Raw genomic sequence first — 267589 nt, 5'->3', positions numbered from 1 at the left:
CGCTCTGTCCGAAGTGTCATCTGTTGAGCTGGGTTTGGAACCCGGAGTTGTCTCAGGTCGTTTGTAAATTGCCAAGTTGCCCTAATTAATGATGCACACGAGGAGACTCTGTAAACGGGGTACATTTAGGAAAACACAGGATGGTGGCAGTTGGGGACTGGGGGGTGTGCTGTGGTCGGAGGTTAGCTAGCGGATGACACAACTGAGCATTTAAGGCAGGGGTTCTGGCCCTATTTCCAGTGGAGCAGAAACCCCCGCGGCGACGCGAAGAGTCGCGCAGTCCATTTCCCGGGATCCGGCGAGCTGCAGCGGATCTAAGCTGCAGCGGAGGCGGGAATGCTGCAGTGCGACTGCGCGCGTTGGCTGCGGGTGCGCGAAGTGCTAGGGGTCTGCAGCCCTGTTCTTTCAGAGGGTGTTTTTACAGTACCGAGACCCCAGGGAATCTAATATATTACAGCTCCTTTTATTGGTGCCTGAGTGGAAGACCTAAGAAGGACGGAAGGTCTGTGTTGGAAAGGAGAGTGAAACCTGAAACGTAACATCTGACACTGTCCATTCACTAATCATTCAATCGATCAGTTAAACTCTCCAGTACGTTTTTTCCTCCTGAAGAAATAACAGGACATTTGTAAAATACAGAAAAGTACTGGGAATTTAAAAAAAATCCAAATTCCCATCACGAGATCATTACTATTAACGTCATAATCCCTCCTCATTACAATCAGCGTCATAATTTTTTCTTATGGACTTCTTTCATACTTTTTAATATAAATAAACCTATACACGTCTTTCCAAATCTTTTTTTAATTGAAGGATAATTGCTTTACAGAATTTTGTTGTTTTCTGTCAAACCTCAAGATTTTTTCCAAATTTGACATTGTTTGGCAAATGTCTTTGTGTTCTCATTTTGTTTCCTTAGCTTTCGTCTGAGATTTATGGTCATTAAATATTCCTTGAAGATAGCCCGTGAAAAAACTATATATTTCAAATATTAACCTCTTTGTTGGGAATTTGAATCGTCAGTTTAATACTTAAAAAAATAATGCTGTTGAATTGTTATGTATTAAAAATTTTTAATGTTGAACGATCTGACAGACATTTTTAAGGTCCATTTCATGGATGTTTTTAATACTTTGGTACATATTTTCACACTGCCTGCCGAAAAACTAGATACACATTTCCATCAATAGCATCAGTTTCCTTGAATGCTAATGAGTATTATAAATTTCATCATTTTTTGCAGTTTTCATAATTGAAAAATGGAACTTCTTTTTGCTTTTATTTATTACTTGATGTATATATTTTATCTTGATATTCTCTGTCCATGGAATATTCCAGGCAAGAATACTGGAATAGGTTGCCATTTCCTCCTCTGGGGGATCCTCCTGACCCAGGGATCGAACCTGCATCTCTGGAGTCTCCTGCAGTGGCAGGACGATTCTTTACCACTGAGCCACCCGGGAAGCCCCTACTTGGACTAATTCAGTCAATTCCACAATAGTCCCATAAGTTAAGTTCGGTTGTTATACCCATTTTTACAGATGAGGGAACAAAATTTGCTTACGTTCATTGAGCAATTAGGTGGTGGAGCCTGACTCAGATCTTGAATCTGGGCTTTTGATCCCAAAGCTGCCCTGCCCAAGGGCTTCCTGTACACCAGAGGGTTGACCACATGAACAGACTCAGGGTCATTCCCTCTCTGGTCATGGATGGCAATCACATGTGCTCCTCACCCCTTCTTCCACGCTAGAGCAACCAGCAGACCTCATCTCCAGTCCTGGGCACACCCCAGCCCAGACGTCTTCCCCAACTACATCTTCATCCCTTGCAGCGTCAGTTGTAGAAAAACAGCAGCCTACATCTGTAAAGTCAGAATAGCCACTCTCGTTGCTTGCCCCTTGCCCTTGCAAGACCTGCCTTCCTGCACACGGCTGCCTTAAATCTAGAGGGTCACTCACCTCTGGGATTCAATATCCTGTGACAAACCATAATGGCAAGGAGGGTGGGGGGGAAGTGCAGAGCTCTAAAAGAGCAAATCCTGTTAGCGAAAAGCAACACCTAGTTATTACTCCACACACAGAAAAGAAGATCCGGGAAACATCATTATGGTGGAGATCACTTTAATAGTCTACAAATTAAGGCAGTTTTATTGTCATGAGATTTTGAATAGTTTTACAGTAACAGTAAAAATTTTGAATAATTTTATCATAATCTTTTGAATAATTTTATAGTAACACTATTCTGAATAATTTTATAGTAACAGTAAAATTATGAATAATTTTACAGTAACAATATTTTGAATCAATCAAAGTAAAAGAAGAGACACAGGGAGGGGACAATGATGTCTCTGCCAAGTGAACTTTCCATCCACTCTATGGAAATTTCCCACATCTGTCCAGTTCTGGCTCAGAACAAATGATAGCTAACACGTCTTCCTCATCTTTTTCCTATAGCTTTTAAAAGTTGTTAATACTTCAGAGAGTAACTGGGGAATCAGAACTCATTCCTGGCACAAAGGAGAAGACAGCATGTGGTTTCCTGGCCAATAGTTTGAATAGGTGTATCAGACAGCAACAGTTTGGGGTCAAGTCTTGCACATGTTCTTTGCAAGAGCACCAGCAGCCATCATAGCCCTCATAAACTTTCACACTTGTAGGAAACGGCACACAAACATGGCCTGCAATGAAGTGTGAATTACAGATCATTCTCTCAAATTCTAATATTATTCTTTTCCATCGTGGGTGACTCGAGCCCAGGGAAACAAGCCAATGGCAGGACCTGAAAGCAATCGGAACTCTTTGATTACATCACTGGCCACCCAGGACTCAGGAGAACAACTTCAGTGGACTCGGCTGAAAGCGGTTTTCACTCAAGCGCTATAACCATGGAGAAACAGAGTCCTGCCGCCTCGTGCAGACAATGACCCAACAGGACTCAATGCCCTTCCTTACAAAAAAATGAACAAATCACTTTCTACTCAGCCACGGATGGGAGGATAACAGCAGAGAGAGTCCTGATACTATAGGCCCACCTGGCTTTGCTCAGGGCTCCCAGGCAGTCTTTGAAGGACCCTAGCTGGGGTGGGGAAAATGACAAGAAAAAAACTAAGGGGCAAAGTGAAGCAAGGGAGAAGGTTGGAGGCTGGCTCTGGGGTCTGGAATCAGCCATAATTCTTGTTTCCTCTAAAGTCAAAGCTCAAAATAGGGCTATTTGCTCTACCTTTTAAAACAAACTTATTCATCCTGGTCCACGAAGTGCTTGTGTGTTCTGTGTGTGCATGCTAAGTTGCCTCAGTTGTGTCCGACTCATTGCAATACTACAGACTGTAGCCCGCCACGCTCTGTGCATGGGATTCTCCAGGTAAGAATACTGGAGCAGGTTGCCATCTCCTCCTCTAAGGGATCTTCCTGACCCACGGATCGAACCCAGGTCTATTATGTCTCCTGCATTTGGCAGGTGGATGGATTCTTACCACTAGCACCACCTGGAAAGCCCATGTTCTTTCTACACACCTACAAATAACTACCCATTACAGCTTGATTTGGTTAATAATTTATAGAAAGTTTAAAATACCTGGTAAGTGTGCATCTATTCATGGCTTTTGTGCAAGGGTCTGAGGAGGAGACAGAACTGGCACAAGGTTCCTACCCAGTACCCTCTCCAGGGGAACCTGATAATAAGAGAAGCTGCTGCTCAGATTTCTAGAATGTCTAGAAATTCTGTTATTGTTCTTCTTAAATGGTATGAAATATTTGCTGAGATACCGAAATTGCCTCAATGAAGGCCACTTTAAAAATTTAATTTAAAAAAATCAATCACCAGTTTTTAAACTACAGTTGATCTTCGAAAAACCCTAGGGTTAATCCTCGTATAACTTACAGTCAGCCGTCTGTAACCATGGTCCCTCTGCATTGTGGATTCAACCAACTACAGATTGTGTAGTACCAACTGCAGTATTTAACTACTGAAAAATAGCCACGTATCAGTGGACACAAGCAATTCAAGCCTGTGTTGTTTAAAGGTCAACTGTTACCCAGTTTGCAAACCAATCCTCTACTTCTGACGTGGCTCCAAGGCAGTTTTCTTTGCTCTGCTTGATTTGAAAGTGGTGCAAAGGCATGTCATAAAGGCCAGAAATCAATCTAGGTTGGCCGAGGCAGGTTAAGACATACTGACTGGCTCCATCTGTCCACCAGCCTCACCAAGGCTGAGCTGGATGATGTACTGGGAAGGGAGGGATGACCCCAGGGTTCACTTCCCCAGCCCCCCTACACTCACGGGTTTTTAAAAGGCTCAGCCTGTGTAAAGGAACCAATGGAAGCAAACATCACAGCCTAGGTTGAAGTGACATCGGGCCAAAGTATTCCAACAGAATGAAATTAACCGAAATGAGAAAGACAAGCCACAGAGCCGGTTCTGTGCTGCTTACAGGCAGCTGCCACCAGATGAGTGAAAACATGGCTCAGGAGTAGAGCAGGGCCAGTGAATGGCCTGTGAGCCCCTTGTGTCTCTGGGGCCCACGGACACCCTCTGAGGTCCCAGCCACCCAGTTCCTGACTCTGGGTGTGAGGTCAGGAGGCAAGAGAGCAGACACCGGCCACTACGTTCCCAGCGGGGCTGGCAGCGGTAAGATGGCCCCTGCCTTCCTGCAGCAAGGTCCAGGGCTCCTCCCCGTGGGCTGAGAGGGTGAGTGCCAGCCAACCTTTTTCTTCCACTTTCTTCTCACTGAAATACCAAAGGGTACTGACCTCTGGCTTTGGGCATGTGACACACAGGGCACACTTTGGCCTTGAGATCCTGCCAGTGTGTGGCCCTTAGCCCCTGCCCCCCTGGGGGAAGCAGGATGATGAAATGAATAAGGCAATAGCACCCAGTATCAATCAGATCTATTCCAGCTAACCTTTGGGTACGATTTCAGTGTACTGACCCACTGGGCTGACCTGGGCAAAGCCAGAGATTCCTAACATATACCGGCTAAGCCAGTGTGATGGCCAAGTCCCTCCTTAACCTGAAGCTCTTTTCTGTGAGGTATTTTTGTGTGTGTGTGGGAGACTGAAAGTAGAGGGAAACAACCTTTTAAAAAAGAAGAAGAAAAAAAAAACAAAAGCAGTGTACCTTATACTGGTTTCTTCAGATGTAATGCCTGGGCCAAGAACCAGGCCAGAGAGCAACCTCTGAAATGAATCTAATAACTCATGCTGATTCTCTCTCCCAGGCTGGCTTTGAGATCTCACACACACAGTCTCCTCGTTTACAAGGGGCTAGGTCTCAGTACATGCGGGCATCCTTTCCCAAAGCCCATGTTAAATAAGCGAAACACAAGAGGATCCCCACAGAAGATCCTGAGACCTGCCTTTGCAGGAGCAACTCTGAAGTTCCAGACTCTCGAGAGCTCCAGAGGGAAAAAGGGCAAACAGGCGGGCAAAAGAGGCCTGGTGCCCGCACCAAGTTCTCATCCCAAAGCCCACTTGGATAGAATAGGATCGACCTCCATCAGGCCCCCCGGCTGCCTTTAAAGGCATGAGGATCTGCAGGGGCACCAGAATGCTATCCGGGTACAAGAAGGAAACTCCATCTCATTTCAAATCTTGGTTCTGCTTTAACCAAGTGAATTCCTCCTAAGATGCAGAGCACATGTTAGAACTTCCCTTTTGCAAGGATGCAATTAAAATTTGCAGCCATTCTACAGAAGTGAAGCTCTGGAATGGAAGGAAGTCTTAAATTATGGTGTGTGTGTGAGGCGGTGTTTGGGCATGTGTGTGTGTGTGTGTGTGGTTGGGAAGGGGTGTTTGCAGGGGGGAAGGGTTGTGTGTTTGAGAGGGTGTGTGTGTTTGGGAGGGTGTGTGTGTGTATGTGTGTGTGTTTGGGAGGGGGTATGTGTTTGGGAGGGGGGTGTGTGTGTTTAGGAGGGTGTGTGTGTGTGTTTGGGAGGGGGCGTGTGTGTGTGTGTGTGTTTGGGAGGGGGTGTGTGTGTGTGTTTAGGAGGGGGTGTGTATATGTGTGTTTGGGAGGGTGTGTGTGTGTGTCTGTGGTGTCTGTGTTGAGGAGGGGGTGTGTGTATGTGTGGGAGGGTGTGTGTGTGTGTCTGTGTGTGTGTGGTTGGGAGGGGGTGTTTGGGTGCAGGTATTTCCCAAAGCGGAGGGAAAGGATTGAACACACTGGCAGCTGAAATCTCTCTTCAGAGCATACGCGGAGTGCAAGTTTTTCCCTCTGAAGCATGAGTTCCTCCCGGAAGGACAGGAAGGTTCATTCAGTCGCATTAATGAGATCCGTCACATGCCACGCGCTTGCTGGGGCATCTTCCTGAGTCTTCTGATGAGGGTGTGGCAGCAGAGAAAGGCACTTGGAAAATACACAGCCCCAGACCGGCAGGGATCCCCTCCCTGGTTAAAGGAGAGGCACCCCCTGCACACACTCAGGAAATCTCCTGCCTCCCCTGACTCCCCCGGCCCCAATCCCACCCCAGGAGTGACTGGAATGAACTGGCAGACTTCTCAGGGTGCAGCCCTGGCTCCTCGTCTGGCTGTGAGGTCTGCAGGAGGCTCTGGCTAGAAGTGGTGCTGGCGAAGGGCTGCGGGCGAGGGGCCCTTCTCCAGCCTCTTGACATGGCAGGAGTGGCAGAACAGGTGGTCCTCCAGCGGGTAGCATCGGTGACCGTCTTCATCATTGAGCTCCAGGCCGCAGTCCTGGAGTGAGGCAAAAACACGCAGTGGTGGCGAAACAAAAACCAGACTGCAAGAGATCCTGCCTGGCTTCTGATTTCAACATCCTCAGACCGTGAAATCTTTGCACCTTGTCTTACGTCCCTGGATGTGTTCCAGTGTCTCCTTGTTTGTAGTCTGTGGGAATTTGAATTTCTATCCTGCTGTTGCATGAAAATTGTATAAATCTTATGTTGAATTGGTTCACAGTGCTTTTCAGGTCTATTCTATTTTTCTACTTTTCTGTCTATTCATTCCGTTAATTTTTGAGAGTTTGATACTGAAATTCCAACTAAAAATTCTTGATTTATCTACTTAAAAGTTGTAATATATAGTGGAACTATATGTAACTTTGATCTATATTTTCCAAGTCTCCTATAAATGTCTTATCATACTTTCATAATTAAAATAAAGAAACAAATTGGAGGAGTGACATGAAGGCAACACACAGACCCAGAAACCAGCAGAGGGTGCTCTCTGACTGGGCAGAAAATGCCAGTGCAGAGAGGCAGCTCCAGCCTGCCCAGGGAGGGTCTGCAATGTGCTGTTGAGCACCTTAACCATTGGCTACAGGAAGCTCTCCAGCACTTGCAATGGTGCTGCTCGGAAATGAGATGTCATGGCAGTGCCAACACACACCAGATTTCTAAAACTTAGGATGGAAAAAGGATATAGAATAGCTCAGGAAGAATCCTTTGTCTAGACTGCGCGCTGAATCAATCACATATTGGATATATCAGTCCAGTCCAGTCGCTCAGTCGTGTCCGACTCTTTGCGACTTGAATGAAAGCACAGTCCAGCAAGTGCCTCAGCACTTTTCTCCAGCACCTGGGGCACCACTGACAGTGACCCCCACCTGTTTCTTCAGTGCTGGCGGTGGGGTCAAGCTGTGTGTCCCCACACTTTCTGTTCTCCCTACCCACAGCATCACAAAATAAACCACTCCTTCTGTGGGTGAGTCCACAAGTCTGGCTGAAACTTCACGGGCACTTTGATCATTTGTGTCCTTCACAACCCCAGCTCTCCTGACAGTGAGGGGGCACCGGTGACTCCTTCAGCCTGGGTGTGACAGCAGAGAAGGGACCGACCGGGTCCACCTGCCCTCACACCAACCAGTGACATGCCTGTTTCCAAGTGTGGCGTGGCAGCGGGGTGGGGAGGGTGTCTTCATGATTTTCAGGGCTCAGTTGAAGAAAGGGGCTCCTGGCAGACAGAACAGCCTACATACTGAAGGGGAGGGAGTCTATTCCCCCAAATGACACACCTGCCTGACAGTCTGGCCCCCTAAAAGGTTCTGAAACCCACACTTCCTGCCACCCCCTCCCTCAACTCTGCAGCTTCAGGGAGAGCAGCCGTGACCAGTTCAGGACTCGGTGGTTACAAAGGTGGAGAAAATAGTAAAGAGACTGTTATACCCGAACACCTGCATCTTTTGCAACCCCCGCCCCCCCACCAAATCAGGCTTCACCCCACTTCGATCAGCTCTGCGGCCCAGCCCCTGGCCCGCACCTTGCCCCCATTTACCCATGATGCTTCCTGCTCGGACTTGTACAACGCGTTCTGAGGGCTTTCCAGGGCAGGGAGGGGCCCACCTACCTCACAGTGGTAACACTCCACGTGATAGTCTCTGTCCATGGACACAACGCGGATGGTCTCATCTGAACCCTAGACCGAAAGACAGCAAGAACCTGAGGCTAGCTGGGGGGCCGTCGGGCTCAGCTGCCAGGGGCTGGGGGAGGGCCCCGGGGCAGCAAGACAGTGGCCTTAGGAGAAGAGCAGGAATCAGCCGTGGATACTAACAGCAGCAGGAAAAAGGACACGATTAGGGGATGAGGGGAAGAGAGAGGGATGCAGGTCTGCCATCTGGAGTGCTGGAGTCAACAGTGAACAGACCACCTATGTGGTCTCGTTCACCTCTCATCGTCTAACCTGGGAGCTAGTATCGAGTCAAAGGATACTTTGCAGGGACTTCCCCACACGTCCACTGCAGGGGGCATGGGTTCGATCCCCAGTTGGGGAACGAAGATCTCGCATGCTGTGTGGTACGGCCAAAAAAAGAATAAAAAAAATTTTTTTAAAGAAATTGACCCAATTACAGGGACAGATAGGGAGCAAGAAGGGCACCAGGCTCGGGAAGGCAGCTAATGAGAAAGAGGCTTCTTGGTGTGGACAGCACTGTCTCAGAGCTGAGATTTTAGAAGAATTTTTAAACAGGTATAAGAACAGGGCTTCCTGGGTGGCTCAGCTGTTAAAGAAACCACCTTCAATGCAGGAGACCCTGGTTCAATTCCTGGGTCAGGAAGCTCCCATGGAGAAGGGATAGGCTACCCACTCGTCTTCTTGGGCTTCCCTGTGGCTCAAACAATAAAGAATCTGCCTGCAATGTAGGAGACCTGGGTTCGATCCCTGGGTTGGAAAGATCCCCTGGGGAAGGGCATGGCAACCCATTCCAGTATTCTGGCCTGGGGAATCCCCATGGGCAGAGGAGCCTGGCAGGCTGCAGCCCACGGGGTTGCAAAGAGTTGGACACGACTGAAGCGACTAAGTATAGCATAGCACAAGAACAGGACACAGATCCTGTAAATGACCCAGGGAGATATGTCTTGGAAAACCCCAGGAGCAGAGCTGAGAAAGCATCTTACCTCAGGAGGAAGGATGGGAAGGCCGCAGGCTGCACACTTGGGGGCCAATACCCTGTGGGGAGAAGCAGAGAGCAGTCGGGCACTCCCCGCCTCCCGCCTGTCACACGTCACATGAACCCCTCTATGAAGACGGGCCTGGCACACTCTTGGGACTATTGCTTTGGGCTTGTTCCCCAGCAGTAACAAGCGCACGTGGTCCCCTCACTCCACTGGGGATGGAGACTGACCTGTCTGTTTAGCCCCCTCACGGTGCCTGGTGAAGCTGCAGACAAACTGGGGGTGTGGAGGCCAGCCCTGAATCGGTACCTGTTGAAGTCTGGTGAGGCTGGACCCACAGAGCTTGGCAGACTACTCTCGCGGCCTAACCAGGAATCCAATTATAGGTTTTTTTGGTCCTGTTTTCCCAGTAAATATAACTCTTTAACCAGTTCCTGTCCTCATGAGCATCCACTGATCCCGAGCCTGGGGCTGCACCCCTCCAAGCCACTGCACATGGCTGCACCGTGGACAGCGGTGCAAACAGCCTGCCGACATGCCTCTTCGGGTTCCCCAGCCTCCACTCTGCAGGGCTGCAGCCAGCGTGGCTGGCGTGAGCGGCTCTTCCCACTCCGTTCCTCCTTACTTGTGGTAATCTCGGACACAGTAGATCTTGTTCTCTGAGTCTACGGTGAAGGGCACCCCGTCCAAACACTCATTACAGATGACGCAGCGGAAGCAGCCAGGGTGGTAGGACTTCCCCAGGGCCTGCAGGATCTGGGGGTGCAAAAAGAAGAGGCCAGGACTCAGCAGGGATTACAGGGAAGGAAGGGAGAGACACATCAGATCAAGGGACCATATGGGAAACTGTCACCCTCAAACCAGTCCCTCCTAAAGGAAATCAACCCTGAATACTCATTAGAAGGACTGATGCTGAAGCTGAAGCTCCAATACTTTGGCCGCCTGATGGAAAGAACTGACTCATTGGAAAAGACCCTGATGCTGGGAAAGATTGAAGGCAAAAGGAGAAGGTGATGGCAAAGGATGAGGTGGTTAGATAGCATCACCGATTCAATGGACATAAATTTAAGCAAACACCGGGAGACAGTGGAGGACAGAGGAAGCTGGTGTGCTGTAGTCCATGGGGTTGAAAAGAGTAGGATATGACTTAGCAACTGAACAACACTCTCATCCCAGTTTCACTTGGACCAAGTCAAAAGATAATGACAGACTTCCCTGGCAGTCCAGTGGTTAAGACTTCACTTTCCAATGCAAGGGGTATGGGTTCAATCCCTGGCTGGGGAGCTAGGATCCCACATGCCTTCAGGCCAGAAAACCAAAACACAAAACATAAAATGGAAGCCATATTGTAACAAACTTCATAAAGACTTAAAAATGGTCCACATCAAAACAATTCTTAAAAAAAAAAAATGACGAGGCAGGAAAGGCTAACCGAGTTACAGGCATAAATAGGAAGAAACCAAACGAGATCCTTCTCCAGCACTTATTAATCTCCAGCAGGGAGGGTTCTCTATCAAAAACCATGATTCTCTGTAAGAAATGATGCAAAGCAAGGCCATGAAAAGACCCACCCCAGATTTGGAAAGCAGCAGATACACAGAAAGACAAAAGTAAACTCCGTAAGGAAACAGCAGAGCTCAGAAAAACCCTCTTAACTTCTCCCTCCTGGTGCCCCTTTTAAGCAGCTTTGTCTCTGCAGCCATTATAATCCAGAAGCCTGTGACTCTTATCTCAAATCCAAGTGTAAGTAAAGCGTCTTTGTTACTGCTGCTTTTAAACACAGCCAGGAGAAAGCCCCAGGCACCTTCCTCCTCTAAGCGTCATTTGATCTGGATGTGGTTGCTACCTGGGACTGTTAGAGGCCATCCTGAAACCAGGACAGAGCCTAGATGCGGAAGGTGGGAGAGACATGAACATCCTCAGTGATGGAGGTGAGTCACCAAATTAACTCTCCACTGAACTGCCTACCCCCACAGCCTCTTAGGAGAGAGAAAACATTTTTCCTGTTAAGTTCAGTGGTTCTCAAAGTTTTGCCTCTGGACCTGCAACATCAGCATCCTTTGGGAACGTAAGTAAAATGCACATTCTTGGGCCCTGCCCCAACAATGGGTGTTTTAATACAGTGATTCTGACACAGGCGAAAGTTTGGGAACCACCAGCTTCTCAAACTTGAGCTGAGTTTCTGTGATTTGCAGCTCAAAGTACCTCCAATAATTCAGCAGCAGATTCGTTTCTGGGATTACCTGCACCATGACGCTCAGCACAAACAACACAACTGTGGAATCAACGCCAGCGAGCCTGCACCAAGATGCCCATTGGCGAGGAGCGTACAAAGTAGTCATGAGCATCCCCAAGTTAGGACCACACAGAAAGCCTCCCAACCAGGCAGAAGAAGGGGACTTGGAACTAAACAGAGCCTCGGCAGAGGGTCGTGAGTTCCGTGGGAAAGCTGTGCTGTGTCCAGGCTCCTTCCAGCGCCCGATGCTGCCTGCAGAAGCCAACGCCACGCCTCACAGCCTGCAGTCCGGGGGGCATTGGGAGGACACAGTGCCAGTCCAGCGCTCCTTGAAAAGCTCAGCTTTCAAGCTTCCTCATTCCCGCTGGGATTTCATTAACCTCCTAGGCTCCTCATGCTGCCAAAGTAGGAAGAACACGCGGCCGGGCTTCAAAGACTCCTTGGCAATCTGGACCTTGGAATGTGTTTTGTCCCAGACTAATGCTGTCGTGGCAGAAACAGACCCTTAATTTAACCCACACTGTGCCAGAAGTACGGTAGGGGAGTGATGCCATTTTGCTGCATTCTGACTAGCTGTGATAATTGTTCTTTTCAGGTGGGAAATGCCCAGTTCCAGCCTCCAAGCCCAGGGTATTTCCCTCAGTGAACAAAGATGGAGCAGAGACAGACAGCTTACACCACCAGCCGGACGATGACCTGTAACCAAGGAATGGGAGCTGAAGGACTCTTCCTCCACACTGTCATGGCTCTTAGTGGCAGTTATGAGCTCTGTCGGTAACACCGTCACTATCAGACAGACATGGGCTGAACGTTTTCAAGTCTCAGAGCAGACCTAAGAATCCAGGGGCGATCTGGCTCTGTCCCACGGGGTGGAGAAGGTCTCCAAACTCGGTTCCTTTCCTTCCTGTGTGCACAGGCTGATCCTTATGCCTTTCAACTGGGAGTGGCTTTGTAACTCTTTGGCCAACAGAATGGGGCAGGGGGAGTCCCTGGCAGTTCAGCGCTTAAGACTCCAAGCTTTCGATTCTGGGGGCACGAGTTTGGCCCCTGGTCAAGGAACTGAGACCCCATGTGTCCCTCGGCATAGCCAAAAACAAGAACGAGAAAGAAATGATGTTCCGAGTCTTTTTAAGTCAATGATGAAAGAAAACTGGTAGCTTCCACCTCCTCTCTCTTGTTGAAAGGAAGTCTAGGCGAGACTACTGAGTGAGATGAGCGCCCACCGGGAGAGAAGCCTGGAGGGTGAGAGGTCGCCTTGGCACCAGCTGAGCACAGCTGAGTAAGTGACCCGGGCCACTGCCACACGCAGCAGAAGACCTGCCCTGTCGAGCCCTGACCTAATTCCTCACCCATGGAACCGTGGTCAAACCTGATCACGGAGCAACAGATAAGGGCTTCCCAGGTGGCTCAGTGGTAAAGAATCCACCTGCCAATGCAGGGGACGAGGGTTCGATCCCCTGGGTGGGAAGATCCCCTGGAGCCGGAAATGACAACACACTCCAGCATTCTAGCCTGGGAAATCCCATGGGCGGAGGAACCTACAGTCCACAGGTTGACAAAGAGTTGGACACAACTGACCGACTGAGCACACACACACAGCGATAGATAAGGGAAACATCCTGAGACCCAGAGAAGGCTCAGTATATTGAGAAATAAGGGTAGTCACATTCATCAATTTGGACACTGTTGGCCTCACATATGGTAGGTTTGTCGGAAGGGCTCTAAAATCAAGGGCAAAATCTGCTAGAGAAAAGGAGCCCGGTGGAGTCAGGCATAGACCTGGGGAAGCTGGGAGTGAGGCAGGCTCCACCTGCCTCCTCCAGGGGGTGGCTGGAGGGCCGTGTTCCGAGGGAGGCCGCAGCCGCTCATGAGAACACAGCTCACGGGGCCACGCTGTGCTGTGCAGCGCAGACTCAGGAGCGCAGCAGGGTCTCCTCTGCTCTGGTTCTGTTTCTACATGTCAGCATAAAACCTGCTTATGTCCATCAAAGACGTGCCTACGAGTGTTCATGGCAGCTCAGTCATAAACGGCCCCAAACTGGAAAACACCCAAATCCCTGCCTGCAGGAGAATGGATAAATAAACGGTGCGATATCCACACACTGAAATTCTACTTAGCGATGAGAAGAAAGGAACTTACAACACACGCAACAACATGGATGAATCTCCAAAACATTTTCTAAGTGAGCAAAGGCAGATCAAAGGAGTCCATACTGTATGATTCTACAGTATGGAGTTCCAGGACCAGTGAGACAAGTCTGGGGCCACAGAGGTCAGAACGGTGGGAGTCATTCTGGACATGGAAAATATCCTAGATCTTGACCTGTGTGGTGCTGACACACAGGTATAGTGGTAAAGAACCCGGCTGACAATGCAAAGATGCAGGAGACGGGGGCTGTGAGACCCCTGGGTGGGGAAGATCCCCTGGAGACGGAAACAGCACCTGATGCCAGTATTCTTGCCTGGGCAAGCCCACGGACAGAGGAGCCTGGTGGGCCACAGTCCATGGGGTCGCAAAGACACAAATGAGCGACTCAGCACACAGACACATAAACATTCACTCAGCTGTGCACTTAAGAGGCGCACCCTCTGGGTTGTTTCTCAATAAAAAAACAGTAAAGAAAAAAAAAATACAACGAGCAATTCCCTTCGCCAGGAGAGAATTAACGGCTTAGCTTAGAGAGGGATTTAACTCATGAATGAAACAAATGGGATATAACGATTCTCTGTGACCAATATATGAAAGAAATCCGACAGAGCCGATGTCCAGTGGTGGACAATTTGATCCCCAGACAGAATAAGAAGCCTGTATTCATAAACTTCACAACCTGAGGGGACCAGGAAGGAAGACCTGTCCCCACTCAGAACAAGCTCGGAGAGCCACGGCTGAGCGAGGAATGGGGTGGACAAAACCCGCTCCCTGTTCTGCTATCTCAGAACTAACGATGGGGCCCCAACCCTCATCTTAGGAAATGATTAAGCTGGGAAGAGCATGGGGGAAAAGCAACTATGTTTATCTGACTTTCTGCAGCCGATTCCAAAGCAGTGAAGATTTCTCCATGAAAACACGATCTGTTTGACATCTTACCTGCGATGCCACAAAGATCAGAGAAAATCAGAGAGAGGCCAGCATGACGTGAACAGCCCAGAGGAAGAGAGCACCCTCAGAAATGACCCTGTATGGACTGCATGGTGAAGGAGGCTAATTCCAGTAAAAGCCAAATGCAGGGCTACTACAGCAAGCAAGCTGCATGGGGTCTTCTTCAAATAAAACCAGCCACAGGGACTTCCCTGGTGGTCCAGGGGACACAGGTTCAATCCCTGGTCTGGTGAAGACTCCACATGTTGTGGGGCAACTAAGCCCAGGAGCCGGAACTACTGAAGCCCATGTACCTAGAACCCCTGCTCCGAAACAAGAGAATCCACTGCAGTGAGAAGCCCACTCACCGCAACTAGACAGAAGCCTGCACAGAGACGAAGGCCCAGCAGAGCCATAAATAAATAAAAATAAAACCAGCCATGATCACAAATCAAGGTAGGAAACATTGTTTTCAATTATTATTTTTTTCTGCCAGTGCCTCCCCCTCCCACCACGTTATCAATATTACCTTGTTCACCTGACCCTACTCACCATGTCCATGATCAGATGTCCACAGAGAAAACACCTGTCAGCGGACTGCTGGAAACCAGAATACTGCGGAGAAAAGAGAAAAGAGAGTTCAGCCCAGGTGGGGCAGAGGAATCTAGCTACTTCCCCGCCAGCCTCGAGGATCACAAAGAATGTCTTAGAGAGACTCGTCATTCTATACAGGAATTTCTCATGTGTCTGCTGACAATAGCGTGGTGAATTACAGAACACCCTCCGCCACAAGAGCCATTACAAATGCTAATACCACTCATCTCTCAACAGCTGCACCCAGGCATCCATGACAGGCCAGGCTCTGCATAAGAGGCTGTGCAGAGAGTCATCAGCCTCTAATCCAGTAGTTCTCAAGACACACTCCCTGGCATCACCTGAGAACCTGTCAGAGTGCAAATTCTCAGGCTCCATCCCTGACCTACTGAATTGGAAAACTGGAAACTAGGGGCAGGGGGTGAGGGGTAGTGGCACTCTGGGTTTTTGCAACCCCTCCAGGGAATTCTGACGCATGCTCAAGTTTGAGACCTTTGCTCTAAATTTTCAAAACAATTATGCAAGGTATATATTACACTGTTTCTCAAATGGAGACAAAGTGAAGCTCAGAGAGGTAAAGTTACTTTCTCACGGTCACACAGCCTTTCAGGGGTAAGGATGGGATTCAAATTCAAGTCTGGGTCTGGTTAAAAAGCCAGTGTCTTGAAGGAAGCATACATACTGCCATAGGTAAAATAGAGAGCCAATGGAAACTTGCTGTATGACTCAGGAAACTCAAACCGGGGTTCTGTAACAACTTAAGAGGGGTGGGAAAGGGTGGGAGGTTGAAGGGAGGTTCAAGAGAGAGGGGACATATGTACACCTATAACTAATTCACGTCGACGTATGGAGGAAATCAAACCAATACTGTAAGGCAATTATCCATCAATTAAAAATAAATAAATTTTTAAAAAGCCAATGCTTTTTACAATCAGCTTCAAAGAAACTGGATAAATATGATTTACCTTATCTTACCAAAACACACATACACACACACAGAGCTGGGATCTGGAAAGAAATGAGGAACTCACCTCAGAAAACAGACTAAATAGTACACACTGGAAGATACTAGAAGCTTAGATATTGCAAATACAACTTAAATGTAATAGAAACAAAGGTGGTTATTTGCCCCGTGGTATGTGGGATCCTCCCGGATCAGAGTTCTTTATTTTCGCTTGAGATACAGCCTTGCTCTGCTGTGGGGCTGGCCCCCCATGCTAGGTTCAGAGGCAAGGACCTGGTCAATCAGAGCTTTGCATGCCTCCAGCGCCCATCACTTTGCCCAGGCATGGGCAGATGACCCACCCAGAGCCCATGAGACTCTAGGAGCAGGACAGGCACTCAGCCCATCAGATTTGAAGCTGGGAGACAGTCAGCTCTGGTATGGCACCACCATTTGACTATTACAAACACAGCACCAGTGAATAAAGTGAACACGTGGGAGGAAATGACCCCCTGGGGGCATGCAGGAATGGGTTTCCTTGGGTTTGCCTGCCTGTTACTGGCAAACATGAATCATCATGAGTCAACCCACACATCCACGAAGAAGCTAGTCCGAGCCACCTCTGGGTCTCACATTGGTCATCCTACTGACTGGGCATGGCTCCTTGCCTGGCGCTGTGTTAGGTGAACCAGCGTGTTCTTGCCTCCCTAGGAACTTTCGGTCAAGTCAGGGGAAGACTTGTAAATGGACAGGCAGTGCGCTAAGCGCTGGTCAGAAAAGGCCAAGGGCGGCAGCACAGAGTAGGGGTGACCCACTTTGAGGCCCCCGGGAACATGCAGGCTGCCGGGGGATCTGGGCAAACAGGGGGAAGGCATTCCAGGCAGCGGACACAGCGCAGGCTCCCGCACACGGGGTGGGGCGGGGGCGTGCAGAGACCCGCAAGCCGCAGAGTGCGTGAGAAGCACGGCTGCGAGCCAGGCTGCCCGGACCGCAGGGAGCTTCGGCGCATGCGCTGAACCCTGGCGCCCGGCCTGGGCGACTAGGCCGTGCAGCAGGGTGCGGGCAGCGGAGCCGCAGGGGCCCCGGGGCGACGCAGTGGCACCTGTGCCTGGCTGCGCTCTAGGAGGGAGAGGACGGAGGCGGGGTGCAGGAGGAACCTAGGCCCCTGTTCTCAGAGACGAGGTTCCAGGCAAGGCGGTTTTTTGGCTTCAGGTGACTCTCAAGGGAGTGGGAGGGCTGCGGGGCCAACCCTGGGCCTGCCCGGTGGGCAAGGAGACCGCGAGCAGCTGGCCTCAGAGGTGCCCACAGGGCTGGAGTTCAGCTCTGGGACTCTCTGGCACATGGATGGACTTTTCAGCGAGTGGGAGAGGCAGAATGAGATATAAGGGGCGCCCGGATCCCAGAGAGAGAGTTAGGAGCTGAGTGGAGGGGCTTCCCTGGTGGCTTGGTGGTGAGGAGCCTCCTTGTCCATGTAGGAGGTGCGGATTCCATCCCTGATCCAGGAAGACACCACATGCTGCGGGACAGCAAAGCCTGGGAGCCACAACTTCTGAAGCCCGCATTCCTAGAGCCTGCGCTCCTCAACAAGAGAGGCCAGCGCAATGAGAAGCCTGCACGCTGAAACCAGAGAGGAACCCCCACTTGCCACAACTAGAGGAAAACCCGAGCAGCAGGGAAGACCCAGTGCAGCCATAAATAAATAAAATTTAAAAAAAAAAAAAGCTGGGTGAGAAGGAAAAAAAGCTGGGTGAGATGGGCAAGGCACAAAAGTCAGGCTGAGTGACCGTAAAGTCCCTGAAAAGCACAGAGCTCTGCGGCTTGTCATTTGCCTGGGAATGTGGGCCACTCCCCTGCTGCTGCAAAAGAAAAGACTGGACCCCTTTCTCCAGCGGTGCGGCCTCCAGGGGGTGCCGGGGGGCGCCACGGAGTTAAACCACCTTCTTCTGCCAGGCCTGCTTGGGTGACAAACTCACCAGGAAGTCTTCCTCGCAGAACACTTTGCCGTTGACGAAATAAAAGGCTTTTCCTCTCAGCTTCCGGCCTAAGGAAAAACCACAAAGGCAGGGTAAGAAGAAAATGTTCATATGCGCTGGAAAAGGAGACAAGAAGGGCAAAATCTTGTAAAGCAGAAATGATCATGCAAAAAACCACAGCAACTATTAGTAGCAGTTTCTGGTTTCTGGAAGGTGACATGACCCTTGGCAACAGGCACTCAGGCCAGAACACAGGGTCTCTGATGTGGGCGCCACCTGGCAGGCTGACTTGGGAATCACCCTGTACCTACTTCTCACACCTCCTCTCTGCTGAGAAAGGAGCCACTGGGTTACAAGATGGCAGCGGCACCCACCTGTGGAGGGACCAGGCAACAGTCTCCTGTGAGGCTGCCGTTCCCCACAGGATCAGGGACCCTCACCTCTGACGCGTGCTCCAGGGAATGCTGGAGACAACCTGGCAGGAAAATCCTATAAACTGGTCAGCTCTTATTTTCCTTACTTTCATGTCTTTTCTCATCTGAACGACAGAAAACACACGCTGTTGAAAAGAAGACTAATTTTCCTATTTTCTCTTGATCTCAATGGGGTGGGCGGGAGTGAGAAAAATTCCAAACACCCTGACTGCTTAGATGTAACTTTAGTTTCCAGAGAGCTAGGATGCTGACAAGAACTGTACTGTTTATCAATTCCTTAGATCCCTTTTGAAAAAAGAAAAAAAACACCTGTTCAAGGTAAGTGGGAACATCTTGGTGGGGGACCCTGAAGCAGCAACACGAGATCTAAGAATATTTCCAGGGCCACGCACAAAACACACCTGACAGACTCCATGGAAGCTTCAGAAACTGAATAATTTCTAAACACTAGTGGAATCAAGACCCTTAGGCCCAGTCCACCTGAAACCAAAATCACCAATGTCAAAAACACTAACAGTGCTCGCGACACACAGAAATCCCCCCATACATGATGGGTGTCCTCGCCTGTGACGCCCCAGAGCAGGCAAACAGTACAAGGTAACTGGGAAGATGGTGCTAAGGAGGACTCATCAAAGCTCAGAGAGGACTCTGAAAGCATCAACACAGGGGAAACACAAAAGGGGAAATAAATCCAACTACAAAAGCAAACCTCCAGACAGACTACAGACCTCAGACTTTCTGTGAAACACAAAAGCTACTGTGTCAGAAAATGCAGGCGACTGCCTTTGACTTTGGCGAGGCAAGGATTTCCATCCAGTGACCTTCCACTAGAAATGGGCTTCCCTAGTAGCTCAGTTGGTAAAGAATCTGCCTGCAATGCAGGAGACCTCGGTTCGATTCCTGGTTTGGGAAGATCCCCTGAAGAAGGGAGAGGCTAACCACTCCAGTATTCTTGGGCTTCTCTGGTGGCTCAGCTGGTAAAGAATCCACCTGCGATGTGGGAGACCTGGGTTTGATCCCTGGGTTGGGAAGATCCCCTGGAGAAGGGAATGGCTACTCTACTCCAGTATTCTGGCCTGGAGAATCCCATGGACTGTATAGTCCATGGCGGGGGGCGGGGCGGGGCGGGGGGCGGCGGTCACAGAGAGTCAGACACGACTGAGCAACTTTCATAGTAAGCATCTCAGGAAGGCCCTGACCCTCCTGGCCTCATCAGACCCTTTGTGTGGTGTTAGCTGCTGCCAGATTCACTGTTATCTCACTGTCGCCCCAATCCTCTGATTGGCTCCTCTAGAACAGTTCAATGCTCTGAGCATGTGCTATGTTCCCTGAGGATGTAACTGTATGCTATGTTCCCTGAGGATGTAACTGTATTTTAACTCAGCCTTGGGCTAAGAGGGCTTGGCAATCATCTCAGTTCAGTTCAGTCGCTCAGTCATGTCCAACTCCTTGCAACCCCATGAACCGCAGCACGCCAGGCCTCCCTGTCCATCACCAACTCCCAGAGTTCACCCAAACCCATGTCCATTGAGTCAGTGATGCCATCCAACCATCTCATCCTCTGCCGTCTCCTTCTCCTCTGGCCCTCAATCTTTCCCAGCATCAGAGTCTTTTCAAATGAGTCAGCTCTCTGCATCAGGTGGCCAAAGTATTGGAGTTTCAGCTTCAACATCAGTCCTTCCAATGAACACCCAGGACTGATCTCCTTTAGAATGGACTGGTTGGATCTCCTTGCAGTCCAAGGGACTCTCAAGAGGCTTCTCCAACACCAGAGTTCAAAAGCATCAATTTTTCGGCACTCAGCTTTCTTTATAGTCCAACTCTCACATCCATACATCACTACTGGAAAAACCATAGCCTTGACTAGATGGACCTTTGTTGGCAAAGTAATGTCTCTGCTTTTTAATATGCTGTCTAGGTTGGTCATAACTTTCCTTCCAAGGACCAAGCATCTTTTAATTTCATGGCTGCAATCACCATCTGCAGTGATTTTGGAGCCCAGAAAAATAAAGTCTGTCACTGTTTCCACTGTTTCCCCATCTATTTCCCATGAAGTGATGGGACCAGATGCCATCATCTTTGTTTTCTGAATGTTGAGCTTCAAGCCAACCTTTTCACTCTCCTCTTTCACTTTCATCAAGAGGCTTTTGAGTTCCTCTTCACTTTCTGCCATAAGGGTGGTGTCATCTGCATATCTGAGGTTATTGGTATTTCTCCCGGCAATCTTGATTCCAGCTTGTGCTTCTTCTAGCCCAGCGTTCCTCATGATGTACTTCTGCATATAAGTTAAACAAGCAGGGTGACAATATACAGCCTTGCCATACTCCTTTTCCTATTTGGAACCAGTCTGTTGTTCCATGTCCGGTTCTAACTGTTGCTTCCTGACCTGTATACAGGTTTCTCAAGAGGCAGGTCAGGTGGTCTGGCATTCCCATCTCTTTCAGAATTTTCCACAGTTTATTGTGATCCACACAGTCAAAGGCTTTGGTGTAGTCAATAAAGCAGAAATAGATGTTTTTCTGAACTCTCTTGCTTTTTCGATGACCCAGCGGATGTTGGCAATTTGATCTCTGGTTCCTCTGCCTTTCCTAAAACGAGCTTGAACATCTGGAAGTTTACGGTTCACGTATTGCTGAAGCCTGGCTTGGAGAATTTTGAGCACGACTTTACTAGCATGTGAGATGAGTGCAATTGTGCGGTAGTTTGAGCATTCTTTGGCATTGCCTTTCTTTGGGATTGGAATGAAAACTGACCTTCCAGTTCTGTGGTAATCATCTAACTGACGGCAATAAATTGAACAGAAGGAAAGCAAGTCAGGGATGAGAAGATGGCTGCCACATAGCATTAGTATCTAAAACGCACAAAGAACATCAATAATCCTGAGAAACAGACAACTGTGTGTGTGTCAGTATACCTAGATAGGGATAAACATGCACACTTAAATGACTGCGAAAATAAGTGTGTGCTCATACATACATGTAAAACGAATGTCAGTAGTCACCTCTGAGTAAGGGAAATGGTGATTTTTATTAGTTTTCCCCCCTGCAGTCACTACGTATATTACTTTTATTGCCTGAACGACAAACTTTACTGGAGTGAGAGAGTGTGCAGGGCAATGGAGCGTATGTTAGAAGTCTTTAGCTCTCCAAACTTTCCCTCTGTCCTCCCCTCAGAGTTGTTCTCGGAGGTTCTCATTATAGAACCTTCACAAGCATTCCCCAACTAAACTAGACTAGAAAGAATGCGTACCCACAGCTCAATGATTTCAGGGTCCCTATAACAGAATCCCTCTGACATCCACAGAAGTTGAATTTAATAATGCTGCTGACTTACAATTCTCCCCCTCCATAAAGAGATTCCAGAGGGCTCAGAGTTGCAGAAAGGAAAGTGAGACTCACAAGAGTATTGTTTCCACCTTGTGCCCCGACCAGGCTCAGGGGGAGAACCAATGTGCTGCTTCCCTACAGCCAAGGCGACAAGCACACAAAGCGCCCGCCGTTAAGAGGAGCTGCCCAGACATGCAGGAAAGCAGTCTCCCCGCCACACACACCGTCTGGCCGCAAGTCTGTGGCGCGCCTTGCTCTGCTCCGGGGTGTCCCAACCAGGATGAACCAGTGCGGATGAGAGCCGAGGAAGCGAGGCTGCAGCTGCTAAGGAGGTCATTAGAGGGAGCTAGGAGGTTGCCTGGAAACGCACAGGACTTCCCAGAGACAGAGAAAGCTTCTGGGCCAAAGTGTGGAGGACACCCAGCTCTTCTCTTGGACCTGGGTCTGGGACGTTCTAAGGAATCTCGGCAGGAATTAGCTTTTTTATTTAATAGAGGGTAGATCACTTCTCTTCCAAAAATCACAGAGAAAAGGATCACACACACCAAACTCAAACCCTGTAGCATTCTAAGAAAAATAAACGAGAGCTTTTTCACATATGATAACAAAGATTTTTTTAAACAATCATATTGTTTGTGATGGCCGTCAGTGCAAATTTCTGTAAGCTACAGAGAAGAGTGTAAAATGGTAAGCTCACCCTGGAGAGGAAACTCTTACATTACTTATCTCTGACTCAGTGGGGCTGTCTGGGACTTAGCTTAGGGAATGAATCAGAAATATGAATAAATGTTTACTTGGATCCAAACTGGCAGCCTTAGAGGAAACGATCACACAAAGCAGAGTACATTTAAATGTAACATGTAGCCATTTAAAACACCCTTCAAATAAGTGTTTCAGTGGTATGAGAAAATGCTTTACTCTCGCCGAAGAACTGATGCTTTTGAACTGTGGTGCTGGAGAAGACTCTTGAGAGTCCCTTGTACCGCAAGGAGATCCAACCAGTCCATTCTAAAGGAGATCAGTCCTGGGTGTTCATTGGAAGGACTGATGCTAAAGCTGAAACTCCAATACTTTGGCCACCTCATGCGACGAGTTGACTCGCTGGAAAAGACTCTGATGCTGGGAAGGATTGGGGGCGGGAGGAGAAAGGGACGACAGAGAATGAGATGGCTGGATGGCATCCCCAACTCGATGGACATGAGTTTGAGTGAACTCCAGGAGTTGGTGATGGACAGGGAGGCCTGGCGTGCTGTGATTCATGGGGTCGTGAAGAGTAGAACATGACTGAGCGACTGAACTGAACTGAACTGAAACTTCCCCAAACTTAATAATGAGCAGGTGTCAGTTTGATGATCATTCTAAAAAGTGCCCAACTGGCTAGACAAATCCTCTCCATGCCAGGTCTTAGAGCTGAGGAGTCCTATGTCCAGACCCCAGAGGCGGGAGTGGAGGGGCGGGGGCAGCAGACAAAGGTTGCATCTGTATTTCCTTCATTACCAAAAAAATATAAAGAAACAAGGACTTCCCCCACAGACCCAAGAAGGTGGGGCCTTCCTCTGCTCTGAAGGACTCAAACTCTAGTTTCCACGCAAGTTTTAAAAGATCCACTCCCCCCCGACCGCGAGTTTACAAACTGACTTCCACACCCATAGTTGGTTTCCAGTCTGTCAAAGTGAGAGAAAGAAACTAACATCTGTTGATGGCCTCCTGTTGTTTCAAGTGCCATATTTAGAAGTTTCATGCACTGAAAAACAGCTTTTAAAGTGTCTGAGCACACTGCCACACATGTTACTACATCATCAGTCCCCTTTCTGTTCCCACCTTCCACGTTCCTTTCACAGAGACGTTTCACGAACCACTCCCTGTCTCCTACTGTAGGACGCATTCAGCGGGGAAAGAATGCACCAAAGAGTTAGGCAGAAATAGGACCCATCACCGGACAAGGCAATGGCAACCCACTCCAGTACTCTTGCCTGGAAAATCCCATGGACGGAGGAGCCTGGCAGGCTGCAGTCCGTGGGGTCGCTAAGAGTCGGACATGACTGAGCAACTTCACTTTCACTTTTCACTTTCATGCACTGGAGAAGGAAATGGCAACCACTCCAGTGTTCTTGCCTGGAGAATCCCAGGGACAGAGGGGCCTGGTGGGCTGCTGTCTATGGGGTCGCTTAGGGTCGGAGACGACGGAAGCGACTTAGCAGCAGCAGCAGCAGGACCCATCACGTGTCAACATCACGGAGCAGTGTGGGGATGCAGGAACTGGGGATCACGGGACATGACAGCCAGTGATCTGTGGTCAGCAGTCTGGGTTTCCTCTTCTCTTTCATAAAGATCCCATGTGGTGTTGTTTACTGGCTAAGTCACGTCTGACTCTTTGAGACCCCATGGACTGTAGCGCACCAGGCTCCTCTGTCCATGGGATTTCCCAGGAAAGAATACTGGAGAGGGTTGCCACTTCCTTCTCCAGGGGATCTTCCCAAGCCAGGGATCAAACCCACATCTCCTGCATTGGCAGGCGGATTCTTTACCACTGAGCCACCAGGGAAGCCCTTTAAGACACCATGGAAAGTGCGTGTTAGTTGCTCAATTATGTCCAACTCTTTGTGACCCATGGACTCTAGTCTCCCAGGTTCCTCTGTCTATGGAATTCTCCAGGCAAGAATACTGGAGTGCGTAGCCATTTCCTTCTCCAAGGGATTGTCCCGACCCAGGGACTGAACCCAGGTCTCTTGCATTGCAGGTGGATTCTTTACCATCTCAGCCACCAGGGTACTTACAGGTCAAACAATATCATCTCCACTTCATACATTAGGAAGGCTCAGCGAGGCTCGCCCAGGTAATAAATGGGCAGGTTGCGAGCCAGGCTGTCTGACGCTGACGTGCGTGCTTGTTCCATTGTACCATGAGCCCACCTGCATGGTTTAACATTTGCTGAGTGCACACAGCCATGTGGAATCCGGTCTCTCTCTCCCTACTAGGGAACGGAGAAGGGCGTTTTCATTTTTTAAAGTGCTTCCTATGCACTGGGCTCTTTACCTACCCTGTACCCCTTTAACTGTCTTGGCAATTCTGTAGAAACCCCTTGTGATGGCATCCATGTGGGATATCACTTGACCAGTGACGAGCCCCGTCTCCTACCCTAGGCACACTGAAGGAAGGTAAGACCATGCAGAAAACAGCAAGCAAACTCATCTTGAAAAGCAGGGAGGCAGAAAGACGCTTTTCTCCAGGCTGAATCACTCTAGATCTAGCCAATGAAACAGACACCGATGAACTGGGAAATTCCTGGAATCACAGCCGCTGTCCCGAAAGTTCCAGGCAAGGGCAGGACCCCTAACCATCCTCACTGACAAATAAGCTGGAGCAGCCAAGCACCACCAGGTGGCGCCAGACCACAGCCAAGACGGAACAGGCAGGAACCACACAACAGGGCTGAGAACTCCAGACGGGTGTTGAGGTTGGCTGGGGTCATCTCATTAAACCTGGCAATAATGTGACCCCAGACTTTAAGCAGTTTAACTCCACTTATTGCACTATATGCAGTTTCACTGAGTCTTCATGTTGCAGATGAGGAAACAAAAGCTAAAGGGGTCAAGCAAATTTGGCTGTCTGGCCAAGGCCAAGTACAAGAGCTGGGGTTTCAACCCAGGCCTCACAAGAAACCCACTCCGGTATTCTTGCCTGGGAAATTCTATGGATAGAGGAGCCTGGTGGGCTACAGTCCATGGGGTCGCAAAGAGTCAGACACAACTGAGCAACTAAACAACGATTCACTGGTGCCAAGTCAACACTCTTTCCATCTCACAGTACTATCCCTTTGCCCCGGAACAGACTCTCGGAGGGGGAGAAGGTGGATTTCTTGACCTTCCCAATGATCCTTCTTCCCCATGTGACTCCTCTGAGTGGTGGTGACAAGTCACACCTCATACTTCCTATGGTGGCACGTATTTGGAGCCAGCGGAGCCGTTCCAGAGCTCACAGAGGCCAGAAAATAAGGCAGAGTGGCCAAGGCGTGAATACGAGAAAACAGGCCTGCAGTTCTCAGACTTTACCATGCTTCAGAACCACCGGGTAGGTTTGCTAACACACAAGGTTTCTACGGCCCCTCCTCAGAGATTCTGACTTAGCAGGTCCGGGAAGGGCCTGAGGATCTGCCTGTCGGATGACTTCTCAGGTGCTGCCAACCATGTTGGTCCAGGGACCACACTTGGAGAACCACTGAGTTGGGCTGTGCCTCAGGCCTGTCTCTGAACCAGCATCTCCACCAGAAGAGATTCATCTTGGTCCAACAAAAGTGCGAAGCCCTGGACCGGGACGTCCCTGGTGGTCCAGGGGTTAAGAATCCAACTGCCAATGTGGGGCATGTGAGTTCTATCTCTGGTCGGGGAACTAAGATCTCACACGTCACGGGGCAACTAAACCCATGTGCCCCAACTACTGAGCCCGCCTGCCCTAGAGCCTGTGCTCCGTAACAAGAGAAGCCTCCAGAACAAGAAGCCCACACACTGCAACTAGAGAATAGCCACCGAGTATCGAGTATCGCAACAAGGGGAGGTCCAAGGAGCAACGAAGAACCTGTGAACCACAGGTAAGACCCAGTGCAGCAAAAAGTAAAGACCATTCCTTTAACAATCAGCATCGAGTGTAAAGCTGTGGAGAAGGAAGAAGCTGTGTCGGGTTACATCTTTGCAACTCTCAGTTCAGTTCAGTCGCTCAGTCGTGTCCGACTCTCCGCGACCCCATGAATCACAGCACGCCAGGCCTCCCTGTCCATCACCAACTCCCGGAGTACACCCAAACTCATGTCCACAGAGTTGGTGATGCCATCCAGCCATCTCATTCTCCGTCGTCCCCTTCTCCTCCCGCCCCCAACCTTTCCCAGCATCAGAGTCTTTTCCAGTGAGTCAACTCGTCTCATGAGGTGGCCAAAGTATTGGAGTTTCAGCTTCAGCATCAGTCCCTCCAATGAACATCCAGGATTGATCTCCTTTAGAATGGACTGGTTGGATCTCCTTGCAGTATAAGGGACTCTCAAGAGTCTTCTCCAACACCACAGTTCAAAAGCATCGATTCTTCGGCGATCAGCTTTCTTCACAGTCCAACTCTCACATCCATACATGACCACGGGAAAAACCATTGCCTTGACTAGACGGACCTTGGTCGGCAAAGTAATGTCTCTGCTTTTCAATATACTATCAAGGTTGGTCATAACTTTCCTTCCAAGGAGTAAGCGTCTTTTAATTTCATGGCTGCAATCAGCATCCGCAGTGATTTTGGAGCCCAAAAAAACAAAGTCTGACACTGTTTCCACTGTTTTTCCATCTATTTCCCATGAAGTGATGGGACCAGATGCCATGATCTTTGTTTTCTGAATGTTGAGTTTCAAGCCAACCTTTTCACTCTCCTCTTTCACTTTCATCAAGAGGCTTTTGAGTTCCTCTTCACTTTCTGCCATAAGGGTAGTGTCATCTGCATATCTGAGGTTATTGATATTTCTCCCAGCAATCTTGATTCCAGCTTGTGCTTCTTCCAGCCCAGCGTTCCTCATGATGTACTCTGCATATAAGTTAAATAAGCAAGGTGACAATATACAACCTTGACGTACACCTTTTCCTATTTGGAACCAGTCTGTTGTTCCATGTCCAGTTCTAACTGTTGCTTCCTGACCTGCATACAGGTTTCTCAAGAGGCAGGTCAGGTGGTCTGGGATTCCCATCTCTTTCAGAATGTTCCACAGTTTATTGTGATCCACACAGTCAAAGGCTTTGGCATAGTCAATGAAGCATCCGCTGGATCATGGAGAAAGCAAGAGAGTTTCAGAAAAACATCTATTTGCAACTCTAGTTTCAGAATTATCCTGCTTCAAGCAGAGGAAGTCCCTCAAACGGGAAACAGCTGGTGATATGCACACGAAAAATATTCCAAATGAAGAGTTTTTCCAGAGCTATGGAATATAGTAGTCAAAGTCGCTCTTTATTTTCCAATTACAACAATAGTTCATAAAATATTGACTAATAAATGTACAGACTCATCAAGAATCCACTCCAAAAAGCCACTTCCCATAGATGCTGTGAACGAATATTTTATATACGTCTACAAGGGCACCTTCAGATAAAAAATGTGGATAAAGTCAGTGTAGTTTAGTGAAAGAAAGAGCAGCTGAGGATGACAAAAGAGAGGTTGGCCACTTAGTGTGACAAATAAAACTAAATTTGCAATACTCACCATTCTTCTGGATTTCTAGAAATAGAAACAGCTCATCTATTCTGGAAAAGTAATTGGCCCTTAGCGGTAAGACCCTACCGCAAATTTGTTTCCAAAATATCTCCCTGAAAAGTAACAATGCAAAGTTCTCCCGACAATGAAGATACTTGCTGAGAGAAGTAAAACCCAGCAATCCTTCTGATGTGTTTTTATTGTATTGTTCCAACTGGTAACTCATGCGACGAGTTGACTCACTGGAAAAGAGTCTGATGCTAGGAGGGATTGGGGGTAGGAGGAGACGGGGACGACAGAGAATGAGACGGCTGGATGGTGTCACCGACTCGATGGACATGAGTTTGAGTGAACTCCGGGAGTTGGAGATGGACAGGGAGGCCTGGCGTGCTGTGGTTCATGGGGTCGGCTAAGCAACTGAACTGAACTGGTAACTTCTACCTGTGCCATCCACAGTGGTTACCAGCCCGTGTGTGGCCACTGACGTGTAATTCTGTATTATTCAAAATAACAATAAAAATTCAGTTCAAGGGCTTCCCTGGTGACTCAACAGCAAAGAATCCTCCTGCCAATGCTGGGGACGTGGGTTCGATCCCTGATGCGGGAAGATCCCATGTGCCGCAGAGCAACTAAGCCCGTGTGCCACCACTACTGAAGCCTGCACACCCAGGAGCCCATGCTCCACAAGAGAAGACACCACAATGAAAATCCCACGCACCACAAGTGAGCAGCCCCCGCTGACACAACCAGAGAAAAGCCCGTGCAACAGTGAAGACCCAGCACAGTGAAATAAATTCTTTTTTTTTTTTTTAATTCAGTTCAGGAGGAGGAAACGGCAACCCACTCCAGTATTCTTGCCTGGGAAATCCCATGTACAGGGGAGCTTGGCAGGCTACAGTCCATGGGGTCGCGAAAGAGTCAGACATGACTTGGTGACCAAACAAGAACAATGTTTCAATGTATAATAAAATAAAAATGTCTGCTCAAAAAAGAAAAAAGAATATTGAGTTCAAACTTCCTCAAGCAGGGTCTGGGGAAGGAGCGGCAGGTGTCAGGTCAGGCTTTGAGGGTGGACGAAGAAGATAAGGTATTCAAGCACAAACAGGAGGAGGAGCAGAAGAAACTCAAGGAGCTAAGAGCAAAGGGCAAAGGCCTTGGGGAAAGGCCCTCCGGCCACCTCTGGAATTAAGAAATCTGGGGAAAAGGAAGCTATTCCTTGTGTCGAGGCAATGATGAGCCTTAGTTCCTTTCCTGTGTAAACATCTGGATTCGCTGCCATAACAGCTGTGGCCACCAATAGCTAGAATTAAATGTTGTCTTGGAACCTACTGTACATTTAAGAATAAACTTTTGTAAAAAACAAAAACAAATCAGTTCAAGTATTTGAACAAGTACATTTTAAATCCCCGGAGGCCACTTGTGACCAGGGCAGCTATAGAACACCTGCGTCATTCACAGAAGTCTACCTGAGCTACTTCTTCAAACAGCTTTTCCAGAACAGGTTAACTGTTAGAAGGCATTGCGAGTAAGAAAGCAACAGAAAGAAACCAAGCAAATTGATCGGGTCCCAATGAACAGTCCACCTGGATTCCACAGGCTCATGCCGGTCCAGTGGGACGAGGAACAAAGCAGAAAGAGGAAAGTGGAAAAGCACTCAGGCTGGGGCCCTTGGCTCCTACTTCCCAGCAATGAGAGGCTGGCTGGTCACCTACAGCCCTGGGTTCCTTCACAGAAGGTATTGTGGAGAGGACAAGATTAGGGATGATAGTGGGCCCAGCACAGCACCAGCTCATACTAAGTGCCATAAGTCACTGTTGCCAGGATCCTATCGAAAACCTTCAGTTTCTGAAGCAAAAAAATCACCTTCACCTCCATCTCCCTCTTTGTCCAAAACCTCCATATCACTGCTGCTTTCTCAGTTTTTCTGTGGTCAAGGGCCAAGTCTTAGGGGTTTTGTTTTTAATTTCCATCGGCCAGACTTATTTTCTCATAAAATACAATAACGTGGGGAAATGAAAATATATGAAATCCAAGCCCCAATATGCTTTGTCAAGTTGTTATGAAAGTGTTCAGTGTCTGTTGAAAGTGTTAGGAAAAGCCTCCACATCTGTGCTTCTGTCCTCACTGGCCAGCACTGGTCGAGGACCACACTCTTGAGCGGCCCACTCCACACTCCAATCCTCTTCTAAATCGCCACTCCGGAGTCCTTTTTTTTCTTACAGTTTTACAAATCCATTCTCTTCTTGTTTTCCACATCCATTTGTCCAGACCATCTCCATCTGGGTCAGGGAAGAGAACGCTGCACAGAAAAAAAAAAATCCCGGAGCTTCGCAGAGGGTCTCCTTGGAGGATTTAGCAGAGCACAGATCAGCACAGCCATGTGAAGAAAATACCCACAGCTGGGGCCGAAAGACATCCAGAAGGATGAGAGAGAACAGTGCCTGATGTTCACAAGGGCCGGAAACGGTCTATTCCCAGCAGACACACTGGGAGGACGCGTAATAATCCAGGCGACGCTGAGTAAGGTTGTGCCCTGTGCTGGAGGGAACAGTTAACCCTAGACTGAGGTCTGCTGTATAAAGAGAGCTGAGCGCCGAAGAATTGATGCTTTTGAACTGAGGTGTTGGAGAAGACTCTTGAGAGTCCCTTGGACTGCAAGAAGATCCAACCAGCCCATCCTAAAGGAAATCAGTCCTGAATATTCATTGGAAGGACTGATGCTGAAGCTCCAATACTTTGGCCACCTGATGTGAAGAACTGACTCATTTGAAAAGACCCTGATGCTGGGAAAGACTGAGGGCGGGAGGAGAAGGGGACAACAGAGGATGAAATGGTTGGATGGCATCACCGACTCAATGGACACGAGTTTGAGTAAACTCTGGGAGTTGGTGATGGACAGGGAGGCCTGGAGTGCTGCAGTCCGTGGGGTCACAAAGAGTCAGACATGACTGAGTGACTGAACTGAACTGAGGTCTGCTATAAACTCACTTAGCAATCATAACGGAGAAGGCGACGGCAAGCCACTCCAGTACTCTTGCCTAGAAAAATTCCATGGATGGAGGAGCCTGGTAGGCTGCAGTGCATGGGGTCGCTAAGGGTCGGACACGACTGAGCGACTTCACTTTCACTTTTCACTTTCACACATTGGAGAAGGAAATGGCAACCCACTACAGTGTTCTTGCCTGGAGAATCCCAGGGACAGGGGAGCCTGGTGGGCTTCCGTCTATGGGGTCATACAGAGTCGGACACGACTGAAGTGACTTAGCAGCAGCAGCAGCAATCATAAAAACCACCCTGGAAAGGATCACTGTTTCCAAGTAACTTATCTGCACCCCAGAAGATTTAACTGCTCAAGAAGATTTAATAGAATGTAAAAATACCCAGGACTCAATAAGGTACGGTTCACAATGTGTGGCTTCCAGTCAAAGATGATCTGGTAGGCAAAGAAGCAAGAAAACACATCCCATAATGAAGAAAATAATCCATCTGTGGAAATCAACCCAGGTCTGACACAGACATTAGAATTAGTAAAGAAGGACAAGTTACTGTTGTTCTATTCCATGTAACAGTACATAACTTTGCCCCCAAAGTTAAACAGCAACCCAGATGATATTAAGAGGCCCAGACTGAAGTGCTAGAGGTGAACAGTATGTCAGAGATGAGAGAGGCACCGAATGGGATTAAACGCAGATTACACATTGCAAGAGATAAAATCTATGACGTTAAAGGCACAGCAATCGTCCGAAATGCAACAGAGGAAAAGAATTTGAGAAATGAAAAGGCAGTGAAGTGAGCTGTGGGACAGCTTCAAGGTGCCAAAATGGGAATTCCTTGGCAGTCTAGCAGTTAGGACACAGCACTTTCACTGCCAAGGGTGTTGATTCAACCCCTGGTGTGGAATTAATACCCTGCAAGCTAGAGTGTGTTGGGGGGGGCATATATATATATATGCCAAACCAAGGGACCACTGAGTCCCTGAAGTGGAGGCTCGAGGGGAGAATGGCAGAAAATTTGAAGAAACGATGGCCAAAAATACTCCACATTTGATGAAGACTATAAAGTCACAGATCCAGAAAGTTCAGCAAATCTCAAGCATAGGAAGCATGAAAAGTACACCAGGGACATCATGATCAAATGTCTCAAAATCAATGACAAAGAGAAAACCTTAATCAAAGAAAAAAGACGTTACATACAAAAAGACAAAGATAAAGATCGCATTGGATTTCTCATTGAAAACAAGACAAGCAAGAAGACAGTGAAACAACATCTTTAAAGATGAAATAAAAGCTATCGACCTAGAATTATACACCCAGCAAATATATATATATATATATTTTTAGGACAATTTATATCTTTTATAACCATTATAAAGGGCATTATATCTTTTATAATATTATATCTTTTAAAACCAAAGTGAAGTAATAATGAATTCAGACATTCAAAAGCTGAAAGAATTCTTACGGCAGATCTGCACTACCAAAAAAAAAAGTTAAGTCTTTCAAGGAGAAAGAAAACAGAACCAGATGAAAACCTGGATCTAAACAGAGGAATGAAGAGGACCAGAAGCAGTAACTGATTTTTTTTTTATTAGTTAAATTTCTTTAAAAGATAATTTATTAGCGCAATGGAATAAAATTGAAAGACCATAAGTAAACCCTAACATTTCAGTTCAGTTCAGTCGCTCAGTCGTGTCAGATTCTTTGCGACCCCATGAATCACAGCACGCCAGGCCTCCCTGTCCATCACCAACTCTCAGAGTTCACTCAAACTCGTGTCCATCGAGTCGGTGATGCCATCCAGCCATCTCATTCTCGGTCGTCCCCTTCTCTTCCTGCCCCCAATCCCTCCCAGCATCAGAGTCTTTTCCAGTGAGTCAACTCTTTGCATGAGGTGGCCCAAGTATTGGAGTTTCAGCTTTAGCATCAGTCCTTCCAATGAACACCCGGGATTAATCTCCTTTAGAATGGACTGGTTGGATCTCCTTGCAGTCCAAGGGACTCTCAAGAGTCTTCTCCAGCACCACAGTTCAAAAGCATCAATTCTTCAGCGATTAGCTTTCTTCACAGTCCAACTCTCACATCCATACATTTAGCATCAATTAATTTTTGATGAATATCCCAAGACAATCCAATTGATAAAGGCTGGTCTTTTCAACAGATGGTGCTGGGAAAACTGGCTGTCCACATGCAAAAGAATGGGTTTGAACTTCTGCCTCACACCACACACAAAAATGAACTCAAAATGGATCAAAGAGTTCAACCTAACAACTAAAACTATAAAACTCTTAAGAAAATCTGGGCATGGATCTTCGTGACCTTTGATAGGGCTATGTTTACTCAGAAAAAGCACCAAAACCACAAGAAACAAAAGAAAAAATAGATAAATTAGACTACATCAAAGTTAAAAACTTCTGTGCTGCAAATAATAATATCAAGAAAGAGAAACGACGGTACACATAACAAGAGAAAACACTGGCAAATTATATATCTGATAGATTTATATGAAGAACAGATAAAGAACTATTAAAGTGTAACAATAAAAGACAAATAACCCGACTAAAAATGAGTAAAGGGAATAGATTTTTTCCAAATAAGACATACAAACAAGCCCATGAAAAAAATGCTCCACAGTACTGGTCATCAGGGAAATGCAAATCAAAACCACACTGAGATTCAACTTCACACTCACTAGCATGGTCAGAATCATTCAGATAATCACAGGTGCTGGCAGGAAATGTGCAGACATTGGAACATTCATACACTGCTGGTGGGAATGTGAAACGGCGTCGCCACTTTGCAAAATGGTTCCTCAAAAAGCTAGACATGGAGTTACCACATGACCCACCAATTCCACTTCTAGGTATCTATCCTAGAGAACTGAAAGAAAATTTGTCCACACAAAAACATGCACAGGAATCCTCACAGCAGCAAACAGCCAAAAAGTGAAAGGAGCATCCACTGGCTGATGAATGAATAAAATGCAGTCTATCCGTACAATGGATTATTATTCAGGCACAGAGTGATGAGGTTCTGATACACACTGCAGCGTAGTTGACTCTGGCTAATATGATGCTAAGTATTAATAAAAGGAGCTAGTTACAAAAGACCACATACCTATGGATCTATTGATATGGAACATCCAGAACAGGCAAGCCTATAGAGGCGAGCTTGCTTAGGGCTAGAGGGATGGAGATGGGGAGCGGGGTAATAGTTAAGTGCCGCCTATACGCCCCCTGTATTTCCTCAGTGCTAACTGTGTGCTCTGCCTTATAGTAAAGGTGGCAGATCAAGGGAAAAATCAAGACCAGTTAAACACTGTCCCCATTCTCCCAAAACCAATCTCAGAGCGGGAGGCACAGACCCTGCAAACAGCCTCAATCTGATCATATTTCCCCACACCCCAACACAGGCATGGTGCTCCTGAGATGGATGTGAGACCTGTGCCCGAGGGGCCACAACAGAGACTGCGGTGGGGGACGCCGCTCAGAGAGCTATGAGCACCGGTTGGGATGAAGCAGGAGGCACAGGGGTAGGAAAGGGGTGGGTGACGTTCGGTGTGGCTGGAGGTTTCCAGGGACATGGGGTGGAGGAGACAGTGGCAAGAGAGCGGACGAGAAAGGGGCTGGAACCACGTGGAGGAATGTGCTCAGCGTCAAGGAAAGGAATCAGACGATGACGTTATAAGAAGTGGCTGAGGCCTCGGAGCTGGGGAATGGTCCCCTCGCAGCTGTGCTCAGAGGCCAGTTGTGTGGATGGGGCTGGGCAGGGCAGTCGACAGGACCTGAGGCGGTTAGGAGGCACAGAGAGGGTCTTCCCCTCGTGGGGGACCAGACAACCAAACCCCCAGTGGTGGCCACTGCTGCCCGAACTCTCTGCCCAGGCATTGGATCTGCCAGACTCCCAGGCTGACTGGTGCCCCAGCAGTGCCTTGAAAACCCAACCACAGGATCCACGCCTGGCCCCTGTGATGAGGGTTCTCTTCCCCTTTAAACCTTAACTGGCAGGAAGGTCACACTGGCTTTGAAACATCAAGTCAACAGAATCGTATGTGGCGGATGCTTCAGAAGACCACAGGGCGACGAGGAAGGAGCATGAGACATATTTCTGAATGGGAAAAACAGAACATAAAAGCAAGCACCGTGATGACTTCTGAGCATTTAAAATGTGGCCAGCGCGACTGAGGAATTAAAACTTCTATATTTCATTTTAATTAACGCAGTTTCAATTTAAAATAGCCACACGCAGCTACTGACTATCATATTGGACACTGCAAGTCTCTGCTTCCTAAACCACAGTTCACTTAGCAGGGAGAAACAATCAGTAAGTTTATTGTTTTTAGCACTTCCTACATCACAAAGGCAATACAGTCACACTGTAAAAAAAAAAAAAAATACATGTGGGAGAAGAAAATCACCCATAACCCCCAAAACAAAACAAATAATGTGAGTTCTGGAGAATCCTACAGACAGAACAGCCTGGCAGACTATGGTCCATAGGGTCGCAAAGAGTCGGACACGACTGAAGCGACTTAGCATACTCAGCACGCATACTCACACGGGCATCATTTTTGCCAGGCTTGTCATCCCGGTACTATCGTTAGGCCAAAATCTGGGCACCCAGTGGCCCAGTCAAGTTGAACCATAAAATTAACCATCACAGGGCCAGAGTTGGGGACAGACGTATAAAAGAACATTAGAGAGATGGAATATTTGAGAGAGAAGAGATGCTCTTAGCAGGACGAGATGACCAAGGAGATCCAAGCAGTGACTGAGATGCAAGCATAAAGCTCGGTTTTCTGTAAAAGCTCTCAATCCAGGATCCTGGCACTCACTGCAACATCATGTGTTAATTAGGGTGCAGTGAACCCCTTGCATGTCAGAGTACCCTCCACTCTGCTTTTAGAGTTGAGGAGACCCTGGGTACCAGGGCTCGCCTTTGGGCTGGTTTTACTGAGGGAACGGGTGCAGATTTCCACCCTGACCATGCGTGTGCAAGTATCAGGTGCTTGGAATGCGGATGTGGCAATTAATGACACAGGTCGCACTGGAGTTACCCTCACAACATGGCTTAAAAGTCCCAGACTCCTTTCGTGTCCCAGGCACAAAGAAGCTGACGCTTTCCCGCCGTCGGGGATGTCATGGCCACGGATGGCAGCAACAGAGTCTGCTCTGGAAAACCAAGTCTGCTCCCAACTCTGCTGCGTGCAGCAGACGGGGATTTGCTGGAGAGGGACACGTGACCCTGTGACGACACGCCAAGTAAAAGCCTCTCCTCTGACCCGCACAGCCCTTTGCTCAGCTCCGTCTATTTTGGTGGTTTCCTGATTCTGCCCTCGCCCACTGGTTCCCTTTGTTGTCTGCCCACTCTCCCTTTCTCACATTCTTGAGCATCAGCTTTTCCCCGAGATCCAGCTGACTCATTCAGCTCGCACGCCAATGCTGAATGTGATGAGAAATATGGGGAATGACTCAGCAGCTCAGAAAACTCAGGGATCGAAGGGCTTAAGGAGGAACAGACCTCTAATGAAGCCCTTAATCCATTTCTCTCCTATGGGTGCATCACACCCGCTACCGAATTCTGACTCCCCTATTCCAAGTACCAGGCCACTCTTCTGCATTCACACATGGAAAATATCCCAGAACCCAACCTTGGCTGTCACACAGCACCCAGGCAGAACTGAACCTGAGATGTCACGGCAAGATCCCGTGTCTCTCTAAGCAAAGCTCATTAGATACAGCGGCTGCGAGCAAGGGCTGTGGGTCCACACGGTCCTGGCTTCCAGTGTCAACCAGGCTACTTAACATCGATATAACCAACCAGAAGGAAACTCAACTTTCCAAGCCTCTGCTTGGAAATGAGAGTAATAACAATGCTGAACTCACTCGGGTTGATACACCGATTCAGTGAGCAGGTGGAGGGCTCGGGGCACAGTCAGGCCGACAGTAAGCTAGAAAGCTCACCTGTGAATTACTTATAAATACTGAGATGACTCTTAAGAAAGCAGGCCTGCCATGAATTAAAGGGAAAGTGAAAGTGAAGTCGCTCAGTTGTGTCCGACTCTTAGTGACCCCATGGACTGCAGCCTACCAGGCTCCTCCACCCATGGGATTTTCCAGGCAAGAGTAGTGGAGTGGGTTGCCATTGCCTTACCTCCCTAATTCAGGCTCGACTATTTCAGAGTCCGGACATCTCCGAAAGCTGGGTTGGTGAGGCGGCATATACAAAGTCAACGAAACATCACTTTACCAACAAAGGTCCATATAGTCTAAGCTATGGTTTTTCCAAGAGTCATGAACAGAGTTGAGAGTTGGACCGTAAAGAAGGCTGAGCGCTGAAGAACTGATACTTTTGAACTGTGGTGCTAGAGAAAACTCTTGAGAGTCCCTTGGACAGCAAGGAGATCAAACCAGTCAATCCCAAAGGAAATCAACCCTGAATATTCATTGGAAGGACTGATGCTGAAGCTGAAACTCCAATACTTTGGCCATCTGATTCAAAGAGCTGACTCATTAGAAAAGACCCTGATGCTGGGAAACATTAAGGGCAGGAGGAGAAGGGGTCTACAGAGGCTGAGATGGTTAGATAGCATCACTGACTCAACGGACATGAGTTTGAGCAAACTCCGGGAGATGGTGAAGGACAGGGAAGCTTGGCGTGCTGCAGTCCATGGGGTTGCAAAGAGTCGGATATGACTGAGTGACAGAAAGCAAACACCCTCCAAGGACCCTCTGGTACTTTAGCTGTGACCTTCCTGGTGGATAAATCATCAGTCACTGATTTATTCACTAAGAACCTCTGTCCCACAAATCTGGGCTTATTTCTAGTTGTTTTATTTACTCAAAGGTATGGATTGGCACTTTCCAGTGTTCTCAGTGCAGACTCTAACTATAAATAGAGTTCCCCAGATGTTTAGTCGACAAATCACGTCTGAATCTTTACGACCTTATGGACTGTAGCCCGCCAGGCTCCTCTGTCCATGGGGATTCTCCAGGCAAGCATACTGGAGTGGGTTGCCATTCCCTTCTCCAGTGGATCTACCCAACCCAGGGTCGAACCCTAGTCTCCTGCATTGGCAGGCAGATTCTTTACCACTGAGCCACCTGGGAAGCCCCTTTCCCAGGTGGGGTCTAAATAAAGGTGTGAGATCTCACCAAACAACCCCTTCACTACCTTTAACAAGCACGGATGTTTGGGTTTGGGAACGTGGGACAGGCAGTGGCGTATATTCTTAGTTTTGCTGTGTATCTTCCCTAAGGTATGGGTGGCAGATCACAATGCACGCCTACCTCTAGGAACACAAGCACTAGGTCGCAACACTCAGAGTCACCTGCTCTGGCCGTGACCTGCACACCTCAGCCCTGTCCCTGGAGGGGACCCATCCGCCCTCCTCTGAGCTCAGGCCCACGCTGGGCATATTCCTCACTGGCCTTGGCACTGCCTTCCCCCAAGACCAGGGCACCCTCATGATCCACGGGCTTCTAGACAGGAGCATCTCTTATCCAGCCCATTATTTTCTAATCCACGCAGCTGAAAAACAGTGGGGGCTGTGAACCAGGAAATTGGTTTCACCCATGATTCCAGGGTGGAATTTATTTAGTCTTTACAAGATGAACAACAGCTTACTTTCTGGACCTAAAATGGCCTGGGGTGAGGACACAGAGCCCGGCCTTCTCTCTGCCTCATAGTTTCTTCTGGAAGGTGCCAAGGAGACTTCACTTGACTCCGCAAGCCCAGCAAACTTTTTCTTCCTCCTTGTTCAGCCTCTCTCAAGCCCCAGACAGGCGCCAGCTTCTCCTCGGACCGGCCACTTGACACAAGGTGTCCAGACACGCGGCCTGTGGCTGCCGGCCAAGGCCGTGCCATCCCCCACCCGACTGTGCCCACAGCGCCTGAGAGCATCCAGGTGGGGGCATGGCAGCCGTGGGTGGGCAGAGCCCGGTGCGGGAGAGGGAGACCCACTGCACACATCTCCATGGCAACCAAACATACCCACGGCTAGAGGAGTCCTTAAGAAAGGACTTTAACAAACCACATAAACGCCCACGCATCGTGCCCTGAATGCTTGCTTCTGGGAACCAACTCCAAGGAAACAACTCAGCAGAGGGAGAAAAACACACAAGCACAAAGACATTTGCTGGAGCCATATGTAATGTGTGTGTGTGTGTGTGTGTGTGTGTGTGTGTGTGTGTGGCTGACTCACATTGCTGTACAGCAGAAACTAACACAATACCATAAAACAACAACACTCCAATGAAAATTAAGATAGCAAGAAACCCCAGACGCGCCCTGTGCCATCAAACGGTCAAACGGCTCAGTGGACAACCATGTAACTATTAAAATTACTAAAAATAAAACTATTTATTTTAAAACTATTAAAATGACCACTAATGTAACGAATGTAACCGTGGAACTAACAAAATTATCACTGTTATTACAAAGATGAGAGAGACAGGGGTGAATGTTTGCCACAACATTAAATCAGGAAGGATACAATATCGGTGTACAAGACGACGACTCTAAGAAATGCGTATAAATGTGGACAAAATCGAGAAGGGAGAATATGAGTGAAAATACCTGTTCTAGAATGACAATGAGACGGGTTTCTGCCTTTAAAACTTTTTGTGGCTGTCATGTTGTTCCCACAACTAAAAATGAACTAGACATTGTTGCCTATTGGCAGATGGGGAACTCCCACCATCCAGAGGCAGAGGTTTGTCTGGGCGTGTAGACACCTTGGGATAGGAAGGGGCCACGGACCACAGGACCACTCAGCTTGTCCAGGACTGGCTGCTGAGCACCCCGTAACTGACACGGCAGCCATCGGCCCTTTGGTTTCATTGTCGTTCTTTCTGGGGTGTGCGAGAGGGATAGAGGCACCTCTGACAGGCCCTGTCTGTTGCTCACGAAGGGAACAAATTGTCTGAACCTAGAAGTGGCTCGCTTTATCTCTAATGGTCAAATCCATCAGGCCTTGGCCTTGCCTTGTAAGGGTGTGAGAGCTCAACAAGATGCCAGCGTTACGTTTCGATAAAGTATCAACAAGGTCCAAGAAGCGAGCATGTGAGAGTGCAGGTGTGCGCGCATGTGTGTACCTACAGACACACACGGCGAGGTGTTTCAAGCCAGGTTATTTTCATAAACAAAATGAGGAAACAGAAAAACACACATACAAATACGGAAAAAAACACACTCATCACAGACACTTTAACCAACCAGACAGACGTTCAAGGCTAACCTGATCTAGATTTAGAAGCCATGGATTCAGCTCAAACGCTCAGTTTTCAGCCTTGAGAGGGACCCTTCCTCTCTCTGACCCCATTTTCTCTTCCACCAACAAAGTCGGGGACGGAGCGATGAGCCTGGGCCCTGCTGTGCCGTGCCCACACACCAAGGCTCACGGAAACACACTCGAAGACCCGCAGAGCCAGGATATGGGGCACCCTGGCACCGCCTTCTGCTGAGAGCATTCACCGGCAGCGGCAAGTTAACTGAACAAAGGTGGATCACTGCTGGCGTCCATGAGAAGCTGCTCAGGCACATGCCTGGGTCTCCAACCGCCCCCTGCAAGTGGGGAGGAAGCCACGTGTTTACCCACAACAGGAGTGCCACCACACTCTGTCCTGAGGCCTGGTTTGCTGGCACTGGAACTGCAGAGAGAGTGGTTCATGGTTTATGTAAGAAGGCAGGGTGTGGGTGTGCCTAGTTCAGGGAAAAAGGTTCCTTCCTGCTCAGGGAACAAGGAAGGCTTCCTGGGGGAGGAGGCACTGGAGCGGGTGCTAAAGGCGGGACTGAATTTAAATGCATGTAGTGAGTGGGGAAGAGAAGGCAATGGCACCCCACTCCAGTGTTGTTGCCTGGAGAATCCCAGGGACGGGGGAGCCTGGTGGGCTGCCGTCTATGGGGTCACACAGAGTCGGACACGACTGAAGCGACTTAGCAGCAGCAGCAGTGAGTGGGGAGAGGGGTTTCCAGGGAGCGAATGTGGAAGAGAGAAATTCAGTCAGACTGTAATAAGAAATAGGAAGCAATAAAACAGACCAGACAGACCACAAGGGCCTTAAGTGCTCGAGCAAGCACAATCCCAAAGCAGCTGTCGTCTGAAGTGTGTATCTGCCGTAATTTCAAAATAAACTGATTAAGGAACTGCCAGCTAGTCAAGCGGCCACTGGTGGAACCAAAGGACTCAACAATAGCCTTTTGCCCCCGAGGACTTTCTAGTTCAAATGGTAATTGCTTGAGGTATAAAAACAGCCTCTGCTCAATATTTATTTTCTCTTTTCCAGGAAGCTAGAGGAAATATCAAGAAACAGTTGCAGGAGGCAAGAGTCTGAGATAATTTTTAAAAGAAGGCATGATCACAACTCTTTACTGATAAGACAACACCACAGGTCAAATATTTTATTTAAGTCATCAGTTAATGAGAGACCAATAAGATATGACTGGCTTCCCAGGTGGCTCAGTGGTAAAGAATTTGCCTGCCAATGCAGGAGATGTGGGTTCAATCCCTGCGTTGGGAAGATCCCCTGGAGAAGGAAATGGCAACCCACTCTAGCATTCTTGCCTGGAAAATTCCATGGACAGAGGAGCCTGGTGAGCCACAGTCCATGGGGTTGCAAAGAGTCAGACATGACTCAGTGAGCACATGCACACACAATAAGGTGTTAAACCTGGGAGAAAGCAAAGAACCATCTAGATGCAGGCCATCAGAAATGCTGAAGTAAATTGCTTAACAGATGCCAAAACCAGTCAGTGTCCACCAGACACAGTTTGCAGTGCTGTGGACAAGAACCTCAGGCTTTGCCATCAAGATTCTATAACTTATGGCTCAAAGGCAAGGAAAGGCCCAGAGACCCAGGGAATCTGATAACCAGGAAAGTCCTACATTCCCACTGCGGATGCTAGGAGACTGTGTAATCCATCTCAAGTGAAGTGAAGTGAAAGTCGCTCAGTCGTGTCCGACTCTTTGCAACCCCACGGACTATACAGTCCATGGGATTCTCCAGGCCAGAATACTGGAGAGGATAACCTTTCTCTTTTCCAGGGGATCTTCCCGACCCAGGGATCACACCCAGGTCTCCTGCATTGCAGCCAGATTCTTTACCAGCTGAGCTGCTAAGGAAGCCCAATCCATCTCAAAGTCTTTCACAATTTTCCCTACAAAGGTGAATACTGATCAAGGTGGAAACTCTTAGGCATGTGTTTTATGGAAAACCTAAGTGAGGATGAAGCCTGAGGTTGGGAACCAGGCATATGCCTGTGTCATCAAGACATGGCAGGCCCATGCCAACCCAGGGAACGTCAGACTGGGAGCCCCGAGGCTCTCAAGGGCTGTGCCACAAATCAGGTGACAAAGACCCTCCCATTTCTGGAGGCTTCTAAAATGAGGAGCCTGGCACTAATCCCAGGCACTCAGTATGGCCATGCCTGGGAGTCACCTGAGGAGCTTATAAAAAGTCTCTCATGCCCCACTCTAGAAACCCCAGACCTAGAGCTTCCGATTGTGCTGGTCAGGGTGAGGCCACAGCATCACTGGCTTTTAAAGTCTCTCCACCTCCCCAACACCACCCTGGTGATTCTAATGAAAAGTCAGGACTAAGGACCACCAGGCCAGACGATAAGACCCCTTTGTCCTAGACACTCTCTGGGCTTTGTTGTAATGTTTTCTTGTAACTGACGGCTGTCAGCCTCGGTGAAAAACTGGAGAATGTCAGTGGGACATTTTTCAAAAACGCTCCTCAAAATTAATCTTTGGTAGATACCATGAGACAAGCATAAGTCACGACTTGGTCAGACTTGACAAACAGCCTGCAATGTGTTAAAATCTTCCACTATGTTTGCCATTCACTCAACGAGCAGTCTGCTGAGTTGAGCACAGGCCTGGTCTCCTGATTTGATGTTTTAGGCATAACATCCACAAAGCAGTTCAAAGATGCCCACAGGTGTTGCTAGGAGGCACCCACACGTGTGTGGCGTGCATTCACACACACACTCACGTTGTTCACTCAAACAGCAGCCTCCAGAGGAAAGACTGGGGCCAGAGCTAGGAAGGGACCCCGCTTCACCCTGGGGTAACTGATGAATCACCTTTCGGTTGGCTGGTCCCCACAGTGGGGGAGATAAATGGCAAGAGGGCAGACAACGGTGAATCCCAGCGCTATCCTCCCAATTATTCCGAGACCTCTGATGTTATTAGGGATCGCTCAACTACACCAGAGTGGGCACCAGGCAGTGCTGGTACTCTGATGGGCCTTGAGCTAACAGTACAAACCCCTCTTCTAGAGGACACTGTCCTGCGTTCCCGTAGGACCACGCAGGGACGTGGGCCCAGTGTCTCCCGGAAGGATGCTCTTCCGTCTCCTCCCCGCCTCAGTCCTCCCATTCCTCACCCTGGGCCCCCCACCCCTCCACACACACACTTACTGCAGGCCGCACAGGTGAAGCACGCGTCGTGGTAGAGGTTGCCCATGGCCTGGCAGGCCTGGCCGGCCCCAAACACCCCCTTGCTGCATTTCACACAGGCTCCTGCGAGGGAAAGAAGACAGCAGTGAGTGGGGAGAGAAACACTGTAATGTGGGTCAGGAAACATCAGTGGACAAAAGCAAGACACCCAGCCCTCCCCACAACCAGCCCGTGCCCGAATCCCGAGGGTCACGCCTCTAGAATGTCTCTCACGGGCTCGCCCTCCATCGGCCTCTCAACTGTCAGCCCTTTCCACTGCAGGAAACAGCCTCGGGCTCATGTTCGGGCTCCCTCCACACCAGCGTGTTAATGCTCAGAAAACCTCCACTTCTTGCGTCTTCTTCTTTGCCCAAAGCTTTCAAAGGCTCTCACCGTGGACTTCCCTGGTGGCCCAGTGGCTAAAAGTCCTCACTCCCAATGCAGGGGAACCCAGGTTCAGTCCCTGGTCAGGAAACTAGATCCCACATGCAGCAGCTAAGACCTGGTGCGGTCAAACAAATGAGCATTAAATTTGAAAAGGCTCCAGCCATTATAAGACAACGTCCAACGCTGCACCACGATTAAAACAGGCCAAACATGTAGGCTAAGTGAAAGTCGCTCAGTCGTGTCCGACTCTTTGCGACCCCATGGCTCCTCTGTCCGTGAAAATTCTCCAGGCCAGAAAACTGGAGTGGGTAGCCTTTCTCTTCTCCAGGGGATCTTCCCAAACCAGGATCGAACCCAGGTCTCCCGCATTGCAGGTGGATTCTTTACCAGCTAAGCCACAAGGGAAGCCCAAGAATACTGGAGTGGGTAGCCTATCCCTTTCTCCAGGGGATCTTCCCAACCCAGTAATCGAACTGGGGTCTCCTGCATTGCAGGTGGATTCTTTACCAACTGAGCTATGAGGGAAGCCCAATATGCAGGCTGGCCAACTTCAAATTATTTCCTTTAAGTCTCAATGGGAACCACCAACAGGGACTTGCTAACCTCACTTTTTACAAAGAGCGATCAGGCCCCCAAGCCTCAGGTCCGTCAGACTGCACAGCCAGTGCCCCTTCCTGCCCCCACCCTGGCCACTGGGTCTCAGCTCCTGGCCTGCGCCCCCGCCTGCGCCCCACGCCCACCCTCTGCTCCCTTTATGCAGTCCCTTACGCGGGCCAATCCACATAAAGGCGGGTGTTGGGATCTCCCTCCCAAAGAACTCCCTCACTACAGCCAAATGAAAAAAATTACAATTATGTATGGACGTGAGAGTTGGACTGTGAAGAAAGCTGATCGCCGAAGAATTGATGCTTTTGAACTGTGGTGCTGGAGAAGACTCTTGAGAGTCCCTTGGGCTGCAAGGAGATCCAACCAGTCCATTCTAAAGGAGATCAATCCTGGGTGTTCATTGGAAGGACTGATGCTAAAACTGAAACTCCCAATACTTTGGCCACCTCATGCGACGAGCTGACTCACTGGAAAAGACTCTGATGCTAGGAGGGATTGGGGGCGGGAGGAGATGGGGATGACAGAGAATGAGATGGCTGGATGGCATCATCGACTCGAGAGACATGAGTTTGAGTGAACTCCGGGAGTTGGTGTTGGACAGGGAGGCCTGGCGTGCTGTGATTCATGGGGTTGCAAAGAGCCAGACACGACTGAGCGACTGGACTGAACTGAACTGAACTGAACTGAAACAATGTATGAATTTTTTAAAAAAGATCAGGAAAGAAATACACCAAAACTATAAAATTATGACTGATTTCACAGCATTGCGTCTTCTGTACTAGAAAAAAAAAATCTTACATTGCTTTACAGCCGAAAAAAGTCTAGTCTCAAAAAGTATTTTCTATCTGGCTTTTGTTTTTGGCCACGCTAAGAGGCTTGTGGGATCTTCGTTCTTGACCAGGGATTGAACCCAGGCCACTGCACTAAAAGTACCAAGTCCTAACCACTGGACTGCCAGGGAATTCCCCTGGATCTGTTTCAACGTACTGCATAGTGTTACAATTTTTGAGAAACTGATTATATACTTATATACAATTTATATATAAAATACAATAAACATATGTCATTTTTCCAAAATTTCAATCTATACAGAGAGGTCCTCTAGGCTTCCCTCGTGGCTCAATGGTAAAGTCGGCCTGCCAATACAGGTGACATGAGTTCGATCTGTCGTCCAAGGAGATCCCACATGCTGGGGGGGGCACCCAAGCCAGTGAGTGACAACTACAGAGCCTGCGCGGCAGAGCCCGAGAGCCACAACTCACGACGCCTGTGTGCCCTGGAGCCTGCGCTCCTCAACGAGAGACGCTACCGCAACAGAAGCCCACAGACCGCGCCGAGAGAAAGCCTGCTCAGTGACGAAGACCTACCGGAGCCAAAAGTCAAAAAAGCCTCCCTCAGCATTCAGCAGGGCCACCAGGGGCTCACCCAGTCTTTTCTGGCTCTGTCCCATCTGTCAGGCTGTTCTCAGGCTGCAAATTCACAGCGACATTCTGCCTACAGGGCCAAAAGTCCTGTGTTTCAAAGTTCTTATCATTCCACGCTGCTAACTACATCACCTTCAAAGGAAGTCCAAGCTGACACAGCCTTCATAAAATGAAAGGCAGCTGCTCCAACCCCACCAGGCCCACAGAGAACACATAAGCCCAGGTCCCGCACGCCGCTTCCCCAACACTCCCTTAGGAAGCAGGTGCGGCCGTCCATAAGAGTCCTGTGTCAGCCGAGAAAACCGGCTCCTGAGAGAATTCGCTGTGCATAGCTCTAGGGATCACAAGTGGTGGCTATTTGTCGTTCTTCTGTTTCAACGTTTTATTATGAAAACTTTCAAGAATGAAAACAAAAATGAAAAAGAGTCCCATGTGCCCACGACCCCAGTTCTACAATTGTTAGTACTTTGCTGCCCGCCCCTCAGTCAACCCAGCCATACAATTTGTAATGGATTTCTCAGTAAGATGCAGAGAGCAGTCGGCTTCATCCCAAACACTTCAGTCTGAATATCATTACTAAGAGTTCATTATTTGCTTACAGTTATCTTTTTCAAGATAAAATTCAAACAGTGTCTCTTTTGCAGTCTCTTATACAGGGTTCAGGTTACCATTTTTCTAAATTCCATATATATGCGTTAATATACAGTATTGATGTTCTTTCTGGCTTAGAACAGTCTTTGGGACTCTGTGGGAGAGGGTGAAGGTGGAATGATTGGGGAGAATGGAATTGTAGCATGTATATTATCATAAGTGACCAGTCCAGGTTCGACGCATAAATTTTCCTCTGTTCATTTCTTTGCATTTGTGCTTTTTTAATAAAAATACTTTTAACTGTAAAGAAAAAAAAATTATAAAATAAATAAATAAATAAATAAATAAATTTTGAGAAAGTCACAAAAAAAAATAAAATAAAATAAAATTACGTGAAAAAAAAAAAAAAATTCAAACAGTGAAATGCACAAACTGTAAGTCTATCACCCGATGCGTTTTGACAAGTAACCTATGTAATGTAAACCCAAATAAGATACAGAACATTTCCAACACCCCAGCAAGTTCCCCAAGGTGCTTCCCTTCCATCTTCTCTTACTGGCTATGAAACTGCCTGTGTATGTGTGTGTGTGTGACTGTGCATGCAAACACACATGCTGGATGAAACTATTGGACAGCTGGTATTTCTTTACCTCGCCAACAGCATGATAAAACTGAAAACTCCAAGGAACTCAGAGGGATCAGCACGTATTTTTGTCTGATTATTTCATATACAATGTAGGCTGCTCAAGTAATTCAAGAAGTACATCTATTCTGGAACTTCCTTGGTGGCCCAAGGGCTGAGACTCCACATTCCCAATGCAAGGGGCCCGGGTTCAATCCTTGGTCAGGGAACTAGATCCCACGTGCTGCGACTAAAGAGCCCACATGTGCAGTCAAGACCCAATACAGCCAAGTAAATAAAAGAAGGACATCCGTCCTGGGCAAACTGCGTTCCTTTGCTGGCACATTCAGAGCTGCCTCCAAAGAGCAAGAAGAGTGACGAGGGCAGGGTTCTGCCAGCACCACTCCTCTCTGGGGCTGTTAGAGCAGGCTCATCCCTCTAGAAACCAGCAGTGCTGGCGGCTGCTGCTGGGAACCAGAGGACCGGCCACTGAAGCAGGTGGGCCAGGAGTGTGTGCGGACATGGATGCAATCGGGTGGCTGTGCCTGGCACTGGACACACCTACTGTGCTATGGCAGGTTACTGGTTACCTGCGCACTGGCCTGTCTATCCTAGTGAACTGGGAGCGCCTTCAAGATGGGGTCCACTTCGACTGTGAGCTGGTGCAGCCACTATGGAAAACAGTCTGGTGGTTCTTTACAAAAACTAAAAATAGAATTACATATGATGAAACAATCCCACTCCTGGGCATGTATCTGAAAAAGACAAAAACTCTAATTTGAAAAGATACATACACTCCAATGTTCAATTTACAATAGCCAAAACATGGAAGCAATCCAAGTGCCCATCAACAGATGAACGGATAAAGAAGTTCTGTGTGTGTGTACGTATACATATACATAAAGGAATATTACTCAGCCATAAAAAAGGATGAAATAATGCCACTGGCAGCGACATGGATGGACCTAGAGATTACCAAATTAAGTGAAGTAACTCAAAGACAAGTTTTAAACAGTATCACTTATACGTCGAATCTAAAAAGTAAATACAAATGAACGTGTTTACAAAAAATAAATAGATTCACAGAGACAGAAAACAAACTTATGATTACCAAAGGGGAAAGAGGGCAGAGGATAAATTCTGAGTAGATTGACAGGTACACACTACTGTATATAAAATAGGTAACAAGGATTTACTGCACAGCACAGGGAACTACGTTCACTATCTTATAACAACCTATAATGGAAAATAATCTGAAAAAGAATATATACAGTGGCTCAGCTGGTAAAGAATCTGCCTGCAATGCAGGAGACCTGGGTTCAATCCCTGGGTTGGGAAGATCCCCTGGAGAAGAGAAAGGTTACCCACTCCAGTACTCTGGCCTGGAGAATTCCATGGACTCTATATAGTCTCCGGCATCACAAAGAGTCGGACATGACTGAGTGGCTTTCACTATATTATACATACAGATAAAATCCAAATTGCTTTGCTGCACATCTGAAACTAACACAATGTTATAAACGAATGAAACTTCAGTAAAGAATAAATAAAAATGTTTTAAAAGTAAAATAAAACAAAACCTCCAACAAAAAAAGATGGGGCCATGTCTCAGCGATGACCCTGGAAGTGTTCAATGAAGAACCGCTGAGTTGCCTCAATTTCTGTGCAGTGCCACGCACAGCCGTGTCGCCTCCCCTCTGCCCTGGCCCTCACCCGTTGTACCTGGGGTACCCACGTCCCCTTGAGCACCTTTTACAGAGATTCAGAGTCTTACCATCTCTGCACACCTGCAGCCCCTCACAAGGTGCACTCATGTGCCCTCAACAAACGTACATAAAAATAGAAATGGATGGCATGGACCTCTGCTGACCACTTCCAGAGCCACGGTATAAACACAGTGATGGGGGGAGAACTTTCTCTTGAATGGCAATTATTGGACTACGGTGAGGTATCAATAATACTATTTGGTGATTCTGGGGTAGATTTTCAGATCATCCATCCCAAGTGCCCTGGAAGCAGACTCTAAATCTTTACAAAGAGCAACAAAGGCTGGTTTGTCTGGCGGGAACCAAAGCTGGCTCAAAGCAGCCCGGAAGAAACGTCAAAGCAACGTGAGTATAGTTCTGCTCACGGACACAGAACCTCCCCACGCTCCACATCCCTTCTTCCCTCTTCATCACCATGGTCTCTGCGCTTAAGCCCCAAGTGATGCCGGCTGCAAAGCGGAGAGGAGCACTGAAACTCAACAGCATGGTCAGACTTCCACCTGGCGTGGTGAGCGCGGGGCCCTTGAAGACAGCTCACCCATGAGGAGAGGCGGGATACACCTCCTGAGTCAGAGGGATGGAGCTGACTCAGGATGCTGTGAACTCAGCTGGTCCCGGCTTGGGGGATAAAATCAGACCACCTCACGCTCCTGCTCATAAAGTGAGTGGCCGGACTGCAGCGTCTTCCAGTGGACACTGACAACTGCCCAGGCCCCCCTGGGCTTCCTGCTCTGTTATCTCTCCACATCAGGCCTTCCTCTGCTCCTGCAGCCAGTGGGGAGACACTCTCTCTGGCTTCCTCTTGGTCCGCGGGCTGGGACCTACTGACTTCAGCCTCCCCCTCACTCTCTCTCGCTCCTTGGGGCTGCCGACATCCTTTCTCACCACTTGGAGCAGCGCAAACAGATACAAAGCAAGGAAGGAAGCCACTTGTGTTCTAAACACTCAGTCACAGACAGAGGAGGTCCCCCGAGAAGCCAAGGAGGTAGGAAAACATTTCATCCCTGTGGCTTGCGGTGAATGGATAGCAAAGCACTTCGGGGGCAGGAAATAGACTCAGTTTTCCTTTGGCAGGGAAAAAAAAATACTGAAGTAAATTTCATATTCTAGGAAATAATGTTCCTACCAGACCCCAGGCTGGGCTTGTTTGTTCAAATGTAGGGTGTGCACCTCTTTCTCAAACCCAAGTTCCATAAAGGTGCTGTGATGAAGGTCACGCTGCTGGCAGGTTTGAAAGATGGAATCTGAGCCCAAGTTCTAACTCAAAGGTCCCGTTATCCCCATCTGGTTGGCAGTCACGCAGCTATTTCTGCCACACACGAGGAGTCCCCCTCCCCAAAGGGGGCTCCTTCATCACCAACCCCCCACCCCCACTGCCCACCACACAACCTGTTCAGGGATTCAGAGTCAAGGGAAGCTCCACCCTAGATCTCCTCCTGGCCATCCGGGCCACCTCCCATTCTGGCCCATCCTATACACCCAAGGCCATCTTTCTGCCCAGAACCTCCATCCCAAGGCCCCCCAACCCCGCCCCAGTGCAGAGCCCCTCTGTTCCTCCTGCCCTTCTGCTGGGGACACTGCAGCTAAAGGATTTACCCACCAGTGCTTCTCCACCATTCATTCGGAGCCAGGCTCTCCGCAGACTCTGGCAGCAGGATGGTGAGCAAGCTGACTGCACTCTGGCCCTGCCCTTGGGGGATGGTCATCCAGGGAGCCAGGAAACCAGAATCTGCCCATGCTGATGGGTGAGCTGACCAACATCACCCCAAGTCTTCTGCTGTGAGCTCACTAAGGGGCCAGCGCTGAGCAAAGGCTCACGTTTGTGAAATAACAATACATACAGTGTGGTTTCTGCCCCCAGCTCCCCAGTTGGATCCCAGTTCCAGACATGGAGCCCCTAAATCTCCCGGAACGTCCTGGGCAAGATGAGCATCCTTGGTTCTACCGAGGAGTTTCTCGGTGGGCTCCTGGTTGGGTGCTGGTCACCAGAAAAACCAAGCCAGGCTTCCAAGTTTGGAGTTTTCAACTCTACCCCTCCATCTCCAGGGAGGCGAGAGGGGCTGGAAAATGAGCTAATCAATCACGGCTATGTAACGAAGCCTCCTCAATGGGCAGGGTTCGGAGCGCTTTGAGGTTGGGGAATGCATATACATGCCAGGAGACTGACATGCCCTGACTCCCTGGGGCAGAAGCTCCTCTACTCAGGGCCTTTCCCTATGTATCTCTTCATCCAACTGTTCGACTAGATTTCTTACCATACCCCTTATAATAAACTGGCAAATGTGTTTCCCTGAGTTCTGTGAGCCATTAAAGCAGATTAGCAAACCCAAGCAGGGGGGTGGTGGGAACTCTGCTTTGGGACAAAGTGGGAGGGGACCGTCTTGTCAGGGCTGAGTCCTAACCCAGTGAGGGCTGTGCTAATCCCGACTAGCATCAGATTGAACTGAACTGTAGGACACCTGACCGGTGCTGGAGAATTGGTTGATGTGGGAAAAACCATACATCTGGTGTCAGAAGCATAAGCACTAGTAGTATAGAGGCAAAACAAAAGTGAGGTGTTTTGTTTTTTTTTTCCAAAACAAGACTCAGTGAGGGGTTTGAGTCACTGAGCCGCTGTTGGCGCAGTGGTCAAGAATCCTCCCGGCAACACAGGAGACATGGGTTCAATCCCTGATCCAGGAAGGTCCCATAGGCTATGGAGCACCTAAGCCCATGCCCAACAACTATGGAGCCTGTGTCCTAGAGAGAGCCCGTGCTCCTCAACAAGGGAAGCCACCGCAGTGAGAAGCCCCAGCGCCACAACGGGAGAGTAGTCCCCGCTCACCAGAACTGGAGAAAAGCCCACCCAGCGATGAAGACTTCTCTTTGCGGTGGCTCCTCCTGTTGCAGAGCCCAGGCTCCAGGCACACAGGTTTCCGGAGTTGCAGGAAGCGGGCTCAGTTTTGGCAGTGTGCAGGCTCTAGGGCTCCTGGGCTCCACTAGTTGCACCAGGCAGGCTCAGTAGGTATGGCGCACAGGCTTAGTTGCCCTGTGGCATATGGGATCTTCCCAGACCAGGCATCGAACCCTGTGTCCCCTGCATCGCCAGGTGGACTCTCATCTGCTCACCCCCAGGGAAGTCCTCGCAGCTTTATTTTAACTCAAGGAGTCTCCCAGGCTTGCCCCATTTGCTTCCCGTCCCTCAGGGATTGTTGTCCATCCTTACCTGATATCCGGTATCTTGAAAATCTTTGGTTTATAGACTAATTCAAGCTAGTCTGACTCTCGTGGTATACAATAGCAGCTTTCAAATGGCTTAGAGGGGGAGAATCTTTTCTCAAAAAAAGTATCAGTGGAGCCGCAAGTATATATAACAGACAAAAGGGAAACCATGATGGTTGAAGTGGGACAGAACCTCCTGGAACATCTTGGGCCCCTGAGACAGTTCCAGGAAGACTATTTGAGAAGCGGTCACATAGTATAACTGATCTAATGCAGACACCACCCGGCCTAGCCTGGGCAGTGTTCCACGTGAAGTAAGTGATCTTGAATTGACGTTAAATGATCTCCTGCACACCCAAAGCCAAAAAGCAAATTGGGTTTAGGGCCATGGCATGTTCCCCCCTGGCTTGCAAAGGCAGGATTTACAAACCAGGAGGCCAGCAAAGCAGCCTGAGTGTGAGGTTTTGGCTCCAGCAGAATTCCCGCTTCCTTCCTGCAGACAGCTGGCCAGCTGGGCTGAGGACCCTGCAGCCATCCTTCAACAACTGACACACAGCCAACCTGGATGACGACCGAGTCGGCACCTTTTGTTGTTAGCACGAGGTCTGAAATAAAAAGATGCCGTCAGGCCAGCTGATGGGACTGGCCTGGCCACCATTCCCTCCAGCTCACACCTGGCCTTGTCCAGGTGACCGCTCCTCTCCCGGTGATGAGAGGAGGCCTCTGGTAGGCGGGGGCGTCCTTTTTAGCGCCACCCATATGCTGTGCATCACACAACAATACACAGCCACGGACCACATATTGCGCTGGGGTTGAGGCCAGGTGCAGGGCACGCAGTCTGGTTAGGGGTGGTTGGGGGAGCAGATTTGAATGAGTTAGTCTACACGCAAGTTGAGCAAGGCTTTTTCTCAGCAGAAGGTTGCAGCCTATGGACCTGGAGGTCAATAGGTTCTGGAAGAGGTGCCAAGCATTTGGGGCAGAACCAGACCAATGGCCCCAGCAACAGACTTCTACCAGTCACCATATAAGCTCTCGGAAAAATGCCCCAAGGCAGTGGGAGCCGGGCTCCTGCCTCCAGGCAGACGGCCGCTTCTCAAGTCTGGCTGCAGGTATCAGAGTGGACGCCCACCCCTCCACCTCCAGAGACTCAGGTTCCAGTCTGGGGACGGGACCACAGGGCCTCAGCTGACTCTAAGGTGCGGCCAAGGCGGAGAAGCCCGGATGCGGAGGACATGACCAACCGCACCCCCCGCCCCCGGCCCCTGGGCCTCCCCTGCCTGTTCTCTCTCCCACATACACCGTAGTGCCCAGGTCAGGGGTGAAATTCTCACCAGGCCACAAAGGAAGTATTTAAGGCCACTCGGGGTTACAGGGTCATTGCGCCAGGCTACTTTCTTCACTCTTGAAGCTACTCAGAAGCAACAATGGCTTCACCTCACTGCAGTGGGAAAGGGAGTGTCTCGCAGTTTCCCAACCACTACCCTAAGCTCGAGCTCTCGTGGCCAGAGCACCAGCAGGCACGCTGCTGCCCCGCAGCACGCCCATCCCCCGGCCCGAATCGTTCCCTGCCCTCCACTCTCTGGAGGGAAAAAAGTTCAGGATGTTCCCGAGCAAACCCTGCACCCGACTCCCCCAGAGCCCCCAGGGCACCCTGAGCCGTGGCTTCTGGGCTTGCCCACCGACAACCTCCCCGTTCCAGAGCCTGGGTGTCTTTCTCAACTCTAACCTGAAACAGAAACAGCCCGTCAGCATAGGAAAAGGTGTTCCACCTTATTGTTGTCGCTGTTCAGCCACTAAGTCGTGTCCGACTCTTTGTGACCCCATGGCCTGCAGTAAACCAAGCCTCCCTGTCCCTCAGTATCTCCCGGAGTTTGCCAAGTTCATGTTCATCGAGTCAGTGATGCCATCCACCTTGTCAGGAGCCAAATGCAAAGGTGGATGCCACTCCTCACTGTCTCGGGGGCAGAGATGAAACACAACGGTATAAACAGTAATAAGAGTGTCACGGAGGGTGCAGAGGAAAGGGCATCCTCACACACCATAGTGGAGGCATAAACGTGGGTGGCCTTTCTGGAGGGCCGTGGGGCCCCATGTATGAAATAAAAGCCTGAATAACCTCACGCCACCGGACCCAGAATTTAACAAGGATAAAAAAATAAAAAAGAGATGCTGCCCAAAATGGATATGTAGAGACAGAAAGTGGATGACTTGGGCACAGGGGGTCGGGGAATATCTGCGAAGGAGCGGGCTTTCTTTTGGGGAGGGATGAAGGTGTTCTAATTTAGATATGGTGATGGTTGTACAACTCAGTGAATACACTAAAGGCTGCTGAATTGTACACAACCAAAGGATCGCATTTATGGCATGTGAATTATATCTCAGTAAATCTGTCATAAAAAAACAAAAGTGGTCATTAAACTATTATTGAAACACTTCGGTATGGGTAACTGAAAACAATTCAACCCAAATGAAGAGGGAAAGTTAAATAAATACTACGCAACTTTAAAAAATCATATTCTACAGCACTGCCGCCCAATAGAGCTTTTTCTGTGATAAGAAAATGTTCTGTTCTACATTGTCCATGACGACAGCACACATGAGTGTTGAGCTCTTGAAATGCAGCCGGTTCACCTGAGTATGGGATTCCCAGGTAGCCCTAGTAGGTAAAGAACCCGCCTGTCACTGCAGGAGGCACAAGAGATGGGGGCTCAGTCCCCGGCTCGGGAAGAGCCCCTTGAGTAGGAAATTGCCCCCTATTCCAGGATCCTTGCCTGGGAAATCCCATGGACAGAGGAGCCTGGTGGGCTACTGCCCGTGGGGTCGCAAGAGTCGGATACCACTTAGCGACGAAACAACAGCAACAGCTTGGAGACGATCCATTTCTATTGTTTGTTTTGAAGACAGATTCTCAAGGTAGCTCACTTTTAACATCATTCTTCCTTGTGAGAAGGCTCAAAATTGTGCCTGTTCCCCAGGATCTTTGCACAAACATAAACTACTAGAAGAAACGTCAACCTCCAGCAGGGCCCATTTCGAAGGCCGAATGGCACAGCATTTACATCACTGCCCCTTCCCCGTCAGATGACTCCACACAACCCTCTCCTGACGTGGTTCAACCTCCCGCCAGCATCTCAGAATCCCCAACCGGCCCCCATCTGCTCTTCTCCTGGACTACTTTCTTGCCTTTGGCCTCAGAATCCTTTGATTTCTCACATGAGGCTCAGCTGTGCTTTCCCCTCCTTCCCGTCTCAGCTCAAACGAGGCTTATCAGATAAATTACTGGTTGGCCAGTTAACTGTGAACTTTAAATAAACAGTGAGTAATTTTTTAGTGGAAGCGTATCACGTGCAAATTGGATTTTTAGGTAAGTGAATAACTGTGTAGTATAAGTAGGTCGGGCTCCTCAAGTGGCGCTAGTGGTAAAGAACCTGCCTGCCAATGAAGAGATGGGGGTTTGATCCCTGGGTCAGGAAGATCCCTGCAAGAGGACATGGTAACCCACTTCAGGATTCTTGCCTGGAGAATCCCATGGAGAGAGGAGCCTGGTGGGCTACAGTCCATGGGGTTGCAGAGTCGGACACGACTGATGTGACTTAGCACCCATGCACTTAACTATAACATGCATGAAGAAAACCCCACAGAGAGTTAAGTTTACAGCTTGATTTTTCACAAAATAAGCACTCCTGTGTAAACACCATTCAGATCAGGAAGTGGAGAGCTCCAGAATCAGGGTCTATGCTGCTGAGCCTGAGGCTGGCCCGGCACCCGTCCCCACCCCCCGCCCCATGGTGGGTCTGGAAAGTGTGAGTTTGGGCATAAACCCCGGGTTCAAATCTCACCGTGGGCACAGGTGTGATTTCCTCACGTACCAAATGAATTTTAATAGCATACACATTTCATGGGGAAACTCTGAGGATCACCTGAGATCATGTAAGTGCCTGAAACTGCTCCCAGCACATGAGAGGTGCCCAGGAAAAGTTCATTTCCTTCCCTCCCTTTCCAGGGAAGGTGTTTTTCCTTCCTAGTTTCCTACCAGGCCTGAGACTGAGAATGAAAACATATCAGCCAGTCTCCTGGCAGTCACCCACACTCCAAACACCTCACAAAACTCCTGAGTCCTTCTCGGGAGGCGGTGAGGTTCTGAGCTCCCTCCACTCCCCCGCTGAATTCTAACTGCACCGGGGGGGGGCAACAGCTTCTGCCCAGGACACGCGGGGGCTCAGTGGACATTTGCTGGTTGCATGACTAAGTGAACGAATGAGCGGGCAAGGCCACACTCCCGCCCCGGCTCCTCTCCTGCCCACAGGGCTCCTGCACTGGAGGGGACCACCGTGACACAGAGAGGCTCTGAGACGAGTGAGCCCAGCTAGGCTCAGACAGGAAAGAATCTGCCAGCAATGAGGGAGACCTGGGTTCGATCCCTGGGTTGGGAAGATCCCCTGGGGAAAGGAATGGCTACCCACTCCAGTATTCTGGCCTGGAGAATTCCATGGACAGAGGAGCCTGGCGGGCTACAGTCCATGGGGTCGCAGAGTCAGACACGACTGAGCAACTAACACACACACACACAGCCATGAGAAGTCTCATACAAAGGTCTGACGCCAGAGGCACGGCTTAACCATGTGCAACCAGAAAGGAACGGGAATAAAAATCCTTTTTTCCAAGGAAGAAATCAAGTCTTGAACTTTGCTTAGAAATAACGAAACTGATTTTAGAGATGGTGAAGATCCACATTCACCCAAGATGAGAAAAGAGTGAGATGGAGAAGAACAAGACAAAGCGAAAGATGCACGTGGAGCTGTGAAGCTGAGGGGACACGTCTGTGTCTGCAATTCCCAGAGTCCTCCCCACCCCATCCTCCCTCTCCCTCCCGTGGGGAGTCAGGAGCAGAGAGCTGGGCTGGACTGAGTCCCCAGTTTCAGGACTGGTGGGAGAGAAACACCAGCAAAAGATTTCCCCACAGAACAAAGAGGAAGTCTGGAAGCAGGCTTTGATGGGTTCTGCGGCTGAGCCAGTGAGCCATCTTGGACCAGTGACTTCGTTGCTCAGTTTTCCCATCTTCAAAACGGGGAAGTAGTCCTGGGCGTCCTGCAGGCTGCAGGGAGCCTGAGAGGCGGCAGGGGTGAAACCCCTGGACGTCACTCCTTCCTAAACAGTCCTGAGCCGTGCATGGGAACGGTGGTTTCAAAACGGAGGTTTTATCATCACTTTTGGGCTCGACTGAGAGTGTAACACATTCCCCTTTTTGAGAAAAGACAACATAACTGCTTTTAAAGACTGTCCCATTTAGAATCTGCAGAATGGATGAACTACCTGTGAGGCATGCAACAGACATGAGTTTCCCGGGCAACCAAGAACCAAGACATCTTTCAGGGAGGGGCCTGAACAACCAAGCCAGCCAGAGAGAGGAGCCTGGAATGGTGATGTCCATCATGCATGGACCGGGAGAGGGGAGGAAGTGGAGGAGAGAAGGTTGATTGGACGACGGCTCCAATTCTGAGAGTGAGGAATGGGGAAGAGGGGAAGCCGGGGGTGGGGGGGGTCTTTTCCCAGCAGTGACAGGACCTGGTGGTTTGAACAGGCCAGCTGGGTCAGATCTAGGAAGACGGGAGCCCAAACAGAAGACTTCCTAGCGATCAGAACTGGCCGACTTGAGACTGAGCTCCCTGGACTGCTGGGGACACTCAGGAGAGAAGAGGGGTTTACTGCTGCATGGAGCTGGTAGGGGGTGGCAGGGGGAGAGGCTCCAGGCTCTCAATTCCTGATTCTTTAATAACTTGCATGAAGTTAGACTGGATGCTGGCCCTGCAGAACAATCAAGCCAGCAGCTGGAGTGACACAGAGTCCCCCAGAAGTTCCAGAAACCAAACAGAAGTACCGCTTCCAACGAGCAACAGAAATGGAAAGTGCCTCTGCACTCTGGCTTCTGAACTCTGGCTTTGTGACATCCCGGGAGACCCCCTCAACCACTATGATTCTAGCCAAAATCTAAATATCTATGCATTTAAAACAGTCTGTCTTGGAAAAAGAAAAAAGCTGTCTGTCTTGGGACCTCCCTGGGTGATCCAGTGGTTACGACTCTGTGCTCCAAATACAGGGGGCCCAGGTTCAATCCCTGGTCAGGAAACTGGATCCCACATGCCGCAACTAAAGATCCTACATGTGGTAAGATCCCGGTGCAGTTAAATGAATAAATAAATACTTAAAAAATAATAATAACAATAAAATAGTCTGTTTTAAGCATGATTATCCCTATGTAAAATGATGGACGCCTTTAATTGGCTTGGCCAAAAAGTTCGTTCAGGTTTTTCCATAAGATGTTACAGAAAAACCTGAATAAACTTTTTGGTCAACTCCAATATTATTATTTTTGTCTATTATGTTCTGACTTTTCTCCAGTTAGTTGTGTTTGTTTAAACGGTTTTAAAATGACAAAAACCACAGAGGAAAGCTGCTGGAAAAAAAAAAATCAAACCCTTAAGACAGCATGCTGCTGCTGCTGCTGCTAAGTCACTTCAGTCGTGTCCGACTCTGTGTGACCCCATAGACGGAAGCCCACCAGGCTCCCCCGTCCCTGGGACTCTCCAGGCAAGAACACTGGAGTGGGTTGCCATTTCCTTCTCCAATGTATGAAAGTGAAAAGTGAAAGTGAAGTCACTCAGTCGTGTCCGACCCATAGCGACCCCACAGTAACTACCAAAAAAGGGATGGAAATCTCTTGCAAAGATATTGCAACAGAAGAAATTGGAAGGGTATCAGCCAAGTGACACCAGCTTGCAGAGTAGGTGGTTTAGGAAGCGACAAGCAGGACAGAGCCCAGAGAAACTCCGGAGACAGGTCAAGTCAACCACCACAGAACTTGTTCAGCCACTATGGAAAACAGCACAGAGGTTCCACCCAAAACGAAAAACAGAACTCCCACACCATCCAACAACAATTCCAGCTCTGGGTATATATATGAAGAAAATGAAAACACTAATTCAAGAAGACTCTTGAGAGTCCCTTGGATTGAAAGGAGATCAAACCAGTCAATCCTAAAAGAAATCGGCCCTGATTATTGCTCCAGTACTTTGGCCACCCGATGTGAAGAACTGACTCACTGGAAAAGACCTTGATGCTGGGAAAGACAGAGGGCAGGAGGAGAAGGGGGCGACAGAGGATGAGATGGTTGGATGGTGTCATGGACTCAATGGACATTGAGTCTGAGCAAAGTCTGGGAGATAGTGAAGGACAGGGAAGCCTGGCGTGCTGCAGTCCATGGGGTCACAAAGAGTCGGACACGACTGAGCAACTGAACAACACTTTAATAAAATACACACATCTCAATGCTCATAGCAGCACTATTTACAACAGCCAAGATATGGAAGCAAATTAAGCATCCATCAACAGATGAATGGATTTTAAGAAGATGTACCCCCCCAACACACACACAATGGAACACTACTCTGCCATTAAAAAGAACAAAATTCTGCCATTTACAGCAACACGGATGGACCTAGAGAATATGCTACTTAGTGAAATAAATCCAACAGAGAAAGACAAATATTGTATGATATCATTTATACAATAATACAATACAAGTGAATGCATATGCAAAACAGAAAGTCTCACAGATACAGAAAACAAACCTGTGGTTACCGAAGAGAAGAGGGGAAGGAAGAGGGACAAACACGGGATATGGGATTAACAAATATCAAGTGCAAGTGAAGTCGCTCAGTCGTGTCCAACTCTTTGCTACCCCATGGGCTGTAGCCTACCAGGCTCCTCCGTCCATGGAATTTTCCGGGCCAGAATACTGGAGTGGGTTGCCATTTCCTTCTCCAGGGAACAGATATCAACTACTACGCAAAAAAAAAAACACACAGATAAGCCACAAGGGTATATTGCAGAGAACAGGGAATTATAGCCATCACCTGGTAATAATTTATAACAGAGTATAATCTGCAAAAATTGAATCATTATGTTGTATTACTAAAACCAATGCTGCTGCTACTGCTAAGTCGCTTCAGTTGTGTCCGATTCTGTGCGACCCCATAGAGGGCAGCCCACCAGGCTCCCCCATCCCTGGGATTCTCCAGGCAAGAACACTGGAGTGGGCTGCCATTTCCTTCTCCAATGCATGAAAGTGAAAAGTGAAAGTGAAGTCTAAAACCAATAGAATCCTGTAAATCAACTATACTTCAATTAAAGATATTTGCACACATATACACACACCCCGCAGGAGGGCTCTCACAGTGCTGGCAGAAATGTCACAGTGCACAGCCACGTTGGGAAGCTTGCTGGCAGCTGCTGGAAAAGTTAAACGCACTCCTACCATACGATCCGGCATTTCCACTCCTAGATATGTGCCTCAGAGGAATGAGTGCATATGTCCACACAACTGATCACAGCAGACTCATTCATCACAGCCCGACACTGAGAGAACCCACAGTTCCTTCAAAAGGAAATACAAAAACGGGTATTCCTACCACGGGGTATTATTACTAGGCAGTCTACGAGGACCAACCATCGACACCAGCAACCACAAATTAATTTCAGACACTGTCTAGGTGAAGCAAGGCAGACAAAAGATTACGACAGGAGATCCTCAGTATTTGAGGCACTTATGCTCCATAAAGTCACCAAAAACACCAAACTGTTCTGTTGTACAGTCGCTAAGTTGTGTCTGACTCTTTGTGACCCCATGGACTGTAGGCTGCCAGGCCCCTCTGTCCATGGGATTTCCCAGGCAAGAATACTTAGCTATTCTTTTTTGCGGGGTTGCCATGTCCTTCTCCAGGGGCTCTTCCCGACCCAGGGACTGAACTCACGTCACCTGCATTGGCAGGTAGATTCTTTGAGCCACTGAGCCACCAGGGAAGCTGAAATTGTGAATAGCAAACCACTGCTCTCAGAGGAAACACAAGGTTAGGTTCCTGTGAGCCTCTGAGCACAGGAAAATCAGTGTTCTATTTGGGGTTCATACCCACTACTCTGCTTCAGGATTCCAGAGCTCTACCCGGCCAAGCAAGACAGGAAACCATCCAGAGACGCATGCAAGTTCCATGTCGTCCCACTGAAATCCCCTTCTCAGCAAAATGTGGTCGTGTCTCAGGTTTGCCCTGGAGAACGGGACCTCTCCAGGCTTACAGACGAGCCCACCTGCCACCAGCCACGTCACCCAAGTCCTTGCTCCATAAGCTCACCCTTCTGCTCAGATGGGTGGTCAGGGTCTGACAGACATCAGCACGGGGCGTCACAGCTACCACCGTGCACAAGTGACAGAGAAAAACTGTGTCTGCAGCATGCGCTGCTATCAACCTGCTGGCATCGTAACCAAAACACTTCCATTTTTTACTCTGACTGCACAGCATGATAAATACACTCCATGATTCATTCATCCAACAAATACTTTATGAGCAACTTCACAGACCAGGCCCGGGATTTTTGTATTTTGAATCTTGTCACTAAATCGATGTTTGGTTTGATTTCCTCACTGTCCTTATTTCTTTTTTTAAATTATACATTTATTTATTTGGCTGCCTTGAGTCTTAGTTGCAGCACTTGGGATCTTTCCTTATGGAATGAGGGCTCTGATGCCCCGAGGCAATGTAGGATCTCAGCTTCCAGACCAGGGGAGATGGGCTCTTAACCACTGGACCACCTGGGAAGTTCTTTCCTTATTTCTTAAGAGCTGGTTTATCATAGAGCTCTGATTTTGTTTCCCAAAAGAAAGCAGTTCTGACTTCATGAGTGCAGCTGATGATGACCAAGCACTTTTAGGGGGACAAGGGCATTTCGCTGTCACCTCTGCTGGGACGTGATCTCATGGAGGGACGTGGCGGGTCAACCAAGAGAAGTGCCTGTCATCACCACCCACTGGCCTGCTGCCCGGGGCGCGTCTGTTGTTTATCACGCTCTCCCCACTCCGGCTTCTGTGCTCTGTGGCTGGGCTCTCTGCAGGTCAGCAAGGGACCCGCTTCTATCCAACTGATGCCCATACGCCCCCCATCCAGTGTCTGGGTCCCACCTCCAAAACACCATCACCCCTGGAGCCAGGCGTTTCCTCCCAGCCAACAGCCCTGAACCCAAAACCAGCTCTGGAGGCTGGGAGCACAGGGAAGGAATCAGGATTATAAGCAGCCCAGGCCCTCCAGTCCCCATCAGGTGAGGACCCCAGGGCAGCGAAGTGGAGCAGGGTGTCCGAGTCAGCACAGCCCTCCAGCACCGCTGGAAGGCCCGCATCTTGCTGCCAGCATGTTCCACGTGACCGGAGCTGTCAGCAAACACACTGGGGCCCAGCCCTGAAACCCGCCTCTCTCTAAATTCGCTACCTGACTGCACCAGCAGGAAGCAACGCGAACTAAAGATGGGGAGAGGGAAGCAGAACAGGAGATGCTCCAGCAGATGGAAAACCTGACCTCCTCCCCGGGGCCAGCCCTGCCTGTCCTGTGAGCAAACACGACTTGGCTCCACTCTGCTGAAAGGAAACCATAAACTCGGCTCACGGGGAGGTTCGGCCGAACAGGGAAGCCGCTGTCCAGCTCCCAGGCAGCAAACGGCCAATCTGCTCCTGTCTTCTGAAGCTGAGGTGATTGTCACATGCAATCAGGCCCAGGGCTACCATGATGGGTGCCTTCTGACTCAGGGCTGCATTATAAGATGGGAACCCTGTTTACAAGGCCCTGAAAGACCTGAGTTACTAGACCTCCCAGGACCAACTATAGAATTCAAGTCCTCCTCTTGAATGACAGCATCGCGGAAGGCTTCCAGAACCTTCTATATGTTACAAATACATGTGCGGGGGGAAGGACTCCTGACTAACTTCCAGTGACCGGGAGTAACCAGACCACGCTCCCCCGGGACACGCAGAGACGAATCACAGAGCAAAACAGATTAGGGGAGAGTTTGGCCAAGTCTAAACTCGTGGCTCTCGAAATGTAAAAATAACCTGGCTCTAAAGTATTCCCTCAGAAACACTCAGGCAGAGAGTCTCCGGCCTTCCAACATGACCCTGAGGTTCTGCGTCCAGCTGGTTTCCCTGGGAGGGGACAGATGAAAAACAAAACCTGACACAGATATAAATATTTGCTGGCAAGTACAACCCTGCGGTTGACACGCCTTGGAAATTTTGGAGGCCTGTTTTGATTTAGGGTAAGGTTTCTGTTCGGTTTGCCAGATGGACTCTGAGCGTAGCTTCGTCCGACGTTTAGGTTTAAACATCTAGACACACGGCCTCGGGTTGATACTGACCCTGAGACCAAGACACTCTGGCTGCCCCCAAGTAAACTGTGGGCTGGCACACCCCTGTCCTTGCGCACAACACCTGGGGGCATCACAGGGCACTACCGATGGCATGGCCCGCTCGCCCTAACCCACACCCTTCAGGGGAACAGGAGAAGTCCAGGGCCTGACGGGTTGTGGGCAGTCCAGACTCCTAAGCAGCCCACTTATGTATTAACACCCCTGAGCCTCCATGGTTCCGTCACCACCCGGCAGGGAGGGGCTGGTATGAGCCCCTGGCCCCTGGCCTGAAGACGAACCAGAGGGCATACCTGGCTGCAAGAGGGAGATACACCCCTCGAGCCACCTCTGGCATCCCCCCGCCATGGCCTGCCTGCCTCATCACTCCACCTGAAAAGGGGGAGACCTCAGGCCTGACCTCCTCGTGGTCATGATGCCCCTGAGGTCCCTTTGTCAGAAAGCCACTGTGCTCCCAGAAGCCGAGGGCCAGCGCAGCATGCAGGTCAGGATCCCGGGCTTAGCAAAGCTCCTCAATAAATATCTTAGGCAGGTTAACTCACTTCTGTGTACCTCAGCTTCCCTGTCCATAAAACAGGGATCATAAGATAGGCTTGTTGGAAGGATTAAACACATTAATGCGTGTGAGATGATCAGCAAAGTGCCTGACACAGAGCAACTTGCTCAATACATTTTAGCAAAACTACCTCAGAGCCATAACCCAGGTAAACATCCTTTTCTCTTTCCCCTCCACACCCTAAGTGAAACCCCTCCGTTCCTGCAACAGACACCACCCAGCCCCCACGAGGGGTCTGAAGGGCCAGGCCCCGAGGCCACTATCCCCTGTCCTGTCCTAAGCCTGAGACCTAGAAACACTGAGGGCACCACAAAAGCCCTTGGAGGTGTCCTGGGATATGCCAGCAAAAGCAAGTTCACTGAGTCCCATGGCTAGTCACCCTGCTGTCACCCACACTAGGGACCCCAAGTTTAATTAGAATGAGAGGGCTTCCCTGGTGGCTCAGTGGTAAAGAATCTGCCTGCCAATGCAGGAGACATGGGTTCAATCCCTGATCCAGGAAGATCCCACGTGCTGCGGAGCAACCAAGCCCGTGCACCCCAACTTCTGAGCCTCTGCTCTAGAGCCCGGGAGCCTCAACTACTGAGCCCACTCGCTGCAACAACTGAAGTCCGTGCGCCCTATAGCCCCTGCTCCAGGACAGGAGAAGCCAGAGCAATGAGGAGCCCATGCCCTGAAACTGGAGAGTGGCCCCTGCTGGCTGCAGCTAAAGAAAAGCCCACGCAGCAATGAAGACCCAGCAGGGCCCCAAATAAATAAAACCAGAATTAGATTGGGAGCCTCAAAAGGCTTCCGGGGTGGGTGACCCCTGTAACACCACTCTCTCCCCATGTGTGGCTGTTTCCTAAAGGACGTCTTCAAGTCCTTCCTAAACTCCCTTTCATCCGACACACCCTGCAGAGCAAACTGGCTTCCAGCTCAGTAAACGCTTCTACATCTGGTCAAAGGGCCAAGAACCACGGTCCATCCTGCATCACATTGAGCTCTGGCCACTACTGAGGATGAGAAACTTTCTACAGAAAATCTGAACACTGATTATTCTAAGGACAGGAGGCAAGTCAGTGATCTGTGGTTCTTGTTCTAGTTGAATGTATTTTCTGGCATGCCTGAAGTAAAAAATGATTATTACTTACAACTGAAAACGCCAACTGTAACTAAACAAAACAAGTTGCTTTTTAATTCTGTAGAGGCCTGGAAAGGGGATGAGAGGCTTGGCAGGTCAGCCCTCTGCCTTTCCAGGCTCTTGCCACTGTGGATAACGCTGAGGCCGGGGCCCTTGTTACTTGACCAGCTAAGATCCAGGCATCTAACTGGACCCACGGCTACAGGACTTTGGGTCACGAAGGGCCCTCAGAGGTGGCCCCGGGGCTCAGTACAGGAAGAGCAGGTGGCCCCACGTCACACCTGGGGCTGCTGGTAGCTAGGACCCAGAACAGCTGGTTGCCTCACTCCCAGATGCATGCCTTTCTTCCACAGTTCCTCCTCCCGAGTGGGAGCCATAAATCAAGAGATGTAAAGGAAGATTAAAAAACCTCTGGCAGGAATAGCCACATCGGGTCAATTCAATGTTCTGGGTTATGAATCAAAAGAGCAGAATAAGATGGAAAAAACAAGACATGCTTTCCTGTTCACAAAGGAACAGAGCAGAAACATTTCACGGGGGGAGGACCTCAGAAAGACAGCCTGATGGGATGAGGCAGCCTCTGTGGGAAACCGCTGTCAGGACAGACCAGGGCTGCAGCTGCAGACCTGCTCCTCCCCACTTCCCCAAGGGGGATCACTGGGGGCAGCGCCACGCTGGACGCAGGACATGGGCTGGGGAACAGCAAGAGCAGAAGTCCTGGGGTGAGAAGGAACTCTCTGAGTTCAGGACCAGCCATGAAGTCGGTGTGACAGAAGCTGGTCATCGTGGTGGGGCTGCGGGGAACACCCCGAGTTTGGACCTGAGTCTGGGGTGACAGAACAGTGGCTGTCACTCCAAGTGCGAGGACTCGAGTCTGACCCTCCAGCGTCCTTCCAAGCCCAGTGCTATGAGCACGGCAGGGACCGGACATGTGTACCTTACTGACGAGTGAGCCCAGTGAACAGATGACTCACTCTGAATGAACTCCTAGGGTTGTTCAGAATCCCTCCACCCCAAAGTCTCAGAAGAGAGATCCCACAGAGAGAGGCAGGAGTAGGAACAGGGCTAAAGCATATCACGAACTGTCCCTCTGTCTGGACCGCAACACAGAGGACCCAAACAGTATCGGAACCCTGACCGCCGACCACAAGGCAGCATACAGAGCGAGCTGAACAGTCTCACCAACGGCACTCACTCCTTGCTCTCTGAGCCCTGGCTGCACCCTGATCAGCCCTGTGCTCTCCTTCCATCCCAAACCTGCCATGATAGGTTTTGTAAATCATCTCAAGGTTGTAGGGAGCTTCCTAGGTGGCACTAGTGGTAAAGAACCCACCTGCCAATGCAGGAGATGTAAGAGACTCGAGTTCGATCCCTGGGTTTGGAAGATCCCCTGGAGGAGGACACAGAGACCCACTCCAGTACTTTTGGAGAATCTCATGGACAGAGGAGCCTGGTGGGCTACAGTCCAGAGGGCTGCAAAGAGCAGGACACGAGTGAAGCGACTTAGCACACACATGCAAGTTTTAGAAGTTACTTTAAATCACACGATTGCTCAGAACCTCATATCTGCAGTCAGAAGCCACAATTATGCTTGGAGAGTGGTGATCACTGTGGGGGGCACATGGCAGGGGGCTTCTTGGGTGCTGGTCCTGTTCTGTGCTTTGGTCTGAGTTCTAGGCGTGTTCACCTTGTGAGCATCTATAGTACGTGTGCTTTGTTCTTGTTGCTGTTGTTTAGTTGCTGAGTCTGAGTCTTTGTGACCCCATGGATTGTAGCCCACCAGGCTCCTCTCTGTCCATGGCATTATTCAGGTAAGAACACTGGAGTGGGTTGCCATGCCCTCCTCCAGGGGATCTTTCTGACCCAGGGACTGAACCTACATCTCCTGCATTGGCACCTGGGAATGCCAATATGTGTATGCTATACATCAATTTTTTTAAAAAAAAGTGTAAAATACATACATTCCTGGTTTTGATGGGAAGATTACCTGGCCTACAAAAAAAAAAAAAAATCCACGTAAGCTATGCCATTTTTAAATGGCTAGGAGTCCCCACGCCTTAGGGTATGCACCCGCTGACTAGACAGGCAAAATTAGACTCTTGAGTGTCATTCACAAAAGCTACCAAAGGATTAGAAATTTACTTCTATGGCTACAGAAGCCTGGATCCAGCAGGTCCAAATTACCATACCGTATTTCCTAAAGGAATGTGGGCAGAAGTTCCCACACTTGGTCATGCCAGCTACTTAGACAAGTCCAGTGGTTAATGATCTTCTGTCCCCTTCCACTACTTCAGCGTTTGGTTTGGGTTTACTGCGATGCCTGCTGTCTGGGGGGTGAGTGGGGCCTCTGGGTGCACTCAGGCCACTGTCCTGAAACCTGGAGGGCCCCCCTTCCACAGGATCAGCCCATGTTGCTTCCTTTTATATGACAAATGCTCTGAAAAATCACTCTCAATTTTTCATTCTAGGCTGGACTTAAACCCCATATTTCAAGCATCTGTTGCTAATAACGTCAGATAAATAAGCTCAAGTCATGTCCGACTCTTTGTGACCCCATGGACTGTAGCCCGCTAGGCTCCTCTGTCTATGGAATTCTCCAGTCAAGAATACTAAAGTGGGTTGCCATTTCCTTCTCCAGCGGATCTTCCCAAGCCAAAGATAGAACCCACGTCTCCTGCATTGGCAGGCAGGTTCTTTACCAACTGAGCCACCAGGGAAGCCTGGAAGTCAGATGAGACTTAAACGTTCATTAAGACAGCTTGCAGCTCAATGTTGAAGAGACAGTCAGATGGGCGGGAGCAGAGAGGACATGCATGGGTTCCCTGTCTGGACTGCTTATTTCACCTCCTGCACTTATTTCACCTCCAGGTGTGACAGGCTCCCTGGCCCCTGGCAGGGCTGGGCCAACCCCGGGAGGAGTCACACCTCTCCTCAAGCTCCCAGGCTAAGGTGGGTCTGCTGTTAATAGTTTTCCGAGCTCGCATATTGCTGCAGGAATGTCCACCCAAGACAGGAAAACTGAAGACGCAGCCAGGCGTGCAGGTGGGCAAGTGTCCATTCGTCCACTTGGTGGGTGACAGAGACCCTGGAACCAGCTTCCTCTTGCCCCTCCACCCCGCTCGCTGGCACCTAACAGAGTGTGGCTCTCGTGGCGGGCACCAGCAGTGCCCGGTCCCCCACAGCAAGGCAGGAGGGGAGACCCCGGGGTGGGGGCTGCAGGTCCAGAGTCCTGACCCTGGAAAGGGCGGGGAGCCCACTGATGCCTCCGCAGCAGCTGAGCGGAGACTGAACCTGGAGGGGCTCACAGAGAACATCCACCTCAGCCCGGAAACGCCGCCCAGTTCCCCACGCGGGGAGTTGGAGCCCCAGCTGGTGTGGCAGCACCACCACAGGCCACGGTGCAGCCCTGAACCCTTCACAGCCTTGGTTCCTCAACTGCAAACGGAGGAGAACGGGGTCCGGCTGTGAAGGTTAAATAGAGGCGCTCAACAGACATCACAATGATTAAAATCACAGCCAAGGTCACCCAGAGCGGGGTCTTATCTGCCCTGGACAGGAGATGCGGTGGGGCGCCCAGATCACCCTTCACTGAAGGAGCCTGGCGCGGTGGCTGGGGGTGCAGCGGGCGGCCCTCAGCTGTCAGCCCCTGTGGGCACGGCCCCAGCTACACGGAGGCGCCTTGCCGGTCATGCCCACCAGGAGAGGACCATGGGTGGGGCTTGTGAAGGCCAGGCCGCCTCACCCCAATTCGGGGCAGCTGTGAAGGGCTTTTCCAGCCCCGGAGCCCCCTGGGGTCGGGCCAGGCTGGTCAGGCCCGCGGTGCAGCCGGGGCGCCTCCCTTGCCCGCTCCTGCATCCCCCCGCCCTCCACACACACGGTCCCAGCAGCGTCCCCCAGGCCACCCCCTGCACACTAGACTCTGCCTTGGAGTCAGCTTCCCCGGCCACCCCGCCGGTGACGGGTGGTTTCTCTGTGTCCTTTTTCCTTAGAGGGGGAGGAGAGGCCCGGTGAGCAGGGGACAGATGGCCACTGCGGAGGGAAAGGTGAGAGTAAACGAAAGGCACAAGGGCCTCGCCACGTGCTCTGCAGTGAACCCACCGGCGTGAGAACAAGCGCACAGCGGCGGCATCCAAGCGCGAGGCCCGGGAGAGCAACCCGACAGCGTCCTCTCAGCGGCGTCAGCTCTTTCCTCCAGGAAGAAACACACAAAGCGGCCGCAGAGGAACAGGGCAGAAGGACCGGGGGAAGCAACGCCTTCCTGGGACCAAAGTGTCCCAGACCCACAGGACCGGGCCATGGAAAGTGCCAGAAGGGTCCTCAGTGATGAGCTGATCAGTAACCAGGCACTGAGGTGTCTTCAGACCCAATCCCCAAAGGTGGTCTTGGGGATTCACAAAGTCTTTCCACAAGGTCATGTCCAGGAAGGGGTCCAGGTAACCAACCCAAACATCAACTCCGCTTTGCTTCTGGCTAGAATTACATTGACTCTAACGGGGACCATTGCATTTCCCTGATTCTCTCTGGCAAGAGCCCTGTATCAATAGATAATCTTTCCGTTGTTCAGTCACTAAGTCGTGTCTGACTCCTTGCGACCCCACGGACTGCAGCACACCAGGCGCCCTGTCCTTCACTCTCCCCCAGAGTTTGCTCTAACTCACGTTATCTAGAAGTAAAATCTCATCTTTATTTAGCATGTTGGACAGACAGAAATCTTTCAGATGACACCAGATCTAGAGAAGGGAAAGGCATCTGCTGACGTGAGCCCCTCAACAGGCCAAGCTCCTCGTGCTGTGGAGAAGGGGAGAGGCCTGGAAGGGACTAGGCTGTGTTAAAGGTCCCACAGCAGGGCTGGGCCACACCCCGACAGCCAGGTGCTGGCAGGAGACGTGTCCTCCTCGGCCACGTGGCCGCTTCCATTAGAGCAGCTGGAAGCTCAGCTACCAGAGCTCTCCTATATGATGGGCAGTGGGGTCCCCCCATGAGTTCAGCGGAGGGCAACTAGACAACACTTAAAGGGCACAAATGTAGTCCACTCTCCCCTCCAGGAGTTTGTCCCAGGCTAGGCTTGCAACTTGCAGCTGGCCTGAAGTCCACATGAGGCTGCTTACGTGACCAGAGCACACGCACAGAGGCTGACACTGAGTCAGCTCAACACGCGCTGACGTGGAGCAGCTGCCAAGACGCACTGTTCGGAGGGAAAGGCTGAGAGCAGGTGGACAGCAGGCCTGCCTGCAACCCACAGAGAGACACATGCACGTGCTCACACACCAGGATGCTCGGCTACACACAGGGGTGGGAAGGAGACTGACGTTTCACTCCATCTGTTTTCCCGCCTTTGGAGTTTTCTACACGTGACTATAATGCTTAGTGAAAATATAAATTATATACGATTCCCTCTATATTTCATACAGCGGTAGAACAGGTAAAGTCAGGGGGATAGAACACAGCTTGGTCACTGCCAGGAGCTGGGAGAGATGAGGGATTGATAAGCAACTGAGTTATGGGTGTGGGTTTCCTCTGGGGGTGATGAATAAATGCTTTGGAACTAGACAGGGGTGGTGTTTGCACAACATGACAAAAGCGCTAAATGCCACTGCCTGCTTTTTAAATTAATTAAAGAGATCGATTTTATATTATAGGAAGTTCTTCTTGATTAAAGAAAAAAACAACCATAAAAGTAAATAAATAAAGCAGGCTTTCACGTCTGTGCTTGGGAGGCAGCTGGGCAATGCTGGTTAGAAGAGTGGGAAGCGGGCCTTCTCTGGTGGTCCAGTGGTTAAGAATTCGGCTTGCAATGCAGGGCATGCAGGTTTGATTCCTGGTGGGGGAACTAAGATCCCACATGCCACAGAACAACTAAGCCCTTGTGCTGCAACTACTAAAGCCTGTGAGTTCTGTGGCCCACAGGCCACAACTAGAGTCCATGCGTGGCAACGGAAGACCCCGCAAGACGCAACAAAGATTCCTCGTGCTGTAACTGAGTCCTGATGCAGCCAAATAAATAAATAAAATATATTTAAAAGAGGAAAGAAAATAAATTTCTTTTTTAAAAAGTATGTGAGACTAGCACATTAAAAAATAATAATAATAATAATAAAGAGGACTGGGCAGGGAGGCCCAACTGTGGGGCTCAGACTTCACCTGTACCCAGTAGGCCCTGTGAGACGTGGGATCAGTCATCTAACCTCTCTGAGCCTCAGTTTCCAGGCTGGTGAAGTGAGCTTCCTTCCTAAGGTCACGTGAATAAAGTAAATAGGCCCTGAAGGCCTCTGCTCCTGCTGTCTGCCCTGCTGAGCATGCCCCTTCTCAGAGCAGACTCGAGGGTCACCTCCTTACCTCCTTCAAGCCTAGCTCCAAAGCCACCTTCTCGATGGGATTTCCCCCGATCACTGGCTTGAAAACCAGAAACCTCCCTGGTTCGACTCCCTGCCCTGAGGCTCCATCCTCTCCACTTCCTGTTCCTCTCCCTCAAACCTGCTTATTTATTTTGTTCATCTCCTGCCTCCCTCTCCTGCACCACCTGCTCTGGAGAAGCAGGGGTTTCTGTCTGTCCCGTTCATTACGTACCTCAAGGCAAGTGCTCAATAAATACGGGATGGATGAATGGACAGCGTTAGCTAAGAGTTCTGCTATGACCTGGTGTGTAAACTTGCCTCCCTCCAAAAATAAAACTGTTGTTTGTTGTTTAATGATCTTGAAATTAAAAATTCAAGACAAATACTATATTTCACATATATGTGTAACCTAAAAAAAAACCAACACACACAAACAGACACAAAAAACATAAACAGATGTATAGATACAGAAAACAAACAGGTGGTTGCCTGAGGGGAGGGGCGGTAAGGAAGGAAAGAAATAGCTGAAGGAGGCTAACAGGTACCAAGTTTCAGTTACAAAACAAACCAGTCATGGATATGAAATGTACAGTGTGGGGAATACAGTCAATAACAATGTAATACCTTCGTATAGTGACATATTGTAACTAGACTGACTTGTGGTGGTCAGAAATGTGCAGAAATACTCAATCATTCAGTTCAGTTCAGTTCAGTTCAGTCGCTCAGTCGTGTCCAACTCTCCGCGACCCCATGAATCACAGCACGCCAGGCCTCCCTGTCCATCACCAACTCCCGGAGTTCACTCAAACTCATGTCCATCGAGTCGGTGATGCCATCCAGCCATCTCATTCTCCGTCGTCCCCTTCTCCTCCCGCCCCCAACCTTTCCCAGCATCAGAGTCTTTTCCAGTGAGTCAACTCGTCACATGAGGTGGCCAAAGTATTGCAGTTTCAGCTTTAGCATCAGTCCCTCCAATGAACATCCAGGATTGATCTCCTCTAGAATGGACTGGTTGGATCTCCTTGCAGTATAAGGGACTCTCAAGAGTCTTCTCCAACACCACAGTTCAAAAGCATCGATTCTTCGGCGATCAGCCTTCTTCACAGTCCAACTCTCACATCCATACATGACCACGGGAAAAACCATTGCCTTGACTAGACGGACCTTGGTTGGCAAAGTAATGTCTCTGCTTTTTAATATACTATCAAGGTTGGTCATAACTTTCCTTCCAAGGAGCAAGCGTCTTTTAATTTCATGGCTGCAATCAGCATCTGCAGTGATTTTGGAGCCCAAAAAAACGAAGTCTGACACTGTTTCCACTGTTTTTCCATCTATTTCCCATGAAGTGACGGGACCAGATGCCATGATCTTTGTTTTCTGAATGTTGAGCTTCAAGCCAACCTTTTCACTCTCCTCTTTCACTTTCATCAAGAGGCTTTTGAGTTCCTCTTCACTTTCTGCCATAAGGGTAGTGTCATCTGCATATCTGAGGTTATTGATATTTCTCCCGGCAATCTTGATTCCAGCTTGTGCTTCTTCCAGCCCAGCGTTCCTCATGATGTACTCTGCATATAAGTTAAATAAGCAAGGTGACAATATACAACCTTGACGTACACCTTTTCCTATTTGGAACCAGTCTGTTGTTCCATGTCCAGTTCTAACAGTTGCTTCCTGACCTGCATACAGGTTTCTCAAGAGGCAGGTCAGGTGGTCTGGGATTCCCATCTCTTTCAGAATGTTCCACAGTTACACTGCACAATAGGAACTAACAGTGTTGTAGGTCAATTATACTTCAAAAACAAACTCCTAGAAAAAGAGATCGGATTTGTGGCTATCATCAGGGAAGGTGTGTGCTTCTTTGGGCTTCCCTGATGGTTTAGACGGTCAGTGAGTGAATGGATGCATGAATCCACCTGCAACACGGAAGACCTGGGTTCGATCCCTGGGTTGGGAAGATCCCCTGGATGAGGGAACACCTACCCACTCCAGTATTCTGGCCTGGAGGATTCCATGGACAGAGAAGCCTGACAGGCTACAGTCCATCGGATCGCAGAGTCGGACACGACTGAGCGACTTTCACTTCACTTCAGTGGTAGGTGGAGTGGGAGAGGGGGACTGGGACACGAAAGCAGTCAAAGGCATACACTTCCTAAGGATATAACGTACAACACGATAAATATAACATTGCTGTATGTTGCACATGAGAGTTAACAGAGGAAATCCACAGTTCTCATCACAACGAAAAAGTAATTTTTTGAGATGAGATGATGGATGTTCACTAACCTTATTGTCATCACCACTTTATGATGCATGTAAATCAAATCAGTACATAAATCAAATCATTATGCTGAGGCTCTCCTGGTGGCTAAGTGGTAAAGAATCCTCCTTCTAACGCAGGGAACAAGGGTTCGATCCCTGGTCGGGAAAGACCCCACATGCCACGGGGGGGCGGACAACTGAGCCCCTGTGACACAACTGCTGAGCCCACGCTCCAGAGCCTGTGCTCCTCGGCAAGAGTTGTCCCAGCTCACTGCAACTAGACAGAAAACCCAAAAGCAGCAACGAAGACCCAGCACTGCTAAAAATAAATAAATAAATAAATTGGCTTTAAAATTAAAAACCTTTTAAAAAAGAAAAAAACTTAGAAATCTTTTATAAAAACTATTACGCTGTGCATATTAAACTTACACAATATTGTGTGTCAATTACATCTCAATAAAACTGGGGGAAAAAAACGGTTTAAACTAAAAAAAACAAACAAAAAAAAACAGCCCACAGTATTTCCAGAGAAAAGAACTATTCCCAAGGAGGGGAATTTGCAAAGAAGAGATGGTTCACAGTGAGAGGGTGCTACACGCTCTAAAACATAAACGGTGAGTAACAGCCACCCTGACCTCTGACGGCCCAGGGTGGTGTGAGCGCGGTTCCTGCGAGGTTCTCATGAGAAGCGAGAACACAGTGCCCGTGCTTCAGACCCGTCCCTCCAAGCACCTCAGGACAGAATCATTCATTCATGCAGGATGGGGTAGGCGGACAGCGGGAAGCCGGTCACCCTCCCTGTGCAGGGCCTTCCCTGCCCCCCGCCAACAGCCTTCATATGGGGAAATGGTGACCTCAATTACGCACAGTTCAAAAATGAGAAACTAAAATACTGATACCATGCATAAAATAAAACGAGAAGCTACCGTACAGCTCGGAGAACTCTGCTCCACACTGTGTGGCGATCTAAATGGGAAAGCAATCCAAGCAAGACGTATACATGTAGCTGATTCTCTTTGCTGAACAGCAGAAACTACTGCAACACTGTAAAGCAACTATACTCCAATCCAAAGTCATGTAAAAAATAAATAAAACTCAGGCTCTTCTAACAACAGGCTGTCTTTCTAGTCAGCGCTTCTGTGAGATGGCTACATTGTTACTCAACAGGATGGTATCTCTGCTTTTCTGCTGCCTCCAAACTCTGCGCGGAGGAAAAAAATAAAAGCTGAAGCCAGCAGTCTCCAAGAGTTTGTGGCTTTAAAAAAGAGAATAAAACTGGCAAGAGGGAGTAAAACCAACAAGGAGCATCTTCCATTCTCTTAAAAGCCACGACTGGGGGTGTAACCTGGCTGCCAGCTAGGAGTCAGGGTGGGAGTGCTGATTTGGAAGGTACCTAATGCACGGGTTTCTAATTTCCCAGAACGTCCGGGGCTGGCTTGTGAAAAATGCCAATTGCTGGGTCCCACGCCAGAGTATCTGATGCAGTAGGTCTGGGGTGGGGCCTAAGAATTTGCATTTTTAACTAGTTCCCAGGCAAAAGGACACTGCAGGTTCAGACTACACTTTGAGAACCACTGCTCTAGAACAAAGCCTTCCAGGTCCGAGTTTCACCTCCCTCCGCTGAACACAGAACGTGCAGGCAGACACACGTGCACACAGGCAGCCGCAGAGAGCCCGCACCCAGCCACTGGTCCTCTAATAGCCAGCTTGCCTGGCACAGCCAACAACTGATGGAACGAACCCTCAGGGGTGCATGGACCTTCTAAAAAGCCCATTCAGGTCAGTGAGCCAGTCACTGCAACCGGTTCTAAGTCACTCCCGAAACCCTTGAAATCCAAAGTCACAGATTTCCCTTTTTGCAGGGAGCAGTCACGAGCAATCCCGCCCTTTGCACATGGGTAACCACCAGCAGCAAGATCCGCTTTCTGACTAGTGATGATCTCAAGTCTCTTTTCAAGTTTCAGAAGGAGCAGCTGAAAGAGGAAATTAAAAAAAAAGAAAAAGACAGGCCCACTCAAGGAGAGTGACAGCATCCCTGGTGGGGGACGGGGGACGCTTCTCCCTACTGCCCAAATGCAGGGACCCCGTCCCCCGCTGTGGGCAACCACGCCAGCCTCTCACTACTCACCAAAGTAATCAGCCTTTGGGTGAGCATCCATCTCCCGCTCCAGACGCTGGGTGAGTGCTTCTAATTTCAATTCGGCGGCCGTGGGTCCAAGTTCAGGGCCCGGGATGAGCGTCTGGCAAGGTAGTCTCACTCTGGGGGAACTTGGCGTCTCTGGGAGCACAGGCCCCAGGCTGCCATCAGAGGTCCAGCTGGAGGCACCTTCTTTACAAGATAACTCAGGCAGGGTGGACATCACTGGATGGACAAGGCTGTTGGGGCTGAGCTTGGGACCAACGCCAGGATCTGTACAGCCAGGCTTGGGACCCAGCCCAGGGACGGCACTCGCCTGCATATGGTCCATGCTGACTGGTGAGGATGAAGGGGCAGAGCTAGAAAGGTAAGATTTGGGCCCATCTTGGAACCAGGGTTGAGGGTCCACAGTGGGTTTGGGCATCATGCCTGAAACCTCACTCCCTACCCCCAAGTTTGTTCTGGGAAGAGACCCTTGACTGGGCCGGTTCAGGGCCAGAGGCACTGAGAAAGAAGGGGTCCTGGGCTGAGCAGACCTCGGGAGGGCCCCATTCTCTGGGCCGGGGGAAGGGAGGCCAGGGCTCACTCGCTGCGAGGAGGCGGTGGTCCAGACCCCCGCTGGCTTCTCGCTGTTGCCTCCTCCAAGCCCGCCATCCTGGCCACTCTGCAAAGACCTGCCGGAGCCCGGGGAAAACTGCTGGTGGTACAGGTGAGGATCCCTGGAGGGCTTAGACAGCAGTGGGTCGCTCCCTGGGGTCCCAGACCACCCACTTCCTACACCCAGCCTGATGCCAGGGGACACTCCCGGGTCGTCAGCCCATTTGGGGCCTGCCAAGGACAGGTTGTCGTAATAGTCTCCGTGGGTGAGGCAGGAGGGATCCTCACAGGGGCCCGGTCGATGGAAAGCAGACATCTCAGAATTCGCCATGCTCTCCTTGGACCCACAGTCTTGGCTGCCTTGCCTAGAACCCCGGACGTACGGCTTGGCCCTCTGCTCCTGGGGTGGGTACGAGGGCTGCCCAGGGGCCGTGGTGGTGGTTGTCCCAGGGGCCACAGTTGAGGCAGCAAGAGGGGGCTTGGCAGCACCGTCCGCGGCCAGCTTGCTGCCCCCACCAGCTTCCCGGTGGGCCGGTGGGCCCAGGCGTCCCCCGCCGTTAACAGGACCCCGGCTCCCCCTGGGCAGGGTCTCCTCCTGTAGGAGCTGCTGCTGCTGCTGCTGGAGGTGGATTTTGGCCATCTTGGTAGCAAACACCCTGCGTGTTTCCTCAAACTCCGGGTTGTTGCCCGCACCCTTGTCCACTCGGAAGAGTCCATCTTTGGAGGCCTCGTACATGTTCAGGTCCTCAATAAACTTACTGGCCTCCAGGCCCAGGTCGTCGTACTTATCCATGTTGCTGACCCGGCCTAGCCTAGTTGAGTGCGTGGAGATGGGGTGAGGGGGTCCTGGCAGAGACCGGACACTCAAGTCCAGCCCAGGACAGGTACAGCCTTCCACCTGCCCACCATGAGAGTCATGACCCAGGGCCTTAGCGTCCAGCGGATGCTGAGGCCTCAAAGTCACTTGAGCCAAATTTGCTTCCAATTCTCCTTCCCCTCGGAGGTGTCCGCGTGGGGGCGGCTGGCGGCGCTTGGCTGTCCGAGCTGGCTGTGAGTTCTTTTCTCCGTTTCAAATCATAAAACGGAAAAGAAATACGGAAGAAAAAAAACCAAAAATCACATCCTCGTTAAGCAACCAAACTCAAGACACTCACAAGAAGGCAGCAGCCGCTGGACAGGAGGGAAAGGTGCTCCGAGAGCAGAGCTCAGAGGGCCCAGGACCGGCCGGGCCGGAGCGGAGGCGCGAGCACGTACCGGGCGCTCGGTCCTCCGCGGCTTCCCCGGGTGGCGCGGAGCTGCGATCGCGGCCGGCGCGGGGACGGATCGGGGATGGCGATCCGGGGCACACGGGCCGGCCGGGCCCCGGCGGGAAGTTCACGGCAGCCGGGCGGTTGGTCTATTGTCCGATGGCGGCGGTGGCTGGGCGCGCGCGAGCCGGAGGACGGCGGGACGCGGAAGTGAGTGCGCCGGACGCCGTCCCCGCCGCTCGGTCGCCGGCCGGGCACGTCGCGGGCCTGCGAGGAGGCGGAGGCGGAGGCGGCGGCCGAGGGGCGGGCGCGGGAGAGGGGCGGGGCCGGCGCGCGCGGCGGCGGGCGCCCGGGGGCAGGCCCGAGCCCGGCGGGCTGGGGAACCTGGAGGTGTGGCCCGCGCGCCTCTTCCAGCTCTCGAGCGCCCGGCCGCCCCCGGAGAAGTCCGGCCCGGCTCCGGCCCTTGGGCAGAGCGGAGCGGAGGCCCCTCCGCGGGGATCGCTGGCCGGCGTGGACCCGAGACGTGCCGCTTGAAGTTGGCGGAGTCTCGGGGTCGCGCGCTCCTCGCCCCCGCCGTGTCTCAGTTTCCCGAGTGGAAAGCCAACCCCTTGTGCCGGCTTGGCCCCGGCCGTGCCCTCGCCCCTACACAAGGTGCAGGATTGGCGACCCACGGAGCCACCTGTGGCCTGGCCCAGGTCCTCTTGGACAGGTAGGGAGACAGGCAGCGAGGGAGAAGTGTCCAAGATGCCCTCGTGACTTGCAAAGAGTGGATGGGTGCCCAGGTCCTCTGAAAGGGGGTTAAAAGGCACGTTGTTGCCTGGACTGAGGTCCTAAGTCCCTCTGTTCGGCCATAAAATCACGTGCCCTGCTGGCTCATTATTCATGGGAGGATTTCTGACCCCCCAAGTAGATCCACAGCACTCTGGGGGCGCCAGGCCTGACTCCTGGGCGCCCTAGCAAGGCCCAGCACTCCCTGCACCACTTCTGAGGTGACCCTGGAGAGGTTTCATTTCCCAGAGAGCAGACATCGTGATCCTAAAGCCGATACCAGACCAGTCAGTTCCCTGGTTAAACCCTCAGTGCTTACCAGGGACTTGGACTGAAACCGACCCCACAACTTTCCTCCTGCCCTAGCAGGGTCTGCCTCCCTGGGGCAGGTCTGACTGGGGAGTCTTCCCTGCCACTAGTTGCAGGAGCTTCCTGGTGTCTGCCCAGAGCTGGCCCTTGAACTTCTCCCTGACTCATCCTTACCATCTCTCCCAAAATAACCGTCTCTAGAAGCCTTCTTTTTGGGCACCCTCTTGATTTCCTCATCAGTTCTGATCACTATTTATATTTATCTGTTTACATGCGGTTTTTTGGTGGTTGGTTGGTTTTCCACCCCATTAGACCACATCTGTATGCCCAGTATCTATATGTCACAGTACCTAATGGTTGAATAAGTGAATTAGTGAATCTATTTGCCAGCGTTGTGACAAGAAACAAATAATGCAATACACATGACAGTGCTTTGTACTCTGTAAATCCAAAATGTGGTTCATGGACACCTAGACAACCTCAGACATGCGGATGACACCATGCTAAGGGCAGAAAGCAAAGAGGAACTAAAGAGCCTCTTGATCAAGGTGAAAGAGGAGAGTGAAAAAGCTAGCTTAAAACTCAACATTCAAAAAACGAAGATGATGGCATCTGGTCCCATCACTTCATGGCAAATAGATGGCAAAACAATGGAAACAGTGGGAGATTTTATTTTCTTGGGCTCCAAAATCACTGCAGATGGTGACTGCAGCCATGAAATTAAAAGACGCTTGCTCCTTGGAAGAAAAGCTATGACAAACCTAGACAGTGTATTACAAAGCACAGACATCACTTTGCTGACAAAGGTTCATATAGTCAAAGGTATGATTTTTCCAGTAGTCATGGATGAATGTGAGAGTTGGACCATAAAGAAGGCTGAGTGCCAAAGATTGAAGCCTTCAAATTGTGATGCTGGAGAAGACTCTTGAGAGTCCCTTGGAAAGCAAGGAGATCCAACTAGTCAATCCTAAAGGAAATCAGTCCTGAATATTCACTGGAAGGACTGATGCTAAAGTTGAAGCTCCAATACTTTGGCCACCTGATGCAAAGAATCAGCTCATTGGAAAAGACACTGGGAGAGATTTTGGACAGGAGGAGAAGGGGGCGACAGAGGATGAGATGGTTGGATGGCATCACTGACTCAACGGACACGAGTTTGAGCAGACTCCGGGAGACGGTGGGTGACAGGGAAGCCTGGCGTGCTGCAGTCCATGGGGCCGCAATGAGTCGGCCACAACTGAGCGACTGAACTGAACTGACAGGAGGTACAGAGAGCTGAGAGTGACCCAGGGACGCGGCAGGGCCCTGGCTGTTTAGGGCAGTGAAACCGTGAATGGGCTGAGGAAGAATTCATGATGGAAGCATGAAGCCTCCCCCTATGCTCCCCACCCCCACCTCCACTCCCAGCCAAGATCCTGGCCCGGAACTGCAAGAAGGCTGGCCAGCACAGGGCACGTGTCTCTCCAGCCGAGGTTCCGTTGCACAGATGTGGGTGTGGAGTTGGGTCTAACCAGGGCTGCCTTTTGCCAAGTGAGTGCAGTGTGACTAGAGGGACAAGGGAGTCACTGTCTCTTCTGCCCAGAGCTGCTCCGCAGATATGCCTCTGACCTCCTCCTTTAGAGCCCTCAGGCCTCCACTCAACGGGCACTTCCCTGGGACGTCTGCCTGCCCGCTCTCCATCCCCAACCCCACCTGGCCCAAGTGACCAGCTGTCTCCTCACCAGAATGCAAACATCACGAGGCCCCAGATCTCTGCCCATTTTGCTCATCACAGTAGCCCAGGAAACCAAAACAGTGCCTGGTGTGGGGCAGGGCCCCCAAATGCTTGATAAACGAATGCGTGAGTCACGTCAGAAGAGGAAGCTCAGGTGTCACCATCCACAGAGAGAAAGAACAAATTGGACTTCGGAACTCCCTGGTGGTCCAGTGGTTAAGAACCCACCTGCCAATGCAGGGGACGCGGGTTTGACCCCTGGTCCAGGAAGACCCCACATGCCATGGGGCAGCTAAGCCTGTGCTCCACAACAAGGGAGGCCAGTGAGAAGCTCATGCCCCACAACTAGAGAGTAGCACCCGCTCGCCGCAACTAGAGAAAAGCCCGCATGCAGCAACGGAGGTCCAGCACAGCGAAAAATAAATCAGTAAAACCATTAAAATAAATGAATAAATAAGCTATAAAGACATGTCCATAGTAATTAAATCAACAACAACAACAAAAGAATTCACTGGACTTAATAATGACCCAGATTCAGAGAAGCAGTTCAGAGAAGAATACAGAGGAGACCATATTCTTCCTCTTGTAACTCTGTGTGTCACTACAAACCTTCTGCAGATCTTGTTTGATCACCTTGTACCAGATATTTGATCTCCCTAAGAGACCGTACATCTTGCCAGGCAAGAGTATGACTACACAGAATTGCACATGTGTGTGTCTGAACGTATACGGGAACGTATTGGACTGAAGACTATCTGATTGCATGCCTACATGTATGTCTTTATATAAGCGTGTATAAAGAATCATTGACCAAACGGCATTTGAAAAACCCTCGTCCAACAGACCGGAGGCAGTAAACGGTGCTCAGCCAGCCAATTAATTACCAGGGAGCCCAGGCGGCAAAAGGCCCCCATCCTTGGACGAAGCCCTGCTTATTTTGCAGTTAACTGAAAGGGCCTTTCTGTCCTTTTGCTGGGCTACAGGGAATGTCCCAGCACACAATGCGGTGAGTGTCCTAAAGCTGGAGGGCTACTTCAGGGAGAGCTCTGAAAAGAATCTTTGTATTTCAGCCAGGCAGATGGATGAAGAACTAAGAACCCAGGTTCCTCTGGGCTCTTACCATCCCACGGATGTCTCAAGCAAGCCAGGAAACCCTGGCCCTTCCAAAGCTGTTTCCTGAACCTTAGGCTTTCTCTCTGGTCCCAAGTTTCACTGTGGAACTGTCCCATGAATGGAGAGAAGCAGCTTCGATGAAGGCCCTTTCCTGGCACTACTAATAACCTGTGTCTCACGACTGTCTGCCCTGGAAAGCTGCCCAGGCCAGACCCAGATACGAGGACCATGGCCTTGCCCTGCGTGTGCTACCGGCACCTGCTCTTGACCAGTCTCAGCCCCGCACCCCGGGCCTCCCGCTGCACAGGAAGACCCAGCTGCAGGCATGTGCCTGGCCACAGGGCCCCACGTGGCTCCCCACAAGGCTCCCCACACACCCATGGGGGAGGGAGGCTGCCCGCTGGCCCTGGCCCAACCTCTCCCGGGCCATCTGCTCAGAGTGCAGTGAAATATGTTTAGCAGAACACAGTGAACTGGAGTGCTGATTTTTGAATCAGCACCAATTTTCTGCTTACTGCTTTCTTGTGTGTGTTGTTAAATAAGTGATACAAGTATACAGCTTCAAGTTCAAAAGGTGCAGATGAGCACACTTGGTGAAAGGGGTCTCTGGTGCCCCTCCAGACACAGCCTGTGACCAAAGTACACAGGCATGTACGTTTCTTTTTTTTTTAACACAGAAAGTAAAAGTGCACTGCCCTTGCTTTTTGCATTTAACAGTACTCTTGGAAACCTTTTCACATCATTTCACATGCAGCTGGCTCGTTCTCTTAGAGGGCTAACATTTCTCTCTTTGGGTGAGTCATGGGTTTCTTAACCAGTCTCCTGCTCACAGACATTTAGGCTGCTTCCAGGTTTTAGCTATTACATATTCTGTGGCTGCGGCTGACTTATAAACATATCACACCTGTGCAAGCGGGGCCCTGGGATAAACACCCACGAGGGAGGCACACTCTTGAGAGCTCCACCATACTGCCTGGATTTCTTCATCGTCACCAAGGAGCCCCGCCTTGCTCTCTGCTGGTCACCGTCTCAATGGAGTCAGAACCATTGATGAGTCATAACAGGAGCAACGATCATGAAAAGCTTCGTAGCACCTCCGCTTTGCCCAGCACCATTCTCTGCACTCAGCACATGTCACAGCGTTGAGTCCTCGTAACAGCTCATGAGATAGTTCTATTCATGCCCTCCTTTTAAGAAAAAAAACTATTTTATATTGGAGTATCACTGATTAAAGATAGAAGGCAAAAAGAAAAGAGGGCAGCAGAGGATAAGATGGTTGGATGGCATTGACAACTCAATGGACATGAGTTTGAGCAAACTCCAAGAGACAGTGAAGGACAGGGAAGGCTGGCGTGCTGCAGTCCGTGGGATCACAAAGAGCTGGACACACAACTGAGCAACTGAACAGCCACAGGGCCTGATTAACAATGTTGTGATACTTTCAGGTGGGCAGCAAAGCAACTCAGCCATACAAGTATGTGTATCCATTCTCCCCCAAACCCCCCTCCTGTCCAGGCTGCCACAGAACACTGATACTATGCCCTCCTTTATAAAAGCAAGGAAACTGAAGCCCAGAGGAAGGAAGGAACTTGCTTGAAATCCCACAGCCAGGAGGCATCTGGGATTGGCACACAGGCAGCCCAGCTCTGTGACATCGCCTCTCATGACAGAATCTTCTAAGCAATCACCTGGCTACTAAAGCTGCTTCCAGGGTGTATGCATCAGTGGGCACTTGCCTGCAAAGCCCAACTGAGAACTGCATCTTCCATTTTCAACATCCCTATGTACCCAGAAGGAGGCTAGACCAGCTTGTGCACTGTGAGGGCAGGGACCAGCTCTGCCTTGTTCACCCTGGTATCTTACATGCTGCTCAACTGGTTACTGTTGAATGACTGAATGAATATTATCCTGGATAATAATACTGCTAGGGGATTTCCCCAGGCTCCCCAGGTGGCCCAATGGTAAGGAATTCTCCTGCCAACGCAGAAGACTCAGGAGACGCAGATTCGATCCCTGGGTGGGGGAGATGCACTGGAGGAGGGCACAGCAACCCACTCCAGTATTCTTGCCTGGAAAACCCCATGGACAGAGGAGCCTGGTGGGCTACAGTCCATAAGGTCGCAGAGAGTGAGGTGGTTGTTGTTGTTGAGTCGTGTCTCTTTGTGACCCCGTGGACCGGCAGCATGCCAGGCTTCCTGTTCCTCACCATCTCCCAGAATTTGCCCAAGTTCATGTTCATGCCATCCAGCCATCGCATCCTCTGACGCCCTCTTCTCCTTCTCCCCTCAATCTTTCCCAGCATCAGGGACTTTTCCAGTGAGTTGTCTGTTTGCATCAGATGACCAAAACACTGGAGCTTCAGCCTCAGCATTAGCAAGAGTCAGATACAAGTGAGCAATTGAGCACACACACACACAAAGGGGACCTCCCTGGTTGGGAAACTAAGATCCCGCATGCTGCATGGTGTGGCCCCCCAATAAATTTTTTTGAATACTAGTAACAGCTGATATTTATGGAGCACCAGCTAAGAGGTTGCCATAAATTATCTCATTTAATCCTCACAATGGCTCTCTGAGATAAAGTCCATCGTTACTTCCATTTTACAGATGGAAAAACAGAAGCTCACAGAGTTTGAGTAAGTTGCCCAAGGACACACAGCTGGTATTAACAGATGAGTTAGGATTTGATCCCTGGATGTCTGCTCCCTACCTCAAGTGATTTCTGAGTGACATCTGAGGTCCTGTCTGTAGCTATATTTGTGAATCGATGCATTTCCCACTTAGGAATTGACCTCCACTGGATGCAGCCTGAAGATAAGAGCCACATGTTCTTTAGAAAAAAAAATTTAATAAACTTAATTTTTAGAGCAGTTTTAAGAGTAGAAAGAACACTTTTGTGTACACCAAGTACAATTTTCAGTTTCTCAGAGATACTGAGTGGAAAATACGGAGATTTCCATATGCTTCCTGACCCTACACACATAGCCTCCTCCTCCATCAACATCCTGACCAGAGTGCTGTAACTATTACAGTCAACGGATTTATGGCGACAGTTCACCCGAGGGTTCATTCTTGGTGTCATACTGTCTATGGATTTGGACAAACGTGAAATGATGTGTATCCACCATTATAGTATTATATGGAGCAGTCACTGCTCTAAAAGTCCTCTGCCAGCCCATCTCTCTCCTCTAAGCCCTGAAAACCACTGATCTTTTTCTGTCTCCGTAGTCTTGCCTTTTCTAGAATGTCATACAGTTTCAATCATTTCAGACTGGCTCTTTCACTGAGTAAGTCTCATTGAAGTTCCCCCCATGTCTTTTCATGCTTTAGAGTAAACAGGTTACAGTTTGTATCCAGGGGGAGGAAAAACTAATAAAGTTTAAAGACAGAAAAAAGAAAGACAGCTAAAAATGAAGCAACTGAGTCTGTGGTCTACCTGAAAAAATCCAGGGGCGAACAGAAGCAGAAAGAGGTCTGTCTATGCCAGGGCCTCCCGAGGAGCTGCCAGCCCTTTACACAGGGCCGCAGGCTCACACTTTAATCACGGTCTTCAAGTGAAGGCAATCAGAGAAGCACCAACAAGAATGAAACTGGAAGACGTGTATCACGCAGCCACATGCCTCTGTCCCTTTACCAGCCATGTTGCCCATGCCGGGTACAAGGAACTCATTTAAAAAATAAACAAATCCTGGGACTTCTCTGGCAGTCCAGTGGCAAAGGCTCGGCACCTCCAATGCTGGGGGCACAGGTTCGATCCCTGGTCAGAGAACTAGATTCCACATGCCATGTGGCATGGCCAAAAAATGAAAAAAAAAAAAAAAAATCCTGGGGGGAGGGATAAATTAGGAGGTTGGGATTAAGATGTATGCTTAGTCGTTCAGTCATGTCCGACTCTTTGTGACTCCATGGACTGTAACCTACCAGGCTCCTCTGTCCATGGGATTCTTCAGGCAAGAATACTGGAGTGAGTTGCCATTTCCTCTTCTGGGAGATCTGCCTGACCCAGGGATCAAACCCTCGCCTCCTGTGTCTCCTGTGTTGGCAGGTGGATTCTTTACTTGTAGAGCCATCAGGGATTAACATATACGCTCTACTATATATAAAACAGATAATCAATCCAACCTGCTGTACAGCACAGGGAACTCTCAACACTCTGTAATAACCTATATGGGAAAAGAATCCAAAAAAGAATACATCTATGACTATATCTAACTGAGTCAGCCTGCTGTACACCTAAAACATGACATTGTAAATCGATTACATTCCAACATGAAATAAAATTTTAAAAATTAGTCCTGTGGCCATGTCATGAGTGTGGAGTTTTGTGTGAGTTTAAGCATGCTAAACATACTAACATGCTATTTCCTTACATGTAAATATTTAAAATATGTCACAAACTTTGAACTCTATTCTGATGCTATTTGTTTTCAAATATACTGGGAGCCTCAACAAATCAAAGCAGCCAGGACCTCTCTTGACCTTACGAGGCGCCATCCGCTGGGGATCTGGGAAAAAAGTTAAAAAAGAGCGTGTGTCTCTGTTGTTCAGCCCCATCCCTGAAGAGAGGATGGGAATCTGGAACAGGCTGATGAAGGATTTAGGCACGGGGTTCCAGTGGGAACAGAGGGAGAGGGTGCATCCAGCCCATCCAGGGCTGGCCCTCTGTTCTGTGGGCTCCAGAAATTTCCGTTGCTGCTGCTAAGTATCCTGTCTTCTTTGTGAGACTGGAGATCCACAGTTGTAGGTTTTGTCAAGCAAATGACTTTCGTGATCAAGGGCTTTCCATTTGCAGAGCTTATTTGAATATAAGGATAAGATATGTATTTGTCTCTCATGTAAAAGATGCCTGGGGTGTGAAGGACGGTGCTCAGTCCGGGGGCCGCCTCAACCCTCTCCTCTCTGCTCATCATAGATGTTCCGTTGACTCCTCGGGCCATGTGGTGATCACCATCGACCCCAGGTCCCACCTGCTGGAGTCCAGGCCACCATAGGAAGACTGACACCACTGTCTCCGTCTCAAACTCTAACTCTCGGGAAGAAACTCTGATTGGCCCGAGGTTAGGTCCGGTGATTCCCCAGCTCACTCACTGTTGTCGAGGGGTGGCCGTTGCCCTGTATGAACAAGGGCTCTGTGAACTAAGCAGACGCCACAAACAGGAAGCGGAAATGTCATGACCCTTCCAGTCTGCTCTAGAAGGGAGGGAATAGGATTTTCCATGGCCCCTCGTCAGCTTGTGGAAGACTCTGGGGAGAGAAGCACATGTCCTTCACTCAAAGCTGCGAGCAAACAGGCGTCATTTACTTCTCAGCCAATTCTTCGTGGAGCTAACAGTGAGGCCCTGGAACCGCTGAAAACAATCCATTAGCCTTCTGGTTATTAGCCTACCCGCCACACCCCACTGCTAACACACACATGTGGCTCACAGTCAGGTCAAGGGGGACATGACAGTCCTCTGCAACAGAGGCGCAGGCATTTTCAGGCAGTGTGTTAGGGAGGTAAGGTAATATTTAAGGGGAGATCTGCAGGCTGAGGAAAAGCTAAGCCCTCAGACATCAGGTGAACATTCCTACAGAGGGAAGGTGGCGCCCAGCCCAGGGGCAGCAAGGCCAGTCAGTGTGGCTGGAACCCAGGGAGGACTGGGAGAGGGGTGCTGAGCCTGGCAGGGCTGCGGCAGAGGAGAGCTTTCCTAGCTGAATTTGGCCTTGAGTGTTGTTAAAGCGGGGCTTCCCGGGTGGCAGAAGTGGTAAAGAAGCCACCTGCCAATGCAGGAGACATAAGAGGTTGCGGGTTCGCTCCTTGGGTTGGGAAGGTCCCCCTGGCGAATCCCACGGACAGAGGAGCCTGGAGGGCTACCGTCCATAGGGTCGCGAAGAGTTGGACATGACTGAAATGACTTAGCACGCTTGCGCGTTGTTAAAGCAAGTAGTGATCTGAACTAAATACAGTGGATGGGCTCAAGTAACTCGGGGGATTGTGTATGGAGATGTGGGAGGCAAGGAAAAGGAGAGAACCAAGGAGAATTCCTAAGTTTCCCATTTGAACAACTGGAGGGTTGGGTGATGGGTGATGCTCATTTACTGGAGGGTAAACTGTGGTGTTGGAGAAGACTCTTGAGAGTCCCTTATACTGCAAGGAGATCCAACCAGTACATTCTAAAGGAGATCAATCCTGGGTGTTCATTGGAGGGACTGATGCTAAAGCTGAAACTGCAATACTTTGGCCACCTCATGCGACGAGTTGACTCACTGGAAAAGACTCTGATGCTGGGAAAGGTTGGGGCCGGGAGGAGAAGGAGACGACAGAGAATGAGATGGCTGGATGGCATCACCGACTCTGTGGACATGAGTTTGAGTGAACTCCGGGAGTTGGTGATGGACAGGGAGGCCTGGCGTGCTGTGATTCATGGGGTCGCGAAGAGTCGGACACGACTGAGCGACTGAACTGAACTGAACTGAACTGAACAGGGTTGGAGGGAGAAATCAAGAGAAGAGGGGAAGAAGCCAGCTGAGCGGCCAGAAGGGAGGTCTGGCTGGACGTTAGGTCTGGAGTCACTGGCGTTGGAAGTCGTGGGCCTGAGGGAGCTCACCTGGACGGAGGGTGGAGGGTGGCGTGCAGCTAGAGGACACATGGCCCAGGACCAGGTCTTGAAGTGCTCAGAGCGAGGCAAGGGCCAGAGGAGGAGACGGAGGCAGAGTGGCCAGGGAGCTCCCAGGAGAAGAGGGGAAAGAGTATGTGACATTAACAGGCGGGTCTATCCCTGTCGTGGGTCTGCACCATGGAGGCCACTGGCGCGGCAGTTTCTGAGAAGGCCCATGGCTTCCCCTGGTGTCATCGGGACATGGGCTGACTCTGTTTCATTTGGGTAATAAGGAAGTGGGTGACACCTGGGCAGAGGGTTTGAGGACCTTTGTGCTATGTTTGCAGAGCAGCGTGAGAAAGCAAAACAGTGCCTGTGACATTTACATCAGCCAGCATGGTTGGGCTGTGAGCTGGGAGGGCAGCCTGAGAAGCTGTGAACTGGGGACCCGAGTGTGAAGCTGCTCCCCGTCGCCACCCCCACCCCACCCCCACCCCGCCAGGAGGAGAAGGGCCGGCCACGTGGAGAACCTGAGCCCTACAGACAGGAAGGAGGAGCGCCCTGTTTATTTCTGTCTGCCTGAGTTCACATCTGCTGACGTCTTCACACACACACCACTCCCCCGCCCTTCTTGAAGCCTCAATGGTTTAGGAGCTAAAAATGTAGCCCTGAGGCCAAAGCTATGTGTCATGCTTGGTCAGTTTGGCACAAGCAGCCTACCAGGGAACTCAAGATGTGAAATACTGAGAAGTAAAATGGTTCACGATCCTCTAAACCTATAAAAACACAAACCCCCAAAGATAGAAAAGATGCACCCCACGCCCTCTGAGCGCGGCGACTGCAAGATGGAGCAGGCGTCCACCGGGCACCCAGCACATCTGAGGGCTGGCTGGAGCCACCGTTTCTTTTTCCTGTCAAAACAGCTGGGCCTTTGGGGTTGAAAATGATTTCACGGTTTCATTTCCTTCGAGGACATCCAGCTCTCATTGACATGAACATGCTTCATGGAAATGCCTACTGCAGCAGGCTGGCTCTCCTGGGTGACCATCATCCTAGGCAAGCAGGGAGGCCTGGGCCCCCGTCCTGCAGCCCCCACCCACTGGAGGGCTGACCCTAGACCCCAGGCTTCTTCCCCTGATAGGGCCCAAGCTTACTGTTGGGCTGGGAGAGAACGGCTGGGCCTGGTGGCCACGGGCAGGCCCTCCAGTCTCCTACTGTGGGACAGCAGGACTGCCTGATGCCCCAGTGCCAGGCTCTGAGCCCAGGGGCATGGGCGTGAGGCCACACGTCCCACAGGCTGCTCCCAGCCCCTGGCTGAGCTTGGCAGGGACAGATGCTAAGACAGGCCTGTTCTTGGGAGATGCGGGGCTCCTCTGCAGGCAACTGTAGCCTGAGAAAGACCTTCCTCTGTCCTTCCTTCTCTCCTTCCCTGGGGTTAACCAGCATCTCCGTCGGCGGGTTCTCCCAGCCTCCTGCATCTCCCTCTCCCTCCTCCCATGCAGGCGTTTTCTCCAAGACTCTCTCACACTTGGAATCTCATCTTGGTATTTGTGTCTCAGAGGACCCAAGCTGGGCTTCCCAGGTGGCTCAGTGGTAGAGAATTTGCCTGCCAATGCAGGAGACACAGGTTCGATCCCTGGGTTGGGAAGATGCCCTGGAGAAGGAAATGGCACCCCACTCCAGTGTTCTTGCCTGGAGAATCTCATGGACAGAAGAGCCCGGTGGGCCATAGTCCAGGGACTCTCAAAGAGTCAGACACGACAGAGTATGCGCACACATGTGGACCCAAGTTAACACACCCAGAGCTTCCAGAAATCGACAGGAATGCTGCACACAGCCCCAGTGTTCTATGCCTAGAGGGCAGGGTCAGTCATTTTTTTCAGTTGGAGGATAATTGCTTTACAATACTGGGTTGGTCTCTGCCATACATCAACATGGATCAGCCATGGGTGTATCTATGCGCCTCTCCGTCCTGAACCTCCCTCCCCAGTTCAGTTCAGTTCAGTTCAGTCGCTCAGTCATGTCCGACTCTCCGCGACCCCATGAATCACAGCACGCCAGGCCTCCCTGTCCACCACCAACTCCCGGAGTTCACTCAAACTCATGTCCATCGAGTCGGTGATGCCATCCAGCCATCTCATTCTCTGTCGTCCCCTTCTCCTCCTGCCCTCAATCCTTCCCAGCATCAGACTCTTTTCCAGTGAGTCAGCTCATCGCATGAGGTGGCCAAAGTATTGCAGTTTCAGCTTTAGCATCAGTCCTTTCAATGAACACCCAGGATTGATCTCCTTTAGAATGGACTGGTTGGATCTCCTTGCAGTATAAGGGACTCTCAAGAGTCTTCTCCAGCACCACAGTTTAAAAGCATCAATTCTTCAGCGATCAGCTTTCTTCACAGTCCAACTCTCACATCCATACATGACCACGGGAAAAACCATAGCCTTGACTAGACGGACCTTTGTTGGCAAAGTAATGTCTCTGCTTTTTAATATACTATCAAGGTTGGTCATAACTTTCCTTCTAAGGAGTAAGCGTCTTTTAATTTCATGGCTGCAGTCAGCATCCTCAGTGATTTTGGAGCCCAGAAATATAAAGTCTGTCACTGTTTCCACTGTTACCCCATCTATTTCCCATGAAGTGATGGGACCAGATGCCATGATCTTTGTTTTCTGAACGTTGAGCTTCAAGCCAACTTTTTCACTCTCCTCTTTCACTTTCATCAAGAGGCCTTTGAGTTCCTCTTCACTTTCTGCCATAAGGGTGGTGTCATCTGCATATCTGAGGTTATTGATATTTCTCCCAGCAATCTTGATTCCAGCTTGTGCTTCTTCCAGCCCAGCGTTCCTCATGATGTACTCTGCATATAAGTTAAATAAGCAGGGTGACAATATACAACCTTGACGTACTCCTTTTCCTATTTGGAACCAGTCTGTTGTTCCATGTCCAGTTCTGACTGTTGCTTCCTGACCTGCATACAGATTTCTCAAGAGGCAGGTCAGGTGGTCTGGTATTCCCATCTTAGAATATTCCACAGTTTATTGTAATCCACACAGTCAAAGGCTTTGGCATAGTCAATGAAGCAGAAATAGATGGTTTTCTGGAACTCTCTTGCTTTCTCCATGATCCAGCGGATGTTGGCAATTTGATCTCTGGTGCCTCTGCCTTTTCTAAAACCTGCTTGAACATCTGGGAGTTCACGGTTCACGTATTGCTGAATATATGTCCCTCCCCAAGGTCAGTCTTATGTACAGTCTTATGTCAAAGCTCGTCTCTTACTGGGGTCATCCCTCTGTCCCCTTCTGAAGAGACACAGATTCCCTCGCGAGGGCTGCACATGGCATCCCCATGCCCCATGGTGCCGGCTGTAGCATGCTGACGCTGAGCCCAGCCTGTCTTAAGCCATCCACCCCAGTCGCCGTGCAGCCCCGTGACAGCGCCTGGGTGAGCTGGTGATTCCCAGGCTCCAGTGTGAGGGGACAAGTGACCTCACACTGAGGAACACAAAGGGCGTTGGCACATAGTCGGCAGTCCCTCCTCCTGTTTGTCAGGGAGTGTGACTTTAACCAGGGATTCTGGGTGCCGGGAGATTAGAGAGGAGGGATGGGAGAGGAGGAGGGGGGGGTAACCCGGTTATTTTACCACTAAGGGGAGGTGTGGGAGCGGCGGCGTGTGGAGCGTGGGCAGGAGGTTAGAGAAACCAGAAGCCCTGCACTGGGCTGATCAACCCCACCCCCCTGAATTCACGTCCTTCCTGGAACGTCAGAATGCGACAGTATTTAGAAATAGAAGAGTTGCAGATGTCTTCAGTCAAAAGGATGTCAAACTGGGGACTTCCCTGGTGGTCCAGTGGCTAAGACTCTGCACTCCTAATGCAGGGGGGGCCAGGGTTTGATCCCTGGTCAGGGAACAAGATCCCACATGCCACATCTAAGAGTTCAAGTGACACAACTAAAGATCTCGCATGCCACAACAAAGATCAAAGATCCTTCGAGCCGCAACTGAGACCCAGCACAGCGAAAAAAATAAATATTTTTATTTTTTTATTTTTTATTTTTTTTTGATGTTATGACGCTTTGGGTCAAGACTGTTTTTCAGTAATGATATGATAGGATTTCAAAGGCAAACGGATGGTGTGATTTTTGTGATTTTCTACCCTGAGGTTTTTTGTTTACAGCTTATCACCAGGAGGATGATGCCCAGGACTAATTGGCTAATTTGTGGTTTGATTGCAGAGAGCCAGCCTGACCCATGTGGTGGAATGGATTGATTTCGAGACTCTGGCCCTACTGTTTGGCATGGTAATAACAGTCCTCCCAGTGGGACTGGGCCCCAAGTTTGCTGTAACCTGGGACTTTCTCTTTTGCAGCTGTCACTGCTAATTCTTTTTTTTTTTTAGGTAATTAATTTATTTTTTATTGGAGGCAAATTATTTTACAATATTATATTGGTTGGTTTTGCCATAAACCGCAGTAGGGTGGGCTCTAAATCCAACATGACCAGTGTCCCTACAAGAAGAGGAGAGACAGAGAAGCCGGGAGGAGAGGCCGTGTGGAGTCAGAGGCAGAGGCTGGAGCAATCCGAGGGCGAGGGAGGAATGAGAAGATCGCGGGCAACCACTGGAAACTAGGGAGAGGCAAAGATTCTTCTGTAGCGCCTTCGGAAGGGGCATGGCCCAGCTGCCAACCCTGACTTTGGGCTTCAGGTCTCCAGAGCCATGAGAGAAAAGATGTTTGTAGCTTAAAGCATGGAGTTTGTGGTCCGTTGGAAAATGATACTGCAGAGTGCCACGGTGAGGCACATTGGTGAAAGCGTTGTGATAACAGCTCATTCATTCATTCAACAATTATTTACTTGCACCTAGTCAGTGCCTGGCCCTGTGCTCAGCCCTGGAAGCCTCAGGAATGAAGTAGATGTGCCCCTGGCCCGGTGGAGCCCCAGCTTAGAGGAGACAGATGCACCCGGGACAGTCGCACAATAGATGGAGGATCACGAGTTGTAAAAAGTGCTGGGGAAGGCAAAGAACATGTTCCTATGAATGCAATCAGGCATGAGGGACAGGTGAGAAGTGGAGCAGTCAGGGAGGACTCTGCCAGGAGGTGACGCTTCAACCAGGACTGTGTTGGAAGCCAAGGGGAAGAACCAGAGGAAGGGTGGCTGGGTGGCTGGGCATCTGGACCGAGCGGGTGGCAGGGCAACGCTCACCCTTCAGAACTGAAAGAGGGCGTGGCTGAGCTCATGAGCTGGGTGGGGTGCGGCTGGGAGAGGGGGGCAGCCTCCTAGGGCTTCCTGGGCTTCTGGATTCAAAATCAGTGAGAACACGGACTTCCCTGGTGGTACAGTGGATAGGAACCTGCTTACCAATGCTGGGGACATGGGTTCAATCCCTGCTCTGGGAAGATTCCACATGCCACGGAGCAATGAAACCCGTGCACCACAACTACTGAAGCCCACGTGCCTAGTGTCCCGGCTTCCCAACAAGAGAAGCCATCAGAACGGCTCCACATCAAAGAGTAGCCCCTGCTCACTGCAACTAGAGAAATCCCGCCCTTGGAAACAAAGACCCAGCACAACCAAAATTAATCAATTAATTAAAAAAAAAAGATCAGTGAGAACACGCCCAGTTAAACCCTCACCCCAGGTGGTGATGCTCATGAATGAATTTCAAAACGGGGAGAAGAGGGTGGATGAAAAGCCATGATGAACTGTTGGCATCTCCTGGGCAGCAGTGGGCCACCTTGCGGAAAATGTACCCTACACTCCTTCTTCAAGTGTGTGCGGACCTCAGACCGAGTCTATAGGAGAAACAGGCCTACCTCTGGCCTCCAAATTGAGAGGAAAAGGCAAGAAAGCGGAGCGGGGAGGGACCGCCCTTCTGCCCTTTACAGTAAAGCACCCTGACTGTCCTCTGAGGCTGGGTGGTGCCTCTGCAAGTGTAGGTGCCTTATTCAGGGGCAGTGTTTAAAGAAGAAACTTCTCTGGGTCTCAGCTCTCTCAGCGCTGCCCTGGATCTCAGAGGCCCTGCTGCTCCGGCCCGTGGGTGTCTCTTCCCTACACAGAAAGGAGGAACCTGGGAGGAAAAGCTGGGCAGGTGGAAAAGTGGGCCTCCCGTGGAGGGTCACAGACGGTGGCCCTCAGCAGGGCTTCCCTCCCCGCTCCTGTGACTCGGCAGGAGAGAAACTCTCAGCACCTCTGGCTTCAGCGGAAGCCTCGCTGCCCCGCGCGGGTCTCCGCGTTCATGTCTGCGTGCCTCTCGCCTCTTTATCTGGTAGTCTGTGTTCATTCACCCGCTCGCTCATGTTTTCAACCGATATCCACTGTAGGCAATATTCTCGAAATGCAAGCAGCACCACCCTCAAACAAAACCAGGGTCTTTAACGCGGCTAAACGGGCTCCCTCCCAGCTCGTCACGGGCCCTGCCCTCACTCACTCGTGCCTTTCAGTCCCTCAGCGACGCTGAGTACTTTCCTTGCACAGGCCCTCCCCACCCTACCGTCCAGTGCTTACCAACCCCCGCTCGCTCTCAGGAGCTGGCCCTCTCCCATTGGTCCTCATCGTCTCCCCCACAGTACACTGCCGTCCCACTGGGGCGTCATCCAGCTGCTACTGCTTCTGTCTTGAGTGTCAGGGGACCCATCACCACTCTTTGGAACCCACGACTCGGACTTGGGGACCACCGTTTTCTCCCAGAGTGGGTGGCCCGTCCAGCCTCATTTTCATCATGTGACTCTGGCACGTATACTGATGGAAATGTTCTTGGAAACACGCTTACAAAGTGAAACTGGGCAGGCGCCAATGCGCCATCGGTCAGTGAGGGCGTCAGGAAGGCCGTCTCTGGGCCGCCTGCTGCTCACCCCCACTCTCATCCAGTCCCCCTCCAGAGGAAGTCAATGCCTACATCTTTCCTTCCTCCAGGGAATTCCCTAGTCCCATCTAGATAGGCACAGAATGCTCCAATATGCTTCTCTTCCCAGAACAACCATCCACAAAACCTGCTCAGCAAGGTCTGTGCTGACGTCCCTGCCTTTGGTCACTCTGTTGTCTCCTCTTCCTAACCACCCGACAGAGCTGCGTCTTTCAGAAGGGCTGGGTGTACAGATCAAGGACCTCTTTGCTCTGGGCCTGACTGCAGACCCAGTGCAAAACCCTGCTCTAAATGCCATGTCGACCCTACACCCCTCTGGTAACACACTCGTCCAGACATCTGTTTGTTCATTCAAAAATAATTTAGTAAGTGTTCGTTTTTTCACAACCACTATCTATTGAGGGGAAATAGTGAAGGATGAGACCCAATCCTTGTTCTTAAGGAGCCTATGTGTTGAGGGAATGGAGTGGGGGCAGGAGAGAGTAGAAATCCAGGTCATTCCAAAGCAATGGGGCAAAGGCATGGAGGAAGGCGTGTGTGGCGGTGGTGGGGGAAGAACTCTAACGTAGCTAAGAGGCTCCAGGAAGGTTTCCTGGAGGGAAGCCTGGGAGGTGAAGCGTGGTTGGCCTGGTAAAGAAGAATGTCATTTATAAATCTGGCAGAGTACCTGGGGATGATGTTCAGAGCTGCCAGATCTCCTTAGCTACCTGTTCAGAGGCCATCTCTGCTGGAGGGAGGGGCCTGAGGCCCACTCAAGACTTGAAACGAAGTGAAATGAAAGTACCAGATCTACGACTGAGTCCCTGAAGAGTTTAGCAAGTCCTTTCTGGGGAGACTACTACCCACCTCATCCTCCAGTGTGCTTTTATAACTATACCTGGCATACGGTAAAAAAAAAAGTTATGACACCTGAAGAAGCAGGAAAACGTGATCCATCAAGAGAAAAGAAACAGATAACAGAAACACACACAGACACTCAGGTGTCAGAACATTTTAAAGATGAGGCATTTAAAATAACTTTAAATATGTTTAAGAAGTTATGTAAAAAGATAGGCAAATGATAGGGGAAAATGATTAATGCAATAGAAAAATGAAAACCTATTTTAAAAAAGCAAATGGAAAAATTTGAATTAAAGTATATGGTATCAGAAATGAAGAATTCCTTATATAAGTTTAACAGCAGACTAGACACAGGGTAAGAAAGAATTGGTGGACTCAAAGATATGCGAGTAAATATATAATTCATATGACCTAGGAATTGGTCTTGGGCATTTACCCCAGAGAAATAAATGCTTATGTTCACACAAAAGCCTATACATACATAGTTTTATTGGAAATAGCTAAAAACTGGAAACAACTCAGATGTCCTAAAGATAGTATGTACATACCATGGAATGCATCTCAGTAATAAAAAGGAACAGACTACTGATAAATGCAAAAACTTGGATGAACTTCAAGGGAATTGTGATGAGCAAAAAGAAAAAAAGAAAAGCCAGTCCTAGAGGTTACATACCATATGATTCTATTTATATAACATTCTTGAAATGACAAAATTATAGCGATGGAGAACAGATTAGTTATTGTCAGGGGCTAGGGACAGAGTGATGTGGTAGGGGGTAGGGTGGTTATAAAAAGGCAACTGAGGATCCTTATGCTCACTGTTCTGTATCTTGACCACGGTGGGGGACACGTGAACCTACCATTGTGATCAAATTGCACTTGACTAAACACGTGCACACACATACACCAGATCAACAAGTAAAACTGAGGAAATCTGAATAAGATCAGTGGATTCTATTAATATCACTATCCCGGTTGTGATACTGTACTGAAGTTCTACAAGATGTTATCACTGGGGGAATGGTACAAGATCTGCTTGTATTACTTCTTACAAATGTATGCAATTTGATTTTTTTAAAAGAAGAAAGAAAAGAAAAAAGAACAGAACAGAGTACCAGAGAAGACTGTGAGATAACATCAGTGATGTAAGTGACATATCAGAAAGGGCGGGGAGTAAAAAGTGGGCCAGCAGAACTGGAGCTTAAACAGTAGACAGTCTTCTGAAATTGCTGAGTGCTGTCTCACAGATGCATAAACCTCATGAACCCAAGCAGGGTAAAAACAGAAAACCATACCCAGGGAGTGGGTGTCCTCAGGGGAAGTACCCTAGTCAGACCACTGAAATACAGAGTAAAAGAAAACCTTAAAAGTAGCCAAAGGAAATAACATATCTTCAATGGAATAAGTAAAAGAATGATGGTTAATGCTCATCAGAAACAAGGAAAGCCAGAAATCAACAGAATGGCATCTGAAATGCTGAAAGAAATTTGTCACCAAGATATCTATATCCAGTGAAAGTAGAGGAAGAACATTATTTTTTTCCACACAAACAAAGGCTGACAAAACTTGACAGAATTTACTGCCAGCAGAAGCACTATAAGAAACACCAAAGAAAATTCTTCAGGCCAATGAAAAGTCAGATCTGTGGGAAGAATCAAGAACACACAAAATGGTAGGTATTTGGGTAAATTTAAAAAGATGATTTTTTTTCTTTTTAAAGCAAAGATAGTAAGCAATTTGTGTGGGATTTATACAAAATAATTTGACAGGACAGGAGAGGATAGTTCTGTAAGAGTTCAGTCTGTCCACCGTCAAGTGATATAACATTAATTCAAGGAAGATGATTATCGGTTAAACTTACACATTGCAATCGAAGATACCCACGAAAAATAACAGAAGGAGATGTAATAAATACATCATCTATTAAATACTCATGACAACTAGGCAGAATGGGCATTATCACACAATTTCGCAGGTAAAGAAACTGAGGTTTGGAGAGGCTAAGGCTTCGCCTGCAGGCGCCAGATTGAAAACAGATGCACCAGAACTCAACCCAAGTTTTCAAACCCCTCAAACCCAATGTCCCCCCTCATCATTCTGAGGTTCAACAAGCTTTCTGAGTGCAGGACCAGACAATACATATTTTAGGCTTTGTGGGCCATAGAGTCTCTGTCACAGCTACTGAACTCTGCAAAAACAACCGCAGAAAATTCATAAGTGGCAGTGTTGTGATAAAATTTTATTTATAAAAACAAGTGGAGGGCCAGATTTGGCCCACGGGTCACTGTTTCTCAGTCTTGCCTTATTCTACTGTCCAGTGGCTTTTTGTTTTCTTTTTTTGGCTCTGGCCCAGAGAGGATCATTGTGACCCACAGTCAGAGCCAGGGCCACCAGCATAGCAACAGGCTCTTTTGGATCTATGGCTGTCCACCTGGCTCCCCTGCCTGGCTCCCAAGGGCCCCACCCCGCCTCATGATAAATAGAAACCTTAGTTCCTTCTCATTCCTGCCTCAGGGGAAATACCCAGTGAAAGACTTGCTGCATCACATTTTGCTCCCTCACTCTTGTCAACCTTAAAATAAAGCCACAGTGCTCCCTCCAGCAGCAGCTCACTGCCTTCTCACTGTCTCCACGTGGCCTTTGCTTGAAGCTCCCTCTCCTGAGGGCCTCCAGTCCTTGGGGGTCAGCCCAGCTCTTGACAATCAAGACTTTCAAACACACACACACACACACACACTATATGTGCAAGAAGCTCAGGTGCTCCAATAAAATTGTGTGACTTACCTTTATTGATTCTGTGGCAGCCCAGGCAACAAGTCTTAACTGAAAGGCAGAGCAGGAAACCATCCAGCTGCTGTCATTTTGTTCCCCTGGCAGAGAAATCCCAGGACTGTCATTTAGGGCTGCTCAGCAGTTTCCAGTTTACACAATATCCACAGACTATTTTCAGATTTCCCTTCCAGGACACCCACCCCACCCACTAGCTGGCATCACTGTGTCAATTTTGTAATTAAGGAAATTAAAACCTCTGCTGGGTTAACAAGGTCACTGAGCCCACTTAGGACCAGAATCATTCATGCAAATATTTACTGAGCACCTACTGTGTGCCTGATGGTGTTCTGGGCCTGAGATTCAACAGAAAGGAAAACAATTGTAAGGAAATAAAACAAGGCTGCAGGAGTGCCTGCCCTCACAAAGCTGACTTGCTGGAGGGAGAGACGCGTGATGAGACAGACATGCAAACTGTGCGGTTATTAGCTAGGGAGCAGGGGATGCTGGGGGTGGAGTCGTGTTTTGTATAGAACGATCTGGGACGACCTCACAGACTGGGGACCAAAGTGGGTGAGAGAACCAGCGATCCGGGGAGGAGCCTTCTTGGCAGAGGGACGCCAAGTCTCAGCTGGTGAGGCAGGCATGTGCCCGGGTGTGGCTGGGGAACAGCAAAGGAGCCAGGACTTCTGGAGCTGAGTGTGCTGGGGGCAGCGTGGAGAGGTGAGCGGTGGGAGTGTGTGGACCCAGCCTGCGGAGAGTGTGTCCTGTTCACTCCAGGTTCGCTTCGCTGAGCACAGCGTGGGGCACGGCTCGGCTCATCAGAGGCTGACGGCAGCCACTGGGGCTGCGGTAGTGGATGTGGGGGAGCTGGACGCTGCGGGGGACCCGGTGCTCCATCCTCTCCTGGAATCTGTCCTTGAGCTCCTCCCCGAGGGGAGCAGCCTCCGACTCACATTCCTGGCTCTTGCGCTGAAAGATCGGCATGCAGATAAAACAAGATGGATCTGGAAGTGAAGATCCCCCCCAACCCCCATCCCTTGCCTCTGCTTCTCCCTGACCCCCAAGGTCATCCTCTGGGAGGCTCGCGTTGGTCATCACCCCAGACAGACTCCAGCCCAGGCCTCTGACCCCTGCCCCGGTCCAGGGCTGTGCCTCAGTTTGCCTGCCCCACCTGTGACCACAGAGTTCTCAGGGCCAGGACCTGAGAGAGCAGGGACTCCAGCCATGCTGAGTTACAGGGTCCTCCATCTCGCCCGCCGCTTGCCAAGTTCAGTCTCTGCACAAAGTCAGTGCTCAGTGCACAGGCGAGCCCCGACCTCTGACTGTGCTTCCGCCAACAACACAGACGACTCCCGCCACAGGCGGGTGCTGCCAGAGGAGGCGCCCCTGCAGTTGGGCAGCTCTGGTGATGGGCTCACCTGAGCACAGGTGAGGATGGGGGCCTCCCTGTGTAACTGTCCACCCTGGCCAGCCTCCGGCCCTTCCCTGCCTGGCAGCAATGACTTGGATTCATCAAGACAAAATTGCCCTCCCCACAATGTCCCCAGATACCTGTGAGGCTCGTCCTCTGTTTGGCAAAAATAAATTACCAGTTGCTGCTGCTGCTAAGTCACTTCAGTCGTGTCCGACTACTCCCCAATACAGGCTTTTAGCTTGGATATGTGTGTGTGTTGCATGCTGGTGTGTATGGTGTGTGTGGGGGTGTAGTATGCAGTATAATGTGTGTGTGATATATATGCGGGATATTTGCAATGTGTGTGTGTGTGTGTGTGTGTGTGTGTTGAGGTGTGTGTGTATGTGGTGTGTGTGAAGACTATGTGTGTGTGTGTGTGTGTGAGGTGGTGTGTGTGTGAGGTGGTGTGTATGTGTTGTGGTGGTGTGTGAGGATTATTGTGTGGGGTGTGTGTATGTTGTGGTGTGTGTGAGGAGAATTGTGTGGGGGGGTGGGTGAGGTGGGGTGTGTGTGTTTATGTTGAGGTGGTGTGTGTGAAGAGTATGTATGGGAGGGTATGTGTGTGAGGTGGTGTGTGTGTTGCGGTGGTGTGTGTTGCGGTGGGGTGTGTGTGTATATGTGGGGTGTGTGTGTACGTGGGGTGTGTGTGAGCTGGGGTGGGGGTACAAGTGTCCAGGACCAAAGCACAAGGTGAAGCGTTTAGGGCTGTGTCACATTTCCACCCTGAAGAAACAGCCCTGAGCCTTCAGAAACAGGAATCTGAAGAATTCCCCAGGTTTCCGGCAGGGCAAGGGGAAACCTGCTTTCTTCTACCTTTTAATTAAAATGCCCCACCTCCCCCGAAACATCAAAATGCTCCAAACTGTCTCCATTAATCAACATGTGATCGTCACAGAGGAAGGAGACTGGGGAGAACTGGAGACCAATGAGCAGAACTCTCGAGTGAAACTCGACCGTTCACAAAGCGGCACAAAGCAGATCTGTGATTTCATACATTTCTGGAGCAAAGCCTGGAGTCCAGGACAGAGGGCAGGGTGGCACCGTCAGGCTGGGAGGTGATGAGTGAGTTATTTCAGAGCCACAGCCTGCAGCTTTCACAGATTCGGAAGGTACACAGTCCTTGCTCCGGGCAGGGTGGGGGGTTGCCTATAAATCCCTGTGTCAGCAGACAACTGGGAGATTCAGAAGATAAGACAGACGCTGACAACCCAGAGTCTGAAAACAGAAAAGACAGTTCAGGTGGTGCAGGCAGGTGGCTACCCACCGAAGATCTGGGTTCCCTTCCCTCACGCAGACTTGTTGCTGGGGGGTGGCTGCCTGCATTTCCCAGTGGGCAGAAGAGACGCATGCCTCTTTAGATTCTACCCCTAGAAACCTCCTTATGAAACTCCAGCTCTCTCTGCCCATATCTGAGGGTTGGGTATCAATGTTCAGCCCTGAGAGCCAAGAGAAGACAGAGGAGTCTCCTTCAGCCTGCCCCCCGCCACCCCCCCATCAAGCTGGAAAGGAACAGAGTCCCTCCCCTGCTGCCTTCTCCAGAGGGCTAGACTTACAGGGATGAGAAATCAAGTCTGCCGGGTGAGTCCACCATGGTTTAGGGGTTCATCTGCTATAGTTTCCCTGGTGGCTTAGACAGTAAAGAATCTGTCTGCAGTGCAGGAGACGTGGGTTTGATCCCTGGGTTGGAGAGAACCCCTGGAGAAGGGAATGGCAACCCACTCCAGTATTCTTGCCTGGAGAAGCCCATCCAGAGGAGCCTGGCGGGCTACAGTCCACGGGATCGCAAGAGTCAGACACAACTGAGCGACTAATGCTGCTGTTATAGTTACATCAACAATTAACTGATAATTTAAAAAAAATTATTGCTAAAGATGGCTGGTAGACAAGAAACTAGCAGATTGGGACTCCACCAGTGGTCCAGTGGCTGGGGCTCTGAGTTCCCGATGCAAGGGGCTTGGGTTCCATCCCTGGTCCGGGAACTAGTTCATGAATGCTGCAGCTGAGACCTGACTCAGCCAAAAAAATAAAATATTTTTTTAAAAGATACTAGCAGACCACCAAGGTGTTAGTGCATAATTCAGGGGTTGCAGTGCAGGTAAGAACAATGTAACTGGTAACTGAGCTCTGCTGCACTCACTAAAAGGGGAACTGACTCCTAAGATATTAGTTTTCGAAAGAATTGAATACTGGCCAAAGCTTGGTATGCTCTTTCCAATACACCGTATTGCTCTCCTGGTCTATATGGTTTCTAAGGGCAGGATCCGTGTTTTATCATGGCAGTCTCAAGTGCTAATCGGTGAAATCACAGTACTATACTTCAAAAGTCTCTCAGACCTAGTTAAAAACTAGATAAGGTGTTCTGAAAATAACATGACATGTATGCTTTAGGAAAAATTTAAAGCAATAGGTGGCTCAGTGGTAAAGAATCTGCCTGCCAATGCAGGAGGCTGGGTTTTGACCCCCCGGGTTGGGAAGAGTCCCTGGAGGAGGAAATGGCAACATGGTCTAGGATTCTTGCCTGGGAAATCCCAGGGACAGAGAAGCCTGGTGGACTACAGCCCATGGGGCTGCAATGAGTTGGATGCAACTGAGAACATATGAAAACAATGAAAAGATGTTTAGTAATTGTTTCAGTTCTTGCTGCTATAACAAAGTACCATAGACTGCAGGGCTGATAAATGGCAGAAACATATTCCTCACAGTTCTGGAGGCCGAAGTCTGAGAGCAGGGTGCCAGCTTGCTGGAGTTTTGTCGAGAACCTTCTTTGGGTTGAAGACTGCTGACTTATGTCTTCACGTGGCAAGATCCAGGGAGGAAGCAAGCTCTTCTGTGACTCTCATGAGGACACTAATCCCACCCACAAGGGCCGCATCCTCATGACCTCACCCAGGCACCTCCAAAGCCCCACCTACTAGGTACCGTTACCTTTGGAAGTACGGTCTCAACATATGCATTTCAGGGGGACACAAACATCCAGACCATAATACAAACCCATTAAAGTTAATTATTAATCAAAACTAAATTTCTATCACTAGCAAGCTAACGTGTTATCTGACAACTAACAGGTGAAGTGTTAACTAAGAATGGAGACCCTCGATGACGTCTGGCTTTTCAGCTTACTTCCACGCGGTGGCTACTCTGTGTCCTGGGGCACCCTGGGGCACCCACCTCGTAAAGCCCCACCGGCCCGGCCTGGCCCTGTTTCTTGAGAAGGGAATGACATGCCTTTTCCCTGATGAATGAGATTCCAGGCTCAGGGAATGGTGTCACCTTTGGGGTGGCCCTGCCTCCCCGGTTGAGCCCAGAGCATCCACTCTGCCCACTCAACACTGACCTCTCCCCTCACAGGGTCTCAGGAAGAGGACTGCTGCCCAGGCCCGGTTCCCCTCCCGGCCCTGAGGGGAGCCCGTGAATGTGCAGGTCCAGTGGGTGTGGCAGGCAAGTCCACCTCTGGGTGGGGCCGGGGCCAACCAGCCCGGAGTGATCCCAGAGGAGGCCTTCTGTGGTGGGAGGAAAGGATGGTCTGGGGAAGGATGTTCTGGGATGCTGTGAGGCCAGGCAGCTCTCACCATGCCCTCGGGCCCAGGCCAGGTCTCCCCTGCTCCTGTCCATGGGATTTTCCTCCTGGTACTTGGAATGGAGCCAAGTTGACCCCCTGACTTCTAGGTTCCACTGATGGGGCTCAAAGGTGATGGCTCAGGACTTCCCTGGTGGTTCAGTGGTTAAGATCTGCCTTTCAATGCAAGGGATGCGGGTTTGATCCCTGGTCGGGAAACTAAGACTCCACATGCTGCAGGGCAACTGAGCCCGAGCAGCACAATGAAGATCCTGTGTATCACAGCTAAGACCTGACACGGCCAAATAATTCCATAACTATTAAAGGTGATGGGTCCCTGGGAGAGCTCAGGCCCGGGCTCAGAGAGAAAGCCCAGATCTGTCCCTGGACACCAGGGAGGTGCTCACCCAGCTGCCCTTGGATCAGTGAGTGTGGGCTTGGCACGTTCCTGACAACTGGAGAGAGTCAGAAATCAAGGCTGCGTTGGCAAACCCAGGAGGTTCGGAGCTGGTCTGCATCAAGGCCTGTGGGAAGCGGTGCGGCGGAGCGGGGCTGGACTCGCAGCTCGCCAGTCTCTCACATGGTCCTGGGCTCAGCCCCTTCTGCGGTAAGCCTCCCAGAACAGGGCCGAGCACACAGCTAGCCCTCAGAAAGGGCTAATGTTCTTACTGCTGTTGATAGGAGGGCATCTCAGGCACACCCAGTGGGGCGTTCCACAAAGGCTGGCTCTTTCAGAGGCCAGACAAGACCTGGAATTCAAGTGCAGAGCTGGAGGCGCATGGAGGTGAATCATGAGTGTTGGATTCCAGGCGCCTGACTCGGGCAGGCCTGGCCGCCATCTCCCCCCAGGGCCTTGTCAGCCCCGCCTCCCCTCCGTCAAGTGGGCAGGCCTGATGGAGACGGGGAGTGAGGTCACCCATTCTGGATGATCGCTGGCCCCACCCTTGGATCCAAGGCCTCTGCCCACAGAACGGGTCTTTCCCCAGCTGTTCCCGACCGCCCCCTCCCTGCCGGCACCGCCTGCCCACCCACTCTGGGGATTCCCTCTTGCTCATGGTTGGCCACCCCGGATTCCGATCTCCAGACTCATCAGCTTGGAGGAGAGTCTTTGGCCACCCACCCTCTGAAAAATCAGACAGGGATCAGCCCACGAAACAGATGTTTTCTGCTTGCTCGTCTCAGAGGAAGAAATGGTCGGGGGGCGGTAGTGGGAGGTGCAGACTCTTCTCATTTGCGTCTACCCTGATGTCATCCACAGTTATAAGCATTTACTTCCAGAGCTAAATTCTGTCTGGTGGTAGCACCGGGCTTTTCCAGGGGTACCCCTGAGTGGAGTGAGCACAGAATGGGGTTGGAAATACTCCCATCACTCACTGTAGGGCCTCAAGCAAGGCTCGGCCTGGATGAGTCATAGTCCTGTCATCTGCAGAAGGGGGACGACGGCTTCCAGTTTGGCCTCATCATTGTCTCTAACGCAGTGGCGCTGCCTGGAGACCCCCAGCCCAGGGTACCAGGGCAGCCCAGAGGTGGCTCGGCTTGTCCTCACCCCATCCTGTGTTCATCCGCGTCTCTTGTGACTCGGCGTCTGCCTGGAGCCTTTCCTTGCCCCCAGGCTGGCTGCTTCTCAAGCTTGGATTCATACCCTCTCTGCTAGAGGTGGTCACCTTGGGTGCACCCCCCCCCCCCGGTCCTCCTCACAGGCAGGGGCGCCTGGCCCCAGCTCCCACACATGTTGGTTGCTGATGGCTCGGCTGTGCTCCTCTCTGGAAACCTACCATGAGCCAGTGGGAGTCCCTCCATCCCAAGATGCCCAGAAAATTATTAACTACCTCCCTCCACCCTGGGCTGGCCCACGGCCCAGTGATGGATGGATTTGGGGTACAAAAGCCCAGCCTGCTTCCTCAGGGAGTGTCTGCGGTGAGGTGAGTCAGGAGTGTTGGGCTGCATTCTGAGGGGCCACATACACACGCCAGAGCTCCAGTTTAAAGTTCCTGGGACAGAAAGAAGCAGCTGTATTTCCTCCCAAGACACCCCACTTCTTCACCCCTGGAAGGCAGGTTGGAGAAAGCATGAGCTGTGAACAGGAAGGCAGAATTGGGGCTGAATCCTGGCTCGAGCGGTTATCAGCGGCAGGACGTAGGTAACTCGCTATGCTTTGCTAGGCTTCGGCTTCCTTCCTTAAAGACTGTGGGTTGTAATTCTCACTTTGCAGCATTGCTGTCCGGGTTGAAGAGCAGCAGCAAGACCCCCTGCTGTGCCTGGGACACACAATGACCCTGGAGGCTTTGTCTGCCTCCTTCCCTCCCCGCCACCCCACCCCCTGCCGGAAGAGAAAGACCAAGAGGGCGGCGGGTGGTGGAGGCGGGGCAGCCGGTGCAAGAAGCAAGCCCTCTGGCCTGAGTAGCGGCCTGGCAGGAATGCCAGCAGTCCAGGTGCATGGCTCTGCGCACCAGCAGCCTCCTGATTCCGATTTGGGCTCAGATCAGGAATCAAACCACCTCGCGATGAAAACCAAAGGCAACTTCGGATGCTCAGCTTTAGGTTTGCAGTCTGTCCTGTCTGAGCACGGGCCTGCCAAGGGCCATGAGTGGCCTGCAAGGATCTCTGGTAGACTTCTTCATGCGGCCTCAAACCTCCAGCTCACATCACCGGCCATCTGCCCCCAGAAGCCTCAGGCCATCAATCAGGGAACCCTAAGCCAAGGCAGCACAGAGGCAACAAGAATACTGGCCACTCCGCGCAGTCACGAGGCCTCCCTAGAGAGCCACAAGCTTCCAGCCAACATCTGAGTTTTCCTCAGTCTAGTACTTCCAGCAAGATGGGCAATGAGGTGAGGGGACTGGTAGACACAGTGGGTGGCACAAGGGGACTGGAGGCTAGAGGACTGGGGTTTGGATCTGGTTCTTCTACTTAGTGTGGGGCCGTGGTAAAGAATCCACACGCTGATGCAGGAGATGCAAGAGACTCGGGTTCAATCCCAAGGTTGGAAAGATGCCCTGGAGAAGGAAATGGCAACCCACTCCAGTATTCTTGCCTGGAAAATCCCATGGACAGAGGAGCCTGGCAGGTTACACTCCACTGGGTTGCAAAAGAGTTGGACATGACTTAGTGACTTAACAACAGCAACAACAAAAAGCTTCTACTTATTAGCTGTGCAAACTGAGTAATTACTGAACCTCAGAACCTGGGTTTCTTCATATTTATGACAGACTCATTCTTTCCCTCTAGGGTTTTAGTGGAAATTAAATGACATAATGACAAAGGGAACTTGTTCAGTCCAGGTTTTGACCTAATCAAGGCAGTTAATAAAGGACTGAGCTCATTCCCCACCCCAGGGATCAGGTTCTTCTGTTCAATTGTTCCATTACACCAGCTAGCTCAGTGATACCGACCAGCTCCTCTGTCTTTAAAACTTTTTCTCCTCTTGGACAAGAAGTTCTTCGAAGCCATGCCGTTTAGTCCGGTGGTGTTGAAGTTATACTCACTCACTGTTCTGGCCAGATTATGTGCTAATAAAGGGATCCCTGCCCTCATCTTACTGACAGACTCAGGCTCACTTAGCTTACTTTAGGAATAAACAAGATGGGGAGGCAAATGCACTCGCTCCCCTCCTTGAACCAAAGATCCTCATCTGGTTGCTTATAGTGAATCTGCACTTGTTGGTACACGCCATAGGATTCTGTCCACTCAGGTCAGCTCTGGGAATATCTTAAATACCTGCTCCAGAGTTCTGGCCCCTGCCTTCCCTTCCAGTCCAAGTCTTTCCTGACTCTGCTTCGCTGTGTTCTGGTCCTGGACCAAATTCATCCCAGTTAAGCTGAAGGTTAGGGAGAGAAAGGACTAGTTAGACATTATGGTTCAAATGAATCAATTAATCCAGTGGTTCTCAAACTTAGCTGGCCATTAGAATCCCCTCTGAAGCACCTATGTCAGCTTCCCTTGTAGCTCAGACCGTAAAGAATCTGCCTGCAATTCAGGAGGCCAAAGTTCGATTCCTGGGTTAGGAAGATCCCCTGGAGAAAGGAATGGCTACCCACTCCAGTATTCTTGCCTGGAGAATTCCACGGGTAGAGGAGCCTGGTGGGCTACAGTCCATGGGGTCGAGAAGAGTCGGACACGACTGAACGACTAACAATCAACAATCAATCAAGTGTGGAGATTCTATTAATAAGATCCCTGATGCCCAAGTGCACTTGAGATCAGTTATACCAGGATTTCCGGGCATGGGGACCAGGCCGAGTATTAAGCTTGAGCCAAGTGACTTAGCTGCTGTTTCTTCATCAGTACCGTCTACCATGGTTGGTAAGTTCCCCAGGCATCCCACTTTATAACAGTCCACATGGAGTCAGGCACACAGCCAGCACTTCAGAAAAAAAACAGAACAACTCAGTGTGCTCAGTGTGTTCCTGATTAACTCCTAGAATTGGAATATGGTGACTATTCCAGGATCACACATTTGTCCCGAAGTCATACATGACAAACACTTTATTCCATTAAAAAAAAAGTCATCTGTTAACTGCTGAACTGCAGGGGACCACATTTGAGCCTACTTCAGAAAAAGGGTTCGGGGAGCAAATACAGATTCTCAGCGTCACAACATGTCTGGATTCTCCTCCCCTCCCCATATTAAACAGTACTCAGTGGAGTGAGGCCAGTTCTGTTAAGAGCACCTAATCTCTGACTTCACCAAAACCCAGGATCACCCTAACATACATCACACGGGGGTCTTCCTGGCAGCCAGCTGCAGTGGCTGGCTCACAGGAGGCGACATCCGGGTGGCACCAGCCCCTCACCCCCACCCCCGCCGGCGGTGGACTCGTTCTCCCTGACGACAGGCTCTGGGGGCCACACCCAGGGCAGCACTGCCATCTGGGGCGCACATGAGCAGACGCCCTGTTGAGCTGTGGCGGGCTCTGAGATGGGTTCCAGGCAGGCTGGAAGCAGCTTGGTTCCGCTTCACTTCATAGCAAACGTGACACCCTGAGGGGGCAGTCGGGAGTGGCTGCTCCCCATTCACAGTGTGAAGCGGTACTTCGCCTGAAGGCCTGAGGATCAGCATCAGAGCAGGCCCAGCAGGCGAGTCCAGCTGAGTCAGGGTGGAAACAGCCAGCCAGGCAGGGTTGAGGAGCCAGGGTGCAGGCAGTCAGACTAGCCCTGTTTGTCTCTTGATTCCAAGCTATTTCTTCTTCTTCTTTTTGGCTGTGCCAGCCATGCAGGATCTTAGTTTCCCAACAAGGGATCGAACCGGGGTCCAGAGCAGTGAAAGCACTGAGTCCAAACCACTGACGGCCAGGGACTTCCTCCGAGTGACTTCTGAAGACGCCAGTGTCCATGCCGCACGTGGGTATCTGGATCCAGCCTGCAGACAGGAGACCATCTGCCGTGAGGCTGCGGCTCCGTCACCAATCAACAGTGACTGCTCGAGCTGCTCCTGAGCCCCCTGGCATCCTTGGTGTAGCCTCACGCTCCTCAGACCTGCCGAAGGCAGTGCAGTTTCCGGATCCAGAGGTGCCCAGGCTGCTCAAGAAGCTTCGTGTTCAGGCTCATTTGCTTCTCTTTTCACCTTGCTGCTCCCACCAGGCCGAATCTCTGGGGGCTTCACGTGGGGCTAGATGCTCCCCCCACCTGCAATGGCGGAGGTATGAGCTCCCCACCCCGCTTCACCCATATTTCTCCTCTGCCCCTACCCACCCTCACCCCGGCACCAGATCAGACTGCAGAGGCGCCCTGCGGATGCCAGCCCATCAGAAAGCAAAGGCAGACATTCAGGACACTGGGCTGTTCCCTGAGCCGGGGCCCCAGACTCCTTCCTTCGCCCCAGACCTGGAGGAGGGGCCACAGCGAGCCTGCAGTCACTCCTGCACCAGGAAGTTGATGAGGGCGGTGCGTGGCGAGAGGAAGGCCTTCTTGATGCTTCGCCCCTGTAAGAGCCTGACACCCAGCTCACTCTGGAGAACCAGTTCGTGGACTTTGTCCTGGTCCTGGGCGACACGCTGGGGCACGGGGACTTTGCCGCAGGCTTTGTTGTTGATCTGAGAGGCGGAAAGAGAGACAAGCGATGAGGAAAGCCTGAGAATGGCAGGCAGCCTGACACCCGCTGCCCCTAAAAGGTGCTGCTGTCTCTGTGTGGGGAGAGGGTGTGCGAACAGAGAAAGAAACGGTGGCACCCAGCTTCCCAGAAGAGTGAAGCGCAGTGAGATGGGTGGGATTAATGCCTGAATACCACAGAGAGGGCGGGGGTGCCACCCTGTTTCCTGAACGCTGCCCCCATCACACCTTGGTGGGAATTATGTCAAAAACTCTCAGCATGAGATGGTTTAGGCTGTATTCAGGAGGAGAGGGACAACTGTGTTACTGAAGATCACGTCGAGTTCAGATCCGGCCACAGGGCATTTCACATGGACTAATTTCTGGGGAAGGTGGGCAACCTCCCTTCCTGATGACTGGCTCCAGAAGGGGGTGCTCATGTGTGACGACCTGGAAACGGGACCCACACCACTCACAGTTCTTACCTAAAATGGGCCAGTACTGTTCCAGATGTTCAAGCTGGATTTAGAAAAGGCAGAGGAACCAGTGATCAAATTGCCAACATCTGCTGGATCATCAAAAAAGCAAGAGAGTTCCAGAAAAACATCTACTTTTTCTTTATTGTCTACACCAAAGCCTTTGACTGTGTGGATCACAATGAACTGTGGAAAATTCTCAAAGAATTTGCCTCCTGATAAATCTGTATGCAAGTCAAGAAAGCAACAGTTAGAACTGGACGTGGACAACAGACTGGCTCCAAATCGGGAAAGGCGTACATCAAGGCTGTCTATTGTCACCCTGCTTATTTAACTTGTATGCAGAGTACATCATGCGAAATGCTGGGCTGGATGAAGCACAAGCTGGAATCAAGATTGCCGGGAGAACTATCAATAACCTCAGATATGTAGATGACTCTACCCTATGGCAGAAAGTGAAGAAGAACTAAAGAGTCTCTTGATGAAAGTGAAAGAGGAGAGTGAAAAAGTTGGCTTAAAACTCAACATTCAGAAAAATAAGATCATGGCATCCAGTCCCATCACTTCATGGCAAATAGATGGGGAAACAATGGAAACAGTGACAGACTTTATTTTTGGGGGCTCCAAAATCACTGCAGATGGTGACTGCAGCCATGAAATTAAAAGACACTTGCTCCTTGGAAGAAAAGCTATGACCAACCTAGACAGCATATTAAAAAGCAGAGTCATTACTTTACCAACAAAGGTCCGTCTAGTCAAAGCTATAGTTTTTCCAGTAGTCATGTATGGAAGTGAGAGCTGGACTATAAAGAAAGCTGACCGCTGAAGAATTGATGCTTTTGAACTGTGTTGTTGGAGAAGGCTCTTGAGAGTCCCTTGGACTGCAAGGAGATCCAACCAGTCCATTCTAAAGGAAATCAGTCCTGAATATTCATTGGAAGAACTGATGTTGAAGATGAAACTCCAATACTTTGGCCACCTGATGCGAAGAACTGACTCATTGGAAAAGACCCTGACGCTGGGAAAGATTGAAGGCAGGAGGAGAAGGGGACGACAGAGGATGAGATGGTTGGATGGCATCACTGGCACGATCAATATGAGTTTTGAGTAGGCTCCAGGAGTTGGTGATGGACAGGGAAGCCTGGCATGCTGCAGTCCATGGGGTCACAAAGAGTCAGACATGACTGAGTGATTGAATAGAACTGAATGGTTCCAGACACCAGTGGTATTATTCACTGAATGTTGGTTCAATTATTTGATGTGAAGGTTAAATTTCACATCAAATATGAACTGATACTGTTGCTAAGGAAAGTGACATGTGATCCAAATAGCTTCTGAACAGCTTGTTTCAAATCCTCCGTCCCAGTGGCTCCTATCAGAACGCTTACGTTTCTTTCGTGAATGCTCCAGTTTTTAACTTGGAAAATAAAGTCCCTGTATTATGAAAAATTACCGGGAAGAACTTCTGAAGTTTCAACCAAAGCATATTATCCAGGATCCCACAGTCACCCATTTATCTTTTCAGATTTCTGTAGAACTTAGTGGCAATTTTAGAGGCTTCATTGGCCTAGATCGCTGTGCTGTACTGTGTGCGCTAAGACACTTCAGTTGTGTCCGACTCTGCGACCCCATGGACTATAGCCTGCCAGGCCCCTCTGTCCATGGCATTCTCCAGGCAACAATACTGGAGTGGGTTGCTATGTCCTCCTCCAGAGGATCTTCCTGACTTGGATGGAACCCACGTCTCTTACATCTCCTGCATTGGCAGGCGGGTTCTTTACCACTAGCGCCACCTAGAGGACGGAATGGGAGGCAGGCTCTTTACCACTAGCGCCACCTAGAGGACGGGATGGGAGACAAACAAGTCATCACCTCAAACAGCGGCTGCTTGCCTTTAGGAAGGTCTCCAGGCCTGGTAGCCGTGCCAGCTTCAGCCGTTTGGTCTTGTTACCTCCACTTCACCACTCAGCCTGGGTCCAGGCCTCTGTGTTGTTATCTAGGACTTTTCCAACAGCTGCCTGGTGGGCCCCTGGCCGTGAGTGCTGCCCCCAACCCCCCTAACCGCCCCATCCACTGCTCACTGACAGGAGCCCCCAGTGGCTCATGACAATAAAGGCACTCTTGTGAGGTCTCTCTCTCTCTGTGCCAGGCACCGTGATCCAGAAGTCACCTAAGAGACCCTGTTTATCCCCATCACAAGCCTGTGAGGTAGGTCACCGCCATTCCATTCCCGATTCTCAGAGGGCCAAGCTGAGGGACAGGAATGTGAAGCCACAGACCCAGGTCCCCACTCCAGCCCACACTGGAGATGGGATGACCCCGTAGACCCCCTCTCTTCCCTGCCAGCCCCCAGCTGCTCCAAATGCAGTCCGGCCCTCTCTCGAGAGTGGCCCTGCCTCTGCTCCAGCCCCTCCTCGGCTCACGGTCCAGGGAGGGCTTCCCCCACCGTGGCTCCTTCCCTCCACTAGGGAAAGAGTGCTCCTCTTTCAAAGCCAAGGTCACATCCTCTTCTTCAGGACACGTTCCCCAATGCCCCAGCTGCCAGAGGCAGCAATGCCTATGCTAGCAGCAGTTACCATCGACCAAGTGAGCTACTAAGCTTCTATTTCTGGCCTTGGCACTGAGTGAGATCACGCAGACAGGACAGCAGGCCTCGACACGCCGGCCCGGAGGTTGTTGAGCTGGGTGTGCTTGCAGGGAGCCCTACACATTTTAAATCTTCACTTTTTATTTCAATGAAAATCTAAGATTATTTTACCAATTATCAAAACTCAATTTCTTTTCCGCGGTGGTTAATTTAAAATGGAAAGACATTTTCAGACTAGAACTTCAGCGTCTCAAGTTGGCATTTCTGGGACTTCCCTGGTGGTCCAGTGGTTCAGACTCTGCAGGGGGAGCTGGTTTGATCCCTGGTCAAGGGAACTAAGATCCCAGAGGCTTCAGGGTGTGGCAAAACAAAAAAAAAAAGTTGGCCTTTCTCAACCGAACTTAGGACGAGTCCTTAGAAGTATGCAAGAGGATTATTTCTTAGAAACGTTAATCAAATGAAAGAAATCGTCTCTCTGTGGCACAGGCTAGTTTTGAGGGCTCTGGGAAGAGGCCTAGCCAGGAAGCCCCACCTCCTCGCCCTCTGTGGGCAGGAAACAGGAGGCATTGAGGGAGTAAGGGCCAGGGGAGAGGGCGAGGAGAAAGGGTCGCTGACAAGGAGCCAGCCTCCTGGGGGCTACTGTCTTTCCCAACGTGGACCTGCCCGCAGGGCCCAGGGTGGGCAGACGCAGCAGGCGGGGACTGGCAGGCCCCGCTACCCCTCAGCCTCTGGGTGACTTGATTGAAGCATGTTCCACAGCTTGCAATCATTTTGTTTCTATTTATTTTTCTTTCCTTCTTATTTCCCCCTATCTTTCCCACCGGGCTTTAAGCTCCACGAGGCAGGGACCCGGTTTGTCGTATTTGGGTTTGGGTCCCAAGAGCCTGTGTTACGGTAGGGGAGGGAACTGGATTATGACTGAGGAATAAACAGATGTGGGCAGAGTGATGAGCTCTCTGAGCCTGTGTCCTCAGCTGAAAAAAAAAAAATGAGGACAGTGATGCCTACCTTTCAGGGTGATGAGAGTTGGGGTGTAAATCAGCTGGCCCACGTGTGGTTCAGACTAAAAGGTCTGCCCCTCGTTTTCTTTCCCTCTTGAGCCACATCAGCATATTGAAGAGAGATTCATCACAATGGGTCTCAGATTAAGCAAACTAAATGCATAAGGGTAAACTAGAGCAGAATTACTTGCTCTATACTATAATCGACTACTTCCATGTATTTAAAATGATCCACTTTACCAAAAAAGAGATCCATGTAGCCTTCCTGAAATATATTTTGCAGAATGAGGGATTCCATGCCCACCACCTCACTATCACCCTACCCTTTCCAAAAGCCAAGAGCAGCTGAACGAAACCCAGAGAGCCTGAAACACAGTTGGAATGAAGACAGTTAGAACACGGAAGGCAGGACAGGTTGATTCTTTCTGTGCTCTCAAAAGCTCGAGGGCCACACGTTTTCTGTTCACAAGATTTTGGTATGTGGTGACCTCAAAAGTGAAGGTGCTGGCAAAGCGAGACACACTGGAAGGTCAGGCAGAGAGTCGGTGAGACATCCCTGGGCTAGCAAGGCCTGGTGAGAAACCTCCAGACCGGGCCGTGTGTGTGTGCGTGTGTGTGTTTGTGGCAGATTCCCCTGGGTGCAGGGGGCCTCAGGAGGCACTCACCAGAACTGCCATCTGCACGACCTCAGGCTGCTGGAGGAACTGCGGGTCCACGGTGGGCCAGGCCTGAAGCAGCACGCTGGCATCCCAGGCGTAGTGGGCACACAGCTTCTGTGGCACCAGTGCCAGGCCTGCAACATGGAGACACAGAGGGTCACTGAGCACACACGGGCTCACGGGAGCAGGTTGTACAGCGTCTGCCCGACACGGCCTGCCTGCCCTGGAGCCGGCCGAGGCCCCGGGGGCCCCACCATGGCTTCCACAGCCCACCAGGGGCCCCCACTTCCTTCGGCCTTGCTCATCATCCCAGCTTATTTATTAAGTATGTTTTGACCATAGGAGGCTAGTTTGGGGGAGAAGGGATACCGTGTATATGTACGATTGAGTCCCATCGCTGTTCAACCGAAACTACCACAATATTGTTAATCTGTCAGACCCCAAAACAAGAGTTTAAAGTCTGGAAAAAGAAAATTGTTTTATGACTGCACCCAGCGGCATGTGGGATCCCAGTTCCCTGACCAGGGATCGAAGCTGTATCTCCTGCACTGGAAGCGCAGAGTCTTCACCACTGGACTGCAGAGAACTACCAACCCAGTGTACAGGTAGCTTCCTTTTCCTTTTTTTTTCAATGATACCCAGAGCCATAAAGATGGTGAACACACTGTTCTTAAGCGTGCATTTGGAGAAGCCAGCCTGCTCGGTCTCTGCAGTCCTGCTGGTGAAGGGATCCTTTGTGCGGATCCCACAGTAACAAGCTGTGTTCGCTTCCTCTCTGGCCCAATACCTGTGGTCTGAGAGGGCCTCCCACCCAGTCCTTGACTCCTAATGGACGGAGCCAACATGCTGAGAACAGCAGGGTGCTCCTTCTGGACCTACTCAGAGGGAGCTCAACCTCTCAGCTAAAACTTCCTCTCGTGAGAGGCTCCCGCCACTTCCAAATTGGAAAGAGCTGTCCTTGGCTCAGGGTGGGTCCAAGCCGAGGAAGCTGGGAGGGATGAAAGCCTCTCCAGTCTCGAGTTCCCCAGTGCTTCGTGCTGCAGTCCCCAAGGCCGAGGAGGCTCAGTACCCCAGAGATGCTCACTGCCATTGGTCTGCGCTTTAGGGCTTCAACCAGGGCTTCTCTAGCAGGAAGGGTTCAACCTCTGAGCCTCTGTTGATATCGGGAGTACAGAAGATGCCCCCAAATGTGCAGGAAGTACACGGGGCAGAGAAACCGATGCCTGGGCAATTGTGGCCTGGCACCTCACCGCTGCCTCCTGGTCCTCCCAGAGGCAGGCCTTGAGCGAGTAGGCACATAAATGTGGCCAGTGTGCCCATGTGGGGGCGCTGCCATGGCAATGGCACAGCCCTCACACTATGAGTGGTTTCTCCAGGGCTGGTAGAGGTGGCGTGGCCCTTGCATTCCACGCCCTCCACTCCCACCTCTTATTATCAGCCTTGACACCAGCAGATACATTTGAAGTTTGAGTCTGGGACAGAGGAAACGAATCCCACCAATACCGATCCCGAACACTGGGCTGTGAGTTGATAATGTTTTATTTTCTTTGATGACAAAAGTGATGCACACTCCTTGTTGAAAATTTATAAAAAGTAAAAACAACAACAACAACAAAAAATCATGTTCACATGGATAGCATCTATAAAACTTTTTATTTTGAAAGATAGTAATGTAATGTACTGAATGAATATTTGTATGATATTGTATCCACAGAATCAAGCCAAACCACCGCCTGAATCACGCTATAGACACAGTTTTGGATTCTCTTTTCTCCTACATTTTAAACTAGTAATCAGCTTCATGGAAAATGATGACACACAATAGTATATACACTATGGTCAAAGTTTTAGCAAATGTTTATATAAACAGACAAGTTGAGGAAGAAAAACAGCAGAATACGGGGGGTGTTCTGAACCGGGGCTTTTCTCTCTTCAGATGGCACCTCGACCCCATTCTCGGTTCCTGCTCCTTCTAAAACCCCAGAAACACGCGTCAGACACCCTCACTCTGCCTTCTAACAGCCCTTCCCTGTTTCCTGTCCCTTATCTGTCTGTGCTGCATTCTGGGTAATTGCTCAAGATCCATATTTCAGTTCACTAATTTTCTTATCAGCTGTCTCAGATGTGCTGTTGAACTCATTCACAGTGTTTAATTTCCAAAGTTATGATTTTCAGTTCCTTTAAGTGCTATGTTGTTTTTCTAATCTGCTGGACTTTTATAGCTTCTGTTAATCTTATCTTCAACTCACTCTTTTGTTAACGTATTACACTTGCTGCACGTTCTCTGACTGATGACACCAGTATCTGAAGTCTCTGTGGGTCTCGTCCCTCTATCCTTCTTTCTGTTGCCTCACTCACGCTGCCATGTTTCCTGGTGAATTTCATGATTTCTGGCTGTGAGTTTGTATTTCTTGGAGTCTACCACTGGAGCTTCTCTGACATGTCTAGGTTCTGGCTGAAAAAATGAATATTTGTTTCTGCCATATGACTGCAGATCTATGATCTAGGACACTTTAAAATAAATTATTAGAAAAAAAAAAAAGAAAAACAGCAGAATAGCAGCAAGGATTATCCGTGGGAGATATAAGTATAGGCAATCTTTCTGTTAAAAAAAATTATAGATTTTTCGACCTGGAATACTCATGACTTCTGTAATTTGAAAAGATATCTATAAACAGTGTTCCCATACTGTGACATCAGTTCAAGAATTTTCTTCTGGTTTCTTTTTAAGGTTTCATTTTGTTTTCCATTTATTCATAATTTATCTATCTGTAATTTGTGTATAATGTGAAAAAAAAAAACACATTCTTAAAAAAATACACAGCAGTTTTCCAAACTGACTCCATTGAATAAAGTTTCTCTTCCCTACTGGTTTGTGATTTTTGTTTTACAATATAATATACTAGAGATGGGCTTCCCTGCTGGCTCAGACGATAAAGAACCAGCCTGCAATGCAGGAGACCTGAGTTCGATCCCAGGGTTGGGAAGATCCCCTGGAGAAGGGCAGGGAAACCCACTCCAGTATTCTTGCCAAAAGAATCCTCATGGACAGAGGAGCCTGGAGGGCTACAGTCCATGGGGTCAACACAGAGTTGGACACAACTGAGTGACTAAGCACAGCACACACTAGGGATAGTTGCAGAACTATTTACTATGAAGATACTTAAAACGCCTGCGTGTGATGAGGTGAAGAACGGGTCAGAATATGAATCAGCACACTGCTTCCTTCACTGAGAAAGTCTTGCTACCAAAAATATGGTCGGTTTTACTGGATTGTGTGCTTAGTGACACAGGAGATGGACCTGCTAAGCTCCTTATCTTGTCCTAAGCTCTGAGAGACAGTTCCCGACCAGCCTCAGGTCTGTGGAACACTATGAACAGCACTGGCGTCTTACTCTGTTGACTTGCATGTCTCAGTCCCCGTGTGGGCATCGTGGATTTGCCGGAGCATCCTGTGTTCTACTATCTGGCACTCTTATTGTAACCCTGTTCTGCCAGACAGCCTGGGGGAAGGGAAGGCCCTTTGGGGCCTGAGAACCAAGTGGCATCGGAGATGTACTCCGTCTGGCTCCCGTGCCCTGGGCTTCCCCTGCTTCTAACGAACCTGCTCTGTTTCCAACAGATGTGCCTCTTGGCAGAAGCAGAAAGGAGCTTCCTGCTGTTTCCTCAGAAGGGTTCCTATTGAGACTCATATCTAAATACAGGACAGAGGTCACAGAAGGGAGATAATCAGGTCTTTATTTTAGCTGGCTGGGCCAGCATGGCTTGTCCTGTGACCCAGCTGCCGTGGGCAGCATTCCAGAGCCTCTGCATGGCAGTTGCACAGGATGCCTGGGAGATGAAAGGACCCTGGACACAAATGTTCTGCGCAGAAGCTGTTACAAATTCCACTTTAAAAAAAAAATGAGGAAGCGCAGCCTTCCTGGAGCAATCAGGATGCTTATTTATAGTGGTTGGCGGCCCCCGCCAGGGATTCCATATAGATAGGAGAGGGCCCCCTCCCACCCCCACCCCGTCCTGCTCAGCAGGGAGGAACAGAAACTCACGACCCCATGTTTTTGCCTTCCTGCTCTTTTTAGGGAACTAAAAATATCTACCATTTGCATGGCAAATACAATGCTTTCTTTACGTGACACAGGTCAGGCCGGGAGCTGGTATTTGGGAAGCACACGGAGAAAGTCTGAACACGGGCTGGGAAGCAGCAAGGCTCTGATACACAGGCCACTGTTCGAGGCCAGCTGTGGCTCTCAGCCCACCCCCTTCCTGCCCCTCCCTGGACAGCTGCTGTCATTGACCTTCCTGTGCAAGAACCAAAACAACCCTCTTCTCCCGCTCCGAGAGCTGGTGAGGTCGCCATGCCACCATGGCACCTGGAGTGAGAGCAGGCGGTCACGGTGTCTGGATGGCAGGCCTCGCCTGATGACCAGTTTCACGCTGATCTCCACTCCACCCCAATCCTCATCACACACAGGGGAGGCCCGGAGATGGTCCCCACCATGCCCCATCCAGCCCTGGCACTGCCAAGAAAATGGACAGGCAGAGACCCTGCTTCACGTTAGCCTTTACCCACAGAAAGGGTTCTGGTGACATTGGCTCAGTGGTATAGAATCCACCTGCCAGTGCAGGAGCCGCAGGTTCGATTCCTGGGTTGGGAAGAGCCCCAGGAGAAGGAGGAAATGACAACCAATTTCAATTTTCTTGCCTGGGAAATCCCATGGCCCAAGGAGCCTGGTGGGTTATAGTCCATGGATTCAGAAAAGAGTCGGATATGACTCAGTGACTAAACAACAACAAAATAATGTGGAAACAGCACACATATTCACGTATAAAACCATCGGAACATCAGCAAATATCTTATTGCCCCTTACAAGTATCACACACACACTTCCAGATGATGTGTGGATTTGCAGGTGTTTTTTTGGCCTTTCTGAGAGGCTTGCAGAATCTTAATTCCTCAGCCAGGGACTGAACCTGTGCCCTTTGCAGTGAAAGCTTGGAGTCCTAACCACTGAACCACCAGGGAAGTCCCAAGATTTGCAGTTTTTGTTGAAATTAATGAATACAGCCTACATGCACAGCAAAAGAATATAGCTACAATATTTTACCACCATTTTTACGAAGAAAAAATTCGTGGTGGTAGACTACACTTCAGGATCATGAGTTACTTGAGACATTTAAGGGAGGCAAAGGGTCACCGTGCTGTGACCCTCATAATCAACATGTTGATGGAAGACTCTAAGACGGCAAGAGGTAGAAGCAAGATGCAAAAACCAAGGTAGAAAAATCAATATTGAACTGTAAAAATGGCCAGAGAAACAGAAACGGGAGGTCTTATCACCACATTTTAAATAACTTACATTTGGCTAATTTCAAAGCAGCGCACGCGCGCACACACACACACACAAAAGACAGAGGAGAAATCACCCAAATGCCCATCAACAGACGACTGTTTAAAACTGACTGAATACTCACCGGGTAAGACACCATGAAGCTGTTAAAAAGGAGCAGGGTCAGCCTGGAAGTATTGATACAGAACCACTCTGTACAACACTCAGTATGGTAAGAGAGAAAAATTTCACATACACGCATGGAGTTCTGACAATTCGACTGTCAAACACCCTCATGAATAGGACAATGTTCTATGATGGTAAACAAAAGATAACTCTGTAAATTCAGATGCGGTGTCCTGAGACCCAGAGCTTCAGGAAGGAAAAAAAGATTTCCTCATCCTGTTAACGAGCGCACACTGCCAAGACACTGGTTCTATTTCCCACTGAAGGTCTCCACCAACTCTTTACATGATTGGTAGAGGACATTATTAGGCTATCAAGTACTTTGGGTTTCTCTAAAGGTTTTCTTTTATCTAGAGCCACAATGGCCATTTTGCCCATGGACCCCGAATGGCCCTCAAAAGACAGATCTCAAGTCTGCTGTCCTTTGGGGAGGATCTCTTCCACGAAAACCTGCTTTTCTGGGGAACCCTGGGAAATGGTAATTTCTGAACAACCCACCCTCGCTGACTGTATTCCCATTGTAGTCACTGTGTGGTTATCTAAGATGCAGCAGGGAAGTCAGAAGCTGTGTGAAAGCTATGTTTTTTATTTATTTGCCTGCGCTGGGTCTCAGTTGCAGCACGCGGAATGTTTTGTTGTTGTTGTTGCAGCACGTGGGTTCTTTGGTTGAGGCATGGGAACTTTTAGCTGCATCATGTGGGATCTAGTTCCCCGAACAGGGATTGAACCCGGACTCCCTGCATTGGGAGTGTGGAGTCTTACCCTCTAGACCACCAGGGAAGTCCTGAAAGCTATGTTTATTTAGAATAAACTAAATGTGTGCAAAAACTGTCCCAGAGCCTCGAGAGAAGAGTGACTGACAGTGTGGGACAACAGTAATGGCGTCCCCTCACGACACAGTGCTTCTGCTTGCAGAGGTCTTTCACTCCTCTGACACTGGCCCTTGCTGGATGCTGGGAGAGGCCGGAAGGGGTCAGGTCCCCACTGTCTGCAGAAGGCACCTGACAAAGACCTGCGAGCTAACGACCAGGGTGCTGTGCCTGGGGTGTGGGACTCCTCACCTGACTGTGTCACGGCCCTGCTTCCCATCCGGAGGAGCCACACACACACACTCATGTGCAGAGCCAGGAGACAAAGGTTTCCCACTGCTTCTTTAAACGCTTGAGGGATGACCTTTCAAGGGAATGAACACAGACTGCAATGCCCGCTGCCTGGAATGCCCTCCCCAGCTTTCCCACCAGTGCCCAGACCAGAGTCCGGCACAAAATACATGCTCAGTGAGTGTTCACAGAATGACTGAATGAGGCCGGTTAGGAAAACTCAGATTCAATCCAGACCCACTCCTCATTATAATACAGCTCACAAAACCCACTGGTGTCGTATGTGGGGAAAACATGGAGCCAAATTTGAAACGGGCTAGTTTCTATCACACTGCTTTAGTGTATGTCCTTCAGGAAAGCCTGCCACACAACCACAAAACAGACTAGCAGGGTATCACCACAGTGGACACCTCTGGTAAGACCTGCCGGGTGGGGACAGGGCCCTGGAGACAGCAGGCCCTCTCTGCCACCCTCCCAATCCTGGCCGTGAAACACAGAGCCTGGAGGGGCGTGCAAGGAGGGGATTTCTGAAAACCCCATTTACATCAGTCCCTCCTGGGAGAAATGAAATGAAGGACGCAGGCATAATGCGGGACTGAAAATGATGATAAGAGGGAGAGATGTGTATATTCCAGGATGAGAGTGAATACGTTTATACAAATTAGATAAGCTTTGTTTTATAAGAAGGGAAGAGTAGGAAAGAATTAACAGTGTGCCACTTAAAAGACTTCATGTGATCACCAATGCTAAATGAAAGAGGCGTATTTCCTGCCTAAGGAGATAATGAAAGGGTACATAAACTAATGTAACATGGCAGCAGCCTGGCAGGGCCTAACACCGCCCTCCCTTTGGGGCATTCTGTCTATTCAGCAAAGAACGGTGGACGTTCTTGTCCTGTGTGGTGTGTTCCAAAGCACAGAGGCAACTCAATTCACTTGGTGAAGGCAGTGAAACCCTTATTTCCGAACCTGACAAGGCACACTGAGGAAAAGCTGGCTTCTCCTAGGAGAGTAATTGCAAAATTCTAAATAAAATAGTAGCAAATAGAATTTACAGTGTGTTAAAGGTTTACTACTCTATGGTCAAGGTAAATTTATCCCTCAATAGCCTATTCAGTTCAGTTCAGTTCAGTTCAGTCACTCAGTTGTGTCCGACTCTTCGCGACCCCATGAATCACAGCACGCCAGGCCTCCCTGTCCATCACCAACTCCTGGAGTTCACTCAAACTCATGTCCACAGAGTCGGTGATGCCATCCAGCCACCTCATTCTCTGTCGTCCCCTTCTCCTCCCGCCCCCAACCTTTCCCAGCATCAGAGTCTTTTCCAGTGAATCAACTCGTCGCATGAGGTGGCCAAAGTACTGCAGTTTCAGCTTTAGCATCAGTCCCTCCAATGAACACCCAGGATTGACCTCCTCTAGAATGGACTGGTTGGATCTCCTTGCAATAGCCTATTAGGCAGTCAATTAATTGGACATAACTCATATAATCACAGCAAAGGGGAAAATTAAAAGCAAAGGCTAAAACACCTCAACAACTGAAGAATGGACGTTAAGTAAAATCTATCTCCATTTCCTAAGGTGAGTTCTGGTAAACAAGCCTAGAGGGCCGCTTCCTTAACAGGAAGTATCTAGACAGGGAATATCTACCCTAAACCAACAGCCAACAGCAAACCTCACAAGGAAACATATTCCATTTAAACCTGGCAATGAGAGAAGACTTGCTGTCACCAGTATTCTTTAACATCACATGCGGTTTTCTAAGCAGTATATTAAAGAAAGTAAACAGACACAAGAGCATAACTGTTAAAAAGGAGAAAACTTAGGCTTATTTGTTGGTCACAGACCCCTAGAAAATCCAAGAGGATTCTACCCCTAAATGAAGGAAGAGTGATTGATAGGGAATCTGGTTATAAGTAAGTAAATAATTACTAAAAATCATACGCCAGATATTACCAGTCAAAAATTATAAGAGAAAAAAAGGATTCCAGTTAGAGTTAAAAAAAATAAAATGAACTATGGCAAGATGTTGGGAAAGACTGAAGTCAGGAAGAGAAGGGGATGACAGAGGATGAGATGGTTGGATGGCATCACTGACTCAGTGGACGAGTTTTGAGCAAGCTCTGGGAGTTGGTGATGGACAGGGAGGCCTGGCGTGCTGCAGTTCATGGGGTTGCAAAGAGTCGGACATGACTGAGTGACTGAACTGAACTGAACTGATGGCAAGATGAAATATTTTAAAATAATCTTAAGAAATGTGTGGGATCCATACGAAGAACTTGACTGGGTGTGGGGGAGATCTCGAATAAATAGAGAGACAGACCGCGTTCTGGGATGGAAGCCTAGATGTGGTAAAGATGTGAAGCTTTCCCAGGTTACTTCCAGGTTTAAGAAAATCTCAGTCAAATATATCAAGGAGATTTTCAGAGAACTTAACAAAATTATACCCGAGTTCTACTGAGAAGAATAAACAGGTGAGAAGAGCTAAAATAACTACGAAAAAGAAATGAATGCTACTTCTCCAAGACTCCCAGATAAAAGCATAATGTAATAAACACAGCATCCCTAGGCCGCCTGCCTCCTGCAAGCTCCTTTAAAACATCCTCAGAAGTCACAGGGGACCTCTGAACACAGGGTTGAGAGAACCGGGCCCAGCACGGCCATCAAGTCCTCCTGCATGGCCCCATCTCACTCCACTCGCATTTCCACAGACAGGTCCCCACGGCCGAGGCCACACACTGGGCCCCATGGCTGAGGACATGAGTCCCGAGTAAGGCTCAACACGTGGCTGAAGCACACGCTGGTCAGTAGCAACAGGTCAAGTGAGGCCTCCGCCACCTACCTGCCCAGAGCTCTGAGGCTATGTGAGGGGCCATGGGGGCGGCCATCACCATCAGGGCACACAGAGCATCCTCGAACTCGGGGCTGTGGAGAACAACTCTCTGCGAGGCTTGCTGGGGGAGAGAAGAGAAGAGCAGTGTAAGCACACCGAGGCACGCAAGACGAGCCTGGGTAAGAGCGGCCGTGAAGGAACCTGAAGTCCAGAGACAAGCAGGCGGGAAGAGCACCTCTTCACACCACTTTTGTTCTAGGCAAAGAACTTTTCCCTGTTTAATGACAGTATTAAAAATAGCTGGAGCAGCAACAGCAGTTGTATTATTGTTCTATTTTATTTTTTTGGCTGTGCCGCACAACTTGCAGGATCTTCATTTCCTTATGAGGGACTGAACCTCATATGAGGCCCTCTGCGGTGGAAGCATGGGGGCCTAACCACTGGACTGCCAGGAAAGCCTCGGGCAGATATATCACTGTTGACTGAGCATTTAACCATGTCCTTGAGCTGATGTTAACTGGTTTGGGTCTTCCCACCCTTTGAGGGAAGCAGTGTTAGCCCGTGTGACAGATGAAGCAGCTAAGGGCTATGACAGAGGGAGAGTCACCTGAGCCTGGACACACGGTTAAGCAAGAGATGGAGACCAGATTAGAATACAGGTCAGTCCTAATTCTCAACCACTGTGCTAGGTTTCCTGCATGTGCAGGACCAGTGGGAAATGCAGAGACTCGCTCAAAGGTTCTGCACGGTGAAACTCCCAGGACTGGGGTCCTCTTGCCCTTCTCGAGGATCTCAGGGGTCCTCCTATTCTTTGCCAGTTCTGGGCAACACTCAGCGTCTTCCTGAGGTGAGGCTTATCAGTTAACCTAGTCACACCCGTTCACCCGCTGCACACCAAACTCTGGAAATAAAACGTCCAGAAAGGCATGGTCTCTGCCCTCTGGGAGCGGCAGGCCACCTCACCACGTGACTGGAAGCCACACCCCACACTCCTTGGCCAGGAGCAAATGGGCACAGACTGGCCACTTACCGAGAGGGCACTGCTGAGTCCCATCAGCTGAGAAATCGCAGAGTTCAGTGAGAAGTCCTCTGTGAAATGGGCAGTCACCTATTGGTGAAAGCAGAATCATTCACTTTGTTCAAAGTTCTGTTAAGCTTACACACACACACACACACTGAATTATCCAAAAAGTGTGGAACTAAAGGCATGCCATAAAAGATACTTATAACTGTTTTCGCTATCTCAAGTAGTCACTATAATGTTTTATCAGCACAAGGATTTTTAAAGTCAAAGTCAGTGTTGCTTCTGCCACTCAAGACGGCTCCTCTTCTTCGATAGCGGCGACAGTGCGGGTTCCTACAGCAGGTGCCTAAAACACTGATCGTTACCTGAAGCGGAGGCTGGCCCCACCTGATGACCAAGCGGCAAACAGGAGATGGGACAAAGGATGTCCCTTCCCCATGGTCGCGTGACCTTAATTTACAGTGAAGATTACTGGTACATGGGGATAAGGTGAGTTTCACATTTTCAAATACAGAGTCAACACAAGAACACAAACACTACTTGTCGGCTTTTTCCTACTGGCACGCTTTTCAGTTTTGACCATGGGTAAGGACATAAGGGGCTTCCTTTGTAGCTCAGTAGGTAAAGAATCTGCCTGCAGTGCAGAAGACCCGGGTTCGATCCCTGAGTTGGGAAGATCCCCTGGAGAAGGAAATGGCAACCCACTCCAGTGTCTTCGCCTAGAAAGTCTCATGGACAGAGGAGCCTGGTGGGCTGCAGTCCATGGGATCGCAAAGAGTCGGGCACGACTGAGCGACTAACACTTACTTACTTACTTACTTACTGACTAAGGACACAGAAAACTAACACATCCTTAAGATGTCAAGAGTTTCCAGCTTGTGGGAATAACCCAATTCTATTATCTGACAGAAGAGAAGAATTTGCCAAATTCAAAGAGAAAATATGCGATACGCAGACAGTCATTCAAGCGGCACTCAGATGACTGAAGCCGATTTCATGAGCTCTGTCTCTCGACAGCACGGTAGAGAGGATGGCAATAAAGCTGAAGAGGTGTCACTAAATGAGGCCATGCTGGGCCCGGGGCCACTGCAGTCTCCACAAAGCAGAGGAGCAGCGCAGCTCCTTCAGCGTCCTCAGTGACTGGAGGCCAGAGAAGTGACCTCGGCTGTCTTCCTAAGCCGGAATCAGCACATCTTAAAAAAAAAGGAAACATTCAGCCTAAGGAGAATTCGGGGCATCCGGTACCCATTCAAATGTGGCTTCAGACTTATCCTAAGTGCTTTCTTTCAAAGACGTATGACATTTTTTTCACAAAGCTCTTAAAAAGGTGAATGTCATGGCATTACAGCAGACTTCCAGATGAAAAATTTACAGGGATGTTATCAATGCAGAATCTTTAAAAGTGATTTAGACAATAATATGCTATTCTCTAAGAAGATAAGCCATTAATTTATTTGTAAAATTCATTCCACAATACCTTAGACAAATACTGTGTAACAAAGTTTCTGAGTGGAAATGTCTCTGCTGTGCTGAGTATCAGGGAACTCTCTGTTCAGTTCCTCATGGGCTGTGTGACTTTCTCAGGGCATTTAACCATTTTGCGCCTCAGTTCTGCCCACAGAAGGGATGAAGAGGAGGCTAAAGATGAGGAGAGTAAAGAACAGAGTCTTTTCAACTCTAAAATTCTATTTCTGTTTTTATAATATATACAGTGTGTCATCGGAATGACATTAAATTTGATTCTCTATCTGAAAGTGAAAGTGTTAATTGCTTGGTCTTGTCCAGCTCTTTGCAATTCCATGGACTGTAGCTGCCAGGCTTCTCTGTTCATGGGATTCTCCACGCAAGAATACTGGAGTGGGTAACCATTCCCTTCTCCAGGGGATATTCCTGACCCAGGGATCGAACCTGGGTCTCCTGCATTGCAGGCAGATTCTTTACTGTCTGAGCCACCAGGAAAGTCCTGCTGCTGCTGCTAAGTCACTTCAGTTGTGTCTGACTCTGTGTGACCCCATAGACGGCAGCCCATCAGGCTCCCCCGTCCCTGGGATTCTCCAGGCAAGAACACTGGAGTGGGTTGCCATTTCCTTCTCCAATGTGTGAAAGTGAAAAGTGAAAGTGAAGTCGCTCAGTCATGACTGACTCACAGCAACCCCATAGACTGCAGCCCACCAGGATCCTCCATCCATGGGATTTTCTAGGCAAGAGTACTGGAGTGGCTTGCCATTGCCTTCTCCGAGGAAAGCCCTAGGATGTGTTAAATATGGAAACATGGAAAGCAGGCAGCTTCCTCAGATCTGGGATGGACAAATGGGAGGCATCACTAGAGGGAGCCATTTCCCAAGAGCATCTCTCCCTTAGAACGTGTGCGCTGTTGCTCCACCTTGGGAAAACACCCAAAGCAGTAGGATCAAGTAATCAAGGGAAGTGGGGCCACCATAATAAGACAGGAGGAGGACCCAGTGTACCCACCCCAGGGCAGGCAGGCCACACAGGCCACGAGGGCTCAGTCACAGAATCAACCAGTGTCCCGGGAAGGGTTCTGACCTGAGAGATGACCGAGTTCTTGTACTCCCACAGCCTCCTGGCCTCGGCTTTCTCCTTGTCGCTCAACAGCTGAGGCCTGGGCGTCTTCCTAGACGTCCTGGCCTCGATAAATCGAGTCACCAAGGACCACAGACGCTGCTGCCATCTCAGCACCCCGGGGAGCGCATCGGCTGCGTGTGACGTTAGTGAACGAGAGAGAGAGAGAGAAACGTGAGGATGTCTGGTCTGGTCACACCTAAGCGACAAAGCGCCTGTGGAAGAGATGCTTCATGGGATCTCCCCGAGGGCACGCAGAAGGGTCCTCCCCGGCTGCCAGTGCCTGGGAACCCAGACCAGGACTGACTCAGTCATTTCTTCTTAGGGCTCCAGATATTCTGAGCACAGGACGCCGGGGCTTACTCAAAGGGTTCCCAGCAACTGTCACCGGCCCAAAAGGAGCTTAGAAGTTTGGGCCAGGATGGGCAGGAGGGCATCGCCTCCTTGGTTAAGAAAGCCTGCTGTGACGAAAACGTCCTGGGAACCAGCAGTGTGCGTGGAGACAGGGCTGAGTTACGCGGTGCAGGCTGTCCTCTCACGTGGACAGGCAGTACACGGAGGCAGCGCTGGTCCCCAGGCTGCGTTCAGAGCCACACTGCTAGCGGCCTGAGGTGTCCTAACACAAGCCTGGTCCTCGCCAGTTTCGTGTGGTTCACGTAGTTCCGCGTGCGTGCATGCTCAGTCGCTCAGTCGTGTCCGACTTTGCGACCCCGTGGACGGTAGCCCGCCAGGCTCCTCTCTCCGTGGGATTCGCCAGGCAAGAATACTGGCGTAGGTTGCCATTTCCTCCTCCAAAGGATCTTACCAACCCAGTTTTAGATCTAAACAACTCTGGAGGGAGGAATCCCCACGCCCCCCACTCGCACCCGCCAACGCCCTGACCGCGGAGCTCTGGAGGCTGCCGTGGGTGACTGCAGAGGTCACAGGTAACGTCTGGGCCAGGCCCCATGTGGGGTTCTCTGGCCTGGTAAAGGGCAATGCACCGTTCCGGGAAAAAACTTTCACGTTACGCCAAGAGGGGTCTGGCCTCGGTGGACTTCAGTGGGCCCAGGTGTACCACAAAAACCAGCCTGGCTCAAGGAAATGTTCTCAAAGTGGGATCCTTGTGGAACCTGCCGGAGAACACCCAGTCTGTGCTGAAGGCAGGCTCCCAGCCCCACCCTGGGGGCTGGATCAGCAGGGCTGCGGTGAGGACCGGGGCCTGCTGCCGCAGCGCGCTCTCTCGGGGGTCTGGGGCTCATCAGGTCTAACCACGCGGGCCGAGGAATGGCACAGGATGTCGGGCAAACTGCTACCTGCCCCACAGGTAGGACCCCGGGGCCCTCCCCTACTGTCTCAGCAAAGACACGCCCTTCCCTGGACTCCCTGGGCGCGGAGGCGGATCTCGCCGGCGGCGGGCTGGGAGGAGAGGCTGCCTTACTCTTCACATCCCACAAGATATCCTTCTCCGGAGGGGCGGCGAAGAGGATGTAGAGCCGGACGGTGTCGATGCCGTACTGCTCCACCACGTCCTCGGGCTCCACGCCGTTGTGCTTAGATTTGCTCATCTTCTCCCAGCTCACCTCGAGCTTCTCCCCCGTGGTTGCATGAACTGGGTCGGAACCTGCACACCAGAAGGACGCGTGGGTAGGAGGGGACGCCGAGCCGGTTCTATCACAGCGTATCCAATCCGGAAACGCTGCGGGAGCCGTTCAACGTGTCCGCCTGAAGAACCCCACTAATTCACTCAGCGTGACATGTTCTCTCCCTTTAGACATTGTAACCCTGTTTGGGTTTTCAAGTAAATGAGGCCTACCTCCCGCCACAAATCTGCCTTTCATGAACAGATAGTACACTTGCCAGCTTTTGCTCAGTCACAAAACAAGACAAAGCAATGGCCCTCTTTTTAAAAAGTAAATCACTTATATACAAAAAGGACAGGGAAAAAAGGATAAGGAGGACTTGCATGCTGCTGTTTTCTTTTTGGATTCGGAGCCGCAGCTGGCAGCTGACCTGCCAGGGTCTTGGGGCAGCAGAGCACGTCTGAGGTCACTTCACCCAGAGGGAGGTCCCCGTCCGTGTGAAGTCACCAGAAGTTGAGCTCACCCCATGAGCGGGGTCCACACGTGGGGTTAGCTCGCTGGGCTCACGTTACACGTGGGTCCTGCTGTGGAGCCCTGTTCCTTCTCTCCTCCCGCCTTCACACTATGCGTCCGGATGGTGCTGACGGAGGAGGCCTTCCCTGGCGTGTGTGTGGATGAGGTGGCCTTGCAGCCAAGCTCCGACGGGACCAGGAAGGACACCTGACAAGGTTAAGTCTCCTTCTCTGCAATTGGAACTAAGAGAGGGCCAGTCTGTCTCGACGCTGTTGGGCACTGGAGCCAGGGGTCCTACGGAGGTGAGGCAGGAGGTGGCCCTGCATCTGCCCAAGGTCACTCTGCATGCTGAGATGAGGGAGAGCAGGATCCAAGCCCGGCAAGGGAAGGAGAACAGGGCAGGAGGGCGGAGCGGAGCAGGAAGTAGAACTTGAGGCTGGAGGGCGACAGAGGAGGCAACAGAGGCTGCGGCTTCCTACACACCACCCTTCCCTGCAGCTGGGTTGGGGCAATGTCCCTATGTGCCTGGGTGAAAGCCGCCTTTGCGTGGATTTCTGTTCCTCCTAGCTAAATATTCCCTGGCTCCAAGAGCAACCAGATGGGCCATTCTTACCTGTGAGATCTACTTCCTCTCGCCGTAGATACTGTCCAGATGGTAGGCGGAATGTCTGTCCCTTGATCAGGCCTTGGGCCAGCAGTTTATGAAAAGGCTCTCTGAGGAAAGAAGACAGGAGAAGAAAACCGGTGCGGCGGGGACTGGAAGCATCCGGAGAGAGCAGAACAACCTTACCAGCTGATGAGTACAGATAATTGCTCTTTGTGAAAACAGGCTGACCGCTTGTCGACTCAACTTGCACAAATGGCTCCTTACACATAAACGCTAAGAAAACTAGGTGAAATCAGTGGAGATTAACTACTTTCCAATGTGGTGAAGTGCCATGAACACCAGGCCTCACATCTGGAAGCCCTGGATTGGAATCTCTGTGCTGCTTCTCAACGAGTCAAGGCAAGTCACTTCTTCACTCTGAGCATCAGTCTGCTCATCTGTAAAATGGGGATTATAAAAACCTGCCTTAAAGCGTTGGTGGGAGGATTAAATGAAACGACTGCATGAAAATACTTGTAAATTTTAAAGGTATGTACAAAGGTCAGTTGGGCTTCCCTGGTGCCTCAGTGGTAAAGAATCCTCCTGAAATGCAGGAGATCCATATTTGATCCCTGGATTGGGGAGATCCCCATGAAGAGGGCCTGGCAACCCACTCCAGTATTCTTGCCTGGAGAATCCAATGGACAGAGGAGCCTGGCAGGCTAGAGCCCATAGGGTTGCAAAGAGTCAGACATGACTGAAGCGACTGAGCACACATGCACGCAAAAGGTCAGTTATGCTGAGCTCGGAGTAATGAAAAGTTCAGGACGATACAAAGAGGTCTACGCTGGGGTTTTATTCAAGAAGATAATTCATTCCTTAACTTTTATACAGTGCTTGGTAAAATTCCTTTTAATATGTTTAAATCATGCAAGTTATACATGATTATACCCTTTTTGTTCAAATTCAGACATGCCTCCCCCTGTCTTCCCAGGCCTACTGCCCTCTGGTGAGGCAGTTACTGTTAGTCCACACGGATTTACTTCCATTTTTCTTTTGGTTGCACAGCATGGCATGCGGGATCTTAGTTCTTCAACCAGGAATTGAACCCAGGCACTGGCAGTGAAAACTCTGAGTCCAACCACTGGACCACCAGGGAATTCCCCAGATCTATTTCATTTTCAACATCTACTGAGTACTTTACATATGGGTGGATTATAATTTATTTATAGTGCCTTAAAAAAAAAAAAGGCAGTGTTAGTCACGCCCTTACTGGCTGACTAGTGAACTGAAGACATTCTCTCTTAAGAGGACAGCAGGGGTTTGACCCTCGGACTGAAGTTATCTCAGATTTGAAACTGCTGTGCAGTTTTGAAGCACGTAAGAGAGCTACTCCACGCTCAATTTGTGGAGACCTCTGCTGAGAGCACGCGTCCATATCTCACTCTTATAAAGCGCAGGGAGGGACATCTGAGCGAGGAGACAGACTGACATTCTCTGCCGACATCACCCCCAGCACAAAACATCTCTCAGCGTAAGAACCCTCGGGGACTTCAAGCGCACTTACTCAGAGTGGCTTTTTAGAGGCTCAAAGACCCAAGAGATAGCATCACCAACTGAACGGACGTGGATTTGAGCAAACTCCAGGAGACAGTGAAGGACAAGGAAGCCTGGCGTGCTGCAGTCCACGGGGTCGCAAGGAGGTGGACACGACTTTAGGGATCAAAGAACAAACAACTCAAAGACCCAATAACCTCAAAGAGGCCAAGCAGAGCACAAACCCAGCTCTAGTGATGGAGGCACACGGTGCTGGCTTTGTTAATGAACAGAATCTCATTTCACATGCAAGGCTAATACAGACAAACGCTGGTACAGAGGAAGAAGGCCTCTGGATAGGGCCCTGATTTGTACACTGTGCAGCCCGTCACAGCGGCTGGGACAGACGTAGTTTAAAGGGAATTCTCCAGTGAACTCAGAGGATGGAGTGGAACAGTGAGGATGACTGAAAATGAGATGAAGGTCAGCCAGAAAAAAAGGACCCCTGGTCTCTGTGTTTTACAATCCTGTTATGAGCATGTGTATGTATGTGTGTGCGCACACGTGAGTCTGGTGGGATGTGTGTGTATGTGTGTGTGTGGGTATCTGCCAAGGTATAAAACACCCAATATAATTAAATGGAAATGAGTCAAGTTACTCAGTGTCACAGGGCCTGTCCACCATGGGACCGTGTTAATTTGGAAGATGCACAAGCAGAAAAATAGTCACCCTATTGTTCTGACTCCAAAAGCTATCTTAATAATAAGCTCTTTGAGTCACAAAACTGCCTTCCTTCCACCTCCCAGACATTCCATCAGCAATGTCACCACTGGCAGAATGACATCCTTCTGTACCACGTCCCAGGAAGATTCCCAGACAATGTGACTGATATGAAAACTGATCTGAAAATACAGTGCACTTGGATCTCAGGCTGCATTTTAACCCAGAAGCACCTTTAAGGGGGAGCAATGGTGTCTCTGGTCCCCATTTCTCAGGAACACAGAACACAGAACCATGAGGAACCTGGGGTCCTTGGGCCACACGAGCTGTATCCAGGGCAGGTTGGGGTTTGGATGCCCAAGACCCCAGATCTGCATTTCCCTCAGGGAGCTCAAGGACCTCTACCCACAGACCGAGTCTGCAGCTCTCTCTGCCACCAGCCCCGTCTGCCCCCTGGGCCTCTCCCGCCACACCTAAATGCCCCTGGTCCTCATAGAGGTCCCAGGGACACCTGGCTGTCCCCAGCACCAGCCATGCTCCCCATGACTCGGCAGGAATGTCCATCTCAGCCTGAGTTCCTGGGGTGACCCGAACCTGCCCTTCACCACTGAGCGCAGGCACCCCTTCTCTGGTGGGTGTCCCTGTCCCCTGCACGCAGCTCTGGACTCTCTTTCAGGTCCTGCCATGTCCAGCACGCTCGGCCATGAAGCGCATGCCCGGGCTGTGTACTGATCGCAGCATAAATGCCTGTGCACCGCCGCCCCGCCCCCGGCGTGACGAGGACTACTGTCTGGTCCTTTCATCTGCCTCAGTGCTTAGCGCTGTTTCAACGGACGACAGGCTCTTTAAACATGTTCAGAGCACGGATGATGGATGAATACGAATGAACAGACAGACGGACGGCGGGACGCAGGGAGGAAGACACGGATGTTTGGGGCTGCCAGCTCTTGAAGCCATCTGTGCCTTCCATCCAATCTGGGGTGGCACCTGGATTTTAACCTCATTACACAAAAGATACAACACAGTTTTAAAACAGAAGGAGAAAATCATATGGTTACTTTTTACTGGGCAGAGGAAGACAGTGGCTACACAGCAAACGGAATGAGTGTCCTATGTGCAAGGGTGGCCTCCCGCACACCCGGTGGGGCCTTCACTGGGCATCGGTTGGCTTGACGGGGCCGATTTTTGCACACACCCAGGGTGCACATTTTTGAGCACTAGCTCATCTTTTAGGAATCTTCCTCAAATAATTTTACATGCCGCAGCCTCACACAGAGACACACTGCAGCTTTCTTCCTGCTGGGCTCAGCGGCAGGAGGATGAATTTGCTGTTACTGTCTTAGGCTCTAGTGTCCCTACGCGGTAGTTTTTGAGGTTTTTCCTTTCCTTTTCACTGTTAGTACATGGCTTTGGTCACTCTTAATAGAAATAAAAAATATGTCCTTGGGATGGGAGAAGGGAGGGAATAATTTGGATCCCAAAGGTAAAGATTATCAGTAGGATGATCAAAAAAGCAGCAACAAGCTTCCAGAAGGGGCAGGAGCAGAAATAAGGTCTTCATTCTCGCAGGTTATTAAGTGGCGAAATGCTGCCCTCTTCTGGGGAAGGGCAGAATTGCAACCTGCTGGAATTGTTTATTTTTTCCAACCTGCCACTCCAGTACTCTTGCCTAGAAAATCCCATGGATGGAGGAGCCTAGTAGGCTGCAGTCCGTGTGGTCGCTATGGGTCGGACATGACTGAGCGACTTCACTTTCACTTTCACACATTGGAGAAGGAAATGGCAACCCACTCCAGTGTTCTTGCCTGGAGAATCCCAGGGGCGGGGGAGCCTGATGGGCTTCCGTTTAAGGGGTCACACAGAGTCGGACACGACTGAAGTGACTTAGCAGCAGCAGCAGGGGCCATACTAAAGAAGGTTCAAACACCATACAATCGTGTTCAAAATCCTTCAAGCTAGGCCTCAGCAGTTCGTGAACAGATAACTTCCAGATGCACAAGCTGGGTTTAGAAAAGGCAGAGGAACCAGAGATCAAGTTGCCAACATTCGCTGGATCAAAGGGAAAGCAAGGGAATTCCAGAAAAACATCTACTTCTGTCTCATTGATTATGCTAAAGCCTTTGACTGTGTGAACTGTAACAAACTGTGCGAAACTCTTAAAGGCGGTAATATCAAGAGCATCTTTCCTGCCTCCTGAGAAACCTGTATGCTGGTCAAGAAGCAAGTTAGAACCCTGTATGGAACAACGGACTGGTCCCAGATTGAGAAAGGAGTCCAGCAAGGCTGTTTATTGTCACCCTGTTTATTTAACTTATATGCAGAGCACATCATGCGAAATGCTGAGCTGGGTGGGTTACAAGCTGGAATCAAGATTGCCGGGAGAAACAGAAACCACCTCATATATGCAGACGATACCACTCTAATGGCAGAAAGCAGAGAGGAACTAAAGAGCCTCTTGATAAGGGTGAAAGAGGAGAATGAAAAAGCCAGCTTAAAACTCAATATTAAAAAAGCTAAGATCATGGCATCCAGTTCCATCACTTCACAGCAAATAGAAGGGGAAAAGGTGGAAGCAGTGACAGATTTCCTCTTCTTGGGCTCTCAAGTCACTGGGGATGGTGACTGCAGCCATGAAATTAGAAGATGACTGCTCCCTGGAAGGAAAGCTATGACAAACATAGACAGTGTATTAAAAAGCAAAGACATAATTTTGCTGACAAAGGTCCATATAGTTAAAGCTGTCTTTCCAATAGTCGTGTATGGATGTGAGAGTTGGACCATAAAGAAGGCTGAGCACCAAAGAATTGATGCTTTCGAACTGCGGTGCTACAGAAGACTCTTGAGAGTCCCTTGGAGAGCAAGGAGATCAGACCAGTCAATCCTAAAGGAAATAAACCCTGAATACTCATCGGAAGGACTGATGCTGAAGCAGAAACTCCAATCATTTGGCAACTTGATCACTATGAAGAGCTGACTCACTGGAAGAGACCCTGATGCTGGGAAAGACTAAGGGCAGAAGGAGAAGAGGGCGTCAGAGGATGAGATGGCTGGATGGTATCACTGATTCAACAGACATGAACTTGGGCAAACTCCGGAAGCTGGTGAGGGACGGGAGGACTGGCATGCTGCAATCCGTGGGGTCGCAAAGAGTTGGACAGGACTTGGCGACTGAGAAACAACAACTCTAGCTGCACTGCTCGGGCTTCTCTTGTTGCTGAGCACAGGCTCTCGGGTGTGCGGGCTTCAGCAGTTGAAGCACGTGGGTTCAGTAACTGTGCCGCAAGGGCTTAGTTGCTCCGCAGCATGTGGGATCTTCTCAGATCAGAGATCAAACCCGTGTCTCTTGCACTGGCAGGTGGGTTCTTTACCACTGAGCCACCAGGGAAGCCAGCCCCTTTATTTTTAATTGGAGGATAATGATTTCACAATACTGTGCTGGTTTCTGCCGTACAACGTGAATCAGCCGTAAGTTTACATATATCCCTTCCCTCTTGAGTCTCCCTCCCACCCCCCACCCCCATCTCACCCCTCAGCCTGCAGGACTCTGACCCTAACTCCAGCCTTTCTGCCTGAGGCTACACACTTCTCCGGCCTCATCTTCTATAACTCTTTTTTAAAAGTGAACTTCTAAATGAAGTAAAGCGCACATATTGAAAAGCTTGTAATTCCTACTGGTAAAACTTGAGGAATTTCACAACATAAACACACCGGTGTAACCAGTACCCAGGTCAACGATCAGAAAGTGACCCACCTCCTGGAGGCCCCCTCCTCCCCCTCCCAGGTGCCGTCTCCGCACCACAGGCACCAGCCGCCTGGCTGCTAACGCCATGGATCAATTTTGCCTGTTTGGAAACCATGTCTACCCCTTTCAGAATGAGGGAATCTCACGGGAGCACCCACACTGGAGGCCTTTCCCAGAAAGGCAGGCATTCCCTCTCACACAGCAGAACACCCAAAACAAGGTCTGCCAGCTAAATAAGTCTTGATTTCTGAAAGTCTGCAACAACGCAACTTGATGGCTGAGGTTCACCCGGGCTGCCTTCCCCCAGGGTTGAAGCACTGCAGTGGTGGCCGGAAGGGCCATCTAGGGCAGAGATGGCAAGACCTCCCCAGTGCCCCTGCCCCCATCATGGACTCACGGCTGCACGTCCTGGTGGACTCGGGCTGAGCCTCAGGATTCTTGGGACCACGTGCTCAGAAAGCAGAGTTGCCCCGTGACACCTATCATTCGTTTATCCCGCAGCTATTTACTGAGTGCTGACAACATGTCCGGCGCCGAGCCAGGCGTTTAGGGATGTCATGGTGGGCAAGGCCAGCCCTGCCCTCACGGAGCCGGCCTGCCTGCTGCCAGTGAGCCAGACGGATGCCTGTCCACCCTCAGGGCTGGGAGCGGGGAACAGAGAGCCCAGTCAGATCTGAAAACCGACTCCCGCCACACCAAGTCCAAATTGCTCGGCTCGGCCATCGAGGACTTCCGTCCCTCCCTTTCCGCGTCCTTGACCCTTTCTTACACACCCATTGCCCACAGGCACTTCAGTGTCCTTACTCACTGTTCCCTGAAGTGCTATCAAAACTGCCCATTTGTCAGAACTCTACCCCTCCTTCCAGACTCCACTCAAACGCCAAATCCACTAGGAAGGCATCTCAGGCCCTCCCGGGCAAAATTAGTTGCTCTTTCTTCGGTGTGTCCAGTGTGGTTCCTGTAACTGCATCGGGCAGGTATTAAATGTTACTGTGCATTCATGTGAGTTGCTTTGCTGCCTGCCTTCCCCGAGAGTGGGGAGTAGGAGGATCCTTGAAGACCTCTCCCGCACCCCGCTCATCACAGATGCTCAGTTAAGGCAACTGGTTTGAGCTATGTCGAGTTTGTTTCCATGAATGAATAAACAAATCTGCCAGCAGCAGAGAAGGGGACGGTGTGGAGGGGACAAGAGATGAGGGAAGAAAGAGGATGAAGGGCAGGCACGGGACACTACTGCTTCCAAGTAGGGCCAGGCCCTTTTTGCGGAGAGAGGCGTGCTCAAAGATTTCAGACTGTGTCCACTTGAAGCCCTGGGAAGATCAGCAGGGAACGAGAGTGGAAGAGGGACAACTTGCACAGTGGGGAGGGGGCCCCCCAGTTCCTGGAATCCTGCTCAGTCCCCAGTGATTCTCCCTCCACTCTTCCAGGGCCTCAGGGCTCTGGGAAGAGGGTTCTCATTCCATCCACCCTTAGGTGTAGTTTAGCTCTGAATGAGGAGTCGCGTTTGTATTTGAGCAACAACTCGGTACAGACCCCTCTTGCACTTCATCAGAGAGCTTACAGGAAAATGGGTGGCCCAAGACAGGCTCATAACTCACCAGCACAAGAAGGAGGCATGAAGTATGATACAGAGAGGTATGTGGGTGGGCGTGGGGGACAAGGGGACGTCGAGGGTCCTGCTGGAGTAGACGCCACGCCACACTGCCAAGTTCATGGTTCAGATCCACAACAGTGTAATTTGTGTATTTCCCATCTGTATATTCACTCACCAGAAGGTACCTGGGAACAAAACTGTATACGCAACTGAGATATTCACGTGTATAGCAGGGAGCTTTATGATAAGAAAGTGAAAAGTCTGCCACTCCAAACCACCAACAAACCCCTTCGGATTCCGAAGTCATCAAAGATGGAGGCGTTATGCAGGGCCTCGGCCTTAGGGAAGGCCTAGATGGGTTTCACTTTCATGAATACAAACTAGTGCTCTTTTCCTTGAGTCAGATTTCCTCTTACTCCATCAATACCACCCTGAGGGTTGGATTACTTCCATATGCACCGAAGCACGGCTCTATGCAAGCAGAATGATGAAAAGTGACAGAATTGTCAACCGTTTCCTTGACAGTCTGGACTGCACTCACTCAGAAATTACAACTAATGCCTGCTGGTCATGGAAAAGCACCTTTGTCCAAAGAAGGAGAGAAGGAAGTAAGGAGGGTGGGTGTGAGGAACGGAGGGAGGGAGAAAGGTTACTAATCATTAGGATTAACAAGGAATTTCAGAACACAGGCAGGCTACTTTAAGCATCCTTACAAAAATCACTGCATACAGGAATGTAACAATCAAGACACGGCTAAAAGAATCTCAGGATTCATCAGAGCCCTAACCAGTCACTGCAGGTGACATTTCCTTCCTTATGAAACCCTGGATAACCTGCTCCCCTCTCGCCTGCCTGGTCACTCGGCTACTATGTAGATCTGGAAAGAAGAAAACAGAAAGCTGCAGATCTCTGAAAGCAGTCTCTAATTGGGACTTCTCAGACTAACTTCACCTTGTTCTTCGTCCCTGCCCTGAATCCAGGGCCATCGTATGCACATAATTGGCCTGTTTCTAAGCATCGAGACGTGGCTTGTCTGAAAATATCACTGTTTCCATTTCCTAGCAGGGGCCTGGAAGGAAGTCTTATTAATACCATGAGACTCAAGCAAAGTCTTTTTTTTTTTCCTTACCTTTTCCCAATAAGTCCATTTCTGGTGTGATTAGAAAAAGCTCCCTGGACCACAGACAGAGGCCTGCTGAGCTCACAATAGTTAGCAGCTGGCTGTCAGCACGGGGAGCAGCAGCTTCTGACACCACACCACCCTTTGATGACTGCAAAGCGCAGACAGAACGTCAGTTCCGAGAATTTAGTGTCTCTCTGGGTTGTATGAGCAGCTGAGGCTGATGCTGACTCTCCTCCACCCTCCTACTCCCCCATGCTCACAAATCACATTTCACACCCAGCACACTTCCCTGCTTTAGAATATAAACTTTATTTTCTGTTATAAAATCACATAGTCATTGGGGAAAAAACCATTAAGAAATAATAAAATCATCAATAAGCTCATCATCCAGAGAGAACTAGTGTTAACATGCTGACATAATACTTTTTCTAGTCTTTTCTCAGAGCTTTGTGTGTGTATTGGTGTGTGTACATGTAAAGACAGAGAATCAGACTGTATCTACAAATTTCTGCCTTGCTTTCTTCACTTCTCATTACTTCAGATGTATTTCTCCTTGGTGTTCAACATCCTTTGTAATATATAAAGAGTTGGATGGAGTCCTCCAAAGAGATGAGTATACTTTGCCCTTTCTCAGCATGTTGGGGCATTTAGGTTTGGGGTAATAGTTGAAGTAATACTTATATGAACATTCTCGTGTATAAGTTTGTGTTTCTAATTATTTCCTTAGGACAGATTTCTAGAAGTGCAATTAGTGTGCCCCAAACTATTATTTTAAGGCACTATTTTATGACTATTTTTAAAGTACTCCCTCTACACTGCTAAAACGCTTTTCACGAAGACTGTTCCCAACTGCCCTGGAGTGCATGAGAGACCCACTCTCACAGGGATGCTGTATAGAAAACGCTTACCTTGTGTTCCTTTTGCTGTCAATGAGATAAACATTTTAGAGTATGTTTACTGATCACTTGCATTTCTTCTTTTGCAAATTTCCTGTTGACATAACTTCCAGCTTAATCATCAACCTGATGTTTCAGACACACAATAAAGGCACCAGCTGTCCCATGGGATGGCACTTCTAATCCAGAGGCCAGTTTCTTTTTATAAATGGTAAAGAGCCCTTCTGGAAATTCAAACTGCAGACCTAAATGTGCAAGTGATGAAAGAAAGGCCCTGGGCTCTTTTAGGAAATAGGAAGATTATTAGATCCACACAAACCTTTGCTTTTATATTTGAAGACATTTAACCAGAATCAGAGAGTGAAAAGGGTGCTCAGAGGTGACTGAATCCCTAATCTATGAGGCCAGGGAGAACCACGGGGGTTAGAACTCTCATCTGCACCACTAATCACAGGACCAAGTGAGCATGAAACAGAGGTTTCTGGACTCCCAGTCCAGACCTACTACCTGAGACAGCGGCCAAGCGACTTACTGAGAAATGAAAAGAGGGACAACTGAAGTCCCAAGTCCCTCCTGATATGACAATGCTAACCAAAAGGCATACAGAAATAGACAAGAAATTCCAATTTATACACATTTCAGGAAAAGGAGCTAATAAAGAGAAACACACACGTGATTGACAGGTCTCAAAATCTTGCCCTAGACCAGCTTGATAAAGTTGTTTGGAGGCTTTAAAATAAATGCTAATTGGAGAGTTCTGAATTACTCATCACAGAAAGTGGATGATTTTCATTTCATTTAAAGCCAACTGGTTTACCAAACACCGCCACTAAAGAGGTAATGCTCAGAAATAAATAGTTTTCAGACGCTACTGTTGCCTTGATGTGCTTGAACAGGAGCAGTGCTGAAAGTGTGCTGAGAAGCAGAGATAAGATGACTTTCTCCATCTTCTTCAGAAAGGTCAGCCTTCTGAGGACTTAAAATAGCTCTCCCTCTTTTGGGGGGAGTATGAAGGCATGGAATAGAATTGAACCATCTTGGGAAGAATTAAAAAATATGTATTGCATAGGTATATTTCTATTTATACCATATAGTTGTCCCTTAAAGTTGATGGTAAGGCAAATTCCAGGTGGACCTCAGGCTTTGCAAATTTTAGAAATGTAATAATAGAAACAAGTCACATCCAAAACAGTGTTTTAAAATTATGTCAGAATGCTAAAATCTTTTTCTGCTTGATTATAGTTTTAAAACAACGCAAACAAGTCGGAAAAGTAGCCAGGTCCTGTCCTACATCTTAAATTAGTTAGCCATTGGGTAATTTGCTGACTCATTCATTCCTTCTACAAATAATGGTTCCAAGGCTGAGAAGTGTGCCCTACTGTCAAGAAGCCAGAAATCATGTGTGGTCTTTGTTTCTAGACCTACACGCATGCATGAATGCTCAGTCGTGTCTGACTCTTTGCAACCCCATGGACTGTAGCCCACCAGGCTCCTATGTCTATGGGATTTCCCAGGCAGGAATACTGGAGGGGGTTGCCATTTCCTACTCCAGGGGATCTTCCCAAACCAGGGATCAAACACACATCTCTTGAATCTCCTGCACTGCCAGGCAGATTTGTTTTTTTGTTTTGATTTTTTTTTACCACCACTGAGCCACCCGGGAAGCCCTAAACCTACATGAGAAGGAATTATTTCTCAGGTTGTACCTGATGTTTGAACTTAGCCTTTCTCTATCCAACTTTCCCTATCTCAAGGAGAACATTTCCTTTGAAGAACATATATTTCACTCTGTTTATATCAATAGGGTTAAACTCAACTGATTGAAACAAATATTCACTGAGAATGTATGTCCATGAGACTGCGATGGTTAACAGGACACAGGTTCCATCCTCCAGGGTAGTCTATATCGAGGGAGGTAAAGAAGTTTCCACAGAGAAGAAATGCAAGGCAGAATGGCAAATGGTATAATCTAAGTTACAAACTTTGTAACTACAGTCAGCTCTCTTTATCTGTGGATTCCACACTTGTGGATTCAACAAACCATCAATCAAAAAAAAAAAAAAATTCCAGAAACTTCCAAAAAGCAAAACTTGAATTTGGTGTACCCAGGCAATTTACATAGCATTTACACTGTATTAGGCATTATAAATGGAGAAGGAAATGGCAACCCACTCCAGTGTTCTTGCCTGGAGAATCCCAGGGATAGTGGAGCCTGGTGGGCTTCTGTCTATGGGGTCACACAGAGTCGGACACGACTGAAGTGACTTAGCAGTAGCAGTAGCAGGCATTATAAAATTATCTAGGGATGACTTAAGGCATTCAGGAGAGTGTAAGTTACATACAAATACTACATCATTTTGTGTGAGGGATTTTAGCATCCAGATTTTGGTATCAGTGGGGGTCCTGGAACTAATCCCTAATGGACACCAAGGGATGACTGTAATTTATCGATACTTCCCTGAGGATTAATGCTGTTAATGTGTTTAGTGGCCTACTGATGTAGATGGGTTAATTTTTACACATGAAGGTCTCTGGGACTAACGAGAATCATTTTAAGCATTTAATTTCTATTCTAAATCAGCTTTCTGTAGACTTAATCCATGTGTGCATGAACAGAATGTGGGAACAGATCTGAGGATGGGGTAAAAAGGGAGGGAGCTTTCAAGGCACTTCTTTTTAATGAAACTGGATTTTAGAGGTTCTGAAAGTGACTTAAGGTGACTGCTAAAATAAATTACAATATATCCATATGACAGGATACTATGCGTAAATTGTAAATGCTGATGCAGAGAGACCACCAAGATATAAAATAAAAAAGCAAAAGACATATATATATATATAAAATATATGAAACACTTAAAAATGAGTATATCAATAGATACAACGTATTTTTCTGGAAGAAATCAAGAGAAACTGTTAACAGTTGAGAAGGGTAGAAGGTAGGCTGCAGGGAGGAAGACTTCAATGTTTACTTTCTATGCAGTTAAATTTAAAATTTTTAATTTTAGATGTATTACTTTTTCATTATTTAATATTTTAATTGTTAACATCAATTAACTGGACAGAGAGATAACCAGATATATTTTCCCCTTTTCTTCTCTTCAATTAAAAAACATTCTAAAAGGTTGTTGCATGAAAAAAACAAAGCACAGCAACAACTGAAAAAAAAAAACCTCAGGAATGGTGCTCCTGGCACAGCGGCAGACAGAAGAGCCTGAATTATTGTCCTGATGGAAAACAAGTGAAAAAGCCAGGTCAGACATAGAAAACACATTGTTTTAAGTGCGCCTTTGAGTTGGCAAACTAAGAAACGAGGTTTCTTATCTAAAAATAAATCTATTTTTAGGTAAATAAGAACTAACAGTTGCAAGAAGGAAGTCAGAAAAGATTAATAAGCATGTAGATCCAATGCAATTTCAGTTGAACACCCAACAGATAACCTCTGTGGCATCTGACAAGCGGAATCTGAAATTTATATGGAAGAACAAAAGCCCAAATATATTAATAGTCAAGATACTCCTATAGAAAAAGAACAAAGTAGGAGGACTGCCCTTACTAGATATTGAGACTTCTAGAATTAAAATAAACAATGCCAGTAAATAACTATTAATGGCACAGAAAAAAGCAAATAGACCAATGGGCAAAAGAAAAAAAAAAAGACCCTATAAATAGGCCCTTGCATATTCACAAAAACTTGATTTATGATGGAGACGGCACTGTAGATCAGTGGGGGAAATGATGGACTATTCCATTAAAGGTATTGAGACACTAAAAGCAGTCACCATAAAGGAAAAGATTATTAAAATTTACTACATTAAATTAAGAGCTTCTGTTCATCAAAAGACACCATAAAAATAAGACAAGCCAAGAACCGGGGAGAAATATTGCAATACACATAGCATCCAGAATATTTATAGAATTCCTACAATCGGTAAAAGACAGCCCAGAAGAAATAAGGACAAACCACACAAACAGGGATTTAACGGAAGCAGAAACATAGAGGCTCATAAAGAGAATGAAAACATGCTAAACTTCATTAAGTCTTTAAATTCAAATTTAACTCACAAAGTCATCCATTATATAACCACAAGTTTGACAAAAGTCTTACAGTTGGATAATACAGTCAGCCCTTTGTGTTTTATGATCCTTGGCGGGTTGAATCCAAGCATGTGGAACCCATGGATATCAAGGGCTGACCATGGCAACTAAGCATCTGCAGATTTGGTACCCTCAGCAGGTCCCAGAACCCATTCTCCACGGAGATGCAGGGATGGCAGCACTGTATGCTGTAATGGTGAAGGTGTCAAGTAATAAACAGGATGCTCACCTCTGGAAGTGCCAGTGTAGGTTTATATCATCAATTTGAAACAGCCTGGCTTTCTTACTGAAGTTGATCATGTGAGTAATCCTACAATTCGGCAATCCCACTCAAGGCACATATCTTAGAGAATTGCTCATGTGTGTACGGAAACATACATGGATGCTCCTAGCAGTTTTGTTCATAACTGCACAAAACAGCCCAAGGACATTAATGGTATGGACGTGAACTGAACTCTGTATTAGAAAGTCTATTCCATGTAATGGAATACCAGATGGCAGTAAAACAGAAATGCAACTACTCAATGCAGCGAGATGGATGAAATTCCAAAAATGCTGAGCAAGGGAAGCAAGAGAGAATATGTGAAATATGATTCTATTTATACAAAGTTCAAAGACAGAAACAACACATATATCTTAAAATACTCATCACTGCCAATTATTAAAGAATGCAAATCAAACTAAACTGAGGTAGCACCTCACACCAGCCAGAATGACTCTCATCAAAAGTCTACAAACAGGACTTCCCTGATGGTCCTGTGGTAAAGAGCCCGCCTGCCAACGCAGGAGACATGGGTTTGATCCCTGGCCTGGGAAGATTCCACATGCCTTGGGGCAACTAAGCCCTTGCTCTGGAGCCCTCAAGCTATGACCACTGAATCCTGTGCACTCAAGAGTCCACTTTCCAAAATAAGAGAAGCCACCTCAATGAGGAGCCCATGCACTGCAACTAGAGAGTAGCCCCCGCTTGTCACAGTGTGAGAAAGCTCACACACAGCAGGGAAGACCCAGCCCTGCCATAAATAAATAAATAAAATTTTAAAGGTCTACAAATAACAAATGTTGGGTGTGGAGAAAAGGTAACCCTCCTACACTGTTGGTAGGAATGTAAATCGGTACAACCACTATGGAGACTGTAATTTGAAAAGATACATGCACATCCATGTTCACTGCAGACTATTTACATCAGCCAAGACACAGAAGGAACCCAAATGTCCGTCAGCAGAGGCATGGGTAAAGGAGATGTCATACAAACATACAATGGAATATTACTCGCTCACAAAAAAGAATGCAATAACGCCACTTTCAGCAACATGGCTGGACCTAGAGATTATCATACTAAGCGTAGTAAATCGGACAGAGAAAGACAAATATATATCACTTATAGGTGATGTCTAAAAAGATGATACAAATGAACTTATTTACAAACAGAAATAGAGTCACAAAGGTAGAAAACAAGCTTATAGTTATCAGAGTGGAAAGGTTGAAGGGAGTGATAAATTAGGAGTTTGGGATTAACATATACACAATAATATATATAAAATAAATAATCAACAAGGACCTACTGTATAGCACAGGGATCTCTGCTTGATACTCTGCAATAACCTATATGGGAAAAGAATCTGCAAAAGATGGTTTGACATAAATATATATATATATGCATATATGAAACTGAACCACTTTGCTGTGCACCAGACACTAACACAAGACTGTAAATCAACTGCACCTCAATGTAAAACGTAAATTAAGTCAAAATACATCAAGAAGTCATAAATTTAAGAAAAGCAAGAAAATGCATAATTCAAGATTCAGAAATGGCATTGTGTGAGGGGAGAGGCAGAGGTGTAGGAATGGGGATGATCTGATTGCAGAGGGCACCCTGGGTATTCGAAGGGGCCTGTAAGACTCCCGAATGTGGTAAGGGGGTGCATGGATGGTCATTTTATTTTTGAAATTGTATAATTTTGTAATTGTATAATACATTAAATATACATATTATACACATCATATATATGTACACACATACACACATACATATACATATATATATGAGGTATTTCATGGGATAGAAGCCCACGCACACATCTTTCTGAACACCATGGGAACAGATTACAGACCAACAGGGAACAAATTTCTCAATGGATTTTTTCCCTAGCTTTTAATCCATTATACACTTTTATCAGAGTGATATATTGAGACAGGATTCAGTCAAGCTTGGAAACAGAGTAGACATCGAAGGACCTGATGATAAACATGATCTCACACGAGAAGCTATAAAAAGCCATGTAACATAATGAAAGCTCTTCGCTGCCTCCCAGGTGAAAAATCTTCATTAACTGAGATTTAACTCCATCTAAGAGAGAAGAGCTGAAGGGAAGATCCTATGTGAGCAGGCAAACAGCACAGGCTAGGACTGACTCGACAACACAAGTGGACTTCCAATGGTCAAGGCTGACAGTGACCTCTAAGGCATACTTGAAAAATAAGAGTTCTTCTGCTACATATATATTCACCTTGCTCTAGAAGAACTGACACCTGCTTTCAGCTGCTATTCAAGAAACTGAATTCTTTTGCAAAGCAGTGTAAATGCTCACCTGTGTTTGACCATTTTTTGATCGTGGCAAAAATGACTGAAGAATCTTGCATAGAACAAGTGCATGACAGCGTGCTCTTTCCCTCCAATGTACAAATCCACAGGCATCCAGTAATCTGCCAATGCTGCGCTGAAAGGGCTGGGAGGAAGAGAAATGGTCATTTATTAAAAAAAAAAAACCTACTTTGTTACAACTGCATAAATTAGACAGACATTATAATTTGCATATTCCCTGAAATAAATGATGTGAAAGAAAAAGTGATTTTCATTTTAAAATATAACGAGAAGCTTACATAAGAGAGAAGAAAAATGTCAGAGCAATATTAATTTATGAAATTTACAAGAACTGTTTCAGAAGCCAGTGCTAACATATTTTAACAAATGTGATTTTCACATAGAATGAGGAAAAAGTAATATATACCAGCAATAAAGATATTTCTGTACAAGGCATATATTTGACTGTCTGGTTTTATTTTAATTTTTGTTACCATAGACAATAGAGATTTTTGAGTTCTTACCAATAGAGGGCAATATGGCACTTAAAATGGAGACTCACGCAGCTATTAAACATTTGTTTTAAAACAGAAATTCTGTCTTAAAAGTAGCCTCAAAATGCACATAGTCAGCAAGAGCCTGTATATGCCTCATAAAATGCCCTGAGCATACGCAGAGTAATTAAAATAGCCCAACTCTCTCCCACCCAACAGGTATTTTTTGGTCAATGGAGGTCCTAAAAGAAGTTTCCTCACTGGAAGCATCCTTCTCAATCCTAAAGGATGCCAGGGAGGAAAAGGCCACTCTGTTTCCTGGCTGGGGTTCTTGTCGGGTGTGGGGTTGGTGGGTGGTGGGAGGGAGAAACAGTGCTGGCTGGGGACAGATCTCTTCATTCCCAAGGTTAAGGCCCTCTCTTGAGGTCATCCAGTGAGGCAAACCTTGGCCTGTGGAGGATCTGCGTCCCATGGTTTCCCGTGTTTGTGAATTCTCCTCCCCATACCTCAAGCACATTTTCCCCCGAGCAGGAACCTTCGCTCCAGCTCGGGCTGGAAGCAGGAGCTCAGGGTTCGGCAGGTGGGCCCGGCCAGACACCATGTGTTTGCATCCTAACACAGTTTGGCTTTCTCTCCTCCAGTTACGATGCCAGAATTCTAGGAAGACTTTACATAATGTTTCTATGTGAAAAATGGCTCCCTGGAGAAATGTGACTGCTCACACAGGGGACAGAAAAGCAAGGGAAGTCAAGGGTGGTGCCTGAAAGTAAGCTTGAAATAAACCGAGGACTGACACAATGAAAGTAGCTGCAGCTGGGATCTACGACCCATCCTGGAAACCACCCAGTGAGAGCACACAGCAGCCTTTCATGAGGGAAATGATGTGGTAGGCGGGGTTCCAAACTGGGGGCTGTGAAGGTCTCAGGGCCACTCAGGGGCCCCTCATTAAGCCGGAGTCTCTATCATCTATAGGAAGGTTTTCCCTTGAAGCTCTCTGAGAGGTGGAGAGTCTGATTTCCCCTGCACTCTAAGGCTGCTCTTCCTAAACGATCGTGGCTGAGTCGCTAAGTCTTTCTGACTGCAATCCCATGGATTGCAGCAGGCCAAGCTTCCCTGTTTTTCACTGTCTCTCAGAGTTTATCCAAGTTCATGTCCATTGAGTCGGTGATGCCATCCAACCATCTCATCCTCCGCTGCCCTCTTCTCTTCCTGCCCTCAATCTTTCCCAGCATCAGGGTCTTTTCCAATGAGCTGGCTCTTCGCATTAGGTGGCCAAAGTATCGGAGCTTCAGTTTCAGCACCAGTCCTTCCAATGAATATTCAGGGTTGATTTCCTTTAGGATTGACTGGTCTGATCTCCTTGCAGTCCAAGGGACTCTCAAGAGTCTTCTCCAACACCACAGTTCAAAAGCATCAACTCTTCAGCGCTCAGCCTTCTTTCCGGTCCAACTCTCACAACCATACGTGAAAGGGAAGGCAATAAAAGCTCCTTCGAGAAGGAAGACCCGGAAGAGAGGCCTCTCTGCGGGTTGGCCGGGGTTGCCTGCTTGGTCCCAGCCGCAGCAATCCCTCTGTGTCCTTTCTGCCTCTGCCAGCTGCTGTTCACTCTGGCTCCTGCTCATTTCTGCACAGCCTCCACGCGAATCACAGCAGGGCTGGGGCAGGCAGGAGTGCCCGTCTCCCTGGAAATACATTATCTCCCAACCAGCGAAGAAAACGGGGCATTTTTATGCCTGGCCTACAGGGTTTCAGTATAAAAGTTCCCCCGTGGACAAGCACGAGTCGGCAAGGCCTTTGAGGCTCGGTGTCTGTGGCTTCCTGTGCTCTGCGCCAGTTTTCTTCTGCTCTCATTTCCTTCTCTACCCATCTGCCTATTGCTCTCCTTCCCTTATTTATTTTTGTCAAAGAAGAACATGCACATAGCTGAAAAACACCAAACAGTCCGGAAAGGTTCAGAATGTAGAACTGTGGTCTCCAGCCCCATTCCTTCACTACCCCTGCCCCCCGCCACCTCCTACCTGTCGCTTAGCCACTTTTAAACCTTTCAGATTTTTCTTTTTTTGGCAATTACTTAAAAATATGTTCATATGCTTTGCTCATTTATCAGTTTTGGAAATTATCTAGTGGCCGTCTGTGCTAAGAGGTCAGGCTCTCAGCTCGCTGACTCTCTATCTTCCCTCCTCCCTGTACACTCACATCATTATTTTCATTTAAGTTAATAACTTTACATATTTACAACTGCAAAAGTGCAGTTCACTGCAGGGCCAACGAGGGTATTACCGAAGCTCCTCCTTTTACTCTTTCTCATTTTTCCTGTACCTGGGATTTACTTGGCTCTGAAGAATCTAATTTAATAATTGAACACGCTCACTACAAGAGCCTGTTTCAAAGAACACAGTTGACCCATGGCTTCCAGCTCTTTCATCTCTGGACCCACCGGGTGTTGATGGCAGCCTGTGCCCTCCTGGGAGGAGTGGGCCAGAGCAGGCACTGCCTCCTGACCTGGGACTTGCAGCGTTTCCCATCCGGCCTGCTCAAGAATGTTCAAGCTGTGCTGGGGTCTGAGGCTCTTCGACCCCATCCTTCTGCCTTCGTCCTTTTCTTTCACAGGAGCCAGACCTATATCCCAGTCTAGAGCTTGCCTGCCGACTCCTGCTCCCTCACCTCTGTATTCCCCAGAGGCACCTGCCCCCATAAATCTCATGCCCATTGAATTCTATCTTGATGTTTGCTTCATGGAAGACCCAGACCAACACATGCTCATGAATTCAGCAGGCCTTTCTGTACCTCTGAGTATTCTGAGGGTCAGTATATCTGAAGTAGTACCAAGCAGAATCCACAAAGGTATCCATCGTATCTGTCTCTCTTATGGCTGCTCCTTTGCACCTAAGAAGGTAAGAAAGTTCATCGATTGGTTTCTTTTTAAGCATTAATGCATTTTCCACCAGCTTTTCAGAAAGCTATAACAATTAGTATGAATTCAAAATGTCACAAGAACAATGCCACATCATGAAAAGAACAATTCACGGTATGGGCTCTCTTTGTACTGCAGAGTACACGATGCTTTAAAGAAATTTAAAAATGTAAATCTTTGACAATTAAAAGCCCTATTCTCTACTTCTCTGAATTTAACATGGTAGAATATCTAACAGGAATCTTATCTCTTTATGCACTCACTTCTCTCTTAGGCATGTCACGACTCTCTTCAGCCAATGCCTACTACTCTCTGATGCTCAAGGGGCACATCGGTTTACGAAGAGAAGTTGAAAACCAAATGTGGTGAGATACTGCGCTGAAAAATGAACTCGGTTCTTTTTAAAAAAATCTTTCCTATCTCTATCTCTTGGGTGAGAGGAGCAGATATCCACAGCGGGTGACCTCAGGAAGATAAGTCACCATGGAGACCCAAAGGCAGAAGTGTGCTGGAGCAACTCATAGCAGCTTGTGAGGATTGACTCTTGAGATCTGTTCCCAACCGTGGGATGAGTGATGTCAAGGGGTCGTCTGAAGTTAGCCCTTGGAGGAAGTACCTTTGCCATAGAAAGGGGCCAACACTACAAATCAGAAGCCACTCTTCAGGGATCTATTCAGTACACACCACTGTCTAAAGCAAGGCTCCTTACAGAAGGTGAAGATAGCCCTGCAGCTCAAGACAGTGAATGGAGGGAGATGCGTGGCATGCGAAGGGTTGAAAAGGAAAAGCAGTGCTCATTCAAGGGATGTGATGCGTGGAGAGGACTGAGGCTCCATAAGGGCCCAACTACCAGACAAGTTTTGGAACGTGTCAGTAGGATGACGGCCCAGCGGACTGGAGCCATAAGCCACCACTTCTGGGAAGGCAAGAGACAGTACCCTGAGCCAAGCCTGGCCAAGGAAGGTGCCTGGCTCCCTTGAAGACCCCTCAAAGGCATGGACCAGTAGTGGATGGGGGTCAGCAGCTATTAACAGGGGCCCTTTGTGGCTGTGAGAAGCCACAGCAGGAGAACACAGCTCGGACTCCAGGCTCTCCCTGCTGAAGCATAGAAGTGGGACCAACCACGCCTCCCAGTGCTGCCTTCTTGGCGGGATGAGTCCTTGGGTGGGGGTGGGGTTGTTCTTGGAAAATTTGAGAAGGGGGATAATGCGCCCCAAAGAGGAAGTGATGAATCCTTTGCTAATTTAGCAGGTAAGGAATTCAGTCTGTTTTTAATTTTAAAAATAAAAGAAGGCATTAAAAAAAATAAAAGAAGAGTTGCCTTTATATGCTGCATATATGAAGCAGTTCGTACTGGCTTTCTGAAGAAACGGTCACTCCCCACCTCCTGCTTATTAAATGGAAGTGGCTGAGCAGAGAACACAGGAGCCCACACCTGGCAGGGCTCTGGGCTCCCAGGGGCCTCATGCCTCTCAGTCAGGGGGCCTCCCACTGGGAACAGTGGTGGTTCCAGGGGTAGGGGCTTATTGGAGAGAGCCCCAAGGGACCCCTAATCCTGTTTCCTACCACCCAGGGGTGCTCTAAGAATCTGATCTCAACAGTGCATCTCTAAATGAAAGCCAGGTCTCTTTATCTGGAGAGCAAGCAACCAGAACACATACTATTTTGGGGGAAATAATTGGAAGATAAATGTCTCTTCTTCTTCCTCACTGTTAGGGCATGCACACAATGTAGGAAGAAAACGCAGGACTCAACTAATAAAAGGGGCTGATATCTGACCAAAACTTGCCACGCTGATTTTTCAAATGGTCATGGTGGATCTGAAGATGACCAACAGCTTTTATGGCTGACACTAAAAGCTGGATTACACAGAAGAGACTACTTGGTAAGGGGGAGGTACAGACAATGGTGATGGTGACAGTGTCACTGCCATTAGACAATGGTGATGGTGACAGCGTCACTGCCATTAGACAATGGTGATGGTGACAGTGTCACTGCCATTATTAGCTCCAACATCAATAACACTGAACCTGAGTGGTGGGAACCGAGTCAAGTGCTTCCCGGGCCTTGTCTCGTTTAATCCCCAGCAACTCTGGCGATGAGGAGGCAGGCACGACCGACGCTCCCACTTTGCAGAGGGGTAACTAGGGCTCAGAGAGGTTGAGAAATCTGCTCAAGGTCTTGGAACTCAAGGGTAACGAATCTACCTCTGCTGAGCTCTGGTGCCCATGGTCCTTACCACTGGGCTGTCCCGCTCGGCCACACAGGCTCAGCAGCTCTCAGCCCTGCAAGCTCATCAGATCCAACAGGGAGCCTTGACCAAGCCTACGCCTGGGGTCTGCTCTCCAGGAATCTGTAGACAAGGTAGATCTTATCCCCACCACCAAGGCCCTGGGCTGCCACAACGGGTGGGCTGAAGGCTGCCCATGTCTCCAACAGAGAAGTACTTTGTTACTGCTTATCAACAAAAAGGGTGTGCTCTCTCTCCCCTACCTGGCCCAGAGCTTCCTGCATTCCTGCAAGCCCCATCGCAAAGCTCAAAACTGCCCAGTGCGCACGTGGGTGAACTGCTGGCAGGCCGGGGCGGCACATCCCTAACACTTCCAGTTACAGGGTGTCTGCTAGGAGCCACTGCGCTGGGCTCCATGTGTTAATTCTCATCTTCTGAGACCCTTCATGGGGTTATTTTCGCTCCTGATAAGAGAATCAATGCTCAGCAATCTTCCATGACTTTCCCAAGACCACATAGCTAGAGAAGAGGCCAGGCCAGGACTTGAGGCCATGAGTGTTGTCTCCCTAACCTGAGTCATGCGCTTACACTGTTGTTCAGTCGCTCCGTCGCGTCTGACTCTTTGTGACCCCATGGACTGCAGCACACCAGGCTTCCTCGTCCTTCACTGTCTCCCAGAGTTTGCTCAAACCCATGGTCTTTGAGTCGGTGACGCCGTCCAACCGGGCGGTTACCTAATTCCTGACCCAGAGGTGGCAGTAGGAGGATTAAGTTGCTTTAAAACTTTAAAACAACCCCGCCATGACCTACAAGGCAGAGAGACATGGCTTTTCCATAGAAGGACGGAGGGAAATACTACACTCTGGTACCTCTTATTTACTTTTCAGTCAGTTGGAATGGCATCCTAAAATATCACATGGGCGGGACTTCCCTAGAGGTCCAGTGGTTAAGACTTCGCCTTCCAACGCAGGGGGTGAGGGTTTGACCCCTAATCGGGAGCTAAGACCCCACATGTCTTGAGGCCAAAAAATCAAAGCAGAAGCTATACTGTAAAAAATTTAATACAGATTTTAAAAATGGTCCACATCAAAAGATCTTTAAAAAAAACAACAACAACATGGGAGACATGCCAGTGAATTAACAGAAAACATAATCCTACTTCCAAAATGAGAATTAAGGAGAGATGACATATTTCAGGATGTTAAAGAATGAGACCCCTGAGTACACTTGTCCTCGGAGATACTATTCTGCTGCTTGTGATAAAATCTCCACCGTTATCATAAGCACTCTGTGGGAAAACTGCAAGGCATTTCCTCTTTTCTCTGAGAAGCTCTTTGGAATATAAAATGAAGGAAAGTGGTCTTTTCCAAAGCTATGATGAAAATGTGTAGCTTTTCCATCAGTTGGATCAGCTGTTTCTGGGAAAGATGTGAATTGATATTGCTGCCTTCACCAGCCCCGAGGAGAGGAGAGGGCACCCATCACAGGGCTGGGCTCCAGATTCCAACCTCCTCTTTCTAAGATTGCAAAAGACCCATGTTATTCTTTCCAACCAAGTGGAAGTCCAAGAGGAGAGTTAGCAGAAGGAGGGATGGGGGTGTCTGGCACTCCAGCAGGGGCTGGGCCAGGCAGGGTCACGGCCGAGGGGTGTGGCTCCTTACCTGGGGCAGGAACAGTTTACCCACTCGGAAGCCGAGGCCAGTGGGGAGCCTCCCTTGCCGGTGAAAGAGGTGATGCTGGGCAAGGTCACGGGCAAGTCCTCCAAAGGCACAGGCACAGGCCCACAGGCCGGACAGTGGACCATGGGGATGGGTGTGCCCCAGTACCGCTGCCTTGAGATCAGCCAGTCCTTCAGTTTAGCACTTGTCACGTCACCGCCCACTCTCTCCCTCCGGGCTTTCTGAGTCAGGGCTAGAAACGCATCCTGCCGCTTCATACCTGTGAACTGAGAGGGGAAGGAGAGCGGTAAGAATGAGCTGCTACCCTGAGGCCACCACCCTGGACTGGACTTATTTCCAGGCCACTGTCTGGAAATAAGTATCTGGGGAGAAGAGAGAGCTCTAAAAGGAAAGCCAATTTTGGTAAACTGCCTCAAGGAACCAGTTTCCCTGGAGGAGGTCATTTTTCTCAAGCAGAAGATTCCCAAAATAAGGTATTAGCTATTCCGACAACTATACTATTCTGGGATCAGGTTCAGCTTGGAGTTGAGAAGCTTTTAGATCTTGAAAAAGAACATTATTTGGGGCTTCCCTGGTGGTCCAGTGGCTAAGGTTCCATGCTCCCAATACAGGGGACCTGGGTTCAACCTCTGGTCAGGGAATTAGATCCCACATGTCTCAACTAAGAGTTCACATGCTACAACTAAGATCCTGTGCGGACAAAATAAATAAATAAAATAAAAGTAAATAATAATAGTAATAAAAGAACATTATTTTGGTTTCACAGATTTAGAAACGAGGCTGCAAGACTGTTAGGTGTGGGGATGAATGCAACGGTAAATGGTAGGTTGGAACTTGCATCGAAAGGAAAATGCATCATCAAGCTCATGTCAAGACCATGAGTTTAGAAGTAAATTATTAGGCCCCACCAACCTCCGCAGAGTCACTCAGTCTCTCTGTGCCATCTGCTGTCGTTTCAATGACTTCAGAGTAGGACAGGCCCAGGGTTTGGGCTAAGGCAGAGTCCTCTAAGCTGGTGCTGGGAATTCCTGTTCAAGGCGAAGAAATACAAAATGTCTTCTTTGCAAATGCCCAAATCACAAAAGGACTGCCAGCACGGACACTCAGCATTAGCTTCCGAAGGGAGACTCGACCTTTTTTAGTCAGAGAAATTAACAAACCACATCGCATTCACTGAGAAAAGGGAGAACAGTCTTGGGAAACTCACCACCCTCCCACAATGGTATTCAATATTGACACTACTTTCTGTTAAGTCTTATGCCTTTGTTTATTTTCTTTAAAAACAATTACTTGTAATTCTAAAATATACAATTTTGGGTGCTTTTGTCATTTAAACAGTGAATCACAAGCACCTGGGGAAGCCTGGTCTTTGAATTCCTTCAGTGACATAGGAAAGTGGGGTGCTCGTGATCAGCAGGGCTGACTCTGCTAGCGTCTCCCAGCACCCCAGAAACATCCACTCGGGCAGGAAGTGGAAAGCTGGCAACTGTGTTTCTCCATACTGTGTTTTGTTCCCAGAGGCAACAGTACATTCTGAATAGACATTTATTCTTCAACCCACATACCCCCTTGAGGAGATGGAGCTGAGTGCAAGGAAATCACTCATTCAGAGGATCAGGGCCTGCTGTTTCAGCTTCAGCTCTTCAGAGAAACAGGCTCTCAGCTGTCAGTTCTGTAGGCCAGGGTTTCTCCGCCTGGGCCCTATCTGACATTCTGAAGTTGGCTGTGGGGGCTGTTCTGTGCAGCGTAGGAACTGAAGAGCTTCCCTGCTCTCTACCAGCAGAAATGTTTCTACAGCAGCCAAACGTCAGCTGATGCCCAAATCACCCCTGGTTGAGAACTCGTGTTACAGGGTCAGCTGTCACAACTGCTGCCATCCTTGTGGACACAGCATGCCACACAGCAGCCGAGAGAGAGAAAACTAAGGGTCATGCACAAGACGCTCACCTCAGATCGCCACGAACAGCCTCTCTGGAACGCTGCCCTACAAGGGTGGTTTAGTGTTTGGGGTGTGGGCTCTAAACCTCCTTGGTAAGACAAAAAACGCCGCAGTATGGCGGAAAGCTCTGCGGTGTTCCAGCTGAGATTACTGACAAAAAGCATCTAATGAAGCAAATAAGCTGTCGGAGTGGACCTGAAAGACCCTGAAAGGTGAGGACAAATACCAAGCAATGAGGACTCGGAGAAGGGGTCGTGGACGAGGAGGGGAGAAAGTCATTTACTCCATCCCTGCGGGGTCTGGGGTAACTCAGAGCAGTCTTCAAATGGAGACGTGACCACAGGTTTCCCTGACCGCATAAAGCTTGCGCTGGGCCACCGTGCTGGTCATGGGGGGCTCAGCAGAATGTAAACTATCTGGAACTTGCCGTAAGATGGTGAAAACCCTACTTCATCTCGTTTACTTTCGTTTCTGTTATTCTTGGAGGGCAACAGACAATAACTTAGAAAATGTTAATTATGGAAGTATGTGAAATGAAGACAATAGGAAACATTATTTTCCACGCATACCCAAGCAAATCAGATTTCTCTTTTTCTTTCTCCCTTTTCCTTCAGAACGCTCAATATTGTGCCAGTACTTTGACTCAAAATACCAAATGAGAGGAAAAAAAAAAGCCACATCAGCAAGATGATGCTGATCTTGGCTGGCTATATCAATGAATTTTACTAATTATAAGATGCATTAAAGTACTAGAAAGAATTATGTCCCTTAAGCAACATATTTTCTAGGTTAAACTGTCAGATAAGAATGACTTGAATGGCTAAATATCTGTTTTCTGGGTTGGTGTTTCTTCAAATCACTTTGTCAAAAAAGGGTCTGAGGACTGTGAGGAAAAACATGGTTTCAACAAGCAACGCTATTTCTTCCGTGTGCCTAGAGTTAGAGAGTGTGGCAGAAACTTTCTCCGCAGGTGCCAGCACACTGGCTGGAATCTATAGTAGGGAAGCTGTAAAAGAGAGATGCTCGGGGCCCCCTCAGGGCAGGTCTTGGACAGGATATGATTAGGTTCCATCCCTGGGTTCAATCCCAGACTTCCTGTTAGGTGAGGATAGTTTAGAACACTCAGCAATGAGTAAGGCCACCAACCACGGACAATTTACAGCTCTACAAATGCATTCAGTTCTACTGCTGTTTCACAATCCCTTTCTTGCACAGCTCAAGTTCACCTCCTCCATGAAGTCTTCCCCCAAAAGTTAGCCCACATCAATCATGTGTGCTTTGAATCCCCATCTCAGCAGCTGCTGCTGCTTCTTTGAGTTCTGAAATGGGATTCTCATCTGAGTAGTACTGTTCCCCACACTGTGTAGGCAAGTCTCACCAACTAGCTCCACTGGCAAAATCTGTGGGCCAGACATTTTTGATTATTCTCAGTAGCAAGTAGCAAGATGCGATACACTCAATGTGTTTTCAAAATGCAATGCTTTAAATAAGAGACAATGAAATGAAGGGACACTCCTCTTTACAAAGAGGCAAAACAGATATATACAGCCAGCTCTTCCAGGCTAGTATTCTGATCTTAAGCCTGCTAAAGACATTCTCCTGATAACATTTTACTAGTTACTTACCTACTTTTGCATCTAGGGAGCCCTCCAAGTCAGCTTCGGCCAAGATGACGACCGGGACTTCCTGCTGGGTGAGCATGTTCACAGCCGTGACGGGCGTCAGGCAATCTGAAAATGAGGGCAAACAACGGAGGAGGCCCATCAGCTGGGGCTCTAACACCCCCTGCGTCTCAGAGGAGACAAGTGAGAAAAAGAAGCTTTAGAACCTCTGTGTTTTGTGCTAATTATTATAGAATTTGTTCTTTGAAGGTATTAACAGATAATTCACACTAGTGGAGAATCAAAAGATTAAACAAATACATGAAAATATTCATTCGTGCTCCTCACCAAAGAAGTGAAAATGGCACTTTTGCTTTCCAGAAGGTGGAGGAAAGATGTTCCTACCACCTCCCTTACCCTTTTGAAAAGTACCTTGAGGATACAGAAAAGTGCTCGCTTCTTCAGCACATATACTAAAAAAGAGGATACAGAAGAAAGAGAAAACCAACAACCAACCTGCGGTGAAACTAAAAGATATCTGGAATTTGAAACCATAACACTTAAAGATGGAAGTGGACAGGAAAGGAGAAAATGACTGAGCAGAGATCTGATTTTCACACATACAAGGACAAAACCGTTCCTTCCCATGATCCATTTCCAAGAAGATACCAGAGGCTGTGGTCCAGCAAAAAGTGAAAGTGAAGTCGATTAGTCGTGTCCAACTCTTTGCGACCCCACGGACTGTAACCTATCAGGCTCCTCCAACCATGGGATCTTCCAAGCAACAACGCTGGAGTGGGTTGCTATTTCCTTCTCCAGGGGATCTTCCCAACCCAGGGACTGAACCTGGGTCTCCAGCATTGCAGGCAGACACTTTACCACCTGAGCCACCAGGGCAGCCCCGCAAAAGGAAGGGGTAAATCAAGAAAGAGGAAGACATGGAATCCAGGGCACAAACAGGGAATCCAACAAAGAGAAGAACACAGGGACATCTGCAGAGCAGAGACAGACAGAACTCCCAGGATGGCAGATGTGTAGCAGGAGCCGGGAGAAGGACCAGGTGACATGTGAGCAGGACAGAGAGGCCTAGGAAGCATCGTCAGGGATAAAAGGGGACAGGCAGATTATCTGACAGACTGGAATATGTAGAAAACTTGAAAGGAGTTTTAAAGAGCTTCTGGGAGGGCTCTTAAACTCTTAAAGAGACAATCAGAAATTCAAAGAACACAAAACAAATGAAAAAAAAAAAAGAGAACATCATGAACTTCAGGAAAAATAGAAAGTTATATAAAAAGGAAAATGTAATCAGAGTCTATTTGGCTCAGATGACCAATATTTATGTGGTCATAACAAGACACTTAATTTGGAATTATCCAAACAGAAGATAATTATCCAAACAGACCACAAATCTCTGATCTATAGCAGAGAAACGGCTCGGGCACAGGCTGCCAGCTGACCCCGTGTCTGTCTTGCCCTCTGATTCAGCAACAGAGTGTCTGGCTGGACACATGGCTGCATAGCTAAAGGCAGCGCTGCTCAGCCCCCCTCTACCAGGTACAGCCAGGCAGTGCGTGCAGAAGAACATGAGGGCTTGCTCGCAATGGGAAGGAGCTGTCCTTCTTCCCCCACCCCTTCTTACCACAGTGCAGATGACATGCAGAACAATCTAGAACACACAGATAAGGGCGACATCCTAGAGGGGCCAAGCAGGACAAAAGAAAGAGCCTTGGACGACCACCTCACAAAGCAGACCTGTCATACCCACGCTGTGTTTCATGTGCGCAAGAAATAAACTTCTTTTTACTCACTAGTTTTCTGGGACTCTGTCAAGCCAGCACACTTAACAGGTAACATGTCCCCCAGATTATTAAAAGAGCTTGGGTGAGGAGGCTACAGTCGTTGTTGTTGATAGTATCCTCTGAAATTTCATGTAATATACACACGTTACTTAGATTTTTAAAAACACAAATTAATTTTTATAGAGAGAGATGGAAAGTGATCTTGAAGTATTACTTTTTACTTGCTACGTTGGGAAAACTTTTAGAAGGGTACCATCAAGGCTTCCCTGGTGGCTCAGTGGTGAAGAATTTGCCTGACAATATAGGAGGCGCAGGTTCGATCCCTGGTCTGAGAAGATCCCACATACTGCGGAGCCACTAAGCCCGTGTGCCACAACTACTTAGCCTGAGCTCTAGGGCCCAGGAGCTGTAAGTACTGAGCCCTCGCACCACAACTACTGAAGTGTGCCCTGGAGTCCGTGCTCAGCAGCAGGAGAAGCCACCACAACCAGAAAAAAGCCCACGTAAAGACTCTACCAGAAAACTACTAGAACTAATCGATGAATACAGTAAAGTTGCAGGATATAAAATCAACACACAGAAATCCCTTGCATTCCTATACACTAATAATGAGAAAATAAAAAGAGAAATTAAGGAAACTATTCCATTCACTGTTGCAACAAAAATAATTAAATACTTAGGAATATATCTACCTAAGGAAACAAAAGACCTGTACATAGAAAACTATAAAACACTGGTGAAAGCAATCAAAGAGGACATTGATAGATGGAGAAATATACCGTGTTCGTGGATTAGAAGAATAAATATTGTGAAAATGAGTATACTACCCAAAGTAATTTATACATTCAATGCAATCCCTATCAAGCTACCAACAATATTTTTCACAGAGCTAGAACAAATAATCTCACAATTTGTATGGAAATACAAAAAACCTCGAATAGCCAAAGCAATCTTGAGGAAGAAGAATGGAACTGGGGGAATCAACCTGCCGGACTTCAGGCTCTACTACAAAGCCACAGTCATCAAGACAGTACGGTACTAGCATAAAGACAGAAATATAGATCAATGGAACAAAATAGAAAGCCCAGAGATAAATCCACACACCTATGGACACCTTATCTTTGACAAAGGAGGCAAGAATATAAAATGGAGAAAAGACAGCCTCTTTAACAAGTGGTGCTGGGAAAACTGGTCAGCCACTTGTAAAAAGAATGAAACTAGAACACCTCCTAACACCATACACAAAAATAAACTCAAAATGGATTAAAGATCTAAATGTAAGACCAGAAACTATAAAACTCCTAGAGGAGAACATAGGCAAAACACTCCCCGACATAAATCACAGCAGGATCCTCCATGACCCAGCTCCCAGAATATTGGAAATTAAAGTAAAAATAAATAAATGGGACCTAATTAAAATTAAAAGCTTCTGCACAGCAAAGGAAACTATAAGAAAGGTGAAAAGACAGCTTTCAGAATGGGAGAAAATAATAGCAAATGAAACAACTGACAAAGAATTAATCTCCAAAATATACAAGCAGCTCCTGCAGCTCAATTCCAGAAAAATAAACGACCCAATCAAAAAATGGGCCAAAGAACTAAGCAGACATTTCTCCAAAGAAGACATAAAGATGGCTAACAGACACATGAAAAGATGCTCAACATCCCTCATAATCAGAGAAATGCAAATCAAAACCACAATGAGATATCATTTCACACCAGTCAGAATGGCTGCTATCCAAAAGTCTACATGCAATAAATGCTAGAGAGGGTGTGGAGAAAAGGGAACCCTCTTACACTGTTGGTAGGAATGCAAACTAGTACAGCCACTATGGAGAACAGTGTGGAGGTTCCTCAAAAAACTGGAAATAGAACTGCCATACGACCCAGCAATCACACTCCTAGGCATACACACCGAGGAAACCAGAATTGAAAGAAACACATGTACTCCAATGTTCATTGCAGCACTGTTTATAATAGCAAGGACATCGAAGCAACCTAGATGTCCATCTGCAGACGAATGGATAAGAAAGCTTTGGTACATATACACAATGGAGTATTATTCAGCCATTAAAAAGAATACATTTGAATCAGTTCTAATGAGGTGGATGAAATTGGAGCCTATTATACAGAGTGAAGTAAGCCAGAAAGAAAAACACCAATACAGTATACTAACACATATATATGGAATTTAGAAAGATGGTAACCTTAACCCTATATAAGAGACAGCAAAAGAGACACAGGTGTATAGAACAGTCTTTGGGACTCTGTGGGAGAGGGTGAGGGTGGGATGATTTGGGAGAATGGCATTGAAACGTGTATATTATCATATGTGAAACGAATCACCAGTCCAGGCTCGACGCATGATACAGGATGCTCGGGACTGGTGCATGGGGATGACCCAGAGGGAGGATATGGGGAGGAGGGAGGTGGGAGGGGGGTTCAAGAAGGGGAACACATGTACACCCGGGGCAGATTCACGTCAATGTATGGCAAAACCAACCAATATTATATTGTAAAGTAATTAGCCTCTAATTAAAAAAAAAAGAAAAAAGCCCATGTAGCAATGAGGACCCAGCACAGCCAAAAGATAAATAAATAAAATAAAACTAGAAGGGTGCCGTCACTGTGAAGTTGTGCTGAAATTCGTATGTCATTTGGATAAGACACTCTAAACTGATTTAGCCCTTTCAGAAACCAATAAAAGCAACGTGTAAAAAGAACCAAAATAGGGTTCATAAACTTTGACCAAAAAAATCACACTATTGGGGATGTTCTTTCTGTTTCTTTGGGGGGGTGGGGGTGAGCTGTTTTCTAAGGAATTAATTCTACAGAGGCAAAGAACTGTCTCCCTAATAGCCCAAACACGAAAAAGGCCAAATATTCAACATGATAGGGAAGATTTAGAATATTATGGTACATTGAGTTGATAGAATATTATGCATGGATTAAAGACAAGCCTGCCTAAAAACTAAGAAATATTTTCTGATATCATATTAAGTAAAAAACAAAAAGACAAAAGACAGGAGCAGTCTGATTTTTAGGATGAGTGTGTGGGAACACGAATTTAAAAGATGTATGACCACACGCAAAAGAATAAATTAAACTTAATTTAAAAATGGATTAAAGACCTAAACATAAGATCTAAAAGTATAAAAGTCTTAGAAGAAAACACAGGTGTAAATCTTCGTGATCTCTGACTAGGCAATGGGGTCTGAGATATGACACCAAAAGCAAAAACGACAGAAGAAAAAAGTGTTAACAGATAAACTGGACTGCACCAAAATTTAAAACTTCCAAGCTTCAAAGGACACCATCAAGAAAGTGAAAAGAGTACTCACAGAACTGGAGAACATTTATGCAAATCTGATAAGAAACTTGTATCTAGTATAAAGAACTATCAAAATTAAAGAATAAAAAGACAACTCAGTTAAAAATTGAGCAGATGCTCTGAATAGATACTCCTCTACAGAAGATATGTAAATGGCCAATAAGTACATGAAAAGATGATCAACACCATTAGTCATCGGATAAACGCAAATCGAAGTCACAGTGAGATAATGCTTCACACCCATTAGCATGACCATAACAAAAGAGTGACAAGTGCTGGCAAACATGTGGAGAAACTGGATCCCTCTGCACCGCCTCTGGGGACGTAAAATAGAGCACCTGCCTTGAAGTGTCTGACAGCTCCTCCCCCAGTTAAACACAGAGCTAGTACTAAAATAAGACCCAACAACTCAACTCTTAGATACACACATGAAGAAATAAAAGCATATATCCGCACAAGAATCTGTACCAAAGGTGGAAACCAAAATGTCTATCAACCGGTGAATGGATAAATAAAACATGGTATATAAAATGAAGTCTTATTCTGAAATAAAAAGGAATGAAGTACTAACGCATGCTCCAACACTGGATGACCTTGAAAACATTACACCAAGTGAAAGAAGCCAGTCACAAAAGAACAAATGTCATGTGAGTCCATTTATATGAAATGTCCAGAACAGGCAAATCTATGGAGAAAGAAAGTAGATTAGTGGTTTCCTGGGGCTGGGGAAATAGGAGGTATTGAGCATGATTGCTAGAGAGTATGGGATTTCTTTGGTGGGGAGGTGGTGGTGAAAATGTCCTAAAATTGACAGTGGTGATGGCTGTACAACTCTGTGGATATACAAAAAAACCACTGAATTGTACACTTTAAATAGATGAATTTTATGGCATGTGAAATATATATCAATAAAGTCATTATCAGGAAAATACGAAAAAAAGTAGAGTATGGATTAAAGGGTTGGATTTTTTTTTCACTTTCCCACATGAAAGTCTATTGTGACTGTTTTTCAATTAGAAAAAAAGTTAATATTTGAATTTACATATGAGCAGATTTGCAATGAATGCCCTATAGCAATGTGCCTGCTATACCCAGTCACAACCTATTTCGCAGAAAGAACGAAAGTTAAGATCTGAAGTTCTTGGTCAGGATTGGCATTCTCCACATTTCTTATGAGCCCTGTGCTGGCAATGTGAAGCAGGAAGCCAGGGAGAAATCCCAAGTAACTGAAGCAGTTCATACAGGGGTTAGATCACAGCTAAAAGCCTTAGAACACACAAAGGATTACTAACTTAACCGTCAGTAATTACAAAGGAAACATTCTAGGCAAGAAGCTGCCCTTTCTCAGGGCCCCCACCGCAAACAAGGCAGGTCTTTCATGCCCCTTGGAAAAACAGACCGGAGACTTCTGTGCAGTGCTTAGCAGAGCAGTGCTGCCTGCAACTTGGTCCCCGGATCTCTGTGGAAACAGGGCCCCCTGGTCAAGTAAGTGTGAGGAAAGCAGCCTGATGTTCCCCTGTAGACAGTCACAATGCACATCAGCGCAGAGAAGACACTGACAAGTCTGGAAGCAAAGAAACCTCTTTATTTCTGCTTTATGCCAGGTTACCCGAGCACAGAAGCTTTCCTCCGCACAGTATCTATTCACACCTGCTGAACTGAAAGGATGCCAGCAGGGACAGTTAGGGTGAAGAACAAACTACTACCCACAGGATTCTGTTCCTTGCCCTTTGTTCCACCCTCAAACTGATTCTATGGAGACAGGGCAAGGCAATAGGGAGCCATAAACTACTCGATGTTTCGGGGCCTCACTCTCATGTGTCAACAACAACAGGATTCCTAAGCCACTTATTACAGAGACCTCATTTACCCTGTTGGCAAAAAAGGCATTGTGCAGATCATCGGTGACTCAGAGCTGAAATGCATGGTTCCAAAGCCCCAGGGTTTGCACATTTTAATATCAAGAGTGTAAGAAAAAGACTCTAGGAAAAAACAGAACAGCGTCTAGAACTCCAACATTTCCCCCATTGATGCTTTTTATGGTTTCTAGTTCCTATCAAGTCCCAGCTTACGTAACATGGCTTAAGTCAGAGGTCATCAACTAAAGAGAGGAGACAATGTCAATCATTATGGAAATACACTCGATTTTAAGATCTGTACAGAGAGGGACGTCACTTTTTGCTCTCTAAAGGAATCTGTACCAATTACAGGATGTTGAGCAAAACAGTACATTTAGTCAAAAACATAAGCAACATAGTCGGCCAGGCAAAAAAATCAGGGAGATGTCCGAGGAGTCTTCTCAGTAAATAATTCTGAGAGCTGTCCTCGCCCCTCCATCTTGAGGGCCACTGTTTTGGGGTATTCACCACCTCTCACCTCACTACTGGGGAAGCCAGCTCTCCTGCCTCCACTCTAACACTCAAGCATCACCCTGTCCATACTCTTCCTCCTCAGAGCCCCTCAGGGCTCCTTCTGAACCCACCAGGCCCCCACACCACCTTGCCTGATAGCCCCATCACCTGCGCTGCTGAGAAAACTCAACTTTCTTCGGTCATAGGATGGATCTGGGATCAGAACCTTAGTCATCTTGTGCCAACTCAGGAGCCCATACGCAGACACCGACTCAGCAACTGTAGGAACTTGAGTGTGATAATTTAAGCTCATGCAAGTGATAAATTCTGTCACAACTGTGTGCTACCATGACTTGAAGTAGTAACTGTTTTAATATTTATTTATCCTGAAAACTAGATATTTGAGGGAAAGCCAAGGTGCCTGTCTGAACAGAGCCAGTTGGCAATGGTAAATGACAATAGTGATAAGATGCTCAGGTTTAAAATGTGACCTTAGAGGCCAAAGGAGGCATAAATCCATACCCATGCAGTAGTTTTAATTCACCTTCGGGAAAACCGCCTTACACTCGAGCACTGTACTGAACATAAATGACTGAGGCCACAGGTCAGTATCCAGAGACCTGACATGCAAATTAATCTAGAGACCCTGAATAAACTGGCATCTGCAAAATGAATATTTCCACTATGAAAATTAGAATTGGAAAATTTAGAGCCAAGTGGAGCATTCCATTTGGATTTGTTTCAGAAATTACTAAAAAGGGGAGAACCAAGCAAATAAGCCATTCAGCGCCAAAAGGAAACCAACCAGGCCAAGTCAGATGTGCCGATACCAACATGACCGTGAAAACTGGCACATGCTAAAACAGCCTCTTAATTTCTTACATGTGAAAATGTTTTGGGTTCATATAGTATCTTTGATGGCAGGGACTCTATCTTTTATAACTTATTAGCTCATTAATCCCCTACTGCTATTACTTCACTTTAATTTATGTCCCCAACTTAAGCATGGAGGGGGAATCTAAGGTCAAATTCATATTTTTTAGTTTTTCAATTTTAGATATTATTCTACTGCCATAGCTCTCAAGAAATCTCAAAATGTTCATGAAAGTAAAAACGATGAGTTTTACCTTTAAACCACTGAAAAGAATCCAATTTTTCTTTGGAATAAATGGAAAATAAAACTGAGAGAGAGCTATACTGAACTTCAGAAGCACACACTGAAATTTTAAAAGAGTCTGTTCTTTATTTCAATATACAACAAAAGAGATGAAACCAAGTGATATGTGTCCTGGGCCAGTGAATTATGTATGCATCTGGGTCTCCTCTAATGCAACTTCCCAGAAGACAAGACTGAGCGGCCACCTACCCATCCCTGAGCGCTCAGCACACAGCCGGCTCTCAGTAAGTATTAACTGATCTGAGTATTACTGTTGTTAACAATTATAAGTCTTAAGCAGAGAGAAGCTGGGGCAACACTGTTTATCCTTCCAATCTGATCAGGGAGTCTTTCCTTCTGGCTATTTTATGCATTCCAATTATTAAAAAAAAACCCACAAAACTATACTACCATTCAAAAATTTTTATTAATCTAGTAACTTAAACAGACCTGCAATAATTCAGATTGTGTGCCTTGGGTTGAAGTTTATAGTCTATGAAAAGTGAAGTGGGCTGAGATTTTTACAGAAATATTTACATTTCTCCTGAGACCTACTTCTAATTTACAGGGGAGTTCTTTTCGCCTGCCCAGGATCCATACCCCTTCCTCTGGTAAGAGCCTGAGTTTTACGGAGCTATCCCTTCCAAAAGGATGACAGTCCTGGGGGGCTATCAAGGAATAAGGTACCTGGCTTTCCTTTGGCCAACACAGAGGACAGGGGTCCCCAGTTGTACCAATTGGACGTGTTTCTCTGCAGGACCAATCTCAAACCAAGTGCCCCAAGAGTTGATGGCAAGGTGAGAGCAGATTCCCTCAGTCAGTGGTACTAAGACATTATTCATTCTTCCTGCCCCAACTCCTGTGGCTGCCTAGTTCAAGTCCTCTTCCAGACTGGTTCTTCCCCACAGTTTTCCAGTATGTTCCCCCTTTCCTCTGGGTGAGCCAGAGATGAACTCTGTGGCTTGCAGCCCTGGACTTCAGACTAATGCACAGTCACTTCTCATCCTCACTGACCAACACCTGCTATGCCAATTTGAGGTCAGCTTGATTCACTCATTAAAAACCAGGACCCTGATGGTCTGCTCAGATCACTGTGAATTCTTAAGAGACACTAAAATTAAGTTATTGAAAATGTTTCCTCTGTTTCTCACCGGCTTCCTTCCTGTCCTTGTCAGTATAGTTTTATTTGATGATGAGACTATAAATTAAGCACAAGATTCTATTCTTATCAGAAAAGAGCTTTGAATCTAGATTATATTTAAAGGGAAAGAGTTGAACTTTCAAACAAAAACTTAAGAAGAGGAGAAGCTACTGACTCAAAGTAACTTATTTTCAAGTCTCTTTCTGATCCTCACATTTTAAAATCGACACATAAAGTCAGGCCAAGGAGAGGAACAGATCACACGGGATGATATATGTGAAAGGAGTGTGAACTCTGTGAAATGTAAGGCATAACGCCCCTGTCTTAACCTTAACTTGCCGACTCACCTTGGCCAGGGACGAGGGCCTTCCGAAAGGTTTCTTTCAGAGGGCTGTGCCCGTGCAAGAGCCTGTGGCTAGGAGAGATGGCCACGTGGGAGGCGCCATAAATGGCCTCGGGGGTGGCTGTGTAGGCGCTCAGCTTTTCTCCTGTGACTTGTCCATCAACCTGACAAGAGGCAGAGTCATTTCATTTCTCAGTCCCCACTCTGGGCTGCCGTGCTCCCCAGCCCACTTCCCCTGTCCCCACTCCTCCTCAATCCCAGGCAGCGGGGACAGCAGCAGCAGGCACGTGGGGGCCTGAGATGGTCCCAGGCAGGGGCAGACAGGGGTAGAGAGTAGAGGACCGCAGTTCCTCTTTCAGGAGGCCTCCCCAGGGCCTACCCCCCGGCCTACTTGGGGGTCCCCATCGAAGGACGTCAGAGCATGCCCAGAAAGAGGCTTTCCCCAGTTTCTGGCTCTTCTGTCCACGAATCAATAATAACTGTCAATGTTATTTGTCCTGGGAAAGGTGTTATACTTTCCTCCAGGATTTATGTGATGAGCACAGGCACCTACTTTTCTAAAAAGAGGTCTAAAGAGGCAGAAGGGGGTTTGTGAGCATTAACTGCTGCAGATGCTCCTGCTCAATCACCTTTAATGAGAAGTCCAGATGGCAGCCCACACAGTCCCCAATCCAGTGGGCCTGCATGCCTTTTATCCCGTACCATTCCGGAAGGTCTGCCAGCGCGTCCTGCATGGCCTGTAGGAATGAAAGGAGAATGGAGAAGTAGAAACTACAGATTGCTTAAGACAAAGCAAGTGACTGGGACTCACTAAGGTGGGAGAACTGGGGACACTGAGGCTCAGCAATTCACCCTTTTCTCCTTCACTGGCTGACATAAGTGGGAACATGAATTTGCAGAGCTACATATGACTGTAACAGTTTAAGAATGCTACAAAACAAATATTAGAAACACACATTTTCTGTTACTGACACCACAGACTTGAAAAAATGAACAACTAATGTTTGCATAACCTAGAGGTTAATGGGATTTCTGGGATTTGATCTTTGATATATCATTCTAAAGAAGTATGAGGGATAAAAATGAGTCAGTTGGTAAGAACTGCAATGTAAACTTCATCCAAAATAAAGCTTTCCTAGAAATTATTTCAAAAGAAATCAGCTGCTATGGAAATTAGAAGATGGTATGCGGTATCTCAACTATGAGTGAATCATTTACCAAAGATTCCATGTTCCCATCCACTTCAATTACAATATGGCCACTGAGCTCCTTTATAGAAGACGTTGTGTTTGGCGGAATAAGAAGTGCCAAGTGGGACTTTCCTGGTGGTCCAGTGGTTAAGATTCATGCTCCCAACACAGGCAGCCCTGGTTCGATCCCTAGATGGGGAACTGCTAAGATCCAGCATCCTGCATCCTGCACGGTGCAGCCAAAAAACAAAAATAAAAAAGGTGCCAGGAAATCCAGAGGGCACAGGGGCGTGTGGAAATGCGCCAGGATCAGTATTCAATCAGCAAAACCCAGGAAACTATGGGCCAAACAGCCCAGTCCTTCAACCGATAAACTGTAAGAAAGGGAAAGGGATAAAGAGGGAAACCTACAGATTAAAACACAGCACACATCATCAAACTGAAAAGACGAGGGTAGGAACAAACTGTATTATCCAGGGAGGCACATTTAGGTGATAAACTAGAGAGAAAGGTAAGGATGTGACTGTTCTTAAAGTCAGGATAGTGGTGACTGTGGGGGCCTTGGGGGGCAGCTTCATTGAGATGAGGCATGTAGAGGGCTTGCAGAGTGCTGGCGAGATCCATTATCTTGACCTACGAGGGCAGCTGCTTTAAAATAATTCAATAAACTGCATATTTGTTTTATATGGTTATCTGTGTTTCATTTTATAATAAATTTGTAAAACAAAGACTTTCTTCTAATTTTGGTATTACACAGGTCACAACTCTTCTCTCATACTGCTCCCAGGTATGGCACAGGGAGACATTGGCCTGCGAGCTCAGTGATACAAAGTACAAACTCTGGTTTTTCTTTAAACCCCACAAGAGGCCTGCCTAGAGCCTGGGACTGTGAGCTTGAACTGGGCAAATGCTCATTAAATTCCCATTTAACTCCCTCCACTCCAGAGGGAGACTCGGAGAGCAAGACTGTGTTCTAGAACCAGATCCCCAGGCCTCTAGGGAGGGAAGTAATAACCTTAGTAGATCGCTTCCTATGCAGCAGGCACTTTGACCTATGGGACCTCATTTAAATCTTCACCACAGTCAAGGAGTGCTTTCAAGGAGTATTATCTCCACCTCACAGAGGAGAAAACAAGCCTGAGGAGTTCCCTCTAAATCGGTCCACAAGTACAGGGCGGAACTGTGAAAGAGTGCTGGCAGCAAGGTGCAGCCGGCTCCTAAGTCCACGCACATCCCTCCACCTCACTCTCCTCTCTAGCAGAGGTGCTCAAATCCAGCTTTCCCGCATCTATATTTCAGATAGTTTTGACTTATCATTCTCTAAGTTAAAAGAGGCACTTCTTAGAGATCTTCCTGCTTCTCTTATCCTATTTATATTTGTATCTTTTTCCTGGAAAGAAGGCTCTGGTTGCAGAGTCATAGCGCTGGGGTTGTGATCAAAACTCCGTCTCTTCAGATGAGGACCCAGAGGCTCCCAGAGGTCTAACAGTCTGTACATCAATGAGCTCCCTTGAGTGAGGCCAAAAACTCATTCCTTAAGCCTCATTTAACTATGACTCACCTTCCTCAGAAACGTGCTCCCCAGCTGCACGATGAACTTGTATTGTTTGAGCTGTCCAGCATTTGAAGTCTCTCCTTTCTGGGGAGAGTAGGGAGGGGAATCACAAGATGGGTGAGTGGCAGGGCCCCACCACCAACTACGGAGGCTAGAAAGGGGGTGTTCTTCCCACCCTACGCTTCTCCCCTGTTGATTAAACAAACAGTGTAACCCATCAAGGGCTCAACGCAGCCAGAACACTAAGGGGGACCCAGAGGCACAGGGTCAACTGGTTTAAATGCCACACGAGAACCGAGAGGCAGCACAGACTTAGACAGACCATTCCTGGGACAAGATCTCAGCTGTGCTCTTGTTCTCCCTGGCTCCTGCCCAGGCCTGTGTCTCCAGCTTCCCATCCAGCTATGAGGAACCTGATCCTCTTCTGATCAATTCTCTTTTGGCTTAAGTTAACCAGAGTAACTTCAGGTTGCTTCAACCAAGTTTCCTTACTGATAATGGACTTTAAAAGTTTCAACCTCTTTTTTAAAAGGAATATTTATTTATTTGGCTGTGCTGGGTCTCAGTTGTGGCACATGGCATCTTCAAGTCTTTCTTGCAGTATGCGGGATTTTAATAGTGGCAAGTGGGATCTAGTTCTCTGACCAGGGATCGAACCTGGGACCCCTGCACTGGAAGCTCAGAGCCTTAGCCACCGGACCACTAGAGAAGTCCCTCAACACCTTGATGTATGCTAGCTAAAACGGTACTGCCTTGATATCATTGTAGCAAAAGTGTTAAAATCTTGAATATATTAATTATATATAATATTAGAATAATAAGACATAATGTTTATAAACTATTAAAAAGCCTTCTGATACAATTGTATATTTTAGAAAACTTTCCAATTTATGCAGCATTTAAGGGATCTTAAATGTCAGCAAGCACATAACTAGAACTTTATGAACTCTGAATGACCCGTGGCTTTTCCTTTCCAAGGATCATTGAGATTCCATTTAACTTCCAAGCAAACCTACATGTGGTCTCATGGGATCTGATGTCCTTCCATCAGATAAAACCCATGTGACATGATCTGACAGTTGGCTCCATCTCCCACCCCATCCTTCCTGCCACAGACAATTTGGAGCTCACAGGGTCCATTTCTGACACACTTCCTGCCCCCTCCCTTCCCCTGCAGTACTGAGCCGCAGTTTATAAACTTTCTCATGGTGTTTTTCTTCCAGATTGAACTGTCAAGGCTAGAATACATCCTATGGAAGTGCTTTTGCTTAAAATATTCACAGCTCGATGAGGACAAAAGATTCAAATAGAATGAAATGTGAATTTTTTGATATGCTAATTGTGGCAGGGGAAAATGTACGCCTGCTTAAATCCTTACCAAATCTATGAATATCTTTAAAAATCAAAAGAAATGAAGAAAAGAAACCACCCTCTGGAGAACAACTGAGCAAGCCCTTTTTAGTCCCCGCTGTAAAATAAACTCATTATTCAAGACTGATTTTCTGAGGAACAGGCCTCCAGAAAGCACCTGCCCAATGGCCTTCAACAAGCCCCCCTCAGCTCAGGCCAGGGCCCCATCAAATCTCCACCACAACAGGAACAGCCTGCTGAGCATTTGCGGTCATTCAACGCAAAGAACTGGTTTTATCTGTTTGTTTGGGGTGTTTGTTGAGAGTATATCCTTTCTGTGGTGTTTTGCAATTATAGTGACAGGGGATAGCATTCACCTCAAGTCTTTACATTTGTCAATGTGCAGTGCCTCCCCTCCCCACCCTGCTGCTGCTAAGTCACTTCAGTCGTGTCCGACTCTGTGTGACCCCATAGACGGCAGCCCACCAGGCTCCCCCGTCCCTGGGATTCTCCAGGCAAGAACACTGGAGTGGGTTGCCATTTCCTTCTCCAATGTGTGAAAGTGAAAAGTGAAAGTGAAGTCGCTCAGTCATGTCTGACTCGTAGCGACCCCATGGACTGCAGCCTACCAGGATCCTCCGTCCATGGGATTTTCTAGGCAAGAGTACTGGAGTGGCTTGCCATTGCCTTCTCCGCTCCCCACCCTGGCCAACCTAAATTTCCCTGGTGGCTCAGATGGTAAACAATCTGCCTGCAATGCAGGGGACCTGGGTTTGATCCCTGGGTTGGGAAAATCCCCTGGAGAAGGAAATGGCAACCCACTCCAATATTCTTGCCTGGAGAATTGGACATGACTGAGAGACTAACACATTTTTTTTTTTAACTGGTTCATAGAATCCAAAAACTTGGGAAAATAATGGGCTTTGAGACTCTTTACTAAAGTGCTATGAAATCCTTTTCCATATAAAATCTGAGGGACCCCAATATCTAAGAGTTGAACCATTAGAAGGTTCTCTGCTATCTCCTCTAACCCCTTTCCATCCACTTGCCAGGCTTGGGCACGACTTGGAAACCATTTATTCATCTCCCTTCATTTAATTAATGAAAAAGTGGCTCACTTGACCAAGTCAACAGCAGATCCCCAAATAATGAATTATCCAAATCTGACTGTTCTGGAACCATCACACTCAAGTTTTCAGGCAACTGCCTGTAAATTAAAAAAAAACAAACAAAAACCAGACAGCTTCTTTATGCAAAGCCTACAAATGAACAATGTGAATGGCCTCCTCACTTAATTTTTGCAAATAATTACTGTATTTACTACTCAGTTGAAAAGTTTCTCTGTGGTTATTATTTAGCATATATATAGAAGTACTTCTATGTATGCTATATGTAGAAGTAATATGGTTTACAAGGGGCTTTATAATCATTTAACGAGGAGAAGTCTGAAAAGATAGCCACTACTGCTTCGCAACACATGAATGAAGACGCTTTCAGAAGCTGAAAAAGCACTGTACAGTATGAGCCCATGTTTAAGAGCATGGGCCACCAGGAGATGTACTGAAGTACACACCCAACTGAAAAGGCTTTAGTCACAGGAAAACAGAATCAGGAATAAGAAAGAGGGAGATCAAAACTACAATGCTGGGGATAAGAAGAGGATTAGATATAGCATGACTAATCTGATTTTTCCTTCAAAGAAGCAGAAATAATGCCAGGAGGAAATCCATACTTCCCAAGAGAAGACATGATGTGAGCTAAAGCATGAAGAACAAAGCACATCAAAACCATAAACAAGAATTCTAGAAGACATGGTTTAAACACATGACACATTTTAAAGACCTTGTTTAAAAAAAAAAAAAAAGGGTGGGCTTCCCTTGTGGCTCAGCTGTAAAGATCTGCCTGCCAATGCAGCAGAAGCAAGTTCGATCCCTGGGTTGGGAAGATCCCCTGGAGGAGCAAATGGCAACCCACTCCAGTATTCTTGCTTGGAAAAGACCAAGGACAGAGAAGCATGGAGAGCTATAGTGCATGGGATTACAAAGAATTGGACAGGATTTAGTGACTACACAACAACAAAAAGTTTAGGAAAACTGAGAAATGCAGACCTTTTAAAACAAGTGGGTTTATTAGCCGGTAAGGGGAAAGTTAAGGAACCAGAACCATGGGAGCTAGATACAGATTTGAAATGGGATTTAATGATATTTAATTAAAATGGACATTTTAAAAAAGCTTAACACTCAGCCTTCTTCTGAATCAGTATGATCTGATTAGCAATTATTTTTGAATTATAATTTGTCTATTTTTTTCCAAAACTTATTATTGTTAAGATTTCTTTATTCTTTTTGTCTTTGGAATCATTTCAGTGCAGTTACTTGAAATATACAGTATATATTTGAGTTGTAATAAAGAAAAGTCAATTCTGAAGGCAGTAAGATGTTTAAAAAATCTAGACGTTCCCTTTGGAACATTCTAGAGGAGTAAACTCTTTCACTTTCAAGTCTCACGCTTCTGCTTTGGCTCTGGAATGAAGTTATGCAGGAAGATGTTACATTAAAAAGCTCTGGCGTGACATTTATCTTGTTTATCTCCCTCTGATGGTCCTCCTTCAACCTTTCTTCTGAAATGCAATATGCATTTCTAGCAAAATCCATTTGCTACAGCATCTCAGTGAAAAACATTCACTTACAAATACAGTTGTGCTATCCAAGGGTCTCAATTCCAGTGAAGGTACTGTTAACCCAGAAAGGAAACCATCAGGTCTAAGCAAAGTATGTGAAAGTGAACGTGTTTGTTGCTCAGTCGTGTCCAACCTGGACTGTAGCCCCTATAGGCTCCTCTGTCTATGGGATTCTCCAGGAAAGAATACTGGAGTGGGTTGCCATTCCCTTCTCCAGGGGATCTTGCCAACCCAGGGATCGAATAAAGGTCTCCTGCACTTATGGCAACCCACTCCTGTGTTCTTGCCTGGAGAATCCCAGGGATGGGGGAGCCTGGTGGGCTTCTGTCTGTGGGGTCGCGCAGAGTCGGACACGACTGAAGTGACGCAGCAGCACTTGTAGGCAGATTCATTACCACTGACCTACCAGAGAAGGTACCCTGAAAATGATGTATGACTTGCCGACAAGATGTGGGTCACGGGACTGCAGGGCCAAGAGGAAGAGGCATCAAGCAGCCCATGCTTATGTCCAGTGTGTATCTCAGCCATGCGAAAAGGAGGAATAGACCAAGTGCTATCACACAGTCTCTGAAAAGCTAGAAAGAAAGAAGTGCTCCCTGGGTATCATCGCCAGGGGGGTGTCCTGTGTGACCGCTCAGTGGGAGAGGTGTGATGAAGGAAACTAGGAAGCTGTGGTGCAGCCAGACTGACCAATCTCCTCTTATTCATGTATCAGATCAGGCCACCCATCAGCCTTGGTTTATGTTTCTGTTCTCCTCTGACTCAAGTAACCCACCTTTTTGATATTTGCTGCTGCTGCTGCTGCTAAGTCACTTCAGTCGTGTCCTACTCTGTGTGACCCCACAGACGGCAGTCCACCAGGCTCCCCGTCCCTGGGATTCTCCAGGCAAGAACACTGGAGTGGGTTGCCATTTCCTTCTCGAATGTGTGAAAGTGAAAGTGAAGTCGCTCAGTCTAACCAATAGCAAAACAATTTAAACTCTACTGATTTCTAAGAGATGGTGACTACAGGTTCTGAAATGTCACCACTACGCTCCTCACAGTGCAGATGATGGACGACAAACTCTCTCAAGGACAAAGCCACCTGTCTCATGACACAGCTTCTGATTCCCAGAGGCCGCTCACGTCACTTCACTACCTCCGGCTCCACAGGACAAAAGAGAGGCTGGGCTTCCCAGGTTGGCTCAGTGGTAAAGAATCCTCCTGCTAATGCAGGAGACTCAAGAAACAGAAGTTTGATCTCTGGGTTGGGAAGATCCTCTGGAAGAGGAAATGGTAACCCACTCCAGTAGTCTTGCCTAGAAAATTCCATAGACAGAGGAGCCTGGTGGGCTGCAGTCTGGGGGGTGGTCAGAAAGTCAGACACCACTGAGTGACTAAGTACACACACAACTGTACCCCTCAGGAGGAGGAAGAAATTAAATCACTATCCTGCAAACAGAACATGGGACTCAGCCCAACCTGTGGCATGAGGCTACCTTTGCCTGAAAAGGTGGTTTTGTTCTCGGAAAGGGGAATCTTGGGAACAAGGCTAAAAGCTTTTATTGGTCTGATCAAGACAAACAAAATGGAGACAGATGTCTCAGGGGACATCCTGCAAGTCTGCCTGTTAGCTTAAAACTTGCAGGAACATAAGACACTCAGGTCTAGAGATGTGGTGTAGATCAATGCTGACCTAACCCTGCTCTCAGGCTGCTTTGCATTTTTACAATTTTCAAAATAACAATAAGCATTAGGGGAAGTTTAGAAAAGACAGAAAAGGGTGGAGAGAAGATAACCGTTACCCCAAATCAACTTCAGCATCCAGGGAGATCACTCTTAATCTTTGCTCTACATCCTTCCATCCTAACTAATCCCGTCTTCTACTGATTCTGAGATGCGTGTTTCCCCCACAAATCCTGAAATCTGGACAGGCCTCACAATCAGTGGCGTCATTGGTTGACAGCATTTTTTATTCTAGGTGGAGCATAAACTTTAAAACCAATCGTGTGTTAGAACTGATAAAATGCAGTATGAGTGTGTGTGGTTGTGCATATGTTTGTACATAATTAAAATTATGCTGCTTATATACTGTTTTTAAACAACGGGAGCTTTTGCATTTTACCAGTGTTTACAACTTATTATAGCTCAGCTGTTGCTGCTGCTAAGTCGCTTCAGTCGTGTCTGACTCTGTGCGACCCCATAGGCGGCAGCCCACCAGGCTCCTGTCCCTGGGATTCTCCAAGCAAGAATACTGGAGTGGGTTGCCATTTCCTCCTCCAATGCATGCACACAAGCTAAGTCACTTCAGTTGTGTCCTACTCTGTGCGACCCTATGGACAGCAGCCCAGTAGGCTCCTCTGTCCCTGGGATTCTCTAGGCAAGAATACTGGAGTGGATTGCTATTTCCTTCTCCCTATTATAGCTCTAGAAAGGATTAAATCTATTTTGAATAAATCTGACACTCAGAGTCAGTTACCTTGGAATAGTAAGCAAAACATAGAAACAGAAAGATACTGTGGAAGATGGCCCCTTTCTATAAGAAAATGCTTACTTTGAAAAACAGAATAGAACAACGTAAAATGGATATGCAGGTATTTCATAATGACTGTCACTTCCTTCATAGCAGTGGCAGCCACTGGTTCGGTCTCACTGTTCTCCAGGCAGCTGGGTTCAGAAAGCCCTGGGGTAAGGAAAGGGTGCTGGAGTAGAGAATGACATAAAACATGACACTGCTCAGTTCTGAGGCCAACAAACCAATTCCATCAGGAACAAACCAGCAAACCTCAACCCACCGCACTTTCTGTTACCTGGCCATCTGTGCCCTCTCTTGGACCTCCTGCAACATTCCTTAACTCACATTCCTTCCCACAACACCCGCCCTCTGCCTGTGGTTGTTGGAGATGGTTGCTCTGGGATTAGTGCTCAAGAGCAGGCAGACCAAGCACACGCCCAGGGCCAGGGACACTCGAGCTGGGTCCGGGCTTTCCTAGGCTTGGGGGCCCCAGGTATCAAATGAGAAGTGGGCTCAGGGGGTAATTTTCCGGGACTCCTCAGTCTGGCCAGCAGCACCCCTGCGGAGCAGGAGGAGGGCAGGATGTGAGCTGCTTAAAATGAAGCAACACCGTATCCCTTTGTGTTTAGACATCATATTGATTTTGTAATTTCCAGCAGCAGTAAGGGCAGGCATGAGGGGGTTTTTGCCGGCTTTTATGTTTTTCAGGTCAGGGCCGGGATTAGAAAGCCTGAGAGACTAGACCTAACGTAGAGAAGCCTGTATAATGTTCTCTTGGCTTTCTGCCAGTGTTAAAATTCCAAGACTCTCTAAGCTAAAAGGGTTCACTGGTGACACCCACTAGCCCTCCAGGGACGGCTCCCAACGAGGTGCTACTCGATCCCTTTCCTCTTCTGATGGAGTCCAGGCTAGCACCTCGAGAATGAAGGACACCTTTATGTTCCAAAAGGACCTGGCCAGGGTGTTCAGAAAGTCTACCAGGGAAGTTTAAGAGCAAGATGTAATGTTTACTTTGTCTTCTTTTTTTTCTAATCAAATTTATAATTTATTTCATTGTCAGTATACAGTAAGAAATACACTATTAAGGTATCTGTCCCATTTTCCCCTAGTAATCATTCCTAGACAAACCTAGACAGCATATTAAAAAGCAGACATTACTTTGCCAACAAAGGTCTGTCTAGTCAAAGCTATGGTTTTTCTAGTACTCATGTATGGATGTGAGAGTTGGACCATGAAGAAGACTGAGCACTGAAGAATTGATGCTTTTGAATTGTGGTGTTGGAGAAGACTCTTGAGAGTCCCTTGGACTTCATGGAAATCAAACCAATCAATCCTAAAGGAAATCAACCCCGAATATTCACTGGAAGGACTGATGCTGAAGCTGAAGCTCCAATACTTTAACCACCTGATATGAAGAGCTGACTCACTGGAAAAGACCTTGATGCTGGGAAAGACTGACAGCAGGAGGAGAAGAGGGTGACAGAGGAGGAGATGGTTGCATGGCATCACCAACTCAATGGACATGAGTTTGAGCAAGCCCCGGGAGATGGTGAAGGACTGGGAAGCCTGGCATGCTGCAGTCTGCGGGGTTGCAAAGAGTTGGACATGACTGAGCTACTGTACAACAACAACAACAAATCATTTCTCCTATCTCCGAAACAAAAGTAATAAAGGAAACCTTCCTGCTTGCAGAGCATATGTGCCAAGCTGGAGACTGTACGTTTCCTTCCTTCAGAAGTTCTTGTTCATTCTCGCACAGGAGTGGGTGTGCAGGCAGGGCTGTCATCAGTAGACGGGAGGGACACAGCGCAGGCAAGAACTCAGGGGTAGGAAATGAGGTGGCCCTGGACCTGATCTCATGGCACTCCCGAGGCAGCAGGTAGGCACTACATCTAGGGGAGAGGAAATCTGCCTATTCTGTCATGAAATACAGTAATTTCTGAATCCGGAGCTGGAACCCAGCCCTGCACCAACTCTGATGAGCTCTTCCAGGCAGAAGTGATCCCTAAGGCCTGCTAAGAGTCGACCAGAGGCCTCCCAGCAGGTCTGCTGTCACCCCCAGCTGGTACTGAGGAGCCTGGTCCCTTGGCTGGGGCTGTGGGTGGGTAGTGACAAGTCTCCTGACTCACTCCAGGCAGCCTCCTGCTCACCAGCAAAGTGCTGGGGCACGGTCAGCCTCAAATCACTCTCTTTCCTTTTGCCTGTGTCCTCCCCTCCCACCCGTCTGCTCCCATCCCCACCCCAGAAGGACTTCCCTGCACCTCTTGGCACCAGCAAATGATCACCCTGAGGAGGGCTGAGAGGCTAGGATGGAAGGTGAAGAAGAACAGAGTTCGGCTCATGGTGTAGGAGAGAAAAGATCCCGGAGAGGAGGTGAAACGGAGAACAGAAGGAAGTATGAGATATTATGTAAGAAGGAGCAGAATTTAACAATTAATTAGCTTTGTGAGACAGGGAGTCAAAACCAGATCCTGGGATGGGAGCAGAGTCTGCTGTTTCCAAAACAAGTGACAGCCAGGGCCTGGCGGGGCACTCCAGCAGGAAGCCAGCTCGAGGCTGCTCTGAGCGCCCGCACAGGGAGGGTCCGAGCTCGGCGGCCGCTACTGCGCAGGCGCTGATCAACTGTTTCTTACAAGCAGGGAGGAAAGAGGCCACTCTCAGCCCTGACTGGCCACAGGGGAGCATAACGGGGGTGATCGCGGTAACAGCTTTCAAGCCACTGGGCTTAACCCTGCCCCTCACAGTACATAAACCTCAGCATTAGAATCGTTAACTCTGGCCCTGGCCTGTGTCCTCACGGCTTTTTATCACAACAGCCCTGCAGAGAGGCCGACAGCTTGTGAAATGGTCCTCAATTGCTCCTCTGGCTGCTCAGAAACTTTCCCTCCTCAGCCAACATCTCCTCGGTGCACGGGCCCACCACGTGAAGGCCCAGGTTGCACACACAGGGGGAGACATCAGGGCCAAGGATCTTTCTGGGTGGCAGGGTGGGGCGGAGGGGCCAAACCCCACTGCCCAACCCTCTGCAAAGTCTGGTGACAGCGCCTGAGGACTTACGCGCTCTTCCGAGGAGGCATTTCCGGGCACCGCCTGTGACCAGAGTCTCTGTTCTTGGGCTGGGAGAGGACCTGAGGGCAGGAGCAGAGAGCCAGGCAACAGCCCCCTTTCCAGGAGACGGCCAAATGCTTTCACGGGGAACTCCAGGCCTCGGGATCAGAGCAAGGGTACCAGAGGGTCCCTAATCCAGAGCAGGGTCCCTAATCTTAAGGAGCCAGAGACACCAGGGGCCCAGACCCGTGTACCACTGCTCCTGGGGGCAGCCTTTCTGCTCCAGCCTCCTCCTCCACACCCCCACAGAGAGCTGCTGTCATAGCCTTGCTCCCCTCCCTCCCCTCCACACCACTCCAACCCCTGAATTTCCCTCTTTGCAGGGGCCGACAAGACCAGGGAGTTCTGGGAAAGGTGTCTCTGCTTTACCCCAAGTGCAGTGTGAAGCCAAGATGAGAGGCGCAAAGACGGCAGGGAAAGGGCGGGCTTATTACTGCCCACCCTCCCTGATCTCCTAAGGGCTCGGTGTTGCCCGTCTCCTTCTTGCCAGCAGGAGCTCTATTTGGAAAGACCTGCGAAGTGTGAAGTTTCCTGCACGTCTGGAAGGCAACAAAACACTCCCTTACAGACATCCTGCACGTCCCTGCTTTCATCACCATCTGGCGGTACCCACTCCAACCACTGGGCAGAGGGGGGTCCTCAGCTCCCCTGAGCTCTCCTGCAGTGTGACGGTGATCCCAAGGGCTGTGACCTCTCTTGTCTGCGAAGGTCTATGCTAGTCCCTGAGCTCCCAAAGAGCAGTGCATGCGAAGTCGCTCAGTCGTCCCCGATGCTTTGTGACCCCATGGACTGCAGCCCGCCAGGCTCCTCTGACAATGGGATTTTTCAGGCAAGAATACTGGAGTGGGTTGTCTTGCCTTCTCCAGGGGATCTTCCCAAACATGAGATTGAACCCGCATCTCCTGCACTGGCAGGCAGATTCTTTACCACAGAGCCACCTGGGAAGCCCAAGGAGCAGGGACCTCAGTGTTCTTAGCACCTAGGCAAGGCACTCAATAACCTCTGGGAGAGAAAGAATGAATTCAGATTACCTGAGAAGTGGTACAGACTGCTGGTGAAGAAGGAAAGCACCTGGACTGGGATCCCAGTGCTGTTACTTTACAACCAGTGTGAGCCTCAGTTTCTCCATCAGTAAAATGGGGTAACAGGTGGTACCCACCCTCCAAAGAATGATGTGAACGTTCAATAAGATGAATGTGCAAGGAAAAGCCTGGGAACTGATCAAATCGGGGGCAAGCAGGCAGGAAGTGGGAGGTGATCACAGACTTGGTTCGTATTTAAGTAGTTGCCAGGTAACTCCTGGAAACTTAGGAGAACAGCAGCACCAGTTAGGTGTGGGCGTTGACTGAGCACCATCAGGGTGTGATCATGTCCACTTTAATGCCAAAGCGGAGCCATGTACGGTGTCCCAGCGTCTTGTCTGAGGACCTGTGGGGAGGCAGCCTCTGGGAGATACAGGAGGCAGCGCAGAAGTCAAAACCACAAATCCATCAGAAAAGCTCAGATGGGAAGCCGTCTCTCCATTTGTCTCGCCTTCCAACTGTCACCCTGTGGTCAGGAACCGAAGCGCTCGCTCCACAAGGCTCTGAACCCCCTTGGCTTCCTGTATGGACGTCTCCAATCTGCCCTCCTCCCCTTGCTCCCACCCCGCGGTGCTGCCCACGGCAATCTTCCCACACATTTCTGCCAGAACTAATTCATGCTCTTCAGATACTCCTACAGCCAGTTTTCTTTTTTCACAGAACAAGTGGCTGAAATCACTTTCAATGTTTCATAAAGCAAACAATCCTGGGGAGGACTGGATGGGGGATACAGGGAGAAACATCAAATACATCACGGAACAGCCTCGATAAAAGATTTTTGTATTTCAGATTTTTTATATTTTAATTTTCACATCAGGCATCACCCTTTCTAATTTGGAAGTTACGAGAATGAAAAGAGGGCTCCTCCAGCCATGCTCCCAAGCAGACCACCAGCTGTACACCATCGAGGCAGCCCTCAGGGCTGCACAATCAGATGTTCACATGGAGCTCTAAAGGTAACTGCCGGGCACAGCTTGGCCATCCCAGCACCCATTCCCCGTTCCCTTCCCCCAACCATCTTGACTACAGAAGCTAAAAAGCTCAAGTCTGCTTTCCTAGCCTTTCTTGCCTGGGTATAGCCACAAGACACAACAAGGGGTAACAGAATGCCAGTGGAATCTGGCTGTGCATTTGTGGGAAAGTTCTTGCTTTCTGGTTACTAACATTGCCTCTGTCTTGAATGGAAACATGATGTGTGATCTGCAGCAGCTATCTTGCAACCATGAGGTGACTGGCAGGAAGGAATGGCTGATGAGAACCATGGAAATGCCAACTCAGAGCCCTATCTCAGTTTGGTCCCAGCAACTGGAACTTCTTCTCTGAGAAGGAATCTCCCATTTATTAAGTCGCCATAACTTGGGTTTTCAGTTACTTGCAGCTAAAAGCATTACTGACTCAATATCTCATCCTTGTCTATATAGCAAGACCTCATCACTAATTCAACACTATTGCTGTCATATGAGGTTTTAAAGTAGATGTCCTGTCTCATTTGATCTTCTTTGAAGTTTTAGACACATTTATCCAAGAATCACTTATTTCTACATCTCTACTCAAATGATTCATTGTCACTGCAAACTCAAAAGGGTCAGGACTGTGTCTCTTCCAGGACTCCTGATCCCAGTGAGTAGCTGTATCATTCACTTCGTGTCCAGGTCAGGGGCTTTCTTCATGACATCATCTCCTACACACTTCCATTCAATGTCACCAAGTCCTTAGGCTTTGCCATATGACTGCTTTTCTAACCTACCCATTTATTCCCACTACCGTCTAAGTTATGCGTGCCTGGAGCACTGCAATAACCTCCTAACTGGTCTCTCTGCATCCTCACTTGCCCTTTCCATGGTGAGCTTGTAAAAACACCAATCTGACCATGTTACTCCTTTCCTTAGAATCCTTTAATGGCTTCTCGGGACCCCCATGATAAAGTACGGGTTTCTTAAGGCACTGCCTGATCTGGCTCCTAACCATTTCTTCAGGTTTTCCAGCCCCACCTTGAGTTCCTCCTCGTGGCTCTCTTAGTTTCGGCTATACTGTCATTATTTCAGTTTCTGAAACATGTCATACACTTGCTGTTTTAGAACGACCACTTGTTTTGTTCCCTATATGGACTGACAGGGGTTCCCTTACAGCTTTACGGCCTAATCAACCCTTACGCATCCCTCTGTGGCTCAAACAATAAATTTCCATTTCAGATGTTATACTTTTCTGTTCTAGATTTCCATTTTTTTTAATGTTTCCACTTCTCTCCAGAGATCCCCCTGTCCACTCATCTGTTCGCTCCTTACGGCCACCTTTCCCTTTATCTCAGGATCTCTTTCTTTTGTGCTGACCCCCCCTTTTGCCCCCTTTATTATAGATTTCTTTGCAAATCTAGTAATTTTTTACTACATGCTGGACATTGCAGATACAACCAACCTTGTAGCGAGTCTGAACTACGCTGTTTCCCTTTTAAGGTGTTGAGTTTTGTTCTGAAAGTTACTTTTGAAACCGTCAGGCTTATTTTTAATTAAGGTGAGTCTATTTTTATGTTGTCCTTGGTCCTAAAGAGTCATGCACATTTGTAATATATAGCCTTTCTGGGGTCTCAGCTGTATACTTTCGGCGGAACCATGACCCCAGGCCTCAGAGCACTGTGTAGCCCCCTGATAGCTCTGCTCTCCTCTTAATCCCATAGTAATAATTTTCTCTTAGGCCTTATGAAGTCTTGCTTTGTGCATGTGTAGCCCTCAGTCAAGGATGTGCAGTGAACGCAGATGTCTGCTCACCCCTAACCACTCCCACGCCACCTCCTCTTCTGATCTCCAGGGCAAACCAAGTATCGACTTCTAATGTCAGCTTCTGCAGTTAATTCTTCACTGGAGTTCATCAGGAAGCAGGCAAGTCACCATGGTAACTAACCACTTCTGCTGAACAGCTGAAAATTCACAGCTGACAATCTAAAGAATAATGCCACTCAGGTTATTACATTTCCAATTAGAGGCAGAGGTCAAACAAAAGAGCTAATTAGGTGGCCTTTCCACCAATGCCTATTAGAGTCATCTGACAGGTCCCTGAGGTGGCCTGGCTTGCCTCCTGGTGATGCAGTCCCCAACTGTCAGCAGGTGGGGGCTCCCACTGCCTGGGCTGTGACAGAAAGCTACGTCCTCAGCTTTCTTCCGTTCATCCTCTCAGTACTAACAGTGTGCTTAAAAGGAGCAAGGCATTATGTTAGCAAGTTCTAATGAACAGTTTTCCAAAACCATATGCTACATTCTGGATAAATTAAAATGGGGAACATTTTCATTTAAGACATGTCTTTTGAGTGAGAGAACGAGAGGTCATATAACCATATGGCACTGGTATGGTGAACTGGAGTACTATAGTTCTAATTCAGCAAAGTTCTGTAGTGATCCGAGGTTATTTATAACTTGTGCCTATTTTGCAATATAAAAAGTACAGAACTGGATCTGACCCAAAGTCCACTCCAGTCCAGTACCCTATCTGTGATGAGCAACCCATGGGCTACAATGGGAAGGTACAACCATCCTACGTATGGTGGCTACCACAGAGCAAGAACTACCGTGACATACCATCAGTAACTCTGCCTGATGCCTTTACCTTTTCAGATCCTGCTGACTTCCAGTCTTATGCTAAAATAGAGATTATCAAATTGCCTTGTTTTGTTCTAAACACTTTCCTCTGGAATTTCAGGAAGAGATCGCTCAATTCCATATCCTGAAACATGGTAGGCTCAAAGAACATCTTGCACAGAGCGGTTCTGGCATACCCAGAATAATCTATTTCACCCAGGGTATCGGTGATTTAGTAAGCAAGTCCCACCTTTCAATGGTTGGTTTTGCCTTGAATTTCTGAAAACGTAAAGAGCCAAAGGCAACTTAAAGTTCACTCGGTCACATCCTCTCATTCTATTGATGAGGAAACTGAACTTCAGGGACTCACATTGGTTTACACTATTAATCGGAGACACGACAAGAGTTAAGAGTCCAAAGCTTTGCTTCCTGCCTTGGTTCACTTTCACCCTGGCCTTCCCGCATGAAGACCTCCATCTCCTCACTCCTTTAGATGGTCTCCCCTGGACCCTCAGAAATGTCATTCTATCTTTCTGGAGGTCTTCCTAGAACTACACAGATGAAAATGCTTTTCTCCTTTCTAGTTTTATTGCTGATATAGCTGCAGATAAAGATGAATGTTTTTTGGCCTTTAGAGCAGTACAGTGATTTGTTGAAAGGTCAGCAAACAATGGCCTATGGTGACCTCCAGGTGCTATTCTTGATTTCCAACTGAAGGACCCAAATCCATCATGCTCTATGTGAGTGACCCTGAGGTCCATGTGCTTCCTGTCTGCACACTCATGGCTCTAACAGCTCTAACTAGAGTTCACCTCCAACAGTGAGGCTAATATTCAGAAGACCTGCTCAAACATAAGCCTTATTGGGGCGCCTCCAGGCTGACACTCACCTTTGCATAAGCAGTTGTCTTAATAAACCATTGTCTGAGGTACTTCTGCTCCACCTTTGCTCCAGAACGCCATGAACAGCCATGTTCATCCACCTGCTCATTGGCAAGCACTGTTTGGTCCACCGGGTCCCAGTTAACCAAGGCCTGTTACAATTCATGAAATAAAATGATGCAATCTGGTGAGTATACTGAATAGGATCATATGGAGGTCCCTCACAAATGACAGGGTCTACAAAGGCAGTGTCTCTGCTCTGAGACTTAAGGGCATCTCCTTGGAGCATCATTTGGCAAGGAAGCCACTAGCAAGCTGAACAGAAAGACTGTGAGCTGCCTCAGTGCTTTCCCCTTATCAGGACGGGCCTGGGAAGCGAGGCTGTATGCGTGTGATTAGCTCAAGTTCAGAATCTGCTTGTATAAAAGGATGGACTCGCAGACTGGAAATTTTAGTAAATAGAAGAAAAGAAGAAAAAAATGATACCCAGAACTTAGCAGAATTGGGTTATTTTAGGGAAAAAAAATGTTTATCTCAATAGAAATATCCAATACTTCCCGCGTGATTACCATGTCCCAGATGCTGTACCAGATGCTTCCCTAAGGTTGGCTACTGTAATCCTTGCGATAACCTTTTGAGGTAAGAATATTACTATCTTCATGTTGCATAGGAGGAAGTTAAGGAACAGAGAGATTAAATAACTTGCCTGAGGTCACACAGTCAGTAAGTAACAGAGACAGCAGGGTAGGAACTCAGGTCTCTAGGAATTGTAAACATTTTTGTGAATTAAAAAAAAAAACAACTTCTGTTTAAATTAAGGTACAACATACAGAGTAATGTGAATAAATCTTAAGTGTACAGCTCGATCTATTTTCACCATCACTCAAGACACAGAGCATTCCCAGCACCCCAGAAAATTCTGTTCTGCCTTCTCCTGAACAACATCGGCCCCCCCAAAAGGTAACAATATTCTGAGATCTTTCTCCATAGATTTCTTTGGCTGATAGAACCTAGAGTCTTAACCAGGATGAAGCTTCTCTCCATAGAGTTCTAATTTGTTTTTAGTTTCGTTTAAAATACTCCTGCCATTTACATTCACTCCTTTTAAAAAAGCATTTGTTTTTATTTATTTCTTTATTTGGCTGTGCCAGCTCTTAGTTGCCACACGTGGGACCGTTGTGGCATGCAGGATCTTTAGTTGGGGCATGTGGGATCTAGGTCCCTGACCAGGGACACAACCCAGGCCCCCAGCATCGGGAGACCAGGGAAGTCCCCTGCATTCACTCCTTTGTGACATTTACGTACTACTCAGTACAAAGAGGGCAATGAGCACAGAGACGTGTCTGGGCAGCAGAACACATATATTGTGTTTTAAAATATTAATAAATGGTTCTAACAAGGCGTTGTGCTGAATATTGTCCATTTGCCCCTCCAATCCTCTCTCCACCATGTTCTGTGCTGGAAGCTGTCCCCTGTGTCCACATTAACGTGGACCCTTGCCCTCTGACTGGGTCCAACCAGTGAGAGGCCCCTGGCTCCTTCCCACGTGGCTCACGGACTGGCCTCGCCTACTGCTCCAGCTATCGCTCTCCCAGTTCCAGGAATGGCTCCCCTATGTCACCCCTGCCACCCGAGGTGGGCAAAGGCTTCCTCCTGTTCCTAGTGCCAGGTGCGGGACCACCCCGTGTGGGCTTCCCCGAACTCTGCACAGAATCCGTCTTTTCATTCCATTTTCTTCAGTGACTGCTGTCAGGTGGGCCCTCTTTTCTTCTGCTGGGACCCTGACTGATCCAAAGACATATCTAAAAATTACATAAAAAGGAGGAGTGGAGGAGAGGCTAACTTCTATGGGTTGTGATTTTACAACTAAAAAGTAATATATCCACTGAAAAGTTTAAACCTGTAAAGCATAGAGTAGGAATGGAAAAGACATGCAAAGAGTGACTTTTCTCCCCTCTTTCTACAGTCCCCCAAATTCGTGAATCCATGACAGAGAGAGACAAAATATAGGACAAATGATTGCAGACCTAAAAACTTGAGGTGAATAAGCCAAGGGTGGCTTGCTGCTACTGCTGCTGCTAAGTCACTTCAGTAGTGTCCGACTCTGTGCGACCCCATAGACGGCAGCCCCCCAGGCTCCCCCATCCCTGGGATTCTCCAGGCAAGAACACTGGAGTGGGTTGCCATTTCCTTCTCCAATGCATGAAAGTGAAAAGTGAAAGTGAAGTCACTCAGTCGCGTCCGACTCCTAGCGACCCCATGGACTACAGCCTACCAGGCTCCTCCGTCCATAGCATTTTCCAGGCAAGAATACTGGAGTGGGTTGCCATTTCCTTCTCCAAGGGTGGCTTACTTATCTATTATCATTGCCCATATTAGGGGTGAGGGGAAGGATACCACTTAAAAGACATAAAGAGAGGGCCAAGTACTGTTCAGTAACAAGGACAGCTTCTTCAAGAGCCCCCTGCCCCCACAAACCCAAAACTAGTGCACAAGTAAAACAGTACAAAATATGAAAGGGAGAACAAAAGCCCTGTACGCCTTCACCTCTGCCTCCTGTCCCCACTGCAAACCTCCGGTGACATGAAGCAGCAAACACTCAACCCTGCAGATTGCAAGAACAGGACAGGACTTGATTTTCTCATTGACATTTCCCACGCAGCCTGGCAGCTCTCAGACTCCAAGTTACAAAATGCAATGAGGGAGGTGTGCTCCTAAGAGGTTTACACGTTATAATAAAACCCTGCTATCAAATGAAAGACAAATAGAAGCAAAACACAAAAGCAATTTTCCCCCAGTGGAAGTCTTGATGGGGAGAGGAAAAATACAAAAGGAAATAAAGTTTCCAATCAAAGATGCACTCAAACCAAAGGGACATCCCTGGTGGTCCAGTGGCTAAGAGTCTGTGCTCCCAATGCAGTGGGGGCCTGGGTTCAGTCTCTGGTCAGGAAACTAGATCCTACATACCTCAACTGAGATCTGCTGCAGCCAAATAATAATAATATAAAAAAAGATGCATTATTTTAAGTACTCAGTCTCGTTTCTTTTCAGGACGATGATCCATCTCAAGCACAGAGCTACAGAGTTCAGAGTTGGCCTTTCTGCAGGTGGTAAACCCATAGGTGGTCAAAATTCAGGGCCCACAGTGTCCAGGGTGCACAGCGTCCGTGGCCTCTTGAAGGCCTGGGGTTGACTTCCAAATCTCTTTCTCTGGGTCTCCTCTCTTCGGTAACGGTCCCTAACCTGCAGCGTCCCTTCAAGCCGTGGTCTGTCTTCTTTCATCTGGCATTCCTGGGTTTTCACATTCTGAACACTTACTTTGATGGAGGCCCTGATTTTTAAGCAAGCACAGTCATGCTCCACAGAATACAGTTTATGGACAACTTCACTGACTGTGGTCACTTCTCTGGTTAATTATGGTCTCTATCACCTCCAAGGCCAACTCCATGCTCCTTACAGTCAACTAGTCTTATTAGCAAAATACAGCCTATCTCTATATTTTCCAATCAACGTTAAATCAATACTGAAATCAGTAAAACACCTGCAAAACCACTGAACTCAGGCTGATCTTGCCCACTGCTTCCCTAACACAAGTTGGCCGGCAACATCACGGAATGAGCTGTCATCCTGAAGAAGAGACCCTCCCCAAGTTGATCAAGGCTTAAATGCCAAGGTTAACATTTTTTCGGTCTGAGGGATTTGTGGGAAGCTTTCAGAAAGGATGTTAGAAATGCACGTCACAACACGATTCTACACAAGAAGCGACCGTGTTCACAGATTCCAGTTTGTACCGACTGTGGTTTGTACGGATTCCAGACTGTGGGTGCTGCATCATTTTCACCCCCTTCCCCTCCCCTTCCTGGCTGTTGAGCTCTTGGAGTCGTGGCAGACCATAGGGTCCACTGGGGAGTCTCAAGGCAATTTCATTCTGATGTTTTTAAAACTTAGTTTTAATTGGAGGATAACTGCTTTTCAATGTTGTGCTGGTTTTTGCCGTACAACAATGTGAATTGGCCACTAGTGTACATATATCCCCTCTCTCTTGAAACTCCTTCCCACCCCACTCCTGGCCTACCCCTCTAGGTTGTCACAGAGCACTGGGCTGAGCTCCCTGTGTCATACAGCAACTTCCCACTAGCTGTCTGTTTTAAATATGCTGATGTATAGCATTGAATCAGCCTCATTTTGAGTTTATTGGCCCTCTCTCCTGCGACACAGATACCCTGGTGCCTACCACCCCAGCAGGCCTCCTGTGTCAAAGCTCGTCCCTTCTCAGCTCGGCCTCTCCTTCCTCTGGATCCTCTCTCCGCCTGCCTCCCTGCCCCTCACCCGCTTCACCGGCCAGTCCTAACAGTAGTACATCCTCCATTAGCATGCTTTTGGCTCCTGCCTGGCCACGGCACCACTAGTCAGGCTCGGGCTGCTCCCCATCATCTATCTCCCTGGCTTCTTTCTCCTCGAGCTCTCCTTCCGTATGACTGGAGACCTTTTCTGAGTATCCTGCCATGCAGCTTCAGGTTCGAAAGGCTGGCGAGATATGCTTTAGGGTATTGATTTTCTCAAGGACTATTAGCTTTTTTCTTGACAAAAGCTCACTTAATTAAGGAAGACCGCACAGATCTCATTAAAGGATCTAATTCTCAAAATCGATTTTGCTCTGTTCCATCCAGAATGGGCCTAAATCTGGACTCGGTCCAGAATGGGATGGGGGGGTGGAAAGTTCCCAAGGCTGCCGCTTGTTGCTTGCACTACCTTCCAAAGCCACCAGGGGGCAGACTGGGAGAGGCTGCCTGTTTGTGCCCTGCGTTTCTTTAAGTAGCTTAGGCTGGTGAATTAGCACTAGCAGCAGCAGCAGCAGCTGCCGCTGAAATCAAGAGTCAAAGACAAATTCACAGATTAAGTGGTGCTCCACAGTTTCCCTAGAACGTCCAAGTAGAACATGGCATTATTCTATCTACTAGCTACATCCACAGAATTTTTTGTTAAACCAAAGAGGTGATATTTAATGTTCTCCCAAGAAGAAGTCTCTATATTCATATTTTTGGCTGAAAATATTTTTGGTCCATGAGAGCAAGAACAGATTCGCTTCTGCAATGGAAATAAACATTCTGATGGACAGTGCTTGTTAAGAACAAGAGTTAGACTCCAGCTCTGTTTTGTAATGTTCTGCTAAAATACTCTCCCCTACATGTCCATTTATACTTTTAGCAGAACCAAATTTAAGGATTAAGGCTATCTTTATTTTTTTTAAAAAAAAAGGCTATGACAATGCCATTAGAGGAAAAGTATTAATATGTGAATTTTTTTTTTTTTTTGCTAAAATGCTTTACAAAGTATGCTATATGCAGTTTTTTAAAAATCAAATTAGCTTTCTTATGCTAACTTCAAAGGCTTATATTTTGAAATAAACCCCAGAAATAGAAAGCTAAGTATATCAGTATGTTTTATGTTTTAAAGCCAATTTGAAAATGGCTATCCACTAAAAGGAAATCTACCTGGAAAAAAATACTTTGGATTAGAGATAACTCTGGTCTTCGAATAAAGTAACAAGTGTGCATATTTACAGTCCATTTATGACTTTTTTTAAGATCATGTCATTCAAGTGACTTAAAAGAACGCACTAAAAATTTTTAAATCAATAACCAGCAATAAATGAATACCCATGAAATAATCTACACTGTTTTTCTGTAATACCTTTCCATGTGCAGGTTGCCTCAGAATTAGCCAGGAAGCTTCAGGATTTTTTAACTTTTTGTTTTTCCAATTTAAATATCATAATGACCCTAGGTAACTAGAGGCATACACAGATGGGCACTTACTAAGGATGTACTCTGTGCCAGGCACCATTCCAGCCTCTCCACAAGCATTCACCAGTTTAATCCTCATAACACCCTCTGAAGCGGGGAGAAGAGGCTTGTGGTAGGCAGAACAATCGCACCCCAAAGATGTCCATGTCCTACGTCACTTGCAACCGGTGAGTATGTTACCTACATGGCAAAAGGATCTTTGAAGATATATGATCAATGAAGAATTTGGAGATGGGAAGATTAACCTAGATTAAGCAGATGGGCCCAAAGTAATGAAAAGAAAACTCTTATAGGAGAAAGAGGAAGGCAGAAGAGTCAGAGTCTGAGAAGATATGACGATGGAAGCATAGTCAGAGATTTTCAAGATGCTCTGGTTTTGAGGATGGAGAGGGGTCCAAAGTCAAGGATGGGAGCAGCCTCCAGAAGCTGGACAAGGCAAGGGAAGAGATTTTCCTCTAGTGCCTTCAGAAAGAAGGCAGCTCTGCCAACATATTGATTTGTATCCCAGTGAGACCTATTTCATGGACTTCTGACCTCAGGAACTGTAAAACAATGACTCTGTGTTGTTCTAAGCGACCCAGTTTGTGGTAATTTGTTACAGCAGCAGCAGGAAAGGAATATAGGCTGTTTCCGTGAGAGAAGGAGTCAGAGAAGACTGGACCGAATTCCCAGGGGTGTGGATATTAGAGGGGTGTGTGTGTGTGTGTGTGTGTGTGTGTGACACACTGATTTGGAAATCACTGGGGAGAAGAGAGATATCTGGACCCAGGACTACAGTTGTGCTCACGCAGTGGGGGACCCCCTGAACTCCTTCCATGTTTAGAAAAGGTACTCAGCTCCTAAGATGGTGCTTATGACTGGCTCTGGCTCCAACCCAATATTGAAGAGGTGAAGCTTCCTACTTGGGTTTGATGTACTTAGAAATGAAGCAGCACTAACAAACAGCGAAGCAAGTGTCCTCTGAAGGAATATTACAGTAAATATTCAATCTATTCAGAGTCTGCTTAGCTATACCACACACAGATACAAGAAGTCAAGTGTCTCATAAAGGGCTGTCACACAGCCAAGGCTCCGTGCAAGAACTGTCTACACTGCTATGTTAACGTGTTGCCTCTTTCATATCGCATCCATATAGACTAACAAAGCAACCAAGGGTAGTTAACACTGGCTAATCTAACTGATGCCGTGTACCACTGCTTACACTCTAAAGAGCAGTTTTACCTGTGTTTTACCTGCAGGATGTCCTCTGCCTTGCTGTGGCTTTTTCATGTGCTAGTAACTTTGATTTTTGTCTGTCCTTCCTGCTATCACTTGGGATACACAATGTGGCTTGTGATCTCTTAATCCCTCTGCTCAGACCCGTGGGTGATTCCCATGTGGAAACCTGACTGGCGTACGATTCTGATCCACCTGAGCAGGGAAGCTCTTCTGGGAAGGAGTCTGCCAGGCTGCTCGGTTAGCACCGAACCTGCTGATGAGGGTAGGAAGCTGACGATTTTCCCACTGATTCCCTTCCGACCCTTTTGCTTCTGAATATTGAATAATGCTGTTAAGAAAAATGATTCCAAACTTAGAAAAAGGCAAAAGCGGTTGCTTCTTCAAGGCAAGCTGGAATTGGCTAGCAGACCCTCATCCCCCAGGGATTATCTGATTTTCTAGGGATGTTTACCTTTGTTTGACTCCCTCTTCATTATTAAGTTATTTTATTGGGTTAGCCAAAAAATTCATTTGGGTTTTTCCATAAGATGGTATGGAAAAACATGAATGAATGCTTTGGCCAATCCAATACAACTCTGCTAGGGTGCCAAAGAAGAGGTTAACTTACAGAAAACACAGCAACACAAAACTTTTTGTCTGAGAGTGACACAAATGGCTCTCAGGCAAGGACAATGCAAATGATTTCTGATTCACGGAAAAGACTGTCCCCAAAACTAGGCTTATGCCTTGTAGGACACTAAGCAGTTTTGATTCTATCGGTAAATACATTTCACATGCCTTTGACTCTATAAATCGTCCTTCCATGAAATCTCATTTGAACCAGTCTTAACATACAGCTGGTTCTCTTGCTAATGAATGAGCTGAATAAAACCTTTGACACATGTTCATTTTATATTGGTATGGGAGTCACGTTTTTAACTTTTGAAAATTATTCTTTAACAACACAACGGTATGTGTAACACAACAACAAGGTCTGTTGCAGTCAGCACCTTGGACAGGTACTTTTGTCTCTCACCACTCCTCACCTAACCAGCTTCTGGGCATGGGAACAGCTATGGTGTGTTAATAAATTACACTGACTCAAGAGGGTTTACAATGGTTAAAGATTAGTATGACTTGACTCCACAAAGTTCTCACTTTCGATGTATCCCAAATGTTAATGGGGACTGAATACTTAAAAAAAAAATTAACAACGTTGCATTTTAAACAACCAATATTTTAAAAATATCCTCAGTTTAAAGATGAGAGTGGGTTAGGGATTGTATACTTTGTACGGAGGTCCTCAGTGTGGTTCATAAACCTCTGGAGTCCCGGAGACCACTACAAGGGGTTGGCAGGTCAAAACTATATTCGTAATAATAATAACACAAGGGTAAAACATTCATTCGAAGGGTAAAATAGACCAAAACATTTTAATATAACAAGGGTGCAAAAAGTTCACTGATATTTAGATTCAACATTGCAACTGACCTTTAAGAACCCACCAGTTGTTGAGTTTTGGTATAGTATTAAAGGAGGACATTCATAATTATCTGAAGTGATTATAAAAATACTCCTCTTTTAGCAGGCTTTGTTTATTAGTTCTTCTGGTATTTACCATTATAACTTTATGTAATAAAACTGTACTACTTTAAGTTTGATTACTATCTTTAGACAATTCTGCTGACCCTCTGCCATGTAATATGAGATACTGAGCACGGTCATACAGCCTTCCTCGCACAAGACTCCTCTTCTAGATTCTGCTACCTTTATCTTTAGCTTTAATAGCTACATTTCAACTTAAAAAAAGATAGACATAAATGTCTACTTCTCCTTCTATGGCTCCTTGTTATGAAATATGTAGGGATCATCTCTCACTTGCTTCTACTTCTCTTCCCCAATTCCACCTCCTGATTTTTGTTAGCTAGATTACTTTTTATGCTGTCAAGGTTTAAGAAAATTCATGTTATCCTGATATTCTAAACTGAGCCTTCTACATGAGTTGCTATGCTGATTCTGAAATTTTTTAAATCGAAAACATAATGAAATTGATACAGCCACTGTGGAGAACAGTATGGAGATTCCTTAAAAAACTAGGAATAAAACCACCATATGACCCAGCAATCCCACTACTAGGCATATACCCTGAGGAAACCAAAACTGAAAAAGGCACATGTACCTCAGTGTTCATTGCAGCACTATTTACAATAGCTAGGGACATGGAAGCAACTTAGATGTCCATTGACAGATGAATGGATAAAGAAGCTGTGGGACACGTATACAATGAAATATTTTCAGCCATAAAAAGGAACACATCTGAGTCAGTCCTAATGAGGTGGATGAACCTAGAATCTGTCATACAGAGTAAAGTATGTCAGAAAGAGAGAAACAAATATTGTATACCAAGGCATTACATATGGAATCTAGAAAGATGGTACTGTTGGACCTCTTTGCAGAGCAGCAATGGAGACACAGACGCAGAGAACCCTTACGAACAAGGTTGGTGGGGGAGGAAGGAGAGGGTAGGATGTATGGAGAGAGGAACACGGAAACATACATTCCCATATGTAAAACAGACAGCCAACGGGAATTTGCTGTGTGACTCAGGGAACTCAAACCGGGGCTCCATAACAACCTAGAGGGGTGGGATGGCGAGGGAGGTGGGAGGGAGGCTCAAGTGGGAGGGGTGAGCCTATGGCTGATTCATGTTGATGTTCGATAGAAATCAACATAATACTGTAAAGCAATTACCCATCAACCGAAAATAAAATACTTTTTAAAAAAAGAAAGAAAAGGAGAGAAAACTGAACAAAAAACCCCATAAAAACCATAATGATTAAAAGCATACTCTGTTATGATGGGAATGTTTTCTATCTAGACTGTCCAGCACTAGCTACCAGCATCTGAATGTGACTCGTATGACTGAGGACCTGAATTTTTAATACTGTTTTAATCTTAATTACTTTAAATTTCAACAACCACATGCAGCTAATAGCCATCATCATATTGGACACTGCAGTTCTAGGCCACAGGAGGATACTATTTCTCTCATTTCCTACCATCTAAGGCTTATCTTATCATGGGGTTTCCAGGTGACTTGTGGTAAAGAATCCACCTGCCAATGCAGGAGATGGAGGAGACGTGGGTTCAATCCCTTGGTGGGGAAGATCCCCTGGAGGAGGAAATGGCAACTCACTCCACTACTCTTGCCTGGGAAATCCCATGGACAGAGGAGCCTGGTGGGCTATAGTCCATGGGTTCACAAATGGATTGGACACAACTTAGTAACTAAACAATAACAATAAAAAACTTTAACTTACCTCCTTTTGATAGGCCAGTCCAGCTTCATAGAGTTTAATAAAGAGATACTGAGTCCATTTGTAGTAATCTGGTAAACATGTCGTTATTTCCTGCCAAACAGGGGTAAAATTATGTATGGGCCACTCTAAACATTCCCTCTCCCAATATATGGATCAGCTTTGCAATTCAATTTTGAAAAGCAATCACTCTGCAAAAATAGTTATCAATCTATAATATTTTTATCAATTTGTGAAGTATGGGAAGAAGCAATTTATTCTGGAAAGAGAGATGTTATTGAAATGCCAACCTCCTGGGCAACCTTTCCCAGGGCCTGTTTAATGATGAGGAACTCGATTGAAGTCTTCTGCATGGTCCCATGCATGCAAGTAACAGTTGAATTACACTGTACAGACTTGAGTACTCTCCTTTCTGTCAGCATAAACATATTTGGGGGCCATGGGGCTAATTCATAAATGTAGTTCATTTTGGAAGCAATCACAAAATTCAAGAGGAATATTTGCTAGCTTCGGTACAATCCTCACTGGAAAACAAACCTGTGTTTCTAGATACAACTGGAGCTTGATAGCTCTTTTAGACTCATTAAATTCCATTTATCCCATTATGTGAATCACGCTGGAGTCTACTTAGGAAGGCCCATTAGAAACGTTATCAAATACTGTTAATAAACTTAGTGAAAAACCACCTGGCTTGTATTTCCAAGCTTAAGTCAAACGTTCCCAAAATGTATTTTCTGTCCGGAGAACACATGTGCTATAGAATCTGTAAAATCAGGTTGTTAATTAACCAGCTGATAAGGTTTAATTAATTAATTAACCAATAAGGGTTGCAGTTGAATAAGTCAACGAAGCATAAAAACCACTACATCGTCACACTGTTTCCCTTCTAGGACTCTTCCTTCACTGCCAAGGAGAGCTAACAGAGAAACGGATGTAGGGCAGGGGACATTCCCGACGGTTCGTTTGTCATGGACGACAGACAGAAGGCATACTTCTATCAAAAGAGCAATCGATCCAGTCTTTCTCCAGATGAGTGAATAAGGAGAGTTTTTAGAGCCCAGGAAAGGAGGGTAAGGGTGGCAGGAACTGAGCAAGGTGGCAGGTAAACTCCTACTGTCCCCTATGGGTGATGCTTCTCATGGAAGATTCCTGGGTCCTTTTTTATGTTGTTTTGCAACAATAGCAGAGGAATAACTATCAGAAAACAAATAACTCTGATCACAGGTTCCACTCACGCCGGCAAGGCAGGGAGTGAATAACCAGCCAGTCTAACAACTCTGCCCACACTGTAGCTGGCCCCTGCCAACGCCGGAGCCACAGGCACACACAGGCTACACCGGCTCCCGAGGCTCCATGGACATTGAGTCTGAAGAGCGTGGGACACAAAGCACTTCACTGACACAAGAATCAGGCCACCACACTGTGGGTGGGTTCGCTCCCCCAAACCTCCAGATTCATCCTCATCCCAGCATAGTTTCCTCACCAGCCAGCACCCCCCGCACAGCCCTCCGCCCCCGCAAGCTTAGGGCAGAACTCAATTTCCTGAGAAGCAACTTAAGAACTTCCATTTCTAACAAAACCCAGGGCAGGGGCTATGTTTGGTCTGTTTCATTTTGCTCATCATGTATGCTCAAGTCTTGAAACATCAAGGCACCCCCAAATTGATGTTGAACAAAACTAAATGGATACAAGGAATGTCAAATTAAATTTGTATCCCTCACGGAAGTTTCATAAACTGAACTCAAATTACACAGGTTCACAAGATGAACTGGAATAGGAAACAGGGTGGGGGGAAGGGGAAGGCGGTGGAAATATTCCCAGACCTTGTTAGGGTAGATATGCTTTTTAAAACTGCTGTCCATTAGAGGTCTAAAGAAACAGGTGAAGCAAATATGACAAAATAATGACAACCGTTAAATCTGGTGACTGAGCTCTTTTCTCTGTTTTTCTGTATATTTAAATTTTTCAAAACAAAATATCAAAATACTCCTAATGAATATGTATGTAGGCATGTATATACGTATATATTTCCTCAGCCCTGGGTCTCCTTTCATAGATAGAGAGTAAAAATTATATAGCCATGGAACGGCATGATAATCTTCCCGTAGGTTTGTGGTTTGGAAAACTGCTTTTATCTAAAATAGAAAAAAAAGATGATAGATCCAGTCAGGGAGTGGAAAACAAAGATCATTATCCAACCAAATATTAGGCTACTTTCAGGTAGATGGGTGACACAGACTGTGTGGTCTTGGGAAGTGTCAGCTCCAAGGTGAGACGGGGGCAGGACGCACGGACCCCTCCTTCCGCTCTGCCTTCAGCCTGTTTCACATATGTTGCATTTCTACACATGTCATTTGAAGAAAAAACATCACATCTGCTGCTAATAGTACAGCCTGAAAACCACGGCTCCAGGACGGCCATTCTATTCCCACCAGAACTGCTTCAACACACGGCTGCCTCACTGGCACCATCTCCCCTCCTGAGATGTTGGCGTCTCTTGCCTAGAGGAGACTGGGGACATCCTGGGGACAGGAACGTCGCCCCTGCCCATTTGCTCCCACCTGCTGCACACAGGGCCTAGCACAACCCTCAGTACTGCCAATCTACGAAGAAATGCCCGGGCGGATGTCCAGTCTTACAGGAACCATACTAAGTGTGCTGGCCTGGGGACACCCTGCTTGGAAATGCATTTCCTGAAACACGCACAGAACCTTTCTGGAACCTCCCTCCCTCTGATTTGTTGACTTGAAGGGAACAAAAAACCAAGAAAATCCAAACAGCTACTTCTAGTCTTCTAATGCTTCATCTCCGGAGAAGGCAATGGCACCCCACTCCAGTACTCTTGTCTGGAAAATCCCATGGACGGAGAGGCCTGGTAGGCCGCAGTCCATGGGGCCGTGAAGAGTCGGGCACGACTGAAGCGACTTAGCAGCAGCAGCAGCAGTAGAAGCCATAGCAATGCCTCATCTCAGTAAAAATCATCAAAGATATCTTTCTGAAATTAAACTGCTTAAAAGCTTTACTTGTAGTCAACTTGCTAGAAAATGAAACTCCTTTCCCATGTTTTGGGAACTACTTATTTAAAACCCAGCCCTGCAGACAAAGGTCTTCTGGGGGCTCTGCATCCACAGAGATGTGAAAAGGCTCCCTGCCTCTTCCTGGAGCAGCGAGTCTCAATGGGGACACTTCTGCTCCCCAGGTAGCGACTGGAGACAGGCAGCATGTGACAACTGTGACACGGCTGCAGCTGGGGGATGTGTTAACGGCATCTACTGGGTGGAGGCCAAGGATGCTGCTGAAACCCTACAAAGCACAAGACAGCCCCTTGGATAGAAAACTATCCAGCCCCAAACGTCAATAACGCCAAGGTGAGAAACCCCACTCAAGGATTTCGATCTTCTTAGCTCGAGTCTGTAACCACAGATGGATTAAGAGGAATGAGCAAGCAGTTCTCTGGAAGGTGGTCCATGAAACCGATCAGATGTCCCTGGCAAAAGTAGAAACGGGACTAAGCTAGCTTAGGTTTCCCTCTCCCGCTGGGGTGACCCCCATCTCGGTTGAGCACACAGCACAGTGCAGGTGGGGATGCTGCTCCCTGTGGCCACCGGCCCGTCTGCCAATGCTGAGACCGGGCAGAGGGGAGGCCTGGCAAGCGTGGGGAGCCGGCACACACGAGTCTGAAATGGTTAGGTATGCTTGACGCTACTCGCGGGGCAGGAGTGACTGACTTTACAATCTAAAATTGAAATCATTCAATATGTCTCTGAGTAGCTGTCTGACTTGGGAAAATCGGTAAAAAATTCATGTAATAAATTTCCTGTTTTGAAGTTAGAGAGGCACACGGTTGTTCTTGATGCAACATCAGTTTATCCCCACCTGTGAAAGAGATATTGAACGGACAGGTGTTTAAAGGTCACCTGCTGGACTCCAGCCGACAGCACCCAAATGCCCAGGCCCAGCCCTGCCTGTCCACCAAAGGGGAGCCTCTGTCTGGGGGCGGGGGTTCTTGCCCCAAGCTGTGGATAGCGCCAGCTCAGAAATAAGACTTCTCCGCGAGACCACCAGGGGCCTCACACGAGGGCTGCTCTCTGTGTGCCAAGACCCTTTTCTCTCTGTGCCTTTCTTGCTCTGCTTTCCCAATAAGCCCACCCCCATGCAAAAGCATCCTTGTTTTTAAAACAAAAAGTCAGGCAATTCAAAGTTATAGCTCCAAAAGCAACTGCAATTCAGCCATGCTCCACATATATCTATATAAAGATGTCAACTTTTATAACCCCCTGGGCTCTGCAAAGTGCAATCCAGCTGCCAAGAGACCAAATTTATGCATCTAGAATCTCAACAAGTCTCATTCCGCCACACTGCAGTTTTTACATTCAGCGATACCTAGCTTTTAGCATTAGAAATATTTTGCACATTCACAGCCAAACCTGAGGCCCAGCGGAGAAGGTGACACTCCCTCAACAAGAGCGAGGATCAAAACGTCCTCCCTTGAGGCCACCCCCCACCCCACCTCAGTGACTGCACAGATCAATAACCCAGCCGGTGTTGCCGGGACCACCCTGCACACAGTGACTCGACAACGGCTGGAGAAGCCTGAGTCCCAGAGGACCCCCTGACTGTTTCAGAGGGGAAAACTGCTTGGTCCGTGAGGGCGACCGGCTCCTGTGGACCTCAGGCTCCAGGAAAGGAGGGAGAGAGAGAGAGAGTCAGGAGAAAGTCCGCTCAGCAGCCATGTGATTGGGCTCCAGTCCTTGCACCACCATTAGCACGTGGCCACAGTCGAGTGTCCGTGTCCAGGGAGCGGGGTGACGAGGCCCATTGGAGGGGCCTCGGGACAAATGTGATGATGCGTGTGAAGTACACGCCGGGCACAACTGAGGGATCCATGGTGCTGCTCCCTTGCTTGACCCACAGTGTGTCGTGAAGGAGGAAGGCCAGCTCGGTCACGGGACCCCTCTCAGAGGCGGCTGATGCCCTCGTGGGGCTGCTGGACAGGGCAGGAGGGCGAGGAGTGGGCTTGGGTCAGAAGAATCTGCGCTCACCATCCCTTACCAAACACTGGCTTTTGGACTGAAAAGAGATTGTGTTCGTGAGGGAGAGACCGAACCACGGGACCCAGACAGGGAAATCCACACAAGATTGCTCCCAGCCACCTCCGGTGGCAACGCCCACCTCAGGGAGAGGCAGAGAGGTCGCCTCCGACCCCCGCTTCAGCTCGGGCAGGACTCAGTTGGGTCTGTGTCTCTTGATCCCACTGCACTTTTGACAGTGATGGGTCCCAGATCACAGAACTACTAATGTCACTCGAGGCCACCGTGCATGTAATTTCCGTAGGAAAACCTCACAGTGTTTAGGTCAGCTCTCAGGATTTAAGAAAATGAAACAGACCAAACCAGAGGCAATGTGTTCATCAAGTCAGTCACTGGACGGCCCTGTACACGGGAAAATGAACACAGTAAGAAGGGTGAGCAACAGCCAGGTGCCAGAGTTTCTGGCGACAAGGCAGCATCTCCTGCTCCTCACTCTCGCCAGCGCCTTCTGCCTCCCAACCAGCCTCGTAAACAGAGCAGAGGTGGGCACTCACCTCCCTCGTCTGTGTGTTTGTGTCACTTGCTCTTCACTGCAATGGATCAAAGGGAAATGGGTGGTAACAGCCTTGCCTTTTATTCCTTCCCACCTGTTTGAGTTCTGAAGCAGAGGAGTTGTGAAAGCCCCGCACAGCGTAAAGGCTAGAGAAACCAGTCTCAGGATTCACACTGTGCCACTTAGGAGTAAATACATATCCTGCAGCAGATGCTCCTCGCTGGTGGTGGTTCAAGGTTCCCGTCCACAGCTCAGTGCACCCGCTGAGCTGGAAGGAGGGGTGGCGGGTGCTCACGAGAAAAATCTGCCGGAAGAGGACGTGTACGACCACCCCCACGCGGAGTCCTCTAAACTCAGTGCTGGCTCTCAAACTTGGCTGCACCGTGTAAAGGACCTTTAGAGGTCACTGGTGCCCGGGTCTCACCGTACCCCCAGAAACTTCATGTGCTGCCAGGGCTGAGAACTGTCGCAAAGAGGTTCTTCCCAAATACATCCCCCTCCCAAATGCTGCCTAAAGAACCGGGCCCTGACCTGCCCTTGTGTCTTCATGAACTGAATTTAATGAACTGGTCTTGGACAGAAGCTAAGGGCACAGTTTAGTCCATACGAGATTTCTAACAAGCCCCCCCCCGCAGCCGCAAACAGTGTCCTGTGTTAAGAAGGGTCTCCCCAGGATCCTGCCCGGATTCAAATCCTCCCTGTGTTCTGCAGCCCCGCCCCAACACAGATTCTCCTCATGCCTGCGGTCAATCTCCACTCTGCCTTCACAAAACAAAGAAAACACCAAGAAATTATCACTGGATGCCCACCTCCATCCAACAGGCACAGAAACCTGGCTAGGAAACCACTTGAGCTCTGTGATCAGCTGTTTAAGAATACCTGAGTGTCTGACGGCTCAGCCGTCTTCCCGGAGGAGACATGGCTCTGGAAGGGAAGTTGCAGAAAACCCACAAGAGTGGGCTGGCCCTCCCCTGCAGCTTCACGGGAAAAGGAGGGAGGAGGATGGCTAACTTCTCACTTAGAGGCTCCAGAAGGGGCTTCAGGCTGGACAGGGGCAGAGAGCGCGGAGGCGGAGGTCTCACTCAGCCCTGCCCTGGAGTCTTAATTAGCAAGTAACAGGACACATTAGTACACGACTCTGCTCCCAAACTGCTCCTCCTGCTCTCCGCTCCCCTCCGTCCCATGTCTCTTGGTGGCTGGAGCTGCGAAGCAGGGGCCGTGAGAGCTGCTTCACAGGAGGAAACCCCACCTTTGGGACAGAGAGTGGCCCGCCCAAAGCAGCCCAGCCCTGGGTGGTGGAAACGACTGGAACCCAGGACTATGGGTTCAGAGGGGCACCAGGCAGCAAGACAGCACCTTGGTAAGTACAGCCGGGCTGTGCCCAGACTGACTCAAATGCGTGCTCCAAGGAGGTCTGGGTAAACCAGGCAGAAGCAACAGGCCAGAACACTCCTAGATAAAGGAATACCGTGGTGAATATTCTTTCAGGAATAACAACGCTCAGTTCCCAGGAGGCCCAGTGGGAAAGAATCTGCCTGCAGTGCAGGAGATGCAGGTTCAATCCTGGGTCAGGAAGACCCCCCTGGAGAAGGAAATGGCAACCCGCTCCAGTACCCTTGCCTGGAAAATCCCACAGACACAGGAGCCTGGTGGGCCACAGTCCACGAGGTCACAAAGAGTCAGACACAACTGAGCATGCATGCACAAATATCCTGCGGTCACAACGGGGCATCCACACGGCCACCTGCAAAGCCCCCAGACAACCTAGTCTGTATCCGTATGACCAATTCTGACAACCCAGGCTCCAAAGGGAAGGATGTGGCCTAAACGCAGAACCACCGGGGAATATAACAGGGGAGGCTGGCTCACTGTCCACACATCCTGGGGAAGAGGCCTAAGCAGGCCTACTCACTTTTCGAGTTGCTGTTACAAGACTGTAAAGGGCCAGGTAGACACCTCTGCCTGTGAGTAATGAGCAAGAGTGGTACTGTACTTGGCAAACGCTTAGCACACAGATGAGAGGACAGTGGTGATGCCAGGGGCCCCACAGGCGTGTAAGAATCACCCGGCTCCCTTCCCCACAGGGTGGGGGCGGATCCGTCTGCTGCCCAGGCCACAAGGGCATGAGACAGAGGCCTAGGGCTCCACGCCAAGCATATCCCCATCTTTTAGGACCCAGCAGACTTCTTGGCTCTATCATTTAAGTCCCTAAGTTCTGTCCGCCTTCCTAGACAGGCTGTTGGCAGGGGAAGGAGTGGAGGACAGGCAGGCGGAAAACTGGGCTCGGAGCCCTGGGTTCAGTCCGCGGGCCTGCTGCGGGTTCGCCGGTGACCCTGGACAACGACTCATCTCTCTGGGCCTCACGTTTCTCATCTGGAAAACGGGACACGTAACTGCTATGAGGATCAAGGAATCTGGAGAGGGTCAGCCTGCCTTTCCAACACTGGCCCAGCAGGTATACATGGCAGATGCTCAATAAGCCTTCATTAAAGCAACAAATACATCAAAATTCAGGACATCAAGTGTCACCAGAGTAAAAAAAAAAAAAGAAAAAATTAAAGCTTAGAGACAGAGCCCGTGCAAGTTTTCTTAAATGTAACAGGTTTTTAAAAGAGTAGAATGTCTTTTTCTCTTGGAACCAGTCTGGCTTATTCATATTAAATGTTGTCAAGTATGGGTTCACACGAGAAATGTCACTCCAATTCATACTGAACAGAGTGTTCCAAGAAACCTGTGTGCAGAAACTTCAAACCTCTAAAGGCAAATGAAGAGCCACATATATCTCCATTAGTGACTTCTACAAAATCAAAAACAAATGATGGCTTTTCAAAAGGAGACACGCTTGAGATTAGTTTCTCAGCTCCGTGGTATAACACTGGCTCAGGATTCTGTGTTTCTCCCCATGTAATCCATCAAGGAGAAACATTCATGAAAGGTCTACAATTACCCTGTCCTTATCCTGAGAGACTTAACAACAGCAACCGGCTATAGAGGTTTAGAGAACAAAAAGAAGGGAGTTTCCATCCAACTCAGGGCTCTGCCTGCTCACTCGCTCACTGAATTATGCCACAGACAATTATTGAGTCCTGACTGCATATGGGCCCTGGGTCAGAGAACACGAAGATTCAAGCCACCTACATTAAACCTTTTCACAGTCTCTCTTTCCTTCAGCAGTTTCTCTGAACTGTCGTTCCCATTCCTATCTCATTCATCCCCATTTGTCTCTGAGAGCAAAGAGGCAATCCATCACGCCCTCACCTCCCACAGGCATTCCAGGGCAGAGACCTCTCCCCCACCTCTCCTGGTTCTGCTTTATTCCATTCCATTTGCATCTCTCCCAACAACTCTTTGCCACCCACAGACCCAGCCAGAGGTCCCTGTCCTAGACCACATGGCCACTGCTTCCTCCCTCCTAAACTATTTGCTACTACCTATCCACTGGAAAAGACCCTGATGCCGGGAAAGAGAAGGTAAAAGGAGAAGCGGGTGGCAGAGGACGAGATGGCTGGATGGCATCCCCGACTCAATGGACGTGAATTTGAGCAAACTCTGGGAGGTGGTGAAGGATGGGGAAGCCTGGTGCGCTGCGGTCCATGGGGTTGCAAAGAGTCGGACACGACTGAGCGGCTGAACAACGATGACTGCCACTGCCCAGGCTTCCTCGGCCTCCCTGTCCCCCTCCTCCCGGCCCTCTCCCTTCAGCCACCTGTTAAATCCCGTCCGCACTGCGATTCTGCCTGTGGCCTCCTTACCTTCTCGCTTCTCCTCCTCTCGTGCAGAGCTGAGGGAACAGGTGTTAGTATTAGGGTAATTAATTAATCATGAACCTAACATTTGTCTAAGAACTCATTTGTATGTAATTATGTTTCTTCATCTCACGGCTAACTTTAGCCTGAAAATGAGCATTTAATGAAAACTGAAAATGACAAATGCTAGACACTCTGCTTTTACAGAGCATGCATTTTATTCTTAAAGGTCTTGTTTTTCAAATCTAGGGCTACAGCTGAATTTTCGTCATTTGAAAGGTTCATGTTCTACGTGCTCTCGAAGCCAATTTAGAGAAGGAGCATTAAGGAAAAGGAAACCATGGTCTTTGCGGTTTTGAAGACAGCTCACACTGTCTTTCTGAACTGGAATCAGGCTGACCAGTAGGCTCCTCTTTTGCTATTTTCCTGGCCATTATTTTTTGAGCATTGTCATTTTTATGGTAACTGAAAGCTGTCTCCTGCTACAAACGGCACAAGTTTCTGTAAACTATCCATAATCGGACAAGAAGCAACAATTTGCCTAATTGCTTGGTAACTGTTCTTTGCCAGCTGACAAGAATTTCATCAAGGCGGTCAGACAATAGGGACAGCTTTTCTATCTAGACAGCTGGGAATGAAAAACCCTCCATTCAACTCCAGATGAGATGAAGGGGTGTGAGCTGTGACTTGCTGTCAGTCTACTTGGGCAGAAGCCAGTATTTCAGCTGCTCATGCCAGACCAGCTCTCTACCATGGCTTCATCTCTCCTGGGGGGAGAAGAAAATTAATTTTATCTGCAACACACTTGAAAATTTCAGGATCAACAGGGCAGTGTCCTCTCAAAGATATTTTTGAGAAGTGAGTTCTCCAGGTTTCCTGAATAATGAGAAGGCTATTTGTTAGAGATGGGCATAGGTCCAGATGAAGAGGAAATATCAATTCATCAATTCCTTGGATGCAAAACAGTGACAGCGGTGCCCAAGATGGGCCGTTCTGCTGCCTGTGAGCTCTATAAGCAATGAGCAGTGGAAAAGATGCTCATCACCCATCACAGCCTAAAAGATGTCATATGTGACACAATGTAGCCCAGTGATGTTTAAGGGAAGGACTAAGGGCAGGGATTGATTATATTCTTTGCAGCCAAAGATGGAGAAGCTCTATACAGTTAGCAAAAACAAGACCAGGAGCTGACTGTGGCTCAGATCATGAACTCCTTATTGCCAAATTCAGACTTAAATTGAAGAAAGTAGGGAAAACCACTAGACCATTCAGATATGACCTAAATCAAATCCCTTATGATTACACAGTGGAAGTAAGAAATAGATTTAAGGGTCTAGATATGATAGATAGAGTGCCTGATGAACTCTGGACGAAGGTTCGTGACATTGTACAGGAGACAGGGACCAAGACCATCCCCAGAGAAAAGAAATGCAAAAAAGCAAAATGGCTGTCTGAGGAGGCCTTACAAATAGCTATGAAAAGAAGTGAAGCGAAAAGTAAAGGAGGAAAGGAAAGATATAAGCATCTGAATGCAGAGTTCCAAAGAATAGCAAGGAGAGATAAGAAAGCCTTCCTCAGCAATCAATGCAAAGAAATAGAGGAAAACAACAGAATAGGAAAAACAAGAGATCTTTCAAGAAAATTAGAGATATGAAGGGAACATTTCATGCAAAGATGGGCTCGATAAAGGACAGAAATGGGATGGACCTAACAGAAGCAGAAGATATTAAGAAGAGGTGGCAAGAATACACAGAAGAACTGTACAAAAAAGATCTTCACGACCAAGATAATCACAATGGCGTGATCACTCACCTGGAACCAGACATCTTGGAATGTGAAGTCAAGTGGGCCTTAGAGAGCATCACTACGAACAAAGCTAGTGGAGGTGATGGAATTCCAATTGAGCTATTTCAAATCTTGAAAGATGATGCTGTGAAAGTGCTATGCTCAATATGCCAGCAAATTTGGAAAACTCAGCAGTGGCTACAGGACTGGAAAAGGTCAGTCTTCATTCCAATCCCAAAGAAAGGGAATGCCAAAGAATGCTCAAACTACCGCACAATTGCACTCATCTCACATGCTAGTAAAGTCATGCTCAAAATTCTCCAAGCTAGGCTTCAGCAATATGTGAATTGTGAACTTCCAGATGTTCAAGCAGGTTTTAGAAAAGGCAGAGGAACCAGAGATCAAATAGCCAACATCTGCTGGATTATGGAGAAAGCAAGAGAGTTCCAGAAAAACATCTATTTCTGCTTCATTGACTATGCCAAGGCCTTTGACTGTGTGGATCACAATAAACTGTGGAAAATTCTGAAAGAGATGGGAATACCAGACCACCTGACCTGCCTCTTGAGAAACCTGTATGCAGGTCAGGAAGCAACAGTCAGAACTGGACATGGAACAACAGACTGGTTCCAAATAGGAAAAGGAGTAAGTCAAGGTTGTATATTGTCACCCTGCTTATTTAACTTATATGCAGAGTACATCATGAGGAACGCTGGGCTGGAAGAAGCACAAGCTGGAATCAAGATTGCCGGGAGAAATATCAATAACCTCAGATATGCAGATGACACCACCCTTATGGCAGAAAGTGAAGAGGAACTCAAAGGCCTCTTGATGAAAGTGAAAGAGGAGAGTGAAAAGGTTGGCTTGAAGCTCAACATTCAGAAAACAAAGATCATGGCATCTGGTCCCATCACTTCTTGGGAAATAGATGGGGAAACAGTGGAAACCGTGTCAGACTTTATTTTTTTGGGCTCCAAAATCACTGCGGATGCTGATTGCAGCCATGAAATTAAAAGACGCTTGCTCCTTGGAAGGAAAGTTATGACCAGCCTAGATAGCATATTAAAGAGCAGAGACATTACTTTGCCAACCAAGGTCCGTCTAGTCAAGGCTATGGTTTTTCCCGTGGTCATGTATGGATGTGAGAGTTGGACTGTGAAGAAAGCTGATCGCCGAAGAATTGATGCTTTTGAACTGTGGTGCTGGAGAAGACTCTTGAGAGTCCCTTGGACTGCACGGAGATCCAACCAGTCCATTCTAGAGGAGATCAGTCCTGGGTGTTCATTGGAAGGACTTATGCTAAAGCTGAAGCTCCAATACTTTGGCCACCTCATGCGACGAGTTGACTCACTGGAAAAGACTCTGATGCTGGGAGTGATTGAGGGTAGGAGGAGACGGGGATGACAGAGAATGAGGTGGCTGGATGGCATCACCGACTCGATGGACATGAGTTTGAGTGAACTCCGGGAGTTGGTGATGGACAGGGAGGCCTGGCGTGCTGTGGTTCATGGGGTCGCGGAGAGTCGGACACACTGAGCAACTGAACTGAACTGAACTGAAGGGCAGGGAAGTGCAGATCAGACTCTCACAGGAAGAAGGGGGGATTTGAAACTAAACATCTTCTGGAAGATGGAACAGATGCACTTTTCCCTGTTCTTTCCACTAAGTACAGCTAAAAACCTTGAACGTTATATATATGTGTGTGTATGTATGTATAAAGCAAACACAGACTTGGATAAATTGAGAAGAGAAGGCAGGCTAATTAGAGACCTCAGCACCTGAGGAATGACACAGTGGTGAGTTTCACAGATTTTCTTTATGCCTCATAAGTCCCAGAACTGGAGCTAATGAAGCCAGTAATCCAGAAATGCCAAGGAGTACAGACAAAAAAAATAAAAAAAGAAAGAAAAGCCCGTTTACTTTAGCCAAAGTACCATGAAAGGGACAGCCTAACAAGAGAGAAAATTTAGACAATTACTGCTCCATCCTACTCAACACCACAGGAAAAAATGACAGCCCTATCCCCACCAGGAAGTGGTTAGTAGAGGGTCTAGACTTACAAGCCTGGGGGGCCAAGAACAAGGGAGCCCAGTCTCTCTGTATCAGGGCGGGGACTGAGGAGGTGGAGTGGAAAACTGGACTCTCCTACTCCTGCTGGACACCAAGCTTTTATAAACAGGACAGATAAATAACAAGGTCCTACTGCATAGCACAAAGAAACTACATTCAATATCCTATGATAAACCATAATGGAAAAGAATATATATAAAAAGACAAGCATATATATATATAATTGAATCACTTCTCTGTCAACAGAAACTAACACAATATTGTTCAGTTCAGGTCAGTTCAGTCGCTCAGTCGTGTCCGACTCTCCGCGACCCCATGAATCACAGCACACCAGGCCTCCCTGTCCATCACCAACTCCCGGAGTTCACTCAAACTCATGTCCACAGAGTCGGTGATGCCATCCAGCCATCTCATTCTCGGTCGTCCCCTTCTCCTCCCGCCCCCAACCTTTCCCAGCATCAGAGTCTTTTCCAGTGAGTCAACTCGTCGCATGAGATGGCCAAAACATTGTAAATCAACTTAAATAAAAATAAAATCCAAGTTAATATAGGGGGAAAAAAAAAAACCTTGGCAGTGTCAGTGGAGACCACAGGGGTGGGGGAAGGGGGTCTGGACTTCGACCCCAATCAGCAGTAATGAGGTGCCCCTCCATCTCTCTGATGGGCCAGTGTCAGAGGAGTTCAAAGAGAGAGTCAGGGAGTTCATTCCTGCTCCATAAGAACTCGTGAACAGGAAGATCTGATGAGCCTCTGGGATGGTGACATGCAGGAAGGTGGCCCATCCCAGTTCACTGGGACAGAAGATTCCGTTTTTGAGACCCTCCTAGGCCCCATCCTATGTACTTCTTCATCTGGCTGTTCATCTCGATGTCTTTGGTAATAAATTGGTACTCTAATAAGTAGCAGACTGCTTTCCTGAATTCTGTGAAATTCATGGACTCTTGCTAGCAAATTAATCAAGGAGGGGCTGTGGAAACCTCTGACTTAGAGTCAGCTGGTCAGAAGCCGAGGTAACAACCTGGACTTGTGAGTGGAGTTAAGAAGTGGGGCAGGGGGACTGTCTCGCAGGGCTAAGCGTGTAACCTGTGGGGTCTGACACCATCTTCATGCAGACGGTATCAGAACTGCGTTAGAGGACACACGTCTGGCGTCAGATGTGAGGCTGGCGTTGCAGAGTACTGAGAGTGTGGGGGACACACGGGAGCGTGGTTTTCCTCTAGAAAAATCATACGGAGAACATTCTCTGATCATAACGCTGAGTTTTAAAATGTCGAGTTTAAGAAGCTAGACACAAAAGAACACACATCGGTGAGTCCGTTATGTAACTATGAAAAACACTGGTAGGTGGTGAAACTGAAAACAAGGCAGGGGTGACCATAAATGTCAGAACAGTAGTTCCATATGACGCTGGTAGTGGGGAGAGATGAAGCTGCAATTGGAAAAGGGCCCCCAAAGAGCTTCTGGGTGCAGTGAAGTTTTATTTCTTAACCTAGGTGGCGTTTGGTTGCACTTTCAATAAAGTGTTCAGTTTTATGTACATACTTTATGCTCTAGTCTATCCATGTCTAACATTCCACAAAGAAAGAAGTTATAAAACTAATCTTGTATTTGCAAAAACACTGCCTATTTTTTTTTAAATCGCATTTTTATTATTCATTTATGCTCTACCACATGTCAGAAAAAACTAATGGTAGGTCTTATTGTGATTCCTACCTAATAAGGTTTGGGAGTACGATCATTCCTAAGGTCCTTTTTTTCTGAACAGAAAAACAAAACCACAGACATACTGCATCAGGGTGGGACCCAGAAATCTGTGCTTTAACAAGCCCTCTTGGTGATTCTGAAGCTTGCCAATGTTAGAGAACCACTGGTCAAAGCACACACATAAATTAACCTTGTTATTTTCATGGAGTAATAACATTCTCTGCAAGGCCTTGTGGATATTGCCTCCCAATGTGTGTAGAGCATCTCGTGGTGTACACCTACAGGCACCTGTCCGGTCAAAAGTTGTACTGGCTATCATGCAAAACTGACTTGAATATCTGATTCAGACATGGGGATGAGGCTTTGCACTCTTGTTTTCTAAAGTATTTGAGGAGTGAGCTAATCTCTTTAATAACCGTAAGAACCTGAAGTTCAGAGGGATAACAGATCATGCCCACCCTGTGTGAACAGCAAGGCCCATCACCAAAGACCAGGCCTCTGGGATGAGCGTCCAAGATCCGATCTCCAAGAAGCATTTAACAAGCATTAAATTGGGAAATTCTATTCCATGAGCCAAAGCATGCATCCTTCATAGGGCTCATGACCACAAATGGGCATGAGGATAAAACAAACTATTCCCTGTTTCCCCAGGATATCTCCTTCTTCAGTTAGGGTTGAGGAGTCCAAGAATGCTATCCTGGCTGAAGCAACTAGAAGCTTCCCCCCATGTTTTAGGCTGGCAAGTACTGAGCTGGCACAGCAGTGCACAGGGTCGGCTGCATGCGTGCTAGGCATCCGATGAGACACGGTGACAATTCTGAACACTAACCCTTACTCACCAGCACGGAGCTTCCCTGAAATGAAAGCACTCGAGACAAGCTGCCAGTTCATCTCAGGTAAAACAAAGGTATTGCCTCTTCCCTCCCAGTCAACAGAAGAACATTTGGAAGAAGGTTATTTTTTTGATTTTGAGGGACAGCAAGTAATCCAGAGCCAGAGATCTTCCAGACAAATGGCTTCACTTCTGGCACGACCTGAAGGAGGACTCAGAGAGTCAAACACTTCGAGGCCCGGTTGCATGTTGTCAAGGCAACCAGAGCTCTGAGCTTTCACAACTGGCATCTTCCCAACCAGGTTTTCAGGCGATCACTTGCCCTAAGTTCTTTTTGTTTTAAAGTATTCTTTAAACTCTTTTAAAATAAAAACTGTTAAAAATGTATCTTTCTATTATCCTAGAAGCCTCATTCTTTCCTGGGGTTTAATCCCTCCTGTCAAATGTCTAGTCCTCTCTGTAAATAAAATTCCACGGTAGTCAGGGCCTTGAGGCAATAATAGTTTTCACTTTGTAATCATACAAAGCATGCCGTCTTTGAAAATAAACTCATGCAGCTATGGTCCAAAGAACTTGTGTGTTTTGGATGAAAAGACAGTACTGGTTCCAAACCATGATAATGACAGGACGGTGGCGGGGAAGAAAAGGCTAAACAAAGGCCAGCAGAAGTGCAGGCAAAGAAACCCCGGTAGAAAAAAACACTTATATGACAAGCAGGGAAACCTGCACAATGTCTGGTATTCCCTGATTTTATGGTATTATTGTTCATTGTTGTAGGTGTGATTGTGGAACTGTGAAGAAGGAAGGAAGGGAAGGTGAAGGAAAGACTGAGCCTTCACCTGAGCCTTCATCTTCCAGTGATACATAGTGACTCTTTTCAGATGAGGTTATGCGATGTCTGGGGCTTGTCGCAGAATAATTCAGAGCAGAGAGGTACAGGTGAAATAAGACTGGTCACGAAGCAGCAGCTGTTGACGATGGGTGGTGAGTCTTTGGGGGTTGTCTGTGCTATTCTCACTTTTAGGGTAGGTGACAAATTTTTCATAATAATAATATTATTTATAAAAAAGAGGCAAGAGAGAGAAGACAAGAGGAAAAGGAAAGCAAGTAAGTCAAGGAAAATGGCTGAGGCCGAGGAACAGAAAGAGGACAAGGAAGGGGAGAAGGGAGAGAAAGAGAAGCACAGGCTGCGTGCGCACGGTGGAGACGCCGTGAACGCCTCCGCAGCCCCAGAATGCATGGAGGCCGGGCTGCACGGTGGAGACGCCGTGAACGCCTCCGCAGCCCCAGAATGCATGGAGGCCGGGCTGCACGGTGGAGACGCCGTGAACGCCTCCGCAGCCCCAGAATGCATGGAGGCCGGGCTGCACGGTGGGGACGCCGTGAACGCCTCCGCAGCCCCAGAATGCATGGAGGCCGGGCTGCACGGTGGAGACGCCGTGAACGCCTCCGCAGCCCCAGAATGCATGGAGGCCGGGCTGCACGGATGGGTCAAGCTTGGAAAATGTCAACGTCAGAAAAGTCAGTCCCAATAAAAATTCTGATAGAGCCAGTTCTGACGTGTCTCTTCCACCACTCTGGGATAACCACACTCCGTCTCAGCCAACACTGCCTTCAGGGAACCTGGCGGGGGGTGGGGGGGGGCGCCCACTTTGAATTTGTTTCAATGGCTGATTGTCTTGGGGGCAGTAATCCCAGATTATGATGGGAATTGGGAATGCTGGGCAAATCCACCAGTCTTATTACCAGGCACCAATGTGTATGGAAGACAGAACGTAGAAACATGGGAAGAAATCAAACCCAGGAACTTAAAATTCAGTGACAGATGGGGCTTCCCTGGTGGCTTAGTGGTGAGGAGTCTGCCTGTCAACACAGGAGCCACGGCTTCGATCCCTAATCCAGGAAGATCCCACATGCTGCAGAGCAACTAAACCTGTGCGCCACGACTACTGAGCCTGAGCTCTACAGCCCGGGAGCTGCAACTACTGAAGACCGCACACCCTAGAGCCCGTGCCCTGAAACAGAAGTTACTGCAGAGAAGCTTGCTCACCACAACTAGATTAGCCCCCACTCGCCACAACTAGAGAAAAGTCAGCGAATCAATGAAGACCCAGCACAGCCAAAAATAAATAAATAAAATTAAAATCCAATGAAAATGATTGCTAGTAAAATAAAAGCTCGTTAAGATCTCCATAGTAAAGAAACTCAGCAAAGAGTCAATTCTTGATTACTCCAGTACAGGAGGCAAGTTAATCCAAGCACCATTGATGCCCAGTCCTTTGTATCCATTTTGTTTTGTTACATTGAAGGATGAGTGTTTAGGGATTGCTCAGCAAACACCATAAACAATGAGTTAATAAAGTTCTGCTCTCACAGGTTCCACAGGCATTACTTTGAGTCCCATCTGGTTGGAACTGTCATTTTTTTTTTCCTCTTCATATGCTTGCTGGTTTTGAAGGGAACTCCTAGGAATTGCTCCCCAAACAATTATCCAGATGATTCCTGATAAAAATCAGGCCCCAGAGCCTACTCCAATCAAAACACACAGTTAAGGACTGGTCCAGAACCAGCTTCAGGCACCAGAGCATTGGTGGGAGGGCACAGGGTCAAAGTCAGAGACAGACGTGCCTCAGTGAGCCATACCACAAAGCGCAGAAGTTAACAGTGTCACTGTCCCAAGGAACTCACGGGGCCATCCTGAGCACCAGTGCACGATCACCAAGTCCACAACCTGAAGCCATGAAAACAGAACGCAGGTCACACCTCCAGAAAGGCTGCTGCTGATTCCACAAAGAAAGTGCTCCACACACACACAAACGTGTCTGATCGCTCTCACTGCACGGTTTGGAATTTTATCTCCTCTTTCCTCTTCCTGTAGGAGATGTTCAGCTATTCAAATTCAGCTTTCAGTTTCTTCCTTTCCGAATCAAGATGATACAAGCTGTTTGGGGAATAACATCGGATAAGTGAAACACAGTGCTGAGCTAAAAAGCACCGTGTGATTATTGTTCTGGCTCACCAGAAAAGTATTAATCCCAGAAATGCGTACTTTTTTTTCTTTTAATTCAGAGAATCAAGCATCTAGAGGGAGGAAGGATGAGACCATGACAGGTTTTCTCCATCTGGGGGAGGAAGAGAAGGTTTATGATTTTTTAAATATTCTGTTGACTGTCAACTAGCCGTCTCCTTAGTTCAGTTCAGTTCAGTTGCTCAGTCGTGTCGGACTCTTTGCAACCCCATGAACCGCAGCACGCCAGGCCTCCCTGTCCATCACCAACTCCCGGAGTTCACTGAAACCCATGTCCATTGAGTCAGTGACGCCATCCAACCATCTCATCCTCTGTCGTCCCCTTCTCCTCCTGCCCTCAATCTTTCCCAGCATGATGGTCTTTTCAAATGAGGCAGCTCTTTGCATCAGGAGGCCAGAGAATTGGAGTTTCAGCTTCAACATCAACCCTTCCAGTGAACACCCAGGACTGATCTCCTTTAGGATGGACTGGTTGGATCTCCTTGCAGTCCAAACACCACAGTTCAAAAGCATCAATTCTTCAGCGCTCAGCTTTCTTTATAGTCCAACTGGAGAAGACTCCTGAGAGTCCCTTGTACTGCAAGGAGATCCAACCAGTCCATTCTAAAGGAGATCAATCCTGGGTGTTCATTGGAAGGGCTGATGCTAAAGCTGAAACTCCAATACTTTGGCCACCTCATGCGACGAGTTGACTCACTGGAAAAGACTCTGATGCTGGGAAAGGTTGGGGGCGGGAGGAGAAGGGGACGACAGAGAATGAGATGGCTGGATGGCATCACCGACTCGATGGACGTGAGTTTGAGTGAACTCTGGGAGTTGGTGATGGACAGGGAGGCCTGGCGTGCTGTGATTCACGGGGTCGTGGAGAGTCAGACACGACTGAGCGACTGAACTGAACTGAACTTCCATACATGACATCTACTTAAATGCCCAGTTTTTATGAGACGTCAGGATTGTTATTTGCAAACGGCACAGATTTACCCCATCAATTATAAATAAACTGTTCCTCTACCTCCTCACTCTGCTGCTCTGTATGATCCATCAGAATGCAAAAGTTTCATTAAAAAGCACTGGTGGTTTCTGGGGAAAAGGGTATCAAGAATGCATGTATCTAAAAGATTCTCAGAGAAATGTTAATATGTCTCACTATGATTATAAATTTTTTTTCTTTTTCCTTATATTTCTTCTGGTTTTTGCTTTATGTATCTTTGTTTCTTTGTTGTTAGGTGTCTAATGGTTTATGATGTCTATCTTCTTTGTGGATTGTACCTTTTATCATGAAAAATATTCATCTTTGTTTCATTTTTTAAAAAATAACTAAACTTAAAAAAAAAAAAGGATGCATGTATCTAAAGTTGTTTCCATTACTCCCATTAAAATGACCATCTTGCGGGGATTTCCCTGGTGGCTCAGTGGTAGACAATCTGCCTGCCAATGCAGGAGACACAGTTCAGTTCCTGGGTCAGGAAGATCCCACATGTCACAGAGCAATGAGGCCCGTGTGGCACAGCTACCGAGTCTACGCTCTAGAGCCTGGGAGCTGCAACTACTGACACCCATGCTCCACAACAAGAGAAGCCATCCCAATAAGAAGCTCTGCAGCGCCACAACAAGCAGTCCCCTCTCACTGCAAGTAGACAAAAAGTCCGCACAGCAACGAAGACCCAGCACAGCCAAAAACAAAGAAAGAAAGACAGAAAACCATATTTATTTAAAAAAATGACCAGGAGAATATAAAGATGGAGGCTGAAGGAACTTCACCAGTACAGGAAATAACACAGGTGCCACTGACATCCAAGAAACATCAAGGAAGTTCGGCCGATAGGATTAAGTTACAGACAAACACCATACGCCAAAGAGCATCTTCCCCTCTTAAAGACAGACTGGGTTCGTGAGAAGCAGGGCTCTGGCACCCCTTATTTGAAAGAGCGAGTCCAGAGAGGAGAATGGGCTATGGAACAGATGGAAAGCCTACAGACTGGACACCCATGGTCATGGGCATCTGTGACCGCAGCTCACACCACAGTAAAGATCAGAGCAAAGAGAATGATGCCCCAGGAGCTATGGGTCCCCTGAGCCCCGACAGAAATAAAGGAGGCAGAGAGAATGACCAGAGCTTCCACTCTGCTCCCCTCAAGCGGATGGATCTCTGAACTGATACACGAGTTCACCTCACTCAGGAAACAGGCAGAAAAATCCACAAGGGGTCCGAGAAAAGATTCTGAAACAAACAAGGAGAGCACAGCATTTCAAACTTGTGAAAAGGTTTACTACAAGCAGCAAAAGATAAATTTTTAAGAGCATCGCCTTGTATTCTCAAGAAATTTTCTGAACATACGTGGTCTGTGAAATGAGGTAAGATAGCAAAATAGGAAGAAAAGAAACGTATCTGGCCAAGAGGCTTGAGGAAGAGACTGGGAACCAAATGAGATGAGGAAGACTGAGAATTAATCTAAAAACACAATAGCAGAATATTATTGGCATTAGAAACCACACAAAGCAGCCCTGATTCAATATGAACTGAATCAGTGATGTGGAAAGCAAACAGGAGACGTGCTCCCAAAAGGCAGAGGAGAACAAAGGGACCAAAAGCATGAGAGAGGTGGTGAAAACGACGGCAGACAGTGAACACAGCACACACTGAGTCAGTGTTCTTGAGAAAGAGTCTAGAAAACTGCCATAAGGAAAGACTCATACTGCGGATCAAAAGTGGGCACTAAGCAATAGACAAATTAAAAGAGAAAGGATGGAAGATACACTCTGAGGAAAGTTTTAAAAAATTGTCTCTGGCAAAGGCAGGGACAAAAGGAGTCCAACAGCACCAAAATGAGAGCAGAAAGATCACTGTATTACAAAGAGACGATCCGGGCTGGCCTTAGATTTCTCTATCAGCAGACAATGGGCAGATGGTTCAGTTCAGTTCAGTTCAGTCGCTCAGTTGTGTCCGATTCTCCGCGACCCCATGAATCACAGCACTCCAGGCCTCCCTGACCATCACCAACTCCCGGAGTTCACTCAAACTCATGTGCACAGAGTCGGTGATGCCATCCAGCCATCTCATTCTCTGTTGTCCCCTTTTCCTCCCGCCCCCAACCTTTCCCAGCAGATGGTAGTGGCTCCATAAATCGACACGTGATAAAATTGCACAGAATTCCTCCTCCTCCTCACACATACATACATAGGTACACACACTGTGTGTACAGATAAAAACCAGTGAAATCTGAATAAGATTTGTACTCTGGTTAATAGCATTATGCCAATGTTAATTTCTTGGTTTTGATATTACACTGTAGTTGTTTAAAGTGATACCATCGGGAAAAGCCGGTGCAGAGTTCATAGGCTCTCTCTATATGACCTTGGCAACTTCCTGTGAGCCTATGATTTTTAAGACAGTAGATCAAGGATCAAGGTGTACTAAAGGAATTTGAAAGGAAAAAGCATGATATATACCCCAGGAAGCTGCTGCTCACAGGTGAGAGCAATGAAAACTCATTCTGCTATGAAAACAGTATGCAACATCAGAAGACTCAAAGCAAGAGCTAAAATATCTAAACATTTTCCCACAAATCTAGATTTTGCAGATGGGCGGTCATGCTCTGTAAGGTCTACTGACGGGCACTGAGACTCGCTGAGGGTCATTCCGTCTCAGTAACTGTTGTGGAGATGACTTCAAAACCAAAAGCAAAGATCTATGTTTCTACGTTAAGAAGTGATACGTGATAAGAAAAATTACAAGAAGAAGAAATTAGGCCCCAAATTTCAGAATATACCCCAAAAGCCTCTGGAAAACAGATTCAGAAAATGGAAAGTGTATCTACCAGCTAATCTCCTTACCTTACATGGGAAACAAAAACATACATACTGTTCTATTTTTTACGTTAATACTGCTAAACACATTAAAAAAAAAAAAAGACACTTAAAGGTATCGTTTAGAAGAATAAAGAATTGATATACTAGTTATAAAAATAAATACAAATAGCTTACACTTCGCTGTTAAAGACTCTAGATTAGCCAAAAGATGATTTCTCTCAAATGCTTTTGTCCATCTTTTAATTTTTTAAATTACATATGTGGTGAATCAAAAGAATTCAACAACTAAAGGATAAAAATGCTTTTAAATGGGCAGAATACATCAAGGAAACAAAAACACAAGATAGTAGGAATGGCACTGTCGATATCAAACAATAAGAAAAAAACCTCTGTTACCAGATAGTAAAGTCAATTATAAAGCAACTGTAACTAAAAATAGTTTAGTAATGATATTTTAATCAATGGATCAAATGAACAGAAATAGAACCTAGTGTATAATAATAGTGTAAAAGATCATGACTATAATAAAGGTAGTCTTTAGAGGAAAATACTGTTTGAAAATAAAAGAAACAACTGGTTATTAGAAAAAGTAGGAATTCCTTAGCTCAATTCCAGTTAAGTGCAAAAATTAAAAATTAATTGAGATATAAATGTGTTTATCTGTCTGAAAGGCCTTTCCAAGAAAATATCTGTGTGCTAACAATAATCCCATGCGTGCTGAGTTGCCTCAGTCTAGTTCTACTCTTTGCAACACTATGGACTTGCAGCCCGCCAGGCTCCTCTGTCCATGGGATTCTCAAGGCAAGAATACTGCAGTGGGTTGCCATGCCCTCCTCCAGGGGATCTTCCCGACCCAGGGATTGAACCTGTGCCTCTTAAGTCTCTAGCATTGGCAGGCAGGTTCTTTACCGCTCGCACCACCTGGGAAGCATGCGAGGCAAATGATAAATTGAGGGAAAATATTTGTAACAAAATGAAAATCATTAGAGAAAGACAAACACCATCTACCTGTATGGACAAAAGACATGGTTAGATCAATCCCACGCCCCCCGCCCTCACCGCCAAATTCAAACATTCATTAAAAGCACGGAAAAAACTCATTATCACTAGTAATAAAATAAGTACAGAGGAAAATAACTAATAATTTGGGAGGGTAAATATGTATGACCTTTATGGAGGATAATTTGGCAACAGCAAAGTAATATAAGCAAATTATACCTATAACTATCTTTAAATTCAAGTACCACAAGCTTTAAACTTGTTCATGGATTTTTTAGGATTCATACTAAGGAAACAAAATATGTGCACTAAGGTATTTGCTCCAAGTGTTGGGGGGTGAACACACCAGTCATAAATTAGCCAGGGGACGTGCCCAGGCCTACTGCTTGGGTGACCAGCAGTAAAATGCCATCAACAGAAGTGTCCACGTTTTAGAGTTTTCTAGAGATCTCAAGAGAGAATTATGGGTGCCTGGCCCATGGGAATTGTTTAGTAACTGTTAGACAGTGAAAGCAGGAGTGGTGATATTCATCTACAACCCTGCACTTCCAGGCTCAAAATCCCTTAACTGAAATGCTTGTGGTCAAACTGCGCTTCAGAACTAAGAACTTTCTGGATATTAAGAAACAACAGTATATTTACCTAACTAGGTCTGGGAAAGCACCTGGTAATCAATCATTGTACTATTCCTAGAGTAAAACATACATGAATATTCATTTAAAGTGAGATAAACATCAGTTTAGGTCAGGTTTTGCAGTCAAATGAATTATGAAAAAACTTTCCACTTTCAGAGTTTTCTAGACTTCAGATTTTTACAAGAGGGATTGAGAACTTGTACTTACAATAGACAAACATTAGAATCTATCTAAATGTATGATAATCCACCTGCCAATGCAGGAGACGTAAGTTCAATCCCTGGGTCGGGAAGATACTCTGGAGTAGGAAATGGCAATTCACTTGAATATTCTTGCCTGGGAAATCCCATGGACAGAGGAGCCTGGAGGGCTATAGTCTACAGGGTTGCAAGGGGTCAGACATGATTGAGCACACACACAGGGGTAGGTTACATAAATTATGATATATTCATAAGATGGAAAACTATATAGCTATAAAAAGTCACTTTTCCCAAAGACTATGTAATAAACTAGAAAAATGTTCATGAACAGCAGGTTAAAAGAAAAAAAAGCAAAATAAAAAACATGATTTATGAATTCGATTTTGCAAAAGAAAATTACATACATATTTATAATTCCAGAATAAAAGACTACAAGGAACCATACAATGATGTTGGATTAATCACACTGACTTGTGTTCTTCTTTATACTTTTCTGTGTTTTCTAATCCTCTGTGATAATCTGGAAAACAACCCATTCATTTTTGAACCATTAATGGTTGCTGTTCCTGTGTAGGACTAGCCTAGTTCTCACCCTAGAGAGTTCTCTGGCCGCCCCCCCCCCCAAAAAAGTTAATCACTAAAAGAGTTAACAAGCCCATCTCTGCCCTCAAGGAATCTACCAGCACATCTCTGAAGAGCTCAGGGCATTACTCAGTTCTCTCCACAGTAGAATACGTTTCATCCTCTACCAGCACTTCCCCACTGGCTCCTCAGGACAGCCTGAGTCAGGCACCAGGACTTTTTCACACCTCCACCAAACAAAACCCTGATGACCTTGCAAGTAAGGGATAAAAATGGCAACAGTGCTGCAATGAGAACTTAATTCAGCCCATGAACTCATCTAAAGAAGCTAGAAAAAAAAAAAGACAAAAGTAGGGACTGTTTAAATGTGTTTGGTTTTCACTCTTTTTCACTGTACTCATCAAATTGCAATCTTTAAAAAACCACGGGGGAGGAGAAGATGATCATCTTTCAGTTTTTCCCAGGTGCTTCTCATGAGTAAAAAGGATGTGAACTTGAACTTGACAGACCCAGCAATGAAAAGCATTTTGTGAAGTAAACAGGACGCTGAAAGCGATCACAGCACTGGTTCATGGAGAGGACGAGCAGGAGTCCACCTTACCTAACAGACCACGCAGCAGTGTCTAACTGGGGGCTTTTGGTCACTGCTTTGTTTGTTCTTTTACATCTTTTTTTAAAAATTAATTAATTTATTTTAATTGGAGGCTAATTACTGGCCATTGCTTTGAAGGGTTCAGCCACATTTAGCCTGGGTGTTCCTAACATTCGGGTGGTCTTCACTGAACTCCTCCCAGGTCTGGAATTCTCCAGGGGTTTAATACACAGTTTGAAAGCATTTTATACTAAAAGGCTATTTATCGTGAACCTCAATTCCAAGTGGGACAAAAGAGATAAATGATCCATCGACCTACACCTAATCACTTAAAGGGACCACATGGCTTGATATTTAATCACTTACATAGACTTCAATAGTCTTTTTAAACTAACGCTGATAATAGGAGCAATCCTTGTGCAGAGCTTTTTCCACATATATAAATCACAGCCAACTGGGAAGTTAAATAAGAAGTTAACTCTCTTAGCTTAATCCCTCAGAAAATTACTTCTCTGCAGGCAAATTATCCACTGGGGATACTTTTTCATTTGTGGAGTGCTAATCCTTCCTCCCTGCTTTCTGCCACCCTCCTTTCCCTCCTCTTGACATGAACAGAAGGAAGATAAAGTAAATGAGCACAGGCCCCTGTTCACTCAGGACTATGGTTAAAATAAAGACCTTCTGGGAAAGAGGTGACTTACCCTGTCCCAGCTGAAACACAGGCCCAGTTGATCAAGCTGTTTCCTCATGTGTCTAATATTACTGTGAAACAAAGGGAAGAGGGTTTGGATTTTAGAAACAGGAAAAGCCATAAGCAAATTATACTCTGAGATTGTGAAAAGGAGACTGGAAAAGTCTAGATGATTCAAAGGGCTTTAAGTGTTGTTTTGCTCTGGCCCAAAAAAAAAAAAAAAAGTTAATCACTAAGAACCAACGAAAATATCTGCTTAGTAGAAGACAGCTATTCTTTGGACACTTGCAAAATCTACTAAAAGTCATGAGTCTTTGCTCCTGGGGACTGGCCTTTTCCTTGGCCATTCAGAAAGGCAACCCTCTTGATTTGTGCACTCCTGGCACATCCATATGCCTGGATCCTGCACAAATTTAGGCCAAGCACTTACAAATTTAAAAGCACCTGAAATAAAAATCTTAACATGAAAATTTCAGAAATCCAGGAGAAATCACACAGGGCTTTGTCAATCAGAACCTGAAAACTGAAACTCTCAAGCAACTGGAAAAGAGGAGAGAAGTAAAAAAACCAATCTTAGCATGAAATAAGAAAATAGGAAATATTCTTTTTTCTATTCAATTTTTTACTTAAAAACATTGTAACCTTTTTTTATTGAAGTATAATTTACAATGCTGTATTAGTTTTAGGTATATAGGAAGGTGATTATTTTTCAGATTATTTTCCACAATAGGTTATTACAAGACATTGTGCTATTCAATAGGTCCTTGTTGCATATCTGTTTTATACACAGTAATAAATATATGTTAATCCCAAACCTCTAATTTATTCCCCCGCACCCTCCCCTGTAAAGGTCTTCCCTGTAGCTCAAACGGTAAGGAATCTGCCTGCAATGAAGGAGACCCAGGTTCTATCTCTGGGTTGGGAAGATCCTCTGGAGAAGGGAATGGCAATACAATCCAGTATTCTTGCCTGAAGAATCCCATGGACAGAGGAGCCTGGAGGGCTACAGTCCATGGGGTCGCCAAGAGAAGTCACAACCGAATGACTAACACTACTAAACCACAAATTTATTTTCTATGTCTGTTTTTAAACAAGTTCATTTGTATCATTTTTTTAGATTCCACACATAAGTGATCTCATGATGTTTGTCTTTGTCTAACTGACTTCAGTAAATATGATAATCTTCAGATCCTCTTTTTTTGGTAGGACTAATTCATTTCTACTGTGTACCCTCTGAGTTCAAGCAGACTGAAAATATGAAAAACCATGAAGAAGTTCCCTAGGTGATCTCTGATTAGCTAACAATCAGTACAGTTCAGTAGCTCAGTCGTGACCGACTCTTTGTGACCCCACAGCATGCCAGGCCTCCCTGTCCATCACCAACTCCCGGAGTTTACTCAAACGCATGTCCATTGAGTCAGTGATGCCATCCAACCATCTCATCCTCTTTCATCCCCTTCGTCTCCTGTCCTCAATCTTTCCCAGCATCAGGGTCTTTTCAAATGAGTCAGTTCTTCGCATCAGGTGGCCAAAGTATTGGAGTTTCAGCTTCAACATCAGTCTTTCCAGTGGATATTCAGGACTGATTTCCTTTAGGATGGACTGGTTGGATCTCCTTGCAGTCCAAGGACTCTCAAGAGTCTTCTCCAGCACCACAGTTCAAAAGCATCAATTCTTCGGTGCTCAGCTTTCTTTATAGTCCAACTCTCACATCCATACATGACTCCTGGAAAAACCACAGCCTTGACTAGACGGACTTTTGTTGACAAAGTAATGTCTCTGCTTTTTAATATGCTGTCTAGGTTGGTCATAACTTTTCTTCCAAGGAGTAAGCGTCTTTTAATTTTATGGCTGTAGTCACCATCTACAGTGATTTTGGAGCCCCCCAAAATAAAAGTCAGCCACTGTTTCCACTGTTTCCCCATCTATTTCCCATGAAGTGATGGGATCAGATGCCACGATCTTAGCTTTCTGAATGTTGAGCTTCAAGCCAACCTTTTCACTCTCCTCTTTCACTTTCATCAAGAGGCTTTTTAGTCCCTCTTCACTTTCTGCCATAAGGGTGGTGTCATCTGCATATCTGAGGTTATTAATATTTCTCCCAGCAATGTTGATTCCAGCTTGTGCTTCATCCAGGGCAGCAGTTCTCATTACGTACTCTGCATATAAGTTAAATAAGCAGGGTGACAACATACAGCCTTGATGTACTCCTTCTTCTATTTGGAACCAGTCTGTTGTTCCATGTCCAGTTCTAACTGTTGCTTCCTGACCTGCACACAGGTTTCTCAAGAGGCAGGTCAGGTGGTCTGGTATTCCCATTTCTTTCAGAATTTTCCACAGTTTACTGTGATCCACACAGTCAAAGGCTTTGGCATAGTCAATAAAGCAGAAACAGATGTTTTTCTGGGACTCTCTTGCTTTCTCCATGATCCAGTGGATGTTGGCAATTTGATTTCTGGTTCCTCTGCCTTTTCTAAAACCAGCTTGAACATCTGGAAGTTCATGTATTGCTGAATCCTGGCTTGGAGAATTTTGAGCATTACTTTATTAGTGTGTGAGATCAGTGCAATTGTGTGGTAGTTTGAGCATTTTTGGTATTGCCTTTCTTTGGGACTGGAATGAATACTAACCTTTTCCATTTCTGTGGCCACTGCTGAGTTTTCCAAATTTGCTGGCATATTGAGTGCAGCACTTTCATAGCATCATCTTTTAGGATTTGAAACAGCTCAACTGGAATTTCATCACCTCCACTAGCTTTGTTCATAGTGATGCTTCCTAAGGCCCACTTGACTTCACATTCCAGGATGTCTGGCTCTAGGTGAGTGATCACACCATTGTGATTATCTGAGCCGTGAAGATCTTTTTGATATAGTTATTCTATGTATTCTTGTCACCTCTTCTTAATATCTTCTGCCTCTGTTAGGTCCACACCATTTCTGTCCTTTATTGAGCCCATCTTTGCATGAAATGTTCCCTTAGTATCTCTTGAAGAGATCTCTAGTCTTTCCCATTCTATTATTTTCCTCTATTTCTTGCACTGATCACTGAGGAAGGCTTTCGTATCTCTCCTTGCTATTCTTTGGGTATAGCATTCAAATGGGTATATCTGTCCTTTTCTCTTTTGCTCTTTGCTTCTCTTCTTTTCATAGCTATTTATAAGGTCTCCTCAGACAGCCATTTTGCTTTTTTGCATTTCTTTTTCTTGGGGATGGTCTTGATCCCTGTCTCCTGTACAATGTCACGAACCTCCATCCATAGTTCATCGGGCACTCTATCAGATCTAGTCCCTTAATTCTATTTCTCACTTCCACTGTATAATCATAAGGGATTTGATTTAGGTCATATTTGAATGGTCTAGTGGTTTTCCCCACTTTCTTTAATTTAAGTCTGAATCTGGCAATAAGGAGTTCATGATCTGAGCCACTGTCAGCTCCCGGTCTTATTTTTGCTGACTGTATAGAGCTTCTCCATCTTTGGCTGCAAAGAATACAATCAATCTGATTTTGGTGTTGGCCATCTGGTGATGTCCATGTGTAGAGTCTTCTCTTGTGTTGTTAGAAGAGGGTGTTTGCTATGACCAGTGCATTCTCTTGGCAAAAGCCTTTGCCCTACTTCACTGTGTACTCCAAGCCCAAATTTGCCTGTTACTCCAGGTGTTTCTTGACTTCTTACTTTTGCATTCCAGTCCCCTATAATGAAAGGACATCTCTTTTAGGTGTTAGTTCTAAAAGGTCTTGTAGATCGTCATAGAATCGTTCAGCTTCAGCTTCTTCAGAATTACTGGTCGGGGCATAGACTTGGATTACCATGATATTGAATGGTTTGCCTTGGAAACAAACAGAGATCATTTTGTCATTTTTGAGACTGCATCCAAGTACTGCATTTCGGACTCTTTTGTTGAGTATGATGTCTACTCCATTTCTTCTAAGGGATTCCTACCCACAATAGTAGATATAATGGTCATCTGAGTTAAATTCACCCATTCCACTCCATTTTAGTTTGCTGATTCCTAGAATGTCAATGTTCACTCTTGCCATCTCCTGTTTGATCACTTCCAACTTGCCTTGATTCATGGACCTAACATTCCAGGTTCCTATGCAATATTGCTCTTTACAGCATCGGACCTTACTTCTATCACCAGTCACATCCACAACTGAGTGCTGTTTTTGCTTTGTTATAGCAGTTGACTAGTGAAGTGAAAGTGAAGTCGCTCAGTCGTGTCCGACTCTTTGCGAGACTGTAGACTACCAAGCTCCTCTGTCCATGGGATTTTCCAGGCAATAGTACTGGAGTGGATTGCCATTTCCTTTTCCAGGGGATCTTCCCAACCCAGGGCTCGAACCCGGGTCTCCCGCATTGTAGACAGACGCTTTACCGTCTGAGCCACCAGGGAAGTCCCCTAAGACAGTGCTTAATCATTATCCTCCTTTACAGATAAATAACCTGAGGGGCAGAGAGGTTAAGTAATCTGCTCAAGGTGAATGGCTAGGAAGAAAGAAAGGCAGGATTTGTACCTATGTGACCTGATTCAGGGGCCATCTTCTTTACTGCTATGCTCTTGGCTCTGTTAGTAAAGAATCTGCCTGCAGTGCAGGAGACCCCGGTTCGAGTCCTGGGTTGGGAAGATCCCCTGGAGAAGGAAATGGCAACCCACTCCAGTATACTTGCCTGGAAAATCTCATGGACAGAGGAGCCTGGTGGGCTGCAGCCTATGAGGTCTCAAAGAGTCGGGCATGACTGAGTGACTAACACTTGCGGAGAAGCTGGCAAACTTGTTCTGTAAAGGGCCAGATGGTAAATGTTTCCAGCTCCATATGAGCCATACAGTCTCTGTCACAGCTACTCAATTCTGCCACTGTATCATGAAAGTAGCTATGAACAATATATAAACAAATGGGTGTGGCTTGAGTTCTAATAAAACTTTATTTATAAAATCTTTTGTGAAAGTCACTCAGTCACGTCCAACTCTTTGTGACCCCATGGACTATACAATCCATGGAATTCTCCAGGCCAGAATACCGGAGTGGGTAGCCTTTCCCTTCTCCAGGGGATCTTCCCAACCCAGGAATTGAACTGGGGTCTCCTGCATTACAGGCGGATTCTTTACCCACTGAGCCACCAGGGAAGCCCCACTAGGCAGGGCCAAATTTGGCCCATAGAATTTGCTAATTACTGTCCTGCTGCTGCTAAGTTGCTTCAGCCGTGTCCGACTCTGTGCGACCCTGTAGACGGCAGCCCACCAGGCTCCGCCGTCCCTGGGATTCTCCAGGCAAGAACACTGGAGTGGGTTGCCATTTCCTTCTCCAATGCATGAAAGTGAAAAGTGAAAGTGAAGTCACTCAGTCGTCTCTGACTCTTCACGACCCCATGGACTGCAGCCCACCAGGCTCCTCTGTCCATGAGATTTTCCAGGCAAGAGTACTGGAGTACGTTGCCATTGCCTTCTCCAATTACTGTCCTGGGTGATATCAAATTTACACCATATTTGACCTTTTTTATTTGAATCATCATTTCCTCCTTTTTTCATCACTCTTATTACTCCAGAATTAACCATAATTGGAAAAGTGGGAACCAGGGATGAGGAAGAAAAAAGAGAAGTAGAAGGTGCAGAAGATGGTTCTTTTGGGCAAGATAAAGCAAAGGAAGGTGAAAGACAATGGGGATAGGCCTTGAACTGCCCTCTACACCTCTGAGGGGTACGGTGAGGGATGGCTTTATGAAAGGAGCTGGAGTGAGCCCAGAACATTGTGCTGGGTTCCAGGACAAGTTCCTCAAGGCTTTATCAGGAGGAAGAGGGATGAGCATTGCCTGAGCATATGGCAGCCTGAGGCCACAGGGGGACTCAGACTGTCCTCCTTGGAGAAAGTCACACCTAGAATAAAGTGGCCATAGATTTCCTTGGTGACGATCTGTGTTCCGTTTGCTTCAGAAGGACGAAGCCAAAAAAGTTACAAGAATTTGCAGAGAAAATTACAATGTGGCATTTGGATATGGCTCAAACTATGGTCAAGAAGATGAAGAACACTGTAGAAGTATAACAAATGTCATCCTTTCTTCCTCCTTCTTCCTTCCAAATGCAAATACTCACAGGAAGAATAACTGTAAATCACAAAGTATCAAAATGCACACATGAATGAATAGCCAAACACTTTGTGTTATTTCTTAGATAAGAATACAGTGTGAGAAAAAGCAGACACCAATATAGACAATCCTTTTTTATTGCTTGGCAGACTGCAGTGTTTTGTTTCCTTTGCTTTCTATTTCTCATGCACAGGTTTAAAAAAAAAAAACTGTTTAAGGGTAATGTATACAAGTGCTTGAATACACCTGTAAACACATACCTTTGCGTCCAGCTTTCTGGATGTAGATTCCTCTCGATCGCGGCATTTTCGGCAGGCAATCCAAATGCATCCCAGCCCATAGGGTTGATAACCTAGCATCCAGAAAAGAAACATCAGTCAGGGCAGATTGCTAAAGTCTTTATCAGTATTCTCTGCTGGGCAGTGAGCATTCTCTCCTAACACATCTCATCCCTCCCTGGATGATTTCAAGCTATGCTATTGAAAGCCAGCTGGCTACCTAAGACATGAGCACAGAAGGGAATTTAGAAAGTTATACACCAAGATGCCAATAGCAGTTATCTCTGAGTAGTTGTTTTCGTGACTATTTTTTACTTTCTTCTACTTCTTCTTCTTCTTCTTGTCTGTATTGCCTGTAAAGAACCCAAACAGTTTTTCTGAAATTAGAAAGTTTCTTTCAGTTTCAAAGTAGGTATATATAAAAATGCATATAGGCATTCCAAATGCTCACCTTATGTTAGTTTTCCAGTTAAGGAGCTATGCTGTCCCATAGGGTAGCCACTAGCCACATATGGTTATATAAACTAAAATTAAAATGTAGTAAAATTTAAAATTCTGTCCCTCCATCACACTAGCCACCTTTCAAGTGTACAATAAGCCACTCTGAATCACTACCTATAAGATACATCCATTTTCCAAAGAACCTCAGATCTCTGGAAAGGTCTGGGGATCCTCGAACCTTAGTGCCTGAAGAAGCTCTTGAGATGCACCCTCTATCTCTGTTTCCTCATTGGACAGCCCAGGCAACTGGGGCCCAGAAAGAGGAAGCAGCCTCGCCAGGTGACACGAGGAGCAGTTACTTCAAGCCAGGACAGGCATTCATTTCTGCAAACGGATGACCAGTCACAGCTCATCTGGTAGCTTCAATAGCAAGTTCTCTCAAGCTACCTTCCGTGCTGCAAACGGGAACAATGGCTTGAAACACAAGCTGTGGCATCAAGGGACAGCCTCAGAAGACCTCCTTTGAACACTCAATCCCCTACCCTTCTCTGATGCTGATTTCACCCACAACGCCATAGACACAACTTGTCCCAGAGCCAGATTTCCGAAACTTGCCTATAGGGGAGGATGGGCTGAGGCGGCTCTGGTATTTCTAGAAATAGCCCTTAATGGCTGGCCTTCTTACTTTCTCTCAAGCTCCTGGTCTGTCCACTGCCACAAGCTGGGTTTATGTGTTTGCAATCATGCAAGAACCTGAGCGTCTGTTCACACACATCTCCCAGAACAGTGATGGCCGTTTTGTACATATCCTGTCATATCCTGATGGGACATTTTCCACTAAAGAAACAGCTCTCATTTTCTTTAATTGTATTAATTTATGGCTGTACTGAGTCTCTGTTGCTGCTCAGGCTTTTCTCTAGTTGCGGCGAGCAGCAGGGGAGGAGCTACTTTTTGTTGCAGCGCTCGGGCTTCTCCTTGCAGAGGCCTCTCTTCTTGTGCAGTACAGGTTCTAGGGCGTGCGGGCTTCAGAAGTCGCAGCTCCCTGGCTCTAGAGCACAGACTCAATAGCTGTGGTGCGTGGGCTTAGCCTTGGCATGTGGGACCTCCCCAACCTAATGACTGAACCATGTCTTCTGCATCGGCAGGTGGATTCTTTACCACTGAGTCACCAGGGAAGCCCTCATTTTCTAAGTAACATTTTCCCCTGATTATAGAAATAATGTTTATTCACTATGAAAAACCTTAATACATACAGAAAAATATTCAGAAGAAAATAAACACCCTTAATTCTACCATATAACCATACATAACTGTTATTTGGTACATGTATACTTAATTTTTAAAAATTGAGATCATATTATCTCCATTTGTGATATCTCCTTTAAAAAAAAAAAATCACCGTGTACCTAGGGTTTTCTTCCATCTTTTTGTCTTATTCAAGAACTTTCTGAGATACAAATGAGTATCACCCATGGCCATCTCTGCTCCAGGTCCATAAACACCTACAATTCAAAGTGTCCCAAACTGGATTCATACTCGAATCCCAGTCACCAGATCTGTCCTCTCCCTAGTCCCTCTTAGCAGGTGGCAGTAAGACAACAGGCATGGCCCTCCCAGCAGCAGATGCCACTTGCCTTAAAGTCATTCTTCCATTCTGTGATTATTAAATATTTTAAAACTAGGTTTTTGTTCTGATGGAACGATTCCATCTCAAGAACAAAGACCATGCATCTAAATTCAGAGCCACTGTAACTCCTTTGGCTGATGGTGCTGGTTTAGTTGCTAAGAGTTGGGTTCAACTCTGCAATCCCAGGGACTGTAGCCCACCTGGCTCCTCTGTCCACGGGATTTCCCAGGCAAGAACACTGGAATGGGTTGTCATTCCCTTCTCCACCCAGGGGTCGAACTGGAGTTCCCTGCATTGGTAGGCAGATTCCTTACCACTGAGCCACCAGGGAAGCCCCACACCTTTGGTTAGTGAGTGGGAAATGTCCACAAAGGCGTGCTGCTCAGCAGGCTGTGATTTGGGGGGAAGGATCCTAAACCCAAACCTGTCATTCACTGGCAGCGGGCCCTGAGGCATATCACTTCTGCTGAGTCTCAACTATCAGTTGTGACTGAAAGCAGCCCCCTGAACTGTTAAGAATCACACCCTGAGGTACGTGTGGCGCACCCAGCACAGTGCAGGCACCCAGGAAATGGCAGGGCTGGCTGCAAGTGGCAACTGCTATCATTGGCTTGATCTTCAGCACCTCACAAGGTCACACATCACCGGTTCCCTTGTCAGTTTGCTGCCACTCCAGGAGGGGCTGGTCCACCACATCCTCTGCTGTGCTTCCCAGCCTGGGAGTCTGGGAAGAGTGGATGCCCTGGACTTCCAGCCTCAGATGACATGACTCCCAGAGAATTCCCAGTGGTTAGGACTCTGCAGTCTCACTGCCAAGGGTCTTGACCCTATCTGAACCCTGCCAAGGGTTCAATCCGTGGTCAGGGAACTAAGATCCCACAAATGTGTGGCATGGTCAAAAAAAAACTCAAGAGATGACATGACTACCTCAGTCCCTGCATCCACTCTCCTGAGGTCAGTAGGAATAGGCTCCTCTTCTTTTCCTTAATTGATGCTTCTCAAATTACGAGCACAATACAGGCTTATTTTAACAAGTGAAAGGACACAGTACATGATACATAAAGGCAAAGCTGATCATCTCCCCACTCCACCCCACCCCTACTCTCAACCAGCCTTTGTGTCCTTCCCCGCCTTTCTCCTCGCTAAACGCAGACACACAAACATATGCACACATATAGGAGCTGGCTGGTTTATTTTTATGGAAATAGAACCTACTATATACCATTTTATAACCTGTTTTTTTTTTCATTTAACATGCCATGGACATCTGCAAAAAATATGTAAGTATATACATGTGTATGTATACATGTCTTTTTAAAAAAAAATTTAACATTCCCTAGGAATATCTAATTCTATGTAGTTTTTGGAAGTTGTCAAAATATAACCCAATCCAGTGAATCTTTGAGACCTGAAGTCTCTTTTCCTCTCGCTAAATGTGGCCAACCCAGAGTGTTTCATCTTTACAAAGAGCTCCCCCACCCCCGACCCGTCTTCTAAGAATATGCTCCTCCTCCAACTTATTATCATCCTGCTGCAGACACTCACAAAACCCACCTCTGGCCACGGAGGAAGCAGCTGGTGGAGTTGTCTAAGAAAATACAGCTGGGCGTGTGGACACACACAGAAACGGGAGGTAGACAGTGACTAGGGGTGCTGATCTGCTTGAAGGACCCGGGCCCAGTTCCCAGCGGGCCCCATTCCTACTATATCTCCTCTGGTTCTGTGAGTTATACCAGGATCTGTCAAAACACACAAAACCTCCTTCTTTGGTTAAACTGGTCTCAGCTGGGTTGCAGTCCCTGGGAGCCAAGAATTCTGACTAAAACACACACCTTGTAGCATACAGTTTTCTCTGGAGCATTGCTTAACCCACAGATGGAAAACGTTTCCTGCACAGATTTTTCTCTCTTTTTAATTTCCAAGAGTTAAACAATAATAGTAATGGAAACCCCACTTTGGGGATTTGTGTTTGATTACTAGAAAGTTCTGCAACGCTTCCATGGACAACGCCAGAACACAGCTTCCAGAAGTGCTTTAATTCACCTGGGGCTGGAGACAGTGCTACCTCGCTGGCAGAATAATGTAACTGTTGTGTAACCATGCTCCAGAAGGAAGGGGAAAACTTAGTTATCACTTGGTTTCTTCGTAGGGACTGCCAAAGTGGCAGCAGTTCAATGTTTCTGCCCATTAACATGCTGCCAGGTTACCATCTATATTTTTAAACAAAGTCAATACAGAGACAGTCAAAAAATCAGTCTGGATTTACATAATATACTTACTCATTTCTATTTTTGTGTTCAGATGAAATGAACATGAAAAGATATATTCTTAGCTCACATGTTACCCCAGTTGTCTATGAAAGTAAAAATTTGAAAATTCTTAAAGCTTCTTAATTATTTCATAGTCTTACCAAAAAGGAACAATAAACAAATGTCTGCCCTGAAATATAGACTGTGGGGAGTCAGGATAGTCCTTTCCACCATGCTGGACACCAGAAGCAGTGTCGCTGTGAGCCAAGCCTCCAGGGGACAGGAAAGGGTTCCAGCCATTCTACACCATGGATTTCCCAAACACCCAGTGACAAAGGGCAGAACTCACTCCTGTGCCATAAGATGATTCACTATTGTCCAGAGGGAACAAAGTAAAGGCCCGCAACAAGATTTTAAAATGCCACAGACTGTCCCACTTCCCCAGACAGCAGATTCTATTTGCTGGTCAAATTATTGTTGTTGTTCGGTCGCTAAGTCGTGTCCGGACTCTGCAACCCCATGAACTGCAGCACGCCAGGCTTCCCTGTTCTTCACTATCTCCCAGAGTTTGCTCAAACTCACGTCCACTGAGTGGATGATGCCATCCAACCATCGCATCCTCTGCTGTTCCCTTCTCCTCCTGCCCTCAATCTTTCCCAGCATCAGGGTCAAGTTCTTAGAGTTCATTTATTGAAAAGATGCCATGTCAGCGCTGCCTGTGCCCACCTTGCTCGCCTCTTGGTCTCTTTGACATCATCCGGATGAAACACCCCCTACAGTTCATTTATTGAAAAGACGCCATGTCAGCGCTGCCTGTGCCCACCTTGCTCGCCTCTTGGTCTCTTTGACATCATCCGGATGAAACACCCCCTACAGTTCATTTACTGAAAAGACGCCATGTCAGCGCTGCCTGTGCCCACCTTGCTCGCCTCTTGGTCTCTTCGACATCATCCGGATGAAACACCCCCATTCTGGATCTATAATGCTCACTTTCTTGTGTGTGGTTTCCCCATGGGCAAAACCATCCAAAACATTCCCTGGAGGAACTCTAAACTTTCCTTTGGGGTCGTAAAATCCCTATTTCTTTCTATCACCATAACCTGGTTTAATCCTTGGTTTAGTTCCGCAAGTAACTAAATCTATAGCTCACATATGCCAACCGGACAATTTAACCTAAAAAACAAACAACCACCACCCCCCTAACATCTGGATTTCTATTTTAGCGCCACCTGAACCCTCTCAGTCCCCCAGGTGTTAACCTCCTCTTGGATGAGTGCTTTCAACAGAAAGGGGATCAAGCAGTCCTGAGAGCTATAATTTGAAAATGCATAAAATAAAAGCCATCACTTCCAGCTGTTCTTCTAACAAATGCTCTATTTCAAATTGAGTGAGAAGCCAAGGGGGACAGGGGAAACAACACAGAAATTAGATGAGTGGTACACTGACCCCAATTCTAGACTGAAGGAACAAAGGGAAGAAGCAGAGATAACTGAACCTGAAGGCTGAGGTCAGTTGCAGAAGCTTTTGAAACAGGTCTGGCCAAACGGAGCTGGATTAATGGAGATACTAAAGAGGGCAGAGAGAGAGAAATTCCCTGGCTGCTTCTTTCCTCTTACCCTACGATCTCGCCCTACAAATTCTTCTTGTCCAAAACTATTCAGAGGTCAGCTGACAGCAGAGCTTGGGAAACATGGCCTGCAGAGTTCTGGTTCTGCCCTTCTACCATACAAAGCAAATCAGGAGACGGATATGATGGCAAACTGTTCAGAGACGAGCACAGGAGCACTAGCAGGACTGCAAAATTCACAGGGACTTGAGATATAAAATGGGAATTGGGGCCAGCTACTTATGAGGGGCAAACACAGGGATCAGAGTCCTGGCAAGTTGGACCAGTGCTGGCTGGGAAGCGACACCTGGAAGCTGGGGTGAGGCCAGCCTCTGGTGAGGACCCAGTCACGTGACAATGGCTCACCCAACAGGAACCTCCTGCCTCCCGTTGGGCAGAGCCGTGGGCAACTCAGGGGTGGCAGCTACAGGTGACAATACACAGATGAGGCTCTGGAGGGACGTATCCTAGAAAATGACAGGGATCAGTGTCCAGAAGGGCCTGGGAGGGAGTGAATAATCAAGGGGGACTGCAGCCTTACCTATGCTATATTTCTCCTTTTTAAAGGGGAGAATATGAGTCGACTCATTGGAAGAGACCCTGATGCTGGGAAAGATTGAGGGCAGGAGGAGAAGCGGACAGACAGAGGATGCGATGGTTGGATGGCATCACCGATTCAGTGGACATGAATCTGAGCAAACTCCGGGAGACAGTGGAAGACACAGGCGCCTGGGGTGCTACAGTCCATGGGGTCGCAAAGAGTTGGACATGACTTAGTGACTGAACAACAACAACATATGGAATTTTATGTCCAATTTTAAAACACTTTTCCTAAGAAGGAAGAAACAGACAGGCAAAAGTAGAGCTCTTCCTCCAACACAGGAAGGAAGATCAAGCAGAGTTAAGACGACTTTGGAAGTAGAAGGGAAGGAAGTAGGGCAGCCCGTTGCCCTCCCAAAGACAGAAAAGTACCAATTCCCCAGGAATGACCAGCTTTCTCTCCCTTTCATCACAAAACAAAACTTTAAATTTGAAACCAATTCAGCTTCTAATTGAAAGCAACCATGGTTACTGCTTCTCACAAAAATTGCTATTTTCAGAGTGGTGTGGTTTTTCTGTAGGAGATGCAACGCTTCATTTCCAAGAAATGAGAAATGCAATATTTAATTTTGTTTAGCAAGTTTAATAACCCACCATTATTACAGGTTGGGGATCAAAAACCAAGCAAATGCTTCAGAGTAAAAGAATTCAAATGATAGTACCTAGACCCCAAACAGAAGGCCTCCTCTGGCAATGCAGAGACAGATAAATCAGTCAGTTTTCCAATCAAAATACTAGACCTGCAATTCATTTTCGCTTTCAAATTATATCTGAGAGGATAAGCTCTGGAAATCCACTCTCTACTTTCAGATGCTACAGAGATTAGAAAATTTGAAAACAAAATGCCATGCGATGCACTCTCTGGGCACTTCATAAACACTTGCTGACTGACTGGCCAACTGAGAACTGATGAAATGTATGTCATGGTTCACTTGCTAAGAAACTCCTCTCCTTTCCTGATATTTGTGGGTAATTGCATTACAATCATGCGGCAGCCAGACACACAGCCTCCTCCTCCACAGTGAACAGCAAAAAGGCCCAAGCAGAAAACTACTTGTGCAGTACCCTGTGGTGTTTTGCCTGAGACAAATTAGTCCAAGTCCTACTCTGTGAGAGGGACTTGGCAGCTTGATGTTTTAATTGCCCTGCTTCTGGCCCAAAAGGTGCTGAGGAGACCAGCTGAGGTGGGAGGTGGGTAATTTTATTTTCTAACCATCTGTGCATACAACATATGAAAACACAACAAATCACCATATGGTGCTAAGCTTCAAATATGTCATCAGACATTGTATGAGTTTAAGAAGAAACGGACTGGGGCTTCCCTAGAGGCTCAGTGGTAAAGAACCTGCCTGCCAATGCAGAAGACATGGGTTAGATCCCCGATTTGGGAAGATTCCACGTGCAGCTAAGCCCATGTGCCACAACTTCTGAGCCTGAGCTCTAGAGTCTGCAAACCGCACCTACTGAGCCCATGTGCTGCAATGACTGAACCCCGTGTGCCTAGAGTCTGTGTTTTGCAACAAGAGAAGTCATTGCAATAAGAAGCCCACATACCACAACTAGTGGGCAGCCCGCGCAGCAACAAAGACCCAGCACAGCCAAAAATAAAAAAACAAATAAATAAACTTAAAAAAAGGTTTAAGAAAAGGCAGAAAATGACTGGAAGTGTGGTCTTCCTGAAAGAGAATAATTTATCTCTGGTTTCAGGTGGCCCCTGCTTAAACAACCAAACCTCAGGACTACCTTATTACTGCTATTATTAATTAGGTTGCACTAGAAAATTGCATTACGGTTTTTAAAGAGTTTTCTCACTGATCATCTCACATGAACCTTGCAACATACCTGAGGTGGAGGGTAGGCAGGTCATTGTCACTGACTAAAGCCACAGATTTCTTACCCACTCACCACCCCCAAAACCACCATTCACCACTCCCCTCCACTTGTCTGGCCAGCTATTTTGACTGTAGCTTTCTCCCAAGAAGGCTGTGTGATCGTGACCTCAGGCACATTTCCATGGGATACAATGAGAAAGGGGCCCCCTAATAATCTGCTTACACTCTTGTCTCATTTCTATCCTCTGCAGAACTTATTTGCTGCTATAGGAGAAAACCCATGTAAAAGCAACCTTGGACGTCCCAAAGCATTACTCTCGTCCATTCTCAAACCCAAACTACAACCTGTGGTCTGGCTAGGGTCACAACATGCAAGGACAGACCACAGACTGGGAAAAGATATTTGCACTGAATTTAACTAACAAAAATACAATGATCCAGACTACATACAAAACTCCTACCGTGTGGCAGCCTGGATGGGAGGGGTGTTTAGGGCAGAACGGGTACATGTATACATATGGCTGAATCCCTTTGCTGTTCACCTGATACTATTACAACATTGTTTGCTAATCAGCCATACTCCAGTACAAAATAAAAAGTTAGAAAAAAAGAGAAAGAACTCCTACGGTATGAACAATAAGAACAATATGAAAAAGACAACCCCGAAGGAACTTGGCAAAAAATGTGAGCAAGCCAATCAGAGAAGAAACTTAAATAGATACTAAACATGAGAAAATATCTCAGCTTCACTGAGACAGTACTCATGAAGATATAAATTAAAAACACAATAGATGTCATTTCCTATGTATCAAATTAGCAAGGATTAAAAAGTCTAATAAGTGTTATCAAGGAGGTAGGGCAGTAAGAAATGCCATTCACTGCTGGCAGGAGTATAAGCAATTTGTCAAGATGTATTTATGCTGAGGCAACACATCCTGCCCCAGTGACGCCACCTCTCCCACAAGCCAGCCGCGAGGTGCAAGGATTTCACTGCAACAGAAATCTCTAACAACCTAAAATTTGAAAATGGGTAACTAAATATGTCACAATTACACAGTACTTATAATAGATGAACTCTAGAGATAGACTGAATCTTGAAACAAAATAGTGAAAAACATGCAGAATATTAAGAGCTTTTACATAAAATTTAAAACGCAAATACTACACACAAGTGTGGGTGTATCTGTAAACAATCTATAGAAATACAGCATAAAAACATGAAGGCAAAAATAATACAGTGTTTTTTTAACTGAAGGATTGGAATCTGATTGTAGAGAGGCACAACTGTGTCTGTAACATTAAAAGAAAAAGCTGAGGCTAGCAAGATTAAACACTAATGTCTATTACATCAGGATGGCAGGTCTGAGTATTTATGACAATGTGCTTTGGACGTCTGTGGTGGAAATGTCTATAATTTCTTACAGCATCATATTTACACTTCAGGATAGAGACTGCCTAGGGAAAGTGGATAGAGAAATAAAAGGGGAGGCAGTCTAGAACAGAACATGAGGTAAGGTAGACAAAACTGCTGTAAAGCACAAAATAAAATGGACAAGAAGGGGGCGGTGGAGGGAGGCTCAAGAGGAAGGGGATATATGCACATACAGTTGATTCACGCTGTTGTACAGCAGAAGCTAACACAACAATGTAAAGCAACTGCACTCCAATTTAAAAGATAAATTTAAAATTTTAATAAATAAAATGGACACACACACACACAAGAAACTCAGAAGATCTGAATAGCCTTATATCCATTAAAGAAATAGAAATGTAATTTTAAAACTTCCCACAAAGAAAACTCTAGGTCAAGATACCATCACTGGTGAATGCTATTCAACAATAAAGTTAGAAATAACACCAATAACGCACAGTACTTTCAGAAAATGGAAAGAAGGGAATACTTCCTAGCTTGTTTTATGAGGCCAGCATAACCGTGATATTAAATACAAGGACACTACAAGAAAAAAAAAATTATGGGGCAGTGGCCTTCAGGCACACAGGGATATTAACAAATAAATACAGCAATACAGACACAAAAGTACATCATGACCAAATGAAATTTATCCTAGGAACACAAGGTTGGTTTGATATTAAAAAACAATCAACATATCACATTAACAGATTAAAGGAGAAAAATCATGTATTGTCTCAATAGATGTAGAAAAGGAAAAAGGAGTAGTACAAAAATGAATATCCATTCATGAGAAAAGTTCTCAGCAAACTGGGAATACAGGGACAACCTCATTTCACTGTACGCTGCTTTACTGCACTTCACAGACACTGCTTTTCACAAACTGAAGGCTCCTGGCAATCCTGCGTCGAGCAAGTCATTGGCAGCACTTCCCAATAGTATTATTTTTTTAATTAAGGTATGTACATTTTTAAAAGACATAATGTTATTGCACACAACAGACCACAGTATAATGTAAAAATTACTTTTATATGCACTGGGACCAAAAAATTCACACGATCCGCTTTATTGCAACATCTGCTTTATTGCAGTGGTCTGGGACTAGTCCGCCTGTACAGGAGAACTTTCCAACCAGATAAAAGGATGCAAAGACAGAGCAGAGCAGGAAAACCCCATGGAGTAAACTGGGAGGAAGAAACCAAGATGCAGGAGGAAAACCTGCAGAGTGGAATCTTGTGCCAAGAGCACAGTCTTTCAGGGAGCGGGGGGATATGGTCGACTGTACGACATGCCACTGAGCTGAGAAAGGATGAGGAAAGAGACACACCCAGGGAGGTCACTGGTGGCCTTGAAGACTAGGCTTGGTGCAGAGGTCAGCCCACTTTTTACTTCCCATCTGCTGTTCTTAGCATGCCTCAGAATGACTCCCATACCTCCATTCAAGAATTATGCAAATCAGGGCTTCCCTGGTGGCTCAGTGGTAAAGAATCCACCTGTTAATGCAGGAGACACAGGTTCAATTCCTGGTCCAGGAAGATCCCATATGCCATGGAGCAACTAAGCCCATGCGCCACAACTACTGAGCCTGTACACTGCAACAGCTGCAACTGTGCGCCCGAGAGCCTGTGCTCCACAAGAGAAGCCACTGCACTGAGAAGCTGGTGCGCCATAACAGAGAGTAGCCCCTACTCACTGCAGCTAGAAAAGAAAGCCCACGCGGTAATCAAAGACCCAGCACAGCAAAGAATAGCAAATGTGAAAGAGAATTAAGCAAATCAACCTACAAATTAACAAGTTAGAGAAAAAGGCAAAGTTTACTGAATTTTTCCTTGGCTTACTGACAGACTTTGAACTTAAGATTCCAGTCCTACTCTATAGGACAGTAGAAAGGCCAGTGTTGGGAACAAAGCTGGTGCCCAAGGACTATGTACCTAATGAATTAATCAACACACATGTCAGATCTTCTTATTCCAGATCAGATACTCCTGCCCTCCTTAGAGTCAGGATCGTTGAGATCTGACCTGCACCCAACCCTGCTCTATCCCTGGGATTAATCCTGACACTGGGAGAGAAGGATTTTAAAACAGCAAGAAGTTCAACAGGCTTTCACACTGTTGACCATCTCTTGTTGACAGAGGTTTGTGTCTTTCCTGCCATGATAACTTAGAAATGGCAGGGCAAATTTTTCACCGTATTTGGCAGTTATTTTGGGGATGATCTGACTTAAATATGGGCTATGAAAATTAACAAGAAATTAATCTCAGGAGAATCTGCAGAGTACCTTTCCACTCCACAGACAGTTTATCATCTTAAAGAGAGCAACTGAAACAGGAATGCAGGGAACCCTAGCTGCCTGCTGGTCACTAAGATACCATAAACCAAATAACACAGGGTGATCTTAAGGTACCAACCGAGTCACAGGATAGATGATACAAATAGCAGGCAATGTCTGGATGCTTCTCAAAAGGCAAATCCATGCAGTGGGCAGAAGAGAGTACAGAGTCATTTACTAAATGAATTAGATTAATTTCATTTATTATGTGACTTCCCAGAGCAGGGCTTCCCTGCAGGCTCAGACAGTAAAGAATCTGTCTGCAATGCAGGAGACCCAGGTTCAATCCCTGGGTCGGGAAGTCCCCCTCAAGAAGGGAATTTATATTGATCTGACTTACTTACTTACAAAATAACCATTTGCTGCTGTTCAGTCACTAAGTTGTGTCCAACTCTTGGCGACCCCATGGACAGCAGCACTCCGGGCTTCCCTGTCCTTCACTATCTCCCAGAGTTTGCTCAAATTCATGTCCATTGAGTCGGTGTTGCTATCTAACCATCTCATCCTCTGCAGCAACCTTCTCATTTTGCCTTCCATCTTTCCCAGCATCAGGGTCTTTTTCAATGAGTCAGCTCTTTGCATCAAATGGCCAAACTACTGGAGCTTCAGCTTCAGCGTCAGTCCTTCCAATGAATATTCAGGGTTGATTTCCTTTACTATTTACTGGTTTGATCTCCTTGCAGTCCAAGGGATCTTAAGAATCTTCTCCAACACCACAGTTTGAAAACATCAATTCTTCAGTACTCAGCCTTATTTATGGTCCAACTCTCACATCCGTATGTGACTACTGGAAAAATTACAGCTTTGACTACATGGATCTTTGTTGGCAAAGTGATGTCTCTGCTTTTTAATACACTGTCTAGGTTTGTCATAGCGTTCCTTCCAAGGAGCAATCATCTTAATTTTCTGCCTTAAGTCACGTCCGCAGTGATTTTAGAGCCTTCCACTTTTTTTAGGGGATTATTATTGGCTAGACACATGTACTGTCTCATTTATCCTGAACAACAACTCAGGAGGGAAGAATAAATATTATCCCTATTTTAAGGAATTCAATGACTCGTGCAAGATCACTCAGTGAGAAAGTGGTGTAACAAGGGTCAAACCTGGGTTGCTTCATCCTTGAGTCCAGCCTGACCCTGCGTTTCAGTTACTGGTAAGGAACTCCATTTTGTCTTTTGGGCTTGAGCTGTCTGTAAGGGTTCCAGTAAGTCTGGGCCTGGGGTTCTGCCTGGAGCTTTGTCTGAAAAGTCTCATTCATCCAAGAGATTCAGAGTTCCACCTATACCCCCTCAACCACCTATCTGCTAATGTACCATAAACACACAGTTTTGCTATAAAAGTTTAATCTGTAGCAACTGCCTATACTCACTAACTGTTCAAAATAAGTTGGCTTAAGTTAAAAAAAAAAAAAAGTTTAAATCTAGCTGAAGAAGCACAGTTAGATATACTTCCTGACAAGAGCCAATTTATTCTGCACCACCTCTTTCAAATAAACACTGCAGAAGTGATGGAAAGCAATATCGGGGAAAATAACATCTGGCAGAGCCCAGGGAGACGGCCCTTGTAGAAGGCAAATATCTCAATCTGACAGTAAAAGTCATTAACTCTTCGAAGGACAGAGAGACACAGTACCTTGACTTCCTTTTTAGGAATACTTCTTGCTGCCAATGTCAGCTCGGCACAAATTTTCAAACCAATTATGACAATGGATGCACTTACCACTTTAAAAGAAAATCTTCAGAAAGAACTGGGAGGCAGCAGATATACTTTATACAGACACCGAGAAGTTAATAACAGCAACAGCCAAGGGGAGTGCAGGTAAATGTTTAACAATGGACTCTCTAGCAGAAAAAGCCCTGATTTGCAGGCTCTGCTGATTTCCATGATGTAAATACTCCCATCCTGGGTGGATTTTGAGCTACTAAGGTGACAAATAATTAACACGAAGTTGGGCAGAGGTGTGCACAGCTCTCAGGACCTGGTACGGCGGGCTCCAGCCTCTGCTGATGACACTATTTACTGGTTATGTGCTTACGCGCCAGCTACACGCTAAGTGCTTCATAGTCATCATCTTTCAATCCTTGGGAAAGGCCAACGGGCGAGTACTATTTTATCCCCTTTTTACAGATGAGAGAAAACTAGGTCTTAGTTTAGAGAGGTTAATCAGTAATGAGTCAAAGGTTGACTGCCTACTATGTGTTAAGAGCTCGAACTTGAGTGCTGGCCATTTGGTTCATGCTTCCACGCTTTCAGCCCCTCTTTGATGCTGCCTCTCTCTAGAAGTTGTTCAAGAAGCTACTATGATCACTGCTATCTTGTCTTACAGATGATGTGTCGTTAAGGAGTTAAGTGCAGGCTCTGGGTAGCTGGCAGTGAAAGGGGTCTGCTCCACATCAGCCATGGAAGTGTTCTCTTCCTCTCCCAGGAAAGTTCACCTTATCCGTCAACACCCATATCAGATGGTCCCCTATGAGGGAGTCTTTCCCAACTTCCGCAGGGCTGTCACTTCCCCCCAAATATTTGTGATATGAAAACTGACTTTTTCCATTGTAAGATAAATACGTGTTCATTAGAGAAGACAGAGAATATCAAAATACGAGGATAAACATCTCTTTGTGGCTCTACCTCCTGCTCACAGCATTTGCTACTCTTTTGTTCTGCTGGACTCATTCCCCTCTCCAATGTCTGTCTATTGACAGGTATCAGTCCCACCACACTGTGAACTCCTCCTGAGGTGGTATCAACATGGTACCCACGGGCATAAACGCTTCCACTGCCTCGGCACCCCACCTCCCTCCCCAGCACAATACCCAATACACGGCTGCCCCCCCAATTAATCTTGATGCTTTATCATGTCCTCCAATTCATCAGAGGAAACCCTAAGCTCCTAAAGCCGCCCTAATCTTCACGGAGACTGGGTGGGGCAGGGAAGTGCTACCCCAGCAGGCACCGGGCCTTACCTGCACCCCTCTCATCTTCTGGAAGCGTGCAATGGTGTCGCTGATTGTGTACACGCGCACGTGGCCCATGTGCAGCTTGCCGGAGGGATAAGGGAACATGGAAAGCACGTAAAACTTGGGCTTTGATTTCTAGGAAAGGATGACAGAAAAATACAATGAGCATTTATTAATCCTTCACAGTGAACTAGGTATGCATATAATATTTTGGCATTTTACTCAAGGTAATAATTTAACATTTTCAAAAGTTTTCTTTTCAAAAAAAAAGAAAAAAAAAACATTCCCATAAGGTAAATGGACAAAAATACCAAATACCAAAATTTGAAGCCCTGGGTTATCCTAAAGAATGTCCAAAATAATGCCAAACAACCTCACAGTGCTAATTACCCCTACTTATTTTTAAAGCTGCCTTTCTCTCTTTTAGAACAGCTATCTAGGATGTTTTTCCAAATGAAGCTCTGACACACGTGTCCATAAAATTCATGGAGACAGTGGTGAATCACAGAGACGTGACAAGCCTAGGACGGAGCAAGGCTGCACGCAGACTTGGACTGAGCAGGGTCCCCAGGCGCGGGTTCAGGTTCCAGGTTTCTCTGCTGTACTGTGAGCTTATCTTTCAACAGAAAAAGCTGAAATAGGAAGGTAATGAGAAAATCTTAGCCAGGCTGCTGTTTCCCAGGGGGTGATCTACAGGCAGCCTCAGGCCAGGGTTACATAACTCTCCAGCATCCAAAGACGCACAGTTTCATCACGAGAAACAGAAAAAAGGTACATGCGTTGGAAGACAACGAACACAGGGCAGGGAGTCCTCGCTGGAACATCAACCTCTGGGACCTTAGTTCTTATAATGGTGAATGTTGACACAAGTTTGTTCACACGAGGGGAGAAGGCTGGAAAGGAGGTAGTCATTTAATTGATTCTTTATTGGGGACCTATTGTTCAAGGGCAAGGATCATGTTTTAACCATCTAACCCCACCCCAATCCCCACCTTCCTGGCTGACCCCCTAGTTTAACAAACTGTTGGGTAAATGTCTGTCAGCCTTTGTGCTCTGAAGCCTGAGAACAGGCCTTTGGAGATCACTGATTACTACGGGCACTCTTGCTGGCACACTTCACTACCCTGTCCAGGTGACAGGAGCAGCCCCCATACCCAGCCTTAAATCCTAGCACGGGGGAGAAGGGATGCCTCTGAAGAAAGGAAGAGAACAGGTAACTGCTTCTGTTCAGTCGCTAAGTGTCTGGATCCTCTGATGTCATCACTACTTTTTTCCTCCTGTTTTTCTCTTTCCGTTCTTACTCCCTTCTGAGAGCTCTACAAGAGTTCTTCAAGGCTTTGCTTCTCCAAAATTAACGGAAACAAATACAAAACAGAATATTCATGACCATTCTTATGTGTGCGAGTGGGTATTGGGGGGGAGTACTTTTTGCTAAGTATTTATTTGCATGACTGTTAACTGACAGCCAGCTGTAATCAGGGGAGCAGAAGAAACCAGAAATCGAATTCTTTCCGAATCTCACTTGACCCCTTGCTTTAAACTTCCCTCAGCAAAGAAGGTGAACAAATCTTTAGCAGGGCCACTATCGTGTGGCAAGACAGGCCAGAGTGGCACTTTTCTCTATACTGTGCTTCCTCTAGAAATTATCAACTGTGTGGTAAGTCAAGTTGCCTGGAGGAAGGGAAGGGAAAGGTGAATAAATAAGGAGTTTGCATAATAAACTTGGAAGCCTGTAACACTAAAGTGACAGCTGCTACTGATTTCTAGAAATGGATGGAAAGCCCCACATTGATCATGCACTTTAATTGGAAACTGTGGAACCATAACTCAGGAAAATCTCAGATGCGAGAGAGACAACTTGAGATTCAGGAGTCACTGGGGACTCAGGACTTTCTTCTTTAAGAAGGAAAGTGACAGACGATCCTCTCAGCTTGTAAACAACTCCCTCAAAGGAAGTGCAAGACCTCATTCTGATACCTGGTACAGAATGAGAAACAAGCAGACTACCCACCCAATCCCACCTTACTCGTTGACACAGATTAGGCCTACTGCTTTTATTCGGGGAATTTTTGGGGACATAAGAAAACAATTGTTACAGAGTTCTTTGGGACCTGAAAAAACGATAAAATACCTGACATACACTATTTCTAGTTTTTCATTTTAAAGTTTTTACATTAAATGCATTTTTATTATAATCACCTTATTATTATTATATTTTATAAATTATGCTTATTTAACAATCTTACCCCAAACATTTTCTACATATAGCTTCTTCATTAATATCTTTTTTGTATGTCTCTCCAACAAAGATGAAACTGTGGCAAAATTGAGGAATTCATTACATATGAGCTAGTTCAGTTCAGTCGCTCAGTCGTGTCCGACTCTTTGCAACCCCATGGACTGCAGCACATCAGGCTTTCCTGTCCATCACCAACTCCCGGAGCTTGCTCAAACTCATGTCCATTGAGTCGGTGAGGCCATCCAACCATCTCATCCTCTGTCATCCCCTTCTCCTCCCTCCTTCAATCTTCTCCAGCATCAGGGCCTTTTCAAATGAGTCAGCTCTTTGTATCAGGTGGCCAAAGTACTGGAGTTTCACCTTCAGCATCAGTCCTTCCAAAATTCAGGACTGATTTCCTTTAGGATGGACTGGTTGGATCTCCTCACAGTCCAAGGGACTCTCAAGAGTCTTCTCCAACACCACAGTTCAAACGCATCAACTCTTTGGCACTCAGCTTTCTTTATAGTCCAACTCTCACATCCATACATGACTACTGGAAAAACCATAGCCTTGACTAGACGGACCTTTGTCAGCAAAGTAATGTCTCTGCTTTTTAATATGCTGTCTAGGTTGGTCACAGCTTGTCTTCCAAGGAGCAAGCGTCTTTTAATTTCATGGCTGCAGTCACCATCTGCACCGATTTCGGAGTATTGAGTCCACAGAAGATAAAGAAAAGTACTGCTAGCAAAAGTTTTTACTATTCATGAATATTTTTGTTTATTGCAGAAAAGGTGTTCGGCTCACTGCCTGTCCCTGCCTTCTGTTTCTCTGTGTGAACTAAGTCATTTTCCTCTGTGACAATGAAATGAATTCTATTCTCTGAGGGTAGAACAAAGGAATTTTGGGAGTTTATAATTGAGCAGGAATCTGATTGAAAGGGACATTTTCATAATTATATAAAGGTGTAAGAATTTAAGTATTTAATAGAAATTAAGATTGGAAGTGATGGAAAATGGATAGTTTTTATATAAGTGGGTCCTATTATTTTTGTCAGCTTCTGACATCAGAAGAAAGATAACTTCTGCCTCCTTATGGATCGTGCTCTGAAACTCTCGCTGAGACTAGAGAATGGAGGGGGTTGGACCACTCAGTTGAAGCTTGCAGCCTGGGATCTGGTCCAAGCTCTGCCACTAGCTGTGAGACTTCAGGCAAATTCCTTTGTTTTTCTGGGCTCAGTTCACAATCAGTAAATCAAAGGTGAGACAAAAGAAGGTTCCTGATGAAAGCATGAGCTTAGGACTCAAATGTGTCTGGATCTGGGCTGTGCCACAACTGAGATTGAGGACAGAGGGTGAGATGGTTGGATGGCATCACTGACTCAATGGACACGAGCTCAAGTACATTCCAAGAGATAGTGAAGGACAGTGGAGCCTGGCGTGCTGCAGTCCATGTGGTCACAAACAGTGAGACAAACTTAGCGACTGAACAAGTGAGTTATGCATCTCAACAACTTACCAAACTTCCCTCCCAGTTTTCTCACTCCAAAATGAGGATACTACTATGCACCTTCAGGGCTGTTTCAGAAGTTAAATGAGATAATGAAAGGAAAGATGGTGCCTGACACACTAAAATGCTCATTAAATGGAAGTTCTTTTTATAACGATGATTATGATGATGGTGGTAAAATATTCAACTTCTAGAAACTCATTTCCAGTGGATTTCAAATGTAGCTACTACCAAAGTGAGACTGATTATAGACATGCTTTAAAATCTACCAGCATCTAGTCATATTCTCATTCCTAACAAAGATACACCACACATTTTTATCTTCTCGTATCTTTCATTCATGGGGCTTCCCAGGTGTTGCTAGTGGTAAAGAACTCATCTGCCAATTCAGGAGATGTAAGAGGTATGGGTTCAATCCCTGGGTTGGGAAGATGCCCTGGAGGAGGGCATGGCAACCCACTCCAGTATTCTTGCCTGGAGAATCCCATGGACAGGAGAGCCTGGCAGGATATGGTCCATAGGGTCGCCAAGAGTCGGACAAGACGGAAGTGACTTAGCATGCATCTTTCATTTATATAACACTTCAGTTTGTAAAATGAGTTTAGTCTTATTTTCTCATTTGATTTTCAAAACAGTTCTGTGGGATAAACAATGCAAAGAATCTGAGGATCAGAGAGGTTAAACGATGCTGCTGAGATCCGAGATTTGGGGGCTGAGCCAGAATTACTGCCCAGGCTTCAGACTCCTTATCTAGCACTCTCTCCACTTTACCCTTTTCCAATTCAAACCCTGACGGAATGCCACCGGGGGATCACCCAAAATGTTCCTAAAGCTATTTACCCAATTAGTCAAACATGGTTTATTTTGATCCATTTAATTTTTTAGAAAACCATACACTTAAGAATGCAATGTCACAAGAACAAAAAGCTACAACTTCAAAATGTTTGGAGGCCACTGAATCTAAGCCAAAAGGGAAAAGAAAAAGGAGCTAATTTTATGCTCCTCATTCAGAATAAACTTCTCCCTAAGGTCTGCTTCCAAAATACATTTAGCTACATTAGTCTGGTCATGTTGCCATGAAGAATTTTCATTTCCTAATGAGGTAAAAGTTAAGCTTTCATTGTATAATTATGCACTTCATTTAAACCTTCCTTTTTATCATTTCACATATTACTTACATCTCTTTCAATACCAGATTTTCTTCATAACTAATGCATAAAATCATCCTTCAGTTTAACACAAAGAGCTACCCAACCCCCATTTTTCACAATGATCAATCTCATAGAAAGAATGAGTCTGATAAGAGAGGAGAATCAGGAAACGTGATTCTAGCACACGATGGTCTTGGGCAAATATACATTTACCCAACTGCTTGCCTTTGTCCTAGTATCTTTTTTTTTTTTTTTTAACATGTTGAAAGTGCCTCAGAATTCACACAATACCAACTTTCGCATGGTTCTGGTTAAATTACATATACCAGTTTATAGCAAATGGCAAAATCTGTAACTCTGTTCAAAGTTTTTAAAAATTACTTAAGAATAATTTCTTGTATTTCTATGCCACCTTTATAGTTCTGGTTTCTCATTTCTTAATTAGTAAATTCAGCGTGCAGGTTCTATCCCAGGCTAATTTATACACTTCCTGAAGAAACGGCCTCTTAAATCCACAGAGTGTTGAGGTGGGGAGCCCCCAACCACATCAGATTCGTTTCACATATGATAATATACATGTTTCAATCCATTCTCCCAAATTATCCCACCCTCGCCCTCTCCCAGAGAGTCCAAAAGACTGCTCCACACATCCAAGTCTCTGCTGTTGTCTCATATACAGGGTTATTGTTATCCTCTTGCTATATTCCATATATATGTGTTAATATACTGTATTGGTGTTCTTATTTCTGGCTTACTTCGCTTTGTATAATAGGCTCCAGTTTCGTCCACCTCATTAGAACTAATTCAAATGTATTCTTTTTAATCGCTGAGTAGTACTCCATTGTATAAATGTACCACAGCTTTCTTATCCATTCGTCTGCGGATGGCCTAATCTCTTTAATTGAACATAGAGAGTTTATATTATTTGATTGGTAACTATTATGAAAGGATGGTCAGAATTTTAAGAGTAAAACTGTACTTAATAGTGGTGTACTCTAATCAGATTCAACATTTCATGTAACAAACCATATCTTTCACATTGTGACCAATATTGAGAGGTAAGGGTTAATACATCTAAGATTGATTCTCACCAGGCTGGCCTCCCAGAGAAGCAGCTGGCTTCCAGCAGAGTGTGCCATGGAAACTGATTACAGCCAGGTGCTTAAGACAATCAATTCAGGTAGAGCACTGAGCTGGTGCAAACAGACTAGAAGCCAAGGGTCCACTAACTTATATATCTGTGACTGAGAGGTTGGACCTTAGCTCCAGACTATACCAGGGAAGGGCTGGGACCTCCCAAACCAAGATGGCAGAGCAGGGTTGGAGGCCAACATCATTCTAGGGGCAAGGGAGGCACTTCTCAGAACACGCCACTTAAAAGTCCACAGCTGAGAAGCCCACATGCCCCTCCTGGAGTCTCCTATCTGACCCTGCCGGATCCCTGCATGTCGCCCCACTGGGCAGCGGACTACAGACAAGCTGACATCTGCTGTAGCTCCTGTCTGGGTGAGATCCCCCAGTAAATGCAGCTCCAGAATGCCCAGTGTGGCACCATCCGTATGCCACTTATGTGAACGTGCACCTCACTGAGACTCCTCCAAGCACATCCTGGTCTCATCCAGTGACCCGTCACCAGCATCCTGGGAAGCAGGTGGGCACTACTATTATCACTGCTTATTTTCTATTAAAAATAAAAATTGACGCCTAGAGAGATTTGGTTCTTTGGCTCGAGGTCACACACTCAACAACTTATTTGCATCCAGGCAATCTGAGCCCAGTCCGCGCCCTTCGGCCCTCTTCTCAACCCTTCCAGTGTCTCTCAGAATACTCACATCCGCTTCTGCAGCCTGGAAGGCCTGGTCCTTTACTCGCTGATGCCACCACTTCTCCACATCCTTTCTTGTCTGCAATGTATACTCCTTGGCCCACGCTCCTGTGGCACTGTAAATACCTCTGGGCCATCCTGGAACTGCTCTCCTTCCCCACTTACTGACATCTGGCCCATCGTTTAGCTGCCTTTTCAGAAGACAGGCATATAAACCCAGTCTCTGCCAAGAAGGGGCCATTCTTCAAAAGGTGGAAAGGGCCTGAAAGAGAGAGTGGAGAATACACGTGTGAGCCAGCCAGAACCTCCTGGAGCTCCTCCTTCCATTCAGCACAGCCAGCATCACAGGCTTTCCTCTTATTTTGATGATGTCTTTCCCTGAAAAGAATACTTTAGAAGTGCAGTCGAGCTAAACACAATCTTTTTCATGGAAAATATTAAAGATGTTCAACGCTCCCAAACAGCAAAGATACAAAAGCCCCATAGGAACAAAAGGAGACCACCACCTGGGCCAGCACCAGCTACAACCTCAGAGCTTGCATGGGGAGCAGTGCAGGCCCCTCCCCTGCCTTTAGGCCAGTCTAGGGTCTGTCTCGCAGGCTTTACAGCCCATCATTCAGGTTTCCAAAGAGCTCTAAGCACATCTGGGCTTGGCCTTAGGCTCAAATATCAGAAGAGCTCTTGAACACAGGTCTCCCAGGAAGACCGGAGACTGACCTATGGTCAGCATCCTTCATACATACTACAAGTTAAATATACTCAGTAGGCTGAGCCAGGAAATAACCATTATTTAGAAGACTCTTATTCACTTACTTCTTCATTCACCAAATATTTATTGAGTGTCACTAGGTCTACATACTATTCCAGGCACTGGGGATACAGCAGTGAACAAAAATAAAGTCCCTTCTTACATGGCACTTATACACTAGCAGAGAAAAGCAGGTAAGAAACGAACAAGTGGTGAGGGGGCAGGGCAGTGTGAAGTGGAACAATGGGATTGACACGTATACTGCTATGTATAAAACAGATAACTAATCACAACAGACTACAGCACAGGAAACTCTACTCAATGATGCTCTGTAGTGACCTAAATGAGAAGGAAATCCATGAGGCTGATTCACTCTGCTGTACAGCAGAAACTAACACAACATTGTAAAGCAAATATACACACCCTACCCACCCCACCTGCCAAAAAAAGAAAGAAACAAATATACAGCATGTGTAACAGTGATGAGTACCATGGTTTTTGGAAAACAATCCACAGGGCTCACCAAAACATCCAGCTTCGATTCAAAATTCAGCTTCAATGTTGCATTGGTTTCCTCCAACAGTGAATTCCAGAAATGACCTCATAGAAGAAGCATCATGATTTATCACTATGTTAAAGCCTGAGGTGACAGTTCATCAAATATTTAAGATGTATGACTAAACAGTCTAAACTTTCTGCCTTACTGCATAACAGCATTCACTACAGTGCAGAAACAAATGAAAACAGATCTCTCAAAACCAGAGAGAAAATGAAGGAAGAAATTGGCACTGTTAAGCTGGCATTAATTCTTGATCCTCTCAAAGTTTTGTCCACATCCACCGGGGTCTAGTCTATTTAGCAAAGGTTCCAGGTCATAAATGCTGCCAAAAAGGTTCATTATAGACTTATATAAGTGACTTTCACACATATAAAATGGCATCACAAGTGTTGACATTTTACAAGTTGGTCTGCAAAAGTTCTTGACATACCAATTCTCACTGTACTCAACCCCTCTTGCTTCTTTGTGGGTGGAATCAGAAACAGGCCAAATAAAACAAACAAAACACCTCCCTTCCTAACCACCAGGGCTTCCCTGGTGGCTCAGAGGTTAAAGCATCTGTCTGCAATGCGGGAGACCTGGGTTCAATCCCTGGGTGGCGAAGATCCCCTGGAGAAGGAAATGGCAACCCACTCCAGTATTCTTGCCTAGAGAACCCCATGGACGGAGGAGCCTGGTGGGCTACAGTCCATGGGGTGGCAAAGAGTTGGACACAACTGAACGACTTCACTTTCACTTTCCTATCTAATGGGTTGGCTATTTTAAAGTGTGTAGATTCGACTATTGATACCAGGGTAAACTACATAATTAGTTGACTACCAGCAATTTCATGTGACCAACCTAATATATACAGACATTTTGTACAATTAAGGCAATTACATTTACTTTGAGGAGTTTGATATCTACAAAATTAGAACTATCATAGAGTCATGGACTTAATGGTTCTCTAGTTAAGTCAGTGTTTTTTTATATTTTTGCAAGCTAAAGAATGTTGATTTAGCAGAAGGCACATAGATACCTGCAATTTCTCTCTTAGGCTACATTCCTTAAGAACACATAAGGAGACACAGAAAGAATGGAAAAGGATGGAATTATAAAAATACAAAACTGACCAGAACTACAGTCTTATAAGCTCTTTGTTTTGATGCTGGTTAACTCCACTCATGTGTGCTCAGTTGTGTCTGACTCTTTGCAACCCCATGAACTGCAGTCCGCCAGGCTCCTCTGTCCATGGGATTTTCCAGGCAAGAATACTGGAGTGGGTTGCCATTTCCTTCTCCAGGGGATCTTCCCAATCCAAGGATCAAACCCAGGTTTCCTATGTCTGCTGCAGTGGCAGCCGGATTCTTTACCACTGAGTTACCTGGGAAGTCCAGAGTAAATGCCACATAGATTAAAGAATTTTTTAAAACACCATAAAACAAGAAAAAAAATAGAGTATGTACTAATTCTGTACAAGGTGCAGAACATTCTGTCCTAGCATAAAAAGCAATGGAAGAATTCAAAAGGAAAAATATTAATAAAACTCTCTAAAAAATGTAAAAAACCTGCATATCAAAAACACCATGAACCTGGAAACTCCCCTGGAGGTTGCTGTTAAGAATTTACAATTCCAATGCAGGGGGCACAGGTTTGATCTCTGGTTAGAATATCACACATGCCGAAGAGTACAGTCAAAAAAACAAACAAAAACAAAATTAGAAGCAAGCAATACGCTGAAAGAAAACTGGTAAAAACTACAAAAAAAGATTACACTTCCCTATAAAGAATTCACATATAAAAAGAGAAACACCAAAAACCTAATTTTAAAAGCTGGCAAAGGAGAAAAGAGGATATACAAATGATTTACAAATATAAGAAAAAAGAATGACTTTATAACTAAACAAAGAAATGCACATTAAAATAACAAGGAAACATTTTGCTTATCACATTGGCAAAACTTTGTTATGAAAAGAAATGTACACTTTTATACACTGCTGGTGGAGTGTAAATTGATTCCACCTCCCTGGGGAGCAATGTGGTGCTACATGTGTCAAGATCCTTTAAGAAAAGTCCACAGCCTTAATGTTAGGGGAACCCCAAAACTCAGGCAGACTCAGCATATAGTGCACTCAGGGTTAAGATTTACTGCAGCCCTGGAGTTCAGTTCAGTTCCCTTCTTTTACTTCCCAGGCCCTGCTATGGGCCACTCCACTAGCAAAGCCCTGATGGACACTGCCTCTTGCTGATAAGGAGCGGCCATTTTATTAGAGCACCATGCCCCTACCATGAATATGAAAGGTGTGACTCACGTTTCATGTTATGATAAACTTGGCCCTCTTCTTCCTCAGCTCTGTCACATCCAGTTCCTGGCCTAGATGTTTGGAACCTTGTCTCTTCTACCACATCCTTCCAAAGCATCAATCCCCATTATTCCATTCCTCTTTAAGAGTCAGCCCTGACCTCAACTTCACTTAGGGTTTAAGTTTTTTGAGAATGGTGGGGGTACCAGCAAGTGACATAGGAGAGCCCTGAGAACTGGACCCAAAACGACAATCATATAGGGATAGAGAAACCTAGGAAAAGAGTAGGAAATGATAGGCAAAGAAACAGAATATGTGGGGAAAGCACAGGACACAGTGTGCAACCAAAAGGAAGTGCAAAAATGTACCTGAGAAATTAACAAGGAGCCAAGTTATGTGCAAACAAAACAACTAAATCTCTATGTGACCTTGGAGAAATTATTTCCTGTCCAGAACACCAGCTACTCCTTAAAATGAAGGGGTAAATCCTGATGATCTCTGAGGACCTTCGAGCCCTAACATGCTGTGACAATCATCTGTGGGTCACAGAGGTGATGTGGGCAAAGATCCAGGGACCAACTGGGGTAGTGGAAGAGTTGAGAGAGGGACGTGAGTACAAAACTATGCGTACATATACGTTTTTCTGGGAAAGGGCCCTGAACGGAGTCGGTGGCTCAAAGAGTCTTAAGATCTGGATCTCAGAGACTTTTCCAATTAGGAAACTGCACAGTTCCGAGATCACCGAACCCAGACCGCATTTTCCCTTCTGGCTCCCGGCAAGTCGAAAACCATCGATCTGGGGAGAGAGGAGATCAGGCCACGTCTCGAGTCCCGCTGGGCCCGGGCCAGGGGATTACCTGCTCACAGGAGCCTGCGGCTCCTTACTCCTCGGTTCCCACCTTAGGCGAACACAGCCTGGCCAGTCACCATGGGCGCCGCCATGTTGGCAGAACAACAACTTTATCGATAGCGGCCGCCACAGACACAGACAGGCGGTGGCTGAGCCGAAGGAGGCGGAGCGCTGCCTGGTCCCGACTCCCGGCATTCCTTGAGGCCGGGGTCGCAGCTCTACAGTCCCGGGTTCCGCTCTTCGGTCACTGGCACCGCCTCCCTGCCCCAAGCCCCGCCTTTGGACCCAGTACTCCACCCAGAGTCTGGCGCCTGCAAAACTGAAAATACAAGATTCAGATTCTTAATTGCAGCAGACGTGTGAAAGCCATCAGTTTAGTGCTCCTAGGCGGCAGGTGGTGTAAAGACCACTGGAAGAAACCTGAGGCCACGGTTCGAAGTCCATCCTCCTCCTTTCTCAACGTCTTGATCTGTAATGGACCACATGATGGTTAAGACATCTTTCACCACATCCGTGGTCTAGCTCTGGGAGGGGCATTGCCTGGCTAAAGCTGGAAATAAAGTGTTTTCCTCACTTGACACTTGGGCTGGGTGTCAGGAAAGCATGATACCTGACCACCCACTTTCCTAAAAGAGTTTATGTATGGACAGTAGAAAACACTGTGTGCAAATATGCACATCTCACAGCACCAGATAGTCCCCAGACCAGCAAACCACCCACACGCTAATCTCTTGCCAAATTCCAAGTCTTGAACAAAGTTTCCTGACAGTTCAAAATCCAAATACTCTGTCATTAAGTGTACACTTCAAACCAGCATCAACTTCACTTGCTAGGAATGTGGAATCTCAGGCTCTATCCCAGACCTGCTGAACTGGACTCTATTTTAACAAATCTCTAGGGAATTCTTCAGTTCAGTTCAGTTGCTCAGTCGTGTCCAACTCTTTGGGGCCCCATGAATCACAGCACACCAGGCCTCCCTGTCCATCACCAACTCCCGGAACTCACTCAAACTCATGTCCATCGAGTCAGTGATGCCATCCAGCCATCTCATTCTCTGTCGTTCCCTTCTCCTCCCGCCCCCAATCCGTCCCAGCATCAGAGTCTTTTCCAGTGAGTTAACTCGTCGCATGAGGTGGCCAAAGTATTGGAGCTTCAGCTTTAGCATCCAGGATTGATCTCCTTTAGAATGGACAGGTTGGATCTCCTTGCAGTCCAAGGGACTCTCAAGAGTCTTCTCCAGCACCACAGTTCAAAAGCATCAATTCTTCGGCCATCAGCTTTCTTTCTTAGGCATACTTAAGTTTGAGATTCACTGTCTTAGAATGTGAGAGTTAGAAACAATCTTGAGAACACTCTAGTCCAGCAAGCTCATTTTACCAAGCTGCAAGATCAAGCCAGTCAATCCTAAAGGAAATCAACCCTGAATATTCATTGGAAGGAATGATGCTGAAGCTGAAGCTCCAATACTTTGGCCACCTGATTCAAAGAGCCACATCATTGGATAAGACCCTGATGCTGGGAAAGATAGAAGGCAGGAGGAGAAGGGGACAATGGAGGACTGAAGAACAAAACTGAGGCCCAATGGAGCTGTTTAGCTCAAGATCACAGCAAGCAAGTTAGTACAGTCACCCCAAGGTATCCCAGGACCCTTCAAGAACATAAAAATCCAAGGATGTTCAAGTCTCTCATTAAAATGGTATGATATTTGCATATAACCTATGCACATCCTCTTGTATACTTTAAAATCATCTCTAGATTATCTGTAATAACTTATACAGTGAAAATACTACGTAAATATCAAACTGTGGAAAATTCTTCAAGAGATGGGAATACCAGACCACCTGACCTGCCTCCTGAGAAACTTGTATGCAGGTCAAGAAGCAACAGTTAGAACCAGACATGGAACAATGGACTGGTTCAGAATTGGGAAAGGAGTAAGTCAAGGCTGTATATTGTCATCCTGCTTACTTAATTTATATGCAGAGTACATCATGCAAAATGCCAGGCTGGATGAAGCACAAGCTGGAATCAAGATTGCCGGGAGAAATATCAATAACTTCAGACATGCACATGAAACCACCCTTATGGAAGAAAGTGAAGAGGAACTAAAGAGCCTCTTGATGAAAATGAAAAGAGAAGAGTGAAAAAGCTGGCTTAAAACTCAATATTCAAGAAAATAAGATCATGGCATCCGGTCCAATCACTTCATGGCAAGCAGATGGGGAAACAATGAAAACAGTGACAGACTTTCTTTTCTTGGGCTCCAAAATCACTGTAGATGGTGACTGTAGCCATGAAATTAAAAGACACTTTCTCCTTGGAAGAAAATCTATGACCAACTTAGACAGCATATTAAAAAACAGAGACATTACTTTGCCAACAAAGGTCCATCTAGTCAAAGCTATGGTTTTTCCAGTAGTCATGTATGGATGTGAGAGTTGGACCACAAAGAAAGCTGAATGCCAAAGGATCGATGTTTTTGAACTGTGGTGCTGGTGAAGACTCTTGAGAGTCCCTTACATTGCAAGGGGATCAAACCAGTCAATCCTAAAGGAAATCAGTCCTTGAATATTCATTGGAAGGACTGATGCTGAAGGTGAGGCTCCAATACTTTGGCCATCTGATGAGAAGAACTGACTCATTAGAAAAGACCCTGATGCTGGGAAAGATTGAAGGCAGGAGGAGAAGGGGACGACAGAGGATGAGATGGTTGAATGGCATCACCGACTCGATGGACATGAGTTTGAGCAAGCTCCAGGAGATGGTGAAGGACAGGGAAGCCTGGCGTGCTGCAGTCCATGGGGTCACAGAGAGTCAGACACGACTGAGCGACTGAACAATAACAATGTAAATGCTATGTGAACAGGTGCCCGTGTGCTGTTTGGAACTTTCTGGAATTGGGAGGTGGGGCTATTTCCCATCTGTGGTTGGTTGAATCCACTGATGTAGAATCACGGATACAGGTGGTTCAGTGTAAAAGTTCTGGTACTCAAAACTGGGTCTCTAACACCTGCTAAAATAGTGCCCTTCCCAAAGTGCAGAATGACGGATCATTAGCTAAGACAACTTCCAGGTCGACCTCTCATTTTGAAGATAAGGATGCACTGAGGTCCAGAGATTGGATACAGCTTAAGATCATACAGCCTGTTGATGGCAGAACATCAGAAGCATTGACTCTCACATTAACAGCCCACACAAAGTAACATACCCTCCAAGGGTGTCATGCTGTATGCACATGTAACTAGAGTGTCCTTTCTCTAATTTACCCAAAACACTAAATTCTAAGTTGCCTCACCTTTATTTTGATTCAAAATATCTCTTTCCTCTCATGAATTAAAGTTAACGCTGACATTTCTAGGAGATTACTTCAAATAGAATTTTTCTAAAAGTTCACTTGCTTTACTGGAAAATTGCTATTTTTACATCAAACAAGACAGTAGCATGAAAATAAATTTCTTCCACTCTTAAAGAGCTTGCTACAAAGATCAATTACTAGATGAAAGACACAAGTTGCTGGGCTGTGTAAAAAGTTATCCCACTTTCAATTTTGCAAAAAAGGAAAGGGAATAAAGGAAATACATGTGTTAGTATATGCATGGAAAGAAATCTAGAAGAATATGTCTCATACTATTTATTTCCTGTGATGATCTCTAGAAACAGTGTTTCCACGGGTCTTTCTTTACAATAGTTTTCCATGTTCCTTTTGCTTTTTCTATAAGCTTGTGTGGTAGGCTGAATAGTGGTCCCCAAAGATATCTAGGTCCTAATCCTTAAAACCTGCGAATATTATTGTATATGGCAAAAGAGACTTTGCAGTGTGATTAAATATCTTGGAGATGAGATTATCTTGGGTTGGTTATCCTGGTAGGTCCTAAATGCAATCACACGGGGTTGGGCGGGGTCGGGGGGGAGCGGTGGTGGGCAGAGGGAAATCTGAGACAGAAGAGAGAATGTGACCACAGAACAAGATGCTGCCCTGATGGTTTAGAAGATAATGGAAGGACCATGAGCAAAGGAGAGCAAGGAATGCAGCTCCAGGAAATGAAAAAGCAGAGAATACAGATTCTCCCATATGATCCAGCAACTCCATTTCTGAGTAGATACCCAAAGGAACCAAAGACAGGATCTTAAAGAGTTACTTGCACATCCATGTCATAGAGGCACTGTTGACAGTAATCAAAACATGGAAGCGATGCCAAGAGTGCATCATGATGAATGGATCCACAGATTCAGCCCCAAAAGGAAGGAAATTCTGACACATGCGACAACATGGCTCAATCCTGAAGACATGCAAAGTGAAATAAACAGTCACAAAAGGACAAGTATTATATGATTCCTCTTGTACGGAGTACCTACAGCAGTCAGATTCATACAGACAGAAAGTAGAAGGGTGGATGCTCAGGGTGTGGGAAGAGCGTACATTGTTTAACGGGTACATTTTCATTTGCTTTGTATGACCCGGACACTTCTGAAGAGTACAGTCAGGTATTTTGTAGAACGCCCTTCCTGATGTAATTTGAGATTTGGATATGGGGCAGACATGCCGCAGGAGAGAGCTGAGCTCTTCTTGGTGCATTTTTTTAAAGAACAGACAATGCACAGACATGTTGGGGGCAGGAGTGGAGATGGTAAAATGAAAGAAGGAACCAATACAGTATGTAACATTTTTTTTTAAAAAAAAGAGAGAAGCCTGAAAAGTGAGAAGGGGCAGGATGCCTAGCTCACAGAGGTAGACTTTCACATTTTACTCTCTGTATTAAAACACTGAAGTTTTTATAGGACTTCCCTGGTGGTCCAGTGGTCAAGAATCCGCCTTGCGATGCAAGGGAGACGGGTTCCATCCCTGGTCTGAGAAGACCCCTCATGCCTCGGAGTAACTAAGCCCGTGCGCCACAACTACTGAGCCTGTGCTCTAGAGACCTCCAGATGTAACTCCTGAGCCCAAGTGCCTAGAGCCTGTGCTCTGCAAAGAGAAACCACCGCCGTGAGAAGCCCGCACACCACAGCGCAGAGTAGCCCCCGCTCACCACAGAGAAAGCCTGCGTGCAGCAACAAAGACCTGCTACAGCCAAAAAATAAAATGAATAAATCTTCACAAAAGCGAGCACTAAGGTTTTTATTTTTGACTAAAAAATGAGAAACACTTGTTTTTTAACCTCTAGGCTCAATCCTATTTCAGAAATTACACCACCTTCCCCCCCTCCCCACCATATTGTGAGAGCTTCTGTAGCATGGAGACTTGCAAATGTTACTTTTCTTCCAACTCATTAACTGGTGTATCCTTTAATGGCCGGCATTCGATCTTCAACTGGAACCATCTCCCACCCCCATTTTTCCCCTCCAGCTTACCTGCGTGCTTCCCTGGGAGTCTCCCCTGCCTGGATTTTTGCTCTAACAGCCAGGCCCTGCATCAGGACGTGGGTGGACAAGGATACAGAAAACAAGCCTCCCTGCCCTCAGGGAGACGCTCACAGGCAAACTGTTTCTCTAGTTCTCTCTGCCTGGTGCCCCTGCCTTTCCTGCCATCCGTGTGCCTTTCATGTTATGGCGTCTGATCCTCCAAGTCTCTCTCTTCTTCTTCCTCCTCCTCCTCCCCCTTCTTGCTCTCTTCCCAGCCACCCTCTTGGATGGTCTCTTTCTGGTCCCTTCCACGCCAGCTCCTCACCCTTTTCCGCCTCACCTTGCCCCGCCTACCCTGTTGAAACCTACCAAGTTTTAGACATTCTGGATTCATTCAAGCACTGTTCAAAAAATTTTAATGACCAAAGCCCTGAGCTCTTTGAGGACTCCTTTAACACCTTTGAGTTTTATTTGAATCGCGGCCCAGCTTTACTCCTCTACCCTTTGTTCATTTTCCTGCCTCTTGCACCTTGCTCTGCACTCTCTTTGATTAATACAAAAGCCTGTGTGTCAGAAATGTCTAGGAGTAGGGGGGTCTCCATTTCTTCGATGGTTTCTTCCCTTACTGTAAAAACAAGTCTTTTCCCCTGTTTACCTCACAAGGTAAAGTAAACTCACTAGAAATGACTTGGAGGTGCAACAGTAATAAATAATTCCAACTTGACATTTATTCCCATGCTTTTGTGACCTTTTAAAAAATGAATCCTGGGGCAGCCATGTAAATTCTTATCTGGGCTGTCATGTTTCAGACATTGATTCAGATCTTCTAGGCACAAATTGCAGGCCTCCATTATGGAGATGCAGGCAAGATTCTTGCTACTTTATAGGTGGTTTTTCAATAAAAATGCCCCAGCTGTGATATTCAAATCACTGAAGGCATAGATAGCCTTATTACCTATGATTTTTCCCTTCCCCTTTTCTAGTCACTGCTTCCGGACTTCCCTTTAAAAAACAAAACAAAACCCTCTAAATCTGAGCCGTTTTGTCTTAAGAATTTGACCTCATGCCACATACCCTAGGTCTGAGGTCTGGCTTAATCCAATCCAGTCATTCCATCCCCTGACCACAGAGATGGTTGAGGCAAGCATATTATCTCAACTAGACTAACCAGAGGAAAGCCCAGGCCTTCTGCAGGGAACATTAGAACCCAGATTCTTTTCCCTGCTGTGTGGAAATAAAAATCTCAGGAGTTGCAGCAGCCATCCCAGAACCAGCTAGATGAGTCTGCTAAGAATGAAGGCAGGAAGTTGAGAGACAAATTGGGTCCTGGTGCTACTGAGGGATCTGCCATCAAGCCCTCCCTGAAGCCAACTGCCTCAGAATCCTCTTCCCAACTAGGCCTCAACTTATGGACTTCTGTGTCTATCTCTGCATGACTCAATCATGCCCAGAATCCTGCGAAGTCAGTTTGGCCAGACTCCCTCTGCCCTTCATCATCATCCTTCAGGATGTCTGATCATCCTGGCCTGCCTTCAGCAAGAATCCTGTTAGGCTGGCTTAGCCAGACTCTCCCCTTACCCTTGATGTTTCCTATTAGTAATTTTCCACCCACTGACCCTCACTCTACTCCTTGGCTATAAACTTCCACTCTTCCTTATCATATTCAGAGCTAAACCTGATCTTTCTCCCCTCCTGCAAAACCCCACTGCTGCAGTCCCTAGACCTACAGCAAAAGTCATTCTGAATAAAGTCTGCCTCACTGTTTTAACTTGTGTCGTGAATAATTATTTTTCTTTAGTAGTTCTTCCTGACATGAAAGTTAAGCCTAGGGACTTCCCTGGTGGTCCAGTGGTTTAACAATCTGCCTGCCGGTGCAGGGGACACAGGTTCGATACCTGTCCAGGAAGATGGAACATGCTGTGGAGCAACTAAGCCTGTGTGCCACAACTGCTGAGGCTGCATGCCTACAGCCCATGCTCCACAACAAAAGAAGCCACCGAAATGAGAAGCCCACGGAACACAGCCAGAGAAGAGCTGCTGCTCACGGCAACAGTGATCACAACTGATCAGCAGTGATCAGCAACCCCAGATTCGTGGATGATACCACCCTAAAGGCAGAAAGCGAAGAGGAACTAAAGAGCCTCTTGATAGGGGTGAAGGAGGAGGATGAATGAGCCGGTTTAAGACTATACAATAAAAAAATTAAGATCATGAACTCTGCCCCCATTACTGCATGGCAAATAGAAGGGGAAAAGATGGAAGTAGTGACAGATATCTTCTTCTTGGGCTCCAAAATCACTGCAGACGGTGACTGCAGCCATGAAATCAGGATGATTGGTTCTTGGCAGGAAAGCGATGACAAACCTAGACAGTGTGTTTGAAAGCAGAGACATTACTCTGAGAACAAAGGTCCACACAGTCAAGGCTATGGTCTTCCCAGTGGTGTCCCACGGTTGAGAGCTGGACCGTAAAGAAGGCAGAATGCAAAAAAATTGATGCCGTTGAACTACGGTGCTGGAGAAGACTCCTGAAAGTCTCTTGGACAACAGGAGATCAAACCAGTCAATCTTAAAGATCAACCCTGAATATTCACTGGAAGGAATGATGGTGAAGCTGAAGCTCCAGTATTTTGGTCATCTGATGTGAACAAATGACTCAATGGAAAAGTCCCTGATGCTGGGGAAGATTTAGGGGAGAAGGAGAAGAGGGCGTCAGAGAATGAGATGGCTGGACGGCATCACCAATGCACTGAACATGAACTTGGGTTAACTCTGGGAGATGGTGAGGGACAGGGAGGCCTGGTGTGCTGCAGTCCATGGGGTCGCAGAGTCAGACATGACTGGGTGCCTGAACAACACTGCAACTAGAGGAAGCCTGCTTGCAGCAGCAAAGACCCAGTGCAGCCGTAAATAATAAAATTAAGTAAAGAAAGAAAGTTAAGCCTAGCACTGAAGGGTCAAAAAACTCATAATGATCTTTGCAAAGCCAGCATCCTAGAGGTCTGTAGATGGGAGAACATTCGTTTCTGAAGAGCTGTCTTGGTGTTGAGTGACCTGGAGTACAATTATTACATATTCCCCTAGGTGCCTGATATTAAAAATACCCCTTTTGGCCTCCTTTCCAGGATATAAAGTTTGCTGAAAATGATTTCTTTTCTTCACTTTTAATATTTTATGTTCTCCCTCTACCCCATGCCTTGCTGTTCTTGAGTATATATGAAAAAACCCACTTGGAGTGATTCATACCACAATTATCTTTAGACACTGAGACCAACCTTGGGATTAGCTTTTAATCTGTTCATTATAGAGAAGGAAAAAATAATTTCCATTGCTGCAAATCTCCTTAGGCCTTGTGATTGCTTCTAGAAAAAGATAATCCTATTTGAAGAAATACTGAATGTACAAGACAGTATTGAGTTACATTTGACCTGAGGAGAGTCAGAATTTCTTATTGTTAGGAAGATCCCCTGGAGAAGAGCATGGCAAACTACTCCAGTATTCTTGCCTGGAGAATCCCACGGAGAGAGGAGCCTGGTGAGCAACAATCCATGGGGTCACAAGAGTCGGACATGACTGAGTGACTAAACCACCACCACCACCAGCCTGAGAGTGGGCTTTGGGTTACTCAAATGTATTTACAAATGTGTAAAATGTATTTTGCCCATCTTTTGGTGATATCTGCAATTTTAATGTATGTGCATGCTCAGTTGCTCAGTTGTGTCCAACTCTTTGGGACCCCATGGACTGCAGCCCCCCAGGCTCCTCTGCCCATGGGATTTCCCAAACAAGAATACTGGAGTGGGTTGCCATTTCCTTCTCCAGGGGATCTTCCCGACCCAGGGATGGAACCCTTATCTCTTGCATCTCACGGATTGCAAGTGGATTCTGTACCCGTTGAGCCATCACAATTTTAATAAATAAAAGTTAATTTAAAAAAAAGTTAATAAGATCTCCTAGGTCCTACATCTCTATTAATTTGGCAGTTAGTCAGACCATCTTCTGACATCATGTAGAGGTAATTAGCCTTGAATTTATGTGTGTCTTTTCTTCTCAAGTAGACCATAAAATAAGTCAATGAGTATGCTCCTCTGATCCTTGATGAGCAGCACAGTTTTGTACACACAGGACAGCAAGTTGTGTGTCAGTCCCAAAGATCTAGTTAAGTGTGTGACAGCCCAAATTGTACAGCACACAAACAGGGACTTCAGTTCCCTACTCTGCCCAATCTGTGAGGTGTAGGAGTCATGAACAGAAAGGTCTAACAAGTGCTGGTTACACAGAGGAAGCTTAAGAACTGGTGACCTGTATTAGCAGCAACCACAATGTAACTGTCCCTTAAGGTCCTGCAGTGGCTGGAAGGACTTGCTGGTATGTTCTTCACCCAACAGTGGCTTCCCAATGCATGCGTGTTTAGTCTGTAAGGCGTTCGTGTCCAACTCTTTGGACTACAGCCTGCCAGGCTCCTCTGTCCATTGGATTCTCCAGGCAAGAATACTGGAGTGGAATACCATGCCCTCCTCCAGGGGATCTTCCTGACCCAGGGATCCAACCTGCGTCTCTTGCATCTCCTGCCTTGGCACATGGGCTCTTCACCACTGAGCCACCTAGGACTTCCCAGTGGCTGGTGGTAAACACACCCTAAGTAGAGAGGATGATGCTAAAAATTCTGTGCTTTTCTTCCTAGTCCCCTTTCAGAACAACCAGACTGTGTGTCTGAGGAGCGCTCTGGAGTTCTTTCTACTAATAGTCTCCTCTCTTTTCTCTCCCTCTTCATTCCCTCTGGTCCTTGTTACCCACCTTGTCCCTTCTCCTCCCCTTTAGAGTTCCTAAGTCTTTAAGACAAACCAGCCTTTTTCTTACAACGTTGGTTGCTTTCATAGCAGTTTGTATTCTTATGCTGAACGAACTCCTTCCCACCAGGGTAGAAGATGAAAATAAAGGGGGGAAAGGGACCAAAAATCATGCATGGCCAAACCGTAACAATGATAAAATCATCATCATCATTGGCATCTGAATTCTGTACCTGGAACCCAGGGTGAAAGGAGGAAGGAAGGGGGAGATGGGGAGAAGAGTTATGTTGAGTTCAAGTGCTTGGACACGGGAGGAGAAGGCATAGAAAAAAGGGAAACAGAAACAGACTCACAGAGTAGAGAACAGATTTGTGGTTGCCAAGGGGGAAGCAGAGTAGAGGAGGGATGGATGGGGAGTTTGGAGTTAGCAGATGCCAACTATTACAATATAGAATGGATAAATAACACGGTCCTACTGTATAGCATGGGGAACCACATTCAATATCCTGAGACAAGCCATAATGTAAAAGAATATAAAAAATAATACATCGGCTTCTCCTTTGGGGTTGGCCTGCCCTCACACCTCGAGGGTGTACTTTCCTTCGCTTGCCTAATAAAACTCTGAGCTGTAACCAAGCTGTAACACTGGTCCGCCATTTCAAATCTTTGCTGTGGTGAGACAGAAATGAGGAAATTACACACTCTTCCGACGTATCTGATGCCATGACCTGGATGTAACCTGGCTGAAGCAACCTTAGCTCAGCCCCCACGAGGTGGAGGCCAAGCACAGCAGAAGCCAAGCTTGGTGAAAGCTCACACTGTGGAAGCTGAATGTGATGGAAACGCATCACAGTGGAACTGACCAAGAAGCCTGTGTGCTGGAAACCAGGACAGCAAAAACAAACTCGGCAGAAAGCTCATGCAGCTCAGTCTCAGATTCCAGAGGACCTCTGGTTAAGCAGTCAAGGTACCAGAGCATGACTCCTGGATTCACTACTCATGAGTCAAGCCGTGGAAGAAAACAGAAGAGGACATTCAATACACCTGTGTACCACCAGATCTCAGATTCAGGACTACATATGAGTGTCATTCTAACGAACATCCCCTAAAATTAAGTTTCTGGGGATAAGCTTTCTTAGGATAGCTCTAAAGAGCCAACACTGCTTGGCAGAGGTTGTACTCCAAAATAGGAGATACATCTCCTGATCCCTGAACAAGGAGCGACTTGAGCCATCTTGAGTGAGACATGTTGTTTCTGCATAAATTCCTCCAGCTAAGTTGAAGAAAGTCTCACAGTCCTCAAGAAAAACATTCAGATCCTACAGGATCTCAAAGAACAAGCTGGAGAATCCTCAGGGTGGCTATAATCTCTCTTTGGGGGATCTTTCTCCTGGCAAAGGGGGATTTGGAGTTGGCTGCTGGAGAAGACGCTTGAGAGTCCCTTGGACTGCAAGGAGATCCAACCAGTCCATTCTAAAGGAGATCAATCCTGGGTGTTCATTGGAAGGACTGATGCTAAAGCTGAAGCTCCAATACTTTGGCCACCTCATGCGACGAGTTGACTCACTGGAAAAGACTCTGATGCTGGGAGGGATTGGGGGTGGGAGGAGACAGGGACGACAGAGAATGAGATGGCTGGATGACATCACCAACTCGATGGACATGAGTTTGAGTGAACTCCGGGAGTTGGTGATGGACAGGGAGGCCTGGCATGCTGTGATTCATGGGGTCGCAAAGAGTCGGACACGACTGAGCGACTGAACTGAACTGAACTGAATGCTCCTACTAACCCCTGTTATCACCATATTGACATTGCTTATGATTATTCCATGTTTCTCTCTGCCAAGGTCAACAAGATACAAAACACAGTGCTAGTTCAACAAGGATATATAAAATTACACTCAACCACAGAAAACATCACTCACCTTTAGATGGACACAGCTATAAAGACTCTGAGGTTTGAGACTAGCAAGAGGGGGAGGCCCAGTGCCCCTTGCTGTCCCAGTTCAACAGGAAGTAGCCAGAGAGACCTCGATGCCCCTATTCCCAAAGAATTGGGCCTCCCATCTCTTGAGGGGGGAATGTTAGGTAGCTAGAATAGGAAAAATAGTCCAAAATGGCGGTGACTAAAAGACAAAGGGAAAAGCCCATGAAAATGGAAGAAAATCCACAGACCTGAGAAAATCCGCAGAGTGAGAACTTCAGAGTGAAACAAACACGCCCCCTTCTTGGCTAGCCCAATTTGTATAGGGCAGGCTCAGCAGGGAGGAGACAAAATGTATAAAAAGAGGAAGCCAAGTTGGACTGAGGCCTCTCCTTTGGGGTCTGCCCGCCCTCACAACTTGAGGGTGTACTTTCCTTTACTTATCTAATAAAACTCTGAGCTGTAACACTGGTCTGCCATTTCAAATCTTTGCTGCAGTGAGACAGAACTGAGGAAATTACACACTTTTGTGACATATCTAACGCTGAACACCTGAAATGTGTCCAGTTTTTTGCTATGAATAAAGATGCTATGAACATTTTAAAAAAATGTATCTATATATAACTGAATCACTTTGATGAACAGCAGAAATTAACACAACATTGTAAGTCAACTATGTGTATGCATGTGCTCGGCTGTGTCTGACTCTTTGTGACCCCATGGACTGTAGCCCACCAGGCTGCTCTGTCCATGGGATTTTTCCAGCAAGAATACTGGAGTGGGCTGCCATTTCCTCCTCCAAGGAAGTAAAAGTCACTCAGTAGTTTCTGACTCTTTGCAACCCCACGGACTGTAGCCTGTGAGACTCCTCTGTCCATGGAATTCTCCAGGCCAGAATACTTGAGTGGGTAGCAGTTCCCTTTCTCCAGGACATCTTCCCAATCCAGGAATCGAACCTAGGTCTCCCGCACTGCAGGTGAATTCTTTACCATCTGAGTCACCAGAGAACCCCAAGTCAACTATACTTCAATTTTTTAAAAAATCTAAAAAAAAAAAAGGGCGGGGGTGGGGAGAAGAGGAGAGGGAATAGAAGGAAGAGGAGAAAGACAAGAAAGAGAACTAGGAGG

General features: G+C 47.2%; 2 protein-coding genes across 4 annotated transcripts; both read right to left on the bottom strand.

Annotated features, from left to right (window-relative positions):
• Positions 1–1986: 1986 nt before the first annotated feature.
• LIMD1 (LIM domain containing 1) lies at positions 1987–77928 on the bottom strand. The gene is made up of 8 exons (XM_055413613.2): positions 75818–77928; positions 43561–43662; positions 18166–18233; positions 15208–15270; positions 9966–10096; positions 9344–9395; positions 8298–8366; positions 1987–6686 (listed from the first exon to the last, which is right to left on the bottom strand). The coding sequence occupies exons 1-8, from the start codon at positions 77214–77216 to the stop codon at positions 6549–6551; spliced, it is 2022 nt and encodes a 673-aa protein (XP_055269588.1). The 5' UTR covers positions 77217–77928; the 3' UTR covers positions 1987–6548.
• A 30173-nt stretch (positions 77929–108101) lies between these two features.
• On the bottom strand, positions 108102–254574 carry LARS2 (leucyl-tRNA synthetase 2, mitochondrial). Of its 3 annotated transcripts, XM_055413612.2 has the most exons (22): positions 254417–254574; positions 249978–250232; positions 243274–243402; positions 228198–228289; positions 221867–221927; positions 195604–195693; positions 185288–185431; positions 168000–168107; positions 167375–167534; positions 157274–157378; positions 154622–154737; positions 153692–153975; positions 149674–149772; positions 146400–146537; positions 130124–130224; positions 128856–129038; positions 127400–127569; positions 124859–124936; positions 123838–123949; positions 114391–114518; positions 109458–109666; positions 108102–109259 (listed from the first exon to the last, which is right to left on the bottom strand). In XM_055413612.2, the coding sequence occupies exons 2-21, from the start codon at positions 250209–250211 to the stop codon at positions 109487–109489; spliced, it is 2712 nt and encodes a 903-aa protein (XP_055269587.2). In that variant the 5' UTR covers positions 250212–250232; positions 254417–254574; the 3' UTR covers positions 108102–109259; positions 109458–109486. The 3 variants fall into 3 exon arrangements, with proteins under 3 accessions (XP_055269587.2, XP_055269586.2, XP_088688127.1); XM_055413611.2 differs by having other exon boundaries at positions 108102–109666; XM_088832001.1 differs by lacking the exon at positions 195604–195693 and having other exon boundaries at positions 108102–109666.
• Positions 254575–267589: the final 13015 nt, after the last annotated feature.

The sequence above is a fragment of the Moschus berezovskii genome, chromosome 24 (genome assembly GCF_049115385.1).
Source record: "Moschus berezovskii isolate FMDL1 chromosome 24, NW_MosBer_1.0, whole genome shotgun sequence".
Lineage (NCBI taxonomy): Eukaryota > Metazoa > Chordata > Mammalia > Artiodactyla > Moschidae > Moschus > Moschus berezovskii.
The sequence above is the reverse complement of the archived record's forward strand: the minus strand, read 5'-3'. Positions and strand labels throughout refer to the sequence as shown.

Excerpts from the sequence above, each read along its gene's own strand:
- LIMD1 (XM_055413613.2), bottom strand. The coding sequence starts at position 77,216 with ATGGATAAGTACGACGACCTGGGCCTGGAGGCCAGTAAGTTTATTGAG. Across the intron at positions 9,396-9,965 it reads TGTGTCCGAGATTACCACAA|GGTATTGGCCCCCAAGTGTG; the intron begins GTAAGGAGGAAC and ends TTCTCCCCACAG. Across the intron at positions 6,687-8,297 it reads TGGAGTGTTACCACTGTGAG|GACTGCGGCCTGGAGCTCAA; the intron begins GTAGGTGGGCCC and ends GCCTCACTCCAG.
- LARS2 (XM_055413611.2), bottom strand. The coding sequence starts at position 250,211 with ATGGCCCCTTCTTGGCAGAGACTGGGTTTATATGCCTGTCTTCTGAAA. Across the intron at positions 167,535-167,999 it reads ATCTGGACTTCTCATTAAAG|GTTGATGGACAAGTCACAGG; the intron begins GTGATTGAGCAG and ends GCCTCTTGTCAG. Across the intron at positions 146,538-149,673 it reads GACCCTCAGAATACTCAGAG|CCCTTTCAGCGCAGCATTGG; the intron begins GTACAGAAAGGC and ends TCTTCCTCCCAG.